The sequence below is a fragment of the Cygnus atratus genome, chromosome 5 (genome assembly GCF_013377495.2).
Source record: "Cygnus atratus isolate AKBS03 ecotype Queensland, Australia chromosome 5, CAtr_DNAZoo_HiC_assembly, whole genome shotgun sequence".
NCBI lineage: Eukaryota > Metazoa > Chordata > Aves > Anseriformes > Anatidae > Cygnus > Cygnus atratus.
In genome coordinates, this window is record NC_066366.1 from 48,617,227 (window position 1) to 48,846,991 (window position 229,765).

General features: G+C 40.3%; 3 protein-coding genes and 1 long non-coding RNA gene across 11 annotated transcripts; all 4 read right to left on the reverse strand.

Moving 5' to 3' along the window:
• Positions 1-1,845: 1,845 nt before the first annotated feature.
• CCDC88C (coiled-coil domain containing 88C) lies at positions 1,846-93,598 on the reverse strand. 6 transcript variants are annotated; one of them, XM_050710722.1, is made up of 32 exons: positions 93,541-93,559; positions 93,208-93,483; positions 93,000-93,100; positions 84,877-84,985; positions 55,740-55,809; positions 49,098-49,156; positions 47,383-47,466; positions 45,917-46,057; positions 44,963-45,147; positions 44,291-44,372; positions 43,687-43,845; positions 37,155-37,301; positions 35,874-36,018; positions 34,470-34,651; positions 30,912-31,049; positions 28,464-29,534; positions 26,005-26,132; positions 24,786-24,927; positions 24,042-24,230; positions 23,513-23,674; positions 22,036-22,313; positions 17,153-17,296; positions 15,474-15,660; positions 15,084-15,229; positions 14,379-14,468; positions 12,653-12,894; positions 8,931-9,113; positions 8,460-8,528; positions 7,581-7,649; positions 6,613-6,914; positions 5,414-5,629; positions 1,846-4,168 (listed from the first exon to the last, which is right to left on the reverse strand). In XM_050710722.1, exons 2-32 carry the CDS (start codon positions 93,265-93,267, stop codon positions 3,158-3,160), a joined length of 6,291 nt encoding a protein of 2,096 aa, XP_050566679.1. In that variant the 5' UTR covers positions 93,268-93,483; positions 93,541-93,559; the 3' UTR covers positions 1,846-3,157. The 6 variants fall into 6 exon arrangements, with proteins under 6 accessions (XP_050566679.1, XP_035396051.1, XP_035396052.1 ...); XM_035540158.1 differs by having other exon boundaries at positions 93,208-93,598; XM_035540159.2 differs by lacking the exon at positions 93,541-93,559 and having other exon boundaries at positions 6,613-6,791; positions 93,208-93,538.
• A 12,522-nt stretch (positions 93,599-106,120) lies between these two features.
• PPP4R3A (protein phosphatase 4 regulatory subunit 3A) lies at positions 106,121-148,195 on the reverse strand. Its single transcript, XM_035539519.2, has 15 exons — positions 147,637-148,195; positions 139,851-139,906; positions 130,122-130,220; positions 127,234-127,851; positions 118,927-119,004; positions 118,709-118,825; positions 118,090-118,206; positions 116,657-116,788; positions 116,452-116,554; positions 114,941-115,099; positions 113,536-113,705; positions 111,518-111,660; positions 109,089-109,279; positions 108,367-108,593; positions 106,121-106,986 (listed from the first exon to the last, which is right to left on the reverse strand). Exons 1-15 carry the CDS (start codon positions 147,776-147,778, stop codon positions 106,873-106,875), a joined length of 2,466 nt encoding a protein of 821 aa, XP_035395412.1. The 5' UTR covers positions 147,779-148,195; the 3' UTR covers positions 106,121-106,872.
• A 32,578-nt stretch (positions 148,196-180,773) lies between these two features.
• LOC118244601 (uncharacterized) lies at positions 180,774-197,592 on the reverse strand. Of its 2 annotated transcripts, none has more exons than XR_004777600.2 (4): positions 197,490-197,592; positions 188,384-188,592; positions 188,005-188,076; positions 180,774-181,876 (listed from the first exon to the last, which is right to left on the reverse strand). It is a non-coding gene; the product is annotated as an uncharacterized LOC118244601 (long non-coding RNA). The 2 variants fall into 2 exon arrangements; XR_004777599.2 differs by lacking the exon at positions 180,774-181,876 and adding an exon at positions 186,453-187,388.
• A 1,600-nt stretch (positions 197,593-199,192) lies between these two features.
• Positions 199,193-216,759, reverse strand: TC2N (tandem C2 domains, nuclear). 2 transcript variants are annotated; one of them, XM_035539612.2, is made up of 11 exons: positions 216,693-216,759; positions 215,798-216,028; positions 211,997-212,161; positions 209,356-209,447; positions 208,632-208,707; positions 207,644-207,744; positions 206,742-206,858; positions 205,778-205,969; positions 203,812-203,926; positions 203,132-203,331; positions 199,193-200,776 (listed from the first exon to the last, which is right to left on the reverse strand). In XM_035539612.2, exons 1-11 carry the CDS (start codon positions 216,757-216,759, stop codon positions 200,666-200,668), a joined length of 1,467 nt encoding a protein of 488 aa, XP_035395505.1. In that variant the 3' UTR covers positions 199,193-200,665. The 2 variants fall into 2 exon arrangements, with proteins under 2 accessions (XP_035395505.1, XP_035395506.1); XM_035539613.2 differs by lacking the exon at positions 205,778-205,969.
• Between the last annotated feature and the right edge of the window lie 13,006 nt (positions 216,760-229,765).

Genomic DNA, 229,765 nt, shown 5'->3' on the forward strand with positions numbered 1-229,765 from the left:
GTACTTCAAGCAAATACTGTTGTCATGTGCAGTGTGCTATTTGTTTCCTCACATTAAACAAATTTGCTGATTTCAGTTTGAACACACTGCAGAGAAGGGGCTATTGCCAACAGCACAGGCCCTGGCCTTCTCAGAAACCTATCTGCTGTTGGCTGCCTATCTGGGTGGGATCCCCTCCAAAAATCTGTCCGTTAATAGAAAACAAGATCTACAGGACCCACAAGCCACATATATGAACTGAGATACTCCACTACTGGACAACATTATTGAATTGTTACACCCAGAACCATTCACAGCATTATTTAGCAGCAAACTGCAGCAAGCAGGCCTGGCCCAGCCGGTCAGAAAGCGTCAGCCTCCTCCAGCACTCGGCCCTGTGGAGCTGGGACACCTGGTGTGCTCAGTACGGGGCTCTGGTGTTCCAATTCCCTGAGGCTCAGCACACCACATTGTCACTATTTCATGATTGTTCCCCCTTTTCTTCTTGAAGGAAAAAGCCTGAGGTGGCTCTGGCAGCTCTACCCCTTCCACTTCTCCCTCCCACAGAAACCTCTCCCGGCAGCTCCCGCCACCTCACACCACACAGCCTCCTCCTTCAGGAGGATCTCCTGATCACGCTCTAACACAACCAACTTCTCTCCCACATTAGCTTTGACATAGAAACACCCATTTATCCCACCAAGAAAGCAAAGAGCACCAGCACCTCTAACACAGGCAGGCCTTGCTCTCCCTCCCTCCTGCTGGATTTTCTTACCTGATGGTGCACGATGGCGGCACTCCGGCCTGGGAGCCACTGAGTCTATCAAAGAATAGTTGAAAACAGTGAATTACTTGAGTGGAATGCAAAACAAATGCACATGCCACAGCAGGACAGTCTCCTGTAACATAACTTCCATTCATGCACTCAGGAAGGCCTGAGTGCCGCAGCACCATGTGCTTCAACAAGTAGCCAAAGGTGGCTTTAATGCTGAAGATCGGTTGTTCTGTTCTAACATCTGTACTTAAACTCATCCCATACTTGAAATGTACTATAGAAGTATTTTTATTTCTATTAAAAAATATGTATTTTTATTTGAACTCACTGGAACTGAGGAAGTAAATAACTGTAAATAATTCAGAAAGTCACAATTAAGGTTTATGCAGTTACATAAGTATTTATAGCAAATTGCTTCTACTAATAACTGACAACTCACAGATCAATTCTTCAGCAGTCCAGCCTGTCAGGCAATCAAGTGCATGCCTCCAAAATGGAACCGAAACCAGGAAGAAACACGAGTCTTTTGCCTTCAGTGATCTGGCTGAGTATCAAAGTTGAGAGCGAATTTCTGGAAAAGGAATTTCAGTTGACCAAGAACACTCAGTAGTTCAAAAAATTGCTGTATAACACATCATTTTAACGTTGTTGCTAAACTGTGGTCTGATTTAAATAGCAGAAAAGGCAGAAAGTTCCTTTTGCCATTCTCTTTCATGTTCAAAGATGAGTAATTTCTCACTTTTGTAAGGCTTTCTGAGAGTTAAGCATGAGGCAGTTTGCACAAATACAAACTTGGTCAAAAGGGAAGCATGCTTAGCACTGTCTGAAGTGGTCAGAGAAGCTTAAAAATCTAATAGTCTGATTCTACAGCCACTTAATTTGCATGATTAGTCTGACTAAAGTCTTCAATAAGAAGGCTTTAACCAAAGATTTCTGATATGCCTTTTGTGGCAGCATTGTAAAAACAAATGCAACTCTGCTGCACAGAGATATGAATCAATGCCGAGGCTTACACAAACCTACTGCAAACAGTTCTCCATCCAACATCATGAATCTCATATATTTTCCAAGAAAAAAGAACGTACAACAACCCGTTTTATTTTAATCTTTATTATAAACAATTTTGTAGTTTCCAGAATGGGATTACTACACACTAGATAACAAAAACATCCTTAGCTGAATCAGTTTTAGCTTTTACTAGATTAAATCAGAACCAGCAAAACAAATATTATTGGGGAGAGGAGGAGGGAGGATTTAGTCTATTCCAAGAAAAACAGCTTTACAAACATGAAATAGAATTAAAGATATGCATCTGATCATATATACATAAGCAACTGATGACACCCTGGTCAGAAACATACACGGAAGTTCTCTGCACATAAATAGATTTTTTAAAGTATATTTCTTTCACATGTATACAAAATTATTTTGCTTTCTATACTGAGCAAAGTTCTTGGAGACACAGCAGGGATTTCTAAGAGACTGAATCCCACTATCACTTAGTGTATGGGCTGTCATGCACACAGATGTAATAATACAATTTACACAGCATCCCTATACAATACTTGAGCTCCTTATATACATACTTACAAGTCACTTTTGTACATGAGATGCCACCTTTACAATTGAAATGACATCTCCCCTGAAAAGGCTGCATTAGTTCCAGTGTGTGTATAAAAGATAAAACAAGTTTCAAAAGGCAGCACCACTTGGCTTTCAGAGTCAAAAATTCACTGAGCTGCAGCTATATAGGGAAGGCAGTGGGGTGGTAACATTGACCCTTCTCTCTGTCTTTTGACAGTCCCAGTGGGGAAGGTTAAGATATGACCCTTGAATTCTATGCATCACCGATGTGGCTGTGGCAAGAAGAACTGATTTTAACAGATCCATGGCTAAAGCCACACACTTTTGATCTTCAGCTTTCCTATTAAGCTACTTAAGCCAAGTGTCTGGTTATGTCTTCTGGGGAGAAGTTTGGCTTTTATATGACCTTTTCACTATGGTTTAAGTTATTTATCAATAGCAGAGCTGGTTTCAGCACATACACATGACCTGTGAAACTCTTCTTTAATGCAGGTAGAAGGGTTGCATGATGCAACAATGACAGAGGACCCTGCTAAGCTTCTCCTGGAGTGGGGAATGCTCAGGACCTGTGAGAATCAGGCTCCAAGCTTGCTGTGGGATTAGGTCAGGCTTCCACTTTGTTTCAGGCACAACAGTGTCAAAAGAAGGGCTGGGGTTTTGCTCCTTGTTTGTCTTAATCATATTTTGTCCAACTAGAAAACAGTACCCAGAGAACATTCAAAACAGCATGCAGGTAGCGCCTTTTAAGACCTGGCACAGTGTCAAGACAAATGCTACCCAGTATCAGCAATGCCAAACACTATTATCTGCATCCATGGGTTACACACAGCCATACTCATACCAAACCGTCTGCTGATCCCCCTGGGGGTCTGGAGACCCAGGAGTGCTGTTGGAGCTGCTTCCTCTCATGGGCTCCTCCACAGCCACACAGCTGCCTTCTGGTAGCTTACCCTGGCACTTGGTAAATAGGGCATCACTCTGGCCTTGCCCTAGGGAAGTATTTCCCTCAGTGCTGCTGGAAACAGCTCTGACAGAGGCCACTGTGGCCACCTCCCCAGTACGAGGGGCTGGCTTAGGTTTGACTTTAGAGGGAGTGTGCGGTGTGGGTGAGTAGTGTTGCGCAGGGCTCACTCGCTCCTGTTGCATGTTCAGATTGCTGGTGGAAGCAGTGGGTGAGGCAGAAAACTGATGGAAGGAGAGTGGCCTCTCATCTTTTGGTGGGGCCAGGGAAAGGCGCCTTGCATCAAGCTGCCGACAACGAGAATCAACACCTTGCAAGGAACCTGCCACCTTTGCAGACTGGGGCCTCTCTCTTAAGGTCGCCTGGGAGCTTGCTGGCACAGAAGCTCTACAAGTCTGACTGACAGCATCCTTGCCCCCACGCAGGTCTGCTGCTGATTTCTGAGGGCTCTCCTGCCTGTATGTCTCTGGGCCGGTGGCTCTGAGGAGGTCTGCAGAGGCTAAGCTGAACGCCCTGCTCAGTGATGTACTCCTCCTGCTCACAGCTCCAGGCTGCTGCGGCTGTGCCATTTGCCGCATGCCACTCGCGGGTTGGTGCTGTGGTGTGTGAGGAAGCTTAAGGGACCCCTGGGAGCATGCCTGAGGCTCGGGTTCGACTTGTCTGAGGTTTGGCTTCATGTAATTTCCAGGCTTAGTCGTTCTTCCTTCTTCACTGGCAATGGCCATCTTTACAGTTGGAGAAGTATGACTAGTGGGCATCTTAGCAGCCTCCTTTCTGGACGGTTGAACCAGCAGGTTCCCAGTAGCTGAAGGCTCATTTGCTTTCTTAAAATAATCACTCAGCAAATCATCTCTGTTATTGGAGGTATCCTGGTGTGAAAAAACATGCACATGCTACATTAATGACAACACGTCTTGAGCAAAGAATCATGCACAGCTTTTCATTCAGACAATCTTCCTTCCCACTTATTTCAAGAGACTCAAATAAAACCATGGATTTCATATTTAAGTGTGGAACGGAAGATACAAATGCATACAATGGATATAAATTCAAATCAAGGAGTAACATGCTCATCATAATTAATTGTGACAGCCCTGTTTGCCAGATTAATTGTCATAAACTTAGAAAATTTCACCCCACTAGTAACCTGGGCAGCAGCTCTTTTGACACCAGCCACTATCACTGTAACATCACTGTCATATGAATGACAGCAGCCGTTGGTATCAGCAGATATCAAAGATGGTCTGTCATTTTTCCAGAATACAGTTACTCTGGATAACACACTACCGTAATATCAGGGATATAAAAAGAAAAAAAAATACCTTGGGGAGATACTCTAGCATTACAAGAAAGTTTCATAGCTTCTCCATTGATTTCCGTCACCTCTCCCAGTCAATATATTATATATGCTAAAAGCTGCATGTACAACATAATGAAATGTACCAAAAAATCATTATAGTAATTGAGAAATGATTGCTTGCCCACAATTAGCTTGCAAATTTCAAGTCAGACAATTAACCTGGCAGTAAAAGAAAATGTATATTGAATATTTCATTGGGATAGTCCATGCAAATCAAAAAGGTGATGTTTGATCAGCTGCCACTGGACTATTAGTAGGAGGCATGCTCAGAACAGTTAAAGGACATGCTCTTCATGAAAAATGCACTGAAACAAGCTCATGAAACATATTTCTTTTCTCTAGGGAGCATGTTAAAGCTTAATATATTCACTTCATTAAAGTGCCAACCATTTCTTCCAGTTACAGAACGTATTTGCTAGAAGTGAACACTATCAATAGCGATAGTAGTTCAAATGCAGCTGGAAAATTTCTATGCTCAACTAAATGTTACAACGTTAAGGTTATTTTTACCTCACTTTAAACTGCTGTTATGCACATTAAATTAACATCACAGAATTACTTGTTCTTCAAAAACAAGCGTGTTTATGTACAAGCACTGGAAATACTTTATGAGCAAGTAATGCAAGTGATCTCACAAACTTAGTCTTTTAAGTAACAGCTGAGAGTTACAATACGCTTCTATAGGTATTAATATGCTAGCAAAAGCTGTGGGTAAGTTGAAAGCTGTTGCCTTCATAGCAAGAACAACGGATACCCTGGGGATATACAGTGAAGTGGATCTCCTATTTCCCCTGCCTGTTCTGTGCCTCATGCTGTCGGGACATGAATGACTGAGGACCGATACGAATGACTGCGAAGGTTCCTGACGGAGGGGAGGACATAGGGAGTAGCAAGAGGGATACAGTGCATCAGCTTCTAACAGAAATTGGTGCAATGAAATCATTTCACTCTCATCTAAACTGCGTCGACGCTGAAAAGGAACAAGGATGACAGAAAGAATGAAAACGGAGACATGGTCAGGTAGTTAGACAAAAAAAATCAAATCAAATTTTAAACACGTCTAAAAGCTATGAAATTTATTTGGATAACTAGTGAATAGGAAGCATATTTAAGTAATGCTCTGAAACTTCAGGGACTATAATTTACTGATGTTATAAAACAGTACAGCTCTGCTGATTTCAATGCTGTTACCAAGGTATTAATTGAACAGAAATACCCGTTCACTTACGCTATCAGGGAATTGTTCTTGAGATATTAACATGCTTGATACTGCACCACTTCACTACTGTACAGCATGTCTAAGCAGTACAAGACAAATGCCATCTAGAAACCAAGTATTTCATTTCTGACCAAGCATTCAGAGCGTGGCATTTTCTTGCAGTCACAGAACCAAGAGAACAGTGCCAGTCAGCACACAAAGCATGGTGAAAGCACTGGAAACTTCCTTCAGAAAGAAAACACTCTCAAATGCAACGATGGTATTTTCAGCTTAGGAAATGGTTTTAATAACTGCATATTTTGCATTTCTGGTGAAAACTACTTTTAGGTTTCATATGTAATTACGGATTTAGCAGCTGAAAATCACACAGAAAACTCATCCTTTTACAAATAAGAATAGCTGGAGTTCAGAATCGGTGCTATAATATGAAAGCTTAAAAGTTTGTTTTTAAAAAGTCCCAGCAGTCCAATATATACTACTTGCAGTGAGTTATTTGCATGACCTGCCACAGCCATTGCATCAAAATAAATCAGCAAACACTGTGCAAAAGTTAATCTTGGCTTAGTTGTTTTAACAGGTTCATTCTTCAAATTGTCAGCTTGCAAGATTCGATACCTCTCTGCAAGTTCCACACATACAAAGATCTTCTTGTATTTCCTGGTGTTCCTAAACCCTCACGCCCCTGCATGCATCAGTTTTGAGCAGTTTTGCAGCACCTCAGAAGGACTACTTACACTTGGTGGGGATAGCCTGCTGCTCTCTTCCAGGAACTCTTCCAAGGTTACCATCTCACTGCCAGGTGAGGCAGACCGTTGCCTGCCTGTGTAAGACTGAGATGGAGCACTCTTCTGAGGTACATCATGAGAGAGCAAACCATTCCTGTGGAAGGAGGACTCATGCCTGTTGCTAGGGCCTAAGACAGCAGAAGCAGAGTGATAGGGATAGTTGTCTCGGAGCAAGGCTGGTGCCTCTCTGCTTGGCACCATATCTTCACTGCTGAGGCTCTCAGTTCTACCATGGATATGATCTAAGGAACCTGAGAAAAATCATAAATATCACTGAAGTCACCATTTTCCCCTCATTTCAGTAGAGTTACTGAAGTAGGAACTTTGTGATCTAGGGACACTTCCCAACAGCCAGCATTGTCTTCTCCCACGGAACTCAAGGCAGTCAAAACTCTGAAAAATCAGCACTAGTAAATGTCTTACAGTATATTCTTTGAGCCCCTATGTTAAACAAGTACAACTACTTGAACTTGGCAGTGGGATAGCAAAACGATTTTTCCAAAATGTTAGATCTCATTTACCCTTCAAGGACTCAGAATTTTATCAAGTCTGAGTGCACCGATTACTTACATAAGCTGTGTTCAGAGTAAGAAGAGCAGAGACCTGTTGTTGTAAAAAGAATTTAAAGAGTGGCCTGTTACTTCCCACAATATGATGCCAGTCAGACTAAAGCAAAACTAGACTGCCTGCCTTAAACAACCATCCCTTGCCAGAATCAGTCTTAGAAAAATACTTGTTGCCAGAATTGTTTTGATTCCCAAGACAGCCATGTCCAGATTCAGCTTCATGTCCAGATTCAATCATTACAATTTCAAAACAACAGTCTTCAAATTCAATTGGAAGGAAAACAGCATTTTGCATACAATTTCATGTAATTTCACTTCCTGTTTGTTAGAACTCAGCTGTAAAAGCTTTACCTTTCAAATTGAGTGGTGAACTACTGCTGGAAGCATTTCGACTGCTCTCTAGACTGTTTGGCCTGGATACTGAAAAACACGAAACCAGCATTTAACAAACAGATCTGAAGTTCTGTTGATTTTCTAAAAAAGTTGGCTGCAGTCTGCCTTCTGAAAATAGGACCCGTGCAACTAAGTCACTTGGAAAACATTAACATCATAATATACAGAGGATGATGGTCTGGACACAGTAGAAATCATTCTCCTTTGTCAAGTCAAGTTGTTCAGGATCACCTATTTTTTTCTCACTTTTATCTTTTGCACAAAGAAATATGCTTTTACAGCAACTGTAAACACAGTAACATAGATAATAAATAAGTTCATGTGGTCAAAGTAACATAGATAACAAGTAAGTTAATGTAGTAAGTTGCCTGTCTCCTTCTCAGTTTGTTTCTTTGGAAGGAGCTGGTAACCAGGCTGCAAATGCAAATCTTTAAGCAGACAGTGCTGCTGCTGCACCTCTGTTCTCACCATGCGCTCCCCTTTTCCCCAGTACTATTTTTTTTTTGATGCACTTGCTTAAGAAAGGAATTAAACATTGTTCAGAAAAATCAGCAGCAAAACTGTAAGACATGCATTAAAGAGTCTGTTACTGGGGCTAGTCAATTTGTCTCAATGTCAGCATTATTTTTGAAAATTTATTCTGGGAAAACATCCATTACAAGCTTCTCAAGAGAAAAATAAAAGTATTTAGACCCACATTCCCCAAATGGTTTTACATTACTACACCTCATCCTATAAGGTTTATTTAACTAAAACATTCCAGGACAACTCACATGGATGCAATAAAACACGTCTTAATGTAGAGGTTTAGAGCATTTGTGTATGCTACAAGCTTACCATGCTGTCTGGTGCTTGCAAACTCTACCTCAGGGGACTGTTCACATAGATTATCTTCTGAATTATAGCCTAAAAAGAACATAAAATTTAGAAGGCAATATTGAACACAAGAAGGTCATTCCTTCAGGTCAGTTTCCAATGGATTCAGCAGTGTAAAAGACTGAAAGACTGAAGTGATCAAGGGGGTTTTATAGAGCCAGCACTGGAAGAGCAGCCACCCTCCAACCACTGCTATGAGTCACTGGGCAGGGAACCGTGGGACAGCTGACTAACATCCAAATGTCAAGTTAATGGCATTAAAAGAGCAAGAAAACCCTGTATCTGATCACCGTTACACAGATAAAGCAGGAATGAAAATATGTGGGCTCTGTTTTTGTACTTGAATGCCATAAAAGCCATGTTTCACCCAGGTAGGGACTAAAAAGTAGCCTGACTTACACAAAGAGCTGGTAGATCAAATGCACTACACACCTTTCGGTCTGCTCTGGAGCCTGGAGATGGGAGTGGAAGTGTGCAAGTGAATAGCAGAGGTCGAGTAAGTCCTGGGACCCAGCTCCACACAGCCGTGTTTTGTCGCAGAGTCTGCTGAGATTTCAACATTATCATTGCTGCCTCCATGATGGGAATTCCTCTTTTGCTTTAGGTCCACCAACACTGAGGGGGAGAGAGGTAAATGAATACGAGACTATGAAGACTAGCACTAGGAGATTTGTATTTATCTGCCCATATAAACATGACAAGCAGGCACAAAAAACACACAACAGAGGCGCTAGCTTTGCAAGCTTTTCCATAAACACTTCAGTATTGAACAGGAAATTTCTGCCACCAGTTTTTCGATCATGTGTGCTCTCTGTAAAGTGTGGGAGTGACAAGGGCTGCTTAGTGCCAGTGGGAGGGTTGATATTATACATGCAACAGTTACTGTGAAACGAGGAAGAAAAGGAGCAAAGACATGAATGCAGAAAAAATAACTGAGGTGTGAAATTCCCATCATATTATTCCTCACAGGTGCATTTTATAAGCACTTACTTCAGTAATAAAATGAGGAAAGAGTGACAGAAGGCACACTCTTGTTCAAAGAGAAAAAATGTTGATTTGGAAATTAACTATCATGATTCACACGCTAAGATAATTGCTTTCAGGTTTAGTTTTTGCTGTGGCAAGAGCTCAGTCTCTTCAAGGTTAAAACTCTGCTGCTCTTACGATGCTCTGCTACAGTGCCTGTTAGGTGGAATTCACAGCATCGTAACATGAAAGCAACAAAAAACTAACTACTAGAATATTATTTAATTCAGAAAGCTGAAGACATCATTCCTAGTGATGAGGTGGGTTACTTCGATAATTGTAACGCTTTAAGACACCCATATAATAGAACGAACTGTAAGGAATTTACTATAGGAAACAGCTTTACTGAGATGCAAGATTCTAGTTTCCGATATATTTCTAATGAGTACATACTTAACTAATACTAATTGAACGCCGAAAACACAGCAGAGCGCAGTGGTCAAAAATAAAAACTTGCAGAGACAACAGACAATTAGTTCAAAGCACAGACTAACAGCATAGCTGTATTAGAGAAAAACAGACCAAGTTACTGTCAGATGATTCCTGGAAGCTTACTTCTGAAACGATGTTGTACCCCACAGTCTGTGTGGGCTCCCTAGCACAGGGCCTGCACTTTCTCTCAGAATTGGAGTTGATGGCACTTCTATGGGGCAATTACTGGGTAAAGTTTGGCAGTGAAAATCTGCATTTCTAATTGACTTTGAAGATGCACTTAACACCTTCCATAAATGCCAGAATTATTAATTGCCCTGGAGACAAACACACTCTTACAAACCCCAAAACGGGCAGCAACAGGCTTCTCTGCCAGTGCCCTTGGTTGTTCCACTTCTTGGAGTGAGAATGGAGATGAGACGGATCCTTCAGCTTCTGTGCTGAGCTCTCCCATGAGCACGTTGCCTGGGATGCACACACTTCTAACACAGAGCAGGGACTGAAGCCGCAAGTTCACTTCAGAAGCCACCAAGTAGTGACTACCAGGCAGTAAGAATTCTAGGCAACAGATCCATGATGAAGGCTATTCCCAATCTCAAGAGAACAAACCTACTTGTCTCTTCCAAAAAATCTTTCAAGACTGAAGCAGCAGAAACCTTAACTTTATGCTCAATCCAAGATGAATTTCATAGCCGGACTTATAAAAACTCTCTAAATAGCAGGTTAGGATGCAAACAACAAGAGATGTTACAGGGAATAATTTTCCCAATAGCTTTTACTCTACGTTTAAAGATATGTTATTTAGAAGACAATGATGTTTTAAAAATTGCCATTTTTAGCATTTAGTTGCACAGAATATTGGAAAAATCTCCAGGATTTGAAATTGCTTATATGTTAGGTCTGCATTGTAGTAGGACTGTAACACTGTAGAAAGCATAGCAACAGCAGATCAGTTCAACACTTCAACTGGACATGCTGCAAGTATGTGATTGCAAGGAAATATGGAAGCGCAGAGCAATTTCACTTACTTATAACATGCACCACAGCCATTATACATACGCCAACTGTATGCCATGAGGTCCCCTAAAATTGTGCTGCATTGAAGAAATGATCCACAGTGTACAATAGTGATTCATCTTCTACAGGATAATTTAAGTCCATGTTCACTAATCTGTGCTTGTATTTAGAGTACTGTAAAGGCATGCTGAGTGTTTCTATTAAGGTGTGTGTTCTTTTAAGGCACGGAGGATTTTTTTCTTTTAAAATATTTGTCAGAAGTAGATGAAAATAAATACTAAAGAAAAGGTGTTAGAAATCTCCCAATTCCGAGAAAGAAAGAGGTTCATTAGGAGAAGATGGGATGTCGGAAGAAGACCAGAACCGGAGCCGATCAGAGAGAGACTGATGATTCGGTGGAGATTTAGGAGACTTTTCTTTATCCTTGCTTTTGCTTCTGAAAAAGGCAATCTTTTTGCGCTGCGCAGCTAAATTGTTATCACCCAGGTATCCCAAAAAGAAGAAGAAAAAAAAAGTGAAAAAACCCTTGTGAATAAAGCTTAATAAAGATTAGATACTACACAGCAAATAAAAAATGAACTAGGCTACGCAGACTAACACATTTACGGGACTCAGATTAACATGTAATTAGTCATAGTTAATCTGACTCGCCTTAATGCATAGATTAACAAATATGCATAAAATATAAGCAACTCCACTAAGAAATAACTGTTAGATCACACAGAATGTTTTATTTAAAAGAGAAAATCAAATAAGTCTATGTGCTACTTGGTGATTACATACATTCAAATTTCCTAGACGTTTTCTAAGCTTTAGTACTGATGGTCGTCATCTCAACATAAGCATGTTTCACATAAAATCAAGATGAATGAAAACCCAGAGACTTTGTTATCTCTGGCACTTGGTGAGGGACTTGTTTTGTGGAAACCCAAGTCCAAATTCCCAGGTGGAACTTTAGATGCACAATAAACACTTCTAACATCTCCTGGAACCTCATGGATGATTTGGGACATGCATTAATTGAAGTGAATCAAAGATCTTGAAGAATTAGTACGGAGAAAAGGAAACAAAAAACCCAAACCTCAATCAAACAGACACTTGGAGTAGTTTGTAACAGCAACTCTATCCTCCTCAGCTGCTCCGCTTCTGTCTCCCCCACTTCCCAGTGGGAATAGAGAAATTACTACTTAAGGATGAAGTTCAAAACCGATTCTTGAAAAGTACCCTTGGAACCCTTTTATTCCAAGTCAAAACACTGTACCATCTTCCAAAACAATACGAGATTACAATAAATTAGCATTTTCTAAGTTATTTCTTTTGCATGTGCGCCATCTCCTGGCAGTGGCTGTAAGACCAGCTTTTATCTGCTGGAGGAACAAATTGCAGTAAGCTATAAAATTGCACGGACCAACTTTAAACTGCGTTTTTGCAAAGCCCCCGTGAATCAAGTATTTCCATCAGCTTCCTCAGTAAATTGTAATACATTCAAGCAAACTATGAAACTATCTATGTACAAAAGCTAAAAGGGAAAGAAGTAGGTAAAACAAACAAATCATATTAGTTTACTTAAAAAAAACTAGATAGAATTATATGATGTATCATAGAGATATCAACATATCCTGTACCTTAAATCAAAACCATACTGTTCAGCTCATGAATTTGGGCTGGGCATTGTTTACCTTTATTTGAAGAACCCGCAGGGTTCTCTCTCTCTTCCATAGAGTTTGACCCTTGAGAGGTATTATCCTGAGACTCCTGTTGATGTTTCAGTCTTTGGGAGGCAGTTGGAGAGTTTACTGTCTCTGGGGATTCAGAATGCCATGGAGGACTCTCTGCTGCTGGTTTCAGCCGCTCCCTTCCAGTCTCCTTCTTTGGCTTGATTAGTTTGACTAAGGCTCTGGCTCCAATCCAGTGGTTTTTCCTAATGAAGCAGGTTTTGTGAGTGAGATTCAAAAACACTACATGAAATACACTAAGAAGAAGTTTACAGCTGTGCTAAAGCCATCTTGCTATATTCTTACTTTTAACTGGTTGGGAAGCCGCAACGTGAATTCCACAGAAGCTTCTGATCTGATTCTCTCTCAAAGTCAAAATAATTTTATAGAAGTATTTCTTGAGCATGAATTTTTTTGAGAAAAAACAACTATTCCCTCTGCTAGAAACCTAAATTACACATATGGACCCATACAAGACATTTCAACTGTGTGAAAAGGTCTACTACAAGAACAGACTGAGACGTGAAGTAATAAAAACTGCTTTAAGGACAAATTCTTGCTCTTGCTAAGGGTATCGAATCCATTTATGGTGGAATTATGGCTCTTTTTTGTTTTATTGTTGTTAATATATATGTGTGTTTTCTCTCTGATGGACTGCTTATACTCTGTGAAACAGCAGCTCTTAAAGGTCCTACTGCTGCTTAGTCACTATATAGGGTCCCTGCATTTTTCTGGGATGTTAATCCAGCCTTGGTGATAAAGCAGTTTCAAAACACCTGTAAGAGACTGTTTTGTAACAGACAGCAAGACTGTCCCCTAGTGGGAGTTTTAAAAAGCATGATGGATTATTGCTTATGAAGATCTCGTATCTTACACCCTCCATGAATTCAGAGCCGGTGGCAGCAACCTACGATATTCTAAGGCTTTAGCAAGAACTTCCAATTCCTACTTGACCACCAGCTCAAGAATCATTTTAGCACTGGGAATGAATGACCTATCAACACTGAAGCTTCTCAGTCTCTCCTGTAGTCCCTTCTACTACAAACCCACAAGTGATATACCCCATCTGTACATCTGCGCACAGTATTTCACCTAACAGTTTCATATGCCATAGTTCCTGGAAAGATGGACTCTCATATTTTTCTGTTGGGATCATTTTCTGAATTGAGAGCACAGAAACTGATACCTTCTGATATGCTCAAGCCTTTGCTTCTTTTAGTTACGGGCTTAAATCAAGTCCATCACTGAGCTTTGGATCTACTTAGGTTAACTACTGTGCTGCAATGCAGATTTAAAACAAAACAATCCCAAAGAAGAAATTTCACCTTCCTAAAAAGAGAAAGGATGAGTCTTAATCTCTTAGGACATGTGCCAGTTCAAATCACTGTGGTCAGCCTACTAGCGACAATAGGATGTACAGCAGGGCAAAGTGACTCTTTTCCAACTAATACCACTTCAGATTCCAGTATTAAAATGCAGGACCACAGGTAATGCACTGTGCTCTCTATTAAAACGACCTAAAGCATGGCTGCAGCTTCTGGGAATGGTTTGTGGAATGAGAGTGAAGAGAGAAGTGGAGCTGACACTGTTTGTCCTTAATTAAGATGAAATTTCAATTATCTCCCACTATGGAGAGCCCTTTCTCATCCTCACAAAATCAATAGCAGAACTGAAACCAAATGGGACTTACTTTTTTGGAGCAGGATCATAAAACTTGTACTGATCCATTATTTTCTCTTCAAGTTTTTCCTTGTGTCTCTTTAAGGCATTTAATTTATCACTGTGAGGAAAAAAAACACATTCTGAATCATCTGGATGAAATTCAGCACAAACAAAAATCTGAAGACCAAGAGCAGCAAAAGACCAATGAGACTGAAATACCTTCCTGTCACATAAGCTTCAGAATGCTATTGATCTCATTTCACTATTTAGAGAGGGTAAATGCAAAAGCCTATCATATTTGCTGCTGAGTCAGTGACTTTTGTGCAATAAGCACGACAGTTGAAAAAATAACAGTAGATTTTCTAATATATTCTAATACGACTACATTTCTGCTGCAATTCAGCTATTTTCCAAGTTCTTCAGAACCATTTGAGAAACACCAATGGGTCTAGCATTCCACCTTCTACAGCTGTTTTCCACATGGGTTCATCTATATTATTTGAAACGAGCTTTGCTTGTACAGGTGTCTCCTAAACATCCTTTTGTGGTAAGGCAATGCAAAGAAATTTTGTAGTCCCTCCCCATCACATCTATCTTGTCCTAAAGGTCCCCTTTTCTAGATATATATCAAGTAGACCGATCATCCCCCTGGTTGTCCTTCTTCTACTGATAGATGATTAGTATTCTATTTGTCTAAAAGACTTCTTCAGGCTTCACAATTCTCTTTTCTTACATGTACTGTTTCTGTTCTTCATGATATTGCTCCTTGTTCTCCATGTTCTGCTCCAGTAACATCTGATTCTGCTGGCTCAGCATCTGAATCTGACTCAGAAGATGATGGTTCTCTTCTTCCAGATTTCCCTTTAGACGTGACAGCAGCTATTAAACAAGACAAACAGATGAATCTCTTCTCTGCAGTTGGCTTCCCTGAAGGTGCACCGCAATTAAGCTAACACAAATAACATAGCAACCTAGGATATAAATTCATAAACTTTAAAGTATATGAGGGTGCCATTATAAACACATAGCTTGATTTCCTATATATCATTTACCAAGAACTTCACATACTGGATGGTAGCACTCTAACAGAAATCCAGCAGCTGGAGTACCTATAGCTACTCACCTCACAGTGGTTATCCAGCTTGGTCAGAGAGATATCCATGGCCTGGTGCTGTTCTTTCAGCTCATCATAGCGAGCCTGCCAACGATTCAGCTCTAGCTGAGCGTTGTTCAAGGAAGTTTTCAGCTCTTTAGTGTGTGAATGCAGCCCTTCATACTCTGCCTTTAGTTGGCTGTGCAAGAAATTCACCCTAAACATGAAAAAGCCAGCAGACTTATGAAGAACACTTCATACAAAGTACCTCACATTCAAAGACTACACTGTAAGTGTGCAGCTGTCACTGAATCAGACACTGAGTTCCAAAGACTCCTAAAAACATTTTTACTCTGAGCATGTAATGAGATTTTATTAAAAAGTTGTAAAAGCATTATAAAATATTTTAAAACTGCAATAGAATTAAGAGAAGATAGGTTAAAATAGATGAAAAATAAATCTGCTATTTCCTTGATGTGTAAGAAACACATCATGCATTTCTGAGGCATGGTGCATTTAAAAGCATTTTGATACAAAGGCAGCTCTATTTGGCACAAATAAAGAATAGTAACAGATTTCTTTTCTTGGTACATGAAATATGAGCATTAATGTCTTATATGAGCATAAATATGACACTGTAATGTTGTAAATGAGACTACGGCATTCCTTTACACTTTTTGGTAAATCTAAAAACGTCTACTAATCATGAAGGCATAAAATTATAAATATAGATAAATTAAAATGGTTAAGTTCTGTATCTGCTGACAGACCAGCTAAGCCTTCCAGCTTTGCAAATAACATTTTGCAACATCTTTCCTTGTTTCTAGAGAAACTGGGTTGAAAACAGGAAGCTCAAGGAAAACATGTTTGCAGAGCTCAGCAGCATTCAAAGGTACAGTGTAACTGGGACAGCATATGAAACCTTTGTGACTGAACTGAACGTGTGATTTTTAAATGTGATTCAATCTGGCACTGTTTGAACTTGATACGACCTTGACCCCTTACGTGTACCAAACTTTTTCTCAAAATGCCTTTGTAGTATCAAAAATGTCTCTGAACCAGTTGTAACAGCTAGAGCCAAGTAGGAATGTGTGTGTGAGGGTACATTTTAATGTTGTATTTTGTAAATTTGGGTGCTACCTCAATAAGGGGTTTTGGCATGAGTTAACAGTTACCCAGCGATCATATGAATCACTAAGCCCATTTTTAATAACAAAAATTAAATCTCTTTCAAATATTAACAAATAGCAGCTTTCTCTTGGCAGCAGAGTATAAACAGCTACATTAACTCCTAGAACTAAAGCATATTGTGTAAAAGACATGATACAGTTTGTCTTGCGAGGAAAAAAATGGGTAGGGACCATTTCACACAACTCTAGATATTACTGAGAGTTTTGTGTATTTGTAGTTCTACTTAAAGACAGGTGTTGGAAATACTTCGTTACAGAAACACCTGTGAATGGGACCACAAGTGGAAGTGTATTTTAAATAAGCAAAAGGCCCAGGATCAGTTCATACGTGAAGCATCAGTTAACAGTTGTTAATCTAAAACAAGTTAAAGAAAAATTAACAATATAGAAATGAGGAAACTTTAACAGACACATTAATGGAGGTATTCTGGAGCTACAGTTAACACAGAAAAACAATGGTGTATTTTGCATAACTGACTTTTCAATTATATATAAAAGGATTTAGTGAGGGAGCCATACCTGTCCAACTCCTCCCTCAGCTTCTGATTTTCCCCAGTGGTTATTGCATTTGATCTCCTCTCTTGTTGCAGAACCTCTCTCTCGTTTTTTAGGACTATTTCCAACTCTTCCAATTCTGCCTTGTGTTTCATTAAACTGTTGTATCTACAAAAGAGAAATAGCATAATCTCTGCTCTCTTCTACACATTTTTCTTCCTCTAGTTTAAGATTTCTTTATAGGTGATACCACAAACATCAGAAAACATTTTTTCCTGTCTGCTTAGTTTTGTACAAATTTGTGTGGTTAAAGATTTACCAAGAGTGAAGAAATCCACGGTATGCATGGAAACTCAGCTTAGTCTACATGTCTATGGGGAGGCTCTTGGAAAAAAAAAATTAAACAAATCAAAATGCAGTTGTCAGAACCTTATTAATTTCCAGGCCCTGACCATTTGGTAAAAAGCATTTGAGTTTCCAGAAACTTCACCATTAAACTGGAATCCCATTCACAAATAATTGTCAGTGACAGGTTTCAAAACCATGACTGAAAAGCAGAAAGCATCAGCCAAAAAGCAAGAAGAAAACAGGGAAATGAATAACTTAATGCATGCTGGGTTATATGAATAGGTACTAGCATACTGCATAGGTATTCATCTCCTGCGTACTCCAGACATGGTGAGGACATATCAGCAAGAGGTGACAGCGAAATACCTTCAGGCAGGGGTTAAGCTACCTGCTTGAGTGGCTCTACGTGTTCACTTTTGAGAAATCCAAGAGCAAGACTGCTGATCATGTCCAGGCCACCACTCACAGGGCCTCCACTGTTATCCAGGTTCAAACAATTTATATAAAAATCCTTGAGAACAGGAAGGTGTGCATGGAGAGGGCAGATGCCTTCAACTATGTCTTGAACTTCCATCTCTGGACTACTAAACTAACTGAACTGTGGAACAGCTCCCCTGACGTGGCATAGCACAGATCAGGTGCGCTCAGCCTCCCTGGAGCTGCTACGCTGCCTGCATTCAGAAAACACTGCACAGAATGAGGTGGATTGAGATCACTTTATAAAAGAGCAATCTCTTCCCAGGTTTTTTTCCTGTGGTGGCCTCTGTAGGTTCTGTGCCCACGTGCACGCACAAGCAAAAACCACTGGAGACACTGGTGCAGCGGAGTTAAACTCACCAGCACATTATTCTGTGAGAATAAGGGGACATTGCCCTGAAATACTCCTAACAGAAACACCTGCACTGGTCACAGAGAAGCATCATTTTGGGCAATTTTAAAACAGCATCTGGGTGGAAGACACAGTAATGCCTGAACAAGCTAGAGTAAACAAGCAGCATCTGCACTTGTCCAGTCAGCCACTGCTGACATCTCAGCAGAGATGAATGCAGAGCATGGCTGCTCTGCAGCCACTAGAACTTAAAACCAAAAACAAAAGCAGCAGACAGCACCAAATACACTGACTCCTGCCAACTTGTTTTTCTTTCAGGCTACCATTCCCTTCATCCCAGGGTCAGATTACAGCCTGTCCCAAATTCCAGCCCATTGAAGGGCCACACAGAAAAGTACCTGTCTCCCAGACAAAAGCTGCTTTTTACTATTCATTCCCAGTGGCAGCAGTGGAGTTTAATTAACCTTATTTTTTTGTTCTTCCTTCATTCAGCTCCAGGATATTTCAAATTCAATGTCTGTACAACAAATGGAAGAACCTGAATCCAAGAAGGATTTAAGAAACTGTGTGCCAATCCAGAGTCTGAGAAGACAAAATCCACTATCTCTTGGCAGATTACTGTGGTTGCCTCTGTAGAAACTGTGTTGTGAATTCTTTTGCCATTTCCCTCTGATAGGGCTACTCTGTTCATTTTTATTCAAGCAGTCTGTTTTTAACGAGGGCTACTTAGCAGGAAGCAGTATACTGGTCCAGTTTTACCAGCTTGGCCCACGTCTACATGTTGCCTTTGAGCATGAGAGCTACTGAGGTAGACCACAGCTGCTTCCCTAAATGCTAGGGACAGGTAAGAAACATGAGCCTGTCTGCAAAAATGCAAGTGATTCTACATCTCTGGAGCCCTAATGAAATCCCCAAGCAAAATGTATCTGCATTCTGGATTCATTATGGAGTGTTTGAGCAGGATTTGTGCCACCTGACAAGCTTTATTACCAGGAAAGGTACACCAGCCTGTAGGCTATTCAACACTCACGCTCCCGCCATTTCTTTAAGCATCAGTCCCAGGCACATGGGAAGAAGGTTTGTTAAAACATTTTCTTATAAGAAAATGCACTTTGGCTCTGACACAGTCCATTCCTGGACTTGAGAAATAATATTCCTCTTTGCTCCTTTTGGTTTTTACTCTTTCAGCTGCTTTGTTAGCAAAAAAAGCGGTTAGTGGGTGTTTGAGACTGAGGAAACTTCTTTAAAAAAAAGCTCAGCTATGATAAAAAAAACAAGTAGCAAGGGGAACCCATAAATATAATTACCAGCCAGCGCTGGTAACATAACCCTGCAATACGTAACCTTGCACAGCAGGAATTCTGTTTTTCCAGTGAGATGAATTTTTCCAGTATCTCTGTAGGATTACAGAGCTCTCCAGAGTAAGCCACAAAGAAATGCTCAAGCATCTGCCAATCAACTGTAGTTAGTAAGTTATTACCTTCCCTTAGTAATGTGCAATATGTAAAGCAATCTGCAAAAATGCAGGCAAAAGAGTCCAGCCTTTCTATGCTCGCTGAGACAGTCGGCCAAACACTGCAGTCAAGAAACTGCTATTAATGGTAAACGGTCCTAACGTACTAACTCTCTTCTCCTTTCTAAGTCAAACCCACGTATCTGTGGTTTGCTGGGCTAGGACAGGCCATTTCACACAACCCATTACTAAATCCACACTGCAGGGCTAGCATTATGCAGATACAGCCGAGGGAGTTTTAATCAAGTTTGCTCAGGTGCAGAAAATATTCTGACTGTGGTTAGAATGCATCAGCACAACCTACACTAACCTCACGGACATTAGCCTACACAGAGTTGGGAGTCCAAAAGCTAACTGCCACTGCTTTTTTTTGACATGAGCTGCAGTCCCAGGTCTGTGCAGGAGTGCAATTCTGCCTTAAGTAACAGAACTATGATTACAAGCTGTCACCAACCAAGGAAAACTAGTATCTTGGGGATGGGACAAGCAAAACCTCAGAGAACTTCAGTCTCAGACACTGCAAAAACAAACTTCTTAGCTGCACTGCACTAGGAAAATTTAACAGGTGGTGCATTCTAGCTGAAGGTTAAATGTGAGAGGTTTCATCTTAGCAATTAAATGCTCCAGTGTGGCAGCCAAAAGCAGTTTTCTCACAGCTGTTTTTCTAACTTCCTCCCCTCTGTCCCTTTCAGCCAGCTGAACTGCATATAGCACACTATTAAAAAAAAAAAAAAAAAGGGAAGAAGAAGAAAAAAAGAAGTGGCTTGTCTCTTCTTCCTGACAGCCAAATGGAGACATGTAGACACAGCCTGTCCTTGGACAAATCACCTTGACAAGTGTCTTTTCAGACTGACCTGCTGAGGAGGACACTGCACTCTTAAAACTGTCAAAATCAACCTGCTTTGATTACACAAAAGGTCACCATCTGCTCCCCTGGGACATCTCTCACTGACAGTCACATCTCAGTAACAAAGTCCAAACTCTTAATGTTTAGAATGGTGATCTGACCACTTATCACTACAGATAACCTGTTTTTAGAAAACTGCTTTTTCCTTAGGTCGGAGCTGTCTTATAGTTGGTACTCATCGATAAAAGGAAGAATCAGGCAAACTGCCTCTACACACCACAACGTGATAATCTGATAATCTTAAGCAACGCCTGCATCAAAGAGATCCATTAATCAGCCTGAGAGACTTGGTAAGCAGCAACAGGGTCTGTGTAATCACTTACAGCTCATTTAGTTGACAGCCAAGCAGCTGTCCTGTCACATAGCCCTGGTGGACACTTTAACCACAATAGGTTCACTTCTATACTTTATCAAAAATCTATTGCACATTATAGTGCCTGCTCCTTTGTGTTTGAGAAAGAAAAGCTTAGCACCAGGTTTTAGTCCACCCTCAAGGATCACCACTGACTTGCTATGAACCCAACTTGTGGTCTTGCACAGAAACTGAATCTCAATACAGATATTTTGAGGAAGGCCACTGATTTTTTTATTATTATTTTTTGAAATTTTTAAGGTAGAGTGGCATTCATGTTGTGGTACAGTATTTATATTGTTCAATCCATGAACAACTGTCAGAAAATGACAGTAACTAGTGACTAAAATAATAAACAGAATTGTCTGATTTCACAATTCAACTGAAGGGCCTGAAGGAAAAACTTTAGACTGTAAAAACAAGAAAGAAAAAAAATAATACACCACTCTCTCAGAACTAGCCCAATACAGCTTCCATCAGAGAGCCTCCTTTGTCATGAGGTTGAACGCACACACTATCCTCAATGATTTATACTGTTTGCCAAGAAACTTGTACTTAGGTAATTACCGAGCTGACTTACAGACCTCACTGTATGACTACAAAAGATATCTCCTGGTAGAACAGGAAAACTCTTTTTAAAGGCTGTATGTTATTATAACGTAGACCCTTAAACGTAGTAAAGGGATTTAAGTTACTTCTTACTAAGTATCCCCAAGACCCAACCACATTCACTAAGTATCATCATTCATCTGTGGTCTGCTGCCTTCAAACCTACAGCTTTTCAAGTATTTTCATCTAATCTCCTAATGGTAGCAAGAATAAGACAACACTTTTTCAAAGGAACAACTTACTCTAATAAAACAGTAGTTTCTGTTTATAATTAGAGACCAACACGTAAGACTAAGATCGTAACACAGGCACATTCCAGCTACACAACTGCACTGAACAGTGAGCATACCTCTCCCCCAGACCTTTGTGTTCCAGATCCAGGTTTTTGTGCAATGTTTTCAGACAGCTGTGCTGGTTTATCAACATTTCATATTCTGTGGACTGCCGTTCATGCAATGAAGCAAGGTGTTCATGGTCTTGAAGCAATGATTCATATTCAGCTTTGAGCTGCTCCTTCTGTTTCAGCAGATTTTCATTCTCATTCTCCTTGGCTGTCTGCTGATTTTGGAGTAAAGTATTCTGGGCCATCAGCGAAGCACTCTGGGAGCTGAGGGTTGAATTTTCTACCTAAAGTTTCTCAAATAAAAAGCAAGCGTTACTTACACCTACTGGTACATGCAACAGACATGTATAGTAGCACATTATACCTGCATACAGTTAATCAAGAATACATCCGTTGTTTTCTAGAGTTAAGACATTTATGGATGCTTGGGCATTATTTCAATATTGCTGGTAGTATACACCATAGTGTGTGTGTCTGTGTGTATAAATGTGTGTGTGTATATATATATATATATATATATACACACACATAGTATGCAACGTTAGCAGCAGTCTGATATATAACAAGGTAACTTTCTAACTGGAACAACACTGTTATACTAGCAGAAGAACTTGAGACTGAAGACCCAGATGAACTGGAATACATGCATCTTAACTGTATCTCTAACAATAAGGTACAAAAGCTTAAGTTACTCCACATTTATGCACCAGTAATGAAATGTAATTTCACCCAAACTCAACAAAATCAACTGCACCATTGTGTATGGGGGCAGCACTTCTAACAGGGCTGATTTCAGTAGATAGGTGGGTGCACTGATTTTGTATGTTGCTTGTACACTTCAGTTGCAAGTGAGAACTAAGTAAAGACCAAGCACTCAGAACATGAAAGTTGAAAGCTTAAAGAAAAAAGGGAAATCCACATAATAAAAACATGAGAGCTAATCCAAAGCAGTCCTTTAAAACTGTTCTCCTTCTCAAACTACATTTTTTTTAATTCCAAAATTAGAAGTAATATTTAAGAATATCTGCTTTCAACTGGCAACTTCTATATTTTGTCTGAAAGTCTGAAACTTGTGATCAGCACCCATTCCTACAATGCCTCTTTGGATCTGACTTGTGTTCTCTTTCCATTTCTTCCAAGCTCTTTATAGATATGGCATTAACAGAATAAACAGCATATATCTTATTTTAGTGCAGCTTCTGAAATAACATCTGGATTTTGCTGCATCATTAACTGATTTTAAGAATTGCTCTCAAAATAACAACATTTTTAATAAATATAAGTCCACATAGTAGCTATAGACTCAGTTTCCCTCCTAGCTTGGAGAAATTTAGATCTCAATTTAAGCTCTACCTTATGGACCTCATCTTTACATTACTACATTAGCCTACCAATATAAACATTTTCTTGTCAGCTATTATATTCTCCACGCTACTAGAATGCAATCCAGTCTCCTGGAAGAGAAGTACAAGGTTGTCCTGACCTGGAGTTTGGCTGTCTGCGTCTGCAAGGCAGTATTGTGTTCCTGAAGGAAGATATTTTGCTTCTGTAGTGTCAGGATCTGATTGTTGAAGGAGACATTCTGTGTTTCCAAATGCTTCAGCTGTTCTTTAAGCAACTGCTTTTCAGTATGCAGAGCTGCATTCTGAAAGAGAGATTGGGATTTGAAGGGGATAACAGGAAGAATTGAAATGGCTGTCCTGATCATTTATAGTCCTATCAAAGACGAGAATTAGTGACGATCATTCTGCAATAAATATAAAAAAGCAAACTCTTCCTAGCATTAAATGAAGACAGGACAGATGATACACCCAGGATTTGTCCAAGTGGAGATATTATACAAGACATTAAAGTCCCACGTAGCCCTGAGAGATACCAGAGGAATTTGGTAGACTTAGGTGCTCCAGAAAACACCACCAGATTCCTGTAAACTCAAAAAGCCAGGTCCCAACAACCCACTTATGGTCACAAGGGAAGTCTGAGGGATAACAGGAAATAGAAGGCTTACTTACATTCCTTTCCAGTTCAATTGCCCTGTCTTTCAGTTTCAGCAGCTCCATGGTAGCTTCTCGGTGTCCTGTTTCCAATTTCTCATTCATCTGGTGGTTGGGAATGAGTTTCTCTGTAGAATACCTTAGTGAATTCTGAGTATGCTGCCCATCCTGTTGAGTCTGCTTAAGTGCATCAAAGTCCTTCTTCACCTGCATAAGCCAACGAGGAACAATCTTCACTACTGATTCAACAGTGGGATTTTACATTAATAAATATAGGATGTGCAGTTCTTTTTCACTGTAGGCACTTAAAGGGATTCAAGAACTGTTCCCCTCACTTCACAACAGGGAAGCTGAGACACAGACAGGAGGAGAAATCCATTTCTGCTGGCTTCCAGTCAGGTGCCTTTGGACTCAAGCTCACTGTCACCTAACAAACAGGCTGGTTTTAGGTAGCAAGTTTAAAGCACAGTTTAATGAAAGCATAGGCTGAGGAACATAAGGCAGAAAAACAACACTATGGCAACAAAGAAAAAACATGGAGAAACAGATCTGCAGGTGGTCCTTACCTTGAATAATTCTGTCATAGACCCCAGCCCAGTAGTTTTGCTGAAATTGGTGCCATTATACTGAATGGGACAAGAGAAAGCAGGCAGGCCAAAAAGGTTTTTTAGGAAGTGTGCGTATGTGGTGGGGGAAAAACGTACAGACAACTTGTTCTTGCTCAGTCATGAAACGCATGTGAATATGCAGAACCACTCTTACCATATTTAGATCATTCTGTAACTGCTGGTTCAAGTTCAGAGAGTCTTTCACTTGAGCTTCCAGCATTGCAATCTTTTCCTCTTTCACAGCTAGTGTTGTTTTTAGTGCTGATTCAGTTTTGCTCTCCAGAATCTTGTATTTTCTGAAAGACATGAGAATAGCTTTCCAATACCTACCACCGTGAAATGAGCCACCATCTATATAGGAGATTTTGCCTTCATCCATTCCAAATACCATCATATGTTACATTGCAAGTATTTGCTTCAGGAACATGATTTCCCCTAATGCTGCAGATCTCTGCTGATACATTACAGCTAGGAAAGCTGCTTTAGGAAAACCCAATCAATTTGAATAGGGGTTATAACCAACAGGGACCTATAGAAATACCTAAGAGCTACATAACTTAGGAATATATTTTTTTCTGTTTTTCCCTTAATTACACTGTAGAAATTTCTTCTCATGTCTCTTTTGTACATTTTGGACGAGGAGAAAAATCAGCAATAGGCCCTAAAGACTCCTGCAAAATAGGTATGTTTCTCTAACTAGCTCTTACCCAAGAGGCCTGTACACACGTGTCATTGGAGTTTCTTTGTTCATGGCCCTAGGATTTGCGATCAATAATTTCTTAGGCAACATCTATGTTTATATTAACAGGTGGTTGGATCACCAATTACTCGAAGTCACGACGCACACCAACTAACGGACAGTTAGAATCATAGAATTGTTAGGGGTGGAAAAGACCTCCAAGATCATCTGGTCCAACCATCACCCTACTACCAATGTCACCCACTAAACCATGTCCCTAAGCACCAGGTCCAAACTTTCCTTAAACAACCCCAGGAACGGTGACTCCACCACTTCCCTGGGCAACCCGTTCCAATGCCTGACTACTCTTAGACACTATTCTTACTTGTAAAGAGAATAACAGGAGGAATCTACACAGTGGATTGCTAGAATAGCTACCCAGCTGCTCTGCAAGGGTACTGTGATAATACTGGCTAGCATGGAGAGAGAATGACATTTCTTCCTTCCTACCAAGAAAAAAAAAGCAGTATACTGCCAAGCTTGCTACAGAAAAATATGCTTTATGTCCAAACTTAGTAAGGGTAACTGAAGTGAGACAGATGAGAATTGAATCAAAAGGCAAAGGGCTTAAGAGTTTGGCTGAGGAAAAGCCTGCAGAGTCAAAAGAATGACAAGAAGAGCTCAGTTTCCTCACGTGTCATCATTGCCATTGTCATCTTGTAGCAGCAGCTCTTTGCTCAATCCTATCTTCTCCAGCTCCTGGCTCAGTTTGTCCAGCTCACTAGACAACTGTTGACTCTTCAGCTTCTCCAGAACCAAATCCTGTAACAGGACTAAATGATTAGTTGCTCTGCAAAGGATAGTGATAATTATCCAGCACAACAGATTTTTTTATAGGATACTAAAAAAGTCATTGGATAAAATCCTAGTCCCAAGAAGGTCAGTTAATATTCTTCATCAGTGCCAGCTGAAGGCTGGATTAAACTCATTGCTTCTATTTATAGCTTACTCAGAATAAATCTGAAGAATGCTATCTTTGACCTTTGTCTCACTCACTGTACTGAATTACTTCTGCCAACAGGGGCATCCTGCCCATCTGCCAAAAAAAAAGGGACATAAGGGACATGTACAGGACAGGAGACATCCTGCCCACCTGCCAGCAGATGGGATGTGTGCAAGACAGTGAGCATGGCACCAGCAGAGGGAGTTCCCACCTCCCCGAGTCCAACCCGAAACTAGGATGAAAAGCCCTGCCAAAAAGTCCAGCCTAGGCTGGCACACACATAGAGAAGTGACAGGACTTCAGTACGGAAATTTCCTGAGATAACATGGTTAAGATTTGTCACCAAGGGGCTTACACGTTTCCACTACTGACTCTGACTTTTTGACATATGGAAAATCACTGGCAAAATTATAAAACCATAATTATATTGCTGCATATGTGACAGGACAGCTCTGGAGACTGCAGTTCTCCACTTGCTTACTCTCGTATCTATGGGTGCATTCTGGTTTCATTTAGGTTTCTTAAAGAAACTTAAGCAGAACTAGAAAGAGAAGTCATATGAGAAGGGCATTTGACAGAGCCCTATGAGATGGTATGGGCAATGCTTTGCTTTTATGCCAGTAAAGTGCTTTGTGTGGAAATAACCTTAAAAGACATAGTATCAGCCCACATGTTTAAAAAGGGCAGATCATTTTTGGTGCATTGCCAAGTTCCAATGTTACAGATGTTCAAAATTTTCTGAAATGCAAAGGTATCATGAAGATCTACGCTGCTTATATTTCTGTTCCAAAATTTTCTTAAATGAGGCATGGGGAAAGGACAACAACATTAAGGAAGCATTTCAAGTAAGAAAAGATAATCCTGAATATCAAATAGAAGCAAGAGTAGAACAAACAAACAAGTAATACTAGTAATACAAAAAAGTAAACAAACTGTAAGTAGTCAACAGTTCTGTGCTATCACAAACTTAGCCAACGTGTTTAAGTGGCAAGAAAAAATGCTAAGGTCAATGGTAGTTTATAGTCTAGAAACAGGTCCCTTCTTCAATATCCATGAGCTTCTTCTACACAATCTGTAGAAGATAAGTGAGAAAAGGAGAAGATATGCTTTATGCATGTGTTGCATCACTGGAAGTCTGCAGATGTCTGACAAGGGAAATATTAAAAAGATGTCTTCTCAGAAAAGCTATTATCCTCTGTACTTTTAAGGAAAGCTGGATAGAAACAACTTGGGACTGTTTAAAATATTTCTGATAAATTTTTTTTCATCCTGAAAATTACACTACTGCTTCAAAAACTAAAAGCAAAGGAAATCTACAAGTTGGTAAGGCTAATGCAATTACTTAACTTATTCATTCCACTGAGCTACTATAGCATTGACAATTTTCATTTGAATGTTCTTTCACAGGGAATCCTGTTTCTGCTAGGACAACAGCAGGTGCAGCAGGTCGTAAGAGAAAGCTGCAATAACCTGAATCAGCTCATAGACCATTCACAAAAGTGGCAGGAGCTGGCACAAAAATTGTTAGTTTGTCAAGGTCCTAATGCGTACCGTGTATTTTTTAAAAGATGACTACTAGGAAAAGTATGAATACTGCATGCTGAAGTGGAGAGGGCTGCTGGAAGAGATCGCTGCTGCTTAACAACAGAGCTGCTTAGGATGCTTTCACTCTGTAGGAAGATGTAAAGCAAAGCTCAGTGCAGCTGTTACTGAAAAGGTCAAGTTGGTCACCTGGGACAGGTCTTGTCCCAGCTATGTCTGTTTTAGAACTGGGATGTTAATATGTCCTCAACAAGTGCTCTCATTTCTAAGGTTAGGAGTCCATCTCCCTTACTGGAAGCTCTCAAGTAAGTAAACAATTTTGAAGTCAGAATTTGAGGAAGCAAAGTCATTGGTTACAGCTACAAGGTGGGAGCTGTGTTAACACCCTGTTCTGCATGAATATGGATGTCATTTGGAGACACTATGTTTGTGGACACAAAGTGGTACGTTGTAGTTTTTGGAAGGTTCCACATTCCAAAGCAACACTGTGCAGTGATGCCCAGTAAGGCTGTGAAGAAATAGTCACAGGACAGATGACTTTCTTTGCTACTTCACAGGGCTGAAAAAGAATAGAAGTGTACTGAAACCAGTAGTATTACTTTGCTTACCTCTCTCAATGTAGCTAGTGTTCTTTTATCAATTGTAGCTTGCTTTATGAGATCTTTATTGTCCTTTTCGAATTCTTTCAGCTTATTGGATGAATCTCTGAATCGAGCAATTTCCTTTTCTAGAGTCTTGTTTTCTTTCTCAGCAACTGCCAGCTTTACTGTACTGTCATCCAAAATGGCATCTTTCAACTCCACTTGTTGCCAAAGCCGTTTTGTTTCTTTCTCCAGCATTTTTTTATCCTTCTCAAGCTGAGATATTTCTTGTTCCAGGGTTTTGTTCTCCTTTTCTAACCTCTCTAGCCGTTTGGCAGAAATCTTTAGCTCCTCAAGGTTTCTCTGAAGGACCTGATTTTCATTCTCCATTCCCTGTACTTCTTTTTCTAGCTCCTGGATCTTTTTGTTGCTGTTCTCCAGCATTTGCTGAAGTCTCTGATTTTCAGAGTTGATACTCTGATAGCTCAGCTCCAGCCTCTCTGACTTCTTGCTCAACGCTTTTAACATTTCTACATTCTTCCTTAAGTCCTCTTTCTCCCTCTGCAAATCTTTATTTTCTGCCTCTATTTGTGCCATTTTTGTGCTGGTAAATCTCATTGTCTCCACCACTCTCCTAAGCTCCAGATTTTCTTCATCCAATTGCTTGTTGTCCCTTTCCAGGTCCCCAAGACGGATAGAAATATTCTGCAATGTGTCCAGTGATTTTCTTAGTTTCCTGTTTTCCACTTCCAGATTCCCATTTTCCTGCTCAAGAACTTCGACTTTCTCTGTCACTATTTTCATCGCTGCTGCCTTCTTTGTGAGCTGCTCATTCTCCCTCTCCAGACGATGGAGCTCTTTTTCCATTTCTTCCACTCTTTCCACTTTTTCTTTAACCTGGTCCAAATCCTTTTCCAATTGTTTCTTCTCAAATTCCAACTTGTTCAGTTTGGTACTAGTTTCTGTAACTGTTTCATGGAGGATCTTGTTCTCTTTTTCAATATCTTTCACTCTTGCCTCGCTGCTCACTTGAGATCTTTGTCTCAGAGAAGACACCACTTGATTAAGGTGATCATTTTCTTGTTTAAGGTCTTTTATCTACATTAACAACAAAAAAAATGCAAATGCTACTCATCCACCTTACGACATACACTATAATTTAGTCTTAAAGCAGCCAGCTGATGGTTAACAAAAACATCTGTTTAACACAAGAAAAATTGCACAGCAGTTTTCCCTGATTACCAACAATCCAAACTAATGAAAAAATTGTTACCTCTGGTATCTTGGTACTCTAATGAACTGAAAATTGGTTTTGTATTCTTCCTACCAGATAAAATCTAAGCAGAGACAAAAAGTGGACAATAGACTTTCAGAGAACACCTCGGAGAGGATGTCTCATTATGAATCATTCCTAATAAATGTTACCTTTCTGTTTAGGTTTACATTCCTCTCTCTGGGATTTGAAGACACAAATTTTCCCTGATAAGACTTCAGAAGCCCAGAAGTTTTTTTTGTAGCAGTTACAGATCTCATTAAGGATACACTTTCTGTAAAAGCATTTACCTCCTGGCCAAAATCAATCTGAAGAAATTGCAATTTAGACTGCAATTTGCATCTGATTCTTATCTAGACAACATCCCCAAAAATGAAGCAGGAGTTGAGCCTGAAAAATCAGAATCTACCCTTTTCCGGTGACTGACTTCTGTTTTTACTTCTTGCCCTACCTGTGAATTATTCATCGATTGCAACCTCAAAGAGTCCAAATGTGCTCTGAAGTGTATGACTTTGGTGGTAAAGTGCAATTTCCCAGGTAGAAGCCTATGTAAGAATGCTTCAGGATGAAAAGCACTACATAAGACATTTTGTAATTAACCTCCATCCCACAAATCTTGGAGTAAATACCAATAAATGTTGAAAATACACATCCCAGCCACCAATGATCTGTGTATGTATTTTCTTCATTGATCTACTTAATGCAGATGATACTTTGCATGAACCTATAATAGTTTCAAGGCATTGCACATGAACTGCAAGACAACATTAAAAGCCGAAGGACATTTAAAATATCAATCCAGAAGATGTAAAAGTTTTCTCATCATCTTTTAAAGAAAGAAGAAGCATTCAGGACATCCAACTGGCAGATTCCTCTGCAATAAAAAGGGATTTTATTTGCACATTTTAAAATCAGTCAGTGCCCGTTTAGTAAGATCCAGGGCTTTTTTTCACAAAGAGGAAAGATCTGCTCTTACAACAGCCTGAAGATGCCCTTATGGCAACAGGAGAAGTAGTGGCTACCAAATCATATTGGGCTTTTTTGCACAAAGAAATATTTTACCTACATTTGAACAAGTTGAGCCTACATGCAACAGCCCTCAAATTGCCCTATATCCCTGAGAGAACTAGAGGCTCTAAAAGGCATCAGCAAATTACCACTACTGAGCATATGCTTTCAGATTACATTTGTAAAGTTTGCACCTGTCTGTCTTTGTCGGCTTTTAGTGTCTCCATGACAACTTGTAGCTGTTCTTTCTCTTTTATCAATTCTTCACTCAAGGTTTCCAGATCTTGATTACTTTGCTTCTCTTTTTCAATTTGATTTTGCAACTTCTCAATCTGTGTGGAGAGAACACACAAAAACCTATCGGTCACAGCTTGATACAAGCTCACACAGTTCACACTTTAAAGTATTCTGAAGAACTGAGAGGAATGAGATGAGGACTATGGCTGATGGATAAAAATCTTTCTCTTCTGCTGCTTGCCATTCTTAAGAGGGTGAAAGGGACTGTTGAATTTTCTCACAGCAAGGTACAGCAGTGAAAAACAGTTCACCTGCCTGAGTGCACTGTTTTGCTCCTGTCAGTGGCTACAGTTTCTGGTGCTCGCCTTTCTGAGTGACTTGTCTTCTCCATCACTGATGGCCCTACTCAAACAGTGGACACTGAGAAGGTTATTACAGCAATTCAGTGAGCAACAGGATTTAAACAGTCAGGAACAGAGGAAAAGCACTGAAGTTTCCAAGTTTACCGTCCCTCTCCCTGTGGTCTGTCAGTCCCCTGTTTTCCCAGCAGGTAACAATGCTGTATTTCAATGATCTGTGAATAAGGGCCCTACAATGAACGATGTCTTCCTAGTACCTCACTTTGAAAGCTGTACAAATAATGAACTGAGAACAGTAAAGCAGCACTACTTTAGTATTTAGAAGCATGAGATTCAGAGAGGTAGGCTGCCCATTTCAGGAAATACTCCTCTTTATCCTTGTAAAGTGCTGTGAAAACCTTCAGCTGTGCATAAATATTGGCTATTTTTTTTTGTGTTGGTATCACGAACTTTGCCAACAGTGAAAATGTCAATGAAAAAGGTATTAACAATAATTCTCACAAGTGGGAAATAGCTAGAGGCTAGGCTCTGCCTATATCAACATGTGCCTCATTACAGGAAGTGTTTAAACAAGCAGGGGCTGCTCAGATTGAAGATAAGAATGGCTTAACATTTAGAAATGTGACCACGTTAAGGTTCATTGGTCTCAAAGGAGCCTTCAGAGAAGGCTGGAAGGTAAACTCAGTAATTCAGCAATAGCTGGTCTTCATTAGCACCTCCTAGAATACTGGTGACAAGTAAGAAACTACCGTTTACAACTTGTTTTGGTTCAAGGAGTTAGGAGTGCAGGGAAAACAGATACTTGGGCTGCTTTTCTTTTAATAGTTTCTCTCAAAACATTGAGAGAAATAAACAAACAGATGTAGAGGACTTTTCCTTCATATCATCTCCCCTTGTACTATTTAAATAATCCAGTTTGGCTACATGATCCTTCCAAGCAGTAGATAGCAAAGCATACTCTGGTAACATTTCTCGAAACTCTCAGAGAGCAGATGAAATCTGACTCCAGTTAAATGACTTTACTATATGTATCTCAGGAAAGTTTATTTTTAAAAAATACACATACACACATAAAGGCACACAAAATTGAGAAAAACCCTCTCTCTCTAGCTCTGTGTAAACTCCAGAATGAAATCAGAGTTCATACAAAGTCCTTGAGAACTGTTGCCCTCTCCTCTGCAGAGTAACCACTCTGTCATTAGTTATAGAGACTTCCCCCGTGGGCAGCCATACCCTCTAATTAAGACGATACACGTGTCAGAGAAATACAGAAGAATGGTGGAGGAAGCGAAGATTAAAAAATGCAAACGCAAACAAACACCTCAAATCAGGATTATTTTTACTTATCGTGTATCAGGTTTCTGCACACTGAGACACAACTGTATGTCTCCCAGAGTACAGAATAATACTGTGGTTTTTTTTTCCCCAAATCTTCCTGAATGGGAAATGTGAAGCTAGTCAGCAACTCGAGCGGCCTGTGGTATTGAGTCAGAACTTACAGACTTAAGTCAGATCCCATCATATTCTCTGTCTCTCTAGTAGAGCTTGATTTATACCCTTCCACACATTTCAGCTGCTCTCTATAGCGGTATTTTTAACTGCCATTTTCTCTCATTGGTCTGATGTGTACAGTGGCCCCTTCACGCCTCACAGGCATTTCCCACTACTGGGTGTTGTCTTATTTAACTACCAGCCCTGTAGATGACCCTACCATGTCAACACATTCATCATCACTGAAAACATCAGACTAATGCTGGAATCACAACTGCTGGCACCAAAACAGTGCCATAACTGGAGGTGCCCACAGGAATGTGCCTGAGGCAAAGCCAAAGGTTGACCACAGCTCTTTAAATTACTTAAATTGCTGTACGCCACAGGTATCTGCTGACTGTTTTATATTTCTTGATCTCAAATTTTAAGCATGTAAATTAGAGCTGGAGTGAATTACTCATATACAACAGGTCAAAAATGGGAGTGTGGAAGGAGGAGTACACTGAACTGAATTTTTGCATTTTTCTTTGTGCACAGAAGAAAGGCAAGAAGCAGAACTAGTCTCTCAACTTGGTGGCAAAAGAATCTCTCCAGAAGATGGATTGATTCAGTGACAGATCCCTGTTCTCCTTGGCAGAGAATCTGACACTCTTCTAGTTTTGATCTAGTAATCCATGACCAGCATTTCATATCAAGATTCTTTCTCCCCTTGTCCTGTAAAGCGTTCACTTGCCCCATAAGCAGGCCAGAGGGGACTGGAATCCTTGTATTAATGTCATACACACAGGACACAGCAGCAATGGGTAAGAGAGAAATGGGGTTTATATTCTGGGTGACTTAGCAAAGGTAGGAATGTGGAAAAAGTTGTCAAGGAAATTATTCAGAATAGCAAGCATCATTTCCTTGCTGGCATTTGACTCAATTCATCGGAGTTCAGAATGCAAGTCAACAGCCAGACAAAAACGGAGCTAGTAGTTGGAGGTGAACCCAGCACTGTGTTTCACAAAGACAAGGGCATTTGAACTAACTGTAATAAGTTAACAACAGAGCATAACACAGACATATATATAAAAACACATTTAAAAAGTTACAACCTGCGTGTTTGTTACCAGTGATTGAAAGAAGCCAGGTCTTTGCAGAGAGTGAGAATATCTAAGAGCCAAAAGTACGAGACAAGGAGAAAGAGCTGATGCAGGACTATTGGCAGAAAAGACTTCTTTAAAAATATATTAAGTTGATTTCACCTGTGTGTTTTATTTGACTTGCATAGAAATATTAAAACTTTCAAAAGAACAAAAAAATTTCAATGTGGCCAGGGCTTTCTCGACTGGCAGAGCAAGCACTACTGACTGCCATAAGACAACAAAAAGGGACAAAACCGACAGTACAGTCTGACTGGAAAATGAGTACTGCTTTTATGAAACAGGAAGAATCACTTTTGCTTACAATGATGTACTTAAGTAGTGAAGTAGTGAAGTAGAAGGTGATAGAATATACCACTGTTAGAATAAGATTAACTAGAAGGGCTCAAAAACATCCTCAGTCTTACTGAAGAACATTGGTGAATTCCCTCCAATCCCTCATCATTCAGGAATGCTGTAAAGCTCTGCACACTCTGTGTTCAAAAACCCAAGAGCTCTGTTTGTTCCTGTGAACAAGGATTACCTTTTTGCTAAGCTGTTGATTTTCCTTTTCCAGTTCCACAAACTTTAGACTGCTCTCTCTGGAGGTCAAGGAGGCATCTCTCAGCTCTTGGATTGTGTTCTGCAAGCTCTGATTATCCTTCTCTAGCTTCAGTATGCGACTTGAAGCACATTCATTCAATTCAAACACAAAGGATTTTCTAGCTGTTGAAACATGAGAATCAGAAGGCGGCACTAATCAATTCACAAATATGTTCTTTTCTAGGTCCTTAAGATTCACTTTTATGAAGATAATTGCAGTTAGATCCTTATCATTTCAGCTTGACTGTTAAGTAAACACTTTATTTAAAATAGAACCCCTTTCTACAGATGATAATTAAAACCTTTAATAAATAGGGAAGTACCTGAACAGATAACCATCTTAAAAGCTACTAACTTTCCTAACTCTCCTGAAAGCACTTTAAAAGTGTTAGCTGCATATTTTATTATAATAGCAAAATAGACTTTGATACCCTTTCATACTTCCATAAGAGGAAATAAATGAAGGCAGAAAGTAAAACACTAAGAAGTATTTGTGAAAACACCAAGGACAATGCAGTTCCAAAAGCTAGTGAAAACTTAGGTAAAATTGAACATCTGATTACTCAAATTTATTCCTTTGTCTTCATTTAAACTGTTCTGGTACACAAAGACAAATACACAAGTCTTAGCAGAATCAGGTGACTAATCAATAAAATCTGCACACTGAACTGCATGAAATATTTTGCATTTCCCAAGTTCCCTTTAGCATTGTTGTTTAGGCTGGTATTATAAACAGAATGAATGTTAGACACGGAAACCAATGATAAGGCCTGACTAGTGAAGTGAGCATTAGTTACATTTGTGGTAGTTAAGGAAATCAAATCAACCATTCAAAAAAAATAATCAGCCAGTTATTCTACCCATACACATTTTTCAGTACCTAGTAAAAATAAATGACTTCAGCATACGCTACTTCCTGGAACTTAAAGACCAGCTAATTGTCTGTGCTAATTGTCTGTACTAATTGTACTAAAGAATACTAAAGATCACAGACTCCCTCGCAGCCATTCAGTTAGAAATATCCCATGTTCAGTATGACATTTCTGCTGTGTCACTTACAAACCTTGCTTTTTAATTTATTTTTTTATCATTTAACTTAAAGCCACTCTTTCAGTGACAAACAAAATAAAAGGAAGACATTTTAATGTTTTCGTAAGAAAGCAAAAGAAGCTAGGAGAAATGCATTTTATAAGTTCCCCCAAACTATGTTCAAAGTCAGGTGGCTCAGCAAGGGAACTTGTCAAAATGAACCAGCCAGCTTGGTGTCTCTCGTTCCCTTTGCAGTCAAGTAACCTCTCTACTCTTTCAGAGACCACAAACAGCAGCTACACCAGCTGGTACTCACTATCTGCAAGATCTGTGCTTTTAGACAGCTGTTCTAGTTCCCAGCCTAGGTGTGCAGATTCGTTCATGCTCTGTTTCTGGGCGATCTCCAAGACCATGTTCTCTTCTAGAAGTTCTTCAATTCTCTTCTTGTCTGTGTCCCGATCCTGTGCAAGACACACATGAATGAAAACTGGTAAGAAAACAGGACCGGTAAGATTGGCTGGCTTCAAGATGTATCCTGAGCTAAGCTCTTCAAAATGCATCGGCACTCTGGAGACACTGAAAATATAACCTTGAATTCTACTGAGCTTCTTCGACTCATGTCAAATGTGGATCCAGTCACACGGATCAGCAAGTAGGTATCTGGCCTCATAATTAGGGGGATTTCAATTATCCAGAAAACAAATCCAGAAAATGAGGCTACCATTGCTTCCAATAATTACTTTGGTCATTTACATTTGTGAGACCTGAAGCCGTACTTCAAGGGTCTCAAATTTTGAGAAAATATTACCCAAAATTTCATCAAGTCACCCAGAGAAGCAGCATGCAAAATCACCAGCCACTTTGGAAGTGCTGAAGTGTCATGTTACCCTTTATTTGGAAGTCAATAAACACAGCACCTTCAATGTCTTTCCAATATACCCTGTTTTTATACAGTTAAACCCGCAATAATTCAAAACATAGTGGCAAAAGGCAAACTGTTAAGTAAAATACAAGAGAGAGATGAAAAAGTATTTTTATTATTAGTGGGATTATAAAATCTGACATTTTGTTTGCAGACAATCTGCCACTTCGTAGATCTCCTTGTCTATGAAGCAATAGACCATGTCTCTGATTTATGTAATAGAAAAAATTCCAAAATTTAGTTTCTCATCACAGCAGCAATGGATTCTTCAAATCGCTGTGATTGCTGTGGGTTTTGTTTCCAGCAAAAAAGAAAAGATCATTTGTTGCAATAGATTTAATTTCCTATATCTAACAGATTTCTACTTAACTGACAGATACTAACATTACTTTATCGGTATATATGAAAGCCATCTCTATTTTAAAATTGTGATATACCTCTTTGCATGAAATCACATTTGTCAAACTGTCTCACACAGTAACACTGGCAATATTTAAACTGTTAATGTTATAATATTTTAAGAATGCATGTACACAAAGTTCAAACTACAGACATCTTTAACAGCACTGTTGATTTATCTGCCTGTCTCCACTGATTTCTCAGGCATCAACTTATGGGACATAGCATAGAAACAGAACTTTGAAAAAATAGCAAAATGAAAAAGAGAGAGCATACCAGCTCTACATCATGAAGTTTGGATTTCAACTGCAAATTCTCCTTCTCCAATTCATGCAATTTATCACCACGAGCTCTTGCCATTGTTAGCTGTTCTTCTAGCATGGCCTTTGTTTCAATCAATATGATGTTGTCCTCTCTTAACTCCTAGAGAGAAAAAGTAATGTTGTTAACCTCTTTGCATTAAGTGACTTTTCAAAGACCAAGTGACTTTCATAAATTGACATTGTAAAATACAGGAAAAATTTTGACTTGTTTCTTTGTTTTATAAAAATGACTTAACCTGATATTTTAATGGGAGACGATTCCATGTTTAATTATCCGTGAGTCACTAATGAAAGTAATGTTTTCCTTACTATGCTTTCCTGAATTTTAGATATCTAATCGAGTTTCTTTTTCTTTTTACAGGGCTAGATCAAGAAGTGCACCAAAAAGACTGAAGACAGAAGAACTGTTCAGATCCAGTTACACTGTCATAATGCCACTTCCCTAGCCAACTCACTGCAGTCCCTGACTCAGTTTTCCCAGTTACAAATTACATTATATTTATTTTAAAGAAATGTTATAGTGTGTTCAAAGCATGTTGGGGAGCATTATCCATCAATATCACTATGTCCATATCTCTGTTTCTGTACACTCACATGTAAATGTCTGTTCAACAAAGTTTCTCTCTCATGAACAGAATTTTAAATCAGTTAAACAAAAGAAGTTGTTTTACACTTATCACTTAACATCCCCCACCCTGCCCTCCCAAATAAACACATGAGCATTAACTGCACAAGCCATGTCATTTACCCACTAAAGCTGTTGGATCTCTTTTTACTGAGTAAAAGTTTAACTCTGCTGCAGCCACAACATTAGAAACAATTACAGAGAACTCTTAGCAAAGCAACAGATGAAACTCAGCATTCAAATATCTCAACTCCAGAAATAAGAAATGTCCAAAGCATAAAATCTGGCCATGTGTCCTTGTTCATGTTTTAAACACACTCATTATATTATATGTTATTTCAGGTTGTAATACACCTCACTGCTTTTACTCTTTATGATAATTCCATAAGTCTTGAACCATAGATACCATTTTCTGTGGCAGGAACACATCAGCATTTATAAGATTAAATGGGTACAGGAAGGATTTTTGCCCAGAAGCATTACAATAGGGTATGAGGCAGACCATTCAATTTCTAAAGACATTTTCTTTCGCCCTTTGTTCCCTTCCTCCACTCCCTTCCTCTGCTTCAATTAAACATGCAAGACGACAAAATGTTTATGCAGGCAGGATGAAATGCTTATGGCTTGACAAGTTTATTCCTGGACAACAGTCTTCAAAATGTAAAGTCTCTGCTGACATCAGTGTTCATGTCTGCTCTCTCAGACCACAAACATCCAAACCAAGTAGATGCCTGAAGGATCACCAGGCATGAGCAAATTGCTTTCACTGCTTAACCAGCAACAACCTTCGCGTTTTTGGGGGGTAGAATCATACTTTAAAAGCCTCATGTGGCTCAGCTATCTTAAAAAAAAAAATGCAAAAAAAAAAAAAAAGCTGCAAAGCACAAGTTAAGACTGTTTAGTGACAGTTACTCCCCTTGCCTTCTGATACTAGAGGGGAGACATGATTTAAGAGCCTTATATAGCAACCTTAGTTGTTTGCTACATCTTCACTGTAGATGGCATTGTATGGAAGTCTACCTTATGCATACCACACTGCCCTTGATCTCTCCCTGGGTCAGCTACAAACTTGCAAAATACAAATAGAATAATTTCCTCACTACTGCAGCATTAAAAAGGACAAGGCTGTTAGTGCTTGTGAAGTGGTTCATCTACCACAATTAAAATGTCTGAGTCTGCATGTAACTAAAATAATAATAATAATGAAACACTAATTTTATAGAAACAACATTTAGGGCCAAGTCTGAGCTAACCATGCCACTTCAGGGTGGGCAAACTAAAAAGGCTGACACAGATGACAGACCAGAGGAAGTACACAACACAAAATGTGCTGAATGTCATTTAAGCTGCCAGAATGCCCGTAATGAAACGGCAACATGACCAGTTCGCTTTGCTAGACTGTCACACTCAATCTGGACCACAGCCCTAAGCAGGAAGGTTGAGTCTGACCTCAAAAACACAGCCTCACAACTATGCCCAAAACAGCTTACCAAGCAGGAACTAGTTATTTCAGAGTCTCATGAAGAGTCAAGCTATCTTCCAAGTACACACACATATCCAGGCTCCGGTACAAACCACACAGCACTGGGAGCTGCAATATATGGAAGACAAGCACTTTCCATTGAGTGCCCAGGAGGGGTAGACACGTCAGTTCAAAGCAGTTCTGATGAAATCTTAAATTAATAACCTGGTGGAAATGCCTGCTATGGCGAGGTCAACATTGCTCACTGGTGTAACCACGATCTGAGGTTGTCTTAACATTGAAAAGTTCATGTAATTTAAATAATTACTCCATGGGATCTTCGTAGAGTTCCATCTCAAAGCCTGGAAGGCAGAACTGTTCTAACTACAACATGTCAGCACTAACGTCTCACAGAGCTCACTGCATAGGACAGTCAACCTAAGAATGTGTCCATCTACAAATTGCTTGTTAGTCAAAAATTCAGCGGGTGGTCATGGTGTGGTGATGCTTCCACCAGAATTATGTGTTGTTGGTTTTTTTTGCAGCTATAAATTTATTTTTTAAACTGAGTTGCTTTTTTTTTTTTTTAAGTCAACAGCAATAATTGTTTTGAAAATACACTCAATTAAATAGGCAAGAGATTCAAAACTACTTTGCTTTATATTGCTTAAATTGTGATAGTTTAATATGCAACATACATAATCCTGCTTTTGTAATTATGTCACTGAAATAAATTATATATTGTGTTCCTATCCTGTATCACTGTGCCTTGAAATAGCTTTAAGAATAGCATCACATGCTCATATGGTTACAATTAACTCTGGGGGTAAGTGGTTGCACAATCAGGGTGTGTTGCTACTGAAAGACATTTTCAGAAACTAAAGTAGCAATCAGATCGTTTAAATCTGAAACTAAAGAATTTGCACACATATCCAGACCTAGCTATTAAACACAGTTCAAACCACTCCCTTCTGGCAGTTCAGAGGTTGCCCCTATCAAGCCATGCTACAGTTAACATCTTGTGACAATCAAACATTGCCTCGGACAGCTATACGAAAATACACAAGAGAGGTTTTTGCTTTTTTAAATTGTTCACAGAAATTCCTCCCATCATCCTGTGTGGTAATGTGGCTGCAGTGAGAAGGAGGAACAATGGGCAAGGCAGACTCTCTGGCCTCTGAAAATAATCTGATCTTCTGGAGCACCACAAATGGAGAGGAATTCCAGAGGGAAGCTTTATGCTGAAGAGAAGCACCTCTATGGAGGAAGCCCTGCATTAAGCCTGCTCCTCCACATTCACAGTTATGAACTCATTATAACCCACCCCAGCAGGAAGATGTCTAGAGCATATTCATCTCCATGTTCCTTGGACAATGGTCAAACTAGAATGTATTTTCAGAAAAACTTTGTCAAGAAATAGAGAACGAAAACAATGCATGTGCTTACATGTATTAGGTTCACATAGAGAAAGACTTGCTCCTTTTGCACTACCTTCTGCAATAGCTCCTTAAATCTCTTCCTGCTGCCAGAAATGATTTGTATTACGTGCTTTCAGAAACTACTTAAAAGCTTGCTCACAATTTCTAAAGCTCGTCACGGTATCATACACAGAGCACCTCCCATGTTATTTGCCCAAACTACCAAATGTGTATGTGAACAGCAGGAAGGAAGAGATTTTCAAGTGTCCACTTAATAGCTTTCTGCACTGATGCACAAAGTTAAAAACACTTTTTCTTCTCACTTATTGATTTGGCACTGCTTATTAACAACCTTGTCAAGACCCTATGAGCCTTAAGGTATCCTACTAGCACAGAAAAGTGCCTTACACCGTACCTTACACACCTACTCATTGCTGAGCCTCTGTGAAATTAGTTCAGGTCTTAAGATGTGGAGCTCAGGAGGCCAACCACACCAGTAAATGCCACAAGATGAATTGGCACTGTACAGTCTAGTGGTAAAAATCTCCACCATCATGCACCTCTGCATAGATCCTACACAACTTGGAATGGTAAACCTAACAGTTTTTGAAGGAATGAAAGGAATCTGAGCAGACACTGAACTGAACCCTAGCCTTTAGTCCTCTTTTTAGATAGGTGCAAGACTTGAGAGAGACTGACAGAAAACTGAGGGACCATGGAGAGTTGGATACTGGCTACTACACAGAGCCTTTGTGTTACTCCGTGACCATAACAAAGACAGGCTAGTGCCCCATGGAAACCCCTGAATGAACCAGCATGAAACCAGTGAAGTTTGCCTCACGCTGCCATTGCACAAACCTGCCAGTTGATGGCTGCGCCAAGGCTTGATCAAGAGAGGGAGTGGTGAGAATGTGAAACACTCTGGCTATCCTAGACCAAAGAACAGCCTGCAAACAGCTGTGCGATCCTGCCACATATTACAAGAGGTCAGTGTCTATGGCAGCAACAACTTTCGCTATAGGCCACGTTGTTCCCCAGAATTAGAAAAGTGCGATATTGACGGGAAATATTCTTTGTCCCATCTGCTACTGTATCTCAGGGAGGTATCCTTGGAAAGACAACACTCATCTCCAGTACTCAATGCTTTCACCAAAAACTGCCAGGGTGGAAAGAGGGAGTGAAAAAAAAGGAACAGAATAGGAACTGAAGCAGAGGTCTCTTTACTGAATGACAGCAAGATTAGCATGCAGACAGTAGAACAGAAGACTGCTGGCTCCAGGACAAGCAAGGAGGCTGAGAACTCCAGAAAAGAAATAACTATGCCCTTGCCCTTAGATGAAGACAAGGCTAAAAACTAACTTCTCCCAGCTCCAGCTAAAACCTCTGAGCAGGAGGTGGAATCATAAAATCACAGAATGGTTTGGGTTGGAAGGGACCTTAAAGACTCCCTAGTTCCAATGCCCCTGCCATGGGCAGGGACACCTCCCACCAGACCAGGCTGCCCAAAGCCCCATCCAGCCTGGCCTTGAACACCTCCAGGGATGGGGCATCCACAGCTTCTCTGGGCAGCCTGTGCCAGTGCCTCACCACCCTCTCAGTGAAGAATTTCCTCCTTATATCTAATTTAAACCTCCCCTCTTTTAGTTTAAAGCCGTTTCCCCTTGTCCTAGCACTACACTAAGCTACACTACATTAGAAGCTAAGCAACTTCAGTGCACAGTCAAAAGAGCATGACCAGGATGCTATACTGAGAGCTAGTGTGCCAGGTTAATGCATGACTGATTTGCCAGCTTGAGGGAGGAAGACAGAGAGAGGCAGAGCTTCATACCCTCTAATGTAAACTGGGAATTCCTGAGCACGGAGGCAGGCTTTTGCAGGCTATTACTTCATCTAATAACCAGCCATCTTTGTGAACCTATTCATAAGAACCAAGAGCTAGCTGGCCCCTTAGGTTAGAGAGGAAAAAGAAATACCTACAAAGTAGGGTTTATAGAGCAGAAATCATTTGTGTTCCCAGCCTGACAAACGTGAGTCTCAATATTGCTCTTCTATCTCAGACCTGGGATTTTATCTAATTATAGTTGGGGAGAGGGGGGAGGTCAATTACAGAACCTCAATGTGTTTAGCAAGTCTGGATATTTATTTGAATCTGGCTGAAGCGTTACACATGTGGATTACTGACAGCTGAGGTGAGAAGGGCTCAAAGGAGCGAAAGGAAAAAAATAAGAGCAACCTGACCTAAATTTAAGGTCAGCCATGCTGTGAGCAATGCGTTTGTCTAGATGATCTCCAAGGTCCTTTCCAACCTAAATTATCTAGTAATTGCAGGATGGGCATAGCTGCAGGTAACTAAGATGAATAACTGTCATTACTATTGGAACACAGGTATGCACTTCTCACTGATATACCCTACTCAGGACCCTAGGGAAGATCCAAGTTTTCTCTTTCTACTACAAGCAACAGCTGCAAAAAGGGGGTGGCTAGAGTTTGTCATCTGAGGTCATGCTTCAAAATGCCCATCTGCTTTAAGAAACAGCTGCAGCTGCTACAAAGCCTTAAGGAAAAATACCCAGACATTCATTTAGCTCATTTACATATGACATTTAAGATGTTGGTCAAAGGATCAAGTCTGGAACACAGACATTTTACCTAAGAGTAAATTTTCAAGGCTAGACTGAAGGTCTGGATCTTGTAGAAGCATCCAGAAAAGGTCTGTCCTGTTTAGCCACGTAACGCTGCACTAAGCAGGCTTTATTAAAACTAATGGGTATTTATTCTTTGTGTGCACCAAGTCTTTCCTACCACTGAAAGAAGTTTTGATGTTGCTAAGTCAATAACTATAACATATGTTATGAAATTTCCACTTGCTCTCATGTTTTGCTACAGTCAGCTCTCTGACAAACGACACATGAACTGGTAACACAAGGAAAGCCAAACATTATGGATTACTCAGCAAATCTTTGTCCTGATTTTCACTTGCCTCCATGCGTGCTTTGTAAAAATCCACATCATGAAGTTTCTCTTTGCACCGAACAAGTTCCATCTCAAGTCTCTCCACACGGTTTGCCTTCTCTCTCAGGGAGTCCAGTTCATCTCTATATGCTCGGGCAGAGCGAGCATCTGAGGCCAGATGGATATTCTGAGAGACACGAGGGATAAGCAGGGAGAAAAATCCAAGCTGAAAACATGTTCTTTAAACTTATGGGGTTTTGTTTGTTTGTTTTTAAGAGTAGGCAAATAACATTCCCCTGGTGCAGGAGTAGGAGAATTCTCTTACTAGCCAGTACAGTCTCTATAAGACTGAGATGTACTTCAGCCTGCCAAGACTCTAACATTTCCAATGCCTGGTACTGCAAAAGCTTCAGGCATTACTGGGCTATTTGCAAGCTAAACAGATGAGACTGCTCTCACCAGTTAAGTAGAAAGTGTATCATCACTATGCCATAGTCATAATTGTCAAACAGCTTGCTGGAGTAACTCGAGTTCTTCTAATTAAAAATACACAGAACAGCATTTTTAGTTTCACAGTGAAAGAGGTATTTTTAAATAGGGAAGTCTGTCACAGTGAATTAAGCCCACCTTACCTCTTGTTTTATTTTTTGCAGCTCTAGGGTGAGCTGCTCAACTTCATGTTTAGAATCGACAAGCTGCTCAGACTTCTCTTCCCTGAAAAGGATTAGAAAAAACTTAGTAAGAAATATTTTCGTTGTTGTTCTGAAACAATACTGAATGCATGGATCCTGCTGGGAAACCGGAAAGGATAGAAACCTCCTAGCATATACTGAACACGGAGCCTCCTTGAGGACATGACAACTTCATAAAAGTAAGGTATGTTTTCTTGTGATACCGCATACATCACAGATGTGAAACTGCAACTTTTTGTTTGTTTGTTTTTTGATATTAAGTACAACTGTTCGAAGTCTGGTGCTTAATGGTGCTACTGACATCATAGCTAGCTTTACTGTCCTCTGGACTTCTCACTAATAATTAAAAAGTGCAGGTAACCACTAACATTTTAAAACGGGGAAGACAGAGATGAGAGACAAAAAGAAAAAGTAGCCATCACTCTGTATTTAAAGAACAGTTAATAAAGAAGAAAGATGGAACATCCATACAGGCATCCTACTAATACGAATAAAATTGTGAAAGACATGATACTGAGAGCTCTCATGGAAGTCAATATACTGAAGCTGATAGGCAACTCAGAATGCACAATACACAAGTCTCTCTAGAAGCAAAAGTCACTGGTGACTCACAGTTCCTGGCGAATTCTTCTCAGTTTAGCCTTTGTGTCTGCCAGCTCAACTGCAATGTGTTGCTTGTCTTCATTAGAAAGAGGGCTAGCTGTGTTTGGTGAAGAATCCGGAGTTGGTGCTTTCAGAGGACTTGGGGGTTGCTGAGATTGTAAATAGTCCCTCTCTTGTGTGAGATCTACAATTACCTGAAAATACAGAGAAGCATGTAGGGTAGTGGGATAAATATAGTAATAATTAAACATTGTTTTTCAAGCACCTAAAAATGATGTATAAATGTAGAAAATTATTAGCCTGTCATTATAAAGAATTCAACTGATAGGTGGGAAGGTTACACAGAAGAGATAAGCAATCTCCACCATGCTCAGACCACTAAAACACTTCCCCTTCCAATGCTCAAAATAAGCAGCCTATTTTGCTTGGAGAACTCATATAAATTGTAACAACTAACAATTTTAACCAACACATTCACAAAGTCAAATGCATGACAGAAGATTAACAGGCTAAAAAGAAGGGAGAAGCCTCCTGCAGAGATCTGAAGTAAGACGAACTTATGAGTCAGCAACAGATAGACCTTGTTTCACACAGGAAAAAAAAAAAAGCAAGCGAAGACACTGGTACCCACGATGGTAGATATCACTGGAGAGATAGGTAAGCAGTCACGAAGATGAACGGTTGAGCAGACATGCAGAGATAAAAATCTCAAGACAAAGTCAACTTCAAATGCTTTGGTCTCTTTACTGCATGCACTCTTTTTACCAATCATTTCATCACACTTCAGTGTCTATATGTGAATGAAAAAGACAATCTTTCTACAGATTTTCAGAGGTGTAGTTCAAAGGTTTAGAACAAATAGAAACCCAGTTAACATAAAAAACAACAAGACAACAGAGGGAAGAGAGCCTGCATGTGCTGCTCCATATCAGCACTGTATAAGAGAGTGAGAAGTTGAGGTACCTCTGTGCACTCGTCTCTCTCATCAATAAGCCTCTTGAGGTGGAAAACCATATTCCTGGAGAGAGACTCCAGTTCTTCTGGGGCCATGTCTGGAAGCTCCAGCCACTGCAAGTCAAAGACATTCTCCTGGTTGTGAGTCACCTAGTCACAAGGGGGAAAAAAAAAAAAAAAGTGTTTCCACTGGTTGATTTTTAATTTTTTTTTTGCTGTATGTGGCGCTTCTCCCAGGTTCTCCTACTGATCTGTTAAGAGGCATACCACATTTCACCAAAAACAGGTTTGAAATAACAGACATTGACTAGGTTAACTCTAACACTACCCAGCAATTTCCAGTATTTATATTTTTTTTTAAATTATGAAGACAGATGATTTTTAGAAGTGGTCTGGTATAAGCAAGCACAAGTCCTATTGACAAATGTGTTAGAAACTGTCTTACTTCAAGCACTGCGGTGGTAACTACAGGAGTTAGAAGGAACTGCTAAGACAGAGAAGCTCTGTTTTCAATGAATTTGCAATTTGCAGCTGATAGAGTTGAGAGGATTGGACTATTCGAAATATCTCCAGTTGTTGCTAGCAGTGTTTCTTTTCACTGATACCTTACTCACACTGGTTCCATATGAATCATTTAGCAGAAATGCCATGCAAGTGGAAAGGCTCTCAACCTCAGTCAGTTAAAGAATGTTCCTGCTTGTGTGCTTATCTTTTTTTTTTTAAGCAGATCTATTTTTTTTTAAATGTTAATGAAAAAGTTCCTGAATTAGACTTCCACTCTTTGTTCCTTAAATCTCAGTGCATTAGGCTTTTTACACCTGCACCTCAGGACACCAGACCTCACCCAGTGCCCATTTCCCAGTGAGGCACACCCAAGCAGAGGGCATTTCCTCAGGGCTTCTCTTTGGATCTCCAAAGCAAGCTGGTTCCTAACAGCCACACATAGTCCTTCCTTTTACGGAAATCTTAGAAGTCTAAGAATACACCTGTCATTGAATCAGGTTTCTCTTTAAAAAACAAAGCATGTGTCTAATTTCAGCTGCAGAGCATGATTTTCAAGACCACCAGACCTGGAGCCCCACTGACCCAAGCACACCTCTGGGGAACCTGTGTCTTACCAGCCATAGGACTAAGGGACCACGTGCCCATATCATTACTGTAAATGGGACTTCAGCTCCTAAGCCAGACATGCTTTTTGAAAATAATGCACACATATCCTTACAACAATATCTTCTACATAGCCTATAAGCAGCAAGCACATTTACCACTGCACCTACAGTGACATTTTAAAAAACACCTACCATTTTCACCTTATAATTTGATTACAATAGTATATCCACAGAAGAATCATTTTTTCTCTGAAGTTTATGAATCCACCATGAAATTTCAAGCATTGACATAGCAAAAACATTGATAAATCAAGTCAAGGAAAGGAGAGGATGAAAAATGAAAACTGAAAATACTGCAAGTCCCACCTCCTGAATGTGTGACACAATGGCAGCTTGGGTTTCAATATCCAGCTGTTTTATTCTTTCAATGAACTCTTCTTTTCTTTCACACTGTTAAAAGAAAACACTCCCTGAAACAGTGCTACATCCTAGAACTTACTACAACATTTTCCACCCCCCTCAAAAAAAATCACTACATTGCTAATGACAAAATATTCAAGATCTATACTTTGTCATGTTAGAAGGTATAACACTTTGTTGCTCCATATGGAGCATGAACTGAATCATGCTGTAAATTATTTCAAGTCTTTTACAGTCAGTACAAGTAACGCTAAGTTAAAAGGCTGATTTTGCTCTTTATAAACAAGTTTAAAATGCAAAGAGACCAAGAGGTGGGGCAACAGCTGGAGGAAATTATCACAGCTTCATTAATGGAGCTGCACAAACATAAACCAGGTGAGTACAAGACCTACATTTACATTGCATCATTTAACCTGTCTGCTTTCCTGTTTGCATTTCGCATGGCTTTAGCAATGAAAAAAGATGCATCTCTTTAGATACTATTCACATCAATGCTTTGCTTTGCTTGTTGGACAAAATCAACATCTGCTTTAGATAAAAAGCAGGGTTGGGAAACCTTCTGGATAAAAATGAGTGACATTTCAGACAGTTTAGTAAATCTTTCACTAAAAGTTTTTAAAGTCAGACATCTGCTATCAATATATCAGGAACTGTACACTAATTACATTACAATGCACAGTGGTTACAGGATGGCAATAGAAAAGTTAAACATTAAAGTTTTTTAACTGCTTTTTCTGCAGTGTCCCTTTGGGGTTTGCTTCTGAGTCTCACCACTCATGTTACTGGGAAGAACCTCAGAACTGTAAATGGGGACTGAGGATGCACAACAGCTTGCCAAATCAGACCTCTGTTCTTTGTGTTGCAATGTAGCACCGAGATGAAGTTCAGAGCAGCCATACGAAGACAGCGTTACTCTGACATAATTGACTTGACATAGCTGAGCAGGGTAAGTGTCCTAAGGCATGACAAAAACACTAGACAGACCTACAAACAAGGTCAATTATAAGCAAAGGCTAGTCCACGATGCGTCTATTGTTTACTACCAGGGAGGTTTGGTGGGCAGAACACTGATTTCTTTATCTGGTAACTGTCGCCTATTTCTGGGGATTTTCCCATATACATTGCCTGTCCATTTATTTTAACAAATGCCACATAAAAATCCCCACATGAATATACAAAGTAGTTATTCATCTTAGATTTTCTACATATAATATCCAAATGATTATGCAAACAAAATCAGGCTCCATTAAACAAATGTTTAGACTGTTAGCTTATCTATTTGTTTTGCATCGACTGTGTACTACTACACACGCATTTCCAAATAGTAAGAAAATAAACCACCAATCTTGATATCAAGAACACTGTTCGAAGCTTATCTTTTCACACTCTGTTATCAAAGTTGGCTAATTAGTTGCAAGAGTACATATCCTGCATCTGATTTAAATGTTGGTAACATTGAGGTTACTCTGTCGCAAAGTGTGCTTCCTTTCCCTGTGCTTTTTCCCTGCATTGTGTTTTTTCACAATTTTAGTTCACAATTTATCTTGAGCTGGGGATTTTTTCATACAGCAGTGATCTTTGGGTGGCTTTTCTCAGCCCAGAAATAACAAAAGACTCAAAAGATTCAAAAGCCAGCATTTTTCAAGCCTTTAAATGTTCACCTGCACAGCACATCCCAGAACCAACAACAGCAGCTTCTTAATTTCATCCATACTTTTACCTAGAAAGGAAAAAGGGAATCAGTATATATGTGCAATGTAAATTAAGTACTTGCAAATCATCGTCTCCAAAATAACCTCCTTAAGAGAAATACCTTCTTTGGACAAATGCCTGTTGAGATATGTGCCCATTATACTGTTACCATACTTCCCATATGACAGTACAACTCTTATGGATTATTTAAAATCCCAAATTCAACAAGACTTCCCCCCATGTGCTACACTCACATTTTCTGAGTTCTTTTTTGGCTCATGCAGTAAAAATATTTCTTTTTCCTTTATACGGTTTATGCACATTCCCAATACTTGTCCCTTGGTTTGTGATTAACAAGTGTGAAAAACAAAGACAAACCAAAAGACACCCAGGGCAGAAGGCGAAGGACAGTTACTCTGAAAAGACAAACTCATCCTAAATTCTGCGTCTGTAGTTACTGCTCAGTGTTCCCAAAAAACAAAGGCCATTCTGTGCACATAAATCCTCTCTTTAGCAGAGAGATACTTCAGCAACTAATGCTGCCTCTGGTTCTGCATCAAAGCGTGTTCTCACTTTGAAGCACAAGCCCCATGTGCTAAGAGGGATGAAAAATGAGCGTTGCAGAAGGGAGGAGAGGCAGCTAGCCATATGCTCTGGAACCACGGGGGGGGAGGAGGGACACACAGGTTTGTCACCACAGGGGACCCTGCTGTGGCCGACAGCCCCGCGCCACCTCCTAAGGTCAGGAGAGAGGAAGCCACACACGGGGAACTGGTATGGCTCTGAGCCAGCTCCAGATCTTCTTTCAACAAAATTTGTGTGTGGACTGTTGGGCGGTAAAGAAAATTATGTATATCAAAGGTAGATGCAGGGAGGTGGATGCCAAGGAGCTTCACAGAGGATCAAAATTCATTATGTAGTTATAAAAGAACTGAGGTTCAAAATGAGATGTTCTGGAAAAGCCAGTCTTCATCCACACAGGGGAACAGGATAGAAACAAATGGTCCACGTACAGTTCTCTCTCATCCCTATATGGCTGTTTCCTGACACAGGGTACATAACTGTGGGATAAACATTTCCACTTCGTACCCTGCACTGACCAGACAAGATGGTGACTTCCGAGTGCCACCGTGTCCCCACACCAACGCTGTGCCCCTAGGCTGGGCCGGCAGCCTGTCAGCGCCACGTGTGGGGCCAAGGCTGGGTGGCTGGCCTTGCACCGACCCGCGGCCACCACAGGGCCTACTTGCAGCCTGAGAACCTCACAGAGCAGCACGTGGACAGCTTCGGAAATAATTTGTTTTCTCATGTCCTTTTAAAAGAGAAGTGCTCTGCGCAGGCCTTAGGTGTACCTCACTTGTTTAACAACTTTTCAACAACTTCATTGTTCGCTTCCCTGCAGAATATTTGAAAATTGGTTTTGAAAAGCATATAGTCTGCCTTGATCCCTCTCCCCACATCCAGCAACGTATCTGACTTACTCCCTTCTGAAAATTTACAATCTAATATACAAATAACATTTCAGTATCTCACACACACAAAAAACCAAGAGATCTGCTACTTCATGAACAGTTCCTGCAGCAACACCACTAGCCCAAGGAGATACCAAGTGTGGTCAGAAGAATTCCCCGCCCCCCCAAAGTGGAGTTTTGTTAGAGTTTCAGCATTTGGTTTCATTCTGCATCAGTTTCAGAGCAGATCCAGACTAGGTATTAAAGGCAGAGCACACCCATGGGACACAAGAGCAAGTTGCTAAGTGAAGGAGAGCGAGTGACTGCGGTGGCCCTCTGTTTCTCCCAGACATACTGAAACATCTGCTCCAGGAGACCGAAGGAGCAGGTACTGGGAGAAGACACCCGGCTGCTGACTCCAGATCATGCCAGACAGGTGCTCTAATCCTATGGGTCCCCAAACCCAATCCATGCACCACAGCATCACAGCTGTCCTCCAGGTGGGCCTGATGGCTTGGAATTATTCGGTTTAGAAAATTACTTTGCAACGAGTGCATCTATATATCCCAAAGTCAGGCAAGTTTCTTAAGCCATTCAAACCACACTGTCTGCACCAAAGGCAATAGGCTTTGTTTTCCTCTCCTTGAGATAACAGATATGCACTGGTGATGCTGCACGACCCTGTGAGGTGAAATACCGTTAGCAGGGTAACTTAACGAGGTCAGCCTGCTCTCCCATCAGGGACTGACCTTGCCTGGAAACACCACTTAGAGACCTCGTCCCCACTTGAGCTCTCCCATCAGAAAAAGAACCCCGGGGAGACACAAGTCCCTTTGGCAGGGAAAGCTAAACTGCAGCTTATGGAAAGCAGTGAGAAAGTAAAAGACTGAAGGCAATCACGAGTTTATTAGTTTGCTACTGTTTAAAAGCTAACATTTGGCAGCCTTATTAGCTGACCTTACCAGAAGCGTGTTCCTATAACCTAGGAAGCAAGCGTTTAGGTCTGGGGCAGCTCTTGACAGACAGATATCCACAAGCTGAAGCCAACGGTTTGGATTCAATTAGCACCTAAACAGAGAGGTGCTAACAAAAAAAAAATGACGTGTTGCTTGTCTTTTTTTTTTTTTTCCTTCCTTTTTAACACCTTTTTGAGAATTCCAGGGCGGCTGCTTGCAGGCTACATATCTGGGCCTGCAATGGAGCCAGCAACCTGGGGACGTGCCGAAAGCCCATCTGCTGCCAGCAGCGGGTTGTCTGGAAGGGGGAAAAAGCCAACACCACCTGCGTGCCCCAGGAGCCGCCCTGTGCCGCCGGGCCAGGAGGCCCTTCTGCTCTCGCAGGAGACAGAGGGCGAGAAACAGATGGCACAATTCAGGGAGAAGGCGGGCAAACAGATTAGGAGACAACAAAAAATGAGGACGAAGGTACAGAGATGATACAGAAGATTGAAAAAATGAGAGGGGGGTTGGAGGAGAAGGAAAGATGTAAGAGAAAATGGGAAAAAAAAAGCGAAAGAGCCCAAACACAAGAAATTTTGAGCCTGTGAAGCTTCTTTATGTACTTTCCTTCTTTAATTTTCCTCCAGCAGGCAAGAGAGAATGATATTTTGTGTAGTGCTACATGCAGCAGCCAGTGGATCTGTGGAGAAGCTGGGAAGGGGTGAAGCACACAACTGCTGTTTTTCCCAGCTGTAGCAACATCCTGGATAAGAAAAGCCTGAATTCTAAATTTACACTACTGAGGCAGTGTTTTGTTATTAACTTCATACTTTATGAACCTTTGTGTGTCTGGAGGATTATGAAACAAAATGAGGAAGGAAACCAGACATGAAAAAATACCCCAGTGGGAGCACACATCTTTTAGGATTTTAATGAAAAACAGTTTCTATAGATATTTACTAGCAGGGATCTGGGGCTTGCTCATTCACAAACTTTGCATGTAAAATGAAAAGGGGATCTAAATAGCAAAGTTTTTTGTTTTGAAGAGACAGAAATGAGCCTACATCAGGCAAACAAGACCTCATTTCCATTCTTGTTCTGAAAGAAGTTAAATGCCCCCTGTCCCCAAAGAACCATGTCTGATGAAAAATATGCTGATTTTCATATTGAACACAAGGAATTGGTGGTGCAGTAGCAAATTGAAAAGACTGCTCAATAAAAACTTTGGAGGAAGACAAAAACAGAGAGGAAGTTTAATGGTAGTAGTTGTCTACTGCACAGCACAGTGAGAGGAGTAAGTCCTGTAATGTCAGATGCATGATTTTGCAAGTCATATTCTTGGAAAAGTTTTCTAAACTCTTTAACTAAACTTCCAGGTTTCTGTTCAGCTCCCTACTTTCTAGAAAACAGTCAAAGACTTCATCTTCTCACGAACTATTTTTTGTAATTGTAATGCTTATGGGACAAATGAACTGCAGTAGGCAAACCTGCCACAGCCTGAAACAAAATGATTAGAGTACGTGGAAGCTCGTAAAGCTCCTAAACCTAGTAGACATGCACCATCTCCTATGCAAAAGCCCAACTACAACCGCATTTTTAGTAGCAGTGGCTCTGTCTTTTCAATAGTCTCATGTTCCAAATACAGCTGTAGAAGCCCTCCGTAGTCCCAAATGTTGAGTGCCAAATGGGAGCTACATAGCAAGAACAGCATTCTCAGCTTTAGAGCTGTGCAGTTCCTAATTTAAAACATGTAACACCACTTTTGGCTGTTTTAGGACAAAGTGAAATTTGCAGATTGCACTGCTGAACAGACAGCTCTGAAAAACATACTTAGTAAAACATCATGTGGGCTCATTACAAGGAAGAAGTCACTAAAATTATTACAGAGCGAATCATATGGAATGATTTAGCAGCTCTCTGGTCCAGGATCTAAGGAATTAATAAAGTCATTAGGAGCCATCCCAGTTCAAACAGTACACAACATACTATGTTTTCCAAGAATGTGATTATATGATAATTTTTTCTTCCTCTAGGTAAGATGTATCTTTCATTCAGATATGGGGTTGGAGTTAGATGATCTTTAAGGTCCCTTCCAACCCAAGCCATTCTATGATTACCTTACCTATGACACAGGGAAAGCAAAAACTGGGATTTGATCAATGCCTCTGAGATCCACCCCTGCCAGTCTGCCTGCCTGACTTCAGCCTCCAGCCTCAGCTGCTCCCCACAGCCCCTTGCCCAGCACTGCCTCTGCAGATGCTCCCTCCAGGACCCTCCTTCCCCTGCCTCCCCAACTCTGTCCTGAATTGGACCACTGACAGAAAGAGGTTTCTCCTCTACTATTCTCATCACTTCTAAGCATTAGCCTCCGATAATTCATATCTGCCTCATCCCTTCTCCCCATACTGCTGTCATGCCCAGCCTCCTCACTCCTCTGTCAGTTTTCCCTGGGGTTTCTCTGTATTCATGCCAAAAGCACCATTTCCCATGCTGACGACTGCTTTGTCCTCACATTTCTATTCAATCTGCAGCCCTCCTTTAGCTCTCTCACTGACAGAAAGAGTATCTCATTTCACTTTCTTTTCCTCCCATGTGTCACTGCCTTCCTCTCACTCCTCCCTGCAAAACACTCAGCAACAAAGACATCAGTCCAACAGTTACCACTCACCCGCAACACAGCCTACTCCTGCATTAGGCTTTCTTGTGAACTGCTTTCTGTTGGTTTTAGTAACTACTCTGCAGACCTCTCCTCCCTGTTGCTTCTTTCCAGGCTTCCCATCAGCCCTGAGCCAGGTCTCTTTCTGAAAACTCCCCTAGTTCTTTATTTCCCTAACCATTTCTTCAGCACATTCTTCCTTACCTCTAAGGGTAAGATTAAGACAAGCTTCTTTTGAAATCCTCTCCCCAAAAGTCTACTTGCATATGTTCTTTGGAGCAAGCACATCTCCAGCCTTCCTTTGCACAACAGCTACCTGTGTAGTGCCTAAGCTGTAACTGGTTCTCAAAAGCAGTATGTAATATGGCTAAACAAGAACTTCATGTTTTTAATACACACACATCCCATCATTTTCTGCCATCTAACTGTTATATTCTCACATTCTTTATCCTCTTTCTCATGTTCTCCTAAATAACGTCAACAGTAAGTCAGCGACAGATAAATAAAAAAAAACAACGAGAAGACCACATTTCAAAAGATGTCAGAACATAAGGCAAACGTCTGGTTGTAATTAGAGGAGCTGGCCAATATCTTTCCTACAAGAGACACATCAGGTGCCTTCTTCAAAGAAAGATTGATTGAAGGTGCTGACAAGCACCAAGTCAACGGTGGGAAATTATACATAAGTACACGACAGCTTTCAAGTGTGCAGCTTCCCCAGGAACCAACGCTGTGGTTACTGTGCTGTGAGCCTCCTGCCAGCTGTCACTCAGGACCAGCCACTACAAGAAGCCAGACAGCCTTTCCCATTGACACAGCCAGCAGAGTTTGCCTTTTTGGCCCAGACATCTCTATTCAGAAGCATTCTCGATGCTAGCTAGCACCCCAGCTTTTGTTGACTGTCCATATGACTGAGAAAAGCAACAGCTCCTACATTTATATTTTCTTTAGCTGTAACAGTAGACTGTACAGAAAAATTAAGACTGGCATTTCAGAGTTTACTGTGCTTGTTGAAGAAGTGGGTACCTTACTCTCAGCTTGATTTTACCGCAAAAGTGTCAGGACTGAGCTTCAGTGACCCAGTATCTGTAAGTTAATATTCTTTTCTGATATAATCCCTTTGTGTATGTACATACACTACAGCTGCCAAGAGCAGCACAATGAAATTTTCTGCCAAGATTTCTGCCATTTGTTTGTTCTGGAGATGCTGGTTACCATGTCATTCCCCATCACTGCTGACAGGGTTCATTCATTTTTCCTTCTTTGGTAAAAACAGATTCACTGTCCTTGGCATTGGTATTGTGCTACAGCAGAGATGAAAACTAGAAGGACAAATGGTTCTTCTATGGCAGACTGTGCTCTTGGCCACTTGTAGCAACAAGTGAAGAGACATGACTTTCAAGCAAACAGTTGTTGCTTTGGCAAGAACTCGCTATCACATGTGTATATAAGTAAGACATGCAAACGTACCAGATATTGTACTTGTATACACAGGTAAGTAGAATAAAACAAATACAGACTTCATTTAGCACAGGGGAGAGCTGAAGAACCCAACAAACTACTCACCAGAAAGAGGATCTTTGCCAATCATTAGAACATTTGGTAAATTCATTACGATCAGCTGCTGGAGGACTTCCTAAACAAAAGAGAACAACAAAGTTCAGTGTGAAGGAATCCCAATCAATCACGCCACAAAGAATACAGAGCTCCATCGATTACAAAGCCTTTAATATACTGGCAGTTCAGAGGTCACAAGAGGAAGCCCCACTTGAGAGAGAAATCCCTATTTGAAGATGGCATCAGGTTGCACAGCTAACATACACTAAACGCCTCTTTTAACAATGGAGGAGAGAGAACTTGGAGGGTCCCATGGTACTAATCAAAATAAATGCACAGCCATGCCAGGCACACCCATCAGTCATGCCTTTACCCCAGGCATGACCTGTATTCATTTGATGTTCAACATACAGCTGTTGTCATGTTCCAAGGCGTACAAATGCAGCGGGTTCATCAAAGGCACCTAAGCCTGTCTGTGAAGTTTGAGTAATTCAAATAATTGGTCAAATCATTTCATGGGTCTGAGATTCTAATGATGGGCTTGGGAAGTGGGCGTGGGGGGGAAGCTATTGAACAGACTTCTTGCACTGCTCAGAGAAAATAGATTTAAAGTCCTAGATTTGCTTCCTTTGTTTTTAATGGGGAGAAAAAACACATTTGTTTAATAATGTTGTGAACCTCATTTAAATGTCCTTTTATCTTGGGGGGAGATAAGGAAGGGAGGTGCATTGTTCAGTCAGAATCACTTAAATGTCAGCTGCCTGAAGCTACTCTGAAATGACTGAGCAGGCTTAGAGAGGAAAGGCTACAAGCCCTGGGGCAGGCAAAATGCCCAAAGGTGGACAAAAAAATACACTGCAAAGGGAACTCTGTACAGTGCTGTGTTCAGACACGCACTCAAGTACTTTTCTGTAACATACTGAGCACAGCAGTACGGTTCCTAGCTTCAACCTGCAGTTACTAGCACCCGTTCGTGATGACTGGAATAAAACACTGCTGGCAAGTATTTATTTCACTTGAAAAGACTGGGAGGAAAATGGCTGTGTGCTGAAAGCACCGTGCTGGGATTCAGGAAACAAAGGTTCCCCATATGACTCTACCAAATGTTTGGCAGGTGCCCTTTCCTCACTTGCCTCCACATCCCAAACTCCCCCACAGCCACGGGGAGGGCTCACGCTTTAAAACTTGTGAAATCCTCAGCGCCAGAGGAAAAAACACTGCAGCCAGGCACAAAGCACAGGCACACATTTCCTAAAACAATCACCCATTCACTGAACACTTCCTCTCCAAGTTACTGGGTTGTTATTTCTCTGCTTTCAAAGTTACCATAGGAAGAAAAATTAAACCTGATTGAAAGAGGAAATATTCCAGTGAGCCTGCAGCATCTGATAAGTAATCAGAGTGGATGCTTTTTTTAAAAAAGTTTTGGACATAACACACATCATTTTTCCCCCTCCAATCCATGCTCAGAATACACTCCTCAGCAGTAACTTTCCGGATAAAGTAGAACTATCTCAGCAGCACAGCTGACAGGGGTTTTGGTGCTGCTAAGAAGGCAGGCTCTACAGATCTTCATGTAATGTGAAGTTTGGCTAATGTGGACCAGGCATTTGTTGAGCCATTAGCCAAATGCATTTTATAGTTTGTGCACGTTAAACAGAAGTCTGTTTGCACCTGTTATCCAAGCAGCTGCAAACCACATCGCTCGTAAGAACACAGAGCTGGATGGCAATATCTGTTATGGCAACACAGGGGGGCACCGAGGCTTTGAACAAATTCAAAATTTGCATATGCCGAAGTATTGGGCTCTAACCAGCGATTTCCATGGCAAAAAAAAAAAAAAAGGAGAATTTTGTTTCCAGTCACCCAGCGCATGGAGTGGCACTGAGGCAGGAATGCATAAAGAATTCAGTTTGTCTTTGTGTAATCATCAGATCGCCAGCTACTTAACCCACAGACACAAAGGACATTACGGCTAACCTTTCTGCTGTTAACATTCCCATGCACTGCTCCCGTAACATTATTGCGAGTATACCATCCAACATAACCATGCCTGCACGCCCCTGGGGCTGCCTGAACCTCGCATCTGGCAGGAGCTGAACGCAAGCAGAAAGGGCCCTGAAGCTGTGAGGAGTGATTTCTTAATTCAGACTGAAAGATCCCAATTGTTGCAAGAGGTGAGACGCTGATCTGTTTATTTTTAAAATACACAGATAACTATCTTCATCATTTAAACGCCTCCACTTAAGATTATTATTTGCGATAACGCCATTACGTTGTGTAGCTCATCGGTAGATCTCAGTGCTTTATAAAGGAGGGTCAATGCCATTGCCCTCATTTTTCAAGATGGGGGAAGAATCACAGAAATAAAGTTCCTTCAGTTTAGTGAACTACCCTCTGTTAAGTGAGATATATCAACACACCACTCGGCTACAAGGGTGAGCTGAAGTGTGTTAGTTGAAAACTCCTGTATCGATACTGATGAATTATACCCCTGATTTTATACAGGCTAAAACCACAAAAATTTACTAAGGCTCAGCTGACACGTAGTGATTCAACAGCTGGGATAATGTGATGGTGCCTCAGACGCATTGCTTAAACCCTCACATTTAACCCCACCAAGCTGTGACCCCTCACCACGGATCAAGGCGCTCCACAGAGCCAACCAGTTCCTATACCAGCCACTGGGCTAACCCGGACGCGCAGCTGGAGCCCAATCAGTGAAATAAATAGCAGATAAAATGTGACATTTCCCCCCAAGGGCAGCAAACGACTGTATTATGTAAAGGATGCTGTTACGCGGGGAATCCAACACAGCTCTGAGTCACAAGAGCGAAGGCAGGGATGCCGTGTATTCGTGGATTTGTTCTCCCTCAGATGCACGGCATGGCCAGGGGCAGGCAGGAGCTGCTGCAGAGCAAAGCAAGGTTTTCAAGCACTTTAAATTGCCCACAAAACCCCACAATACTCCAGAGAACAACTATACAAGCAAAAATTCTAATTTCTCCTGTGAGAGACCTTTTAATCATTTTTACAGCACAAGGAAAGCTTGATTAAAACAGTAAAGGTTACAGCAACAACATATGGTAACAATTTCCCTAATTATTAAAACAATTAGGGTTTGAGTTGTCAGCTTTACACCGAAGCCATTAACCAGCTCGGAGGCCAGCAACTGCACGTTAGGAATCATCTTTCCCACACTACTGTTTGCTTTTTTTTTCTTCTTTAACTGCTGCTAATGAGATTTCCATGACAAAATAGTGTTGCTATCAGCAGTCTTATTTAAGGAATACAATTCAAAACAGATCATGATTAGGCATTAGCACAGCTCCTGTCGGTGCCTGAAATTCTCTTCCAAAGAGGATATTTTAAACCTGAAGGGATTTGTCCAAAATCTCAGCTCTTTTGTCAGCAGCGATGGTGGCAGGAATTGATGCTTTTAGTTAGCAGGTCATCGCTTACCATCACAAAATAGAAATACTGGCAGCCAAAACTCATGCTACTTGAGCCAGACTCCCCAAACCCAATAGGAAAAGCCCACCAAGGTTTCTGCACGGGGAGTTACATGACCCTGTATCAAGCGGGACAGCTTCCCATGCGCAGGTCAAACTGCCTCTTCAGTCCTTGCTCTCTGCTGGGCCTGCCTGCAGCGGCGTGGAGTGAGGCAGGCTGAAACAACCAGCAGACAGGAGCAACGGGGAGCAAGTCTGGCTGCCAAAGCCTGAGTTTTGCTGAAAGTAGCTTGGAACTCCACACCGGCACCCTGAGGATTCAAAAATACTCTTAAGTTACCCAGGAATCATGAGGTTAAAACGTAAATAAATGCTGTGTTCTCGGCAGTAGCCGTCTGAACTCTGAGCCCTTGGCATACACTTGCTTCACATTTGCAGTCACTTTCCTAAGAAGGGAGCTTAAAAAAAAAAAAAAAAGCCAAAATTCCCCCACACAGACTTTACAAGTCGAGGGCTTTAGGAGAAAATCAAGAAACATACAAGATTCCTGATAAAACTGTAAGCGCTGAGTGAAGCCCTTAGGCTTATTAAGAACATGAACAAACACACTGCAGCAACCTCATCCCCTCAGTCAGAGGGCTTCCAATTTGTCTCTGGAGTGCTGAGGCATGTTTTACTTGCTGTTTTTATCTTTCCAAGATCACACACGCAGGGTATGTGCTGTCTGCCTTGGGTCATTAGAAGATATGCAATGGCAACTCTCGCTCTCAAGTCCCCACAGTCGTGTATTAACACTTTATTTACCCGTTACAGGGTAAATGGGCCCCTTGTAATTCTGTAGGAACAAAATCTCCTGGGCCCATAACACACGTTTGCTCCTTCAAAATACATGTGCAACAACATGGAAGAAAATGGTCTTAAGGTATCATTCTTGGCTGCGTTTTTAAATGCCAGTGAAAGCGTGCCAATGGTTCCAGCAAAGAATGCACTGCTATGACAGGAGTAAGTAAAACTGTCCTTCCCATGGCTCAGAGACCAGGCAAACATAAGCTTTACACAGAAACTCTTCCCTGTGCCACAGTACAGCACAGCGTCAATGTAAAGTAACTATGAGCTTCCCATGCAGAATTAAATTAACCTCTGCCTGAAACCTAAACAAGAAGCGAGTCCCAAATAAATTATGTAAGAAGAACAGCAGTCTACTGGCCATTGTAATTCAATGCTCAAGCCAAGCCATTCCATTTAAGTATATTGCTTGGCTATAAAATGCTAATTGCCCAGCTGACTGGGAGCCAAATGGTGCTTCCCTACTTGAAATGCCCATGAGGAAAAACCATCAGCAGCTTTATTTATACCACTAAAAGCAAACATTCCCTGGCCAGAGAAACAGGCTTACATTTCAACTGCAACTCAGACCCATGGAATGGGAAAGTTCAGCAGAGCCCTACCTATGCAGCGCTGTCGACACCTTTCTCCAATAAGCTCAGCATGGATCTGATCTCCAAACGGCACTGGGAGCGGGGCCCTACACGCTTTGATAAACTCTCTGCGAGTGTCCACAGTTCAGGGCCTGCCAGGCAGGGATGGCAGCATGGGACACTACCACAAACATGGGACGGGCCGGTGCTTCCTACACAAGGTGTGCTCAGGGTTGATTTCAAGCTTTTCTGGAAACAGAACTCGAACAGTGAACAGTTGGGCAATAAGTACATTTTAACATTAAAACATTTTAAAGAATTAATTCAGATGTGTGTTTTTTTTTCCCCTCAAATAGTTTTAAAATTTTCCAGTTCTGTTTTTATGCAACAAAGCAAGATACTTTGCAGCCTACAACAAGGAAGTTACGCTTTAAAAGAAGAAAATTTATCTACCACTGTATACAAACTTCAGATATTTTTTATTATTATTTTGCTGTAATCATCTGAGGAGTTATTAGTGGTGTCAGGAAAACGATTTACAACAAGACTGTAAACTGTATGACAGGGTCCCACAAAAGATTAGACGAGATGAAACAAGTCGTAGCAGGGTAATGACAAGGAAGTGAAACACAAACCCATCTTTTGTTGAGCCGTTTTCTGTGTGCATCTTACCATGCGAGCACACCTGACGACACCACGTGTGTGACTCAGTACCTGCTGCTCCCCTGTCAACACGTTATATACGTGACAAAATTTGATTAAGAACCTCGCTCATCTCTGCAACAATTGTATTCGTTGGGTGATGGACTAGGGGATTAGCTGTCTTAAAAGGGCTTTTTTTTCTGAAAAACAGCGAACTACAAAGCACGCTTCAAAGATCCTTCATGTGGAAATCCAAAAGCCACTAAAATAACTGTTGCCTCATCTGAAAACGATCAGTTCTAACAATCATAGGCTGGCATCTCAGTGGGAGGGGATGTGAAGGAATCACACCTAGTCTTAACCATTCTCAGCACGTGCAGGGTGTGGGTAACTAACCAAGTGACGGCAATACACTGAACAGAGGAGTAAGACCATGTTTTATTCAGATCAAAACAATAAACACCTGCAATTTAGACAGCACACAATTACAAACAAAAAAGCAAACAGACCCAGACACAATCATCCACCCAATTCTTACATCAAGGACTGTCACAGCTCAGGTTTTGGTATTTATCAGAGGTCCCAGACCAGAGTAAAACCTCATCCGCTGCAAGCTGTACAAATCCAGAGACCTTGTCACTTACATGCAATAGGCCAGTGACAAAACAGTAACAAGCAATGGAGGAAGACGATGAAAATAAGATCCCATGGTTATGATGTGATCCACTGTGCACTCTCTCACTGCTTTATGAGCTGGTTAAATCACCTACTCCGGAGCAGCATACAACAAAATCACTCCACGCCTCAGAGAGCAAGGCAAGCCCTGATGAAAACATTTGCTTTAAGACAGATTCAAATCGTTTGCAGTACACTTGTTTACATCCCACAACAAGAGTTCTGTATGCATTTAAATAAAGGTACTTTATATAAAAAGCATTTTAGGACACAATTAGTTTTACTTCAAGCCCAGTGGAATAAATAACATGGAAGCTGCCACTCCCACAGCCCCAGCTGCAGAGGAAGCAGATTTTTTTTTTATTAAACTAAATATAAATATGTACATTTGCTTCTAAAATATGAAGCAAAATCTTCAGCAGCTACATGGTGGCAGATTTCCTAGCCTAGTGTGGCTGACTCCAAGATGAATCACTCATTTTAATACAACGCAGAGCCCTGTAGCTGTGCCTAGAGGCAATATTGATTTGACCCAGAGAAAAGAAAATCCAATTGCAGAGCACTGGGTCCCTCAGCTCCTATTGCCAGCAGCACTTTGATTTACCTACCTGCTGAAAATGAAAAGCTTATTGATTTATCCTCAACTTCTCTCTTCAAATCATGTGCAAGTGACTTCAGATATTTATGACAGTGTCCAGACAAATTACTCTTGACTTGTATTTTATTCCACCTTAGAGCTGTCCTAGGGTGGTTTATGCAGTAACAGGGAATGAGGAATGTGGTGTGTTAAAGGCCTGTCACTTGGCATTACTAATATAACCAGCTAAAATGCAATCCATCTGTTCTACACGCTTCCAGCTAATCTGCGGTGGTCTCTAAGGACCATAATAATTCAGCCTAACACACGAGAAAAAGGAACAGCACGGCCCATCAGAGCAGACTTGAAGCACTTTCAAATTCTCCGAAACTCAGCACCAAGCACAGTCACTTACATAAAAAGCAAGTCAATTTTCCCAAACACAGTTTACGGATATTTTGCTGGGATAATAAAGCCAAAAGTTTTCACATTAAATTCTAAAACTGATCAAGTGTTTTTCAGCTTTTAACACTGAAGCCTGATACCAAATTATGTTAGCCATGCAGAGCTCCTGGGGATAAGCTCTGCTCCACTGTCCTTTGTTCACTGGAATGAAGACAGAAGTTACAATAGTAAAATAGAACTTCCAGTCGAGAAACGAACACCAACCCAATGGATTTCTATACAGGTTACGTATACGATATGTTTTCTACCACTTCTCTTACTGCAAATATTTCTAAATCCTGGTTTTTTTTTTGTTTTTATTTTTTCCCATTATGTTCATAGGGAACAGACACAGTAAACACCTAAGTGGGTACATGATACTCGCTCAGATAAAATGCATCGAATCTGTTAATAAAATTTCTATGCTGTCATGAAGAAAAGAAAAAATATTAACTTGAGCAAGCATATAGTGAGTTTGGGGATTACTCAGATGTTCAGATCCAGAGATCTGCGTTCCAACCACAATATGAGAAAAAGCACCAAGAGCTCCAACACAACCACTGATGTGACCATCACAGAGACACTGACTGTGCCCAAGGAAAGCAGCAGCCAGAAGTACAGTGAAAGAAAGGAGTCAGAGAAGGGCACACGTGGGAATACCGGTTACACACACATCAGAGCAATACTGCCTTCCTAAAGGGGAATAACGAGCAGAAGCTACACAGTGTGAGTACACACTCATTGTGCGCTTGTCCTAGCATCATCAGGTTATTTACTAGTCTAAATGCTGCCTGAAAAAGAATGATGCAGCTTGGGAAAACGCTGCTTTTTGGGAAAAAAACTGTAAAACGCTGCTAATCCCAGAAGCATCTGTGACAAGAAGCATTTTGAGGTTCTCTAGCACAAATACTGAAAAGTCAAATCAAAGCCAAAATTTAAATATGAAAACAAACCTGTGAAGCTACAAAAATGAATGGGGGGAAGGAAGAGGTTTGTGAATTTCATTCACAAGAATGAAATATTTTCAAGATTTCTAACTGCTTCTTATGAACAACGTTTTAGTAGCAAACAGAAGGCCTAGCAGACACAATCAAATTTAGTACAAATACACAACTCAAATTTTATCAGTGACTAAGGGTAATAAAAGCCAAACAAGCATGCACGTTGGCTGGTATGAATCTGAGACTGTCCTGTTTGAAGCAGGAGCTCACTAGCAATTTGCAGTCTGTCCATTAGCTCCCTCCAAAACAAGATGTTTTACTCTGCCACTCTTATTAATGCCGAGTAATAGCCTAGTGTCTCAGTACCCCTCTTTATTGCCATGAGGTCGTATCACAGAAAAGTATTTCTTACTGTCAGTAAAAAGTGCCTTGCCTGGCCTTTACTATATCCGAACATCCTCATGCTTGCCTGAATGTAAAGTGGTTAAATGTTTAGAAACAAGCATAGACGTGCTCAGCCTTTCCAGGATAATACTCCCCGAATAAACAACATTTTAATTCACATTACATTGGTAAACAATTTTCGGAAACTTGAATGGATGGTGCTGGAGAAGTTAAGAAAATTAAACACAACACTGAGGATCAGTAAATATATGGACACCATTCACTGATGACCTACAGGGATTTTATGTGATAAAACACGGGTTACTGGTTAACAAAATTAACAATTGGCTAACATTGTCCACTTTGAAAGGCATGAAATCTTTCAGGCTAACTCAGGTAAAACCCAAGATAATTTTTCCCAGGACAATTTTTCTCCCCAGTGAAGAAAAGAGTTGTGACAGCACTTAAGAAATTCCAGAGAGAAAACTGAGCAACTGGCCCGCGAGCACTTCTCCTCTCCACCACCAAACCACGTACATAAAGTGTAAAGAAAAAAATCAAATTTAAAAAAATATTTTCAAGCATGACTTCCCAAAAAGCTTAAATGTTCTCGTGCCTGTGCAGTTTACGTTGGCGACTTTGCCTTATAGGAGGAACTGTTTTCGGAAAGCACACAAACACCACCACCGTGCCAAGCAGCTTACTGTCCAGCTCCAACACAGAAAGGCAGCACGGGCAAGAGGTCAGTGGTGGTCCCTGCAGACAGCAGCACAGAAGCACATGCTGGATTTACACTGGAGGCAAGCTTTCAGCTGGCCTTGGGGGACAACAGAGAAGCTGTTGGGACAAGCGGTCCCCACCTGCAAGGACACCCGACCAGACAGTAAGATGCCCTGGGACAAATGAGGTGGCTGGGAGAAGTGCAGGGAGGGAAAGAAAGGTGGTGCTACTGATCATGTCTGCAGGTTAAAACAAAGTTGCTCATGCACACTCCTCATCCGTTTACATGAGCTTGCTTCTTACTCATCCTCCGGCAACGGTGATGTCTGCTCCGGGGAGCTCTCTTGCAGGCAAACTCCTGTTACCCAGCAGTTACCAGGAGCACTAGAAACTCAAATACCAGTCACGTAGAGAGAGAGAGGCCTCTGGGTTCAGGCATGTCCTTGTCAAATACTCCTAGAAAAACTTAAGGGGTGTTACTGCAGGTGATGCTATGAGCTTTACAATTATTTTAAAGTAGAAGAATTTACACCCACTATCGTTACCACAACGTATTGCTGCATTACCAGTACTATCTAATTTATCTGATATTGGGGAGTTCAGCTAACACCAGTCAGCCCTTAGCTAGGAGATCTGCTGCTGCAAGCAATGGCCTCCAGTTTTTTTCCCTAGGGACGGTGGAGGGAGAAGCTCCAGCTCAAAGACCAGACAGCTCTACCATGCACAAGCCTACGGGGTGTTTCTCTTCACAGCCAGCAGTCACCTTACCGCTGGCAGGTAACACACTGAGGATTTCAGAGGCTTGCGATGCCTCTTGCATTGTAAAGGCAGAGAAGCGCAACAAATTTCACGTGTTGTTTGCACAACGTAACCTGAGCACTGCTTGGAAGAAAATACTCCTCACAACCAGGGTCATCTGCCAGTTTTACCATTAGGGCTGTGCTGTGGTTGTAATGCTGTCAGAAACAAATAAACAAACAAAAATAGAAAGAGACCACAGAAACTAGCTGCAGTAAAAATTAATAGCGAAAAAAATGGAAAAGGGCAGGAAGAAGACAGAGGGTCCCTGCTCCAAGAGGAGCTCTGACATCCTCCTCACTCCCCTCCCTTCTGGATTTTCTGTGCTCACTTGTCCTCAAGCAAACACTCTTCAGGGAGAGCTTCCAGTCCTGTCAGTCCTTAACAGCGCTCCTTTAGGTATCTGAAACAACTGATTAGTACCACCTCATACAATCTGTGTAATCTACTGCGAGTCGTGCAGCTAACTCATAGCTGGTACCATTGATGAATTCAGCAGAGCTTTGCCCTTTTTGCTCCCCTTCCTGCCTCACACCGCAGACCTCCCCTCAAGGGCTCTCCCTCAGGGCAGCACTAGCAGGCAGCTCCGGACGAGTTAAGCAGCAACTACGTGCCTCGGATAGAGAGCAGCATGAAGTGTTTTCTGTGCTTTTTAAAAGCTTATTTTCTCTCCCCACTCTTGATTTCTCTTCATCAATACTTGCTGGTGGTCATGGCACACTGAAGGCATACAACACTCTAGGAATTCCTGTGATATCTTAAAAAAAAAAAAAAAAAACATGAAGTGTGCAGTCACATCCTAGAAGGTCCTTTCTTTCTGCCATCTGTCACAGAAACAGCAGTACGTTGTGCAGCTATGTTATTATTAATATCCAGGGAAGATTAACCTCTAATGCTCTTGCCGTACCAGTTGTAAGGCTTCTGACCATGGGATTTTCTGTGTCAACAAAATACAATTTCCTCTCAAGCTGTGATGTTCAGTGTTTTCCTGAAAGACAAGCTCATAGATCACATGCTCATAACAAAAGCCTCACCTATAACTGAAAGCAAACGTGACTTTCACAACTTCACGTTTACTGAGGAAAAGTTTAAAAAACAATCAAAATGTTTCAAAAAGAACCACTAAACACAGCACCAAACACAAGCAGCTACCGAGGCTAAAAAGCAGAAAAAGCAGAATGGAGCGAGACACAAATTTTATGCACACAAGTAAAAGCCTTTTATATTATAGCGTCATTCTTCAATTACACTTCTTAATCTTCAGAGTCCTTTAACGGCATGTGAAAGGTGGCAGACCCACATGTTTCCAGGCAATTTCCAAGCTCCCTCGCATGTGGATCCCTTACCTACATCACCAGAGCTCAGGTTTACTTTTTTTAGCAACGTAATCAACAGAAAGACAATCTGATGTATCGAGTGACTTGTGCTCGCCATCCACCCGATCACAAACAACAGGAGTGCCACTCCGCCGGGCTGACCTCTCAGCTAGCTGAAAGAAAAGCAGGGGAGGGTAAAACCCTGCTGAAAGACCGCTTCTGGCAAGAGGGGTTCAAGCGTCAGGCTGCAGAGAGCAGGAGCACCTCCTGTCTTCCAGCCCATGCGGGTTGTGTCAGGCTGTAAGAAGAATTATTAGAATTTTAAAAGCTACAGATTATGCTGACGTTTCTCTTGCTGTAACTCCTGAGCAGCAAACCTAAGCCTAGCAAGTATTCACAGGGTGCTGAGGCTTCTTGATGGCCCAGAGAAAGTCTGACTCCTAGAGGCAGCTTCAGATGAAGTTTTAAGGGGCACAAAAATCAGAGAAAGGTTGCACAAGCAGCATTTTATCTGCGGAGAGAGGGTTTACACGCTTCACCTCAGCAAAGCACAAAACCTTGGCAAAGAGATCGAGCCACACACCAGGGAAATGAGCAATGCCAGGCCCATTACAAACTCCAAAATGTTGATGTTAAGTGGTACGTTAAGGATTCTTTTGTTCTGTTTTACTAACAGCTTTCCACGTAACTTCTTAAAATTGCTCTGCATCATTGTTTAAACATACTCTGGCAGAGGCATTGAGTTACTTGGACAAACCTGTTCTTTGCTGAGAGCAGCATGAATTGGCTGAGTGATGAATGGCTGCTCAGAAACCGGAGCTCTATGGGAATTAGCGCAGCCACTCACCAGCAGACATGCCGCAGTAAAACAATTTGTGCTCTTCAAACCTACAGTACGAGTCAATGCTTCGGAGCTGGGCATCTGAACTAAGAGTCTTACTTCCGAGCGCTCGGAAAACATGAGGCTCCCCCTAATTTTAAAGGGAGGAGCAGACATTTACTGCCTAGAAAACATAATCAAAAACACACCAAGAGTTATAATATGGTACCTGAATGCAAGACTAGATGCTCCAGCACCTCGGTAGCACCCGGTGAATTCACCATTCCCATAAATCTTGGCATAAGCTGTAGATGTTCAGCATCTCCACAACGGTAACGTGTTTGATAAATACAAGGTCCTGAGATCAGGCGTTGAAGTTTGAACCTTATGACCTCCACGCTACGCAATTTCTACTGCTAGTGTAAGTATGCGAGAGATCTGCTGGGTCTCCAAAATTTAGTACTGAAATTTAATGCACAATATTAAAAAAAAAAAAAAAAGTCCCTGACTTGACATGCAGTCACCGATGTCAATTTCTAAGCTGTGATATAGAAAGAGGCACAACTGAAACTGAAACTAAGAAGACCATTTGCTGCATTTCAGATGAGCAGATACATGATTCCGTGTGAATTTTGACTGCAAGCCATTCTCATGAGGTACAGGCAGCAGCCCTTTTGAAATCAGCTCTGCACAACATGGGCAGGAACTAAGCAAGCTTCTTCAAATGGTGCAGCCAACAAAATTCAGCTCAGAGCTGCACAACTCCAGGTTCAGTGGCAGGGTTTTTGATACATGCCGAGGGCAGAAGAACAGGAAGAAAACCTGCCCACTGGACACGTTATGTAGAATTTCACATCAAACTGTAAGAAAAAGAAACTTGGCCACCCACTTATTCCCTTGCTGTGCCCCACTCCTCCCCATCAGAGAGGGAGTATCTTGCAAAACACTATGCATAGTTGCTCAGTGTGTACATGTTTCATCAGGCTTTTTATTCCCCATTTTACCTCCATATGGGAGAAGATTAGGAGCAGTTAGGGAAAGCAGATGACAGCAACTCAGAAAACAGTTTCTGCTCTGATAAAATACCCTGGTTTTAGGAGGAGAGCACAAACATGTAGTAGCTGACGCTCCATGACCACAAACCAGTACCAGAGATATCGGCTGTTCCCTTAGGGACACAACTCAAACAAAGGCTCCACATTGTAGGGAAGCTGAGGGAGTTGGTTTCATGTTTTATTTTAAACCTGTTCTTCTAAATCAGCTCCCCATGCATCACCTCCTCTCAATGCACACAGCTGTAAACCTATTGGTAAAGGGCCATGAAAGCTAAACTGTTTACAAGTTTTGGTGAAGTTCTGAATTTTCTTCCCAAGCAAAGAAAAAGCAAGGCTCACTGTAATAGACAGGAGCCAGGTCAGCATATACCTTGCTCCAAGCTAAGCCCAACACGTGCTTATTCTCACCTGGGAGTTGTGAGAGAAAGCAGGGCTTGTGGGGCACAAAGGACCTGCAGAAAGCTCTCCACTGTCCCCCGAAGAAGTCTTATTAATCACTTTGGGTAAAGAGGCCTTTGCCACATACTCAAGCGCAGCCCCCCCTTGCTGTCTCCTTGTAGCATCACAGATGTAAGTCTCCTAATTGCATCTTTGGTATGCAGAAGGTATGAAATCTTCACAGAAACATGACATGAAAGGCTTTGCTAGTTAGTCACAAACATGGACATTAGAGCCCTTCCTTGGGGAACAGCCACTACAGAAATCAGATGTTCACACTATATTTCTGCCCATATGGTCCAAAGCGATGAATAATGCACTTTGGAAGAGAGCAGCAACAAAAATACAACAGTGCAGTAAAGCACACAGCATATTAAACAAATAACAGGTGGTGACTGAAAATGCATTTTTAATGAGCACCTCTTTATGAATGCACACAATGCAAAGTGGTTTCCACTGCTTTGAAACTCACCACTCCTTACTATAGATTAGAGATGTCTCAGTTACACAGAGCTAGGTGTGTAAGCTCTTTAGTTTCCCTTTGGACATCTCTTGGATTTTTTTATATTATTTATTTTAAAGAAATGCATTTAGTAGCCAAACATGAACTTTAAATTCTTAACTCTTAATACAGAAACTTTAGTGAAGGGTAATCTTTTCATTGAATAGATTTGTAATTACATATTAAAAATGTATATTTTGATGTTTGTAATGCATCTGCTTCATCAAATGTGCTTCTCTTCACATGTATACAATTAACGGAGGAAGAAGGCAGTCCAGTAGCTAATGTAGTAGACAGTGTTTGAATTCTCAAGTCCAGATAGGCATGAAACATGGAATCACGGCAGTTCTTTGAAGTGAATCACAGTGTTCCCAAGCTCCTCCTGATTCAGCCCACAGGAAATCCAGTAGCCAAGGACTAGCCACTGCTCCATAGCAGGAGGTGCTCCTGTACCACAGGATGTTAAACATCCTACAAACCATTTCACCAGGGTTACTTGTCCAACTCAGATGAAGCTAGAGAAAAGGGTATAGAGAACAGTCATCTCAGATTTTTCAAAAGCAAGGTTAACAGCAGGACTGGTTAATGGACTGTACTGCAATAGAAGAGGTCTCAGAAAAATCTCAGGCAGTTAATGCGGTCAGGAAATCAGACTTCACAACATCATAGCTGCAGCATAATAAAGTATGCTCAGCTAAACCTGTGCCTTGGTCTGCCTCAGCAAAAGAGCCATATTATCCCACGAACTGAGACAGCAGCTTAAGTGGTTACTCATGTCTGAATCTTCTTGCGTGAAGGTCAGTGTTGCAGAACATGAAAATAAACGTATTCCTTCCTCTCCCAAGTGCAGCCGTCTTGTTAAATCTCAAAGATGACATATTCCTCGTATTTCAGTCACCACTTTAAAGCCCTGATTCATGCAAAGACTTCGGAGGTTATTACTTCGGCAGGTTGCTTATTTCTACTCTGCATAATACTCCTTGTAACTCTTAACTGCTTTCACCCTTGAGGGCATACAGCATATGTCTTGGGATGAGAACTGGAACAGACTTGCTCTGAATCTCAAAGGAAAATTAATGACTTCTCATTAAAAGGTGAGAGGCAGTAGTTAAACTCTTCCCTCTCCTGTTTCATCCCTTAGAAGGGCAGGGATTTTTCTAAAAAACGGTATTTTTCTCTGTTTAATCATTATTTAGATGATACATTAAAAACAAAAAAAGAGGCTCATCTCTGCAAACAGAGATGATTTTATGCTGCTGCGTGTGTATGCCATTAGTCAGCCTAGTTGTTCTGCTAACCACAAACTTCTTAGGCTTCTTCAGTGCCAGGAAACCAGTTTGCTCAATTCATAATTTCTCTTTGATACAGCAGCAGTGGATGCCAAAGAGGAGGAACTCCAAAAGGGTCTGTATCACACAGAGTGGATGATGGTTAAACAAACTGGGAGCACTCAAACCACCACAAAAATTTCCCCTTCTCTCCATCCTCACAATTGTTTAAGTTTAGCGAGTGGATCTCAGTTAACATTTAAGAGCTAAATTCTACCTTTTTATTAACATGCAAGTTCCCTGAGGCCTTAATATTTGCAGCAAAGTACAAAAATCTTCAACATCCTTTAAGAGAAGCAGGAGGAACAGAGAATACCCTTTTAGTACTTTTCAGAGCACCGAGCAAAAAGAGCAGCACTGTAATTTCAGCATGGTTTTTGCCTACTTTGCATGTACACAGAATAATCAAATGGCAGGTCTTATGCTAGCCAGCTAGATACCCATACTAAAATAAACCATGAAGCTTATTACACTTGCGTATGTGGGGAGGAGCTGTCTTGTTGAAGCAGCTGACTATGACTGCACCCTGCACTTCCAAATAGCCAAACTTTTTTTTTTGGGGGGGGGTGTGTGGGGGGGGGGGGGTACCACCACATCCCTCTGGACAACCCAATTCACTGTAGAAATTCAAGCCATTAAGTGGAAGAGGAAGACAATTCAATGGGAGATTCCTTTTCATATTGCAAAGCAGCAGGACACCAGCACAGCGAGCAAACACTGGTCTCTTGAGGCAGCGAGGGTGTAAGCCTTCCTGCAGGAACACGTTCAGACCAAGTACACTGCCTCTGATGAAGGGGTCACTGTTCCTGAAGTCCAATTTTGTGTTGCCTTATGTCACATACCCTGATCGGAAACACCAGATACCCACCTGAGTAGCAGCATGCTCGACAGATGGAGAGAACCAGTTCTTACAGCCATCATCAGACTGACGGCTTATGCTGCAAATTTCTGAAATTTGGGAAGCAAGCTGCACATTTCAGTTCACTGGGACGTGCTTTAGGCAAGTTGGACAAAGTCACTGCCAATAAAGCAGGAATTTCAAAGTTGTTAGATCGATATTGGTCACGCACCCAGCAAAGAAGAGATCCTGCCATAGATTCTCCACTTCTCCCACGTAAATGCATCAATATACAGAGTGTGGGTATTCTGGGGGCAGGGTGCTCCCAGCCTCTTCTGACAGTGGTTCCACTTCATTATTTGCTATTTTGAGCATATTTCACATAAGACAATAAGGTACTTTGATGTCACTTTCTTGCTTTGTAAAACCAGGAACTTACTTCTTTTGCTTTTCTTAGAAGTGCAGCAAAACTTTTCAGACCAAATTAAACATCGTACTTGGAGGGTGGGAAACAGGGTAAAAATAAGAAAAAATAATCACTGTCCTAGTTAAAAGTGGAATAAGACAACAGAACAGCACTTGAAAAGGGGTTTAAAAAAATCCATGCTATTTATTCGTAGCAGTTTGTTGTTGTTGTAGAATCATAAACTTCTATTTCAAACATTAGACAACTGTTGCACTGAACACCTCAAACATCTCCTCACAACCGAGCTGGTAGGTATGAAATATTCACAGGATTTTTTCTGCAATTTTAGCACTTCCCTTTAGACCTAGGTGCACTTCCCAATAGCTCTCAGGATAACTGGACAGTACAACAGTCATCTGTGGTGAGAAAGGAGTGTCCACGCCTGTACACTTGGTTCCTAGCCTATACAGTACCAACAGATTGTATACAACCATTCCTTAACATCCCAGTGAAGAAAAACAATGGTTGTGCACAGCCCAGAGAAATAATACTGAGGCTGTCAACCATTCCCCATCACTGGCACCAGCAGACAGAGAAGAATGGCAGGGAAGCAACTGAGGCCATAGCACATACCCACACGGTGCATTTACTATTACTTAAGAGAAAAAAAGTACAATAAGACAGCTCGAAAAAGCAGAATTCAATGCAAATCTTCAACAACAGTTTGTTTTTGCTTTTGTTCTAGTTTTTAAATATGACTTAATATTGGGATGGAAATGACAAGGATTGAGTGTTTCCCTGCCTCTTCTTGGCTTACACACATCAGTTGCACCTCTCCACCAGCTACACCACACAAAACCACAAACTGCCAGAAGTGCGACTCCAAAAAGTGGCTGTAATGGCTTAAATCTAGGGCTAACCTGATGACGTCCATCAGCACACCAGTCAGACAACTGCTCTCGAACTGGCACATTCACCTACGTGAAAGTACAACGTACCCAACTGGCAAGCTATGGCCTATGTTTTCATGGTACTGCAGTGGTACATTAAAAACTGCTTTATAAAAAGCTTATATAAATGACTGTGCTGCATTTAATGCAGCTGCTTGTCCCCTCCTTCAGAGCTCTGTATATTAAATACAGTTGGTGGAGCAGCCAAAATCCCAGCTTATACTCAAATTGTAAACCGGGACTTGTATGCTAATCTGCTACAAAAAGCAGAAGGAATCAGGAACCTGGTTGTATTTTAAGCATCGTTCCATAGCGTTTAGTCAACTAAATTATTCTTCCCTATTAACTTTCTTGGATTACAGAGGCCTTTGAGGAATTAAGATTAAAGCAGCCTGATTGCAGAGACTTCTGTGAGTATCAATAAGATCAACTTGGTTTTATTTTAATGAATTGGATGCTAAGGGTTATAAATTTGAGCATCAAAAGAGATTACGTCATCGGTTACAAACGCATTTCTACTTGTTTATAAGCAAATCAAACCAACTTCAAGCAATTTGCCCTTTATACACGGGCAGCAGAGTATGTTTCTGACTGCAAAGCCTGCGTGCTGGAAGTGCAGAGCGGTTTGGCTGGGACTGCTACAAAACCTGCTGCCTTTTACTGAGCCAGCCCAGCCCAGCTCTGAGCTGGACGCACCTCTCTTTGCAGCTCAAGGCTGGGAGAGGGTGTCAGGATGGGACCTTCTGTGGGCGTCCAATGGTTGCTGTAAACACTGCAGTCTCCAAGTACTGGTAAATTGCACTAGGCACCTTGACGTTGGTAGAGGCTGCAGCACGCTGTCAAGGAGAAGAGCCAAAACAAACCACGATCTGGCAGCCAGCTTTGGTTTCACAACGTCCAAGGGCATCAAAGCAAAACCGCCTGAAGATCTACAAGATGCTTGGCATCTCTAATTGCGTCAAGTCAGTACTGCTTATAATCGGGTCCTACGCCATAAAAAGGAAGTGCAGTTGCAAGTTAACTGAGAAGGTTTAAAAAAGGAGAGGCCAAACTGATGTTGAATCTTATTGAGAGGAGACTTCAAGCAGTAACAAAATATCTGAAATTTGAATCCCTCAATTGCAAGCATGCAGACCCAGTAATTTATAAAGAGAAAGGACTAAGTGAAAAAGGGAGATCAAAATCACCTTTCCAAATCAAGATCTTGGCTCAGGCTACAAAGGAAATGCATACTGGAGGAAACACAGGGCAGCTCACCCAAGCTTGAGATTAAAATGGAGCACTCTGGTTTTGTTTCTTCTGCATGACTGGAATCTGGGAACCAGATTAAGCCTCAGAGCACTGAAGTGTAAGCAAGGCTTCTAATAATGGCAGCTTTTGTAGTCCTCCACTACCAACTCGTACCTTCTGCTTGTACAACTATAAAGACACGCCCATGTGCTGTTCAGATAAGTATTTGCCACAAATCTTGGAAACAAAGACAAAAAAAGATACTGACACAGCTTTTTCATATAAAAAAACAATATAAAGGGTGATTGTTTTTCCCCCTTTTTGAAGGATCAAAATCCAAGAAGTAAAAAAGAAACATATTACATTAAAAGGCAACTCCTTGCAGTTAAACTGTAGTTCTGCTTTGAATTGTGGCTACGGTATTGAGAGACTCAAGGTCACTAGTCAAATTAGAAGTCTTATTAAAAAACGAGTAAAGTGTACTTTACTTTTAAGATAACTTCTCAGGACTGATCCTGTTTCTTTGCAATCTGTATCCTCAGAAATGATCCTTTAACTCTACTTTTAATATAAAAATTTAAAGAGAATTCACCTCCTTCCAGTTTCTACTGGTAAATGCTTATGCCTCCCCTGGGACTCCAGCCACTTAGTTTTACTGTAACACAGCTGCTCCAAAATAAACCAGGCATTAACCTCAGTACGACCCTCCCCTTTTCTTCTAACACACTGCACACCAAACAAACAGGGCTTTCTGCATACGAAATTGATGTCGGACACCCTAACAGATACATTTCCAGTGGATATAGTACATATCACTTCACCATTAAAAAACAAAACTATCTAAGGTGCCACAGAGAACTTATTTTTCTTCTTTTGCTCCTAAGCTTTACAGCAAATAAATTAGACCTTCTTAAAGTTAGTTCTTTAATGTCAGTAATTAAAGGTGACGTTTTTCTAGAGGAAAACCATAACCTGATGTTGTTTAAAAGTTTTTAAAATACTTAAATGCCCCAAGATACTTAAATGGGATTCATACCAGATTTTCCTTTGTACAAAGACTGCACGTCTTTCCCACTGCCCACCAAAGGAGCAGATGCCTGTCACTTATCTTGATCACCTAACAGGCTCTAGCGATGTCATTCAGAGTCTAAAAAAAACCAAAACAAATTAAATAAACATCTAGAGACTTTTAATAAAGCTAATTATGAAAGAGAACAGACAGTGACAGCTCCACAGGGACCATTTCAGTCTGCTGAGCAGGTTTTTATTTAGGCACTTTTAGTGGCCATATGAGGACCCAGAAGAATTTAAGAGCTTAACTCCCCTTCAGCTCTCTCTCAATCATAACGTGAAACAGGACAGGCAGCAACTCTCCCGTGGCTTATATTCAAATTGCTCACCTAAATAGCTGTGAAAATGAGTACAGTGCACAATCACAGAACCTGCTTTATCTACTCTTTATAGAGGAGCTGTTTGGTTTTTTAAATCCCTCCTTATAAGAAAACAAAATTTGCAAGTGGAAGATGCACGCAACAGCGAGTGACAGCACTGCAATTTGAGTGTGTTCACAAGCAGATGTCATCCCTATTTTATGCTGTTGTAAAGCCCGTACCCTGTGTAAAGTAAGAAATACACCCTTTCCTGTGGTTTGTCTTCAGCACGGTGACAAGCAGGCTAAAAACCTCCTCCAGCAGCCAGTTCTGCTCCTGCCTCAGACCCAAGAACGAGCTCTGCAGGCCAGATGCAGCCATTCCTGGCCAGAGCAGCCAAGTCCGCAGCCTCCACAGGTTCTCTCTGCCCTACAGCACTCACATTTGCCGCAAGTCCCGAGGGTCAACACAAAGCTCTAGCAGACCTTTACCAAGCAACCCAAGCTTGGTTTTCAGAAGGAAATACAGCTCTGCACTTGAATAAAGTGGTCTGAGATCTCCCATTAATTTCTGAAACAGATGATTGCTCCTTCAAAATGATGATCCCTGCTGCTTTTAAAGACAGCACAAGCAACCGCCTCAGATCAAGACAGTGTAGAAAAGTATTGTTTGCAGCTATTAAAAAAAACGTTAAGAAAAGCAGTGTGTGGAAAGGTGAATTTGTTACAAACCTTTCTAACAAAAGCTATTTACATGCAATTAGAACAGAAAGCCCAGGCCTGCTGAGCAAGATGCAGAGCAATGACGCCTTTGCTCAACAGGGTCAGAGATGTCTCTGGAGCTGACAGGAACAAGCCTTGACACCAAACCTCATCCCAGACGCGGAGCTGTGTAAGCAGCAAGACTGAGGACTCAAGCCAGTGTGCCACAGCACGGCATGTGACAATCTCAGTGAAAGCCACCCTGGATTAAAGAATGTTTTTACAGACAGAATGTGCAAATAATATAAGAAAATAAATCACCTTCATTTGCTACCTGCCATTAAAAAGCAGAAATCTCTTGTTTAAGGAACTGCCATGCAACTGTGGGGGATTTGTTTTGCAATCACACTTTACATTTTTGTGGAATTTATCTTCTTGTCCCTTTCGATATTTTTTAAAGGTCTAAATGACACCGAATCCATTACAGAAACAAAACCAATAATGCACTATTTAATTTTCATTACAATCTTTTAGCAAAATTAAATCTCAAACTTATTATCAAATGGCATGCAGCCCAGTTTCCAACATACCTGAAATTGTCAGCCTTTATAAAAAAAAAGCTCAGTTCTCTCATCAGCAAGATTTCAGCTGACACAAAATGGGACATTGGCTTTAAGTTTGGGCAGATGTAAAGTAAGTACTGCTGTATGGAGCTATTCCATACTGTGAAACTTCTACAGATTGCCTCCATTTGATTCTGCCATTGTACTTATGCTTCTACAGCGGTCAGTCCTGCATATGATAGGGTCACCTTAACTCTGTTCTTGTGAGCCAGCAAAATGCATTAAAAAAAACTGGGGACCAGACCAAGAGGCAGGTGGTGCCAGTAGTCGACACCTTCCCTTCCCCAGCCAGCCTGCACTAACAGATGATGCTTTCGAGTCACATCTTTGACAACCAGCCTTCGGCAATGCTCTGAACCCTGTCTGTAAACACTGCCCTGCTGTTCCGACCACCACACAAATAAGGGTATTTCTACTTCAGGACACTGCTCTTCTCTCCTCCTTGACTCGGTTTCTTCATTTGTCTGCACCACGAACTCCCACCCTTCTAGCTTATTAAGCAAAACAACGACAGGACTGCACAGTCACGTGCCAGCCTATTCTGCCCTTTCTCATATTGTAGCTCCAGGAAATTACAGGCAATAAAGTAGTTTAAAAGCCAACCTATTCTCCTCCATCTGTTTGAGGTCACTGTTTCATTCAGTATTAAAATGTACACGGACCCTCAGGGGGAAAATATGTGCCTTTTTAAGCTCAGTCCTCCATTAAACTTTCCAACATAATTCAATATATCAGCTGAAATGCATTCCAGAATCACAGCCAGTCATCCCAACAAGGCGCCCAACAGCGTACCACTAACCACCTGAGATGGCAGCTCTCTCCACACTGGGAACCTTTCAAACTGACTTGTGCAGAAACTTGTTTCAACTCCGGGGAAGAAATGGTTCTCTTCCCCAGTTCTTCTCTTTCTCTCCTGAAGTGTTTGATAACAGGACCTACGTAAAAAGGTTACAGTCTTGGTGATTGGTCCTGAGTTCCACTTGCAGTGCTGCTGCTTTCAGGCGAAGGCCCAAAGCAGAGAGGCCGCATCACCAGTTCGGCATCTCCCAGAACACCCACCCCACAGCTAGTAGTAATTCACGTGCCCGGCACCCACCACTGCAATAACTGCCCGTCTTCACAGCACCAGTCTGTATACAACCTTCATGTTTTACGATCATGCTACTGCAGAACAGAAAACCCAGCCAAAAGTATTTGTTACTGCAGAACCAAGAAGGCCTCTTTGAGCTAAGCACTGCTTAAATACACATGCAAAAGTCTGCGCCTGTGGCACATTCAAACTGACTAGCAAAATTTAATGAAAAATAGGAGCAGAAACAAACATGGTGCTGATAACATCACGCTCCAGGTCACGTCAGCGAGAGGGGCAGTGTCTCCCAAGTCTCAGCCTACAGCCTTAGTGAAACACCGAGCATCTCTGACACAGTGTCTTAGTACTGACTTATTTGTTATCCTAACTTATTTACTGTACACTTATAAAAAACACACCTCAGTGGCTCCTCATCATTGTTTCTACGTGCAGCTGCCAACATAAGGCCACAGAAACCTGTATGCTACCTTTGGTAGGTGCACCAACGCAGCTCCCAACGCAGACTACGATTCAGGAGACTACATGCATGCAGCCCACACGGCTAGACAGAAAAGGGAGAGAACATACACTTAAGAGTGCATGAGATCAGCAAAGTATTTGAATCAGAAAGAGCTTATCTGTTGAAGCTTTTCATGTCTCGCTCTTGACATTCTGGGTTAATAATCTTGGAATTTCAAGCTCAAGATGATGAAAGGCTCCCCCCCACACACACTGCCAAGTTGCTAAATTAAGATTTCTAGGGAACAGAAATCAAAGAAAAGCAGTCACCCAGGCACATTGTATTTAACACGCCAAATGGGTAAGATTAGCAAAAATACAAGTTCAGTTTTATCATCTAATTCAGTAGGCCACTGTGGGCATGAATCCTCCCCCTCAGAGAGAGGGATGTTTTTCTACTTCAGAAAATGTGCATTTACGTATATTTCTAGCATTTTGGTGTTTGCTTTGCTAAAGACTGGATTCCTAGGCCACTAGAATTAGCCTGCCTAGTAGGGAAAGATTTCAGCTCACAGAAAAGGACATTGCTACTTCCAGAACTTTATTTATAGCTCGAATACAGTTGCCAGTTCAAAACTTGTGCCCAAATCTGGAGCTCAAAGCTTGAACTCCTCTCTGCAGCCTAACCAAGAGCTCTCAACCTGACTCAGTGCTTCAGCTACAGAAGCAGCAGTTGTTTATTGATCTGGAAGCTACTGGTATTGCAAGACCTCAGCTGACCCACAGGGAGAACAGCTTTTGACCCAGCCTGAAGACAAAACTCTCCCTGCGATGGAGGTTACCATCACAGCACTACTACGGTCCCAGTACCAAAGAGCCCACAGCGACAGCCAAACTTCCAGGCAGCTAACTCCTTTTAATTCACCTGCATGATGTTACTTACCTGATAAAAACCCTGCTGCTTGTACTTGTTTTATAGCAATAAGGAGCAGACAAGTAAAGCAGAACACAGGCCTGAGTGACACGCCTTAGAAAGAGGTATCCTTGCTCACCATTCTCTCTGCGCCCAGCGAAGTGAGTTTAGGTGGGGAGGGTAGGATTTGAGGTGACAGCAAGTCTAAAAATTCAGTGAATGTCTCCATCTTTACTCCCCCATACCCTCGCTTTAAAAAAAAAAAAAATGCTAAGGGATAGGAGTTTCTTACTGAAGCTCTTATCAAGGCACAGGCCTCAGTCATACCTCATTTCAGAACTCTTATAAATAGGCTTTTTTTTAAATAAAGAGATATTTCCAACGTATTTAGAAACATGAATCAATCTGCTAAGTATTCAGTGGCCATAACTACAGGAACTACAGGCAACACACACAGCCATGACCACACTGCAGCATTTCTTCCTACAGCATTTCTTCTCCACATACTCTGTCTGTGGTCATAATACCCATAAATGGACTGAGCCAAAGGATGATAACATTCTTTTCTCTCCCTCCTCTCCATTAGCTTCAAGTTTTTGTGTAAATTGCAGGAATTTTTGCTTGAGAGTACAGTATATACAGCTGGAGTGATTACTGGCATTTTTGAAGGCTAAGAAACTAGCTGACATCAATCCTTCTGTTAATTTAGCTTTCTTTTATTTTTTAAGCAAACTGGTATCAAAGTGATTTTTAGTTGCTTAAAATAAAACTCTTGAATCCAAGCACTGACACACGAGCAGAGGAAGCACAACAAAGCCACTTCTAGCTTCCCCTGCCAGCCTGCCTTAAGCTTTTTCCAAAACTGAGCGTGAGCATGTTCTCCAGGCACTGTGGAGATGGAGGCAGCTCCTCACATACAGACAGTTTGAGTACCAGCATCTCATGCAGCATGGCAAAGAGATGGGCTAACACTCCAGATTTTCTAGCTTTCTCCTTTCCTTGTTGGAAGGGACAGAACCAGCAACAATAACTCTTGCACAGGTTGTTGCAGTTTATGGGTTTTATTTATTTGGTTATAAGCATTGCTAACAAACTGCCAGAAGCAGCGACAGTTGCACACCATGATGAAGTCAGTTGCCACAGCTGGGATTAATCAACCTTCAGAAAGGAAACAGAAGGTATCGGGGCAATTAAGGACACAACTCACTGTGAACCTGGGTCAAGCACATTTATTTCAGTGAGGCCAAACATTGGGAGGTTTTGTGATACTTGCACCTGAACTGTTTTCAAGCCAATTTAATTGGACCAGTGGCTCCTTAGGGAAGCTCAGGACAGAAACATTTCAAGGTGAAGAGAGTGCTCAGGAATAGCAAGGTAACTTCACCTCTGTCACACCGGGCATGCCAGTGTCAGCATACGAGACTACTGTTCCCAAACGCGTTACCAGCACAAGGCAGCAGGTCAGTCAGCTCCATCTACACAGGTTAGCTGCAGTATTATGGGGTAGGTTTCACCCTTCGTTGAAGACACACAACATCCATCCCAGTGACAAGTAGGCAAGTGTCCCTTCTCCAGTACACTCAGCTCTCTGGTGACCCTTTAAACCAACATCCTCACTGCAGTCACAGGCGGGCTGTTTCTCACTCTACAATGCCATTCCACACAAAACCGTTCTGAATTTTGGCTTAAAGGGCCTCAATTCAGTCTGAACAAGACGAGACACATAAACCTCACACTGTGAGCAGCAGACGCATTCTGCCTTGCTCAGCCCTTTGCTAAGGTATGGCACCGACTCCAGAAGTTTTATGGCCTGCCATTTCTCCAGCAGCCCAGTGCTTTAGCAGTTATTAAACACAGTTAATGACAGATTCCTTTGAACACTCAAGAAATCCCACAGCAAAATGAGTAATTTGCCTCGTTTCCAAAGAGAAGGCTCTCAGGCCAGTAACAAACCTGCAAAGTGCAAGTGCTCAAACAGCAAGAAACACAGAGATGTTATTGCCTGTTACCAAGAGTAACCATTCTTACATACCTGGCTATATATATATATATATATAATGTAGCAACCAATGCTGTCCCCCCATTTTAAGAGTTAACATTTATCTTCACAGCCATCAACAATCAGGTTTTGTGTATGTGAAAACTGACAAGATAATTCTAAGAAGTCGTTGATGAACAAATTCAGCTATCGAGCTTCTGAAAATGAGAGGTTATTTGAACTGGAAAAAGGCTTCTTCATCACAATTATGATCTGAAGTGTCACTTAGCTTCTGAATATCCAGATTTATTTTAGTAGCCACTGATGTCACCTTCCTCAGATATATGGATTCCAGTACCATGAATTAATGCCATCTCTCTGATTGTTCCTGCCTAGCACACAGAGACCAATACTTCGTACCTACCAGTGTCCCTCTATACAGCATGAAGAGACATTTTCTCATTCTAGGAGACCCAGCCTACCAAATTCAGTAACTAAGCCATGAACTTGACTCGGGTCCGTCAAGCGAAAGGGAATGTAAAGTGTCAAGGCCAACGCTGTATTTTTAGAGCTCGTTTCCCTTGAGGAAGCAGCAAATCCATGTTCCTATTGTTTGTCAGGAACTTTTCCCTCCCACTTCTAGTCTGCAACAAAAATTCACAATGTGTGAATTTTACTTTAGCCTTGTCTAACATGTCAATATTACTGCAAACAATGCACACAACTTGAACCCGTTTTAAAAAATCTATAGCATTTAGAAAAGGCCTAACGATACTTATATATTCCAAACCATCTATATTAAAAAAATTAGTTGCATATTGAAAAAACACTAATCAAAACTACTTATCTCAAATCCTAAAACAATAGAAGCCCTCTAAATATCTAACATTAGTACATACGTGATGTTATACTCTACATCAATCACAGAGAGCTCAGTTACAGCACAGACAGCCCTAACTCCTCCCAAACTACCGAGAGTTGAAGGCTGCACAGCATCAGAAGAAAGGGAACCTCAGATTGGCATTGAAATCTTGGATTTACCCTCAACATGTGACTGTGACAAGGACAAATAAGTTTCTTATATAGTGTTATCATCACCAAAAGACTAGCTTTATTTGAAGCTCTGCTGTAATCACACATTCTCAGGAGCAAATGCAAATAATGATCAGTTCTCATGACCGCTCTGTTCACATATAGTATACGTAGTCTTCAGGCAGCAAGATTGATAGCACTTGATTTCTGGGCTACAACAGGTATATTGCTCCTCGCCTCCTCAAAGCCTCAACTACCGTTTTCAATCGAAAACTCTACATCTTAACCTATTTCAGCCGTTCCTAGCTTTATAGGATTATGATTACACAGTCCAACAGCTAGGTCAATGAGACACCAAAGAAAATATCACACAATTGTGAACCACTTTTTTTTTCCTGAATCTGTTCTCTCTTCATATACTATTAAAAGAGGTCAGATTATCAAAACAAAGAACTTACATGAATAAAAAGCTTTAGAGTTTCAAGACCCGAAGAACCAAACTCTCAGAAAGTAAATCTAGAGTGGATGGGGAAGGAAGGAGAGAACCTAGTCACATCCACTGTCCTTACATTTAGTCCTTTTTCACTGTAGACTCTGTATACCCCGACACTGTTTGGCGGATAACCGAGAAACTGAAAAAATTAGCTTCAGCTTCTAATTATGACCAAATGCAATTTCCCATTAGAAAATCACAAGCCTTAGGAATGACATCACATTGTATCAGCCTCTCCCGTTCTCAACAACCGAGACAAAGGTCAGATGTCTTCAGAAATACACAGTGTCCTCCCACATCTCAAACCTAAGCTACACCCTCCATTTTCCTCATGCACCTAGAACTTGCATGGAAGAGTCATCCACGTGACTTTTTCACAAGTCCCTCTCTCTCCATTAGGCTTCCTGCAACAAATCCAGAAGCAGAGTGGCAATAACATGGGACAGCAGTAGGCGGGGCTCTGGAAGACAGTGGCATCAAAAAACACTACTGCGGTTAAGCATTACATCTTTTCTGTATTTTGAAGACAGACAGTACACAATCTCTCTTCTGTATGTACAGAAAAGTGAGGTGTCCAGGATTAGCACACTCCGTTTAGTTTTGTCCATTATAGGGACAACCGTCCACTGAGACATTTACAGGAATGTTTCAACAATCCTTGTTTTTTTCAGTCTGGTTTATACCATGCAACATTCAAATTTGGCAAAACTTGTATAAGAGGCAACAGCAGAACAGTTACTTCTCTCAGCAAGGAGCCAAAATATACACAACAGTGTGCATGCTGAATTTCTATTTAGAGCAACTGAATTCACTCCTATGGCTTTCCAGCAGAACCCAACACGTATCTCGGTCCACAAAACTGCTCAGCTGTCACCACCCTGGCTTTAGGGGAACACTGTTACAGTAGAGGAACACTGACGATCAGGTCAAGGATATCACCTAAGAAGTGCACTATTTGTGAGAATTTACAGTTGTTACTGCACTTAGTTCTGATCAAGCAGAAGGTGGCCAGAACTTACAACTAGCTTAACACTTAAAAAGGAGGAAAAGGAAAAAAAAAAAAAGTACAGCGCATGAAGTCTGTCTTGAAGATAAGATCAAATTCAGTTTTCCTAGTTAATAATATATAAATTTGTGTTTGCACGTAAATCTAGCATTGAAGATATTTCTGCGTAATGAATTTTGGTAGCAACCCTGTTAAGAGAAAGTTACTTGTTTTATACACATTTTATACCCAAAAGCACTATTCCAATTTCAGTAAAGCTCTCCCCCACCTCCCCAAGAGTCTTTCTACTACATGTATCACCAAGAGGTATCACAGCCTTTAAGCACACCTTATATTGAAGAGAAAAAGAAAGCAAAGAGTGGGGGCAGAAGCACAGCCTCTGGCCTTGGGGATACAGAAGGTAGGCTCAGTGTTATTTGATAAGGAAAGCATGGCTGAAAGTACTTTTACACTAACATGATTTCCTCTGTTTCCTGTGGCAAGTTTCTTTTCAAGCCACCAGCTCCTGCATTAGCTGAAACAATAAAACAATCACCACAGATCAAGGAGCAAACAGCAGAAATCTTACCTGATAGTAAGTCTTAATGTTTCTGACTAAAATGGTCAGGTTTTGAACCCGAAGATAGATATCATTATTCACGTGCTTGTTAACACGTTGGTTGGTTGGCCGAGGATCTCTAGGAACAGAAGAAAAAGAAAATCAATTATTATTCATTGCCTTGGTTCTAAAACTTAACATCTCCTTAATGCACCATTAGGAAGACCCTTAAAATACTTGTTCATTAAATGAACTGACATAACTATGCGTGACATGTATACATTAATTCATGATACAGTAAGCTCATAACCTTTGGACCTATGTGTAACTGGGAAGTCTTCCTGCATGGCACCTACTTTAAGTTAACCCACACTGAAATTCAAGGCAGCTTGCTTCCTTCCTTATATATCCATGAAGAATGAAGCATATTTAGTTTGTGCAAACTAGACTGAAACAGCCTTTGTTAATAATGATTTTATCTTATTCAAATAAAGGGAAGCTTAGAGAAGACTACTAAACCTTGTCTTTAGGGTTTTAAGACTAGAGGAGGGTGTTAACCCCAATCAATGATCACCGTGCAAACTGCAAAACCCAGATATATTATACACGCTAAGGAACTGAAGGGAAAAAGGAGCACTGCACTTTTACTATATCCACATCATCTTGTTAGATTCTCTCTCATATATCCAGTGTGCCATAAATAACAGCTCTAATTCTAGTCTTCAAGTCTTCTTTTCCTAGGCTTCAAGTCTTTATATTTCAAATAAATATTGACTCAAATAGGCATGTAATTCTAGGACAAGGGGAAAAAAAGTTGTGGGAAGATTAGGGAAAGAAATTTAAAGCTTTTGTCAGATTTTAATGGAAGTAACTCAAAATTGTACCCAAAGCAATTTTACTTCTGACGTTAAAAAATGCGAAAAGCTGCAAATGATTAATATATGTATGTCAGATTCTTTGTGCACACCCTAACACGTTGGCAAGAAAACCTGAAAATCTTTATCTGCCAATACCACAGATCAAAGCCAAGCATTTACCCATAATAAAGGCTCTTATCAGCAAACTCCTCCGCAATCCAAACACCTGCCTCCCAGAGCCCTGCTTTGGCTGTTAATTAAGCCATTCACAGCTCTTCCAGGGCCAAATACTGAACTCTAGCACTGACAAGGAAATAAGAGAGGAATTGATCCAATATTTATTTTAAAAATTTATCTTTCAAAGTTTGCATAAGTATGTCAAAGAGCTTTTACATTTTTTTTCAATGCACAATCACCCCAAAGCACTCCTCTAGTGAAAGCAGTGCTTTATGTATAAATATAGAGAGGGAGATTCCAGAGACAGAAAGAAGACTGTCTTTGCAGCAGACGAAATCAGAGACAGAGTTGATGTACCAGGGTTCAAACAGTTTACTGATGTAAACTGGCAGGGCTCTCTACAGCCCTTACGCCAGGAAAGGATTTGGGGTACTGATTGGCACTGCAACCAAGTATGAAAAAGAGAACAAAGAGGCAACCCTAGCAAGCTTTTGGAGTAAAATCCGTATTAAGGATTTCCAGACAGTTTCTGCTTTTCGCACACCAGAATCGTGAACAATTCCATTTCACTGATGCTCAGATACAAGCGCGGAAGCCATACGCATACATTGCTTGACAATACTGGTCTTCAGCGACACAGCAAGGAAAGTGTAAATGGCTTGGAGATTACCTTGTCTCCAAGTGTTCTCTGAGCAGATGTTGACAGAATTTGATCCTGAAGGAAGCTGGAAGCTTAGCCTTTCTAGGCAAGGTCATGACAACAAACTAGGAAGCTAAAAGGGAAGAAACTTTCAGTAGAGAGAAGCTGGCCAAGGAGAAGGGCAAGCTGAAATTCCCCTGTTCCACAGTCAGGCAGCAGACCCAGGTCTACAGCCAGGAAAAGAAAGCCTCAACTGTTTGGCAGCAGCTGCTGTACTGAACAATGGGGAAAGAAAATGCTGCGGTTTTTGCACATTATCTGTTAAAAAGCACTTTGTTAAACAATAAAATCCTACAATTTCATAACAATACACTTCATACACATATTGGAGATAGTATTAAGTGGTTAATGCTGAGTCCTCTCTCTACAGCAGTTCCGGTGACTCAACGACTTATGATTTTTGCTTTCTCTTCCCCAGAAGTTTCCCCAGCCCTGAAATTCATTTCTTCTAAAATGCTGCCTCAGCCTCCAAGCCCCCCTTGCCCTTCCCCTGCCCTTCAGATGCCATGCAAAGCCAGATGGTGCACCCAACAGCTCCTGCTGGGCCACCCCAACCACAACTCCAGCCCCAAGGTGTACCAACAGGACTGGAGGATGAGCCAGAAAAAGCTTGTTTAAAAACACAACGCTCCCCAAACACACACAAAACATGGCAATAAGCCACAAAACACACCCACCAGACACAGCAAAGAAGAGGCTATTTCTTCAGCAGTTACAGACTTGGCTTTCAGAAGTAGATAAGACAGAAAAATCCTCCTTTCAACACCTGCTTGTCTTCTGGCACTGAAGCTAGTCATCTCTTCACTAACACAAGCAAGGGCCCTCAGAACCAATTCTAGGACTTTTATCCCATCATCTTCATTAAAGGTAATCAGTTGCCCCGAGAGCCTTTAATGCCCTGACCTCAGGGTTCTCTTAAACCAAAGCCAAGAGCAGTCCGCGGTGTTATCCTGCCTTCTCCTCACAGACACAGAAGTCAAAACGACTGTTGGGATTGCTGAATATGCTGTATAGCTAAATTCATCCAGCAGATGACTTCAGAAAGGACCCTTTTACACAAGCTACGGAAGGCCAGCACTGTGCATACTTCAAACCACCACATGGGTTATTGTCTCCACAGGGAAAACCAACAAATCCTTCTCATCAATCAATATCCCACTGCTTCCTGATCATCCTTTTTTTCCAATTATTATTTTAAATCCTGGATCAGAAGGGGCAACACGCCGAGACAAGGTCTGAGGTAACCTGCTTATGGCAGTAGAGAGCCTGGGAGGGAATGAGATGCCAAAAACATCCCACAAACACAATCTCAAGAGAAGCGAAGATGACTTCAGTGTAAGAGATAGAGAAGCTAAAAAGCCAGAGACAGCAACATACTCAAAACACAACAGACTGCACAACCTGATCTACAGCCGGGGAAAGTGGGAAAATGAAACAAAGTCCTAACTGGGTAAAAGGGCCTGACTAAAATCATACAACAAGAGGCAAGTTCTGTGCTTAAATAAGTTTCTATCTATCTTCGAATACACAGCGCTGTTGGTACCGCACTGTACATATTATAGCCTTGTTCAGTTAGTGACGCTCCATAAATGAGCTTTATTGACAGAAACTCTTCCCAACAGTCACCCTGAAAACTGAAGAGTGTTATTTAGCAGCAGTAACCAGATAAACCAAAAGAATCAGTGTCTGAATGTATCTGAAGAAAATCAGTGAAACCAACCTCAATGAGATTTTTTTTTTTTCCAGTTCTGATGTTTCATCTTTCCCTTATGCAAAAATAAAAATTGCAGCCCTCATGTTTTTTAAAAACCACCTACCCGTCACCATCAAAGACCTTCACTAAATAGGATGGAGGCAGTGTGACAGGCGTGACCATGGGCAGCCCTCACCAAACAAGTTAAAAAAAACAAGCCAAACCACCAGAAGGAAAGTCTCAGGCCTCACTGTATACACAAGCATTTCAAATAAGTCCTCTGATCTGTATGCCTTCTTCAGGCTTTTTATAGGGGTGAAAAGGAAAGGAAGGGCAGGGACATGGGAGCAGAACCGTGAGCTCAGAGGATGTGGGGCTGTCAGCACCAGTGCCTGAATGCTCACCCCCTTAAGCCACCAATTAATGAACTAAAAGCAACAAAACAGGGCAGAAAAATATATTTTGTTTCTAGAATTCAAAATGACAATCCTATTTGAGCAATTGCTGACAAATAATTCAGATAATTAATGAGGAAGCCCTCAAACTGTGCCCAAGGGTCACTGAACATCAGAACAGATCAGAATGCCGGGTGTGTCCGGCATCCCTGTCCCCAGACAGCACCTGCACCTCCTCCCGCAGCGAGCTCGCTGACTCCAAAACGCACCAGGCCTGGGTTAGCCCAATTCTCGTATAATTCTCTTTCCTCCCCTAACTTAAAGAGGAATGAGGACACTGAAGGCTGGAGGGGATTCTAAATTGCCTGAAAAATGGAAGTTCAAACGTGATTTTAAGTTAAACGGATGTGTATCTTTAGCCGCCCATTCCTCATGCTGCTTGCTGCAAACCACAAGAAGCAGGCGCCAGCAGCTTGGTTGTTCCTGTCACGAGGTCTAAATTAAAGAAGGCAGAATGACTACCTTACCGTGAGGCAGCTGCAAATGAAATCAAGAAAACCATTATTGTGAACTTTTATGTGGTTTTAATACAAATGGTTTAATCAGATGTATTCCTGACACACACTTCTGCTTCCTGAATGTTTTAACAGGAACGCAGAATCTACAGTCAGTCAGAGGGATTAGAACAAGTCAATATTAGAGCACTGAGGTGCCTGCACATATAAATCCCTCACGTAATTTCCCAAATAGAGCTTCCAATAAGAAGTTAAAACAGGGTAAATATTTGCTTACACTCAGGGGTATTATGCCACAGCTGCAACCATAACACTGAAGGCAGTCTATTCAGTGTCACCACGTGCTACTTTCATACCAGGAAGTTACACGCAACCATCTAAAAAAGTTCTTTAAAATTTGTCCACAGAGAAGCTCGTTTACCTGACACACACAAATCTGCCAGAAACACAGCAGATCCGCTATGAAAATTAACGTAGGCATTACCACATACAGTGCGTTAACCTGCTACTGCAAATGTGCAAAGTTAACGCGGCCTCCATGCACAGACGCGTTGGGGTACACACGTGGACTGAACACAGGAAGAGGAAACCACCCATTTACAGCAAAATGACTTGAAAAAAATTAAGTCTTTAAGATACAAGTGGGAATCCAAATGCTGCTGTATGCCTCTTCCTACTGGATTTACCTGCTTAAGCACCACAACTCAAAGCAATGCAATCTCTAGCTACCTTTTTAGAAGGGTCTCACGCAATCAGGGGTCATCTAAAAAAGCCATGAAGCAGAGCCCAACAGCTGGCTGTCTACTGACCAGGCCGTGGCAGAATCTGCCTCATCTCTAAAAGAGAACAGGGCAAAGACACAGCCCTGTTTTCACTCCTTCCACACAGCAGGGATCCGACAGGCAGGAAGAGGGGCAAACATCACCTACCACCTCCCTGGTGACATGGTCGCCTTGCTGATATGAACCCACTATCTAAAAACATCGACGCCACAACATCACAGCACTGGGATCTTCTCCACCCATTCCAAGTTGCCAGACAGCATTTGGGAAAAATCCAACCTATTACTACAGGAACTGGAGAATGACTGAACTAGCACAGCCCTCTCTGCACCTCAAACATCCTTACTTTCACTCACTCTCAACAGGTATATCTGGATTTCTTCACAGAGCCACCAGACTTTCTAGCCGCATATGAGACTTCAACTCTGCTTAGCTGGAGGACAAAAAGCATTTTAGATTTAATAAGGAAATTCAAAAGAATTTGGCTTCTGAAACCTTCATCAAAAGAAACCTGTTGGTCTGCAGCAAAGCACTGCATCACACCCGGTGTCTAGATGTAAGGTCATATGCCTGTGTTATTTGTGCTCCAGTAAGCAGGCAAACAGAGTAACCTGAATAACTAAAACTGAAATAACACACGGGCAAGAATACAGCTACCCACAACATGAGGGCAGCTCTCTGCAAGCACGCACATGTATGCATGCGCACATGCTTTCAGGCAACGAAGGGTATCATGGCATACCAAATTCTATCACATTCGTTAAAGGCCCTCATTAATACAATTTCAGCAGGAACAAATCTCAAGCCAAGCACTAAGAGTCATCCTCAGGGACCAAGGCTTGCCAAACCCGTGAGCAAGCATTTTAAAAACACATTTATTTTTCTATTCTGAAAGCTTTGTGGGGCAGAAACACTCCTTGAAAAGCCTTCCAAATTTACAGGTAAGCAGTAATTGCACTGCAAGTTCTAAAGGTTAGGTCAGAACAAATGAAGGTCACAGACAGCACCCTGCTCAGTCGGGATACATAAATACAGCCAGGATCTTTCCTTAAACAGCTTCAGGCTCTCAGTAGAAACGTCTTAATTTCAAGCTCCCCAGCCACCATTAGAAACACTGCCAAAGCTGCCTAAAAGGGGGAAAAAAAAGCTCCAATTGTGAATAATGGGTCAGTTTCCTAGTCAATCTTGCCTGTGCTTCCCTCAAGAACACTGCCACGCTGCTGGCAGAGATTATCTTTTGGAAGAAACAAACTTACTTTCCTGACTGCCTAAAGCAAGTAAACATGCCAGGGCATTTCTCACCAACATGATAACCAAAAAAAACCAACGTGATAACCAACAAAACGCTAAATAGTGTTCCTGCACTGTTAGTCACACTTAAATAAACACTTAAAAAAAATACACTTAAATCACACTTAAAAAAAAAAATACACTTAAATTCCTCATTTCAAGAGGCTTCTATTGTTCGCTCTCTGTCCCCAGAGCACCATTAAGTTGCTCCATAGACCCGAACAATTTTATGTCACCTTAGATATTTCAACTGGCCAATTACAAAATACTTCAGTTTTTTTATTGTATATGTCAACTGATAAAGCACTTCTCAAATCTATCACTCGCTTCAGAATCTTACGGTCATTCAATACCACAAAACTTCTGCCTATTTAGTACTTAGTCACTCCCAATTTTGGTTACTAAGTTCATTTTCCTTGTTTTGAAATAATTAATTCTTTCACACGTTAGAGAACGGTGACGGTCCAGTTAGTTAAATCTACAGCAGACTCACAATTGCTACAGGTCCTTGACACTTCGGTTGGTTATCTTTAGTGCTTTTTTTTGGTTGGTTTATTTGGTTGGTTGATTTATGACCATTGCGTTTGGTGCAAAATCCCATTTCCCACATTTTGGGAAAGGTACAAATCTGCGTTTGAATGCATATGCTCAAGGCTCCAGTTTGCAGAAACTTCTCTTTTGGAAGCATAATTATTCCTTAGAAATGCTAGAATTTGCATCTTCTTTTTACAACTAACACTTTGCTCCATTTTACACCACTACTGCATCAACCCCAAGCGGGGTGACTGATCTGGGTCCTTCTCTGAATCATGAATCACCTTCAGATCTTCATCGTCCACGTTCCAGTACAGAATTTCCACCATGAAGAAAGCCTGATTGCCTTTACAGCTGGAGCAGCCAGGTACCAGAAGATAACAGAACTTGCCAACTTGAGAGGGTGGGACACAGATTCTCACACTTTTTTTTAAGTTACTTTTCAAAAAAAAAAAAAAAGAATTATGTTTAAAGATCCTAATATACACTCTTCATTTATGTGCTTGAAGTTGGCCTAACTTCACGTCACTGGTTGAGCTTTACTTGGTTTCGTTCTGTGAGAAAAGGGCAGTGCCAGAACTGGGTGATGTTGGATGCTTCCTCACCTGCAAGTCAAATACCTTTCCCTGCCAGCTCTTTATCAGATGCATTTCAGAGTATTTAAAAGCAATTACAAAGACGAAACAGAAACAGCCAGGATGTAGCAGAGCAGTGACAGGAAAGGATGTGGTTAAAAATGGATGCTTTAGCAACAATTTACTTCAGCATTAAAAGAAAAGAGTTATTTTCAGTCTGGGCTTTTAACCTACTTGTAAGTTTCCTTGAGACGTATCTCTACAGCACTGCCTGAAAAATACACTAGCTACCAAAGTAAAGTTTTCTCTTTGCCAATCTGTTTTTAACGCCAAATCTTACACGACCACGTAGACACGCTTCAGATGCAACCTCCCCAGTAAAACTTCATCTAATGAAGCCTTATGTACCCTGCAACACAGCCTCCCCTGAAGGGCGCGAGCACGCGAAGAACCAGGCAGCCGTTTAAAAGCGTGCAAAGCCAGAAGGAACTGAAGCAGTAAAGCAAACCCCGACGGGACGGAGGGTTGCATTCCCCCCCTTTCTTTTTGTTACTTTCCTAAAGGCGTCGGAAGGGAGGCAGACGCCCGACCGGTGCCGTTCCCCCCCCGCCGTGTCCCCCGGCACCCCCGCTCACATCTGCAGCATGATCCTGTTGAGCAGCACGCCGTCCGCCAGCTCCATGTACATGCCCAGCTTGTCCTCGCTGCCGCTCGCCAGGGCCCCGAAGGTTTTCACCTGCCAGGGAAGGAAGGATGAAGGACGGAAAAGGGGGACGGGGGAGTGCTGCGGCCGAGGCAGGTGCCTCGGGAGCTGCCCGCCGGCCGCCTGCCCCCCGGACTCACCCAGGTCACCAGCGGGCTCTGCAGGAAGAGCTCTAGGAGCTCGGAGACGGTCACGTCCATGTCGCCGGGAGGGCGCGGCAGCGGGGCCGGCTCACTCGCCAGACAAAGGCGCTGAGCCCATGGCCCCGCCGCCGGGCAGCGCCCGCCTACAGCGGCGGCGAGCAGCGGCTCATCGCCCCCCGGCCCGGCGGAGCGCGGCGAAGGGGAACGGGGAAGGGAAATGGCGGCGGGGGGCAGCGGCCGCCCGCGGGGGGTGGGCGCGGAGGCGGGAGGCTCCTGCGGGGCCGCTCCCGGAGCCCGCGCGGCGCGGCCCCGTCCCGGCCCCGCTGCTACCTGCGGCGGGGCGCGGCCTCGCCCCGGCCATTACAGCCCGGCCGCCGTGACGGGCGGCGCCCGCCGCCAATGGGAGCCGCCGAGCGGCCGGCGCGGGCCAATGGGAGGCAGGCGGGGGCGGGAGGAGGCGAGGCGGAGGGGGCCCCCGCCCGGCCCTGAGGTGGCTGCGTGTGGGGTGCAGGGGGCAGCTGAATCCGTGCTCAGCGCCAGCGGGCAAAAAGGGAAAATCTCTGAAAAAAAGGGGGGTGTACACGATCTCACGCCCGCTTCCAGTAAAACGAAGCGAGGTGCAAGCAGCACTCGGTCCTCGTTGCTGTCCTCAACCAGCATCAGGTGGTTTGTTAGGGATACCGCTGCCAAGGGGACAGCGCTCCTCTGCGGGGCTGAGCACAGCAGGGCCCTGGCTAGCAGCTCGTGGCTAGCAGCCCGTGGGCCATGGCTAGCAGCCCCTGGGCCCACTGCTGCCCCAGCACCCACAGCAATCGCTCAGCAAGTGAATTATTTCCGGGGGGGGGGGGGAGGGGGGGGACAGAACTTACTTTATTTTAGTTAAAAAATAATAATTCCAGATAATCTGACGTTCTCCCATAATTCTAATGGACTTTTTCTGTTTCTTAGTTGTATCTGGATGACTACACCGCTTTATCCCCGGAATGAGCGTGTTCTATTTTTCATACAATAGTCTTTCTTCTGTGCATCAGCCACTTCAGAATGCATTTTGTCTGTCTCATTTAATCACAGTAAGCTCACAAAATATATTTTGGATCTTACCAAGTCAGGCAAATTGTATCTGCAGTTCTTTTTCTTACTGACCACCCCATCTCCCACCCCTATTTTTGAGAACGGTTGTGGGTACACTTGCGTGTAGCTTCGTTCTGCCAAGGAGGGACAGATGTTGTTTTGCCTGTAGGAACTGAGCGGTTTGTAAGCAATCCATTACGAAGTGACAGACAATGTTGTTCATTGCAGCAGCCTGCTTGTCCCACATAAGATCAGTTTTAATTATTTGTTTCACGAGAATCTTTATTTTAGGCAGCCGTGTAGGTAGAGTCAGTGATAATCAGGAAATCTGGCAGTAAATCACAGATACAGTGGTAGGAGGGATGTTAGACCTCATGTTGGCATCTGAGACGTCTATAGAAGAGAAAGGGAAACCTCCCCCATGTTGGAGAGCTGGGGTTGCCCTGAGTTGGTCACCCCCCATCAGCCATTTTGAGGCAAGGCCAGCCTGAGGGAAGATGGCACCTTCCTGCCTGCACTACCCCTGCTCGCTGCCTGCTTCATTAGCCCAGCCCCGCAGGGGGAAGCATTCATGGAGGAAAACCTCCCTGCTCTTATTAAAGACACCAGGAGTAGTCCAAACCTCCAGGTCTGCATTTGGATGGATCCCATTTATTATACAGGAACGGCCCTCAGTTAGCTACTGAACATGCTATTTAAGCATGCTAATGATCAGGCATGTTTTGATCCTTAACCTTGTGGGCCAACACATGATACCGGGGACCAGACATCTGTGAGCTGCCCCTTGCTTACAACCTGGTGCAGCCACTTCTTTCCAAGGTCCTCGAGAGGATGTACCGGGGGGTAACAAACAGTTAAATTACACTTGCCTTGCGTTTTGGGAATCATGTTGTCTCAGCTTTTCCGCTGCTTAAAAGAAGGAGGTTGTAGGGACACTGTTTGCTGTAGCTGGAAGGACAAACAGCATGCTTTTGAGTGTAACAACTCCTGCTCAGGTATGGAGAGAAAGGGAATGATTAATTATTTCTCAACACTTCACAGAGACAGACTGCTATAATTTAACTTCTTGAAGCCTTGTGATCTCCTGCCTTGTGAATATATTTCATTAAATAAAATTTAAAGCTGTTGCTGCGCTTACAGCAGAGGATGATTGTGTTAATGAATAGTCAAAAGAAAAAGGACTTAATAATATTTGAAAAACACACAACCCCTTCAGAGAAGCCAGAATACAAATGCAAAACTATTTTCCTCCTTTTCACAGCTTGAATCAGACCCATTTGTAGGAGTATGCCTCCAGAAACTCCTAAAAATCAAAGAATAGTTGCTTTGTCAGATTTAGGGGTCACAAACCGTGAGGTAATCAAGGGATGCGCGTGTGTCCTGCATCTTGGGGCACAGTTACAAAAGCCCCCGCTTCTCACCCGGCGCAGGACTCAGCCGGGAGCCACACGTTGCCTACTCCTGCCGGCACGGCCCGGGGACATAGCCCCGGGACCGGCCCCGGCCTGGCCCCCGTGCCCGGCCCCGCTCCGCTCCGCTCCGTTCTCCGGCCCGGGCCCGTTCCCTGGGCGCAGCACCGGCCCCCCCCGCCGGCCGCCGCGGGTGCTGCAGGCCGGAGCCGGGGCGCTGCAGGGAGCGGGGCCCGCCCGGCTGTGGGGCCGGAGCCCCGGACCCGGCGTGCGCTGGAGCTCCGGGAGGCCCAGTCCCAGAGAACACGCCCTCGCTCTTAGCCCCCAGGCCGAATACTTTTTTTCTGCCCTCAGGAATTGTGTCCCCTACCTGTCAGCCCCAGCCCGGCCTGTGGTGCCTCCTACCGTGCTTTCTCCAAACCGTGACCTGGCATTTCTGGTGGCAGCTCTCTTTTAGGTACTCGTCTTTCATCAAAGACCGCTTGTGAAAGCTCCCTTTTCCCACTGCATGCCGAGTTCTCATTTCTGGGGCACCTGAAGCTGCTGCCTTCAGAGCAAGCAAAATAAAATACACAACAGTGAATATATCTAGGAAAGCTCAGACTCAAATACATACATGCAACTGTATTTGGGAACCATGCCTCTTAGAGCAAACAAGTGGGGAAAACACTCTGCACATTTGTAGCACGTAATGCGACTTGCAACAACTTGTTTTCACACCACTTGCGCGCAGACAGCTCCTAACTCAAAACACAAGCATCGGAGAAGCAAGAAGCACCAGCACAACATTTTAAAGCACTATCAGTGTACAAGCAGCTAGAGACACCGGACTTTTTAATGCCTGTTATCACAGTGTGTATTTCTAAAGCACTCTTCACAGCCACAAAGCACCCGACTCTCAGCAGCGCAGACCACAGAAGGAAATTTCGAAGCCCGAGCATTTCCAAATGTTCCTCGAGGCTGACTGTAAATGGCGTGATTCAGCGTCCGCAGGCAGTCCCCTGGCAACCACTACAGCCACCAACAAAGCTCCGCCATTCACCGCCCTCTGAAGCCCGAGTTGCTGAGGGATGGGAATAACAGAATTTACAAGGTTACAATACGGGAGTTAAACTCATGGTAATCAGGAAAGGGCTTCTTTCTCTTCCTTTGCTCGGGACTGTCGTTAAGCAGCTTTCTTGTAAATATGACTCTACTGTTCGTCAACCAACTTCTCAGCTGTGGGGCAGGTTTACTTTAAATAGGCTCTGGAGCTGCAAACAACGGGTGCCAGGGAAAAAGGAAGGTGGCCAGAAGATAGCTTTGGCCCTTGCAGCATCTGATTCTGAAATACGGTTTTCCATTTTGTTCATTTTATTTGGTCAGAGCTAGTAAAAAAGCTGTCTTAGAGAAACCTGAATGAAAATTAAAAAGAAACAAAACTGTGTTCCAAAACATAAACAAAACCCCAGAAATATTTGCTTACATGCCTTATATCAATCTGAATGCAGGGGGGTGGTGGTGATTTACTGAGTCTCTGTGGCTGGGGTCTGAAAGAAAACATTCAGAGAGAAACTCCCAGAAAACCTAGCATTAACCTTTGGTACAGGGTGTGATGTTCATTCAGTGCTGAAATTTAGGCCAGCTGCGTAGTCTCCTGACAGGATTAACATAACATAGAATTCAAAATACAAGAGGAGAGACTTCGGGCAGAGTATCTCATAGACATCTGGGTCTGTAGAAATATACAGAGTTAAATGCATGAGGCAAATAATAAAGGTAACACTGAGCAAAAGATACAGGGAGAAGATGAAGGAACAGCAGTGGTCTCTCTCTCTCTGAAAGAACCTGAAAGCAACAGAGGAGTACTCACACTCAAGGCAAATGCAGGAATGTTGGCATAACCTCCTTGATGTGACTTCTTTAGGGAGGTGATGAATGCCACAGCAGCAGCAGCCCCAATGTGCTCACGAACCTGAAAGGGGATGGAACAAATTCACTGAAGTTAGGAGCTGAAGTGATGTGAGACACAATAGCTGGTAGTGGTGGTCCACACTGGTGGGCTTGTGTGCTGGAACGTGCAAGCTACACATCTGGTGAATCAGCAAGGTCGTAATTTGAAGTAGTAGCGGAGAGGGAAAGGTGTTTTGTAGGTTTTAAAGTCAAAATGGGGCCTGATCTGTTGAAACAGTGATTACTGAGAGGCAAGGACCAACGTAACTGCTTAAAGGCTTGGAGGCGTTATCCAAAACTTGGGTTCTCATCAGCACAGAACATAACTGAGGCAGGTGATTGCCCTTTACGTTCCTCAGTTTCTCTCTCTTTGCAGGAGCTGAAAGAGGAGTTACCCCAGCAGCATTAACTCGGAATCACAAGATAAGCAGAAGAACCAATAGGACCAAACTAGAAACTGTTACTGGCCACTCTAAAGGGAAATGGGGAAGTAAAGAAAGAACTAAAATATGTCAAGTGGAACAGTGTTTCAGGATGTTAAAGGGTAAATTTAATACTGATGATTTGAAAATATATTTCCACTCACATTAGAAAATATTTTCAAATCATCACCATCAATTCCTTTCAATCACTGCTAGCCAATGTCCTTATAAATATAAATGTGATTTTGAAGACCAGTGCCCTAAGGGAATTGTTCATTCCTCAGCCTGCTGTTTTGGAGTTTAAATTATTAAAGAGTGTGTCAATATCAACACTGAGGTCATTTTTGTCCAGGTAAAAATAACAGGTAAGCACAACCAAATATTTTATAAGCAACTTTGCGAAGTACTTAGGCTGGCTAGAGCTGAAGAAAAGTAAATTCATGTGCAAGGAATAAGGAGGAGAAGCTAACAAAGCCTAGGTGGTGAGGTAGCTGACAGTAGGCTGTGAGCACCATCTCAGATACCTACCAAGAGGAGAGCTGTTTCTTAGGACAGGGAACTATATCAGGAATGAGGAAATTTGTGTCTGTGCAGACAGGGAACAATATCAGGAATGAGGAAATGTGTGGCTGTGCTGCTGGCTCGGACAGCACCCTGAATTCACTTTGTGTGAGAGTCAGACATGGGAAGAATTTTAAGAACTGCAGGAACTAATGAAATAAAAACCTCCCATTTTGAGGTATTGTGAGAGAAGGCATGAAAATGTGGTTTTCCAATAATAACCTTAAAGAACAGGCTATAGATAGCCATTTTACAAGAATATGTAAAAATTTACAAATAGGTGATCAGTGCTTTATGTATCACATGCACTGACTTAACATGCTGAAACCTGCTCTAGGAGGCCCTACTTGAGCAGGGGGTTGGAACAGAAGACCTCCAGGGTGCCCCTGCAACCTCAACCACTCTGTGAAACACAGAAGGTGACTTCAACACGTTCAACATCTGATCTACCCATTCTTTGCTAATATTTTACAAAGGATTGTAGGATACTACAAGCTGCCAGACACATGATATCAGCAGCACCCTAAAACAGCCACTATTATTGCTGCAGTAGTGGAAGCCTAGATGCATGATCTATTCTGGATTTCAAAAGCCAGATTTTCTTCCTGCCATCACAGCCATCTGTAGCTGTGTTTTCAGGACTCTACAAGAAGTTTCCAAAGGCGCTGTGGCAACCATCTGGCTTTCTTGGGCTAGTTTTTATTCATCGCTAGTAGCTTGCCAATCTTTTTCATAAACGAGTTAGTTTTCCACGATTCTTGGAAATTTGTCACTATACTCACAGTGTTCTAAGTAGACAGCCCTCATTCCTGAAGTAATGGATCCCTTGAAGAGCATCCATATATTTAGGCAAGTATTTCATTTATTTTTCTCTAGGATGATGTAATCTATAGTGAGGCTGTGTTTGAGTAGTATTGCTTCACTGTGAAGATAAATTGAAAGATGAAGGAGTTTTGTTAGAATCTACTGATGACTGTGACATCCTAATTTCATTAGGGATGCTATGATCAAAAAAGTACATTTTTGTAGAACTTCTGCCATTGTTGTGATGTTTATGAAAAGAACCAAGAGATCTTGCAGTCAATCACAAAACTGTCAGCACATGGCATAGGGGCTACCATAATTGCCTGGCTTGTCTTTTGACAGAGATTCTGTTGTTAGCCTGCTGTCCTCAGGTCTAGCATGCAAACATGAAGCTCTGCTATTCTTAATTCTCACAGCAACATCAGGAAAAGGTCCATCCAATTCTTGGATATAAAAAGCAGGTATGGCTGCAGACGTCGAACTGACTCACCTCTTGCAGCTGGATAGCCAAGGAACAGTACCTTGCTTCTCCCTTCTGCCATGCAAGTGGTCTCCCCCCATCTTGACCTCTTTGAGTCTGTCTTAAAAAGCAGAAGAGCGATACAGTGATTAGGTGTCAAAAGAAAGGATACCTGGGCAGTGACTTGGGTAGAACTTGACCCAAGTTGTGCGCAGGGACAAGGGGCTGAAACAAGTTCCCTGTAAAGCCATCAGGAACCACGTGTTGCCAGGTTATGAGGCAGGAGTGTGTTTTCCCTTGGGGTTGCAATCAAGCATCCTTATATTGGCAACAGGCTGCAGAGAACTGCTCACAGCTCCAAACACCACCACTACCCCAGCCATTTCCTTCAGATACCACGTTACGTACAATGTAGCCAAAGTCACATCTGCCTCAGCTAAAGCACTGTCAGAATGATTTGCATGCAAAGATGCCATGGGACTGGAGCTCTTCCTTACTACAAAGGTAACATGAATTAAATACTGTTTAATCAGGAAAAGTGAACATATTAAAGGAGTGGAGTTCAGATCCTAGAGGCTAGATCCTAGACCTAGCTTAGTGACCTAGCTTAGGTCACTAGAATCAAGCACCTCACTCCCAGGAAGGAGGTCTGATTTTTGAATGCCCAAATAGAGAAAGGCCATTTTATTCACCAAACCGACCAAAAAGTCAGAACAGTGGAGCAGCGAGGGCTGTGGTCATTCTCACTTTGCAGTGCAGAACATCTGTATGGACCTGATGGATGACAAAAATAAATCCCACAACACGTCTTACAAAACACACACTTAGCTACGCGTGGTTCCAAAGGAACGTGTGCTCTTAGTGTGAAATAGTGCCTGTATCTTCAGATGAAGATTATAGCAGGCTACATAAACACTAAGAAAACTTGAAAAGTTCTTTATAAAAGACCATGTACATATAGCAACTTCTAAAGAAATACAGACACTAGTATTGCTCTACTGTCAGCTGCCATACTTAGTTCTCCTGCTCATTTACCTCTTCCTTGTATCTGAGTGCAGGTAGTCTACACCTTAAAGGGGTAGAAGATTTATTTCCATTTTGAGGTTAAACACATACACACATATATTCAGATACATTCGGAGCTATGCTCTGTTGTTAGTTTTACCCAGCAGTTATTTCTTTAATAAGAATCGCAGCTTCCAGTTCTTTGGGCTAATCTGCAAAACCCTAATGACAGCAGCAGCAGAGGAAGCTCCTTTCGTGTGGGGGGAATTCTGGGGACTGGAGGGAGCCACAGGAAGGAAACAAGCTTGTTTTACCTTTCAAGATAAGGTGATCTAACATAACACAGTTTTCAGATGTGTAGAAGTAGAAGCAGATTGGAAATGTTTTTTAGTTTCTCCCAGATGTTCACCATTGTTCGCACAGACTTTCATGGGGTAGTTCCTCAGGAGCTGCTTCCAATTACCTCCGTGTACTCAGCCGCAACATTGATCAGATCCTCCTGAATGGAGAGACTACAGAACTGCACAGCCCTGCTCGTACCATCCTTCAGGGATCCTTAACTACTCGGCGTCAATACAGTGACAGAGTGGACACTGAGCTTGACCTCTGAATGCTTCTGAACCCTTTTAGGTAGACAGCTCCAAATCCAGTATCTTTATACAAGTCATTTAAAGTTGCTTACAAGCAGAGTATCAAATTTGATGTTATTCAGCCCAAATCACCCCAAGTCTGTACACAGAGAGATTCAGAGTTTGTGAGCGTAATTTCACCCTAATGCCAAATAACTTCCAGGTCTGAACCCGTATCACACAGAGTTGCTTGCACTGAGCCACTTCAGAAAAATCCTGGGGCAGACCGGTACCTTACACCTCTGGGGGATGCAACAGAGCAGTGAGACTACTGGCATAGCTCTGAAATCACTGGACGTCAGGAGGTATTTCAGTCATTTGCCAGTATCATTCGACATGCATGCTTTTCAGACTACCCGCTGGGTTATATTGTTTTTACATCGTTCGCAAATACTCTTGGCATACAGGAGACTGCATGTCCTCCCTCCTTTTTTTAAAAAGTGCCTTTTTCTCAGCAGTTCATGGGGTTTCATTTCAGCTCCGAACAGTTTTATTGATTTCAATTTAAAAAACCACACATATTAAAATTTATATTTTTTAAACACACACATATATGCTCCAGTTAATATGACTGCAAATAGAGCAATATAAAAATCAAGATACGAAGTTGCCAGATAGCCAGCCACCTCCTACAACCTAGCAAGTTACGTCTTCTTCGTACAATAGCAGACTTTACATTCTGATTGTGGTTGAATGAAGGCTTTACAAATCCTTCAAAGGTTTTGCTGTACCTGCAGCACATCCATGTGCCTTCTGTCCTGTCTGGACTGAACTATGACCCTTGATTTCTTCTGGATTCCAGAAAGAGAAAACAGGAAGAGCAGGTGCACATGGACAACTTATCTTGAAAAACTTAAGTTGCCGGTCACTTCCTTGCCCGTTTTGAATGCTTGCCCAGTTTCACATTTATGCCGTGGATGAGTCCAAGCGGTAACCCACCTGGCCTCCTGCTTTCACAATTTACATGGAATGAGTCTCGATATCCTTGAACCAGTGGACCCACGTTACTACTCTAGCACAGACAGCACTGCCGCAGGATGCTTCTGCAGCTGTAAAATGGTTGATAAAGGTAAGGCCAAAAGGGTTGATAAAGGTAAAGTCTGTGGCCACTCTACAGATGTTAGGAAACATAATTTAGCAAGGCAACCAACGTAACGTGCTGGGTTGAAAGGAATCTAAATCCCTAATGGAGCTGTAGCAGCAGTATGAAAACATTCTTACAAGTCACTTCTCCAATTAAAGTTTCTGAAATTTGTGGAGTTGTGAAAACAAAGCCAAAATTATCTAAACAGTTTCAATCTTGTTACATTAAAAGGATTGGCTCTACCTAACACTTAATTCCCGGAGAACATGACTTCTCCTCTGGGTGTGCTACAAGAGATGGACAGACTTATGCTGGTTACCAGGTAGGTATATTACATTTTAGAGGCAACGTATTGCTAGATGTCCCAGCTTTCAGATCCTTCCACCCTTACGACACAGGGGATATGTTTTTTGGTGATGGGCACTGTTACCTGAAAACAGCCACCCTCTGCGTACAGTGGAAGAAAATCTGGAAATCTTGGAATTACTTACAGTAGTATAAAGACATGCTTCTTTGGAAGACCAGGTACTGTATTTTTGAATTTCGTGAGAGAAACTTCTGCAACCTCTGCGGTAGTATTTGATAGAAGCCTGAACAAAGGAAAAAGCTGAAACAGAATACCTCCATAGCTGAGCACTGATAGTTATCATTAGGAGAAAACAGAATAACCATACCTAGGTGGCACCTACCCCAGGAATGTGTAAGCCACATCCAAAGGCACTGAACTCTGCTGAAGTGATTCAACTGTACCTGGTGAACAGTTTCATCCACAGATGTTTCTGCTACAGAACTGAAGGAGCTGAAAAGCCGTGTGGTCAGAAAATAGTTATTAATTTTATATCAGAGAAGGGACATGATCGAGAAGCTGAAAACTTCTTTTGACTGTTATGCCAGTGTGAACCGAGGCTCGAAACTGGGAAGTGTACACGACAGTAACGAGTAGCAAGTCTGACCACTGAAGGGACATCACTCCATCTCCAGTCTAGGACACCTCAGGCAGGTCTGTAAGAGCACAGGGGGCCTGCTGCCACGTACAGGTATCAGGAAGGTGAGGTGCAAACCTTCTCCACAAACAGATCAAAGAAAGTCTCCAGGCTAAAGGACTATGTCACGTACAATATAAACGTAAATGTGTATGTACTTGAAGACAATATTGCATCCTTTACCATTCAGGGTCACACATACACTTTCTCCAAAATATTAAGTTCCTAGCTACCTTACAAAAGGCATCAGTTCTTAGCTATTTCAGACAACTCTTAAGTAGCTGTGGAATATACTATTACTCCTCCCTCTCCATCTCATTTGTGTTCACCAAAATAACCTAATTGCTTACCCTGCAAAATACATGTCAAATAGCCTGTACAATACTTAGGGTTTACCCTGTACACCATACTAAGTGTACAGTTAAAATGCAATTAAGACTACTAGGCCGTGTTTAGTACAATATACACACAGCTCTCTTGAGATGCAGACAAATAGTATTAAAACTAAGAGTAAAAACCATCAATCCAGAAAGATATCTAGAATAAAACATAGTTTCTTAACATCATTTTTGATCACCTAACTCATACCCACTCTTTTGATACTCATTACTTCTCACAATCCCACCATTTCTATTTTCTGAAATATATTTCAAGACTTTCACAAATGCAAAAGTGAAAGTCACCGGGCAAGAGATACCCACTACTGTCCCCAACTCACCTCCTTCCTGATTACTTCCAACTTCCATGAATATGTGTTACTATACGCATGTACTGTCAGGCCACAAACACTAACTCGATAATTGGAAAGACAACTAACTGTCCAACTACAAGTTAGTATTCACAGATGTGCAGCTAAATATTTTATCAGTATTTTAAAACTTCATGAAAATAAATGAAGTTCAAAAATATTCATTATTCTTTTGACTATAACCAGTAATTTAAGGATAGTGTTTCTTCTGTTAAATGTAATGACTGAAATCCAAAATCCAAGATCCCTATAAATACTATGAAAGTACCTGAAAGTTTGAAAGACTGCAGCATCAACACAAAATGAAGCACTGAACAGCTGAAGGAACACACACATGCACAATCAACAAAGAAGTTCCTTCTATCATCTACTACTCAGAAGAATAACTTTCTGCGGCATAACCTGGAGGACATAAAGGTGACTAATATGGAAAAAAAACACTTTAGGGCTTTATGATAAGTAAAGCCTGACAGATTGGGAAGGATTTAAATGCAGGCTAATCAAGAAAACCTGCAGAATTCCAGATTTCCTTGCTAAAGTGTCTTCTATGATACCAAAGCTGTAGAAATCATCTTTTAGACATGCCTTTGAGACAGCAGGGCACCCTTATACTGCCACAGAAGATTGTGCCTAGTCTTTTAGTGACCAACTGCTCAACTCTTGCACTCTGTAACTTTGCTGAGCACTGCCCTGTCACAGATGTTCCCGCAACACACTGCAAAAACTTGACCTTTGAAAGTGATTTCAAATTAAGCTTTAGAGGAAAAGATAGCTAATTATTTTTTCCCTACTGTGTACTTCCACTCAAATTTGAAATTACTAACATGTACTAATACAGTTCAAGCACAAAAGCTTTGACATTTGTAGTTAGCATTGAATCTGCCATGCAACACTCAATTTTCAAAAACTGATTGCTAACCTTCACGTGTGTGTGGCCACCTATTATACAGCCTTGGATTTTAATTTCTCTTATTTCTGTTCGTACATAATACATTAACATCTGTAACATCCTGACAGTTGCAGCACTGGTGCTTCGATTGCTGAAAAAGAAATCAACTCCTGAAGATATACGTAAGAAGGGTTCTCTCATTTGCAAGGAAGGGAACTGAATAAACTCCTATTTATAAGAAGCGCTGCCATCCAATCAAAGCCATCTGTAAAAGCAGTAAGGAAGCACAAACACTTAGTTTCAATTAATAACTAATATTATTTAGGTTTGGAAAAAGGGGAAAGAATGTAGTCATCGAGTTAGACCCAAAGTTTAATTGCTGTTTTTCAATCAAGTATTAGAATAACTTTCAAAAGATGGTATTCTTGTAAAGCATTTATTCTGCAACCATCTTTGATTCACTAAAACTGGTATTCCAAAGGGAATCAGAGGTTTTTAAAAAATACCACTAATGCCATTTTCCTTCAGCTTCAATTACTCCTTTTTTATTTTTGTAAGTCAAATGAGTCAATATACTGGTATTCCTAAATCATCCATCTTGCATTTCGATAAGTTAGTCTACCATTATAGTTATGAAATTTCAGTCTCTTTGGAATACTAAATTCATAGTTATAGGTTTGTATTTTTGACTCCATCCTATTTCCCTGAATTTTTTCTCAAGACAGTTGCTGATGTAAAATTTAATATAAAATATTTAGTCACAAAATAGTATTGCTTTTATGCACATTGTGGTAAGATTAAGATTTTTTCCAATAAAAACTATACCATCTTCCATAAAATCCTAAACATATTAAGAATTGTGATGCAGAACAAAATTACACAGGGTGAAACAGGTACCAGCACAACAGTGAGATTATATTACATCAAAAAATTTTAATGGTCCCAAATATATACTCAACAACTAAGCATACACTCAGGGGGGCAAAAAAAAATTATGACACAAAAGTGACCACATCTAGAATTCCACTCAATCTTTAATCAAGAAGGGACAAACAAATCCCCCACCTCCAAAAAAAAATTCTGCAGTTTAAAGGGCAAAGGGAACAGATTAAAAAAAAAAAAAGAGGAAACTTTATATTCAGCCCTCCCCCGTAGAGGTTTTTAAAACCTGTTGTAGCTTGACTAAAATGTTCAGAATGTACGATTTCAAAGGCAGGTCTCTTTTATACAAAGAAACTGCTGGCATTCTTAACTAGTGAAGAATTATGGCAAAAACCGCCTTTTCTTCAGAAGTCTCATACATGGTCCAAGAAAGCATATTCTGATTGTAGCAACTGACCAGCCAATCCAGAGTTCCACTAACAAAACTCCTGCCCTGTTGGCTTTTTTTTTTTTCATTTTTGTTTTCCATTTCCTTCCCTGAGAAAAGGGCAACATGTGGTCCAAGCTGGAGAGCTCAAAGGCATTAGTCTTTCCCCTAAACGAAGTATTTCCTCTTCTTCTGCTCCTTTGAATTGGCACTTGATTGGCAGAAATCCATTTGTATAGGTTGATCTGTGTCACACACAGTAATTCACAAAAGATTGCTGCTTTGTTGTGGGTTTTGTTTTGTTTTTAGGAAAAAATATCCTTCCCTCAAATGGTAACGTTCTTCAGCAGTTGCCATTATGATGACTCGAGCTTTGCTTTCTTTGACAAAGGTAAAGTTTCCTCCTTATCTTCATCTTCATCATCCTCTTCATCATCATCAGGATAATCTACAAGCCCAACAAGGCCTCCCTACAAAGATGGACATAATTACTTTAAGAAAACATCTTGCATGTTGATACTTTACCTTTCTATTGGAAAATGACGTTTATGCAGAATACTGCCATTATGGATATTGATTCATGAAGTTTTGGATAAAATCAAATAGAACAAAAAGAAACCCTTCAGTATGAATGAAAATGACATTGTCTGAAAAACATTTAAATGAACAAATCCAAACTGGGGTTTTACCTATCCAACGGGATAGAGATATTTCCAAATAGAAAGAAAATCCACAAATTTACTTAGTTTTGCTAAGTATATGCTGCAGCTCAGATTGTAAAGATGCAAATTTCTTTTCACCAAGCATAGCTGACTGCAGCAACGTGCAATCTGGAAGCACTTCAGAAACAAATACAGAACATCCCTCAATTTGAATTTTCAATTAGGAGACCTCTACAGCACAGTCTGTCTTCAAAAAAGCTAGCTAAATGTTAAGTAATTTAGGTAATTTATTGTATATAATTAAGTGAATAAGGTATACAGGTTACATAATTTACACAGCTTGGCAACTGAAAATGAGACGATAATCTTGTAATATTTAAAATTCCCTTGCATTGCAAATAAACACAAATTTTAGGATTAGGCAGCTCTAGACCCATGAAGAAGTGTCATGATCTTCAAAAACTTTCTCTAACTACAGTATGCTGTGATTTTCTGAAGCTTAACCAGGATTTGACTACAATGGCAGCTGCCAGTACTTTACTCAAGGATCACGTTACTTATGCAGTTATCTAATGACAGGCATCTAAAATAGAAAACTGCAGTCAACTGTATACCAAAATGAAACGCTATAAAAAAGTTACACACGTTTTGTACCATCACACATAGCATAACACTGAATATATTACACATAAAGTAAGAGTATAAAATAATTATTGAAAAAAAACAATTCCGACATAGATTCTAGTTTCTGAATGCAGCACTTTTATAAACAATGTGTATGTTACACTGAAGAAAGGAACTTATGCCTGAATCCATTAATGGTTTTACCGTGCGCTGCATATTCAACGTAACATTTTTTGTACCACCACCAGTTGAAAATTTGAAGCTAATACTATATGCAATATGCTCCATACGTAAAGACTCCATTTCAGATTCAACGAATTACACTGACTGAGCGAGATGGTATAAAAACTCTCTGGTGAGAGTTTGGGCGTCAAAAGAGCTTATGTTTTTTCTTTTTATATACATGTTGGACCAGAAAAATGCTAAACATCAGAGAAAAAGTAAGCGCAAACTGTACAGTCAATTACTGCTTAGTATGTCAGAATTCACACAAACTTCAGAGGCGCGCTAAAGTAAATACCTAGTCTGTAACAATGAAGTCAACCTATGCCTGTTCAAAATTACCTTAGTTGTAATAGCTGCCATCTGAGATGTGCTTTTAGAAACCGATCCTGGAGACCCAGGCGACCCTGGAGATCCAGGAGAACCTGGGGATCCAGGCAGATTACTTGCAGATGACTGACTGGTAAGGTTGGATTTTGTCCCACTGGAAAAGGAAAGCTTGAAACTTGGGCTCTGACGACCCGAAAGGTTAGTTTTCAGAAGAACTTCCTTCTCTTCACTCTCTTTTACTGCAGACAAAAAAATAAAAACCAAAACCAATGCAACATTACTGAACGAAACATTTAACGACAAACCATTTTGCTGTGTGGGAAAATGCTTAATACTTTATGCACAACTTGAAAAAGAGAGTGATAATAGATTTTTTTTTCATACTTCTATACCACACCTAGCAGTTGTTGTCACTGGCCAGGACTGAACACTCTTATCCTACCGGTGACATCACCTGAACATTTATATAGAAAATGTTAAATCATAAACCTGAAATAAGACAAAGGAAAACCTAATAATCAGCTAAGATCATCATTTAAATTCTTTAAGAAATAAACACTTTTGCATCATTGTGCTTTTACAAACAACAGAACTTGTTCACTAGCTCAGAGTCAGAATTTCAAAATCTATGAACTTGAGGATAAACATATAAAAATCCTTTGTTGCAGTAGGACTAAAGAATAGCAGTTAGGCTTTTGCGTAAGCCATAAGGCATTATTTTTCTCATCACTTACATTTTTTCCTCTCCATGAATTTACTTATAGGGTCCATAATATCTTCATCATTCTTAGTTTTGTCAGAAGGGGGCACCACTGCCTCTCCATCTTCCATATCGTCCTCATCAGTATTAAACCACATTTCCTCCTCATCTTCCAGGGTTCTTGCATCCCTTCTGTATCTGTGGTTTCTCAAAATGGAGCGCATGCTGCAGAACAGTAAGTTTTAAAACTTTTGATTAAAAAACCAACTCATACGATTAACAAAACTTCTACTTAACATTTACACTGACAGCTTACAGATATAAATATTGTAGAGCAATAAAAATACCAGCATCTTTAATAGAGCAAACCATTCTTAAGTGTGCCTTTTTCTTTGTACTTTCAGTGCAAATAACATTAAAAACTTTTCTTTCTGAAGCACCAAATAACGCACAGAATGTGCTAATAGCACATTCAAACTTTATCTGTACAAAGTTCTGCAGATTACTAGCAGCACTGTTAAATGTTACTTTAATAAATGTCACTTAAGTGTTGTATTCAGGCTTGGTATAATAGCTTACACTCATAAATAAAAAGTTGTAAAGAGAAGTTTAGAAGCTACAGACTTTTTTCTAATAATATTGCATAGCCCATCAGCATTTGGGGTCCAATGTGTTTAAAAAATAGGTATGTTAAAAGGATAGCCATCTCTTCCTCCCACATCCACAATTTTTGGTCAGTATCAGTATTTTTCATTCTTAAGGGACTTAGATACAAAGTGTTATCTTTCCCTCTTCATTTAATTGATTTATTATTAGCTTTGGTCTACCTTCACCCCAACCTTCCTTTTCTCTTACAGAAGCAGCAGAATGCTAAATGTATTTTTAAAAATAAATCTAATTCTGAATAATTCCTTTGCCAACACTATCATCTGGACCTATATAAACAGTGCATCATTTAAAAATGCATTTAAATGAAAGTTTTGTTCCTAGTGGAAAACTGTTACTTAAGTGGCAGTTATCCGAATAATTCTGTGGCCCACGTCAACACAAATTTTGGCCTCCCTGACTGAACTATTCAATTGTTAAAATGTGTAAGCAGATTATTGTTATTTTTGCATTTTTATTACTTCTGTTTATTTCACTTAGGACATGAACTGTGACAGGGCTTGCACAGCCACTTTATAAGATGTAGGAAGAAGAGAAAAACGGCCTGGTTGAGGTGTAACCTTCTTGAAGCTGTAGTTTTCTGCTGGACACGCTAATGTGGCACAACGATACACGATCACTTAATTCAATTTAAACCAAGTAAACACTCTAATGTTTTACTTCTTACAGTAGATTGAAATTACTGAAGGAAGCGACTGGGGGTTCTTTCCAACACATGCATTAAAGTAAGAATCCTGGGTTTGAATTTCACAGCTGCTTAAACGATAAGCTTAGCTGACACAAGTCAGAATAATAATGTCACCTGTAAAAAAAATTACTATTCAAACCTGCAGATCCTGCACGTACTCTTGAAAGAGCTTCAACATTTAAAAACTAATCTACGATTATACTCGCATTTTAATTTGAAGAAATATGATGGTAGGAATTCAAACAAGTTAAAAGTCTGAAATTTCAAGATGTCCTAGTAATGACTAATTGGGTATAATTTTAACATGCCTTCAAACTAATTCATGACAACAAAATAAGAACAGATCTTGCTAACAATTCTGAAAAGTAACTCATCTGCTCACATGAGGTCCGTTTTGTTTGAATGGAACTGTACATGTAAGTAATACCATTTGCAAAACATAAATTGAGTATAAAATCCTAAACTTTGTATTTTTACAAACCCTACTCTTTTAACCTTGGGTGACTGTGTACTAAGGAAGGAAAGTTTTGCTCTGGCAAACGGAAGGAATGATTCAAGTGTGACATCACATTGGTTTTTATCTCGTCAGCAACTCTAACAGTGAAAAAAATTATCCTCTGAATATTTCTTTGTGTATTTTATTTCTCAGTCATTGTGGTAGCACTTATAAAAGTACCTATTCCCATAACTAACTAAAATAAGAAATCTAACATGAATTTTTGAAGGAAAAATCTACACAATGATTCTTGACAGAACAATGTTCCAAATCAAATAAAGGGAACCTGTTATTTAGGCAAATGAACTTCAGATACCGGTAAGGCTTCCACCCTCATTACAACAGTACGCGTAAGTTTAGGATATAAAAACTCATCGCTATTACTGGGGTCCAGGAAGGGAACGGGGGAACAATAACACTTAAGCAAATACGTTAGCTGAAAGCTGATCACAAGTTTGAAGCAATACATCAGGAAATAACACTATTAATCAATTAAATTCAACAATAGTTGAGATGTAACCAAGAGTATAAATCATTTACATTTCCTGCTATCACACAAAAATCCACCAGTATTCCCCCCCAAAAAATAATAAGGGAATTGAGTGCCTGTTACCTGTCAAGTTTTGGATTATCTTGTCTTTCCCTTTGTTGCTCAAATCGTAGTTTCAGTCCTTTGAATGTCTGCACATAATCTACATCTTCCAGTGCTTTCCAGTAATTTTCAATTACATGAGCTGTTAATGATTTTATATCTTCCTGTAGGAATGAAAAACCATAAAGTGACTTATTTTTGTTCAAGTGAATTTACGTCTTAATACAATATAAAAAGTAACTGAGACATTATTTTCAAAACATTCCACAGAAAACATCATAATAATTAGCTTACGTAAAAATAAGCATATGCAAAAAACTACACTACAGGCGTAGTTAAAAACCTAGAGCTTCAAATATGATTAGAGAAGCAGGTATAATAGTAGTAATTTTCTAGCAATACATGCTTCAAAATATATGAATAGAATCTAAAACCCTGATAGAAAATGATATCAAAACCAATTCTGCAAACTATTTTCCACTGCAACTCATAAATGTTTGTATATTGAGAGAGTAACTGATACCTGTTGTAACCAATAAAGTAAAAAAATATATGTTCACAAGATACAGACTTAGCATTCACAATGTTTCTTTGCTGCAAATGAATTACTTAGGCAAAAATAATTATTCAATGCATTTGTTTAGGATGAGAACAAGGAAAATATTTTTCATCAGAAACTAACAGCAAGTTTTTTCTTTGTGGGCACACAGTGCCTGTCAAGGTCCTTTACAGAAACCTGCCACCTTGCTTTTTTCAATTGTTTGTTATTATTTCATATATATATATATATATATATATATATATATATCTTCATATATGAATTATTTCAATTGATTGTTACAGCTGCCCAGAGCCACTCCTAAGGGTTAAACCTAGCACAGGTCTGCATACTGGTGCAGGAAAATTGCTCTTGTATGTGGGATGGCGTTTGTAGTGCTGCACAGCCACTGGAAAATACTGCAGAATAAACACCTGAATTACCATTTACTAAGAACAAGCAAAGCAACGTAAATCTTAAATACACTGATTATTTTCTTTTTTGACTGCATGCTCAAAGGTCAACTCTTTTGAATGGTAATCTATCAGTAATAATAAAAGCACTTTTTAAAAAAAAAATTATTTGCTCTCCTTAAAAATAAACCTAGAGGAAATAAAATTGACAGTGATTTACAGATAGCTAGGAGTACTCTGGAAATGCAACCTGAGTATCGATGTGATAAGGAGGACAAGAAAATAAAAGATGACTTATTTTCCCACAGAATGAACTACAGAATTAGTATGCAATCCCGAAGAGCACTGAAAGACCACAGCACCAAATTCAGGACCAGGTAAACAGACCAACCTTTTTCATAGCTTCAAAAACATTTTAAATGGTTTTTAAATGCAAAGAGGAAAGAGGACATCAGCACTGAAGGTGTCAAGAAGTGACAAAGCCTCATTCTTCCCCCACCCACTTACTCCACCGTGACTGTCTGCGCTTGCTTGCCCCCACTTATCACATTTGCAGTTTGTACAGTATCTTGTCAGAATCTGGATGAAGACAACAGTAAGGAAAGAGTACTGTGCAGACAGCCAAACTGGCCTGAATGTTTTAAGAGACTCCCCATGGAAAGGACTTTGTAGCACTCCATTAATAAAAATCAAAAAAGGCATATCTCTTTCTGATGTTTCCAAATTCTTTAGAATTGACATTACAGAGCATAACTATATTTGATGTTTTCATAGTAGTGGCTTCAAATGACATTCCTATCTTAACATGCCCATCCAATCTGCATGCTGAAACCTGAGCAGGGCTGCTTTTACACATCTGTGTACTGAGAATACACTGAGTATTACGTGAATTTGATTCTGAAGTCATGATACGGCTTGAACATAAGAAAGAACAAATATGTAACACTGAAAATACAAAAGAAAGTTCATTTAAATACAGTGTCAGATGGTCATATCATTATGAGAGCATAATTCAGGGCACAAACAAAGTCTACTTGAGCTACAAGATGAATTACTACATTAATTATCTTCAGCATAACAGTACTTACCACTCTGATAAACTCAAACATCTCTATTATGGCAGAGTTCATCAAATTATAACGGGAACCATTATTTAGAAATGCTTTGACCACAGGTTCAAACAAAAAACTTTTCATTATGTAACGGTTGTAGAATTCATCCTTTAGTCCAATTATCTTTCTCTTGAAACGAAGGGCACCTGAAACAGAAATGTTATTAAAAGCTATGCTTTTAACATTAATAAATTTAATGAAAAAAAAAATTTACTTGGTATCAGGGAAATTTGCAATCTCAGTACTTTTGTAGCACTACATTATTAGGATCAGGTTTTACATTCAGATATTCTCTGCTTTACAACAGTCTTAACCATACTGCTGAACATTACTTGTCCATTTTATTATACAGAAATCCTCCACTGTGATTCTTCAAGTCAAACCCCCTCTGTTCATTGCTGAAGTAATATACTACTGTTTAACTATATTACCACTAACATAAAGGTGTAGTTTTGATTTTTGAAATGACTTAATGCAAAGGTGAAATATTTTCTCAAGTGTACTTGGTAAATTCGCTTATCATTGCTATTACTCAAATATAAATTTGACTGCATTTAAGTAAGTTCTGTTTGATTAGGATATAAAGTATCTCATTTTAAAATCTGTAAACAAGATCTTCATACACACAGTAAACCAAAGATTTAATTCACATCCCGTTTAAAGCTCTTTCTGAAATCCTAAAGCACACACGAATGAGTATGTGAATATCCGTACATAAATACTATTAAGAGTATAATCTTGCTGGAAGGCAGTACATTCTGGTTAGCAATCAGGTGCATGTGAAACACGACTACGAGAAGATTCCAAAACCAATGCTCAGGTGATTCAGTTACAAAATGAAAAAGTACTTCTTACTGTATAGTACTCTCAGTCAACTTAAGACTTTGTTTTGCACGTGCACAACTGAATCTTGGAAAAATCTTTCTGACCTCCAGAATTAAGCCACACTCCTTTGCTTTTACTGTGCTGAACATAGTCAGGAAACTATGAGCGTTTCAAAAGCAACACGCTGAACAAACATATTGTTTAAAGCAGTCACCTAACTGTATCTTTAATTAAATACCTCTTATGATTTCTACTCAAAAAACATCAAAACTTACAACGGTTCTCTTAGGATATTCAACAATATTTTCAGTTCATCTCCATATTAAAGTTAAGAAAACTCCTTGTGCTTTTTAGAAAAGACATTCATAAATGGAAACTTATTTACTAATTCTAACTGACATCTATAAATCTATACGGGAAACACAGAGGATAACAGTAGAAATTCTGTATTCAGTTACAAAACATCTCATCTGTGAAGTTTTCTTCCAGCAGAACGAAGATACGCAACAATTCACATTCACAAAATACTACTTTGTTCTTTAGTGTTCGAACTTACACAAGGCCAAGAAAGCGTGCTTTGAGGCCATGAGAACAAGTACCCTTCGCAAGATGTCTTTGTTAATAATGTAGTTCTTTATGTGGTAAGTATGGTGTTCTACGCAGAAAGTTAGCAATTCCAGTATTAATGCCAAGAGCTGGGCTGTCTGAAAATCATCTATAATAAAACCAAAACAAAAACAATTAAACATAACCAGAATATTGCCTTCAGAAGCTAACTTCAAATATCCAACTGCAGTCTGGTAAACATTTACAAATTCTTGTGTTTTCCCCACAGATAGTTTAGGGAATATGATAGAGAGTATGTTTCGTCTTTAGAATAGAAATTGAACAAGCCTGTTACGGATCGGATATTTTATATTTGTACACCTACAGCAGGAAACCCTCTTAACTGCAGAAACAACTACATTTTGTCTGTCTTAAATCAGTGTCTAAAGATTCAGAGTACAGAACTTTACACTAACACAAGGTTAGGTCAGCTTTATGTGACCAAATCTCATTATGTTCACATGTCTACAGACATACAATAAAATTTTGCCCTATACACAGTCCCTTGACTAAGTTTACACTAAAAAAAGTTATCCATTACACCTTTTAACAAAAGTAGCATTGAAGGGAAATATCTCAGACTCTTTTAATACTTCTAGGACAAAGTCATATCAGTATATAGAAAAAAGTAGCTCAAATTCTGCTTTTAAGTAGACAGAAACAATAAATCAAACACATCAGATTTAATCTTTTTTAAAAGGCAGTACTACCTTTTAAAGGATACTGCCAGATTGTTGACCACTAAAGAACACAATTATTTTTACATAGAGATTTATTATTTTAAATCTCACCTCAAAACCATCTTGAAGCAAGCTGAGATACATCAGATCAATTTAACTAAGTCTTTGGAAATCTAAATTAATTTAACTAAGTCTTTGGAAATCTATACAGTTAATTAAGAAGTTTATGGCACATGTCTCTTTAATGTATGTACCACCTTTTACATCCATTTTGGATGTGCTTTAATGTCAATACACGGTATTGCTGCTAATAGCAAGAAAGTACAGTTACTTCGTTACTGAGCTTTGCTGTCCTACTCTGATCTAGAAACAATACCCTTAAATTCAGCAAAGCATTTTGACCCACACCTTTCTCAGGGTTGCTTCTGGATCCTCTCTAGTAAATCCTGACTTTAAATCACCTACACGTTTTTAAGTCTCTGTCACAGAACAGCCCCATGAGTTACTCAAGATGATACAAATGTTTAAATATTTTGCTGAAGTTAAAGCTGCAGCAAGTGCGGTTCACTTCTTAAACTGGATCTCTTTGCTGAATTTTATATTTATAAATTATTCAAACAACTAATTCATAATTCAGTATTTTATTTTGAATTATATATCATAATCTCAGGTTCTCTTAGAAGACAAAAAAATATCCTCTGACAGTTACTCTGTTCTAAACATCAACAGCCTGTCTAAATTCAACAGCCCTTGCTGTGTCCAACATCCAGAGCGGTGTTACCTTTGCTAGGCTTGTCCTCTGTAGTATTGGCCAATAAAGGGGCTGTCAGAACATGCATACAGTGTTTGTAGAAGAAACCCAAGAACTCTGTCTTTTCTGTTTTCTGGAGAATTAAAAAAAAACACATTACAAGTTACATGCATGTTACATATCACCAAATGCTGTAAAAACCCAACTGTAATTGTATTTGAAGGCATTTACTTACATTGGCAGTGGCAAGCATATTTTCTGGATCAACTAAGGTACGAAGCAAACCCATGAGTAGCACTGCCCCTCCAAGTTCTGGATCCGTGTCACAAATCATGTGTTCTATAATGAGGTTAATGAGTAGTATATCCTAACGGGGGAAAAAAAAAAAGATAAATTTCAATGCCACTCCCCACAAAAGAAGAAAAAGCCTAAGAGAAGCAAGTTAACTTTACATTCCAGCGACACATTCTGGGCAGTTGTTCAACAGTAAGAAGGCAAGCAGCGAAGAGGAATCTTTCTAAGCAACTAAAATGGTTCTGAAATTAAGAATCTTTAAAATTTAGTTGGAAGAAAAACTCCAGAAAGAAAAAGTAGAGAGCCAGATACTCAACAGTCTCAAACTTCAATTGATTTCTTGAAGTGTTTTCAGGGTATGCAAGTTTAGATATGTATCTCCCCCCCTTAGAATACATACCAGTGTTTTATTTCCACGAACATGCAACAGTAAATTTTGCTCTGCTATTGAACTCGATGAGATTATTTTCACCTAAAAATAACCCCAACATGTGCTTGCAGAAAACAAGAATAACATGTAAAAATAGAAAATAATATTTACATTTAGGAATCCCTACACTAAAGTTGCTGGGTTACCGCTGTCCCTCATAAAAGAGGACAGTCATCCAACGCAAGTGGCTGGAACCAACAGCCCTATTCCCTCTATGTCAGCTGTACTTGCAGCATGTAAGGTCCCAGCTGCCCCCTTCTTCGTCTTCCAGCATAGAAGTAGCAGCACGAGTAGTTTCCTGTCCTCAGCCATGTTTTTGGCAGATAAAAGAAAACATATTAACTATGTCCTCTATAGAAAAGGAAGCACAACGTTTTTTCTCCCTTGATTGCTACTTTGAACTACCTTTCTTACTAATAGTTGTGCGCTAGAGTTCTGTATTAATGAGTTACTGAGGATCTCCAGGAAATGCAAACCTCTGTTAAGAAAAGAAAAAAAGAAAAAAGTGTCCAGAAACACTTAGGATCATATCTCTACTTCCAATGTGTGTGACAGTAAACTGAACACACCAGGTTTCTTATATGTGAATTAAAACACATGTCCAGGCTAAGATCAAGACTTAATTTTACATTTTGCATTTTAAGGAGGACATCAATCAAAAGTATTTTGTTTTCCTTGTATGGCTGCTAATGATAACCAAAACAGTGGTTTACAATAACCTGTTTTACTTTACACACAATGGAACGAAAATATATAAAGAGGAAAACACTCATCTCTCTTGACTAACAGGACTTCTAAAAATGTGGTAGTTCACTGGTCTGTAATCATATGACTAGATTCCATATTTCTTCAGAACAAGGGTTCACCTCATTAATAGAGTTGTATGTAAGAGCAGTAATTTCAGAAAACAGCAATACACACATTTCTGGGGACCCGTTACTTACATCGTCATTCTGCTGCGCTTCCTGCATGACAAACTCTCGTACCATGGATGGGTTGTATTCAACCAAATATGAGAATATATCAGTGGCTGCACTTCGTACTTGTGCATCATCCATACCCTGGAAAGTCAAATACAGATTTTTTTTCCTTAAAATACACGTTTCAAAGGAATGAAAAATCAGAAATCACATAGCTTTTAATTCCTATTTACAAGAAGTCGTACTTAACTATTGCTTAAACTGTATTCCAAAACTGATTTGACTCTAATCTCTTTCCTGTACAAAGCTACTGGAGAGAATACATTTTATGGCTCTTCTGTCTGTTGGTTTATTTCCCTACCTTCTTACTTAGTTGTACACCAAGGAGCACATAAAGATGGGAGCGTGAATTAAAAAACAAAAATATAAGAATGCCAGGGCACTTACCAATGTCATATTGTAATTGCCTTTAAAGTTTAAAAAAAAATAATTTTTGAATGTCCTGAAGCTCAAGATAAGACAAGTCAAATGAAGCAAACACTTAAGAAGCCCATGTGACTGATGTTTTTGCATACTTACTTTTTAAAAAACCTCTCTGGAGATAAATAAAATTGTTATCACAAAGAAAGTTGAGCTGACTTACCAATATGACTTCTAGTGCTGGCAGTATGCCCATATTTGACAAGGTTTTGAAAAACGCATCTCTGTTTTGAGGTTGCAATGTTTGAGAGAATGCACAGAACTCTTTCAGAAAATTTACCTGAAATAGAGAAACACCACACTAGTTAGTAATTAAAATAACGATATAGGTGTCACTTTGTAGTAACTGTCCCTTTCGTGTATATTTTACAGATTTCTTACCAATTCCTGTCTCTTCTCCTCATCTGTGGCTTCATCTGTTAGTTGTGCAAACAAGTCTGTCAGAAATTTTTCATCTTCCTACAAAGGCAAAACAATACCATTTGTTTATTTGACAATATCAAAAGGCATCCAAGTGTAAAACAAAGTTCTTCTAAACCATGCCTCCTGCAGTTAAAAGAGAACACACAGTTGCATACTGTATTTAATCACACCAGCATGAACTTTCTAATTCATTTTTCAAACAAATCAGTATCAGTCTTGTTTCTCTTTTCTCTGCCAATTTCATTCCGAGTTATGATGTATCTCGGGTAGCCTTTCGGCTGACCTCTTTCTGTCTTCTACTGCCATCCTCATCATTTTGCCTATGATTCTCTAATTCCCTCCCCCGTTGTAAAACATCTCTCTCGCTAAACCACACTACAATACCATTGCTTCAAATGTTGATGTATTTTGATACGCATGATACTCAGCCCTACACACATTTGTTCAACTTTTTAACATCAGAGATCTTTGCAGCAGAACTACACCAAGGACATGATGAAGCTGCCTAACAGCAGGAACAAGGTGAGACTTTCCCCAGTGTTGTGAAAAGGGTAAATTCTGAAAACCTAAACAAAGTAACTGTTCCTAATGTATACAGCATTCACTGGGCATTCTGGCTGGCAACTATCAAAATCCATTCAGTTCAGTTAATTTTCATGCTGCTGTAGTTTAGCAAAACCACAAACAGCATCCAGCGCATTACAGACGTGTATCTTTAGAACAGAACAAGCAGCAATACTTAGCTTCTCATCATCTTTACAGTCTTAGCTAGAAGATTAATAAAACAGAAATGAACCTTCCCCTATCCTTTCCCCAATATTGTAATGTAATAGAGACCACCTGCTTGAAAAAGATGCCTTCACATGAGGTCCTAATGGATTTATTTTAAAAGCCGCCAGAATGTTGAGCTGTTTCTTATGAAGTCAGTAATGCCGCACGCTGTTTTGTCCATCCCAAAACCACAGTGCTAGAAACTCAAGTTGCCTTGCTTACTTTTACATAGCATAATGCAGAATCGTGGAAGTACTTACGTACATCCAATAAACTTTCTTATATTGCAAATTTTCTAGGTACCTCATCCAGGCAGCCTTGCAGAGAAAACGAGTACCTCAGTTCCGATGGCACACCATGCTAATGCAGCTCTAACGCCTTCAAACCCAGCCCAGGATCCCTGCATGGCACTGCACAGCACAGATAAACCCAGAATAGGCTGGCACGAGCCGCTACCCTACAAGGCATTTCACCACACTCTGTGGCAAAACCTATATTTAGGGTATGCCACGTGTTTCCTCTTGTTTTGATGCTGTGCTTTTCTTCTAATGGGACCCAACAGTCTAGTGACAATGTGCAAAGAATGATTCCTGGACGTAATTTCAGGTGCTAGCACTGTGACTACTTCAAAAGCAGATGAAAAAGAGATAGAAAAGGCCTCATCTGAAGTTTATTGAGAAGATCACTCTAGAAGGTCACCCTAGAAAACTAAAATTTGACTTCCAGGTTTCAATAGTCATACATGCTTAGAACAATTAACTAGTAAGGACTGATTTCAAGAAACAACTTCAGCTGTGAGGAAAGAATGCAAGGATGTCCGCTTGCTATCCAGCTCTTACACGGCTGATACATTTTCTGATCTATTATTTAACTCCTTAGACATGAGAGCTAACATAACTAACCTACAGTAGACATATATTTACTCAAAAACAACACATACACATTTCTTTCAAATAATGTGCAAGTTATTCCCCTTGATTAGCAGTACGTTTAAGAATACTGCTATTTTGATCTCGCTGTAAAACCAATTTCATCTATCAGAAGTATCGGCAAGATGCATGCTTATCCCCAGCCAGGCAGCGTTATCCCATTTCCATCCTGAACTGTGAAAGGAAGCTTTCACCTCCCTCATAAAACCTGGAAGTAAATTCAAGTTAATGCCACAAAAATACTTCTGAATGATCATTGAGGGGGAAAAAAAAAAACAAACCAAAAAACTTTTCCCACACCAATGTCATCTCCTCTCCCAAATTCCATTGAAGACGTTGCATTTTAAATGAACAGCACTACCTAAAACCTCTAGGCCTCAGCACAGCTCTAATCTCATTTATAATCAGTGGGATTAAGATGGCAGTGAGTGACTCAAGACATCCCGCCTGACAAACTCCTAACAGGGATAACATGCAGTAAGTGGTGGTTATCCCAAGAAAATAAGAACAAGCTGTTATTAACTCTGCCATTATTGCCTTAGCCCTGAACTGCAGGTAGGTGCAGCCTCATTGCAGATACTTAACGAAAGGTAGATCGGTTGTTACTGATGGAAAAAAATCTCCCATTTATAGAAAACTTGTGAATGCAATGAATATTCAAAATACAAGACTCTTAAGCGGTGAGATTACTGAGTAGAGCACTATGCCTGAAGCTACACACTTGAACAACACCACCGCGATCTATGGAAACGCACAGGATGAGAGCAAAGTTCATGTTTTACAAGTCACAAAGCACCAACACCGAATGCTACAAACACACGAGCTTCAATGTCTCCTGCTTTTTTATAATGTCTCCTGCTTTTTTATTCCAACTTGGAAAAATCCCTCAAAAATCTGTCTGTGAAGTAAATGCAGCACAAATGCATAATTCCTTGCAGTTTTGGCCTCTTAATGCAGACAAGTACTTGTATATATATGAGAAGCTGGCGAAATCATCCATGTCTTCCTAGAAAGAATAAAGATAGCTTACAGAGTAATTATACAATCTAGCTATGTATTATCCCCACGCACAAAAATTATTACCTATGCAATACTTTAACTACGCATATGCCAAACACTAGGTATTTTCATCTGTGCTTCTGCAGGACCTAAGTACGTACTGCTAGGATTTCATACATTTTCATATTCATGAAGATAAATTAAGCCAGGCTTAATTTATCTTCATGAACTCATTTATGAATTTAGAAACAAGAAAACCTACAGATCACCAAAAAATGCAGTATTTATATTTGTGAATCAATTTTCAAAGCACTTGTTCTCTTCCCAAAAGGCACTTAAAAACATTAGTCTAAAATAGGCTTCTATTAAGTCTAATTAATTACAGACACCTCATGTCTGTGATTACACATAAATGACAAAAACTATCCCTTTCGAAAAAAAACAAAAACAAAAAAAACAAGAAAATCAGAAAAGCCTAAGCTGAAAAAGAGTATACTTTCCATCCTATTTTCCATCTCTGTATTCATTTTAGTCAGAAATAATATTTCAGCCCAGAAATTAAAAAGTTTCATTAAATGTTACCAGCAAACAGAGACTTACAGTTTCCAACGTGCACTCCTTCCTGCTACCACAGCAGAAGATTTCACAGTTTAAATTGTCTTTGTCTCTTTTATCCCATCCTGTCTTCCTACACATGCTTTCACTTGCTATCACTGAGCTATTTCCACTCGAGGCAACACTCTGAAATAGCAGCAGCATCCACCTGATCACCTCTGGAGCTTCTGCACACATCAAAACCCATTTTCTTCAATGAAGACGTTACCCTCAGAAATCAGTAGCATGCACCACTTGCAAACTTCTTTCACTAAGACATTTCCCACAGCAAGTGGCACTCTCTCATGCTTTACTGCAAGGTAAATTTTGCTGCAAAGGAGATCTCCAGAGTTACTCCTGAGCTAACTCCTGCAAAACAGCCGACCTACGGGAGATGTTCCAGTCCTCACACACGTGAGCAAAACTGCCTACATGCACTGCCACAAGTCTTCCTCAAAACCACCTACAGATAATTCACATGTACATCCCTGGGCTTCTGCTCTTAGCAGCAGGAAGTAACTCTCTGTAAAACCACTTTTAAAACGAAGAACAGCCTATTGTTATATAAATCTAGTAAAACACAGAGATGTACCATCTTTTAGCAGACAAAAAGGAGGGGGGGCTGTCAGCAATATGATTTCCGTGTTTAAAGAAGCTGACCAGCAACGCCACGTGATCACTGCTGTACTAGGCACACACATTGTTTTAATATATACCCAATTTTCCCTTTCCAGTCTCCAGCTTTCTGGAAACAAAAGATTCTAGCCTCCAGACAGACAAACTCAAAGTAACCCTAACACCACCCCGTATCCTGGGAAGATAAAAGCACCACGGGATCTTGCTGGCAAAAAGAACACGCCAATGTGGAGGGGGTAGAGGATGGAAGGAAACGGTGTTTGCTCACTCTATGGCGCAGTTTTGCAAGTTTTTGTTTTTTAAGAACTAGTTAATAATACAAAGGGAAAGAACTGGTGGCCTCCAGTGCAAACATTAGTATGTATTTTTTAAAATTGCAAAAGAGCGTCATATAAAGTAAGAAACACCACTTACCTGTCCCACCCCCACTCTCAGAACTGGGCGAGCTCCATGTTTCAGCAAGGCTCCATGGTGGCTATGACATCTCAAGACTAGAACAGGCTGGACCCCAAGCACTGAGAGCATATTAGGAGGGGCTGAAATTGGAAAGAAATGTTATACACCTCTTTCACATCTTCTGTACAGCGAGTCGTACAACCTGTCACTGGGTAGGTTTCTACAGCAGCCAATTCCGCAGGCTGGAAACGCTGGTGTCACGGGTTTATTATCCACCACGACCAACGTTATCTAGCATAGTGAGATCTTGATGAAGTTACTTAAAATAACAGATCTTAAGACAACTACATCACAAATAAACTAACCTCCATTTCTCAGAAAAGCCCACCAGCGTAAGCATATTTATCAAGGTTATGGGAAAGCTAACCTTAATGAAGAAGGAGGGAGGAATATGTTCATAAGCCTAAGTACCAGAGGCGACCAATTCTCTATTCCTGGTGTTACCACAGAACATGCAAGCTACTTACCTACCTAAAAAAACAAAAGGAAGAAGTTATCTTCCATGACTAGAGAATATACAACTCTCTTTTTTTCAAAGAGGTCCAACATCTCTCACCCAGAGAACATGCAGCCAGAATACGCGTATTTTTACGCAAACCTCCACACAGCAGTTTGTGAAACTTACAGAAATAACTAATTATAACTGAAAAGCTGACCTTAAATGGAGTCTCATTTGGACACCAAATGCTTTAAGTAGAACAGAGAAGTAATTCTGAGTAAAGTCAACTGGCCTGTCAAAAAGCACAGGGCACGATCTGCAGTCTTGTACAAATTTCTAGTAACTTTTCTGTAGGTAAGTTACGGTTGAGTTAATCTGAGATGAGGGTATCGCAAAGTGCCACTTGAGTTAACATGCAGCCTGACACAAAGAGGGCTCTTTAAGAACTTATCTTTTCATGGTGGAGGTAACAATTTTTCTTCTCCTTTCCTTTAAAGAGAGAAAAGAACAGAATACATAGCAGCCCAGTTGTATGCACAATAACTGCAAGGCACAGGATACCAGCTGCTCAAGGAGAAGTCTTTACTTTTAATGCAAGATGTAAAACTTATGGTAGACATATCTCTTCTGTCACACCCTCAGTCCCAGACAGACAATCTGAAGTCAACACCAGAAGCACAACCACCTGTATGACACACCAACTAACTTAAGAACTTGAGACTCATCTGTGCCTCCCCATAAACTACCACAATGCATCCCAGAAACTCTCCAATTAATAATAACATACAAAAGAAACAGCTTCTTAAATACACACAGAAGGTTAGTGAGCACCAGGATCTCCTAAGACCTACAGTAACAAATGCCAGGAACCCCAACTTTGAATCTGTCGTGAAATAAGCTCCCCCAACCCCTCCCCAGAGTACTGTAATACAGCCAGCTACAGAAATACATATCAAACCACACACCAAAAGAAGAAATACTCTAAGAATTAATTATAGAAGTGAAATCAACAAAAGCAGTCTTTTGATTTTGATATCAGAATATTACTTATTCTGCATAAAGGAATGAGGACCAGTGTCATACATTTTGTACAGGGACTGTGAGAGCGGAGAAAGGAGAAAGGAAAAGGGAGAATGAGACTTCAGGGGACAGAGATTAGAGAAAAGTATAACCTGACACACTGCTCTATAAATAAATGAACACATAAATGACAGGTAAGTAGGCTTAAACCTTGGCTTACAACTACACTATGAGAACCTGAAAAAATAACCAAGCCTTTTAATCTCTTAGAAATATAATACCCTTGTAATTTGTGATATCCTCTTTTAATTCCCTCAAAAACAAGAATTAATCACCAAAGTTTCTGTCACAGTTCCAAACAGACTCCTATTTATAAACTACACAGCCCCCCCTCAGTGCTCTAAGAGCTGTACTATGAAAGGACTAGCAAACACGAAGTACCAGAGGATACGTTTTATTCCCTGTGTAGTACCACTCTGGGCTCCACCAATCTACAGAAAGCGCTTGAACAATCTGAAATATTTATCTTACTTTGAAAGTTGTGCAATGCTAGTTCTTCTGGCTCCACCACACATGGAGTATTCTTTATTCTCAATCACAAACAGCAACAAAAGTAAGATACGGTTCAGAAACTTGCAGTCACACAAGAAATGAAAATCAGATCGGAGCTGCTATTTCATCTGTGAACTGCAACCAACAAGTTTGGCAACCACACAGAACCTTGATATTCTAACCCAAATTTACCCTACCTGTGTCAACCTAACACTGGCTTTAAGGGAGAAGGGAAAAAAGGAAACTAATCAGCCACTAGTCCTTTATCAAAGTACCTCAGGATTTCTAGCAAGCATGCCCTTAGTGATTTTGCAGCACCAGGTGCCCCTTCTAGTTGCCCAGTTTCAACAATCCAGACCCGCCTCGATATCAGCCACTGACACCAGGACTCCGGGAATAATTATTCTCCTCAAGCCAACATGTATCATCCTCGGGACTTTGCTTTTAGCAGCCTGTGCAAAGAGGTCAAGCTATTTTAGAGACACTAGTCATACCAGATACTCGAGTGGAAACACCTTAACTAAATCTTTTCAGCACTCTCCAAGTCAGGCCTGTGCGTTTCCTCAAACCGTCCACTCCATGATTAAGGCTTTCTGACTGTTTCAGGCAGGCACCTGTTGTGACTTTGTTCATCAAGGACACATACAGATAGGAAGAGGGCTGGTAACATTCAAGATGCTCTAGGTGTTCTAGGTGGCCTCCGGTGGCTGCTCCAGCAGGCGATGGTCTTTCCACAAGGCACATGCCTCAGCCTCCAGGCCTGGGTGGCTGCCTCGTGTACCTGGCTGCTTATCAACTGCTCCACGTGGGGACACGACACATTCGAGCCCAAGAGACTGGGTTCAGTAATTTCAGCATCCTGATCAACCGAGCATGGTGGATGAAAAGTCACAAGGCCTACTTTTGACACTTGTTTGCCACACGAGCTTTCAAAAGTCATTTTCACTCTTCTTTGTTGTATTTTCCATGAAATTAAACAGTGTGCACACTGAGACTCGACTGAAGATTAGAACAATTAACTTCATCAGCAGCAACAACTCCTACAAAGATTATTTGCTCCTTAAAGGTTAGGAGAATTTCAAGAACGATAATCAACTTGTACATACTAAAAAACATATGCTGCAACAACTTGCTGAATTTGTTGAAAATGTTAAGAAGTTGCCAGTACAAAGATCCGCTACCTACTTCTGCACACTTCAGGAAGTTCATGGGTTTGTGCGGAATACTTAACACATGTAAGTAAGAAATCTAAAGCACCAGTTACATATAATCTCTTTACGCTTGCAGTACGATGTACATCATGGAAAACTAGTAATTTGACACAGTCTTGTTTAGGGACTTAGAAGAAAAACTAAGGAAACATTCAAGCACCTATGGCAGTGTTATATTCTGAACCTGCACTTTCCGAACAACTTCCTTCCTTAATTTCAAAATTAGAATCAGTTATATCCTGGCATGAGATTATATTTATGAAACTTAGGTGAAATAATTTGACCTTTTTTTTTTAGTTATCCTTAACTGTAGTGCCTGAAAAGTCCCCAAATCCAAGAAAAAAAAATAACAAAAACCACCCTTCAAAATGCAAACAGTACTATTCATTTTAACCAACCCTACTGAGGATTCTGCATATTTTTGCTCCACATAAATCATCAGTTATAGAGAATCTAGTCCAAAATCTGGAGTTTAAGAACATATATTTAACAGCTCAGCACTCAAATTCCATGCCATTTCTTTACATAATACTTCAAAAAGACTTTCAGAATCACGGAAGCAAAGGATCCACTGAAGCACCTCAATCTTCCCAAGAAATATTAATAATCTTTCTCTGTCCAAGCTCAAATAAAGAGACAGGGAAATTCTCAAACTTACCTGTAACATACCAACTATTTCCACTTTATTAAAAAAGATGAAAGAATGAAGTGTTGATAGCATATTTTCCTCAAAAACTGAGGGAGTGGGTAGGACCATATCTTGAATATACTGTACTCTGTATGTCTGATGTATTTTTTGCTTCAGCTCTGGATCAGATATAGGAATCACCTCTTTAAATTTTGCTGTTTTAGTCAGAAATTCCCTGTGTTTCCGTGACTGTGATAAAGATGGATCATATTCTAAGCATCCAATTACGTCCATTATACATTCCTCGGAAAACATGACTTCAAAAAGTGCAGTTCTGTTCAAAAGGAAGATTCCCTTGATAATTTCATATAAGTGGTGTAGTCCTTCAATGTTCTCCAAGTCTTCGCACACATGAAAAATTTCTAAGAGCTTCTTAATATAGCCCTCATTTTCCAGTGCTAGTGCGAGTTTTTCACGACGTAACGGTGAAGGCAGTGAAGATGCCACAAGTTCTGCAATTTCTTCTAGTCGACTTAATTCACAAGAAGGTAATTCAAGACCTGGCGATGACATATCATCAAAACGTTCTTCCTCAGATTCATCAACGAGGTCCTGAGTAATATCGACAGAAGGATCTTTGCCTTGAACCTATAAAACAAGATGTTTTCAAAAAAATAGTGTTTAATGTTTATTACTATTACAGTGCTTTTTAAAAAATACCTTTTCAAATGTCACATGCTTTTTATTTGTATGGTCAAAACAGAAGTGCAAACGTACGTTTCACATCACGTATAGCTGGTTTGGAAGATAGGAGATAATGAAAAGATTTCCTCAAACAGAATGCTTTACAAAAATTATTTCTACATTAGTTGTTCAACTCTATTTATTTTCTATAAATAAAGGGAGTAATAAAGATAGTTGTTAATGTTAATCTCAGGTTGTCTAACTGGTCTTGATGCTTCTCAAAGCTTCTGCAAGCTCGGAGTGAAGAGGCCAGTCTTGTCAAAAATTCTCTGCTTTCAGTACTGAGAGCCACAAGTCAAAATCTGTTATCATGCGCTTTTGAAATACTCAACAGAGGCACAGAATCCAAAGCAAAACCTGCAAAGCTCTTAAGAACAGAAAACCTCAAATCAACATTTACAAAAGGGTAGTGAAAATCTGGAGCTGTCAGAAAAAGAAGGCACAGGACCCGCAGAGGGATCTCTAGAGCTACAACGAGGAAACTGTGCAAAGTACAAATTAGTGAAAAAAACTGAGACAGATGCTTGGGCACCAGAGTGTTTCAGCTTTAATTACATCTTAACTGTAGTATCTGCTTGGAGTCTGATGCGTCAAATGCAGAAAGGCAGTGCTGCCTGGAAGGGTGGAAGGCACTTTTTAAACTTGAAAATCAGTAAAAAAGTCTGGGAGAAATAATTCTCCACGGATAACAGCAAGTCTATATATAGATTAAAATCCAGAATGCTGTTAAGACCCACTTACTGTTCTGCTTCCACATCAGCAACCACTTCCAGTGTAAGTACTATCAAAGTTTTCCTTTTAGAAAAAGCTGTAATGACTGAGGAAGTTTAAGATCTTTAAAGTACACTAGACAAAAATACAATAGCATGGCCTCAAAACAGGATGTAAAGAAACTGGGTTCTTACAAAAATACTAGCTCTTTATTTAGAGGCTGAGGAAGCTGGGTTTCTTATCTGGGTGTTTCCTAAGCACAGAATTTCCCCTTTCCCCCATTTTTTGTTTCTGTCCCCAACTTTTGGTCCTTTGACTACTAAGGTTCTTGGAAATGTTTCTATACTTATTTACATTAGTAGAGAAGTGTTGAAAAGACTCATGAGTTAAAAAAAAAACAAACAGGATCTAAACACATGCAATTATGAAGCCAGATTTCTTTTGCTTTATTTCTGAAATCAATGAGAACAAGCTACAGAAGACAGAGTGGAGAGAATGACATGTTTGTTAACAGCACAAAGAGAAAGCACACAGGGAAAGAATTCTTAGAAAAAATTAGAGAAATCCCACCTACTGTAGCAAAAAAAAATAAGAAAAGTTGCAAGGTTTGGAATTAAAAAAACAAAACAAAAACAAAAACAAAACCAACACCTGAAAAATTGAACTAATATTCGTGAATACACTGACTAAACTCTTCTGGGTATTGCTCAATAGTTAATAATTGACAATATGTTAACAGTGCTGATTCAGTAACTATATAGTCATCCAGTCCTAGCAGTAAAACTATATATAAACTGCTTGATTTCTTTAAACTGTAAGAATTATAGCTCTGAGAGATAAAGAGCTGTCTCCAACTATCAAATTATTCTTTCACACCCTGACAATCAACAGCACGGTGTCATATTTACATGGAAAAGAGTTCTCTGGAGAAACTCAACATTCCCCTCACCTGAAACAGAAGTATGAGATAGGAGAAAGAAAAGAATGAAAAATGGAGAAAGAGAAATATGAATATGATATAGTCAAATCCATAGGAAATATATTCTAAAATCAACTAAGAGCTCATACATTCTTCTTTCTACAATAAAACTTTAGAAGAAGTTTTTCTCTTCTGGCCAACCAGAAAGAAGTTAATTATGAAATTAATTGTTAGGAAGCATTTTAAGCACTCATTTTGGAGAAAACCTTCCTTGGGAGGTAACAGATATGAAATTATTTTGAGGAAAAAGACCTGGAAAAGTTCCAAAAAAATCATAGTTTATGCTCATATCAAAGTCTGGGGGGAAGGAGAAAGTTTTCAAATGAAACATGCAAAATTTGGGGAAGGTGGAAAAGAGGGTAGTTTTGTTTCCCCTTTCTATCTGCTGTGTAGAGATTCGCCTCCTAGAACGGCCTAAAAACTTCAAACACAAACATTAAGATGATTTTGATGTCTCGTGCTTATATTTATCAAACTTACTTACCTGACATATTTTTTCCCATATTTCATCACAGCCTGCTTTTTCTTGAAAGCTAAGTGCCAAATCATAATTTTCAGCCTCAGACCACACAATCAAGGTATCCTTTAAAGACAGGAAGAACCGTTTCAGGCAATGTATTTAAGATTTTACAAATGTAAACAGTGTTTAAAGAGTAAAATTTTAAAATAAGGACAGCTTGATACTTAATTATGACAGGACAGTTTTACAATACAAATGTAACCATCACACTTCATAGGATTTTGATATGTTCTGAGATTTTTAGGATTAATAACACTTCTGCATAAATCAGAATAAGCAAGTTCCAGAAATAAGTTCCAGAATGATATAAAAGTTTTAGTTCCTAATTCACATGACCATAAAATTGTTAATCTTATAAGGCTGATCTATAATATGTACTTTCACCTCAATGCATCCTCTGATAAAACATGGTAACAAAAGCAATCGCTTTGTGTTTTTTTTTTCTTTTAATGTGTTTCAATTAGACCACATAAAACTGCAAACTTTTGTAGGATCCCACTTACAATCACATTCTTGATTTTTTAATAGGCCCTAGGAAACGTTGTGCTAATGCACAGACCAGCTGCCTATAAAGAAGCCCCAAGATGCCTACAAACTTTAAGCAAGAACAGATCCTTGAATACACTCACAGTTAACGGCCTAGAGTACGCACACCGATTACACTGAACCACACACACCATTTCTACTCCTTCCAAACTACAGTTCTGAAAGGAAGTTTTGCTCTAGATTTGCAGAAGTTAGTGGAAAGAGTGCTTAGCTATATCTACTACCCCAAAACTTAGGCTCTCATCTACTTAATGGAATAGGCCAAGGTTTTTACGGAGCCCTCATACTGCATGTAAAACCAGTACGTAGAAGTGGAAGCCAAGCTGCAAACAGCAATGTCACACACTGGCAAGGTACTTGATGTGCTGTTTTACAGACAGTTTACTAAATAATTGTTAGAATTACAAAAACAAAACAACAAAAACACAAATGAGAATACAATCCGCACTGTTTATACACTGAATCAAATTTATTTCAGAAGTCTCCTGTCCTCCCTAAGAGCTAGCTGAAATACAGCCACATTAAACATACATAGCCTCATGAAATCACATTATTTCAATTAATGCTAACATACGCATTAATGCAAGAGACATGAGCATTCTTCTACTTATATGTCAATGAGAACCACAAAACAGACTCTCCTTCGTTAAGTACAGATTTTGCTTATAGTGATTATTCCTAAAGGAACTAATTTTAAATACTTGCAAAAGCACTCTAGGTTGCCAGGCATTTATAAAGACTGTTTGTTGTTTAGGCTTAATTTATTTCAAATATCAAATGAGCACTGAAGATAAAGAGAAAACATACATTTAATTTCAATATGCACTTACCAGAAAACTCCTCAAACTAAACTACAAACTAAATAGCACGATCACCTAGCTCCAGTAGGACTTCAGTCAAGCAATACGATCTAATCAATTTGCCATTACCAGGGCAGCCGTACTGCTTCAGATGCACTAATGCATTTACCTTGCAAATGGCAAATAGTTTACCTTTTCCTTTCCCAACGGGTTGAGGAAGAGGTGGTGCAAAAAAGAAAGGGATTTAGGAAGACCACCTCCAAAATACAAAAGGAAGAAGAAAGGCACAATTAATAGTTTATTCTCTACAAGACAGGTCATGGTGCAAAAAAAAAGACCATTAAAGGGGTAGGAACAAAACCGAAGTTGTGTCAGTCACTAAACACTGACATTTCTTTAGGTACATTAATTTCACCATCTTTTAAAAACAGTATGTACCTTACTGCCATATGCATCAGGATCAAAATCTAATACATGCATCTGCCATTAGTATCTACAGTATGGTACTTTTCAAGACCAATCTCTCATCAGCTTCCCACTGAGTAATGCTGTCTTTTATTTAAAACAAAGCGCACTAGATCTTACGTAGAAGCAGAAGTTGCAACACTCCTATCTAATTACATTTTCATTCAAGTGAAAGATTACTTCTTAGATTTCTAAGCAAGCCATTTCCAAAAGATCAAAACGTTTTTTCTTCCCTACAAAGAACATGACCAACAAGTAAGGAAATTACTAAAAGAATGCAAATAAGGACAGTGATATTTATATTAACTGCTGTAAGCTGACTAAACAGAGCCCCTAAGTTTCTGAATAAAATCCAGCATTGGACCAACACAGATCTGTCTACTATGGGAAGAGGAGGGATGGAGAAAGGAAGGCAGGCACTGGATGTGTGAAAAGGAAGACACACAGGTAAAGCTGCTTCTGAAAACTGTAGCCGCAGATGGAGAAAAGCATATTTGGCCCCAGCATAGCAATAGGTTTTTCTTACACAAGATCATCTATTATGATACACAGAAGTTCAAAAAGTATTTTTTCACCTTTACAAATTCTGATTTTTTTCATTTCTTCTTTGGATAGTGAAACTAAAAACTGCTGGAAGAAGTTCAGTAGCAGAACAATAATCTTCAAATTCACTTTATTAATATTGGAAAAGTATCTTCCAGTTGCCAACATTAAAACTTCCGAAGTATTAGTTATTTGTCTTATTAGCACATAAGGATTTCATATTATCAATTAGTGTCTCAACAGAACTGTATCAATTGCTATTCTCTGGATCTTTACTAAGAGGCTATTTGTTTCTACAGCCTTTCTTGCCCCAAAGGGCTTTTAAAAAGAGAGCATGAGAAAGTGAGAAAAGCCCTGCACTGTTGCATAATGTACTATTCAAAGTTTAAATGTCACTTTCTTAATCCTATGAAGTATGTAATCATCAGGAAAAAGAGCAGTTAAGGGAAGTGACCGAGGGAAATTCCAGATGTACTTAAAAATCAAGAATAAAGTACTTTCTGCTTGCTTTATTTAAAGGAATCTTTCTGTGTTTGATCTGTGGTCTCCTAACAGTGTAATCTAAATCCACTAACTACTCCGGATCTCTCAGCTGTGGAATAGGACTATCTCTTGCTTCCAAAACACCAAGTTTTGTTTCTTGCTACTCCAAAAAACATTTGACATTTTGTAAGATTGCCTCCTCCGTTCCAAGAGGAAACAAGAGTGTGCATAAATACGCTTATTAATATCAGCTATTGGTTAAGGATGTAAGGAGGTGAGTCTTGAACCTTACTCCCCTATAAACATAAAATCCTCAATCGTAGATCATTCATAAAGCAGTTGTGGCTTGAATTGGTCAAACACATATCCATTTCTCTGCATTACACAGAAACGTTATCCTTGAGACCAGGAAGTGATTGGGACTGACTGAAGCAAGTATCTAGAATTTTGTTTTTATCTAGCTTGTCATTAAATGAAATTTACACGTGAACCTGCAGTATAAAATCCTAGCTACACTGTGTGAACTGAGTCATGAATAAGGACCAATGTTTTATCATGGTAGGTTTTTTTTTTTTTTATTGCTCTAGGAAAACCCTAGCATTCTAACTTCTCACGTTTTTCAAGATACACTAGAGTTCTTGGCAAGATCTTTTAAATACGATGGTAACTGGGAAACTACTTATGTAGAGTTCAGTGTGTTATTCCGAGTATGAAAACCATTTGCTGCTTTGCAAAAATATTTTGACAATAGTGCCAGCTGGATGTGTCATCATTACCTTAGCCCATAGAAAATTTGCTGTTGCCCTAGAACAGCTTACAGAAATTTGTCTTCTCTTTCATATTATTGTTCATTATGATAGATCAAAAGGAATCTGGAATTCTAAATTTTAAGCAAATATTCTGAGCACGGCCTCTTTTTAGACAACTTGCATTCAACATCCCCATAAAGAGGTACTTCTTTTTTACCAAGGGAGGTCAATTTTTTGTACTCTTATCCTTATAAACATACGGCCCAAGTCAAAACTTTGAAACCACAGTTTGGCATTTCTCCGCTGCTCGGTTGATTTTTGGCTGGATCAAGTCCACACAGAGAAAGCCATGGTTGCTCTGAAGAACAGGCTGCTGGTTTTCAAGGAACCACTCCTGGGTGCTACAGCTTTATCTGAGACTCTGTTTCTAAAAAGCCAACCTCAAATCTATTTCTGCAATGGATTAAGGCAGAAAACAGTGACAATTTACTTAGATGGGCAGAGCTTAATATCTGCCAAATGATTTCTTTTTGAAATAATTTCCAAAAGGCTTATTTTTCTTCATAGAAAGGTCCTTAGATATCAAGTTCTCCCCATAACACTCATCAGAAGTGATTCTTTTATAACACCAGTTTTATTTAACCGTTAGCAGGCACATTGTACAGCATTCGTACATTCTCCAAGGCAAGCCCTGGGATTTCATAAAGAAGAATTAATGAGTAACTAGTAACTCAGGATTTGCTTCTGCTCTAAGACTGATATCAGATTTCTTTTCTAACGTGACAGAAGTCAAGACAACTATTACTGTTTGACAGTGCTCTCTCACTAGAGTGGTCACAACCATGGAGAATACTAGCCTTCTCTGCAGTTATTTATTGTCAACACTGAAAATATTTCTAAAACAAAAGTGAATTCTTATGCATCTACGACTCATCCCTGTGAGATTGGAGCTACTCTCAAGAAGCATCAGTGATCCCCCAAATTGGATAGTCTATCGTATAAACTCTTTCTTGTTTTCCTTAAGAGTGACTGAATCCCTTCCTACCAGCCCTCAGGTGAGTTAGGCCTGTGGCACTTTCCTGGGCCCCACTGAAAGTTCAGCTGAGTAAGGGTGTTTCTGCCGCTCTGGGACTGCCGGAGTGCCAGCCTGCTTCTCTGATAAGCACTGACACTGTTTATATTTACAGCCTGTTCCCTGGGCATCTCAAACTGTCTTTTAGAGTCCTGTTAGCAAACTACATAAAGTCAAATGTACAGCTCCCAGCTTTCTGCTTAGGAAATAAACTGCTGGCACTACCCAGCTTTGCCAAGTTAAACATGTACCATTATTGAGGTAGGATGCAGAATCTTCAGGTTAAAAAACCCCATCCCGTTAATGTAATGTGAAGCTAATTCTGAAACTGGCTATGTGCATTTGTTTACGTAGATCCTGGATATCTGGATGTGATAATTTATCCCCTAAACTGGAATAGCACATCAAGGACATGTTCAGTCTTCTGGCAGAACGTTTCCTGGTAGCTTCTGTGACACCCTAACAGCCACACTTGACTTTCTCAGTTAGCCATCTGACAGCTGCATCTCCATGCATCACGTGGAATAAAATCAGTTTATTATTTCCATAACAGAACCTTGTCTCACTGGCCTAGTGGCCATATGCAGAAACGGCAGAAAAACATATTTCACAGGAAAACACGTGTCAGGGTAAAGGAGTGTTTGATCATCTACTTACATTAACCAACACATTCCAAAATTGACAGTAGTCACACTCCTCTTTCTTTCCTTCCCACCCCACAAAAACACACACTTCCTCACTACCTGAGCTGCAGTAGGCATAAATTTTATTGAAATAGTTTCACCCTTCGTTCACTTGTTCCTGACAGCAAGTGTAGGAAGTTCATATTCTCTAAGCATTCTGCCAATGCCTTTTGGGATCTTTCTGAAATTTAGCTTTGTTATTAACAGGTTTGATCTCCTTCATTGAAGGACAGACACTTTCAAGTTACTTAGCTAGAGCACAGTACTCTGAGTGAATTTAAGTTTTGCATTCTTGTGAATAACTGAAAGAGGGATTGCTAAAGCAAAGGACACAAGACACTGAAGTTTGTAGTGCAGAGGCAAGACTTCATAGATGTAAGCTGTGAGCAACTCAAGTCTTTTTGTGCCTGAAACAAAGAAGGGATGTAGCACGTACTTCATCACTAAGAGCGATGAGCTGAGGATCTAAGTCTTCACTGATACACTGCTGAAGCACTGTCAATGTATACTGAAAAGTGTATTCCTGAGTTCACACCCACATCAGCTTTCTCCCTAGATAAACTCAAGCATTTATTTCTCCTTTAAGGTTGCATAGGAAGATGCGTAGTGTCCTAAAATACAACTGCAACTGTCCATTTTTTTGAGTAAGGATCACTCGTGTAAGAACAGCACCTCCATCAGTAGCATCCCTGAATTACGTCACTTTAATGCCTTTAAAAATGAAAAAACAGCATAAACAGAAAAAATCAGAGCATGGATTGAAGTGTGTAAATAGACTTTACCAGGACATTACAATTAAGTTATCTTCCACATAGACACACACACACACTAGTAAATGTAAAACAACAGAAGAAAACTAGATATTCTACACAAGGTCCAGGCACCACATAGTGTAATTAAATTCCACTTACTAAAAAGAATTTGCTTTTAAGATGTATGCTACTTACCTGTAATTAAGTCCAGTATATTCCATACCTACATTATACTACCATTATTATAACTTTTTAAAATAAGAATACCAATAAAACTTAACTTATAGCTCTAAATAAGAGCACAAGTCAGAAGGCCAAGTGGCTGTACTGATGAACATTTTGCCTACTTTTCCCCCCCAAAAAAGAAAGTGTTCTGCCTACAGATATTACCTTTACATAAGGAATATTTGTCCCTTTTCTTAGCCACAGGATACTAGTTTCTCAAGTTTTCTTACTAGCTTTATTTTCCTCATAGAGACTCCTTCCTTCTAATAGAAGTACGGATGAGTTTGCCAGGGAGTACACGGTTGAGAGCATGCAGCAGCTTCCACGGATATCAATTCTGCATTACAGCAGATACATAGACCTATCTTCTTGAATAGAAAGTGACTCATCATGGTGACAGAAAGGCTATATTAATTTATGTGACTGGTGAAAAGGTAGTTAAAGGACTGCCCATGTGGTTAACACTTTGAGGGACTAGATTAAGCCTCTTGATGTAAGCCTGCAGACTGGGGACTAGGCTGACAACGTTGATTTGTGAAAAATGAGCCCTGGATCAGGTCTCAAGATCTGCCAAGTATTCTTCTTCTCCAAAGGAAAGGAGGGGACAGTCATCTAACAACATTTACACACAGAGACCTGAATAATCCAAAACATAAAGCAAGCATTGCTTTCAACCCTTAAAAAAAATAAATCTGAAGACGACAAATTGACAACGTTTGCCTGGAAGTTCAGATTCACAAGGTGTTTTTCTTCATTTTTAGTCTCTGTGGATATTTTACTTGACAAGAGACTAGAGGGAGCAATGCAAGCTTGTACTCAGGTCTTTGTACTATTATTTTTACAAATGAGGATCTGAGCTAGGACAGTCACCACTAAAACATACATGCATACACCCTGAGAGTGCATAGCTGGTAATATCTTTAATTAATGAGACACTGTTTCACACTGGCAATAGTACTGCAGAAGAGATAGACGGTACTTTCACCGGCAGAAGAACTTCCCTGTTCATCAGAAAGGTATTTATATGCTTGCTGAAAAACCCAGAACAATTGCCGTAGATAAGCTGTTGGGGAAGTTGCTATTAGACATTTCTCGTTCCTTCCAACCACAAATCTGATTAGTTAGTTCAATAAAAATTGTTTCTTCTTACAAACTTCATGTCAGCCTAGATGAAAGTTAGAACTCATTCACTTTTTCCATTAAATATTGAAGTGCCACATGCACTATGGCACAGTAAGAAGAGTTTCAGCAGTGCTATATTCCCCTTTAAAAGGGAATGGAAGTTTCACCTCACAATAAAACTTTGAGGTAGAAGTCTGGTAAGAATAGCACACTGAAAAGTTACTTGGAAGTTTCAAGTATTACATTTCTACGGTATTTTCTTGAAATTCCCAGAGAGCAACTGACAACCACAAACTCTGAATTCTTCTATAGCCCAGTTCCACAAACGGATCTTGGGTGAGCTGGCTTGAAACTTTTGCTGACGTAGAGAGACACCTGGTTTTGAAGAGGGGTCTGCAGTACCAGAGCTGATTTTCTTTTGTTTTAGTGAGCCTAGGCAGTTCAGACTTCTGACAAGCACAGCTGGAAAGAAGCAGCTCTTCCCTTCAGCAGTGAAGCTCCAACCTTCGCCTATATGAAATCCAGTTTAAATTCTGAACTTGGCTCTTACTGAGGTAAAGGGTAAGTAGGTCTCACTTGGAAGATAACCTGCTGCAAAGCAGGATTATTACATGCACCAAGAAAAATCTGGTATTTCTAAGGCTCAGAGTAGAGCCCTACTTTCAGTCTAAAGTAGACACTGCATTGCTTAGAGAACATGAACAATTCACCTGCAAATATAAAGTTGTCTATGCAGCACTTGAAAGCTTTAAGAATGGCACTTTTCCTTTTCCAGCAAGGAAAACATACAGTGCTGGTCTAATAGGACAGATTCACGTTTAATACTTTTATTTTCTAACCATGTCTTCTGTACACAATCACCGGTATCAGATTTGTGCAGTGCTAGATTACAATACACACTTGACCCCGAGCAGCAGTGAGCCCAAGTATGCATTGGTGTTATACCCGTAGGCACGTGGGCTAGTTTGCACTGACCGGACAATTTTATGCTTACTTTAAGAATGCTTCATGCTTGATCTGGCAGAAAGGCTGTTGACACAGAGCTAGCCCCTCAACGCTCTTTAAACAGATTTGAACCAGCAAAGCAAGTTTACACTAGATCAGCGCTTTATGCCAGAGATGTGAAATACTCATTATTTTAGGAGTCCTAAAGCTGGAGTTACTGTATCACGGAAACAGGACCTCAAGCTAGTGAGGATTACAACTAAGAGCTAGTTTGCTTAGCATTTTTGCTGGTCTTGTCCTTTCTTACTCCCTGCAGTTGATTCTCCACACCACACTGCCTTTATCAGCTGTTCAGTACTGACTGTTTATACAGTGCATGCTGAATTATATCAAGGGGCAGATACAGACTAAACTCAAATATTTCCAAGAAAGGATGTTTTTAAACTAGCCCAGTTCTGTGCATTCCATTCAACATGCAGTCCTGCAAACAGCTGCAGCCACAGAATCACTGCAACTGCCCGTGAGTAAAACTGAAGTAAATCTATGCTTGTAGTAAAACATTCCTCACAGCTCTAATACTTTACTACATCAAGTGCACCTGACAGGATTTTAGCAAGTCCGAGATGACTGGACAAGCAGTAACATACAATCTGATTCAGCTTTTTTTTCTTAGCCTCTAGGAGTACTTCTCAGCATTCATCAAGCACAGTAAGCAAAGTGCAAGAGCCACAATCCGCTTCTCCTCACCCATCTCAATACCATTCTTTGCGGGCCTGACAACGTACGGCTTAAGTAATTGAAGCAAGGTACAGACTAGAGCTGAGAAGTGGCTTTTTTGTATGTGGAATGCTTTGAAGCAGTAGTAACCCACATACATCATCCAAGTAACAGCCAAATAAAGGTGTATATATATAGTTTTAAAGTCTTCTAGTCTTCTCTTAAAAGAGGAGACATTAGAAGTTGTAGTATCTGAAATACAAAGAGGAAAAAAAGCCAGATGGTATTAGGCTTCAGATACTATAATCCTTAGGAACCTCAGCTAATTGGTGACTTTCCCAACTGTGTTTTGCCTGTCTCACCTGCAGCATTTGTGTATGTGTGTGTGCAAGTGCACAAGCACGGTAATTAACCTTACAAGAAATGCAAAGAAATCACAGGTGTCTTACGAAAGACAAAAATGCTGAGAACTACTTTGCCTCCTATTTCTGGTACAAGAACATACAATATAATTTGCAGTAGATGAAAAAAATGACGATTTCTGAAGTTAAAAAAAATGCCTTTAAAAGTGAAGAAAAACAGCATGTTTACCTGTTGCTTCTGGTACGCAGTATTCGGGTTAATTTTGGACTCCAAAAGAAGAGAGCCTAGAAGAAAAAAAGTTCCATTTATTTATGCGCATACTAAAATGTCTATCTTGAGTTTTCTGTTCTTGAGTTTTCGTTCTTTCCTCAAGTAGGTACTTATACCTTCCATCCCAACAATGTGTAGATTTAACCCACATTCTACAGCTTTGTAACATTTTTCCCTCAAAGATATGGTTCACATAACACAGAACATGCAAGAGCATTTTGGGGACTGGGTTTTTAACCTTATTCTGAGATGACATTTCAACCGAATTTTTTTTGAGAGAATTTCTCTCTCAAAAAAAAAAAAATCATTACTGCCATAATTGTATTCTGTGGAGCACCTACAATTTGTTTCACACAAGTTTTGCTAACCATGTGGTATTTGTTCTTAAAGTTTTGTTAAAACACCAGTTTTAGGTAAGTTTGCCAGAATGCACATTCAAAAACTAATACTGCAGCAACCATGACTGCTTGTACCAAAGAACTTTACACAGAGTAAACTTGGGAACAACGGTTTGGCAGCAGCTTATACTGATTTAAGACAGTCCAGCACTTCTATTGCCATCCTGTGTTGTCTTGCCCCTCCTTCTGCATAAGCATTAGTGTTAACACACATCACATTTAGACAGCTCGGAGGGCTGATCTAGTTGAAAACAATCATTAGAACTGCTTTTATTTGTGGGCAGACCACATCCCTCATCCACCTCACTGCTCAGCTACGCAAGTGCCAGCACATGAGGGGCTCTGACAACCACGGCTTCAAGTCAGGCATCTGCAGAGCTTCACTCAACATACATGAAAATGTACTGACAGATTAACTTTGCGCTGTCTGTAATTAAAGCATAATGCTGCAAGCACCCCTTTAACATGGGCTTTTCCCTTTGCTTACCTGTTTAGATTTATTCTGTAAGAGAAGTCCAAACTTTCAACTTCTTAGTTTCCTAACTACAGTTCTAAGGCAGTTTTATGTTACTAGAACATTTGCCAAATTTCAAGGCAGTCTTAAGCAGTCTCACAAAATCTAAACAGAATGCTTCAACCACCTCAAATACAGAAGCCTGAGAATTTGAAGGCATGACAAGCAAACAAATTACTTGGATCTGACAAACATACTTGGAGTTGAAAATGGTATTTCCAAATGTCACAGTAGAATCAGCCTGCTTACAACACGAACAAACTATGACTAACTAGTTTTCACTATCTGCAGAATGTTTCAATTCATAAAATCCACATTAAGAATACTCTAAACCGATGCTTGCTTACCAAGAGTCACTATACTCAATCAAGTTATATTTACAATAAAACCACACACTTTTCCTCAAGAAAGGCTGCTAACAGAAGATTTTAGGCTGGGGGAGGTGAGGGAAGAGAGACTGAAGAATGAGACCACAGAACTCCACTCGCTGCAAGAATAGTGTACCATTACAGAATAACAAGTATCTGAACAGTTCTGCCTGTAGAATAAGAAAGGTTGTTGTTTCATTAATTTGGAAGTCTCCACAAGGATTTTGATATTCATTAGCTTGCCGTGTAGAGCTGTAATGCTCACATTTATTTACTAACTTACCTGCGATGGCTGCTTCCTCCTAATTTCTAAGGCTTTTTTCTACAAGCAGCAGCTTTCAGTAATGAAGTTGACTCCAGAAGCTATCATCCTGCCTCACACCGCTCTTACAGTAAGAGCTGCTTACAAACTCAGATACAACCCAACAACAAAACTGAGTTAAATGGCCCTCACAGGAAAACAAACAAACAAACAAATGATGCAGATATACCACCTCTTTTTCAGAGCTTTTCCTTTTTTAAACCTAGACCACTTAAGCAAGTAAACTGCTGTGGTGACAGAGCTGAAAAGTGACAGCATAATTACTGAAAAATCACAAACTATAGAGGAAGACAGAGAAGAAAAACTTCAAAGGTGAACTTTAGCAATGAATACAATACACTGTGGTACGTAGGCCACAGTTTCAAGTTTTGAATTTCAGGCTTGCGGAGTGAATAGCAGAAACCGCACCCCCTTTTCTGTTACAATGATCACGTATAAGCAGTGTTTCACTTCAGGCTTACTTTCAGTTTCAAAATCACATCTTCAACTATATGAAGTTTTAGAATGCTAGCCGGTCCTATTGAGTTGGTTGGCTATCTTCTACAAAGTCTGTACTGTCTAGAAATAACTAATAGCAGCAAATATGAATGGGAACCTTTTAAGAATTAAAAGCAATTGGTAATTTTCACATTATATTTTAAGCTTCTGAACACAAATCTACAGATGGTGAAATCCAGAAATTATCAGAAAGTCGTACATCAATTGAATTTGATGTTTGACAAAATGCTATTAAAAAAAATCTTGAAGACATCTCAAAACAGACAGTTCATCTTCCAAGCTAGAAGCAGACACAAGAGAATGAACTTTTCACTACACTTACCACAAAAGAGCGTTTCTTCCCTGCTAAACCTGACACTTGTAGGAAAGACAAATCGAGCCTTATAAGGCTTGACTAGCTTCTCATTCCCACACCATTCAACTTATTCCTCACCACTAAGGACAGTAACAAGAAAAATATGAATTCAGAAACAGAAGTGTGCTGAAGCACAAACTGTGCTCTCCAACCCGTAACAGCCCCGAATCCATCCTTCTGGGCACTCTGATGCTCCCTTTGTACAATTTAGCCCCCCAGAAAGGGTTCAACTAAAACAAAAAACCACAAACCACCAGTGACTATTCTAGTAGTTAGTTGAGCTGTTTATTTTCATACAGAAGGTTTTACAGGATCATGCCCTTCCCCTGTAGGAAGCTGTCCTAGGTCTCCCTTACTTGCTTTGGGGAACCAGGCAACAGTAACAGATGCCTGTAACACAAACGTGTTCTTTCAGAAAAAGGTTACAGAAATTTAATATACCGCAAATAAAGTTCCTCTCCTCTCAAAGTCAATATCTGTATTGATTTCTAAATACCAATCAAGATGCTTACTCTTTCACTTGTCACAAACAATTACTTTCCATATAGGTATTTTTCTCTTGCTACTACCCTAGAATATATTAAGACTACCCAGTCTGCTTCATAAAAATACACCAACAAAACTTCACTTCCATTTCCCAATGACTATTCTAAGTTACTACCTGAAAATTCGCTTAAATATAAGTAATATTAAAAAAAAAAATGCAGATCTACTTATTTTCTAGATTACAGCCTTGAACAAATTTGTAAAGGTAACTGCAAAATATTAGTGCCAGAATGTAACAAGTGAAACCACCCATAAAGGAGAAAACATTGATTTGCAGAATTCTGTTATTTGCCACAATAATGCAATATAGCAGAGCTGGTTTGTTGTTGTTGTTAGTATAACACCCTCATCCTGTGATGTGAAAGGAATGTGTGCACAGGGAAAGGCTTGCTCAACAGCGATTACATACAGATATACACCGCTATTTTAGAAGATATTTAGAGAACATCAGATGTCCCAGTTCAGTACTCTTAAACAAGAAATCTGCAGGATTGTTTACATATATGCATATGGAGGAGACCTGCTGGTAAAAAAAATAAAAAAAATACAGCTCTTCTCCCACAAAACTTATGTGGCTCCAGCTTCAAAAGGAGAAGAGGTAGTGTCACTCATTTTCCCCAAAAATCAAAATTCCTTATGTTTAAATGAAATTTTCATTTTTTTTTCATTTTTTTTTTTTTTTTAAGAAGCAGAGGTTTAAGTTCTGTAATCAGTTCTATTGCTGCTGAATCACAACACAGCAGTCCACAGAAACCTTGGAAACAGGTCAAACAGAGGTCCGAGAACACGCTCTGCACTCTCAACAGAGAGCTCAGTCTAGCACATTTCTGAAGGGCAAAACCCAAACACTGGAGGTGGGGGAAAGAAGGAAGAGAAACAAGATTTCTGATATTAACAGTTTCATCTAAAATGGAAGTAAGATCTTATTTGTAAACAAAAGGCGACTGGAGTGCATTAAGCTAAGTACGTGCTTCCCTAAAAGCTTAAAGAATCTCGAAAGAGATCTTTTACAATTTAATTTCGTAACTGTTCAAATCACCCTTCTAGGAATAAACACTAATATCTATCTTCTCTACTAGATGTCACTTGCAGGTGTGGGTAGGGAGGAACCAAAATTTATTTCTTAATATGAACTACCTTCACTTTTTAAAAAGTTAATAAGAAAAAGAATAAGAAAAAAAAAAAAGAAACAGCCAGAAAAGGTGTAAGACATTCCTAGCCAAATATTAGCAACTTCTGTGTTGCTTTCCTTAGTAATAATAAATAAAATTTAAGCCCTTGAGTCTGTGAAAAAGGAAAGTAACTAGACAGTACCTAAAAGATGGCTGGGCAACATGGCCTCCAGAAGAGGAGGTCATTCTGCCTTGTCAAAGAGCTTGGTGACAGCACTGGTAAGTATTTCTTAAAAGTGTAAGGCTTTGAAGTATCCTAAGTTAGTTGAACAGGAACATTCATTTTAAGGGTCACTTCAGTCATCTGGGCTCAGAACAAAAACAAAAAGTGATCTGAAACCAGGCAGGATCTAGAAGCACACAGACATTTTAAGACCTAGACAGGCCACAGCAGTCTAAAATACCATGTGAGAAACTGGTAAGAAATCCATGCTTCTGATTACACAGAAATTCACATGGAAGTTGACCATTTGTAAATAAAAGATTAAATCACTATTGCAGTACTGCACTTCAACAAGTAGAACACACTACAGCTAGGCATCACATTAATAGAAACTTTTCAAGGTCTAAAGAAAAAAATATTAAGTGGGGAAAAAAAAAGGCAAGTCCCTCCTTTTCAAAGCATAATCCATCTGATCTGAAAACAGCTAAAAATACTTCTCTATGATAACAGATCACTCCAAATTGCCTGCAATGACTCCCAACGTTTACTGCCTGGGAGCACTAAAGACATCTCAGTAATACAAGTCACTCATCTGCTCAAAATTCTTCTCTTTTAAGCCTGTGTTAAAAACAACAACAGCAAACACCCCTGTAGATAAGAACTGAGTAAGAGTGCAGTCTGTTTATTGCTCCAGTTCAGTGTGATAGCTTACCTTGGACTTGCCATAATGATTCCAGCTCCCTTATCTAAACACCCTGACCCTGCCATAAAGTCTCAACGGTTTGTAAGGCAGCCACGGAGCTGCAGCAACTCACAGCTGCATCACAGAAAGGCCGCGCTCTGTGCTGGCCTGCACAGGAAGGCCAAGGCACTCAGCGCCGCTGCTCTGGGAGGAACTGACCCGGCCCTTGAACAGGAGAGGGCATTTCCAAGGCAGGGAGGGAACTGCTGCTAACAGCCCCCACTCAGGAAACGCAGCTCTTGACTTCAGTCGGATCCCGAGGTTTTCAGCCAGCTTCCTGGAGTAAGTCAGTGAGAAGGAGCCAATGTGCACAGGATGAATCTCAGTTCAAACGCTAGGAAAAGCTGGTTTATAAAAGGAGGAAGGAAGAAGTTTCATTGTGGAAAGAGGAGGAGCTGACAGAGACAATACAAGAACAAAATGGAACCATGGAGGCAACTGGTATATGGGTCAGGTTCCTAGCACTTGCATGTTCTTGATAACTCAAAACCCAAAGTCACAACTTCATTTACTTAAAAAAACCAACAAAACAACATGTGAGGGAACACAGAAATTGCACAGTACCTAAAGCCACGTGTTTTAGGTTCTGGCAACGCCTTCTCCTAAACTGTTTGCTCACTTTTAAGAACTGACTGCCTTTGCTTTCAAAATTAATCCAGACAGAACTGATACAGTAAACAAACATAAATCACATTTTATGAGGCGTTTAAACAACAAGCAAGTTAAGAAAAAAACCTAGCCTATTAATAGTGTGTGCATTTACCCAGGCAGGGCTGATACTACCTACTGAATTAAGAACTTAATCTCTGTACATTATTTACTACTCTTGAAGAGTATGTATGTTATTTGAGAGAAGCCTGAAGTGTTCGTCCTGTTAAATGTATTTCTGTGCGCTAGCTGCAGTTCGTAAGTGTGCGCACACTCTGCTCTGGTGAGAGTACCTTAGCTATGCTACACAAAGTAATGACTTCATGCTTGGTTTGGGATCGTTTATGCCAACTTGTATTTTCCATCTTACAGCTGTTCACTTAAAACAAATAAGCTGGCAACAGCCACCCTAACCAGGTTCAACTCGGTCTTAGGCGCACATAGCCCACTGAAAGCCAATAAAGGGATTTTAGTTTGAATGGACCATTTCTTCACAAGAAGGCTGTGAACTGCATTTCTTTTGCTTTCTTTTCCAAGAACAACAAAAAAAAAAAATCAGGAAAATGATTAGTGTGTAACACGTGACAGTTTTTAAACATTTGCTAACAGAGGCTCCTCAGCATAGCAGCAGTGTGGACAGCAAGGATTGTATCTACAACAAAATACACAGCAACATAAGATGAGCCAGAAGTTAAGTAGTAATTTTCTTTTTACCTCGCTCATTCATGTTCAAATTATACAAAATCCATTTCCAGTTTGAGTGTTTTCTGTTACACTGGAAAGCTGGCCAAACTAAGAAGGCAGCTTCCTCAGCATGAAAGAAATAAATAAAATCAAGTATCAATTTAAAGTTTTTCAAGTATAATTAAGAAACTAAAAAACCCTGAGATTCATGCTTAATCAGAAGCTCAAATATCAAAATCCTACTTAAACGCAAGCTTGGTTCCTCTGTGTCAGCTTATGATCTGTTTGCTGTAGAGATTATGGTAGTTTGTCAGAACTTTTTCAAACAGTGAGAATTAATGATTCTCAAGTTGCTTTTCATCCTAGTTTCTACAATGGAAAAGACAAAGAAAGAAAAATAAGATGTCTGTTGACAGTCAGAAGCCATAACTCGATGGACTATTCACAAGATACAGTACCTACACATTTAATGATGTACCAAGGCATACACTAACAACATTACTAGCAAAATAGTATGTTAGATATTGCAAGAAATACAATTTAAAATCTATTCTGATCACAGCAGTCATAAACTCACTCAACCAATAAACAAGACTAGTCCAAACATGTAACTACAGGAGTAGATACTACTACTTAACCTGTAGTAAATTTTGTCAGAGAATGTGAGGGTAATTGATAATGCATCATTTTAATTTTACTTACAGGAGACCTAGAACTGCTGAAGAACTGAGCAGTAGTATTTCATTAAAAAAAATAAAAATCTGAAAATGCCATTCCGTCCATTGTCTTTTCTACTACAACTGCACTTTGATAACTGTTGATAGTTGTTAGCATGGCCTGCCTAATTCTGGGGGGAAAGGAGAGACAGAGAGCAAAAGTGAGTGAAAAAAATGGATATTAACCATCCATTGACCTTTTACACATTTACTGTAAAAACTATGATCTAAGTTTTGAGCACCTTTTCTAATGAGGGGCTCATTTCCAGAAACATCTAAAGACAGATACATCACAACAACCAGTTCTGAGACAGGCGTACACTTGGTATCTAGAGATGGATCACTGGGTGTGCAATGCCATACGAGACCTGGTTGTACTCTGGATGAAACACTGCACGTTCACTATGAACCAAGTGCCTACTACATCTGCACTCGATGGCAAGCTTCCATTTCTTCCACTCGGCCTAATGAGAACGAACTATGTCCGGTGCCTACTCACCTTTAGGAACTACATCCGAATTACACAGCACAACATTAAGGCAAGAAACGCACAAAGCTAATCCCAATCCCCTTTCTGGGTAGGATGAGGCAAGAGCCTACCTACAGACCCACACTTACCATCACTCTCCGCCCTGACTAGCAGGGACATGCCCTTCAGCCTCTCCACGTAGCAAGAGGACACATGCCCCGTGCCTCGGTCATCCCACTGGCGGTCCTCATTCAGCGTGTACACCTTCACCCTCCGCCGGGTGTCAGTCATCCTGCCGCCCGCACCGCAGCCACCCCTCAGGCTCGCACGGGCTGGAGGCGCAGGTGGCTGCCGGGGGGCCGGGCCCCCCTGGGCCGAGGGGATCGGGCAGGAAGGCGGCGGCGGCGGCAGGAGCCCCTCACGGGCACGGGCACGCCACGCGAGCTCCTCTCGCTCCCTTTCAGCGCTCCGACGGGATCCTCATCCTCGGCGGGGCCGGCGGGCGCAGGGCTGGCGGGGGGCGAGGCGCCGCGAGGAGCTGCCCGGGCACGGCCGCACAAAAGGCGGGCAGGAGGCGGCGGCCGAGGGGGGGGCCCCGGAGGAGGCCCGGAGGCCCGGGCGCTGCGGGGCGGCTGGGCGCGGAGCTCGGCTCTATTGTGCGGCGGCCGCCCAGGCCCGCAGCCCCTCGCTGGCCGCCCGCCTGCCGGTCACTCCGTGGGTCCGGCCGTCAGCGCGGGGCGCCGCGGAGCCGCCCTCCTGCCCGGCGCGGCTCTGCCCGCGGCCTGCGGGCGCTGCCGGGCCGGCGGCGGGGTGAAGCGGGCGGGCGCGCTCACAGCCCCGGCTCCCCCATGGGCTCCCGGCGCGGGCGGCGGCTTCACTCCCGGCCCGACTCCGCCGCCATGTTCTCCTTCTTCCTCCTCCTCCTCCTCTTCCTCCTCCTCCTCCTCCCGGTGCAGCTGCAGCGGCGGCGGCTCGGTCCCGGCTCCTCCGCGCTCCCCGCGGCGTGGCTGCTCCCGGCGGCCCGGCCGGCAGCGAGGTGCTCGGCGCTGCCCCGCCGAGGGAACGAGCAGCGGTAGCGGCGCGGCGCGGCCCTTCCAGCCCGGCTCCCAGCGCCTCCGTCCCCGCCTCAGTCACGGCGCGGCCGCCATCTTGCTTTCACCTCTCACGGCAGGCGCGGGGTCTCCCAGCCAGCGGCGGCACGGGCCGCCCGCCGCCTCTTAAAGGGGCCGCGGCACAAACGGCTCCGCGCCCGGCCGGGAGGGGGGTGGCCCACGCGTGTCTCACAGCCCCACAGCCCCACGCGTGTCCCTCAGCCCCACCGCACCGCGCCCGGCACCGCCCCGCCGGGATCGCGCCCTGACACGCGTGGGCCCGGCCCAGCCGTGGGTGCCGCCTGTGTGTGTGTGTGTGTGTGTGTGCACGCGTGGAAAAACCCGCGGCCCCGGGTCCCGCCGCAGGGGACGCCGCGGTGTCGTCCCCTTACCTGCCGCCTTCGTCCCGTCACGACCTCGCGTCGGGGCATCTTTGTGCTGCTGAACGCCCCCGGAGCCCGCCTCCCGAAAAAGCTTTTATTAATTCCTGATTTTTTCAAGTTTTTCCTTTTTAAATTTTTTTTTCCTTTTTTTTTTTTTTTTTTTTTTCCCATCTGGCATCGCTGGCTCCCCTACATCCGAGTGAGCCAGGAGTTAACTCGGCGGCTGTTGGACCTCCACCGCCAGAGATAGGCTCTAACAATTGCAATAACAAACAGAAGCTGTCGAGCCTCTGCTCCTGCCGCTGCTGCCAGCGCCCGAGCATATGTCTGACAGATTTCCCCGGGAAGGATGCGTCACAACCCAAAGTATGCACAAACACCAGCGCGTTTCGGACCCCACAGACGCAGCACTGCATTAGAGAGCCCGTTGCAGAGCATGGTCTGGGTGCGCTGGATGGATGGGAGCTCGCTGCAGTTTACCCACTAACGAGGCAGATTTATTTTCCAAACTGGTTGGTGTTTGCTTACCAGGGTGAGTTGTAGGGGGGCTGGTTTGAGCCGAGAGCAGGTTACAAACTCTCACCCCAGAACTAATTGTGTGCTGTGAGGAAACCTGCCGTCAGCACCGCCGTCCTTCCTCCACCTGCCATTCCCCTTGCTCCATCAGAAGGAATTCATCCCGTTTCCTGACGTGCACAGACATTGTGCCATTTGGGTTTGCTTTTAGGCATAAAAGGTTTTAGGTTTTAGGTTAAGGATAAGGGCTGGTTGGGAATATATACGCCTTCAGGAACATTGGTCAGAGGCTCACAGCGTGGCTGGAGGCAGGTTGTGTCCAGGTGCTCTGGGGATGGTGCCGTTGGCTGACACAGTTACTGTTTTGGAAAGGTCCTGCTGTGTGGGAGCTGGGGTCGGGGGCCCTGGCGAAGGGAAGCTGTCAGCAAGGCACTCGCCCCCCGGGGGTGTGCCCCTGGGCAGGGGCTGTGCCAGAGCCCCCCAGGCGCACCCTCAGGGCCGTTCTTGGGACATCCAAAACCACTGGTCTTGCTTTAAGAAACCTCCGTGGGACTCACACACAATTTACAAATTGTACCCTCTGGTGGCCACCAGATTAAACATAGACTGCTGTTTGCTGCGGTTGTGATTCTCCTCTTTTGTTTTTGTTTGGTTGTTTTTCTCCAACAAATTACAAACAAGTTTCATCAGACTTCAGTTTGCATAGTTTGCTTTATGAAGAATTTGGGTTAGCTTCTTTTAATTGTCCTTGTATTGTTTTCATGCCGGTCTAAATAATGCCTAGTTCAACTATAGTGCCCACTTGTCAGATTTTAACCAAACTCTCATTATTTTTGCCAAGGGGTTACATTTTCTCCAAATGTTTCCACCCCAATGATTCCAGAAGAAAGGCTGGGCTTTGAGGGCATCTTCCCATTCTGGAAAGCAGATGCAAAAGAAAAAGACTCATGGATTGTTTTTCTTAAGGTCATGATTTATAAGGCGAAAGTGTGTCAGGTTACATCTCAATTCCTTCTCTTCTCCAGTTCCAGAGGTTTGAAGAATTGTGTCCAGAAGGAAATATCTTCGGGGATGGTGAGAGGCCAGGAACTGAGCAGAAAGGTCAGGCTCCCCAGGCTCCAGGACCTTGTCCTGGCAGGGGCCTTGGCTCACCAGGAATTGAATAATACATGAGGAAATGGAAGATTTAATACAGTTTTAAACTTCTCCTATCTATAGAAAAGTAAATGCATATGGATAAATACACAAAGGAATAAGCCTAAGAGGGATTTAGTAGTGAGGGCTTGAAGAAGAACAAGATTACTTTTGACACCTGCTTGTAATTTTGGCAATGAAAATTGCATTGTTATTATGAGGAACTTCAGATCAGACATATAACTTGAAGTGATGCAATAAAGCATTATTAGAGTTCCTAAAAATCATAGCTAATGATTTTCTCACACCACCACCACACAGAAAAAAATCCTATTAGAGAAAGTAACAACAGACTTTCTTTTGGTAAAGATAAAACAATTACTAGTGTGAAAGTTAGGCTTGCCTGACTATTTAGATAAACACACACAGACACTGACTATGTCTTGTTCCCAAGGCATACATTGTGGCTTGTTCCCCAAAAATCTGCAGAAAATGAATGACTGAGCAAGAAGACAAATTACATAGAAAAACTGTATAAAAGCAGGGGGAGTAAAGAAGAAGTTGAGTCATTTAAGTCAGGATATTGTCATCAAGAAAGAAGGGAGATTCAGCAAAATGCATTTCTAGCTTTGTGGGGAACTGAACACAGCAGTTTGAAATAAAGATGTACAAGTAGAAAAAAGACAGCAATAATTACAAGTTATAAAGTGTAGAAAAATGGATGAGAACATCAAGCCTGGTTGACAGTTTTAGGAGCAGCTCAAGTTTTCTAAATCTTAACAGTATTGTAGGCCAATATATCTAGATAGATTCAGATAATAAATTTATTCTATAGTTGAAAAAATGTGTGATTATTTATATTATACAAAGATCACTGTCTTGTCATTATTAAGAAGGGCACTGAACAACTTTTCTTAGAAACATTTTAAAGTATGTGAGTCCTAAAGAACTTGAATTTGAGAGTCCTAAAAGGGTTTGCATATAGGATCTCAGGAAGTATGAATCCATATTAATTTTTAATAAAGCTCTAATTAGTGCAGAAATTCTGCAAGACATGAAAACTGACTATAAGTATTCAACTCCGACAAGTGAGTAATGGATCGATTTATCTGACATGAATCAGACACTAAATGCTGATACAGGATGTAACAAGGAATTACGAGATGGGAATATAACAGTAGCAGCTGATGTGGCTTTATTGAAAAAGGACTTGTCAAATTTGTTTTATTTCTTGTTAAATTACAAAGTTGCTCTTGAGGGTAATGGTCCAGGTATAATATACTTGGATAGTTCTCAGATATTTTTCTGGGAAGCTGACACTATTCTATCAAGAAAACTCACACTGCATGGGTCAGATGTGTAGTGACAGGCATGGCTCAAAAAGAATTACCGGTCAGTGGAGATGATTGTAAATGGCTGTGCAGAAACCAAGAGTAGAACTGATGTTATTTAGGGTTTATAGCAACAATTAGAAAGTCAACGTAAAATCTCTTTGAACAAAAACTGTGACACAGAGCCTGGAAGAGTTGTAAATACTGTAGAGGACAGTGTGGTCAGAAACAAGCTCATCTACTGAAGGCTCTGATGGAGAAGTTGAGAAGTTGATGAAGAATAGCTTAGTTTGGGACAGCTGGGAACATTACAGGCAGCTGCTCCTGTCTAGCTTTACAAACATCTGTGAGCTCATGAAGCACCTCACCGTCATCACTGCATTTTTAAGGAAGACAGTGACACTTTACCTTAAAACTCTGAGCTGGAAACAGTATTGATTGATTTGCTGATGGATGAGCCATGGTCAGTTAGGCATATCTTGGTTGTGCTCTGATTTTCACTTTCTAAATGGTTTTCTAAATTCAGGTACAAATACAAGATCACACCTTCAGGTACAAATACAAAGGCATCTCTGGAAGATGCTAGGCTGCACAGTGAACAAGCAACCCAACAAGAACTTACATCACTCCATGTCTCTAAGATCTAGTACTTTTCTAGTATATTGTAAGCTAGCAAGCTGTGCAAGAACATAACATCAAGACTAACACTAGCTTTAATGCCGTGTTCTGTAATTCTGGTGTCCTCACTGTTAAAAGATTTGAAAGAAACTGGGAAGGAATAGAAAGGACCACTCTCAATAACTATTTCTTCGCAGATCCAGGACTACCTCACTTCAACATCTCGGATTCCTGCAGTACGCACTGTTTTGCAGCGCGCTGTATGAATCATGTCTCGGATGCCGCTGCTCAGTTTTCACATCCTGTCGCAGATCCCCTAGAAGCAGTAGCCCTGTTTTTGTGCCTGAACCACAAACCTGAACCTGTGTATGTCAGCAATTAAATAAGTGACTCTTCCTCCTACAGCATGTGCATATGAATCCCCTCAACAGAAATGTTGTCTCGTCTCTTTCAACCCCTACTGACATCTCAGTTTTCACAGTGCTGGAAAGGCCCTGGTTCTTGCAAGCAGAGCTTCCTTTTAAGAATTCTGTGCAACTGCACAGTCATGCGAAGGCTGTATTTGTTTTGAATTCCTGCATGCCTCTCTGGAAATGCTACACTTTATCTAAATATGTAGGCCTCATCATCAAAGACTGAATAATTTCAAAGCACTGCTGAAGCTGTTAGATGCGGAGGGCATGTCTGGGTCATTTATTCATCTGATAGAGAAAATTCCCCTTTTTCAGAGGGGGGAACTCTGAGACATCTGAATTATGATAGCTGTTCCTATGCAGTGCATTGTTCTATTTTTATGTTTATTCTTGTGCCTGTTGGCTGTTTTTCTAAATTTCATTAGTAAGCTGTTATGGCACACTTTTCATTTTTTTCTTTTTCATATGGCAGACTTCCTAATCCTCACTTTGGCTCCCACGTATTCTGTGTCTCCCCCTCACACCCCGTCCTTTTTTTTTTTTTTTTTACAAGATTTCCAGTGCTTTATCTGTAACTCAGACTACAATAGGCTTCTCTTAGGCTCAACAGTTGTGGTCTTTTGAGAAAATGATGTATAGAGAAGCAGAAATATGAGATCCACGTCACAAATTTGTTTCCAAGAAGCTTTGAAAGTCCAACAGAAATCCAGCAGAGAAAAATCTAGACCCGTTTTCCTATTATGTATTTACCTAATTACCTGAAAAAAATTACTAATGAAATACTCTCTTATTAAAATTACTTCCTCATTACCTTAGGCTCATCCTGGAATGGGAGCAGAAACAGTAAAAGTTTTTTCTAGTTTATGTACCTAAGAAATACATAGGTGGATTTGGAGCAAAAAGGGAGAAAGGAGCGGAGAAGGGATACGGTCAGAGCCAGAGAGAGACCGAGGCACATGGTTGTGTACAGATCAACACTCATCCAGACACACACATGGAGTCTCAGTAGGCTGACACTTCAATTACTATAGTCATCTGAGATGACTGGACTTGACCAGTGTAAATTTATGCTCAGTTTCTTGGACAAAATCTGGTGGAGCTAACCATACTTCTGCACATAAAAGTAATAAAATGTCAGAAACGTGAAAAAAAACGTTCAGAAAAAAAAGGAGGAAATTGAGTTGAGCTTTTTGAACGGGGCGTTTTAGAATCAACCATTATATTGACGGCAACTCAAATGTGAGCTTTTTTTTTTAAAAAAAAAAGTTATGAGTCACATCAGTGTTCGTGACAATGATGGCCTTAAAATGCAAATAATTCAAGACTTGCACAGAGCAAGAATGATTCTTGTAGAAGTTGCAACAGGGTAATGTGAACAGCAGGCAGACTGGGAGCACATTCAGTTACCAGGAAGGTTGCTTTACCCATCATCTAAGTCTGCTCTAGCATCTTCCATTTTGCATATGAAGCTACCAAGCTGGGGTGAGAACCTGACACCCAGGCTCTGTAGTCTGTGGATGAGCTCTGTGGTAACAGAGACTGGCATTTAGGGCAGGAAATGCACACTGCCTTCGCATTGCACCTCTGCTCTAGCTAAAAGTGGAGTTAATTAGACAAAATGCAAAAATTGAACTTTTGCTTATATTGTAACCTAGAAATAACAACCCAAATTGTTTTGGCATGCCTCAGTAGTCACACTGAAGTTCTCCTGATTGCACATTCCCAGCATAGTCCCCTGATTTTCTGTACACATTGGCTCCTTTCTCATCATGCCAGAGTTAGGAAGTGGTAGACTTCTGTAACTTCTTGAAAGGCATGAAGAAAGGCAAGGGTCAGGTGTTTAATGTCTTCTCCGATACAAGACCTGAAGAGCAAGAAGTCTAGCTGGTCAAAATAGGAATGTTAAAGCAAGCAAAACAAGCATGTTCAAAACAAGCAAAAGGAGGTCTTCATACCTCACTGGAGGAAGTGATGGAACGCGTTGCTGCAAGGTGATGTGGATGCTGAAATCAAACATACGAGCCCAACGTACCCACCTACTGTCAGGCTCTTTGCAGAAGGTATGGGCAGCCTCAAAGCAGAACTCTTAGTCCGAGACTTTCTGTGACTAAGGGGCAAAGGCATTACTGGCATGTGGGGATTACCAGCCGCTGGGCAGCAGGAAGGAGGTCGGGAATGGTGTGCATGCTAGTCAGGTCTGTAGCAGCGAGATGCAAAGGGGCTGTGGCAGCTTTTGTACCCCAGTGTGTGACTGTTGAAGTGTAGCGTGAATGCAGTTATACAGGCTGCAGGGCCCTATGCCTCTGTAGGGTGGCTGCCTGATACGTGCCAATAGGACTAGGAATTCAGTTGTGTGCTTGGACATTGCTACTAAAGACAGCATGGATGTAACCAGTGTAATTAGAAGTGCACACCATTTCATTAATCATCACTACAGCTTACCACTATTTTAGAAACTACAATATTCAGGCAGGATTTACTTATGAGATTTTATAGTTTAAGTTGGTGACTGAAGCTGAGATAATAATCATAAGAAAATCTGTAAGACTATATGTCAGTCCCAGCTATTTACTACCTTGTGTTTAGTACTGACTAGAAACAGTTAAGGTGCGAAGAGAATTCTTTACATTTTTTGAAATCTTCTGCATAAAAAATCTTCTAAGCACATGCCTACTGGAGATTTCAAAAACAACTTGAAAATAATAACTCAGTAGTAATGGAAAAGTTACGTACATAAAACCCTCGGAAGATTAGTAATATATCATTAACAAATCAGGAACTGGTTTTAAAATATCATAAAGCATCCGTAAGAGGTTCAATATACATGCAGGGAAAGAAATAATTTCTCTTTTGGGTATCTTCCTGTACTTAGTTTGAAAGCACAGCTTCTCCAACTAGGTTGCAGTATTTGAAGTTTGTAAGGACGATAATTTGTTGTTCCTACTGAATTTATATTTCTTTGTTATATGTGTTTTCACTGTAAAATTGTCTCAGGAATGCTGCAAAGATAACGATCCCTATTGATACAACTTCTGGTACACTAATAAAATATTGCCCCAAAAGGACCAGAGCACTATCAACATAAACCTGAAACAGAAAACATTTGAAATGTCTGTTATTCAGTTACTACTAAAATTTTATATCAAAGTTTCAAAGCTTTGAATTTATTATTTCTAATACAAATTTAAATTGTTCTCACAGAGGTAGAGGAACATGGTCTTTTGTTTTGGAAAAAAAAATAAATCTGGGAGCTGAGCAGAAGTTTTGTCCTGCTTCAATATTTCAGAACAAAATAGCGAGGTTGCAATCTGGATGGTCATCACAGGTAAACAATTTCTGTGATGAAACATCAAGATATTTTTACGTAGTAGGTATCAATTGTGTTATGGCAACATGGCATTTTGTAAATAAAGCTGAGCTAGAATTATACATGTTTTGAGTTCCTTAATCTACCTTTTTGTGTTTTCCCTGACTACAAATATTTTGGACTAAGGGCTGTACCTACATCTTTTATTATTATTATTTTATTTAAATAAAACATAGAATCATCATAGAATCATAGAACATGTGAGTTGGAAGGGACCCACAAGGATCATCTAGTCCAACTCCTGGGTCCTCAAAGAACACCTTCCCCCCCCCCCCCCCCCAAAAAAAAAAAATAATCAGATCATGAAGTCACAAACCCTCCAGTTTGGATCTTTGCATGTTATAATTTTCCAACTAAAAAACAAAGATACTGATAATGACCTTTATAAAGCACTTTGTGTCTGTGTTCTATCAATGAACAACACCTTAACAAATAATCCATGTTGATAAAGTCTCCCTACATGGAAATCTCTGTGGGGTTACAAGGGTCACAGTCCAGCAGCACCTTTTAGTGGACACTTCTCTACAGGTAGTCAGAGGGCCGGAGACTGAGTGGAAGTTACCTGTGCAGATGGTCTCCCACTAGAGATGCACACTAGGCATATGTAAAACCACATCAAGAACAACAACAGGCCCTATGGACGAGAGCAGAGCTGCAGGAGTTCCAGACCTTTGTCTAACTGGCAGGTGCAATCTAGATGGTTTGAATTTGAACCAAATGGCGTCAGCTTACCGTGTTTAGAAAGTTACAATGCATTATTCAAGGAAAACTGATTCTGCAAATGGCCAAATATGCAATCAGGATACTGTTCAACAGAAGAGTTCAAGCCGGACTTGGACAAGTAAGACTTTTGATGTAAAACATTTGTTTTTCATTTGAAATGCTATGCTTCTTATTTTTAAATAAAAATTATAATAACACAATGACACTACAAAAGACAGTCTATTTTTGATACGTGAAATTCATCAGATAGTTGACAATGGGAAAGTTCAGGAATAACTACAGCCTCAAAGGTCAATGGTATTTTGTTCTAGAAGTGTGGTTTATACCTATTTCTGTTCATAATAGTTATTCTGATTTGAAATGATAAAAGTTACATGCATAGATGCATAAATTCTGGATTATATACAGTAGTCTGGAGCATTTTAGCTAAGTAGAGTCTTGTATTTAAAGTGCCTGATGTTTCACTGATGCCTGTAAAATTAGGAAAAAGAAATCACTAAAAATACTTTTTTTTTTTCTTTTCTCCAGATGTATTAGATGAACATAATATAGCTTTTGAGATTCACAGACAGATAAGGAAATAGGGTTTTTATTATTTTTATTTTATTTTTTAAAAAACACTTCCCCTAACTGCTTCCTGGAAGGCACTGAGCTCCATCTCCCGTTAGGTGACAGATTACATTTACCACTGGCAGAGGTATTTGGGATTGTTTGGAATCCTGTCTCTAATACAATGCTAGAGGACGAGCAGAGCAAGCTGCCGACTGTGAGAGATTGTACAAGTATATACAGCGAAGTTTCACAAGAAAGAATTAAAAAAACCAGAAAACTGCAAATGAAGACATTTTCTCAGCCAGCGTACAGCCGCATTCAGCTTAATGTGACTTGTTAGCACACTTTCTATAAAGTCCAGAAATCTGTGGAAGGGCCATAAAAACTGATTCTAGCTCAGTTTCTTCACTGAATTCTGGATACAAGACTTCACAGAAGAAGCTATGAGTAAACCAGTGAAACTTTTCCTACATTTTATAGGGTATTTCAAAATAATGTTTGCTACAGGTCAGATACCAGGTCACAACTGAGCTTTTCAGTCCCATGGGAAATTTCAAGATTCTGGAATTTTATTTCACTTCTAATCAGGAAAAATATTGAAATCTTAAGATTTTTCAAATAATGTGAAATTTGAAAAAAAAAAAGATTTTCAAGCTAACAAAATGCTTTTTTTTTTAAGATTTAAAAAACATAATCCGCACTTTGTTTCCACCAATATTTTTACATACAAAGTTCTAACCTTTTAAAATTTCAGTAATTTTCTGCAAAAATATTCTTTACTTTGACAAGAAGGCATTTTCCAGTGGAAAATTGTTCCACTAGAGAAGAAAAATTGCATGTGTTTGAAATTCTTGAAAGACTCTTTGAATCCAAAAAGGCCATCACCAGAGGGATCCAACTCCACTGCCCACACCAAGGTACCATCATAATCTTGGGAGAAGCAGCGAAGGCAAGGGGAAGTAAAAACCTCTGTCACCAACTTCCTACATGTCATTTCTGGAAAGAATAACTTCACTTGTATGGGCCTTTTCTTCCTTCCATGCTGTTGAAAGTAAAAAGTCAGGGGCATACTAGGGCAAAGTGCATAAGCAGTGAGTCCAGAGCCAGCTGTTACTAAAGGAGCTCTTTGGGGAGGATGGATCTTGGGGAAGCTCCTCTGCTGCCCCCATGAGTTTCTGGCCTAAGTAACTTCTCTTTGCACTTATGCCTAAAGCCAGCCCTGTCTGAAAGACTGAGCTGCCAGCCTGAGATTTCCTTTAATCAGTCTCAGCTTATTTCATAGCAGAAGTTCTAATTCTTTAGACTCAAACTATGGTGAACAGCCATGTAATGGGCCTTTCCCTTTTCTGGGACAAGAAGAAAGTAAACCTTTAGGTGTTACGAAATGTCTATAAAGAGTAGATCTTTAGAGTATAAAACCATTTTGTAGTGTAGGCAAAAGCCAGAAACAAAGACGTGAATATGAGTTCAGAAAAACCCACGTGAGCATGTTCCACATGACATCTTTACAGAGGAAATGCAATACTTCTGCTACCTCTTGATTTAGTGTCAACTCTGTGTTAACTTTTTATGTTTATTAACACAGAAAGTGATCTGTTTAAAATTCTCAAATTGAAAATCTTGATATAAAATGCTGGTTTGATTTTTTTCCCCCCATATGTTACAATTTCAGAACGATCATGGTTGGCGTACTATACCAGTTGTTTCAACAACAGTGTTTTGAGAGGCAAAGAGCTAGATGTAAAGATATCCTCTCCTGCCTTTCTATTTTAACTCATGACATCTTATCAGTACTTCTGGCAGTAGTGATAAGAATAGATTTGAAGTGGAAACTCTGACACAGGTGTTTTCCTCATTAATGACCATGATTTAAATGTTTACACTGAAGTTACCTGATTTTATATTTCAATTCCTGTTCTGTCCCACTGTCCACCCTCTCCATTAATGTAGTATTTGGAGTTTTATATCAGCCCACCCTTCAGAGCCTAATATAAGAATATGTATTCTCCAATTGAGTGTAATCAGATCTTAATTGCAAGAAAATAGGATACAGTAAGCACACCACTGAACTGTCCTGTCTGTACAGTCTGCTTTTCAAAATACTGATTATTAAAGTAAGTTGTAGAAAAAGACAACTGTGTAATGAAATAAATGATGGTCATATAATGAATTTTAAAATATGTTCAGTAACCATGAAATGATTAGGAAAGACATTTAAATCCTTATGATAATTTCTCATTCTTAGTTTGCTGGGATCTGCATTATAAACATTTTCACTACATAAAATAGCTCTTCCTTCAGATGGAGGTCTGTAATTTACCTGCATATAAATTCACCGCAAGACAGAAGAATGTAGATTAAATGTACATTAGTTGTGAGAAAAGGGTGATAAATTATTCTTAATGTCAGGATAATACAGCAGAAGAAATGGTATGGTATTAAAACAAAAAAAAACAAAAACAAAATAAAACCAAAAAAGCACAAAGCATACAAAACAAAGTAATTCATTCATCTATATTAACTATTTCAGTTCTCAGGGAGTCCTTCAGAGAAAAAATGAATGATCAATTTTTTTTTTTCCCCATTCTTAGCCATCACCTCAGCAGTGAAGACTGAGGCAACAGGTGTTGACTACTCATATGGATTACGTGATTTAATATGTGGCCTTAATTGCTTGACAGGGTCCTTTAGACTCAGGATTTTCAGGTGATCTCTCATCCCTGTGTGACATTGCTCAGAAACCATGATCAGAAGACATCCCCTGCTTTCAGTCCACTGTAATGGAAACCTAGAGATCTTTAGCATGTGTGTTACTTTTACTGGCTTAAGTTTGAGACAAACAGAGTATATGTCTTACCTAGAAAAAAATTGGAAATATGAGTTTAATATGAGATACAAGTTCTGTTAATCGTTTACATTTGAAACACAGGACACTGCCGTTTTATAACGGTTTAAGCCCAAGACCACACATTTCACATAATGAAAAAAAGATTTGTTCGCAAATGAAAACTTCAGTCATTTAAACAGGAGATGTTTTTAGTATGACAATAAAATGGTACTTCTGTAACAGTAGTGCAGTTGGTGGCATCATAATTGGGAACTGAGCTGGAGGCAAGAAACAGCAATCTCAGACCAGATCTTTTATAGCAGAATAACTTAGGGATCCTACGGAAAATATCTTTTTTTTCCCCCCTCCCAAAACACTACACCAAAAAATAAAAGCCCTGGAAGGTCATGGGGTTACATAGAAAGTAGAAGCTTAATTTATTCAACCTAAATAACAACAACACTTTTAATATACATTAAAATATACTCCTTTTATGAACTTTTAAAATCTAGTTTCTGATTTTGTGTGTTGATTTATTTCTGCACAGTGCATTCTCACTACAAAAACTGGTAGACTGTTGTTGACAGCTTCTTCAGACAAACATGCAAATAAGTTTACCCATGCTCTTGGTTATTTTGCAAAAATAAATGTACAAGGTAGGAAGGCTTTCCCTTTCTCTACCAATTCCTATGCACCACCTTATGGCTGCTTAGCTTTCTTACTGGTAGTTTTATTAGGAGAGGAAAATCATTTGTGTCTTTTGATAGCCAGCGTTCCTCAGTCATCATAACTGGAGAATTGTAATGAATTGATACACTTCCACTCTCCAGTGTTATAATAAATACTGCTGTGTCACAAATATTTGAGATAATCACAGCTATCAGATTTACCTTAAAGATAGTTACATTGTGAAAATAAGTTAATTTTCTCAAAACAAAGATATCCATTTAAATCAATGTAATAAGTATATTTGCTTTGACAGATGTATCTGCATTGCAAAGTTTATTCCTCCTGACTACTAGCCTCGTGCAAGAAGGCAAAGGGGCTGGTTTTAACTTGTATATCTTGAAAATTCTTATTTCAAAACTGGCTTTCCCTCTTTGCAATGCTCCTATACTAATGAGCATGAGACTGTTTAATTGATCCCTCTTCATTAAGCATGGACTCGTAAAAGTATGTGCTTAGCAAGGTGTCTTTGACTGAAGAATTCACAGTCCCACTTTTAATCTAACAAAGCCTGATTTAGCTAGTTTTCAGTACACATGGCAATGCCATATTTTACTAGAGTACTTGGAGGGAGCAGTTGGGAATTATGAATTGGTAAAACTGATCAACAGAAGTGATGTGGATAACTACAGTACAAGCAGATCCTCACCACACATAATCGGTGGGGATGTTATTTATGGACCCTCGTATTTTTAGCTGCTGGCAATGCCTACCACAGTAGAGGGGGTGGCAGATAAAAATGGAAAGAATACTTTGAAAAGGGTGTTATTTTTACACTGAACTTCTCATATTACTCAACTGACGTTACCTCAACACGTCACTGAACACACTCAAAGAAAAAGTGTCTGTCATGAGGCCATAGGAACTGCCACCCTGGTCAGACCAAAGGTCCATCTGCTGGAGCATTCTGTACAGTGACCAGGAGTGACTGTTCAGAGAAAGAGTGTAAGAAACAGCATAATACAAAGTGGTCCTTATTGCCGACAATCAGTTAAAGCATTTTGGACCACTGAATTCAGCAGCAAACAATGGACATATCCCCCATGTACTTGTTTAACCCCTTTTTAAACCTATCTATACTTTTGGTTTCTAAAACATCCTCCAGCAATGAGTTCAGCAATTCAGCTTGGTTTGTTTTAAATTACTATATAGCTTTTGCACTTCTGATAAACAATAGATGACTGTCTTCATACTGCTGATTTTATGCCATATCCACCTTTAATCATCCCTTTTCCAAGAAGGCATGTCCTATTCAGTTTCCCTTGTATTGTACCTATTACTTTGTTTTTAATCACCACTGCTTACCTTCTCTATGTCTTCGCTTGTGCTACTACATTGATCTTTGAGATCCATTTCCTTATGGAACTATGTAGGACACCTGTTCCCAGTCTGGTCAGCCATAAATCCTGGAATTACTCTCTGATATCAGCTGAGTGCTTGTGCAGCCTAGGATAAAGGAATGCAGTGTCAAGAACAGCACCCATCCTTTGAATTCCTTCCTGCCTCCCTACATAGGTAGGTGTAGCTCAGGTCATATCAGATGTACAGGATGGGACTCGCTCTCCTCTCCACAGGTGAGGACTGGAATTTTCAGATGTGCCTTGTGGATTTAGGAGCATAAATCTTTCTAATTTCCTATCTTTACATGTCTTTTTCTACTTTCGTTATGCATTTTCTGGACACTACTGGAACATAACATTAAATGCTAATAATTTTGGTAATAATTTACAACAGTAAGGAAGTGAAAATTATTGTAAAGGTTGTTAATATCAATTGGGTAGGGTTAAGTCCTCTTGAAACTGGTGGATTCAACAGCTGCCCTTCATAAATTATTAAAGAAATGATTCAAGTAGTAACAGAAGTCTTTTTAATTTTAGAGAACTGAAGCAATTGCAGTCTCCACCCAAAACCTGCATAACTTCCAAAGGACATACGCTGGGCATGCATAAGCAAAGGTAACAAATTACCTGCACCTAATTTCATTATGGACTCCTAATAGGTGAAAGTGCATCTAGCTGTCTTTCTAGTATTACTAGATTTGTGGTAATAGTGGGTAGAAAAACAACTTTGATCAAGAGGTAGGAAGAAAGAATCTGAGCTTCTTTATGAAAGAGATGAAATCTGAAGCATCTCTGCCAAGAATAAAATCATGGGGAAAACCGGAGTACAAACTATGCCCAAAAAATAGAGAGTGGTTGAAAGGGAGTGTTGCCTCAGTGAAGACAGAGTGGAAGGAGCAGTGAAAAAGAGAAGTGACAAAGAAAAGTGCAGAAAGCCAAGAAATAGCAGAATGAATACTAAGTAAAATGAAAGAGACAAAGCTTCTTGGCCTAAGCACTGGCTCAAAGTCTTTCAGATAGGTAGAAAAAACAAACCACTTAGTGCTTAATACCTCTTGTGTCCAAGGAACATACATTTGTATGCTCACTGTAATCAAATACCTGGCTCAGTTACTAATTTATATGCTTATCTGAACCAATATGCCTCCTAAATTTAGCATACTTTAGAAAGAGACAATACAGTTTTGACCTTTGGATTTTTTTTTTTTTTTTATCTAAAGTCAATACATTTTCATCCTCAACTGATTTGCAGCCCATTGAGTGGTCTGTACTGCAGCCAGCTCAGGGAGAGATGAAGCAGATGGATGGATTCTTCCACTTCCCTGTCTTACCACACTAACATAGGTAACTACTACACTGCTAAAGGTCATTGAAATGCAAAGAGCTGACTTGGAACTGTACCGGGATTTCCTTTTGTGAAGTCTCACAGTGACTTGTGAGGGCATCATACAATTTTTGAGTGCTAATAGTCAGCTGATAAACGATAAAATTGTAACATAACTAAAATGGTTATATGACTGTTCAAAGCCTATCACAATTGAAAAGAGAACAATGTTTAACAGCGTATTTATATGTAGACAGCTTTAACCACATCTATATGCAGTGCTTGAAATAAGTGGAAAAATGATTATGAATTTAAATTGTAAATAGTTATGAGCTTAAAAGCATAGGCTTTGAGCTCAGGAGAAAGGAGAGCAACAGCTACTCACAGAGCAAGACCTTCTGGCATCCCTTGCTATTCACAGCAAGACCAGGCTGCTTTTAATATGTTGGACTTTGTGGTGTCGGGATTCAGCAAGATCTTCTGTAAGTCAGCTATTACCATTGCTCAAGAAAAGCAAGGCCACGCATAGTTTAGCGAGCAACATCCTGCAGCTTCTGTACTCAGCATGGGCTTTGACATTTCAACTGCGTAACGAAACCAGTACACACCTGCAGTGGAAGAGAGCTAAGTGGGAAAGGCAAAAAAAAGTGAGCCTGGAAAAGAATGTATCATAAGGAAAGCTGAACTCAACACCAGGGAGACTGCAGGGTAACCTTGGTTTTAGACAGAACAGCTGCACCAGCAAATCATCAGGTGCAGGGTCTTTTGATTCCTGATGAGTTTGGAACTGAGAAGCTAAGATCTGGGAGCTTCTGCTAATTGTCAGACATAAAATACTTTGCGTCTACCAAAGGCAATGTCTTTTTAACTAGCGTGTTTTCTGACACTTGCATCTCAAGTGCAGATTTCTCCCCTCTAAAAAGTGGTGTGCCTATTTGGAATAGGAAACAGTTGTATTGCAATGCATGACTGCATTCAGGCTTGAAATAAGAGGAAATGTAGTATGAAGATTACCTTTAGTGTAACAAATCAATGACTGATGACCAACTGCATTTGCAGTTTACCAGGATTACAAAGGTGGAGCATAACACTACTGTCCTTTAAAGACTTCACAACAGTTAACGCGTGTTTTATGCCGGGAGTGCTTTGCTTAGATTCAGTGAGAAACTTCAAGAACATTTACAGTTATGGAGGATAAATAATACAGAGAATGTACCTGTGGGAAACCACTGACTATCAGAGCTGCTCCAATTGACCTACAATGACAAGTGCAGTTTACTCTTTTGTTGAATATTTCCCTAGGTAAAGAATGTACACATTTCACACTATTTTTTACAAATTCCAAAAAAATCCCAACTTCACTCCAAAGTCAAAGCAAGCTAGCAAATATCAGACATGGAAGTCAGGTGACCTGCACAGGTGAAAAGATAATTTAAAGTTGGTCCTCGTTATGTTACCAACTGTTGTGATAGGTTTGGATTCTTTTAATTTTTTTTTTTTGCCTGTCTGCTGATAGAGACAAAGAACAATTACTTGATGTTTGTTGAGTAAAGAGAACTCATTTAGCCTTTTTCATATGTATTCTGCAGCAATTGACACAGCTATTGGCAGAAGGTGCTGAGCTGTTCAGTGCTTGAAAAAGTTTTACCAAATTCAAACTGAGAAATCATGCTACAGTTACATATAGTCTCTATACAAATATATACACATTATATCTGATATATATGCATACTCAGCACAATTTGCATAATTTCTCTGTATTATGGGAATACTCATAAGAAGCAGCATAAAATTTTCTCTGCTAAATGCACAGTGATCTGCCCTGTGGGCTCTGAATAAGCTATCTTGGAGCAGGCACTCGAGCTAAAATTGCCTGACCCTTAGATAGGTTATTAAAGGCAATAAAGAACATAAGAAGTTTCTGTATGATTATATCTGAAATACAGTGTAACCATTTCTTCAGAAATCTGTGGTTTGGGAAAGATAATACATATGGAAATTTGCTAATTTAAAATGACAATCTATTAGAGAATAGCCAAACCTTTAGAATTTCAAAAAGGAAGTTAGGTTGTGATGCACATATGAAACTTATAGAACACAATATAGTGAAGAAATGGTGTTGACAGACATTAAAGATGTTTCACAGATCAATAAATTACATTAAATTCAGTATGGGAATGAATGAGACTCTTCCCCCATTCTCCCCACCAACTATATTATTTAAACCTAAATATAAAAATTTGGAATACAGATAGCAACTGACACAGCTAGAGAGAAAGATAAAATAAATCAGTTTAACAGTGGACACTTTAAGAATTGCAAAGACCTCAAAATAAGGAAGAGACCATGTTTGTAAATATACTGAACTCTTGCAGAGAAAAAAATATTCAGTAAACAAGGATAAGGGTAGTAGATATGCAGACAGGTGGAGTCTATAGAGTGTCTGTGAATGGGAAATTGTGCTGTTATGCAGCTTCTGGGAACAGTTTGAGCTGATTGATTTCCTAGAAAAGGGTAGATAACGATATGAATTTTTCAGGATTGACTGACATCTTTTATAATGACTGTCAAACTGATTTTGTCAGTAAGCACAATAGATTATTAGAAATTGGTGTAACCTAAGAGATTTCTCAGGTACTGCTGCTACTAATCTACCATGCACTACTAATCTACCATGCTCACTGAAGATTAGTCAATAAGGCAATCCTAATTTTTCATATATATTAATGGCTGCCTATACAGCAACATCGGGGATCTAGCTGTCCTCTGAGGGTGAATTTCAAAGCTTTCTGCATCAGCCAAGTGTAGCCTGGCCACACAAACTGGAGAAAAAGACCTGTTCAAGCATTCTGTCTTTGCAGTGAGCTGTAGAGGGACTCTGAACACAGAGGTCAGTTTACTCTCTTTGTGGTAGAATGGGGACTGGTACTACAGGATTCACAGCTATCTCTGAATATTCTAAATGCAGAACAGTTTCTTATACATTTAAAACGTATATACAGCTCTATACATGCAAAAGCCTATATGAATTCAAAAAACTATGCGTAATAATATTAAGAATCAGATAACATGCGCTGGTATTTGAGTGTCTTACCATGAGCGTGCAGAATGTGTGTAAAGGGTGGGTGACAAATTTATCTTTTAAAATACTTTACAGCTATATTGAATTGTATACAAGCTATTTTTTTCCCCAAACTCAGAGTAACTTTGTTTCTAATGAATGTTACATGAACTAGCCAAGAAAGTGCATCTCAGTAATGCAAAGTTCCTCAGCAATCACTTAGTGCTATCGATCGCAACACTAAGTGCTTTTTGCTTTTTGTGCACAAGGTGGTGCTCTTATCAACAGGCTGCGTAGTAGATAAGTGCATGAGAGCAAGATGCTTACCGCTTTACAGAGCAGTATTAATTAGGAAGCACAGGATTCATTCCTCCTAGCATTTCTATGGTCTTTACTGAGATGTCAAAATCATACATTTCTGTTCCTTTCTCCAGATACAAGGAGAAGTGCAAGAATATTACAAAAAAAGTAAAATTTGAGATTAAATAGCTCTAAAATTGAATGGACTTGAGATGTTCATATGAACAGCAGAGTTTGGTCCCCAAATTCTAGGCAAGTTTACTGCAATATAAATTCCTTCACAATTTTGAAATGAGAAGCTGAGTAAAATTCACTTCTGAACATGCTTTATGATTTTTTTTCCTCTTCCCATTCTAAATTTAAAAATGTCATGTTTTACCTTCATATCTTCTTCTGTTAGCTAGACACTGGTGATGATACCATATACTTGTACTGAAATAATTATTGTAAAAGAAATTAAAAGAAATCAATAAGGTGATCACATTTAATAAACATAAAATTATAAATAACAGTATTTTATCATCAATAATATACTGACAAAATTAATGATTCATTGTATTTGGATATAGCTAGGTCACCTAAATCTTCACTGACCTCAAGCTAACAAAGAAGGAAAATGGTCAGTACTCTGGAAGATCTCTAAGGAAATAACACATGGGCTATTTTCCCAGCAAGGGATGTGAAATGTATACTGGAAACAACAGCAGCAGTAACACCCACTGGAGATCTACTTATTCTGCTTATATAGAAAAATCAAAGCCTTGGTTTGGTCCAACTCTTAAAGAAACATCTCTTTGCATTCTTAAAAAAATATCCTCTGGTAACATCCTAGCTTCGCACAGGATGGCATCAAGGCAGGTTTTGAATATCCCAAGAGAATGAGACTCCACAGCTTAACTGTGCAACTTGCTCCAGTGCTGTCACCCTCACAGTAAATAAATGTTTCCTCATACTCAGCTGAAACTTCCTCTGTTCCAGTTTGTACACACTGCCTCTTGTCCTGCCACCGGGCACCACTGAAAAGAGTCTGGGACCATCTTCTTGACACCCTCCCTTCAGATATTTATACGCATTGATAGATCTCCCCTCAGTCTTCCCTTCTCTATTTCTCTTCTGAACACATTTTGTTCAGGAATGCTTCTATATACCCTTATTCCTCCTCCTAAATCTTTCATCTGGTATGCACTACCATTTGAATAGAAACATGCAATGTCACTACATGATCAAAGCTCCATCCAAAGGCAAATTGGAATAAAAACCGGATCAAAGGGTAGTGTTTTTTTTTTTAACCATACTCTTACAGTGTTAAATAGAAAGTTAGAAATATTTTAAAATAATTTGTTAATTTTACCTTCATCTTATCCTTCCACTTGCTCCCATATTTAAGTCCTATTTTAAGCCCTCTGGACCTGGGAACTTTTAACATACTTTTAACAATCTGGATGCCTTTTAACATACCTACAGTTATTGATGCTAAGCAGAATTACATTTACTTTTATTTTTCTGTTGTTCTTACATTTGCCATTAGATGGGAGCAGTCACTTTTATTAGCATTGCAGATCTAGTGAGCACGTAAGAAAGAAAATGGATTAAATAGCTTTATCTCTAGCATGAAAGGAAAAATACACTTATTAGCAGAGCTATTAAGAAAAGAAACATCGTGGAAATATAAGACCATGCCTGTAACATGGTAACTTAAATTCATTGAACAGGTCTGTGTTGCAGTATTAGTACACACTGTGGCAAAAAGCTTCTGTTTAAAACTGAAGAGAGCTGTTTTGTTCTTTAAATTATGTTTTACACACATTTGCATAAAAAAAGAATACTATGGAGATTGCAAAGTTAACCTTAAGAGCTGCCAGACCTGAAACCCTGTATCTGCTGTGGTTGGGAGTGGATTTAAATGGAGAGACACTGGGGATAGTATGCTGAATTCAGTTTCTGCTTTCAGCACATCACAGGAATAGGCCTCATCTTATTCCTTACCTCTGAGAGTACCCAGCGACGTTCCTTCAGTAGCAAATACACATAATTCCCAGGGCATACTGAGTTTTATGAGCCATTCCTCTATTGGCAATGTCTGCTTGAACACGAAATGAATATTAATGAAATATTTCCAACTTACAGACTACCACAGAAGAATGATTATTCACAGAGGGGCCGTTTTTCACTAAGCTAATCAAACTTCTTCTCAGTAATAACTAATTACTGAGCAAGGACAACAGTACCTGGCTAGACAAAAATGCATACATAATCAATTCACCTTAGAAGTTAACTGAATATGAGGAATACACGAAGTCATGCCCCTAGATATTTTACAAGTAAATGTTAGTGCCTTATCCTAAACATTTACTGGAAATGTCTTGGCTGCATCAAGTGAAAGCTAGGTAACAAGTACAAAGTAGGTAAGGTGACAAACCACAATGTTTGGAATTCCAGCTGTTTAGATACCCATACAAAATATTGAGTTTTACCCAAAATGGCTTCTGTCGCTCTATCAAGCACTAGTTCAGGCAGAAGACTACTATCCAGGAGTCCAAATCAACTGCCCTTTCGTATAGCAGTAAAGATTTTAGAAACTTAACTATGTTTCTAGTCCCTTGCCTCCTAACCCCAACAGCAGTATACCAACATTGGTACAGCAACGAAGACACACTGAGAAAGCCACTTCTCTGAAGTAAATTGTCACCAGCTTAGATTGTGAGGGCATTTAATGTAACATCACAGTGATTAGCGTCAGGCAGATTTCTTTGAAATTCTACAACAGTGCCAGGAAACATTAGTGCTGGGCACTAAATGAGGAAAGTTGGCCAGCATAAACGAACACCGAGAAATCATCAAAATGTCTTAGAATAAGTAAATAAATAAATGATTTATTCTAGGAAAGTTAAAGCCAATCCACAAAAAGAAATATAACATGAAAAATAGATATTTTATAAGAGATAAACAGGACCAGCAGTGATGCTGAAAGACACCTGGTGTTACAGGACAAAACCCAGGAGTCTGAAATCATATATGCCAGTGTGAACGCGGACATGAATTTCTAAAGACTGAAGTCCAGTCATTTCTGCTATAGTAAGCAATGAATGCTTTTGTTCATCATTTGGTAACTGCATTCCTACCAGCAAAGCCTCTGGAAAAATAAAGAAAAGCCGAGGAAAAACAATTCAAGTTTAATTTTTAAGGAAAGTTGAGCAAAACCAATCACCTGTACAATGGATATAATAATAAAGTAGATAAAGATGTGCATATGCTAGTGATAACAAAACAGTATTTAGAACAGGTAAGAAAGTTCATTAATTTTTGGAGAGTATTACAGCTACAGAAAGTCAACTGAATCTGAAGAAAACTATCAATTAGATCCAAAGAATATGAAGTATGACTTTAAAATTCTTACTACTATTACATGTAATGTTTTGCCTGGGGATATCAATATCCCAAGTACTTGCATCAACTTCACCTTGCTTTAGAAATGAAAGCCAGCATTTAAATGAGACTTTAATTTTCCTGCAAAGGTTATATTAAAAACACCCTTTTCCCATTATGGGTCTAATTCCCCTTGTTTCACTGCACAATTATTGTGTGTAAGGCTAAAGGTAAAAGCTGCTAGAGGCAAATTTTTTCAGCCCAAATTCCATTAGATTACCTCTGGCCAAAGCTAGCAAGGATACAGCAGGACTCAGCTTGTTCACTGAACCCTTGGGGTCATTTCTATTTTTGTATCCATACCATTAAGCCCTGACTGTGTATTGAACCTTTCTTCAGCTGATAGAATTCATCTTCCTCTGGTATGTGCTCTTGAGCATTTGCATTCAATTCCTTCCTCCCTCCAGCCCCTTTTCTTTGAACAGCTTGTGCTGATAAAACTGACACTATGGTACCTTCTCCAGTCCTTGAACGAACACACAGACACTTCGGTCTAAATACAACATTTAGCCAGGTAACTACAGCTGTTGGAAGAATAATTAGACCAGTAAAAGACTGGTGTGGATGCATTTGTGCCAATCAAATGGTGATCCATGCCAATATAATCTCTGTATGAGAACAGCTATACTGCATCAGTATAGCATCCCTTTGGAGAATAAATTCATTATCTGAGTGTGTCTGCATTGCAGTAATGATACAAGCATAAGCATAGCAGCGAAGTGGCCAAGCTTCAGTTAAAGAAATATCTTGAAGAGGTATCAGAGCTAAGATTAAATTTCAGAGATTTTTATATATTTTTGTGACAAAATGGAAGAAATTTCATGATATTTAGACACCTTATTCTGGTGTTCTCAGTTTTCAGGTCTGTTCAAAGTTCACAGAAATTCTAGGGAGCTACTCGGACAACCCAAACTTGAATTTCTTGCTTGCTCTGTATTTCAATTTCTCCAATCAACTGAAATGTTGTACACAGAAGATCATGAAATCTTTAGTGCTTTTAGCATTCCTTCTGTTCTGGGCAAAGGGAGATTCAGTATTTCCACCCAGAAGTGTCTACTTCCAACTTCCCACTCCCTACTTCATATTCTGCAACACACTTTTCTAGTATAACAGCCACCATCTGCTCCTATTCAGCATACCTTTCATTAGCTATCATTGAGTTCCTTACTTTAGCTCTGAACTTCTAAATACTCTATCAGGAATACAAGAAAGAAAGTGGATTAAATGGTAATCGAAGCTGTTTCTCTTGTACTATCTTATAATTTTGAGATAATTGCAAAGCTAATCCAGCTGCTTGGTATGAAATAAAAAGAGTAAGTGACAAGTAAGGTATCAAGTAGTAATAATAGGTTCTAATTACGAGCATGGGTCTCACAGGTTCTGTGAGAACACAGAATTAGTAAAACAATTGTGTTAGCATTGCCATTAATTTATAACTCATGTTAATCAAATGGTTTCATTTTGAGGTGGAAGTTGTAAAAACATGTACTGTTCACGATCTAAAGTGAGAGCAAGCCCTGCAGAATTATACATCGGTGGAAACTTCTTTCTCATTTCCCACTTATCCTCTGCATTTATGTTGTTTATATAACAGCTGTTTTGCTTTGAAAAGGAAGGAAAAATACATGTTATAACTTGAGAAATCTTCTACTATCCTTCCATTGCAATTATTAAACTAGTCAAACAGTTAACATGTTGTAGATGAATAACTGGTTCAATTTATTTATACACCCTATCTGTTCTTGAAAGCATATATGCTGTGCCATGTCCAGGATCATAGAGATCATAATCCCCATGAAAACAACTTGAAGAGCACCATAATTTGCATATGTTAACTTCAATCTTAACGTGACATCTTTTATGCATTAAGACAAACTTATGAGTGGAGAACATTTAGGATCAAATTTGAAGTCACAGGTTCCAATTAGTTGGGAATTCATTTGGGAGCTCAAGATTAGTAAGGACTCCAGGAAAAAAACGACAAAAACAAACAAACAAAACCAACACCACACAATGCAAACAAATAAGCAAACAAACACACCAGTTCTGGAAGAGACATCCCAAACTGTATATTACAGAACCAGAGATTGGTTAAGGTTGGACAGGACCTCTGGAGGTCACATTGTCCAACTAGCCCTGCTCAAGCCAGGCCACCTAGGACCATGTCCAAATGACTTCTGAGTATCTCCAAAGAGGGGGAGTCCACAACCTCTCTGGGCACCCTCTACGAGTGCTCCATCACCCACACAGTAAAGAAGTGTTGCCTGATATTCAGACAATCTCCTGTGTTTCTGTTTATGCCCATGGCTTCTTGTCCTGTCACTGGGCACCTCTGAAAAGGTTGTGTGTAGTTAGAGACCATTAGGAGATGAATTAAACTGGGGCAAGCAAGAGAATGAACTGTTTATATAAAAGTTACATTACCCACCATTTTATTACAAAGAAGGTTATAACTAACCTCTAGAGTGTTCCAAAATGTTTTATAAAACTAAATGCTGGAAGAGGAAGGCCAAATTGAACTAGTATGTCTCAGAAGTGATTCTGTAACTATCATTTGTCATACTTAATCAACAAATTAAACTGAACTGAAAACTCAATAAGGTAATCTTGTCTTTTTTAATATATGCAACTCCTGAGGACAGTAAAAACATGTTTAAAATTGTTGTGATATCAAAAAAATCAGTCATCCCATCTGTTATAACAAAGATAACTTTTGCAGAGTTAATAGTCCATAAGAACAGACTTTTTCTTTCTATCGACTCTACAAAAAATGAGGTATGATGGTTTCACCCTGATGGGCAGCTAAACTCTGCCACAACTGCTCTCTCACTCCCCCTCAAAGGGGAGGGGAGAAAATATAATGACAGAGAGTTCAAAGGTTGAGATAAGGACAGGGAGATCATCCACCAAGTACCATCATGGGCAAAACAGACTCAGCATAGGAGATTAATATAATTTATTGCATACTACTAACAGACTAGATCATTGAGAAACTAAAAGCAAACTGAAAACACCTTGCCCCCATCCCTGCTCTTCTACATCTGTCCCCTGAGTGGTACAGAGGAACAAGGAACGGGGGTTGGAGTCAGTCTGTAACACTTTGTCTCTGCTGCTCCTTCATCTCTCTCTTCCCCTCCACAGGCCGCAGCCTCCTCCAGGCCACATCCACCTGCTCCACCAGGGGCTCCTCCACGGGCTGCAGCGTGGAGACCTGCTCCGTGTGGGACCCATGGCCTGCAGGGGGACAGCCTGCTCCACCAGGGACCTCTCCACAGGCCGCAGGGGAACTGCTGCTGCTTGCCCAGGGCACCTCCTGCCCTCCTGCTGCACTGACCTCAGGGCCTGCAGGGCTGCTTCTCTCATTTTCTCACCCCTCTCTCCCAGCTGCTGTTGCACAGCATTTTTTTCCGTTTCTTAAAGGTGCTCTCACAGAGGCACAACCAGCATCTCTCATTGGTGCATCTTTGGGCAGCGGTGGGTCCCTTTTGGAGCCGGCTGTTATCTAACATGGGACAGCTACTGCACTTTTCTCACAGAGGCCACCCTTGCTATCAAACCTTGCTGGAAAAGCCTGATACACAAGGGTATTTCACAACACCTATTTATTGGAATTGAGGTCTTCTGAATTTCACTCAGACACCTTATTGACCATCATCAAGTCAATCAGCTGTTTTACCACCACCATTCCCCACACAACACTGCCTTGTATTGCTACATACTCACAGAGAGATTGAGAAGCAGTAACTGACAGGAGGTGGGAATGGGGATTCAGTCAGTGTTTGACAGACCGTGCGTGACTTCAGATGAATTATTTGCTGTTCGTAACATACTCCACATCCATCTCAGGAAGCATCAATAAAGCTTTTGTTTATCAAGCTCTTGGAGGCCTAGGGAAGAACGTGCAGAACAAACATGAGTTCTGATACCCAGTCTCCTGTAGTAAGTCCTCACATACACATTTATCTACATTTCTCACCCTGTCACTTCAACTTTGTTACTCTCTGCAGTTAAGGCACTACCCCTCCTTTCCAGTGCAGTTGCAACACAGGCAGAGATGAAGGCCGATTTATTTCTCCACACCATAACTGGTCAGCCCTCTCCACCACCTTCTCCACAGTCCCCTGGACCAGCAGCAAACCTCCATGGCTGGGCCAACAAACGCCAGCATGAGGCAACTTATTCACTGACCCAAAAGCCCTTGAGCCCTTCCCAGCTCTCCCCAAGCCTCCTGACCTGTAGGCTCTGCCTCCTGTTACCCCACCCAGACAGCAATCTTGTCTCAACAGCTTCAGCTGCTAGGGAGCTTGAACTCACTCACCTGCACTGCAGTTCTGACCCTGTGTAGCCCAGCAGCAGCAGTCAGTGTCTTCCCCTCAGCAGTTTAAAAAGCTTGACGGCCAGAGCTGCCTAACACGACCTCTGTCTGCAGGGGGATTAGCACCTTTCACTTCACCCTGCAAACAATCAAAAGAGCGCACGCAGCCAGCTACTATGCATGAATGAAGGGGTTAGGAGCAGCTGAAACAGCCCTTACACATCTGTTTGCAATCATCTGATCACACAGTTAATTGGCACGAGCTACATTATTTCATCTGACCTGTGTAGGACAGATTTCTTATATTCCAGACTGGGCGTGGCAAAAAAAAAAAAAAAAAGTTATGATAGCTAATGCTTGTGTTTTTTTAAGATGTCACTTCTTTCATAAGTATTGGTATTTATCCTTCTATAGACAGTGAGTAAAGACCGCAGCATCAGTCTGGGAGATCAGTTTATGAGCTGATCATGCAGTTCTGCTTCTCATTTTCTCCCCTCTCTTGCAGAGCACACAGAGATAAACGTGGATGCAAGTTACTGTGCCAGAAATAGCTGTGCAGCAATATACTGCGGACATGACTGTAAGCAGTTTTATGAGCTGGCCAAAGGCAAAAACATAGTACAGGCTTATTCATAAGTGATGGTATCAGCATATCTGTTTCCTCTACCCCACCAAACGTCACAGGAGGATGCTTCAAATAAAGGGCAGTTAACCCAGGAGATGATTGGTCATTCCTGGTAAATGTCCAGTGGAACAAGCTGCAGAATGAAGATGTTCATCAGGTGGAAGCAGAAGCTGACTGACTGAATAAAACCTGTACTGCTTTTCTTTTTTTTTTCTAGCAACTCTACTGCCCTGCATAGCCTGTATAAGCTCTGTGCATATTAATGTATACCCACATACAAATATATATATTTATAAAACATCAGAACAGCCCCTTAAGTCAATATAACAGTGAAAGTGACAACAGCAACAAGTCTTGTACAGTCAAACTTGTCACAATATATTAATTAGAGCAACAATGCTCTCAGCTCACAGAAATATTAATATTTTTTTTTGCACTTGCAAATATATTAAAGTTGTTTACAAATGCCAGCAAGATGAGTTCCAACATGCCTGAGATGCAAACAGGCACGGTCACACAGCAGATGGTGAAAATAAGATATGGTGGTAAAAGCTATTGTCCCTAACTCACCTAAATATGTCACTGACATAGCCAAGAAAGGACTTCTGATTTCAGAATTTAAATTTCTGATATCCAACATTGACCCAAAGAGCATCCTAATATATACAAAGATTTCTATGTATTACAGAAGCTTTTGGGTCAGTCTCTTAGAAATAAGACACTGTTGTCAGCATAATACCAGCAAGCTAGCAGTGTAGGACAGCAATAGTTGCCACACATTGCAGGGCAGAAGCAAAGATAGGTCAGTGAAACAAGGTAATTAAAATAAGCAATGGAAAGTTGTAATTACTAAGGATGATTAAGGAAAATAATGGAAAAGAATAATTAAAGAGGAAAAAAAAAGAAATAAAAGAAGGTTTTATGTTAGAGAATTTAAATTCAAATGAAAGAAATCACTTGGTATAATATTGTTCTGTTAAGTTCAGTTCTCATCAGATAGTCAATTATGCAAAAAAAAAAATAAAATCACTGGGAAGGTTAGAAAAGGTCATAGTGCAGTCCATACTGCCAAGTCTATTTCTCTTAGTCTCAAGGAAGTTGTGAGAGCTTTCCAAATACTTACTGTAAATAGTACACTTGCTTCCCATCACAGAATATCTAAAGGTCAGTGGTGTCCTCAGTCTAATCTCCATAAGTTTCCAAAATGAAGTTTTGCTTTTTATTTTCCAAATGTTTTGCTACTGCTAGGTGCTTTCTTTACATTCTTGAGGCCTGAGCTCTTCAGCAGCAAAGAGGCACAGCATAAGAACAACATATGCTTCCTCCCCCATCCTAATCTAAAGGACCTACTGCTGAAGGAAGAAAAAAGGCTTCATACTGGTTGGCATCTGTGGTAAAGCAATGAGCTCTCATGTTGTGGTAGGTTTTTAAGAAATGCACATTTGTTCTCTGTGAAATGGACAACAGTCAGCAAGTATATTTATATAATCAGATACAAACATGTAATTGGTAAGTCTCACCATTCTGTGTTTGTTTGGGACTGATGGTCTAACAGTGAAAGACTGATCGCTCATCATCAAACCCATCAACAGTCCAGCCCCCTACCCTTTTTGCTAAACATGGAAGACATCTGTAATATTTAAGACATCTGTGTTTAAAGAAGGCTTTGGCTTTCTCTCAACATAGTTTTTCATCATACTTGACCCTGCAGTAAATCTGTAGCAGCAAATCTCATTTTGCAAACATAGAACACAGGATCACTGTAGACTCAGCCAAACAAAGGTTAAGGAGATACATTTCTGTTCAAATACACTTAGCTCCAGAATTAGCAGAGGCAACACAGAAAGTGCTTGGCTGAGTGCGTAGACTTAAAATGATTTTTTTTCCAAAGTTCATTCTAGTGCTAATATGCCTCTCAACAAATGCTGGAATGTCAGTCGTTAGATGGGGGAGAGAAAACTTTCAGGATGTCCCAGACGAACTACATTGGGACAGTTATGTTAAAACGGCAGGATTTTTTTGCAGTGAAGTCTTTGAAATTTATGAACCCTTAAATTGTTTGTTAGGAACAGCAGGAAATAATGGACTATTATTATCTTTTATCTTAGATTGGAAGGTCTCTGGGAGAGGTACTGCCTCTTCTGTGTGTCTTTGGCTGAAAGTTGGCAGAACAGAGGCCTATCCCTGACTGCCCCTCATCTGTGACTGCTGGGTCAGTCAGAGGAGAATTTGCCATTGGATTCAAAGGGAAATGAATCAGATCTCTCAGTAATATCTATATAAATGATAATACTCAGGGAGTAATAATTGAAGAGAGGGTCTCTTAGGTTCTGCATGTTGATTGCAAGGATAAAAATGATTAGAAGTGTTTCTCTTGTCAATCTGGATCCTAGAAGGATGGAGAGAAACGTCAACCAGTCAACCCACAAACCAGCCCTTCTGCTCATGTGTGTGTGAATTGTTGGAAGCTGCACAGGGCTGCTATTTCTCCTTTTCAAATAACACAGAAACTCAATTTTTTCAGCAAGGAAAATGGCACAACCAAGCCCTATTTTTAAACTGAACTGTTCTTGGACAGTACAAATGAAAAGCAATACTACCCTGACTGTACATTTTGTAACCTTAAAAGGAGAGAGCTCTTTTTCAGGGAAGATCAGAATTTCTGCCAAGTATTATCAGCAATGGGGTGGAAGGCAAAACATTGTTTTCACAACTTTCTTGACCATTAGTGGTAAATCTGATCTAGCCTAATGCAGTCTCTCTGTGTGTCCCTTTTAGGATGTAAGTATGGCTGGTAAAGAGAAATACTTGCCAATCTCTGTCCATTTTGACATGGGTTGGAGCTGTGGTAAAACCTCTGTATTTCCAGATCACCAGACAAATACATCAGGTGGCTTCTTACTTCAGTGAGCTCCTTTGCAAAGATTCTAGTGTGGTGATTTTACTCAGCTGGGCAGATGAGCTCCACCACAACCACTCTCTCACTCCCCCTCCTCAAGGGAAAGGTGGAGAAAATACAATGCAAAGGGCTCAAGGGTTTAGAAAAGGACAGGGAGATCACTCAACAATTATCATCATGGGCAAAACAGACTCAGCATAGGAAGATTAATGTAATTTATTACCTATTACTAACAAGCTAGAGCAGTGAGAAACTAAAAGCAAACTACAAACGCCTTCCCTGTATTCGCCCTCTTCTACGTCCTCCCCCTGACTGGCGCAGGGGAACAGGGAATGGGGGCTGTGGTCAGTCCCTAACACTTCATCTCCGCCGCTCCTTCACAGTCACTCTCTGCCCCTGCTCCATGTGGGGTCCCTCCCACGGGATGCCGTCCTTCCCGAACTGAGCCTGCATGGGCTTCTCACAGGCAGCAGCTCTCCAAGAACTGCCCCAACATGGGTCCATACCACAGGGTCCATCCCCCAGGAGCAAACTGCTCCCGCACGGGTCCCCCATAGGCTGCAGCTCCCCCGAGGCCCCCTGCTCCTGCGTGGGCTCCTCTCCACGGGCTGCAGCTCTGGCCCGGGGCCTGCTCCTGCGGGGTCTCTCCATGGGCTGCAGCCTCCTCCAGGCCACATCCACCTGCTCCACCAGGGGCCTCTCCACAGGCCGCAGGGAAACTCACAACACAACCCATCAGCATGATGGTGGGTCAAGCAGTCCTGATGTGCTGTGCTTTTTGGTGGTGATATCTGGTCCTCTCACCTCACAACCATGTTAGCATGGGGACATCGCCACAGCTGTACTGGCTGCACAGAGCACCACAGATTGCAGCATGGCTCTTGCCCAGTTTTCAAATGATCCATTTACCAGATAAAAACCCATTACTCCGTTACTGATTTTTTCCCCCCTAAAAAGGAAGGAACAGCTGTAGAGCTTGTGAAGAGCCTGGGAGAGGGCTTGGGGGTGTGTTGGTGTGCGAGCATGGACCCAGGCACAGGGACGGAGCCAGAGCTGAGGAATGGGGCTGTTCGGCGTGCTTCAGACTGACTAAAATTGTGAGGGGGGGGGGGGGGAGGTGTGTGGAACTCTTCCTTCCCATCTCCCTATTTAGCCAGGGGCTCCCATATGGTTTTCTGACTGTTCTCCACTGTAGCCACTGTGTGGCAGAAGAGATCAAGACTATGATTTTCTGCGGAGGACAGCGAGGGAAGCGTGCAGCTTTCACACGCCTGCGTGGGGCAGGCGCCATATTGTGCGGGAGGGCGGTGTGGCAGGGGCCCATGCACCAGAGCAGAAATAACAAACACTACCCGAACAGATGTGTCATTAGCTGACAGTTCATTGCTTTTAAGGGTGCGAAAGAGTCCAGGTCAGGGCAGTTCACTCCGTTAAATTGGCAGAGCCAATAGGTGCCATGCGTTTTAACACCGAGGACAGCCTGCCCTGAACCTCATCTGCCTCCCAGGCCGGTGTGGCGGAGCGGGTGAGGTGGCGGCCGGGACGTGGCTGTTGAACCTGGCAGAGCTGCCTTGGAGCAGAAGGAGCTGCGTGGACGTGAATGTGCAGACCGGCTGGGCACCGCAGTCAAAACTGAGGTTAAAAATAATCCCCTCAACAGAAGACAATAAATAGAACTCCAGGGAGTTCCTGTTAGCACAACGAGGAAAATTGAATGGCTTTTCCTCTCTTAAAATCCAATGTTCCTCAAGAGAAAAAGAAAATGTGTTGATCCATATTCACAGCAGACAAGGGAGCCTCATATTTTAACCAGATGCTAGATTTTCTCAAAAACATGCTTTCAGAATTCAAAAATTACTGGCAAAGTCAGATTCAATTCAATAATAAAATTTTCTCAACATGAAAATAATATGGAAGGGTCAATGTATGTTGTTGCTGTAACATTTAGTTGCAATGTCTGGGCAAGGGTTTAGTTTAAAAAATTACGTTTTCATTTTAAATTTGATTTTCCAGTTGATGCATAACAAGAAATCAAAATAAGCCCTTTTGTTTTGGGTTGAATAAAATGTTTTCATTTCTACCCAAACCAAAATTGTTCTCTGTTTGTTTAGTTTGGCCACTGAACTGAACGACTAGCATGTCATTATCCACACTTAATGGCAAAAAAGACATCTTAAGGACAAGCAGGGTTTTAATTAGTTCCACTTCAGTATTTAAGATCAATGCTTAAATGGAATTCCTGACGAGGAGCTTAAATAATAAATGCAGGTTTGTTTCTTTGTTTGTTTGTTTTAATGTTAGTTTTGCATTACATACTAGTATTTCAGAAGTGAATCAGGACTTTCTCAACATAATCACATCTATGTAGTGAAAAGATGGTGCCTGTTTAGTGTGCTTGTAAACAACAGAAATAAACAGAGTTGGGTAATATAAAGTAAAAAACAGTTATGATTGTCTATGATGTAATGTGGTTAATAAGCTACAGTCTCAGCACATTTACTTCAGTGCTGACAAACTAAAAGACAAATACAAAACAAAACAATACATATCTACCTCTCAACTAAAGCCAGTATGTCAAAACACACTTCAGGCGACATCAGACTGTATTTAGAGAACAGTGTTGAAGATAACTATGGGAACAATTGATGTTGAAATCCAAGACTATGAAGACAGCAAAAGCACAAAACACACATATGGATCTGCAAAACTTTTAAGAAACGTTCCAAATTTTAAGCAAATGTTTTTGATGGAAACCCATGAAAATAAAAAAAATAAAATTAAATTAAAAAAAAGGAAGGCAAATTTAACTATTCACTTCATATTTGCTCACTCTGGGAATGTTTAGGAATTCTGTAATGGATCTGTACCTCATACACTGTTCAAAAGATCCCTATCTTACCAACTTGAGCTATAATTCAGTGGCCAAAATGTTTCTTTTCTGTTTCTCATGGCATGGTCTTACAGAACTGTGCTATTAGTCCTCAAAGGCAACATGCACATAACTTGGCTTTTATAAACATGTAGAATGTATTTCCAGCGTATGAATATGGGCATTAGTCTCAATAGGGCTACTTATCTTGCTAAAAAGATTTGATGGGGCTAGACTGTTAGGATGACTACTGGCACAAAGGCTATAAGCCCCTCACTTTTACAAGCAAAACACTTGCAGTGGTTACAGGTTAAACAGGTGGCAACTGAACAAGAAAGAACGGCTATGAGAAAGCTTAAATGTTGGTCAACTAGAGACACTATTGCTGCAAGAAATGACTATGACAAGACTGATCCTACTTCCTTGGATGTCTGATCCTCTGGCTAAACTTCAAGAGAGAAGTTTGGGTATACATCTAATGAGGAACCAGGATCCAGCTGTCAGTGGCCAAAGGAGTCATGAACTGCCAAGTGGAACAAGTGAAAGATCCTAGTGTAAGAAAAAAACGAAGTTATTCAAATTTACTCAGTTCACAAAGACCTATTCATTCATGTGTTCTTTTTACAAGGTCCTATTAAATTGCTAGTCCTTTTGACACTGGTTTTCATTGTGCATTGCAAAGTGAAAAACAGAGAGGAACTTAATAAAGTCACTGCTCTGTACCAAGCTTCTGCTCATTTATTCAGCTGTATACCAGTTTTGATGCCCAATCTGACACAGAATCTATGAACTACTGTGAAGTCTACTGGAAAAAAAATCAGAAAGAAAAAGAAAGGAAAAGAGAAGTACTATCACATGATTGCAAAGCAAATCATGGAAATACAAACCAATTGTGTCAGCTTCCTAAATCTTTAGCCAGCCGAAAATAATAACACTAGGAGGGTGCACTTGACCTCTGCATCTCAGTGGGTTGTTTACCTTTTTCCCTGCAGGTTTCAAAGTCAGCAGTCATTGCTGATTTCCACTGTTGGTCATTCTAAGAGATGTGTATTCCAGGAGTTTGTATCCCAGGCCAACCTGCTTCCTCTGATGAGGAATTCGCTACTCATGTTGCCCTTCAAAAGGCAGTCAAAGCCTAATTGCCTACAGATTTTAGTTTGTTGATGATTGGGTTGTTTCCTGGATCATATCTTTTCAGTAGCACCAGACTTGGATTTGAACTGTTGCTTTGAGTTAGCACATTGAGCAGGGGCTGCAGGATCAGCTCTGCATACTGAACAGTTTTTTCCTGCTGACTTACATAAACATGTTACACAGTAGACATGTTTCAGCCCATTTCCAGACTAGGCCTTCCCACACAGTCTTCTTAGAGGAGTATCTTCTCACTTCAGTATAATACAGGTCGTATATGTTGCTGCCTTGTCTGCCCATTTCCTACGTAATATTTGAGACACTGAGCTTCTGGCTGATTAGAGCTATATTTAACTGTGTTGATAATTAATTTTATCTGGTTGATGAGAAGTTGAACATGAGTCAAGTGTGCCCTGGCAGCTAAAAGAGCTAATCATATTCTGGGGTGCATCAAGCATGGCCTTGCTAGTTGGTCAAGGGAAATGATTGTCCCACTATACCCTGCACTGGTGCAGCCTCACCTTGAGTACTGTGAGTAGTTTGGGGCACTACAATATAAGAAGTGCATAAAACTTTTAGAGAGCATCCAAAGGATAACTATGAAGATGGTGAGGGTCTGGAGGGCAAGACAAATGAGAAGCAGCTGAGGGTCCCTTGGTTTGTTCAGCCCAGAGAAGAGGAGTCTGGGGGAAGGCCTCATGGCGGCCTGCAGCTCCCTCACGAGGGGAGCGGAGGGGCAGGCGCTGAGCTCTGCTCTCTGGGGACAGCGACAGGACCCGAGGGAACGGCATGGAGCTGGGACAGGGGAGGGTCAGGCTGGGTGCTCGGAAAAGGTTCTTCACTGAGAGGGTGGTCGGGCACTGCAACAGGCTCCCCAGGAAAGTAGTCATGGCACCGAGCCAGACAGAGTTCAAGAAGCATTTGGACAACACTGTCAGACATATGGTCTGATTTTTGGGTGGTCCTGTGTGGAGCCAGGACTTGGACTCAATGATCCTTGTGGGTCCCTTCCAACTCAGGATAGCCTATGATTCTATGATTCTATATACTTTGTTGTGAATTGTAGAGCAGTCATCAGCTACTGCAGGTGAAATTCTGAATCTTGATCATGGATGACACACTAAGCAGGAGGCAATATAAGGGCTCATACACGTAAGAAATGAGCAGTTTTCTCTTGAGAAACAGCTGCAGCTCTGTCTAGACTGAATTGAAGTAAGGAAAGTCAAAGTGTGTTATTAAAGCAGCTTTCATATCAGTCAGTCAGAAAAGGAAAATGCCAATGTCACTTGGGAAAATGAGGTGTTTCCAGGTACCTTGCTTTCCCTAGTCATTCCAGCACTTCATCATCTTGAAGTATGACATCAGAGAGGGATATAGCATTCACTTGTCACTTGAGGGAGAAGCCATTATTCTATCACATCTGGATATCCAGATAACTCCACTATTAGTGGTTAAACTTTTTATTCATGGACATAAAAGACAAAAACCCCCTTCAGTGCCCTTATGGACACATGGCCAAAACCAGCAACAATGGCAGATACACAGGCAATTGTTTGTTTCCGAAGAGTCTGGAACAGCCCCAAACACAGCATTTCTTTGGCATATGCCTACAGGAGGTAGAATTAAGATCCTATTTGCCTCTTAAGTACAAAGGATCTTGAGCTTAGCGTCTCTATTAGATATCCAAACACCAGCATGTACTTGTAAAATAAATGAAAATCTAAAATTCCGGGGGGAATGGGCAAGAATCATCATTTCTCTTGCTGTATATATTACTCAATGTCAAAATGTATAAATAAAGTTAGTATTTTAGAAAACCATTAAACATTCACTAAGTATGGGAAATCTTCATCAAACAGATGTGCTGTTATGAATTATAACATTTATCAGTCTACTGATGATACAGTTTACTGTAAGTCTGCTCTTTCAAAATGAAACCATATGTTGAATGGGAGAGAGTGTAAGATTATTGTAAATGGAGATAAGGCTGCTTACCAAGCATGCTGATGGGCATTTTGTGGATGAACTTTCTTTTACAATATTGTTAAGGGCTATATACATTCTAGTTTCATGCAAACAAACTTAGAGACTCCAGGTAGAAAATGATTTAAGCGCCAGCTGGACGTTCTGGTTGGTAGTGGGACCAATAGTGCCAGGTGCCAAACACGCACCACAACAAAACCTTTTATAGTTTCCATATTCAGATAGCTGAATAATAGTAGTTTGTAAGAGCAAGAAGGGACAGAAGCTGACTTTTTTATTTTTTTCTTCACTGCTCTTGGAAATTTTGTATTACAGAATGTGTTGAATCTTGGAACACATGAGGAAGTCACATTTGCAGCTATTCCCTAAGAGTTCCAAAAGTTTAAGTCTAGAAAATGTCATCCTGATGGGTCCTGTGAGCTGTAAGTCATGCTGCAGTTTTGGCTTGTGACTATGTCTGTCAGTCGCCTGTCTTGCTGATTGCCTGCAGTGTATCCCTGGAGTTGCTGTCTCATTTGAGAGAGAGCAAGTCCTAATAGAGGACAATAAAGCGTTTGAGCTACAACTCCCATGGGAAAGGGAAGCATTTCTAAAGTGAAGCTTTTCAGCTTTTGGCTAAAAGACTAGTTCTGAGTATTTAATTGGTTAATTTAAAAGAAAACAAGGTTTTCCCCAGAAAGCAGGCTTTTTATTTAAAAATGTGCATTTAATAAAAATCTAATTTTCCGCCAAAACTGTTTCAACCAATACTGGGAATTATATTCCCTGACAAAACTACTTGAAAATGAATTTTATAATGTAGAGGAAAATCCAGACAATTTTTTCCAGATGACTTTAGTGATGTTATTATTCCTGAGCTAAACATGATAAACCTAGGAAACTCAGAATTAACGTTAATGAAAATCTAGCACATTAAAGATATGGAAAATACAGTGTGTGAGCATGAAAATGACTTTAGTCTCTGCCATCTCATGCTGTAACTTTAGAGTTATGAAAAAACATTATATTTAGTTTGATTTACTCCAGAGCATCTTCAAGCAGCCAGCACATATTGAATGATCAAATACTTTTCAGAAATACTTGGTATTGCCAGAGTAGCACAAGTGTCTAGCCAAGCTCAGTTCTGCTGCCCATTTGTCAGCTTCCTTTTGTGCTTCTCTGTTCTTCCCTGAGTCTTAATCTGTACACAACTGTCTTGCAGTTCTACCAGTTTCTTCTACAGTCCCTTCTACATGTACCTATATCTCTGCACACATAAACCAAATGTGTAAACTCTCACTCAGATATAGAAGCACAGATCAGTTTTCTACTACCCCATATTCACCTGAGCATGACTATTTCTTGAGGCTTTTTTTTTCCTGATTCCTTTTTTGTGGAATATAATGAGAGTAATGAATAGTTTATCAAGAAAATACATTAATGATGAAATTAAAGATGGTTCTGTAATTTCATAATACTGCATTTTCCTTAGGAATAACATAGCATTAAAAGTTACTTTTCAGAAGTAACTGCATTGGTTTCAAGTGGCCATTATCCCCACAAGAAAAGGTTCTCTCTTGAGATGGCTCCTACTTCTCAGCATTTAAAGTGAATCAGGCTCCATCTTGAATGGTGGCCACCTCCCTTCGTGTCATTGACAGAGTAAGAGAGACTCCTCTTAGTGCACTCACTTGGCTGACATTAATTTCAGCAACAACTCTGTCCAGAACACCTGAGGTTGGAAGCTACTTTCAAAGAGGGCGGTTTTACTACAGGAGTTTTGATTTTCTGTGAAATGTAGAAAAAATAAACACTGAATTGCAATTGTTTCTGATCTGTCTCTTGACATTTGAACTCCCTGGCCCTGTCTCCAGTGACCGAATGTGGTGAGATGTAGTTAGAAATTTCTACCCTGCTCTCCATAGTATATTTTCAGTTCATCAGTTCCATCTTTAAAAAACAGTTTTCCTGTTATTTGAATGGGATGCAACATATTGAAACCCAAAACTTGCAGGTTTGGGTGCAAATTTTGTTCTTCCCCTCAGATTTACACGAAGGAACACTTATAGTAAACGTGTGTGATAATGACTGGATGGAAAGACAGATTTTCACACTGAGGCCTTGCCTTGAGGCCTAGCCTTTTTACAAAAAAAAATAGCAGTGGAGCTGAATAACAACACTTTGTTTTGTCTATTCCACAAGCAAGATTGTAAGAGAACTTAACAGTAAGTACTCCATTAAGTCACAATTCTGTTCATTTTATCATGCAGTGATTCACAGGCAAAACCTCAAAACACTCATGGCCATTGACTTTTTAATATAAATAAACAGTCATTCTAAGGCGGAATGTCTGAGTAATTACAAATAAACTTTTAAACAAGATCTACTGCACATTTATAGTCATCTATTAAACATCTCCTTTCATGGTTTCTGTCTTGATTTTTCATTTTTGTAACACAATATTTTAAAGCAAAATTTACATTTTGTAACAACATTTTAAAGCTTTATACGCTCAGAGGAAAACCTGCAAGATCAGCTGCGCAGAGGTGAATCACGGTGCTGTAAGAGAACCTAGCAACACAGCACAAGTGGAGATGGGAAAATGATAGCCACATTAAACAGTTTATGAAATGAATTAGAAGCTGACTAAGGCAAAATGTAATTATCATAGTTGGCCTTTGTCCAGAGCATACAGTTTCTAGTAATTAGGTATTCAGTATCAGCCAAAAATTATTTTTCTTCCTTGGTCCATAAAACAGGAACAAAACTCTTACTGAAGTTAGCAACTAAAGACAGAAAGGACACATGAGGTTTTATGGCAGAATTCTTGCTGAAAGTGATTAAGGAAAAGTTTCCATTCTACTCTGCATCTGTGAGAGTATCCGGGGTTATTCATGTGGCAGGTGCTCAAATGACATCACAGTTAATGTTTAGCATCATTTTCTTATAGGCCAAATCCTTCCACACCCTTTTTAAACAAAAAGTTGGCATTGAACCACACGATATTGCAAAAGAACTCGAGATTATATACCATTGACAAAATGTCACGTTACTAACAGGAAGCTCAGTAAAATGAAAAAAAAAATTAATTGTGTATATTAAGTGTAATAAAATACCATTGGCAGAAAATCAACATGAAACATGGTATGCCTGGTCCTGTTATACCTGGTCTTGTTCGGGAATCAGCAGAGGTGCCTGTGTGTCAAACTCTGACAAATAGGAGTGAGCACACATGGGCTTTTAAATTCAAAACATGCTTAATCAGTTTCATGTGGAGATACGGACTATACTGCAAATGTTAATTGGTTGGGATTGAAATGTAAACAGATTAATTTTGAAGGTCTCAGGTGGTGGAGCTAGAGTTTCCAACTGTCTGTTATAGTAACTTTAGAGAAGAGCTAGCAAAAGCTGCCTTCTTAAACTTTAGCTCATGGATCTCAATAATACAGAATATATATATATATATATATATATATTTGAAAGATTACCTTTTACATTTTAATAAGTTAAAAAACATTCAGGTTCAAACAGCTATCAGTTCACCAAATTAAGGCAAATACGGTTTTAGACCAAGAACAGAATACCTTATGTAGTTGCCAGTGTTTTGTTCTCCATTATTAGCATAGCTCTTCACTATGACTAAATCCTTGTGGTCCCTGTAGGCAGAAATAGCAGATTCCAGTTAGTAAGTCAAAGAGAAAGTGATGCTACCATGGGATGGGGCTTAAAAGGAAAAGAAAAGAATTAAAAGCATTTTCACTGATGTCAGTACAGTGCTGCTTGTTTCCAGGAGAGACAACTGGAACAAAATCCACTCTGGTTGTACATCACCATGATTTTATTGCAAGCGTATTTATTCGCGTTTCATTAAATACCACTGTTAACAACTAAACAGATGAAGATGGGTTTGGACAATGGAAATCACTAAGGGAGCTTCCGAAATGAGATCAAAACAGCACTTACTAAACTTTGTAAGCCCATATTTCTGGCTGGTGGCCTGAACAGGATCCCTGTGGATGCTTGACACACCCCTTGAAATAAAAGGCGCTCGAGGAATGCATGATGGCCTCGTGCATTTCGTGACTGAGGCCCATGACTGAGGAAGTCAATAAACCTTCATTTTAGCTTTTTGCTTGTGCCTTGGGTAATGGAAAGCTTTTACAAAACATGACCTATGGGATAGAACAGACAATAAGGAATTAATGCACTTAATACAAGATAGAGATGCTATGATTGCTGAAAAGTATGGTAATACCAACATTATATTAACCACATGGACCATTACTATATCAGAAATATATACCTACCTAATGGGTGAATCATATAAGGTTAGTTCCTCATTATCAGTGAGGCAAATCCTTCACATTCACTTTGCAAAAAGAACTTTTTGTCAGGTTTAATTCTGAGAACAGCCAAACTTCCATGAAAAAAATAAAAAAGCCAAATGAAAATAAATTGTTTTTTTTAACTTCACTGAAAAATGTTCATATGTCAGTTTTGGACTGCTGATAAGAACTGTTTTTTAAAGAATTTTCTGTAGTCCAGCAAACTAAATAAGTAAAGAAAAGCACCTTTGCACTCATCTTCAACAACTATCAAACTTTTAAGGTACACAGGTTACGTCTGAGCATGTTCTTGCTTCAGCATTGCATAGCGACGTTAACGTGTTGCTGGGCAGTCTGAAAACTAGAACCAGCTATTTCCTAGCTGAAGTTTCCTTGTCAGCTGTGATCAGGTGAGTATGCAGTTCATCCCTAGCAGACACAAAGAACAATTGTTCTCTGTCCTGTTTTTCAACAAACTTTTGCATACTAGAATTTTATCTCCATGTCTTCTCTTTGCCAGATTAAACAACCCAGGACTTTTATTTCTTAATCACAGGTCAGATTTTGTTGTTCATAACCTTGTTGCTTCCTCTAAACTCTCTCTGTTTTGTCTGTATCTATCTGGAAAGATAATGATTACAGCTGGACATCGTCCTCCATCTGAGGCTTTCCCAGCACCAAGTGCAGCAACCCATCTGTGTCTTCTGCACAAAACTCTTACCTATAGCCTCAGCGTGGTGCTTCCTGTTTTGTGACAGTTCTGTATTGCCACTATCTGTTCAAATATCTTTGTTCCCAAACACAAAATATCAGTTTCATGGTCTGAAAATGTGCACTGTGCCCATTTCTGCTTTCAGCATGAACCTCCAGAAATTACTTTGCTATGGTTTTGCCTTTACTACCTCCTTCCCATACATTCTAGCAGCAGAATAACTTATTACAGATGTAAGGATATGTTTAAATGTTTTAAAAGTAAATATCACTTGGGAGGCCTGCAATCAGCTTAAATAAACAGCAATTAAGCAATTTACCTCAGCATCCATCCTAGAATACCATCCCTGACGTGACTGTGCACTCAAAACCCAGAGGAGCACAAAACCCATCAAACCACCACGTCATTCCCCAGCAGCTGGGATGGTGGTACCAAGACATGCTTTTCTTCTGTCTGGTAACTGGCTGGGTCTGTAGTGTGGCAATACCTGACCTTACAAATGTGGTACTGATCCATGCCCCCTGGGCAGTTCACATTATTTTGCACCTTTTTTCTACATTTACAGTCAATATCACAAAGATCTGCTGCTGAAGAAGCTTTCCGTGGAAGAAGTCCCCATGAGCCCACAGTGACTACGTGCCTGGAAATGAATGACTGCCAGCTTGGTGTTTATGAAGATACAAGCTTCACTGAGGGAAATTGTATGAAATTTGGCTCCCTGGGCAGCATTTACTAGGTAGCTGCATGGGATTTGGAGGAAGCATCACCTTCTTTTTTGATTGGCTTACTTCTACTCACAGTAACAAGCTCACTCAGCAACAGGACCATTTCTTATGATGCCAAGACCATTTATCTCCCAGTATATGTTTTTATAGGTATATATATGCATGTGATGACAAATAAATTACAGTCAGAGAATACCAAAGGACCAGAGTTTTTCATCTTTGCTATATCTGGTTCTGACACCCAGACTATTGGATGCCAGTTCCCAGTGCAAACACCAGTTAGTTTCTGCTCTTTCACTTGGTGACTCAGTTTAATAGTGGTCAGTAGCCAGGGTGTATTCATGACAGTCACATACTTCATCCATCACAACATGGCCCCCGATCCTTTCCCATGAATAACGTCTTTGTGGTAGCAATGACACAGTCATCATCTGTGCTCGGGGTATTGGCATTAGGAAACTCCTGTGAGGCCGTACAATTTATTGTCCATTAAGAGGCGGCGAAAGCACTACCAGGCGTGCTCTCGGGAGGCTGTGGCACCTCAGTGCCAGGCTTCCAGGATTTCCAGAATCCTTCCCTGGGCATGCAGTGAAATGACTGCAGCCTGTAGATGCTGCAGATGCAGAACCTGTCAGAGCTCAGGTAGAGAACTGTTTTTTAATGCTTGAAATTTTCAGAATTCCAGCCTTGGAAATAATGTTTGCTGCACAGCTGTACTTGGCAAGGTACTTATGGCACCTGTAAGGCCGGGCACCTCAGAACTCCTTAAATCCCAGGGGGTTGCTGGGCTAGTAGTGTAACGAATGCTCCTCCAAGCATGCATTGTTATCTTGTCCATAAAATACCGAGGATCACAGAAACTAGAAATCACTTTACTACACAAAGGCATTCTATCAGATCATACTGTCAGATCATTCGCAAACATACTAATAGATATGTATGTATTATGATTCAAATCCTATAACTGGCAACAGACCCGGAGAGCAAAGTCCTTTGATTTGGCACAAAATTCATGCAGCAGGGGTAGGAGCCATTCACTGCTGTGTCTCAAGCCTGACCCAAAAGGCTCACAGCTGAGGAGTTATCCCAGTTCTACGGCCAATTTAATTCTTGCTTATCCCATTATTTCTTTCAACAGATGAGAGAAGACGACACCCTTGGACAGAAAGTATTGCATTGTTTTGCAAAGATTGTTGGACAAACTCAAACACTACTTTCAGGGGTAAACAACTAGGGTTATATATGATCTTGTTAGAACTACAACTCAGCAATCAGTTCTGTATGCCCTTCCTGTAAATGTTTTTTTCACTTTTGATTCTGACAACCAATACAATTTTCATTAGCCATACTGTACATGAATAAGCAGGCACTACAATATTAAAATGAAACCAAAATTCAGATTTTACATCGAATTTGGTTAACAAAAGAAGTTAGTAAATATCCTCTGCAAAAAAGCAGTTATCAAATGAATATTGCATGAAGGAAATCCAATCTCAGTCAAAATGAATACGGCCAATCTATTTGCATTGCCCAAAGTAAGAAATGCAGGAGCTCAAAGGAAGAAAAAACAAATGTCTGAAAAAAATCATTGCTGTTTTAAGTCCCTGAGGAATTTAGTAACACAGGTGAGGACACAAACAATTCAGCGTCTTAACCTTTTCTGTTAAGGTAGAAGGCACTTCCTACTTGCAGCTTACAGACAACAAGTTCAGGGAAATATTAAAGCAGTTTGAGTGTTGACAAAGATGAATATCCTTCACATCTACCTCCTACTTCACTGTTGCATTATGAAATCCTATCTAGCAAGGCAGATGCAAATGGATACGGCTTATTAGCTGATCATGAAAGCCATATTTTCATCAGGAAGCATTTAAACGGAGAAAGCAACTCATGGATCTCCAGGGGTATGAAAGGCCATGCTGGGTAACCCTGCCTCAGTCCTGGCTATAGGTGAGCATTCTCCATTCCCATTTTCACACGAGCTGCTGAAGGTGTATTTCCAGCCCTGAAATACAGCCACTTGCTTCTGAGACTCTGATGCAGCCTACTGACATTTCCCAAGGGATGAACAGCAACGGTCGTGATCTTACTTGCTAGTAGGAGACTAGCTTCTGTGGCTTGCATGCCCAGGTTCCCAGCTAAGGTGAGCTGGCGCAGTTCTACCAACGCACAGCCCAGTTTATATTGCACCAGCTAAGCGTCTGGCCCACTCTGCCAAAAATCCAGCTGCAGTCTTGATGCAGTTGGCATGACTGCTACTCATGTTGCTTTTGTTGACCAGGCCAGTGCTTTGATCTCTACGTTCAGAGGGACATTTGCAAACAGATTTGACATATGTTTCTAAAGCACAGGAGAAAGTTGTCATTCCAATGATCTTCCAGTGGCTGATTAAAGCGAGTAAAACAGCTGGATGTGTTTGACTATGCTTTGTCTCTTAGGCAACTAGAAGAGGTGCAGGCAGGGAAAGGGAATGAAATACTGATGAAATAAAGTAGCAGAGAACAAGTGAATGCCATAAATACCGCTCAGCTGGACTAGAATAGCAACATCTGCTGTATTTTTCAAAAAGTGTATTTATATATATATTTCACTCCCAAGAAGAAGGAACAATATTGCTAGACAGAGAATACAGACTCCACACTGATGCCACATTTTCTCCTCTGTGAATTTTGGCATTACAAGCAGAGTTAATACCAGAAATCCTACTGTGGTATACCTTTGAATCCATCACTCTTAAAGCTATAATTTATACACATATACAACTTGTCCACACTAAAGAATCGTAGCCAGCGGGGTTGTGTTTGGTCTACAAAATGTTTTAGTGTGGGGAGACAACCAAGTCTAACAAATCATAGCAAATACCTGCTTCACCTTAGCACAGGAGTATGGTTAAAGAGCCTTACCATCACCAAGGCTCGACTTCCTTGCTTTTGAAATTAGAGAAGTGCGTTAAGCCTGCTTTTGCAGCCCTTTGTAACTGCCCATATATTTATCCTATTTTCCTTATTTCTCTTTCATGGACATTCCAACCCACTCCTTTCAACACAGGCATATCAGCTTGGTCTTCAAAGCCAGTCATATTAATCACAAACTCAGGTTTGATCATCACAGTTTCATCCAGAATTCCAGGACTTACCTGTATTGCTCTTTAAAACATATATATATATGTATGTATATATATAATATCCAGAACTTCTGATTTTCAAGTAATTTGAGGTTCATGGGGAACTCACATCATCTAATCATCCAGGTTGCACAGTAACTCTAGATCCACTAGCAAGTCAGCCTACCTGTTTGAAAATCTCAGACCCTGCTGCTTTGGTTCAGGAAAGTTTGTCGCTGTAGGAGGCAGTGCTCTGCTGGTGGAACAAGGAGATTTTCAGTGACAGTGCTGTGTTAAATATAGCAAGGCTAGGAGTTTAAAAAGGCATTATCATTGCCTGTGAGCTTTAATGGATTCCTAATTAGACGTGCATCCCGAAAATCAGAAGTGTATCCGATGTCTGCCTCTACTGGTGATTTTATTAGCAAGAAATGAAGTTTTAAAAACATTTCTTTATACTAAACTTAACTGAATATCTGCTTCTGCTTTTAATAAATGGTGATTTCAAGGTAAATCAATATTCTCTTCACCCAAGGAGATCTTTAAAACAGCTTTACTGTGAAACCCCGCAAGTGGCCAGCTTCATAGCATACTGCTCCAAAATACCTATGCTTTAACAAATGCAACTTCAGAGAAACAGCTTAAGCTGCCTCGAGAACTAGTACCGCTGGAATTGTGACCAGCAATGACCTGAAAAGCCTCTCTGGAGTGGGAGAGAACAGAGGAAAGCACAGCTGAGCCCCAGGTCCTGAAGCAGCATAGCCTGTTTTCTCTCATTCTCTCCAAGGCCCACAATAATTTTTGAGCCCATTAGTCATCTCAGTCAAATTTAACTGATGGCAGAGATGTCACTGATAATTCTGTTCCCAAAGCTTTTAAGGAAAAAACAACATTAGAGGTAGAGGAGGGAGAGTCAGCTCTTGGTTTCCCAGCTGATGGAAGAGCTGACACAAGCTCACTTTTTATTAGAAACCAGAGAACCTATCCGGAAGAGGAACCGTAGCTACCTGAAGTGCAGAAAAAAGATTCAGGAAGGTCTACCCCTATTTGAGCACCGCAGTCAATCAGCCATGAGGAACTAATCCATAGGCAATCAGGCATAATTAGGTTGAGAGCTCAAAGGTCAATGAACACATCAGAACGAAGCATTATTTAATTACAAAGAGGATGAATTCAGCCTCATACCAGGGAAGTACTGAAAGAACGTAAGCAAATATCGAAGTGCGTAATCATCTATCTAAAGTCACGTCAAATAAAAGCTCTGTCAATAGTTACAGGCACGTTACACTGTTTTTCAAAACAAAACTGCTTTTATTTCACCTCCTTCGCTACCGCCCTTTAACAGTCCCCCACCCAACCTGTCCTTATGGCAGGAAAAGGGGCAGATAAGCAGGACTGGTGTTTGAAGGACTAATGAATGCTAACACAGGGGAGACCCAGCCCTGCTTTCTGCCCATGCCGTTTTCTTCTTGTGCTCTGTATCTCAGACTGAGGGTTCTTTCTTCTCTATGACACGTGACAAGGCTTGGCTATAATTAAACCTAGCATTCCTATGACTCCTATTTTTTAAAGGCTCCCAAGCTATTTGTCAGTGCTCTGCTCCATAGAAACCTGTCAGCCACAGAATTTCTGCTATGGAAAATTTCCCTATCTAGTTGCTCCATAGCTCCAGAGAGTTTCTGAAGGTAAGAACAGAAAGTACAACATGACTACCCCTCCCTTTGGGCATCTGGCAAGGGTTTCCAGTCCCCAGGCTAACAAGTGTTTCCCAGGTCATATACATGGGAGGTAGGAGCCTCTCTCCGCTTGGAGGTGCAGATCTCATCACAACTTCCTCAAGCTGTTAACCCTTGGTGTAACAGCACAGATAATGTCAGTCAAGCAAGCAGACTGTCCTCTAAGGTCAGAAGCACAAACAGCTTGCTCCTTCTCTTCTTGCCATTCAAAATGATTTCCTAAGGTATTTTTAGAGGAGGAAGAATGTGAGCAAAAATACCCAGATACACGAGAGGCTGCAACCGATTTATCCCAGCGTTGTATTCAATGCCAGTAGACAACATGGAAATCCAGGGAGCTCCAAAAGCTCCATGCTGTACATGTTGCAAGCAAATATAGCTCAGGAATGCAGAGCACCAGATGTGATCTGAGTGCTAGGACTGAAAGCCTTCTGCTTTTTCAGCTAGTTCTTTAAACTCCGAAAGAAGGGCAGGAGTATTGCTGGTCCCAACACCAGATAAAGAAAAGGGGAAACGTTACTAGATAATCAGAAAGTTAGTTGCACAAGCAGACGTCATTTAAAAGATGTATTTATACTTCAAGGGCAAGAAGAGCACTCTGCAGGGAAATAAAAGGAAGGAAGAAGCGGCACAGTTAGACATATGAAAAAAAAAATCAGGATGCAGGATTTGTTTGAAAGCCGCTGATATCCATATAAAGTACTGCATTATGTATAAGAGATGCAGATCCATTTTCAATGAAATTAAGTTTCTACAGAAACATCACTGTGGACAGATTTTTAGATTTTTGAAAAACATTAAAAAAATTAAGCTGTCTGTAACCTTTTGTGAGATAAGTAATACCATCACAACGCTGAACTAACCAGAAGAGCTAGAAGACTAGCTGCTGCTGCTGAATGCAATGGGAGTTTTGCCATGGGTTGTGAGAGACCGTGGACTGTCCCTCAGTGTAAGCTGGAGAGAAGAATGTAAATCTGCTGGAGCAATATTTGTGGAACATGGTGCTGATTTTAGTGATGGCTTTTTCCATATACCGAGCATGAGATCATGTACAGGGCTGTATTTACATGGTGATGTAATTTTACAGCAGAAGCTGGAAAAACAAGGAGGGTATATCATGTCCAGCCTGATTTATGCCAAGCTTTCCACAACTATGCAGCCTCCCTCCAATGTCATACATACTTTGGCAAGAAGTAAGTAAGAAGTGGGACAACCCTGCCCCCAATTTCTAGACAACCTTATGATTTGGCTGCAAAATCAACTCGTAACTCAAATGCAACCTCTGTCGGGCAGACAGTCCTTAAGTCAAACAGCATATGTGCTTAATTGAATGCTTACCAAATTACCTTTTGTTTTATACAAACGTCCTCCCAACAAAAGAGCAAACTAGGGACTGCCTAATGGATTTAGCAGGATGGCACTGTTCACATTGTGATCACAGAAGATATACTCAAATACAATTATTTTCCAACTAATGTTTTACAGCATTGTGGTTTAAGAGCTGTTACACCCACTCATCTTTTGAGGTAGAATCTTACATTTTTTTCCTTAAAAGGCATGCCATGCCATGCTTTTGAGATGTAAAGACTTGAAAAATAAACTTTTTGGCCTCGTTCACGTACAGAATGCTCTTAATCACAATTAAACAAACTTAAAACAGAACTGTTTAATTAACCAATGCAATTGTGTACACACAATTTGAAAAATCTGGTTTGTCTACAGTTGGTTTCTAACTAAGCAGGCACAGATCTCCCTATGAATAACATTTAACATAAGATTGTAACTGTTGTTCTAGTTGACCTACATCCATTTTTGTGCTGATTTAAATAAAACTGATGCAGCTTCTGAACCTCTGTTGCTTTCATAAAGATTGCTATAAGAAGCTGAGTGAGTTACTATCTAGAAGCAACACCAAAATCCACCTATAAACCACATGTACAACCTTCACAATAGTATTTTTCAGTGACAGTAAACTTCGGTGTAACTTATAAAAAAATTATAAAATAGTGGCTGACCATGCATTAAAGGGACAACATGCAGCTGTCACCTTTAGAAGAGTGCTCCAAGACACCTTTTTTCCTTCTACTGAATGTATCCTTGAGTACATAAACTTCCTTGCTAACTTATGTCATAGATTGGTCTTCATAATTTTCTTCTTCTAGTAGGCTGCCTTAGTGTCAAATAAGCCAATAAGCTAATAAGGCAGCTAATAAGGTCTTCTAACTGGTTGATTCTACCATACCACAAATTATTTTCTGTCACAATCCTGTTCAACAATCAACCAATGTGGGCACACCCCAGAATCCTGTCACCATGCATGTGGCACGTGAAGGAGGCTAGAAGGAAAGGTCTTTGTAGATTACCATCTCCATTCGCATGCACTGCCTCATGTAAATAACCTACTGGCAGTCCCCAGCCTCCAGAACAGTCCAATGCATTGCAAACAGTCCTCTGGACATCCCCTTTACCCGTCAGATGTCCTCCAAAGCACCAAAACAGATGTTATCAGGAGGACTGGAGAGTTGTTTCAGATAGTGATGGGTTGGTTTGGAGCACAGCTTTGGTCTATTTACAAGGTAAATGCTGATGCAATGAATGGGCATTTCTGGTTTTTCAGCTGGGCAGGTCCCTCTTCATTCCTAGATGATTTTCCTTGGTTGTGCACGGAAAGAGATTTCCTGGTTTCTTCCCAGGATCTTAGGAGCCAGTAATTAGGAGACAAGTAAGACACGAGTTAAAAAAAGAACAGCCCAACAGAAGTTTCTTTTCCTCCTCATCTCTACCCCACCACATCCTACAGGGCTGGAGTGCACTCAGGAGACAGGCATCCCAATGCCCAGCTGCCAGGCTTTCAGTGAGGGAATGTGCACTGAATCAGCTGAGACTAGGAACGAGTAGAGCCAAATTTTGCACAGTGGGACAAATACATGATTGCTTTCTAAATCAGTTTGCTCAAGAACACTGTAGTGCTCTGGGCATATTGGGGAACACATCCACGCAACAAGCAACTTAAATGCAACTTAAGAGAAGAATAAAGATGTAACTTTTTTTCTGAAGAAGAGACCAAAATTTCAGACTAGTTGAGTAACTTCAGAGCTGATAAACAGCGGAGCAAACTTTCCCCCCCCCCCCCCCAACTCTTCAGAATTCATTGCATCCTTACATGAATGCACACACTAACACAGAAAGCCTGAACAGCTGGGAATGAGCACATGATGAAGCAGAGCCTCAGAGTACGTTCTTCAGAGTGCTCTAGTACCTGGCTGCATCTTACAGAAGAAGCCTCATACACATCCACAACGTGTCGGCCACCAATGCCCCCACATGCAACACTACAAGAAAAAAATAGTTCCATTTGTCAGCATTTTCTCAGACAGAAAGGTAGGATTTGAACTTCTGTTTGTGATGACAGCAAACGCAATTGAAAAAAGAGATGGATTATTTTGTGTTCTTAACTTTTATTATAAACACGCAGATTAAATATTAACATAGGAAAAACGAGACGTTACTAGTTAGGCCTTTATAAGGCTAAGCGTCCTAAAAATAGCCAACAAAGTCCATTTTACACAATATCCACTGAGCTGGCAATTGCTGTAGAGCCACTTTTGTGGTGACTGTATCCTCCAAAACACTGGAATATTCCCTGTCCTCTCTTTCAAAGGGAACAGCATTCTGCATAAGGAAACAGTTTGCACTTTTGTTTACCGCAGTTCAGCCACAATGAATAAAAAAGATCCACGTATTCAAGTGAAGACACTCCAAGAACATCAGCTCAGTCCAATTCCCTTTTTCATTTTACCTGACAGGCCAGGCTCATCCCAAGTACCATAGCTGGATGAAAGCTGGCATTGCAAGTCCAGACCCAGTGGGCTTAGTGGGAGCTCTGCAAGGAGCATCTGTAAGAGCAAGAACCAATGTCTGTTCTCCAAGTAACATGCAAAAACTGTTTCAGTTCATTTATAAAAACTGGTCAAAAAGCTGAGCTTGTAAGAGCCTAGAAAAGTCCTTTTGTTTTCTAATTTTGAAAACCTTAAATTTCACCAACAAAAATCTAGATGGTTTAAGTTTAAAAAGCTTCAATTAACAACTGATGAAAAGATTAAGATTCCTTTTTTTTTTTCCCCTTTTTGCCTTTATTTGAAGTCAAAATGGCTAAAATAAAGCAGCTTTGAGCTCTCTGCTTAAAAACAACAAGCTTTCCTGTTACAGTGTTTTCTCTGCCCCCCACTGTTCCTTTGCCTTCAAGCAGTGAGTGCTCTCACCACCACTCCAGTCCTTGTGTCAGATGTTTGAATGGTTTCCAAGTTATAAAAAAGATACTGTTATTCAGTGTCTATACAAACACATACTTGAGCAGCTCAGACAGCCAACACTAAATGTGTAAGCACTGAATTTAATGGAATATATTTTTGTTAAATCCAGTAGTTAATGCAGTGCAAAAAGGTCTTTGTTTTTATAAGTATATATTATATACTATATACATGGCATTTTCCCCCCTTAATAACAACTCTGAATAGACCACTGAAAATACGGGGACTAGTAGAAAAATAATCTTTGGATTTTATAGGAAAAATACCATTTGCAATAAAAATATGGTAATTTCTTCTTGCTGAAAACAAGTAACAAATATATACTTCCACACATATTTTCAGCACCCTGTACATGTAACAAATATTTATGCAGTAGTAGCCCATCTTTTAAACAAAACCCAATTCCTTTACTGTTCTGCTTTTTAATTAGCATAAAAAAGCACTTATATCAGTAAATATTTGCTTACTCCTTAGTATGTTGGTTTGGCTTTTAGTAAACTAAGCAAATGGTAGAAGACTGTTGATTAGATAGGAAGTCATTTACTTATTAGAATTATATATAATAAAAATAATTTATCTAAAAAACCTGGCCCTGATCCTAGGCAGAGTTGATACCTCTTTGCATTATTCCACTCATTCCAACTAGCAGTCACCAAACAAAGCAAATCTGGAGGGCCCCACTTGAAAAGATCACAGTTAGTCAGAGAAACTTGTTTTTCAATCCCTCTGTTTAAACTAGTGAGAAGGATGGGGGAAAACCCAAGATACTGGCACACTGTGCAACCCTTCACCAGAGGCAAAGATTAGAAAAGCTGCTGGGTGCTGCATTATTGCATTGCTCCCTTTATGCCTCCTGCTACAGCCACAGCTTTCCCACTTGCTGAGGCACACATTACTCTGGTCAAATGGTGTCAATACAGGTGCAGCCACAGAGGCTTAGAGGTACCTAGGATCAAGCCACTAATCAGACTGATTCCCATGGAAAAAAATCTTGTCTTTGCCAAAGACAAGATTACAGATGAGGATGAAGTCTGTGACTAGTAAAGACTGGGTTTCTATACTCTTGCAGAGCCTAAAAGGAGCAAATATTTATTTTTCCTGGTGGATTTTTAAATATCAAGTGAGTGCTCTTCCCATTTTCTAAGTCTTCCTCTTGATAATATTTAAGCCAGTATTTCTCTTTGTGAAACTTAATTTTTCCAGTTAACGTGGAGGTGTTGATTCAGTGGAGTCCTTCTGAACAACTTGTGTAGACAATATTTTTCTTTAAATTTATACTATTTTAAAAAGCATATCTTTGTAGAAAAATCAGTCCTGAGTTTCATCTCCAGTCTTCAAGATGGACCAAGGCTGTACCATTTAACAACAACTTTTTCAGGGTTAGCGATGGTATCTTCCCACTGCTCTACTGCTTCACTGTTATTGCTATCAGAACTTATCCAGATCTGCAGTAAGAAATAAAAAGAGAAATAAAATTGAGTTTACCTGCTGTAACAGTGGCCCAGACTTTGTTAGATCCAAACAAATACCATGAAAGTGTAGAATGAGATGCAACATGTAGACTGTGACCAAAGTATTAGCAACAAATACAGTTCTGTTAAGACTAACATAATTTGGCTTTCAGCTGGGAACACAGGCAGTCTGTGTTTACATTTAGTCTCTAAACAAATATGAATTAGAGAACTCCCTACACACTAATGTTTCCCTACTTAATAACATATTTTAAGTCAAGCATTCCTTGCTCCATTCAAATTGATGTGCTGGGGTCAAGGACCCATCAGGGCAGTGATGTCTCTCCAGACCACGCACTCAAACTCCAGTTGGCAGCAAGCCACCTGGCACCCAGAGTTAGCTGTCCAGCATTTTCATGAGCATTTAAAATTGCACACTCCAACAGACAGGGCCAAACCTGCATTCCACAGAGGTTACTAACTTGCCTGTATCACACATAGTCACGCAGTAAGAGTCCATTTCTTCTCGGTATTCAGTTAATGGATAGCGGCCCTTAAACAAGGAAATGAAGTACAAGTAGGAAGTTTTTCCCCTAAACAATATCACCAGCTTCCATTGCCAAAAGAATTCTGCTTATGTAAGTAGGTATCGTTATTTACGGGACTCTATTTCCTCCACTCTTCCAAGAATGAGTCCTTTTTAATAATTCTCAGAAACCTGCACCATGAAGTACATTTAGCCCACACTGCTGAGGCATGATTCCTCAAGAAGTGAGAATAATGCCTTCCAGAATACCACAGACAGCTGATGTTTCATCCACAGAGATTCAACATACATCTTGCTCATGATTAAAGACATGCCCATAAATGCAGCCTAATCGAAGTGTTGTCTGTTTTAGAACAGCATCCAATTAAACATCATTCTCTGAAGAACCATGTTAATAGATCCAGCTATATTAATCTTTTTCCAGCTACCCAGCCAATTGCTTAAAGTACATTTTTCCCTGAGCCATATTTTATGTCTTCATGTGTTATGTGGCAATGTCTGCCTGCATGAGCTGAAACAACCTTTTCCAAATAATCTCTGAAGAGCAGAAGTAGCTCATTTCCTCCCCGTAAAAATAAGACCCATGATTAAATGAAACTCATCAGATTGAGATGACCTCACATATTGCTTAGTGACTGCAAAATCATACCCAGTTAGTTTTGCCCCAAAGTAGCACAGCTAGCTAGCACACTTTTTTCTTTCTGTTCCAAATCCAATTCTACCAACAGAATCACAGAAAGATGGAACACGTGTGACATGATACTTGATAGAATAGAGGAAGGTCACGTAACTCTTGCTGGCACATCATTTCTATAGCAGATCAGCATCTCCTGCAAGTGAACGTGTGCACCATGCACAAGATCCACTGCCAGGATGGGGAGCTACCATTTTCTGCACCTAAGGATAGTGCAGTCCTTCAGCTGGTAAGGGACTTTACAGTTGGAGCCTCAAAATCAATTCCCCGTTATTCATTTATGTATATATTAAAATTCTACTAGTACATCTACCTGGGTCAGGGAAAGCACTGAGCATTGAGAACAAATGTGTCTCATTATACTATGGGAAAAAAAGGAGAGAAAGAACAGACAGAATAATGGTCAATTAGAACAACTAGGGAAAGAGTGCAGAGAGAATAAAAGGAGACCAGACTTTCAATTTTTATGGTGGTTAAATACATATGTTCACATAAATGCTTTCAAAGAGATACAACAGAAGTTCCAGTTGGAAAAAAAAAGGTGGGTTGGGGGGGAGCATTCAACTAATCTTTTTGTTTGTTCACATTATCACTTGATCATACACATTCAGAACATTATGCTGACTTCAGCATTGTTGTACCCAGAAAGGCAGTCTGCTATTGTAGCTGTTGACATTTCCCTTCTACACACACCTGTTTGTGAGTGTGCTAGTACTGTAAGCCAACACACCTTCTTTCTGTAGAGGACGTTGTAGGTTGTGGAGCTGGTGTGAATGCTATGTTTGTTTTCTTTAGAAAGCCTAGAGGCAAGGAGGACATCATACATCTGTCTGTAAGAAGCAATCTTTTACATAACAACACTCCACACAAAAATGGCATAAAAGAGTTCTTTTTAAAAGAAAGATCAAATGCCAACATGCATTCTGATGTTCGTGCATGTTTAAGAGCCAGTACTATTCCTTCTTGGATTAAAGCCAGAAGATTTTATTAGAATTCACTATTTTCCTATATGCCACCTTATTTAAAGTATTTTAAAATTCATACAAAAAAAAATCTTGTGGAACTGGATTTTAAGCAAAGCATTTCATGTTAGATAGCAGAAACCAACCTGTCCTAGGAAGTGTTTTCTTCTCACTGAGCTTCTGCTGTAGAGTTTGATGAGAAAACTAATTCCTTGTTCAGCTTGGCTAACTGGAAAAATCATCATTTCTTCCCACCTCACTTGGCTGTTAGTAGATTTCAGAAGACGTGTCTTCTTCTTATACATCAGCCCTTCTGTACTAAACATTCCAACTTTAACAAAGAAATCTAGCACAAAGTAAAAAAGAGGGAGGGGGAAAAAGGGCATAACACACAAAGGGTTACTCACAAACATACCCAAAGAGGAACTGACAAGATCCACATGTATTGTTCAAATTGCAACAGTTTCCCAAAAGTCTGGCCAAAAGAATTGTACAATAGCTTTCCTGACTGGTCACACAGTGTGTTCACTAGTATTGAACTGATTAACACGTATCCAAACAGCAAGTGCAAACTAATGCTCTTGTATGTCAGGATTAATACTGGGATAAAAATCTTCCAAAATACATAAATGCGTAGCTTCAAACCAAACAAAATGTAATCAAGTAAGACATCTGTGGAAACAAGCCTTGGCAATAGAAATCTACTGCACAATATGTTAGTTTGAGGTTTGTAAGGAATGTTATCGATTGCCAACCCATCTGAGCAGCATTTTACCTGTTACAAATGGTTTTAGACAGGAGGCATGAGACAATCGATGTAACTTACATAAAGACAGTGGTGTAGATGAAATTGGAAGGTTTTGTGCTTCAAGAATCTGTAACTGAATCCTCCTGTTTATTGCTTGAAAACAAGTTCCTACTTGAAGCTCTGCGCGGCACACCTACAAGCAGAAGAATGTTGCCATAACATCTGGATTAAGTTGCTTATAAACTCAGAAAATGCAGGAATTCTGTTATATGTTGGGCTCCCACATTTCTATCTGGGATTTCCTGGACAGAAATATAAGTATGTGTTGTATATACAACCTGCAGATGCACAGTAAGTAAATGCACCTTGCACTTGTCACAGCTGCAGTACACGTGCTCCACTGATGCACTGCTTATGTACAGTGCATATATGACCCTAATGGGCTGCAGCGAGAGGTACTGGACAAATAAACCTCAAATTTCACCTGGGAGATTCCTCAATGGTAAGAGTGGACACACAGAGGAAAAACCCGACACACAGTAGTAGCTCTACTAAACGTGGATGTGAAAGAGAGAGAACAGGCATACTCTACTAACAGAAAACCTTTGGACTTCCCCTTCCACCCTTTTGAATTTTGTAATATGAAGATACAAGCAACACTTTACGTAGATACAAGGCCCTGTCATTTAATGTCAGGAATGCTTAGGATGACAGCATGCTGTGGATTTTCCTGTGTTGTAGAAGTACATGTGTTTCACATGCTTAGACACACAAACACAGACACACATTCTGAGTCTACTGAAAGCTCCAGTCTGATTTTTTTTTTTTTAATAAAGAATTTTTGCTAGTGACAAAGTTGCCTTGAGGTCCTCATTACTCTTCTGCCAGAGGCTAATGTACTCTGGACACAGTAAGAACATCAGGAGTGAGCCAGTGGAGCGAGACCCAGCTTTTCAGAAAGCCTCCAGTTAAAAGCCCTGTGCTAGTCCTGGTTCCCTTCAAGTTCTCATGGACTTCAGAGATGGAAAAATGCACCAAGAAAGAGTGCAACATGTCACATAAAGAAATCAGGTTCCAGTTCACTTATGAGAACCAAATTCTCTTTGCAGCTCAGCCACAAAATTTCTGTGTAAACATGAGAGGAAGCACATGGATGCAGTGTCTGGAGAGCTCTTGGATATAATGGTGAGGAAAGCCAACACAGGCACAGACACAATGAGACAGGATGAAGTGGCTTCTCAAACAGCTTCCTCTTTCACTTAATCTGTAGCAAGTTACTGCTTTTGAAGCACAACTTTTTAGAACTACAAATGTCAACTATAACTTATGTTAGAAATCAAGAGTGTCACTTGTATTACTTACACATTTAGATAAAATTTGCTTTTGAATCACTAATTCAAGTTTAATTTGTTGAAAATACAAATGTCTAGACACAATCTGTAAAAGAAACAAACAAAGTGGGAGCAGGGGGAAAGGAAATCCCACTGTGAAAATGACATTTGACAACCACCTGTTTTTTATTACTGTAATGGAAATGAACTGCTTGAATTATTACTTCACAGCATGTAATCTGAATATTAAAATATATATATACACACACATATATATATATATATGCGGTTTCAAGCCACTGAAGAACTTAGCACTTTTCTTCCATAACAAAATCAAATTCCATTTGCTGTGAGCTCTTGCTGCTAGTCCTACGGATCTTCTGATGCTTTTTTGGTAGGAAAAGGCAATTACTCGGTGCCCTTTGCTGAAAGTCTTCCCAGAACGTCCCTCCCTCCAGCTGTGGGCCATGTTGTGGGAGAGCTAGTTCTAGCTCTTTTCCCAGAAACAGCTGCAGTTTATGACCATAATAGTGATGCGCCTAGTTCAAAAGCCTGCATTTTTTTTCCATCAAATGCCCCCCATCCAAGAAAGCAGAAAAAAACCCAACTGTGTTTGCTGTTAACAATGAATTATTACTGAATTATTCTACTTCTGTTTCCAACAACTCTTTCTACGTGATATGACAATACACTTTTGTGGTATTAGCACTTACAGATGATTTGGAAGGAGGAGATATATCCAGCCAATGACTTGACTCCTCTGAGCTGAGCTCCCGCAATGCCAAGGAGCACTCTCCAATTGTTCTTCTCCTAGGAGCCTGTGTCTGGATTTTAAATACCAATCTGACAGCCTGCAGGCTTTGCAGTTTAATAGCAAATACAAAAGTTTCCATAAATTCAATGTCCTAAAAAGAAAGACACAGAGGTAATATCATCTTTATAAGAGAGTCACACTGAACCCAAAACCTAGAAATAAAGGCTTCCTGGTCTTATAGCAACTGCTCTTGGATACCATTTCGAGTTGTCATGGAAAGGTGTGCTTTTACAGTGGCTAAGTTCACACAGAACTTGCCATCTCATTGTCACAGTCTGGCAGGCAATACTCTGGATTCTTGTTCACTACCAGAATGAGCTGAGGCTCTCCCTTATGGAGCTTTACAACAGCTTACACACATTATGACAGAAAATTCTCCAGAGGCCTTTTGCTTCAGTCTCTCTGCTCATTTTATATTCTTCCACATTTGATTCACGTTATGGGATGTTTACATTGCTTCACCTCGCTCCCCCTCACCCCAAGCCCTGTCATCTTCCTATACTGGCACCATCAGGACTCCTGTGCCACATGACCCATTTTTACTACTTTCTGTAGAGACAAAGCATGAACTTTGTCTCCTGCCCTAGCGAGGAACTGGAAGCAGTACATCATCATCTACCTTCCCCAGGAAGAATATGCATCTAATGGTGTGTGCAGGTTTCCTCCAATCCCCCACCATTCAGCTGCGAAGACCAGCATGGTTCAGTCCCCTATGAGTGTATCCCACACCTGTCCTGCAGACTTAGGAAAGGAGGTATGCAAGAGAGGATAAGAGTGGAGGAAGTGGAACAAGCCATTTAAAGGGATTTGGAGAAAGGATATGGGGATGAGGATTTCTTGGTGTTTTTCTTGCTTCTACTTACATTGCACCCTTCCTTGGCAGAGGATTTGAACTGCACTGGTTTAGGCAGTGTGAGAATTCCCTTGACATAGATAAGAGGATTTTCTCCACAACTAGAAGGCCAGCTCAGGTCTTTGCACTACAACATTGGAAACAGAATCAGCAGAGACAATGTAAGGCTCCAGCTTTCAGACAACTTAAAAACACAAGGTCTTCTACACTGCTGTAATTCCTGTAATACTGAATGCAAATTAGAGCTGGTGTAATGATTATGTCACTTCAGAACATTTAATAATTTACTTTCACAGCAGAGAGTAAAAAGTGAAATCACTAAAATCTGCTGAATCATTCTGTGGGAATTTGGCAGCATATAAATCGTGAAATCCCTTATGTAATCTTGCAAATGTATCATTTGGTATAGTCACAAGGTTTCTGAGTACTCTAAGTTCCATTACCTAAAAATTAATCAGTTCCTGGAAGTGTATAAACGAGTCAGCATAACAGCATCACATTAGTTAACAAAAAAACTGCAAGAGCTATACAACCTTGAAGTGCTATTACAGTTCTACCCTGAAGGAACTACTAGATTTAGTCAGACAAATGGTGCCTCCAAATTTTGCTCCAATTTGCTGCCTCCATATTTCCACAGGAAAATTTCTATAGCAGGACCAGCATATAACCTTCTCAGGTTCCCTACCCATGCCAAACAGTTTCTCACTCCAAAATAAGACCATTTGACTGAACTGTGCTTATATTAATGCTTAGGGATAATTTTCTTTTTCCTTTTTCTCCTCAAAGTATTCCTTAATTCTCATTACTCTTGCTAAACAGACTCTCTGTTACCCTAACACTAAATATAGTAAAATAGTCATTTGAGTAAACAATAATCAGGTTATTTATGTTTGCTTATTTATAATTACTTACATGTAAAACTGTGATCCAGATCTGTTCCGCAGAAGAAACGTAACACAGCTTTACATTCAGTCTTCCAACATCTCGTTCATCACCTGATAATGTAATAGTATCTGTGGAAAAAAAGCCAATTAGTGTTTTTAGAAGCAATACAGTATCTTAAAAAATTATTCCAAGAGTAGGGGAATTCATTACTAGGTGGACTGCCTATCTTTGAAAACTTCTCTCAACTTAAGTTTGACATATCTTAACACCTGTTAAGTTAATAACTTATGCTATACGCAAACACCTTTTAGAAAGTAGAAGAGCATGTTCCTGACACACCCAAAACACATTTAGAATCTATCACTTCCCTTAATCACTTTCACTGTTAAGTTTATAGATTGGCCTGCTATTTATCTTTCTCAACCAGGCTAATAAGCATTTTACTGTTACACTTTTCTCTAAGAGCCACTTAATACCCAGTGTTTCTCTATTTCATTGAGGACACTGTGTGAAATTCTGACTTTCATAAAGGAGACTTTTGTGGGCGCTTGAATTGTTTTTGAGGATTTATTTTGCATCATCTCCACTTTTTCAGCATTCCTTTATTACTAAGGATACTATTTTTTTCATGCAATATTCTTGAATAATTCTCAATGTAATACGAGTACTGTGTTCCAAATACTTTCTACGGAAAAATACAGATACATGGAAAAGGACTAGAGCTGTGATCAAGGTGCCACATCCTATCCTAACAGAAAACCTGTAATTTCTTAGTTCACTGGGGTAGTAAATCCAGGGATCAATTTCTCAAAAGCAGGAAGACTTGCACTCCTTTGAAGGCCCAATTTACTCAACCTCCTGATAACAGGAACATGCAAGTTGTGAACTCTTAATTTCAAATTGTGAAGTAATTTCCAAAGTGACTTGTTACTCATCTCAAAACAAACAAACAAACAACATTAAGACAGCTTAACATTGCAAGTATTTCATTACAAGTTAAACAAACAAACCATACCAAGACTCCTGTTACTGCCTTGCGATTCCTTCCTGGAGGAGGTACTGCTAGGTACACTGGAGAATGAATCGTATCTCTGGGGAGGGGAAAAGAAAAAAAAAAACACAACAAAAACCCACCACTTCAGTAAGAGCAATAGATGCAGAAAGCCAGAGATTCTGCTATCAGATAAGACATGATGAAAACAAAGTAACAAGCAGTTTCAAATCTTTGTTTCCCTACTAAACTCTTGATCTAGCATGATATTACTGCCTTGACGCAAAGAGCTGATACAGGACACATTAGGCCAACTCAGATATTTTACTTACTGATACACAACGTGTTATAACAATGTGTTATGTAACAGATGATTATTTGGGAAAAAACAAACAAACAGAGCACTGTTTTTTTGCATAAATAGAAACTTTTAGTGTTCCACTTTTCAAGTGATGGGAGAAAAAACAAAATCAGGAACCACAGACTCTTCTTCTGTCCTGACTAAAAGCCTACTCAAGTTTCTCAGCAGCTTTGTTGGACTACAACGGCAGTAGCTAGAGGAGGCATCAGGAAAATAAACACTTAAAGTCAGTCAAGGTATTGAACTTCTCCCTTTAGCCCTTCCAGTGCACAGTACAGTGCCCTTCAGTGTTTCCTCTGAAAACACCATGCAACAAAAACAGATACACCGAATGTGCTGAGATTTCGGTAGAACTGAAGTTACACGTAAGGTACAAGAAGTACTCACCTTCATGAATCGATGAGGTGGGCTTCTGAGATCAAACATTGAATGACTTAAATCAAGCGATCCAGGCAAACCACTAGTTCTTAAATCGTTAACTAAAGAGACAAAAAGAACAGTACATACCATGTCATTGCTAGAAAAAATAATATTCCATATTTAAAACTTGTGAATTTCACAAACTACTGAAAAACAGATACACAGTTCTTTATTCCTTCACTCAAGCCTGCAAATTTGTCCTCGTTTTGGCTGGGATAGTGCTAATCCTCCTCATAGTAGCTGGTATGGTTCTGTGTTTTGGATTTAAGATGAAAATCATGTTGATAAAACAATGATGTTTTAGTTATTGTTTGTGCAAGTGTTGTTTGACTTCTCTGCATCTCACACTGCCCTGTCAGCGAGGAGGTTGAGGGTCACAAAAGAAGAGGGCCACAAAGTTGATCAGAGGGCTGGAACACCTCTCTAATGAAGAAAGACTGAGAGAGCTGGGGCTGTTCTGCCTGAAGAAGAAAAGGTTCGGGGGTGGCCTTACTGCAGCTTTTCAGTACTTAAAGGGAGTTTATAAAAAAGATAGAGAACAACTTTTCAAGGCCAGATTGGATGAGGCCCTGAGCAACCTGATCTAGTGGGTGGTGTCCCTGCCCATGGCAGGGGGGCTGGAACTTGGTGATCTTTAAGGTCCCTTCCAACCTGAGCCATTCTATGATTCTGAGTTGTCTGGGAGTGGACCACTGTTTCTCAGGGACGGGCTGGGCATTGGTTGGCTGGTGGTGAGCAATTGCATTATTGCATTGTGCATCACTTTTTTTTTCTTCTTTTCCTATTTATTTATTTATTATTAAACTGTCCTTATCTCAACCTACAAGTTCTCCCTCTTTTACCTTTTACAATTCTCTCCCCCATTCCACGTGGGCGAACAGCTATGTGGTACTTAGCTGCCTGTTGGGTTAAACCACGACAAGGTTGTAAATCACTGAAATGTTTTAAAGACAGCACAATTTGCTATGTGTTCTTAGTAAAGCTGGTTAAAGTTTTTGAAGAACCTTAGGGAGAACACGGGGACAAGGAGGAGAGATGGTGCCTTTTTCAAAAACTTAAGTTTTGAATGGAAAAAAAAATAATAGCTTTTACACTGAGAAAGCTGTCTGTAAAATATAAAGCAGCAGAAAAAAATCAATCATAAAGATATTTTGCTTACAAAAATTTACTGCAATTTTGGAAGAATATTAATCAATTTATTTTTCAGTTATTTGTTAAGATGAAGAGGGGGGACTTCACATGCAAATTCAGAGACTTCACTTCATACCTTCCAAATAAACACATTCTGTACTTTTAAGTCAACTCAAATGAAAAGTATCACAACACTTAGTGCAACAAAATAGGCTTAGAGTTTTGCCTAGAGTCTACAGATACACACAAAGAAAATAATCTAGCTTTTGAAACAGCTGTTAAAAAACTCTGGAGGAAGAAGACATTATAACTGTACTCTAGACATACTTAAGTGACCTTTCTTGTGTTTGAGCTTACCAAGACAAAAACTAGTGAAGTGTTTACTTGGCTTGAAGAAAAACGGAGAAAGAGATGATGAACTGAAGGGAAGATGTTCAAGACAATTTTATGAAACCATTTGGCTCCCACAGGTGCTTGCAAAGCCTAGCAAAACCATATGTGTGCTTAAATTATACATGTGTTTTGTTCTCCTCTTAAAAATATATATATATATGGAGTAGTCTTTTCATTTAGTTTCTATGGTGATTCAAAATTAATTTTAAAACAGGACACTGACTGAGACATTTTTCCTAGCTGTAAAAGAAGCATGCTGTACCTTTCTAACAAACACGTCTTTAAAAATGCATGCTGTTGCCAGCTTCCTATCTGATGGAGATCTGTGTACATTTCTTCGAGCATGAATTTTCTGAATGGGTTTACCTTAGCAATCACTTACAGCACGCAACACTTAATCATCTACTTTACTGTAAACAGCATGCATTATACAAGATACATAAACCAATGAACAGTACAGAGGTTTTACCTAGGTAGCCAAACACTTTGTATCTAAACTTTTACTGATCGTATCTCACAGCCCTCCCCTGTTATTAAACATACGTGCACAGTAAGAACTGGAGACATTTCTACACCTTCAAAAGCAAAGTACATAAAAGCTGGCATATAGCATCACTTCCCATTTTGTTCCTATTCTCACAATCTGCTCCTGAATGTTTATTTAGCGCTTGTTTCCCTCTCCATATATATGTTCCTCAGGTACTCTTCCACTCAACATACTACTTGATTTCCTTGTTCCTTCTCCCTCAAATACTCCTCTTACTGGTAGCTAGACTCTCGGTACTACAACGTGTTTTGGATCAAAGGCAGCTACACTAGCTCGCTTTGCCAATATGCCTACTGTTGTGTGATGCATACAAGCCTTATTAAGCCCCCAACTGACAGAAAGTAACAGCACAGCTGGAAATCAAGCAGAGCCCGCTCCACAGATCAACTCACTAACCGGGAAATGTCTGTAGTATACAGACTAGTTTGAGAATTGCTATAATCAAACACGTCTTCTGTAGTCTAATGAATTTTTCTCTTACCTATGCACAGTGTGAACTGGAGGAAGACAGAAAAGTAGGAGTGCAGTTCTTCTCACCTGATCCATATAATTTCCTATTATCTGATTTTGGTTGGAAACGCCTAATCAGATCTGGTGAAACATGCTGCTCCAAATAGAATGGGTTGTACACATCATACTGGGGCCATTGGTACATGCTGCGCAGTTCTGCTTTCCGATCACCAAATGAAGCTCTGGCAGATTCTGTGGAGCACAAGTAAACATCAGATGCAAGAGTTCCAGACATAACACATGCTGCTTGTTTTCATAAGACAGGCTGAGTGCCTTCAGGGCAAAGGACAAAATATTTCATTATTATCTGCTTCAACGAAAGGAAAAAAAAAAAAAGAAAAGAAAACAGACATATATTACGTCAGATTTCAACAGCATGCTAGGAAATATTGGAATGAAATTGGCCATAAAAATCTATGCATACCCTGTCTTGAAGTGTTCCACGATAGATGCCTAACCAGTTAAAATACAGAAGGCTCTAAAGACAAAGACCAAGACGGAAATTCACCAGAAAAGTAGGGCCACGCATACAGAAAACCTCTGACTTATTTGGCTACAATCCCCCAGGGTATTCCTAATTGGCTAATGGGCCCACAGTCCTTTAGGAGGGTCTTCCGTGGAAAGATAATGCAACTTGCAACTGCAGTCTCCTTGTCATCCAATTTCCAAAGGAAGTGTGTCAGTGGTAAAATTACTGGTCCAAAATGACTTGAATTGTTGGCTGAGACACAAGAAGACAGATTTGAGAATGCTTGAATCCCAGCCGTTTACTCAGACCATTACTGCACAGCTGCCCTGCTTTTCTTCCCTTTATAATTATTTCAGACAAGACATGCACTCCTTGGTCAGCAGAACAGCAAAGAACACCACTGTAGTACTTCATTTTGTCTGTCTGGAGCGAAAAGAAGCCTTGCAATAAAAAGTCGAGTAGAGAAGGGGGATGGGGTGACCTGGAATCTGCCAAGCTCTGACATTTGCTTCCTTCATGTCACCTCTCTGGATTTCAGCCTACCTGTGAAATAGCTCATTACTCCATTACCAAGTGCCTTCAATTCTGCACGTGTTACACCATAAGGGGCAAACATTATTACTATAAAATTCTTTCCTCCAGGTGGTAGCAGAGTAAGTAAAATAGAGTAACTCGAACAGTGAGGTGGGACATGAGAGATGGTAAGGCAAGAATTCAAGTAATATGGACTCCAGCAGAACCCATATGAGGGTGAACGCTAGAAGTGAGGCTGTGAAGTTTTGCTGCACAACAGGTGACGGAAAATTCAATGTTCCAGCCCAGGAGCACACTCCCTTCTGCTAGCTTACTTCTGCGAGAGCATGAGACATGCTGCAGTGAATACTGAGAAGGGCTGCCAGAACTTAACTTCTTTAAGGAGGAATGCCAAGAGCTAACACTGAGTATGTCCTGTTTCAATAAAGGAAAATGGTCAGACATGCACAGAAAATGGAGTGGAATAAGGGAAGAACTTGGACTTCTACAGATATTTAACAACAGTCTAAGAAACAAATACTCTAGTGGTTTTATTTTTTGGGGTTTTTGTTTTAAATATGTTGGTGCTTTGGTTAATGTAAAGAAGGAATGACAGCACACTTCTCTATATTTAGTAAATCTTCCTAAAAGTAAACTTTGCATTTTAAATACAGCTTTAATGAGGCTTAAAAGCTGTACTTTCCAAATATAAATACTTACTTTTTAAAAAGAAATGGAAGCTGCCTACTTGACATAAGATCCACTTTTCAAATATTTATTCAAGAATTTAAAATATTTGCTCAAGAGAGACAATTATGAACAGCCAGGTCATCCTGCCAGAAGATCTTTGGCTTTATAGCCTAAAGGGCCACTCTGTTCACTAGGTCCTTCAGAAATGATGATGAAGCATAATTCCCAATGAAGCCAAGTCACTGGTTTATAAGTCATTGACTGATAAGATTTTGTAGAACAGCAAGAATAAAGAAAACATTTATCTAAAGGTTGTTAAACACATCTTCCTTCTCCTTCCCCCTGGAGAACCCTGGTGCCTCAGAGTCCCTTATGGACTTATCTGTACAATATCTTGAGGATGAAGTAAGATCAAGCAAGACAAAGTATGAACCCAGATCCTGTAAGAAAGACAATTTACCAGGAGCATGTCCTGCATTCCCATACCTTGTCCAAGTACTCTTTACAAGAACTAGCTACTGAAGAACATATACAACAAGCAATCCCTCGGGACAGCAGCTCTGCCAGGTGGGTGGCAGAGAGCAGCCTCACACATCAGGATTGCTTTCTGCTGGCCATCTGTGGGAAAACCTGAAGCAGGTCAGGCTCAGAGACAAGGAGGGCCTTGTATTTTCCAACTCCAACCATTAGGGTGCTGCCTGTTTGTGGCTGGTGAGGTGGGCATCATAAATAAAACCCACTGAGAGATCAGGTACAGAATGGCTGATCTATACCAATCAGCTCTGCGATACTGATTAGCTTGGCCCCTGTGCTAGTGTTATTAGCAGGGGTGGGTGAGGAAGAGGAGTAAGTCTGGTAGCAGGAGAGAAGCAAGGGACAAGAAGCAACAGCAAAGACCTAGGGAGAAGGGAGAATGATGGGAGTAAAACCACACAAACAGAAAAAGGTAGCACTGCATTAGTTATTATGCAACATGTGGCTGATTTTTTTCAGTTACTGAAGTTCCCACCCTCAGAAAAGAAATCCAGTCACGTGAGACTAAAAACGTATTATCAGCTCATCATGTCCTTGAGGCAAAGCAGCTCTAGAGAAAGCAACTGCTCAGTTATGCCCTCGTACCAAAATTTTCCCTTATCTAAATCTACACATCTCTGGAGAAGACCTCAAGTCCTCATCATCTCCAGTGATAGTACGTGCCCTCTAACTCGTGTTACTGGGCCATGCTCTCGTTCTTTTAAAATGCCACTGTGCCTAAATTGCATACATGTCATTTCAGCTGTGCAAGCACGGGTCTGACAGAGGTTGAAGTATAAGACTGTTGTGAGGCAAAGTATCATATCATCATATGCAACCCATATACTGCTGAGACCTTACCCTCGGCCACCCAAAGAGTAACAGAAAGAACAGGAAATAGAAAAAAACAACATACAAAAATGAAAAACAAAAATAAAAAACACTTTCCTCCAAGTAGTAGCATATGCTTCCTGTTGATGAAATTTGAAAAGAAAGATGTGTTAGTATGCTAAAACTTATCAGTACATTAAACGTAAAAGACTACCCTCCTTCCTTCCTTAAGTGATCTGAATAATGGTGATGTGTTAGGTTTTTTTCTTGCCTCCATAAATTCTTTCATAAACCTTTGCCTTTCTTCAATGTTTTCCAATACTTTGAGTATGAACACTAGTGTGCAATCCCCCCTTTCCATTTAATTCATGCAAGATCACGAAGATTCATACTGGGTAACATCCTTCCCAAAAGCTCTCTGGATGTCCAGAGAGAAGAGCCACAAGACCAGGCTTCTAGAAAAGTTTTGCAAACGTATGTTTTCAGTAGAAATACTTGATAACTTTCAAGGTGTAGCAGATACTAAACATCTATTTTGGAGTCCTATGACAGACTAAATAAAACAAGAAAGACATACTCCTCCTCTAAATTTCTATAAGCTGAACAGTAAATATAGCTAACACAGAAACAGCGAAGGAGATACCATTGTGTTACAATGCACAAAATAAGAAATTTCTCTCACAAAAATAAAGTTCCTCAGTCTTTGGCTAGAAAGTGACACTGGTTAACATACCTAATGAAGTACAGTATTTTTTATTCAGGTTTTCCCCACAGAAACACATACTATTTCAGCAATACTTTTTATATTTTACCTTGAATCCCTCCAGCATGTGAGGTACTAGGAAGGTTTTTGGGCTGTACATAAGCCAGTTTGAATGGGGGGACCACAAATGGTACTTCCTGACCATCCAAGGGCAGTTTAGAAAGCAGATAATCCTCTGAACAGCCAACTTGCCGCTTCACTGACACAGAAGACAATGGAGGTTGCTCTACAATAGCTGGCTTTCTTGCAGCTACTGCTTCAGATTCCTGTACCATGGAAACTGCTAAAAATAAAGAGCAAGAAAAACAGACAGTCCACATATGCGTTAAAATTTGAAAATACTGTGAACAGATCTCTTTAATTTAATAGAATCTGTGCTTGATACATTACTTAACTGCTGCTAGCATTCAGTTTTACTAGCATTCAGGAGTAGCACTTGGAAAAGATATTCATCTTCATGATACCTGTACTAATATAAATTTCACTGCCCAAGCTTGTATATTTATAGCTGCCTTTCTCTTAGTAAATTTTTAGAGGAGGCATTCTATACACTTGTATAGAGCAGTTTTGCGAACAACTAAGCCACCAAAGAAAATCCTGACAGCAAATCTGCAGGCAGTTAAAAAGAAAAAAAGAAAAAAAAGTGTTCACTTTTAGAGAGCTTGAGAGACACAAGACCTTCACATGACCTTAGGTAAAAAAGCTGGCTTTTTGGACAGCATTTCAGGCTGCAAGGAGCAGACTTCAGATAAGTGTTATTCTTCAGTTCCAGTTCATAACACTAACAAGCATGTGTCCAATCTCCAAGCGGAGGTATGGAATGACTTTCGGATGTTGTAAAAGAATTCAAGTTTATCAGGAGTGACAAAATAATTTTATTAATGGGAAATCTCATCACCCAGAATAACAAAACCCTTAGTCAATGTGATTATGTCGGAACTCACAATCGTTTTTTTCTTTTTCTGCATAGAAGCACCATTTACAGCAGTTCTTTATATATTCTTTCGCCATTGTTTTCAGTGTCACAATGTAGAAGAAATCACAATCAAAGATCCACCATAGCTATCAAACCTGAAAAACACTATAAAAGCAACTGTATTAGATGACAATACTTGAAATTAAAATGCAATAATATGTTATTGAATATGTGATTGCTAATTTGATTCAGTCCCTGGGTCAATGACAGTTATGTCAGTCACAAATGGATCAGAGCCATCAGATTTCTCTAACTGAGACAATTATTAGTTTACATAAAGGCACAGGGAAAGAGAAACTCACCTTAACATGCAGTATGCCAGTACTTTCAGTGACCCACTCAAATAGGTACCCTTCTTTCAGGAACACTAAAATTCTCCTCATATTTGTGTGTGTCACTGGGCTTTGCAATTTACTCAGCTCTACATCTGTTTTGATATGCTTTGGCAAGTCATTTGTAAGATGTTTCCCTTGGTCATGTTTCTTCTGTTCTCTTTTCCTCATGTAGAACGTTAACATACGTAGCCATTTACATTTTTGACTCTACATACTCCATATTTTACATTTGAAAACAGTCTTTACGAATGATGCCAAAATTGCCTTCTTTGAGGAACTACTGCTTTCTCATAATTGTATGCACATGAAACTGAAGACCTGTTTTATTATATAATTGTCTGCTATGCGCACAGAAATAGAGAGCACTGGCTTCCAGCAAACCAAGAGGCATGCAATCTACTGAAGAGCGAGATCAAGTCTATAACAGCTGGTTAACATTAAAATAACTTTATGACAATACTAACTGGCCTCATTTAAGTGTCTTTATTTATACGCTTATGTTGTCTTTTCAGAAGGACACAGACAGCTGTGTTGCCTCTTGTCCAAAACTTTAGCCGCCTAAGTCTAGCCCTTTTACATGTACCTAAAGTACACACGGTTCTTTGCACAGAATACCCAAGACATGACACCAGCTCCTCAGAGGTTAGCAGAAGACACCGAAGACAGCATGAACGGAAGTTGGAGGGATGGGAAAGATGACAAGTAGGAGAAAGGGGGATAGCACAGAGAGAAGATGACAGTTGCACAGAAATGGACAGGTTTGCCTGGTTATCTCAGTCACAGGAAACTGCTGGAAGTTTCCATGCCCCAGCCAGAAGCTATTCCTACCTGCAGGTTGAACAGCACAGTCCTTTTGTTTGTATGGGTATTCAAAGACAGCCAGGGAACCACACAAATACTGATAAGAGAAATAACACCAATATCTCAACTATCAACCAAAACCTTTTCTTTCACTACTCCCCCACTCCCACAAATTAATTTGGATGCCAAATGGAAATATCAGGCACCTTATCTAACTTAGAAAACGTGCTTTCTTCTCTTAACATTACTTATTGCCATGTGTAGGTGCAACTGAATGTTACCAACAGACGTGTCAATGTGCAAATAATGACCTAATACAACACATCCTTACTGACCCAATCTTTTGCACTCTTCGGTACTCTCAGAATTGCTACTTATATTTTCAGTTGTGGGCTTTGTAAGCTCACGAGTGCATATGGCTTTGTGTAGAAGGCTTGAATTAACTTCTCATCTTTAAAATACGAGTGTGAAATATAATGAAGGTTTGTTATTACGACTATATAACTGTTCCAGAATTACTCTTAATTATAAGCTTTCACAGAATACTGATTAGAAGGAAGTTCTTTAAATTCCCATTAGACCCAAACTTAAGTAAATCATTATTCTACTGCAGCAAGGACCTAAGGGAGTTTTTGGTTTAATGCAAATTCTCTGAGAATTGTTGCTATTTTTACTACTGACATTAATTACTTCCTCTAATTTTATTCTACTCTTTATGCCCAATAGACCAAAATGAACAAGATGCAAGGGACCTGAACAGAAAAACCTCAGAAGAAGCCTGAAGAAGACTGGTACATATTATTCTGGAAAACAGAACACTACTGAGGAGCTTACAGAGCTTAAGAACACCCAAAAATACTTCTTAAAGTAGGGCACTGCATTGCTATCTGGTTACAACGGGACACCATTACTCTGCACAGAATCCCCCACTCAAAATTGCTCATGAGTTTAAGTAAAGGATGAGATTCATATTGCAAATCTGGGGAGATGATACCACCCAAGCACAGAACCTGCTGCACCTTTACACAAAAAGAGGCACAAGGATCTCTCATGAAATTCTCCACACTTCTAAGAATAAATTTTTCACCTCTCCTCCACCCTCTGAAGTGTACTCACGATAGCTAAGCGTGCTACAATTCAAAGTTTACTTTAAGGTTCCCATGCAGTGATTTTCCTTCCCAGCTGTTATCAGTGCACAGCTGGAGTTAATATGCTTTCCTCTTGTTCACCATGTTTAAACTGGGCTGAAACAGCTGCTTCGTTTGCTCTCAGCTTTGCAACAACGGTATCTAAGTGCCAGTGGCAGTTTGCTCAGGCAAAACAATCTTTTATCTCAAAGCGCCCAGACTGAATTTATTCACTACTGGTAGTGAAGGAACCAAAATGTTAGTAACCACCCAGCTTTCCAGCTACATGAAGTGGAAAAATTAGTTTTTCTGCATCAGAGAAAATTCAGTTTATGGTAGTAATTTCTTTCCCTGGAATTTCTTAGCTGGAGCCATAAATGTGAGTCAGTAAATAAATACAAATCACCATTTACAAGCAGTTGCCTTCCCATCACTGGGTTGAGTCCCTTCGTTCGAAAGAAAGGCTATATATTGGTGTTGACGATCTAACAGTAATAATGCAGTTCTCTATCTTTTGCACTCCTAACTGTGAAATATGTGGCCTTTTTAATGTAAGACTAAGCAGCCTGTGATATTCTTAGACCATAATCCACTCCCCACCCCCCATTTTATAGATAAGGAAACATTCATACATTTCTTTCTATCTGCAGACAAATATAAAAGCAATTCATCACTGCCTCTTCTACAGAAAAGTACACTCCAATATTGCTATTTCCAGATTGTTGTTTTGTAGGCAGGGCATTATCAGTAGCCAACGGCAAAGTACATAGACACAGAGTTTAGAGTTTCCATTTTAGTTTGAGCTTAAATACAGTATTTTGAAAAGAAAGTTCCAGCAGTAAAAAACTGGAATGCTGTTTAGACTTCTTTTGCCCTTAAAAATGTAATGGTTTGAAAGCCAGTCGCAAAATTTGCACTTGGGTTCCTACACTTACAGCATGGCCAGAATTTGCTGAGGAACAGATCATTTGAGCAAAGGTTTCCCTCATGCTGCTTAGAGCACTTTGCTTTGTTCATAAAGTCATGGCATGGATGTTCTAAATTACTTTAAAAAATTTTATCCATGTAATTTATCTACAGAGATAAATATATTTGTATTTTTCTTCAGTTCATTTATTTTATCATATCTATATTTTTCATGTTGCCTATGATTAGGCAAGCATTTCCACTGCATGTAAAAGTTTTGTCTTAACCATGTGAGGCAGAAATTTAACAGGTTTTATTTCATTTTATTAACTGAAAATGAACAAAAAACCTTGTAGAAGAAGGTTAGAAGACTAAAGAAGTACTTACTGATCTTGACATAAGCTGGTACTTCTATCAAAGGTTAAACTTCCCCCATATGCTAGAACCTGTTGCTGGTGTCAGCTCCCCCAGAATCTTCAATATATCACTTAAGAGTTGTTAAAAGGCTGTACTAATATACATCTGTCTGGGAACAGATTTACCAAATAAACCAGAACTGCAGAGAGACCTTTGTTCGGTATGCTACTGAATTCCAGAGCAGTACTGACAGCCCAACAACACACGTTAACAAGGAGCTGAGACTCTTTGATCCTCTCTCTAAATCTTGGGGTCAGTTTCTGTTAGGCAATATGATTACTTTAAAGACATCTGCCACTTTGGAGATACTAGAGTGAGAAGAGGACAGGAGGAAAAGAAAAATTATCCCTGATTTTCAGACAATAAAAAAGTAGAGAAATCAAATCACTTGCAGCAGAAGAAGGAAGTGCAGCCAGATCTCATTACTGTCTCAAATTCTCTTTCTTGGTGTTCTTCAGCGATTTCAGTATTTTTTCTCACTTCTCTTTTCCCAATATCAAGCCAAAGTAAGATGATCAAATATAATTCAGCAACAGTCCTTCCCCACTAATGTAGAAGGAAAGCCAAGGTTATTAGAACATCCTGGAACCAGCAAAGTTTAAAGGCAAACCACACACATACAGAGTCCAGAGAATTACAATCACTACTATTTTAATGGGTTTAGATGGAGAACATAAATTATCTTAATGATTTCCAGATTTCTCTGATAGAAATTTTGAATGAGCTAAATCAGATAAACAGAGTATCGAAGACTTCAGTTCCAGATGCCGCCAGAATGATTACAAGACAGATATATTTGGAGAAGAAAGTAAATATTTTCAACAACTCATTAAATAAAAAGAACATGATAGAAAACGGATGATCACAATATTAAATATTAAAAGCTGAAAGCAGTCTTGAAATGTCAGGTCTTAGCTGCCTTATGATGAAGGAGTGTGTTTTGCAGCAAGTCTGTAGGCTGTTGATATATTTTACTGCATTTAGTCATAGTACTGCTCCATAGAAGTTGGTCAGGTAACAACACACTTAAACTTCTGCAATAGAAACAAAGGTGAAGTATCTGATCCTGAACTGGGAAATCTGGCTAAGCCAGAGGTTTCAATCGTTACGAGATTTATTGCCAGCCATAAACATATAAAACACGTTCTCAGGTCTGTGTTCCAGAAACACGTCACAGCAATATTCCTAGTAGCTCTAAGTTCTCACAAAGCAAGAGGTGTAAAAGAAAATATCCGGAAACAGGGATGATCAGTTGTTATCAAGCATTTGGGACAGATCCTTGAATGATGTAAGTGTCTACAACTCCAGTAGCCCCAGAGGAACAACAGCTGAGGATCTTCCCTGTGGAAAAAGCGAGCTCAAGCTTGCTGTTTCACACCTCTGCCAAATACCACGTTTACCTCTTTGCCTGTCTGCGTTTCAGACCCAGGAGATGCAGTCAATTCCAATCATGAAAATCCTTCACAGAGCATAACAGCACCACCACAGGTCTCCAGACAATTAACAAAAACGCAGCACAGCACAAACTGCTTCTGCTGCAGGTCAGACGGACCCTGATGGCACAGACACTGCACATGGTTTAACATCCAGAGCCAGCTGTTCAGCAGTTTTGTTGCTGGAGGAGAGTGTCTGGGAGCTGTACACTGAGCAGGGCTCTTCATTTGAAGAGGGGTAGCTTGTGATCACTGCATCTTGAAGAAAGTGAGCACTAGTAAAACAGCTTAAGTGATTCTCTGAAATTTGCCCCCAGGTATTTTGCTACTCTATGAGCGAGGATGGCACAAACACACACACACCCCTACGCAGATGCATGGCACGGGCACACACTTGCCAAAGTTTACAGTTAAAAAAAAGTCCTATATTTGTTTTGCGATTGTAGGCAGGTCTGATCTGTAATGCCCACACAGGACACAGAGGCAGTTCAAATAGGTCTGAACGTGTGAGCAGAGACAAGCTTTTGCTCCTATTCATCAGAAACCCTGGCAGCAGTAGGTTGTCTGGAAGGAGAGGAGAAAAAAGAAAAAAACATGTCAACACACCCCTACAGGGTGCATGATAAGAGGCTCCTATCTATGCCTGGTTTGGGAGAACCCCACAACAGTGGTATCTGCAGTAACTAAGGTGTGTGTACATACATCCTTCTCCATTGGTACCTGTAACTTAAAGAAAAGCATGAAAACTCTTGGAATCTGCAGACGGATTGTTCTATTCTTCTGCTTTCCAAGAAAATAAAGAAAATGTGACAGACTTCCCTTTCTTTTGTGCCTGGAAATAGAAAGGGATTTCACTACGAAAGTGGTGGATCACAAGGGAGATGCTGAAATAACACCACAGAAAAAGAGAAGTTATGAAAAGGGTTTTGAAAGATAACCAGAAAAACTTGTTTGTGGGAGACAACTTGCACACAACTTGACAGAAACACAATAAAGAGATGGAAAACATTTCTAATGCAGCAAATAAATAAAGAAAAAGTAACTACACGTATAAAACTGAAAGAAAAATAGACTATGCATCATTCGTCCAGTTTTGACAATGTGGATTTTACGATGGACTGTTGCCCCAGGAAAGCTGTGCAAAGAGCCTAGGAGCATTTTTATACAGTTACACAATTAAATGTGGTGACAGAAAGAAGACAGTAAAAAGTTGCTAGGAAAAGTGTTGTGCTCCATGATGCAAACAAACCACCAACTGCCTAGGCACAGGAAGCACCTTCCCACTTGGGCAAATGAGGGCACAACAGCCATTTGGGGAGCTTTTTTGGGGGGCAGGGGTGTATTTACATTTTCTTTGGGGGCTTTACGTTGTCCATTTGATTCTAGAAATGAAAACCAGAACTAAATGGGCCAGCAGGCTAAATGAGCACATCTTTTGCTGCAAATTCCTTTCATTTACTTATAGTTTGCTCAAACAGAATCTTACTGTTTGAGAGCAGAAGGACAGTTACACTCCTTTGTTCCCACCTCCTGAATTACTGACACCGTCAGATTTCAGCCACTTTCCCCAGCACTATATTGAGCAACTTGTGCAGGAAGATGCTTGGGTTTTATTTCGCAGAACACTCTAGTAGCTGGTCACCTTCTCTGTTAATATTTTAGCCAATGTAATTTTTTCCAGTGACTTTTTTAGTTGTTGCAGTTTTTATGTTTGGAAAGACAATTATCAGTAGTATGTCTTTTTTTCCTTTAGGCTTTAAAAGATTGAGATCTAACCTCTTAGATTTCTCCTCAGTAAGCTAAGTGGACAAAACCATGTGGACAAATTTAAGGCTGTATGTTTTACACCATCCGAACCTGATTTGTACAGTTCTTCTCAATATATTATCCCACTTCTCTGACCTTTTTCCATGCTGATACTACAGTTGAACTATACACCTCAGATTCAACATCACAAGACAATCTAAGGTGAGAATGGTGTCTTTAAGTAACACTTGCAAAGAGAAAATTGCTCTCATTCCCTGAGCATTGTACTGAGATCCCAAACTGTGACCAGTCCCCCCATGACTCTGCATCCTCTGACTGGATTCTGCGCAAGTGGAGAAAGGAGGAGGATGGGGCACTGCAGGGAGCATCCCCTGATGCCTGCCACAGCATTCAGGTAGAAAGTTGTCTGCTGGACTCTCCTGGAGATAACACTTGCATGTAAGGTTTAAAACCCTTACAATCAGCAGGAGTCCTCAAAACTTCACCACTAGCAGTCAGGACATGACAGCTATACAAAAATATTACCTATACATCTTTAACAGGCTTCTCCTGAGGCAAGAACACCACCTTAGAGGTCAATTCTTAGCTGAGCCTTTGTCGTAATGGTAAAAGCAGAGCTTACTGGCATCTCACTAGCTGTTTTATATGTCCTCATGCTGAGAAGATCTAGCTGTAAGGGAACTGGGGCAGAAGCTTCGCCTGGAACAGCCACGTCTTCCTATGTACGGTTGTGAAAGACTATACAAGTCCCCTTCTCCCTCCAACTTCTCTGACCTGATGAAGATGATCTAATGCATGCCTCCCTTCCTGTAGGCCCTGAGCTGAACCCTGTGGAAAGAGCACTTGTGCAATCTAGCTGTGGTCTCCTTGAGCTCAGCAGCTGCTTCTTCCCAGGGCTCCAGACCGGAGGAGGCCAAAAAGCCTTCATCACATCCACAGCCCAGACACACACCACCAAACCGAGAGTAAGTCATGAAGTAGAAATAATTGCTATTGCCTACTTCCCTGAAGAAAAATAAAGCTGAGCAGGTGTGCGTCTGAGCTATTGTGCTACAGGAACAACTGCCTCTGCTCTTCAGGCACCCCTTGGAGAAGGGAAACAAGCTCTGGCACAAGCACACGATCAGAAGTCGTTCTTCTGACATGCCCCCCAGGGACACCCTACTCTTAGCATTATAGCCTTGCACCTGCAGCTCTTAAATGCAGACTTAATCCAAGCTTGCCCCAGTATGCAGAAGATTAATAATATCATTTACAAGGGCCAAAAGTACGGTTTTCATAAATCTGAGCCAATTTTTCTCATGTGAGATTTATGTTCGAATTAAGAAGAGAACATTATAAATCTATCCCATGACAAACCTTAAAACTTGGGATTTTAATATGCTGAATCCCCTATGCACTGGGCTGTAAAAGTTGATAGAGATAGTATTTCTTCCTAATGCTGCATTAGGCAAGGAACCAATTCATCCAATTACTGTACTGACAACACTGTTCCTATGAACTGTAGATAAATTCACTGACTTGGACAAGGATGTACAATATGGTATGTATTGGGGCAGTAAACACACAGGAATAAATCCATTATGTTGGACTGCAGATCATTTTGGACTCAGATGGAAAACAGCAAAGCAAGAGTTGAAGTCAGGACACCAGAGAAGAAAACTTAGAGACTGAAATCTCTGTAAAAAGAACTTGGCCTCTGATGAGAACATGGAAAGAATTCAACATAAGATAAGTCCTTTGCTCTAAGCAGATTAGGAAAAAATCACGACTATCATTGATGGTTACTTTATAATCTAACTTTATACTTAAGACTTTCTTTATGTATTCTGTGTCAGCTTTTAATCCAATATTTTCTCCTTCTGCAGTAAAGCCAGCAAGCAACAAAAATAGAACCAACAGCAGTCCCTCTATAGCCCTGATACCAAAGAACTGGAAACATCTGGATGCATTTTTCAACAGGGCAGCCAAGAAGGTGGTATTTAGACAAAAGCATCTGTCTGTGCACTGGGGTTCCCTAGCAAGACTAAATGTGTCTAGCTTTGAGCTCAATGCAACACTGAATGGCATCCAGAAATCCTCAGCCAACTGCCATGACCATGGAGCCACACAGAAAACACACGGACATGCATATAATATCCAGACAGCTCATGAAAAATAGCTCTTCCTGTATACATGGAAAAAAAAAAAAAAAAAACACATAAAAACCCAAACAGTCTTGCATGGAAAAATACTGTTTCATTACCACTAATGCTATTTTAAAGGAACTCCGGTGACCTACAAGAGTCAAGATGGAGCATTTCTTTATATATACTTGCACACACACATCTAGGGCTTTGTTTTAGGTAAAGCAGTTTCTCGTTAGTTATTTTACATTAATTGTGTAATAGTTATTTTACATATTATTATTATTCTGTTTAATGATGAAAACAAAAACTGCAAATTATAGAGTTTCCATATGATGAAGATACTTTATTCAGCTTCTTGTAACATTCTATAATCAGTTAAAACACCAGTAAGAGAAAGGAAATATGTAATTCTATAAATCAAGGTTAAAAGACTATGGCTGGGATTAAGAAAGGAAAGAGGTGACTCCAGTACGTATCATACATGAAAAGAAATTAAATAAATGACTCAAGAACAGGAAACTGGAACTGATCTTAATTAATTCAAATCCAAACCAGACTGGGAGTATGGCTCTGCAGGACATGTGCACTGAGCTCAGGACACTGCCTAAACACACTTAAAAATAGAAGTCCAGGAGGATCCTGTCTTTATAAGGTCTAACTGTTTATTATTTTTTTGCTTTAAACCCACCCAGACCAGGGGCCCAGAATCACTTTTAACAACCCCAGCAGCTCCTTTCAGAGATGTGAACAGGATGGAGTAGCTGGCAGCTGCCCAAATAGATGAGTGGTAACCAGACACTGCATAAAGGAGGTATTTAAAATGAATTTTACACAGACATTGGGAGAAAAGAGCAGAAATCGTAACCATCTCAATTTATGGGAGCACCTAATATACTGATTATTGGCCAGATGTTGCTACAGCTATAGGGCAAGGCAGTGGGTCTCCACTTGGTGCTATGTGCAGAAGCTGGCACTGTGAACTTACCATTCCCCTTCTCCCCCTCCAGACAGAATTGCTTAAAACAAAGTGAGCAATGGCTACACCGGGAATGTACTTTTTTATTATTATCCTGTTGAGTTTAAAACAACACCCTTCACAAAAGATTTTGACCTATGATTTCACACATTGGTGAAACTAGATCTGGAAGTAAACATACCACTAAGCTGAATAAAAGCCAGGATGATTCTGGAGATGTTCCGGGTTTGGTCAAGGTTTAGTGAAAGAAGATTTTTAGTTTCCTTCCAATCACTGCCAAAAAGACAGAGAACCTGAAGTGAAGATTAAGAAGCCTCTATCTAAAGGCCTCAAACTCATTTTTAAAAAAAAATTAAAAAACAAACACATTTGAATATTCCTCTACTGGGAACTGAAACTGGCCTTGAGAACCTTCTTGAGTGCCCTTCTGAAATTTACAAATCTCTCCAAAATGGGACACAGTGTTTGTTTTTTTTCCAGTTCATCACTAGCCACAGCAGCACTGCTAGGTAGAGCTGCTTGTAAAACCTCCTTCTGGCTAACCCTCCTCTCTGCTGTACAGCAGGCACTTCCTTCACCAGAAGATGTCCACAAAATAGACTTCCTGTATGAATTCTGCAAAGGGAGCCCACCTCAGTCCCCTTCTGTCCTCCCCTCCAGCCCCTGCCAAGCCCTGGTCGAGGGTTTGGCCATCTTCTGGCCACATGAACCACCCCACACTGTGCACGCTGGCCCAGCTTCCACAAACAGGGTGGAGAGGGCCACCCCCACCCCCTTGGCCTGGAGATACAGGGGCTTTGTGGGAGCAAGAGGTTGAACTTCTGCACCTGGAAGAAGCCCCCACAGTGCTCTGGTGACCAGGCTGTCCCAAGGCTGGAAGCAGCCTGCTTTCTCTCCGTGCTTCAGATGAAGCTGTGGAGCTGTATGTGTGCACTGATGTACCCTGAGCAGAACGGGCCTATGCGGCCATCAGAGTCAGCCATGCCTCCCTCCGCCTTGCAGAGCCAGGCAGGGAGCAAGGCACCCGCTTCCCCAGGCTGGAGCACACCGTACAAGCCCACATCCAGGTTTCAGACTCCCGGGGTGAGGTGCCAAATTAATTGAAGTGCCTAGCAGGTTTTGAGGCCACTGGGACATAGTCCTTCTGGATTGCTTTCTTGGACTTCAAAGCTGTTCTAATTGGCAATGCCACCTTTCCAGATCTTGCTTTTAGGGCTAGATCCAAACCTCAATGCAATGACCACAAGAATTCCCCAGACACCAAAGGGGTTAGTTTGAGGCCTCATTATCTGATTATCTGTTCCTTCCAGTTTAAGTGTGGCTATTAGGTCACTGAGATCCAAAGCTTCAAAACACGATCAGAGGTACAATTTGCAGGAAGGACAAGCATCAAATTTCTGACTTTTTTTTTTTTGGCACCGCATTAATGTAAACTTCAGCTGTGATGACAGACAAACAAACATTCATTCATACTAAGCTTAAGAGAAGTGTCCTCGCTAATTCTTCGTGGCTTGATGTATTAACACGATTAATGGATGTGATGTAATACAGATAAGTTGAAATCAAATTCAGGATTCGAACCTCTTCCTGGATGAGGCTCTTCAGTTTAGGTCTGAAAATTCATCTCATCTGCAAGAACTGATCTATAGAACTTTTTGTCTGTGCAAGAAATTCTTCAGAAGACCAAACAGTATTACTCACCAGAATGACAACACAGGTTTGCCCAAACTCTGCCTTTCCTACCTGAAGTCAAAGTCCACTCTGCTTTTCACTTTGCCTTTCACTTTAAAGAGATGAGCTCTTAAGGTCTCTGCTGACGGAGATTGTGTGTTGTCCTACTTAGATTGATGAGGAAATATTTACCAGACTTAAGATATCTCAGAAGTACCAATTCAAAGCAAACAAAGAAGTTCTCTTACAAAATTAAGAGTCTGAACAGAGAAGCAGTAGGTTTGGATAAATATCATGCAAAATTCATTGAATGGGGTCAACAACATTTTTACCAAGCAAATAAATTTAATAAATATTTCCACCAAAGTCAAGAGGTACTTCTAGTATAAGGCAAAGCAGGCAGGATTCACATGAAGATCTAGAAGGCCTAAGTCAGCCAAAGCCTGGCTGGAAGCTGCCCTTCTAATTCAGGCCCTCTGGCTCTGCCTACCAGGCATGGTGAGAGCAAGGGGCTGCTGGCTGCTACCAAGAGGGACAGTGCTGCTCTCCTGTGCCAACAACCATTCATGTTAGATCTAGTAAACATGCAGCTGCATGATGAGTTGGCCCAGTTCACTGATTAGATGGAAAAATAAACTATCAAAATATATAAATATACTTACAAAAAAAAAGTTTCCCCACAGTTGACTGTTCAAGGGTGGGGTGAGAGTGCTCTGTTGGGAAAACAGGGAGCCAGAGTGGGACAGTCCCCTCCAGAGCCAACCCACTACTCTGGGGTAATGTAAATTTGAAAATGAAACACCTATGACTAAGAAGAACAAAGGCTGAGTGAAAATCAAAATCAGCTGGTAGGAAACGGAAGTGACAGAACAAACAAGTGAGGTGATTGAGCCTCATGATTAGGAGAAAGAAAATGAGATCAGAGTCTGAGCTTGTTCTCCACCATAATAAATTAATAGCTTATACACACGACTGACTGAACAATTCCACCTATGTTCACTCTTTCCATTGCATAGCAAGAAAGAAGATTTAATCACTTGGGGATCCATCACTTAAATTAAGTGTAGGAAAGGACAGTGGAACTAACGGGACTTCCGTGGAGTCCAACGTGCCTTTAGGTGCAGCATTCTTAGTAGGTGTAACTTTTACATGTATTTACAAGAATCAAGGAACACTTTAATAAAAATATATATTATCTTGAAATTCAATATTCCTTAGCCACATGTATTCCACAAGTAATTTTTTAACATTCAACATACAGATGGAAAAAGGACTAGAAATCAAACTTCCCCACTCCTGAATTCATAGCCTCTCCAGTGAGTTACAGGATCACAGTTCACCTATTGAATATTTCTGCACTGAAAGCAAGGCAAAACAGTTTTATAAGTAAGGAGTCAGAGACCATCAGACCCAAACAACACACAAGTTTACGGCTCTAGTACTAACTTGAGAAATGAAAGACAGAAATTCAGAACTTTG

Excerpts from the sequence above, each read along its gene's own strand:
- CCDC88C (XM_035540158.1), bottom strand. The coding sequence starts at position 93,267 with ATGGACGTGACCGTCTCCGAGCTCCTAGAGCTCTTCCTGCAGAGCCCG. Across the intron at positions 14,469-15,083 it reads GAAGAACAGAAACAGTACAT|TGATAAATTAAATGCCTTAA; the intron begins GTAAGAAAAGAG and ends TTTTCCTCACAG. Across the intron at positions 12,895-14,378 it reads TATGATCCTGCTCCAAAAAA|GAAAAACCACTGGATTGGAG; the intron begins GTAAGTCCCATT and ends CTGCTTCATTAG.
- PPP4R3A (XM_035539519.2), bottom strand. The coding sequence starts at position 147,778 with ATGACTGACACCCGGCGGAGGGTGAAGGTGTACACGCTGAATGAGGAC. Across the intron at positions 118,826-118,926 it reads AGGAGAAGAGACAGGAATTG|GTAAATTTTCTGAAAGAGTT; the intron begins GTAAGAAATCTG and ends TCTCTATTTCAG. Across the intron at positions 109,280-111,517 it reads GATAATCCAAAACTTGACAG|CATGCGCTCCATTTTGAGAA; the intron begins GTAACAGGCACT and ends ACTGTTCTGCAG.
- TC2N (XM_035539612.2), bottom strand. The coding sequence starts at position 216,759 with ATGGCGAAAGAATATATAAAGAACTGCTGTAAATGGTGCTTCTATGCA. Across the intron at positions 212,162-215,797 it reads ACATGCTGGAGGGATTCAAG|AATCTGCCAGAGCTTCATTT; the intron begins GTAAAATATAAA and ends TGTGCTCCACAG. Across the intron at positions 208,708-209,355 it reads CACCTCATCGATTCATGAAG|AGATACGATTCATTCTCCAG; the intron begins GTGAGTACTTCT and ends TCCCCTCCCCAG.